General features: G+C 36.1%; 5 protein-coding genes and 1 long non-coding RNA gene across 9 annotated transcripts; 3 read left to right on the top strand and 3 right to left on the bottom strand.

Moving 5' to 3' along the window:
* Positions 1 to 36,216: 36,216 nt before the first annotated feature.
* LOC129744987 (thioester-containing protein 1 allele S3-like) lies at positions 36,217 to 47,549 on the top strand. Of its 2 annotated transcripts, XM_055737810.1 has the most exons (11): positions 36,217 to 36,379; positions 36,440 to 36,653; positions 36,726 to 37,398; positions 44,007 to 44,357; positions 44,427 to 44,647; positions 44,712 to 44,903; positions 44,967 to 45,009; positions 45,072 to 45,177; positions 45,234 to 47,088; positions 47,156 to 47,309; positions 47,391 to 47,549. In XM_055737810.1, exons 1-11 carry the CDS (start codon positions 36,306 to 36,308, stop codon positions 47,477 to 47,479), a joined length of 3,972 nt encoding a protein of 1,323 aa, XP_055593785.1. In that variant the 5' UTR covers positions 36,217 to 36,305; the 3' UTR covers positions 47,480 to 47,549. The 2 variants fall into 2 exon arrangements, with proteins under 2 accessions (XP_055593785.1, XP_055593784.1); XM_055737809.1 differs by having other exon boundaries at positions 44,007 to 44,647.
* Positions 47,550 to 64,230: 16,681 nt separating this feature from the next.
* On the top strand, positions 64,231 to 119,946 carry LOC129745342 (thioester-containing protein 1 allele R1-like). Its single transcript, XM_055738358.1, has 10 exons — positions 64,231 to 64,350; positions 82,889 to 83,066; positions 83,124 to 84,443; positions 84,499 to 84,705; positions 106,126 to 106,274; positions 106,344 to 106,642; positions 106,705 to 107,290; positions 118,371 to 119,358; positions 119,421 to 119,577; positions 119,777 to 119,946. The coding sequence occupies exons 1-10, from the start codon at positions 64,265 to 64,267 to the stop codon at positions 119,827 to 119,829; spliced, it is 4,023 nt and encodes a 1,340-aa protein (XP_055594333.1). The 5' UTR covers positions 64,231 to 64,264; the 3' UTR covers positions 119,830 to 119,946.
* A 9,125-nt stretch (positions 119,947 to 129,071) lies between these two features.
* On the top strand, positions 129,072 to 133,718 carry LOC129741930 (uncharacterized). The gene is made up of 5 exons (XM_055733746.1): positions 129,072 to 129,196; positions 129,256 to 130,258; positions 131,992 to 132,241; positions 132,311 to 133,472; positions 133,531 to 133,718. The coding sequence occupies exons 1-5, from the start codon at positions 129,187 to 129,189 to the stop codon at positions 133,602 to 133,604; spliced, it is 2,499 nt and encodes an 832-aa protein (XP_055589721.1). The 5' UTR covers positions 129,072 to 129,186; the 3' UTR covers positions 133,605 to 133,718.
* On the bottom strand, positions 130,508 to 131,352 carry LOC129745200 (NADH dehydrogenase [ubiquinone] 1 alpha subcomplex subunit 12-like). Its single transcript, XM_055738127.1, has 4 exons — positions 131,160 to 131,352; positions 130,885 to 131,062; positions 130,735 to 130,819; positions 130,508 to 130,669 (listed from the first exon to the last, which is right to left on the bottom strand). Exons 1-4 carry the CDS (start codon positions 131,252 to 131,254, stop codon positions 130,590 to 130,592), a joined length of 438 nt encoding a protein of 145 aa, XP_055594102.1. The 5' UTR covers positions 131,255 to 131,352; the 3' UTR covers positions 130,508 to 130,589.
* A 34,987-nt stretch (positions 133,719 to 168,705) lies between the features above and the next one.
* LOC129745765 (WD repeat domain phosphoinositide-interacting protein 2-like) lies at positions 168,706 to 265,993 on the bottom strand. 2 transcript variants are annotated; one of them, XM_055739100.1, is made up of 5 exons: positions 265,249 to 265,993; positions 178,770 to 178,938; positions 177,776 to 178,706; positions 169,995 to 170,120; positions 168,706 to 169,790 (listed from the first exon to the last, which is right to left on the bottom strand). In XM_055739100.1, exons 1-5 carry the CDS (start codon positions 265,317 to 265,319, stop codon positions 169,675 to 169,677), a joined length of 1,413 nt encoding a protein of 470 aa, XP_055595075.1. In that variant the 5' UTR covers positions 265,320 to 265,993; the 3' UTR covers positions 168,706 to 169,674. The 2 variants fall into 2 exon arrangements, with proteins under 2 accessions (XP_055595075.1, XP_055595076.1); XM_055739101.1 differs by having other exon boundaries at positions 168,706 to 169,787; positions 265,249 to 265,991.
* Positions 265,994 to 285,003: 19,010 nt separating this feature from the next.
* LOC129747843 (uncharacterized) lies at positions 285,004 to 285,697 on the bottom strand. Of its 2 annotated transcripts, none has more exons than XR_008737587.1 (3): positions 285,514 to 285,697; positions 285,338 to 285,454; positions 285,004 to 285,219 (listed from the first exon to the last, which is right to left on the bottom strand). It is a non-coding gene; the product is annotated as an uncharacterized LOC129747843 (long non-coding RNA). The 2 variants fall into 2 exon arrangements; XR_008737588.1 differs by having other exon boundaries at positions 285,338 to 285,451.
* Between the last annotated feature and the right edge of the window lie 2,661 nt (positions 285,698 to 288,358).

Genomic DNA, 288,358 nt, shown 5'->3' with positions numbered 1-288,358 from the left:
TGATCACCCCGATCACCCCCCCATAGGACCGCGCCTGCTTGGACTATACGCCCAAAAATTTCGCTCGAACTGAAGTTACATGTTTTTTTGTTTATTTTTGTTGTTGATGACATGATTGCTGTGATTAGTTAGCTCTTTTATTCAAGAGGTGTACGAATATGACGGTTAAATAAAAAGTACGAAATCGTGGAGCGAAATTTGAGATTGACGAAATTTTTGTGTGGAAACTCTAGCGCGAGTATAAAATCGCAATAATGTCATTATTTCTTTCATGACTCTTAAAGGAGTTGTTGGCCCACTTTGATGCCTTCTGATGAAATTTGCATCATAAGTTGGGCTATACAATGGTATATTTGGCAGAATATTCGGTAATGCAAACGGTACTTTTAGACACCATTTAAGGCTTATTCACAATTTTTCATGGTTAAGATCGGTACTTAAAAATTTTCAAACATTTTATTTGGAAAGTTTATCAATTTCAATGCTTTTTAATGCTTTCCGTAGAAAAATAACAGAGTTATGTTTTTTTATTTACATGAAAACCTAACAAAATTTAACTCGAAAAATAAAATGTTAAGGAATCTGAAAAAAATAATGCCTTTTTAAGTGGTAAAACTCAATCAAGTTTTCAATTTTGGGAAAGATCTGAAGACCCCCGGAGGCGCAAACCCTTCAGGTGATAAATGAAAATTCCCAGTTGTCTTATTTAAAACTTTTTATGATCTATGTAAAGCTTGGTTAATTTAGAAATGGAACAATTTTGAATGTGTGTATCTTGAAAATCATTCCTTTTGACAAACTGTCTGAAAAGCAAATGAAGGTTATCTAATGACTATGCCTGAAAACATGTGAAATTTTTTTTTAATGAATTATAATCATGACAATTGGGAAACAACATTAAAATCTTAGACTAAGAATTAAAAATTTAAAAATTGAAAATGATAGAAATAAGCTCAAATTCCACAGAGATACAGATATCAGAGCTCAAGAATTAATTTCGTAACCAAATCAGATCTTATATCGTCATCATATTCCACATATTGATTCGCTAGTTACTTTATTATTTAATAAGTAAGAGAAAGTTATGTATTGGTAGGCTTTCCAGATTCGAACATAAATGGGTTTTCAAAATAAAGTGGTCTTTGGACAAGTCAAGCAAACTATGATCTGACTCAAACAGAAAACTTAAATTGGGCTATATTTTCTTGAGCTGTCTTTATCAAAATTGTTTTAAAGGTTCATGCCTGAAATGTTGCACCTCGCGTAACTTTCGATCTCATCGATAGAACTTTTCGAAAACTTTCGAAAGCTTTATATTTCAACAATCACTGTGCAAAAGTTCAATAAAAAATGTAGCGTAGTTTCAGAGATATTCCAGTTTGAATGAAAAAAGTCCGAAAAGCCCGATTTTCGTAGAATTACTGTTTCTCAGGCCACACGAACTCCAGAAAACAAATTTTGTGATATAACAGTGTGATATTTGATCTATCCAACGCAAAAAAAATGATCAAAAAATATTATCAGAGTAAAAAGTTATGGAAGTTCAAAGTTGAAGTGACGCACTGTCACTCGTGCTTCCAATTTCTATACAATTATGAACGGTACTGTACAATTAAACCCCTTTGCCACTAACCAATTTTCACATTCAGGTGTTTTAATTTTGTTGATATGGGTAAGAAAACAATTTTTTTTAATTTTGGTAAGAGTCAATTAATTTTTGTATAGTTTTAATTTTATGGGAAATGTACAGTACGTTAAGAGATAAGAGAATTTATGATGATTGTCAACTTGAAATTAATGTCTTCAAACAACGATTTTTATCGGGATAATTTTTCAAATAATAATTCGTGTAAGGTATTTTTGTACTAAATTTCAATCACTGCATGTTTTGAACGCAGTGTCTGATCAGTTGGGCATTCGAAATGGAAATGTACTTCCGGTAATTATGAGTTGATTTTAAACAGTAAATCAACGAAAGGCGCTTCAACATTAACCCATTTTTTTTAAACGAACACTCACATGTAGGACCTCAGTGAAATTTCATGTTTCTTTGAAGAGATCTAATTTACTTAACACTGAGGCGTACATCTTTCAAGGATATCATGACTAGCATCTTACAAACGCCAAAACCACCGGCCCACAGAAAGAGTACTAAGTTTGTCGTGACCGCGATTCGATCTCATGACCTCTGGCTTAATTTTTGAACATTCTGAAAATAACATTCTATTCGGTGGCAAATGGGTATAGTACTTCACTTGAAGGGATTTTGCTTCAACATAAAATTTGATTTTCAGTTAATAGGATTTTTTCACAGAGACAAAAACATAAGGAAATAGTTGAATAAAATTATGATTTCCATAGCATATGATGTTTGGTATTTCAGGGTTTATTTTAGGGATTTTTTTTTTCAATTTTGTCACTTATACCCATTCGGATCCAAGCGCCTTATAATGATATGATCATTAAGTATCCGGGCACTTCATTTGGGTGATAGCTACGTTACTAGAGTTGCTAAACTTAAGCATTGCGTTGGTTATGAGAAGGACTATCTTGCCTTTTTTCAGACTTTTAACGTTTTTGGAGATATTTACGATGACAAATAACATGGCAATAAAAAGCTCGAAATCAGGAATCAGTTTCACGTCCTGTAAAACTCTCGTGTTTGATTTTTTGCCTCGATGTGATGCCTAGTAATGTAATTATTGAAAAAAAACATTGGAAAATTATTATGGACAACCTTTTTTGCCGACCCCTTGTCAAAAATTTGACACCTGGAATCAATTACCCGTGCTGTAAAACTTTCATGTGCTAATTTGCAAAACAATCCGATGCATAATCGAAACAAAATCGCAAAACACTGAACAGATAACATGAACGACCTCTTTTGCCGACCCGTAACCCAAAATTTGACACCTGAAAGCAACAAAGCGTCTCTCAAAAGTCCTATGTGGAAAATTACATCTCAATCGAATGTCGAATAACGTCAATATCGCAAAAACAGTTGAACATATATGATCTTTTTCGGTGACCCTTGACCCAAAATTTTACTCCTAAAATCAATAGTTCGTCCCGTAAAACTTCCTTGTGCAATTATTCATCACTATCCTGTATTCTTATTAAATTTTTAGCATTTCGGCGAGTTATATATAATTTTCTGTTCGAGAATAAAAAATATCCGTTATCGTAAAGCACATCTCAAAATAACGCAAACTGATCTCTCTGCACGTATTGATGTTTAATTTTTTCCCATTCAAGAAAAGGTTAATTTTGACAAGATAAAAGATACCGACAACGGGATGCCTTTTTATCCTGTGAACACACCTTGCCCATCAGCATTGGTCTCCGGCGCTTTGGTTCTCTCGCTAGAAGCTGCGGAAGTCAAACTAACTACATCGAGACGCTTTTAGCATGGTAAACATAAAATTTGCATAGAGTTTAAGTTTCCGAAGAACCTAATTAAGATACATTAAACTTGATTCCAGCAGTGAGCCGAGCAGCTCCGCGAAACACGGAAGCGTCCTTTGCATATTTTTACCGGTTTTCTGCTATTGAAAACAATGAAGCGCAAGCAAAAAGAAATGAAAAGACGGTTGGCAAAAATAATTCCTTCCTTCTTCCACGGAGGGACGCGAGCCGGATGAAAAAGTTTTCGCGAAAAGATTTTTCCTCATTTGCGCGTAGCATTTTCTTTGCTGTGAGCGGCGAAAGTTTGTTAGTGTTTGTGATTATGTTTTGAGATTGTGGAGTCTTAGTTGGAGCTACACTTTTTGTTTTCTTAATTTTTCCTGAAATCGTGTCGGGATTTGCCTTCCTACAAGGGAAACATTTGTGATATGAAAAATAATTATTCATATCTGGGTGATTGGGTGATTTTCTCGATAAAAGCATTGAAACAACTTTTTTTATAAATATTAGATTTGGATTGAAGTTCAAGCTTTATTTCGAATGTTGTTTGTATGAAACTCTGCTCAATCTATCACTTTCTTTCTATTCCATAAATCCATACGTCCCGAATCAAATATCTCTCATCGTAAAAAAAACCTTCGTTAACATTGAACACGCAACAATTGGAGCTGGGAAATAAACTCAAGTGGAGCGCCACAAATCAGACATCAAAAGATGACGATGCTTTCAGAGCCTAATTATTATTGCTAATATTAGGCGTTATCATTTTTCCTTTTATCCATGGATTTTCCCACCCTTGTCAATAAGGAAAAAATAAAAGTTGTCTAGTGTGGAAGCCAAACGCCGAAGGATATATCCATTTATAAATACATATATCTACTGGTGATTCATACAACATCATCAGCCAGTTTATAGAACATACATGAAAATAAAGAATACCATTCTCATCAAAGCTCCCTGGCCAGACGAGTTCATAGGTTTTAATAGGAGAGGGAATGGAAGCTTTGGACGAGGGGAACCTTCTGCGGCCCTTCAGTTAGTGTACCCGGCCGAATGTATTTAAATTATTTTATCAATGTTAAGCATCTTTGAAAATTTTCCACATTGTAAAGGCAGTGTCCTCTACTCAGAGATTTTTTAGTTTTGACGATGAAAAAAATATTTTCAAATCAGTTTTTAACTGCTAATCATTCCAAAACAAAAACTTGGAATTTCATACTTTCAAAATTTAGTGTATTGAGATTCATCAAAACAAAGAAGTATTGATAAAATTTAGATAAAACTGGGATTATTCTTTCTAAAATATGTTAACAATTTCTCAATAAACATTTAACATTGACAGTACAAGTATCTTGTTAAACTTCAAGCAACGTTGAAAACAATCACAGTCTTGAATTCCCACCGATTAGGCTGAATATTCATTTTTAAAATTTCTGCAATGACTGATTTGTTTAATTTCTCAAAATGATATTGTATAATTAATAAAATATGAAAAAGTAATGTCGGAAAAGGTATAAAATTACAAAAATTTATGGTTTTGGTCAAAATCTTAGGTGTACCCTAGGGTTACCTGATCCCCGAACACCAAAAAGAGTACATTGAGATCATTTACCCAAAAAGTCAGGAGAAACGATATAACTCCGGTTTTATGAGCTTCCGGTCATCAGGTTGATACAAGATCAAGGACTATAAAAATCGCTCACTCATCGAAACGCACATGAGAATGCTTCGCCGCCGGCTCGCTATTCGTTTGTGCTCAATACAATCACGAATAGCAACACAAACGATTCTACGATGGCAGTTTCTTTGTTGCTCGTTTTACAAAATATTCATGAGCGAGTCTGAGCAACGGGATCACGAGAGACTCGTATTTGCTTCGTGAAAATTTAGATACCAAGCTTGCTGTTTGTTTAGAGGAGTAAGTACGTCAGTTCAAAAGAAAAAGAAAAAGGAATCTTTCGGCTCCGTACCGTACCATCCGGGCACCGATCGTTTGAAGATTGGCTTGCCCTACACAAGTGTACACTGTTGCTGTTGATGTTATTGATGTTCCCTCAAGCTTGTAGCTTCAAAAAGTGACGCACATTCTTCCGTAGGAAGAAATAATAACACCACTAGCATGAAGGAAATGTATTCTTTTGGCTCGGCATTTTTGCCTGAAAAGAATAATAACATCACTAACATGGATTGACTCTACCGATCGTATGCACACTGTTCTTCTTTTTTTCAATTCCTGTTGGCCAACGCTGTTGAAAGCCAACACGGCTTGGCGTCAGTACCTATTGTTGCTGTTAGTGTTTTTTTAAGCTCAAGCTTCGCAAAGGGACGAAGATTTTTCCACGGGAAGAAATAATATCATTACTAACACGGTTCATGAGCGGGTTGGTAAAAATTTTCACGAACCAGCTCGCTGCTACGCAATCGTCGGGTTGATGCTCAACTTTGTGTGCGAAGAGGGAAGCAAAATAAAAAGGAATCAGAAACCTTGTTCGTGTTTTCGTTTTGGTCGGGATTGATTCGTGAGAACAGGAGATTCTCGCTCACACCTCATTCGCGTTCCACGACATTCTTATGAGCAAAAATCGGAGCGATGCAGGTTCCGTCGCTCGTATGAATGAGTTTTTCAATGCTTGTACAAGATTCATTGAATTATCGAGCTACGCTCCCGAATGTTAAGCAAAACGGAAGGAAAAGGATGTACATAAAGCATGAATCCAGGCGCGGTGAATTAGAATTTTAAATACGTATTTTTTTTTGTTTACTGTTAGTTTAATGCAATTTTTTTAACATGACAATGTCGTATCAGATGTCTATAGCTAAACTCATTCCAAAATCTAACGCAATAGTCACTTAACTAAACAAGGAAATCATGATTAGATGGCAAAATAAGAAATGAGTGTGTTTGAATCACAGTTAAGATCTGTCTCTGTCTTTCAATTTTCCATCATTCATTCAATTTTCCATCATCATTTATCAAAGCTGTTTCAATGAAAATTTTTTGAACAAATTTGTGAACTTTTAGCACAATGCAAAATATCAAAAAAAATGAGAAAAACAACGTTTTCACTTAATGTTTGATTTTACTTGTGGCTTCAGGGCGAAAAAAAAATATAGAAGTAAGTAGGGGAAAAGTTCATATAACGCCCCATGTGGCTAATACGCGCCACCCTTGTTTTGAAGAATCTGAAGCATTTTAAGCCTATAAAATATTACCAATTTGTTCTAAATGCTGTGATTGGTCATGGCAAGTATGAATTTTATCTTAAAATGCTCCTATGTCGTGATAATTTCACAATTTAGGTTTTTCTTCATTTCGATCTAAATTTTAAAACACTTTCAATAAGGTGTCACCAAGCAGAGAAAAACGAATAAGACAATATTTTCTGACACATCGATAGAGGAGAATCTAAACTACGATTTAATGCTAAAAAATTATACCGAACTCGCTATGGTATGCTTTTTATGGGTATGTTTTATCACGGCCCATGCGCTCGTTATAACGCGCCAATCGTAGTAGGCTGAAAATAGCATTAATTTTTCAAAAAGGCCAAATTTCATTGAAAATGAACAAAAAGTCTAAAACCTTATTTTAAGCGTTAATTCAGCCCAAAAAATCAATTTTTATTTTTTTTTTAAATTTTGATTAGTCCATTTTGATTTTCTTTTCAGTCAAAGTGTCTGTAAGTATTGGTGTGTTTTCGGTCTTCGGCTGCTTTCGGGTGTGTTCGGCTGCTAGGCGCGTATTGAATACACGGCGGCGCGTATTTGCAATACAGTTTTGTTCTGTGGCTTTGAATAAGGTTTTTAAAAATCAAGTTTTTGAAGCAACTATAGCAATTTGAGTAATAAAAAATCATAGGCATTTGTAGAAAACAATTTTCTTCAACGATTGCATCCATTTTTAACACAATTTGTACGTGGAATACATAGAAAATCAGCGATTCGCTTAGGTGGCGCATAATAGGGCATGTTCCCCTATGTTTACTTGTTTTTAAAAAATACGGGAGTTTTGGAAACATTTTAAACCAAAATTAATCTTGGATATTTTTTAATGCACAAGTGAAAATGTTTTTCAGCCTTCACCAAAAATATGAAATAGTTCAAAATTTTTAGAACTAAAAACTTAACTAAAAAAAATCCTTTTTGTGAATTAAGCAATTGTTATTGAGTTACGTATTCGATTTTCAGAAAAAGAATGTTAAATTTTATTTTTTAAATCGTTGTAAAATCTTAAGAAAATCGGTAACGTTTTTCCAGGAATAAGCTACATTGTGGCATTCTTCCCTAAAATCTGTACGTTGAATGAATAAAGGATAATGAAAAGATTGAATATAATTTTTTGTTATTCATGTAGGTTAGTTACTTCATCAATTGATCGATTTAACTCTAAACTTTTTTTTAAAATTTATTAACGACACTTTACCATCTTTATGCCATTCGTGTCGAAATAACTCTAAACTGATTAGTTTTTAAATTGCTAGACACCAAAAAACTGGTAGTGATAGACAAAATCTGTCAAAACAACGAGCTTAGGACGCAAAAATCTTTCAAAATCAGTTCGGCTGTGATTAGTTTTTTTTTTTTTTTTTTTTTTTTGAGAATTAAAACCATCCCGTTACAGTCGACTATTTTTTCACAACAAGGGAATCCATCAAGCTGAACTTTCAAGGGATCTTTTAGTGATTTTTACTAACGCTGCTAGATTTCAAGATCTACACCAACTCAGGCGCGGTCCTATGGGGGGGGGGGTGATCGGGGTGATCACCCCCCCCAAGCGGCAAAAAACCGTTACGAAATATGGATTTTTATATAAAAACGAAGAACTTTTCTTAGTAGATGTACTTTCGAATTCTCAAATTTTTCCACTCCGTGGGGGTGTTTGTTCAATAAAAGAATCAATTAATCACTTAAAAGCTTAAAATTGAAAAAAGTCGGCCCGCCATACTTAAACAGCTGTAACTTGCCATTTCCTGGAACGAATTTCAGAAAATAACTTTTGTTGAGGTACTTTCAGAGTTGAATTAGAATTAGAATACGCTACTGGCCATAAGTTTGAGATCACCCCCTTAAAAACAAGAAAATTTGTTTGGCAAAATCTCTGTCATCTTATGACATTTTGCATTTCTTTTGATCTCATTCTGAAGTCGATGATCAAAACCTTTTTCGTATGTTTTTGGCAAAATGTATATCTTAACATAATATGACTTAAACTTCGCTTAAAGTTGGAAAATTTCCAAAAAAATGCACTTTATATTTAAACCCGATTAGTTCAGGGTTGGATGGATCGAATTTAAAAATTCGAGCTGCATTCGTTTCATGTTTCATAAATGTCAAAACGTGCGTTTCTCTGTCATCAAACAACAAATCGCTAATCGAACGAATCGCAGTTAACGATCAGGAGTTGTTTTCGCTTTTTGGATATTTAGTGAAAATGTTTTTCAGACTAACTTCGTTAAAACTTTAGCTATAGTTTGATCATTTTTTGATAATGTTCACCAAATAGTGGATATGTTCAATAAATAACTGCTAACTTTTTTCGACCATAATTTTATTATTTTACGAGTTATTGCAGATCGGTTTGGCTCCATGTTTGATGGATCAACATATGTCGATACTTTTTATAATTGAAAAAGACATGAGACTTTAAGTGTTAAATTGTTCAGATACATCAAGAAACCCCTACCCCCTTCCCCGGATGTCCACCTGGACGGATTCGATTTTTGTTGCCTACATCTAATATTACATTTACATTTCTTGGTTTAGTTTTCATAGCAAGCTCTGATTTTTACAGAATGCATCTCAATTTGAGATTCTTGAAAGCCCATATTTTTCCTGAATTAAAGATATCGAAACTAATTTAAATTAAAAAGATACATTTTAATTGCAGAATATTTTTTTTAAAAACAGTTTTGATTTATTGATATAGAACAATTCTTCATAATTAAAACTATATTTGGTAATTTTTCAGATTTTTAGAATTTTTATTTACATACTTTAACGTTTGAAAAAGAAATACAAATTTTAGATAAATATAAGGAAAATGGCCAAACACATCAAATTAAAAATGTATTTTCTAGAAATTAGTTTCTTTTTTTTAAATAAATCATTTATTTTTCTTTCCAAGGCCTATTTACTGTGATATTTTACGTCTTTCATTAGCTTTTATACATTTTGAGCCGTTATCAGAATTGAACAATTTTAATAATGATCAATAGTTTGTTTAAAAAATCAATTCTGTAATTTAAAGCTTTCAAAATTAAGTTAATTTAGTTAGAAATGGTAACGATAAAGTTGTTCTGAGATCAAATTATGATTAAAATTATAAAAATAAATTTCAATGCGGAGATATTATGGTAATAAAAAACTACATTAAAAATGTGAAATTTAGATTATTGATTGAAGCTTAATATCAGTTAAGCTTCAAATTCAATAAAAAGCACGAAAAAATAGCGTTTTTCACCTGCTTTGATTAGTACTTTTGCTCCAAAGCTGTAAGAGGCTTACGTTATTTGCGTATTATCAGTAGCAGTTGTTCACGCATTGTTTGTTTTCTATCCAAAAAGTGAAATTTATTTTTATCAATTCTTCATGCTACTTATTTTCAGAAAATTTGTTTCACCGAATACTTGAAAAGGGCCAATAGTCGGTATTCGGCCGTTCGCACTATTCGGTACATCTCTAATGATATCTATTCATTTTTCGAAATATACTGAAAATACAACTTCTGAAATCAGAGGTGATGGATAAAATCTGAAATAGAGTTCAAAAATTTATTTCCATAATCAGTTTTTACAGCATAGGCTCCAAAAACTTGCCTATGTTTCAATTTTTCCTAGGTGAGTCTATTCCGTCATCCCCGAATATTTTCTCGGAAACAAGCCAATCGCTAAGTTGAACATTCGGAAGACGTTTTTCTAATTTCTTTGGATTCAGTTTCAGCAAAATCTAGTAAGAGAGCTTGAAATTGAAGAAAAAATAAATAAAAATGAAATTCAAAAAGCTTCATACCTAAGAATATGATTTTGATGATCTTATTTCAGAATAACATTTATATTTAAAAATTGAATTTGAAAAAGAATTAATAATAATTCGAAACTTTCGAACAACGATTCAGCAAAATGCTTTAGAAAAAACATTTAATATTCAGTTTTCTATTCAAAGCAATTATTAACAAACAGTTTTATCAAATAATTGTTTTGGAATTGTTGCAAAATGAGAATCATTAACATTTTGGTGAGAATCTTACCCTAATATGAAGATTCCCTGTAAAAATGTTGTGGATAACTTGAAGATTTTTTACATTTTCTTCTACGTATGTGTGTGTTAAATTTTCATTTGTGAAATGACATTTATATCGGAAAAATCTTTAAAGCGTTCTTAAAGTTAAACTACCGAATGTAAAACTTCCAAAAATATATTTTCATCCACACTTTTTTGCAGTGAACATCTAAGATTCGCGGATTGTTTTATAAAAGGATATCGAAATAAGTATATTGAGGAAATTTGTTAAAAGTTTTCACTATTTTTCTCTAATTTCAAATTTTTCAGATTACAAACCTACAAGTATACAAACCTACAAAATACAAGTCATATTTGAAACTGCAAACCCCCCCCCCCCCCCCCTTCGTCCCTCCTCCACTCTATTTCCCAATCCTTCTTATTGACTGATTTTTGAAAATTTGGAAAATCAACCCCCCCCCCCCCCCCCCCCCCAAGAGCCAACTCTAGGACCGCCTCTGCACCAACTATATCGCCGAAACTGCTTTCAGCTCATCCACACAATTTTATTGAAATTTTCAGTTAAAATCCAGTTTAAAGTATGGTACTCTGCATCTGAAAGTTTGCCTATTTTAGTTGCAACTTATTAAGACTCTTCAGCTTCACTAAAGAAGAATATTGACTGTCAGAGTTAACCCATCATTTCATGTTTTTATTAAAAATCTAAATAATTTAAAATTTTTTGAATTATTTGTTGGAACTTACAAAGCAAAAAACGATTTTCTCTTTTTTTTATAATTTATTTGTTGCAAATTTGAAAGTATTTAAATTGGTTTTAGTACAACTAAAATTGAAAATTTTGTTAGAAAACTTGAAATTCAACAGCAAATCAATTGAAATTAAGTTCCAGAAGCTTCACTCTTCAGAAACTGTTTTTGAAAATCTTATTTTCAACTAAATTTATATTAAGAGTGGTGTTTTTTTAAATTGAGAATTTGGAAAATCAAAACCAGAATGTTGAAAGAGAATAGTGTTTAAAAATTTATAATATTAATAAATTTACAAGTCACGATTCAGTTAAATATTCCAATAAATAATTTAATCACCTTTAATCAGTTCGAAATACATAGCAATAATTATCTGACTCTTATCTTAAAAAAGACTTCTTAAACGTGTAATTGCAAAATTAATATTTTCTAATGAGCCTTGCGCTGATATACATTAGCTCAGGAAAAAAATGTAGATAACTTAAAGAATTGTATTCTACATTTTAACCTCTCAACAACCTGTGACAAATGACATTATAACGAGAAATTCTTAAAGAGCTTTTAAAATGACAGTTTTGAATTACCAGATACACAAATTACGAAAAAAAAATTTTGTTATCAACATTTTTCGCTGTGAATATTATAGAATCGCTGGTTGTTATATTAAAATTGAAAAAAAAATCGTAAAAAGTTTTCATCATTCTTCTTTTATTACATATTTTTTTAAATACATCGGATTTTTTTCAGTGAAATTCAAGGGAAGCCGGGGGGGAGGATTAGTGTGCAGTTTATATTGCAGACTCATTTGCAAATGACCCCCCCCCCCCCTCGCCATCCTTTCGCTCTCTCAACTCAAAATGATCGTTTTTTCATCACATATTAACGTTTCTTTATATTGGCTGATTTTTGAAAATTTAGAAGCATAGCATAAGTACGATGCTAGCCATTAATCCCTTGAAAGATGTACGCTGTAGTCTTAAATAGAATTTAGATCTCTTCAAAGAAACATGAAGATTCAATGTGATCCTATGTGTGTGAGTTCGTTTAAAAAGAATACTAATTATTGCAGTGTGCTTGATTGGTCGAGAGGTTGTAAGAAACTTTTGTAATCAAAACAATTAACACTAGTTTACAAAATTTTAAAAAAAATCGTGAACTTGATTAACTGACAAACATTTTTAATGTAAAATCGGGCGCTGGATCCGAAAATGAAATTCAAAAAAATCTCAGTAGCACCGTTTTTGAGTTATGCTCCAAATGTGAAATTTCGGAAAAATTCAAAAAGTTCTTGTACTTAGATTAAAATATCTCGGACGGCATAACAGTAATTTGAAATCTCTCTTTTGCATTTTGAAGGTGAATAAGTTTGATATCGATCATTTGAACATTGTTTTTGCGTTTGAACAACAGTATTGCTTATATTAGTGACTTTATGAGAAAATTTTTTATAAAAAACGTTTTTTTTTTAGAGAAAATTTTGTTTCAACGAAAGTTTTTGACTCGATGGTAGCATTTAAAAAATCTGATTTTCTTTTGCGCTTAAATGTCAATTCAAAACAAAGATTTCAAGTGGTTATTTATCAAAATCGGTTGAAAATTGAAGAAGTTATGGCTACTTTACCATAACTGTAATTTTTGCAGTTTTTAATAATTTAACGAACCGCAGTACACTTATCATAGTATAGCTTTATTAGCTTACCAGAAGGTCACATGCCAAGTTTCAGCAAGATCTGACCATAGGGAGGGGTTGCTTGAGTCTCAAACGTGAATAAAATTTTGAGGTATTTTGCCCAGAAGGAACGAAAAATACTGATTTTTCATCAATAACTTTTTTCATCACTAACTGATTGTTTTTTATGGTTGATTTTCTTAAAGCCTAAGTTGAGACAAATATTTCACCCCAAGACTGTAACTCGATTGGATTTGAAACAGAAAAGTTATTGCGGTTCAAAGATTGTATTTTGGTCGAAAATTGTCGTATAAAACGCAATGCGTAAAAAGTACTCATTGCGTGTTGGACAAAATTTGCGGCCTTTGAACCGCAATCATTAAAATTAGAAGGGGCGCGTAGAAGTTTTTTGACATTCTCTCAGAAGCTGAATAGCATTCTCTTCAGCCACCTAAACGAACTTCAAAGATGCTTTAAAAAACTTAAATTTTGGGCTGATTAGCATTCTCTTCAGACAGAAACGAGACCTGATTAAGCTTCTATAAATCCTCTTTAAGAGAATTCTGGTTGCTTGGGTGGTCTTGTTTGTCACAAAAACCGGGTGTTTTTCGTCCGTAGTTGCAAATACTTTGCCAGATCAAACACTTTCTTGCTAACTTATCGGCAAAAACGATTATGAACTTAGCGGGGACATCACCCCGACCAGTGGCTTTGTAAAATTTTTGGCCATGAAGTTGCCCAAAACCCATCTTCACGTACGTTTGGTCATCCATGATTATCCATCCGTCGTACTTCGTTAGAACCTTGTTGTATAACTTCCGGGCCCGTCCTTTGGCTACTACACTCTGCTTCAATGTTCGGTTTGGTTGCTTACTAGCCCGATAAGATCGTATTCCTTCGCGCAGATGAATCCTTCTGGCGGTGCACCGGTCGACATTGAATTTCTTGGCGATGTCATAGTCCGACTGCCCTGGGTTTACCTTGGTTTAAAATTTTGATCGTTCTCAACACCTTCAAATGCAGTTTCCGATCCTTAGGTCCACTTTAACGCTTGGTATGAACCTGCCAATCGATAGTATACATCTAACGGAAACGTTTAAGAACGCTTCACACGGTTGATTTGACCATCTTTACAGATTTCGCAATTTTTGAACCCGGGTCGGGTTTTTGACGTGGGTGTCCAAAATTCATTTTAGTTTCAATGTATCGGATCAATTCCATTCTTATTGAAGAAAAGTGTATGATCTTTTGAAAATTTTATCCAAAGGGAAAATTTAAGGAAAAATCAGATGATCTAAAAACTATATTCTTAGACTAAATCGTTCACCATAAGATCCTTTTTAAAAAAAACTGCGATTTTTTCCTCAATAAGATAAAGAACATTTTCGCTATGAAGGTCTTTAAATCAATAACTTTTATTCATTTGCTAATTAATCCTTATAAACTGTTAAACTTTAATTCACTTATATTATGAAGATATTTTTTAAATTCTAATATCCTAATAATTCGAATAGTTTTTTTTTTAAATATGAAGAATTGATTTTCATATGAAGGCACGTTTCAAATTTTTTCCTCAAATTTTAAAGCTCAATGAATCTAGTACATTTCAACCATCGGGACCTTTTTCACTGGGAGGAAAACATAACAAAAAATGAACACCATTGCAACTTATACTTTTGTACTCAGAAAAATTAAAGCAGGCTAAAAATGCTTGGTAGATAATGAAATTTCTATATATTTTTCTAAGTGTCATGAGAACACGTGGAGTAATTTTTGAATGCTGGCGCCATCACTTCCAGGGTATTAATCACTTAATAAGCAGTTAAGACACGAACCTTTGGTTGATGGAAATGTGGTGCAGAGTTATATCAGTTTATCAGTGATGGCAGTTCGCGATCCTTCAATAAAATGAAACAACGTATCGGCAATATTTTCGTCACCAGCTACTCTTTTGTACTTCGAAATTAACAGTCACTGTTTTTTGAGCAAAACTCATACAATAATTTTTGCTTATAGCTATAGGTAAGTTCACTATCTCACAAAAAATAATATCAGCTGTATCAAAGAATTCTTTCCTCAAATTTGAAACGATTCTAGAACACCCTAAGATTATCTTATAGTGATTTTTTCCGCGAAATTTTGTCATCTTGAAATTATGTTTCTGAAGAAAATAGTTTAATCGCTGACATCACAATATATCACAGCACTCGCAAACATTCGCAAACATCTACATATTTCAACATATTGATAAATGGACAGCATGCTGTGACACCATCTCTCTGTGTTCGATGTCGACCTCAGCTGTTGCCGGATGGGAATCTCTTTCCTTGCCGTTCCTTCCGCGAGGTTCAGTCCAGTCCTTCCGGAATCGCAAAATCCGTCGTCGTAAGGAGCATCGACTTCCATCCATGATACAATTGTTAGTCAGTAGCAAAAACCCCCTCTATCTCTAGCATCATCGGAGGAAGGAAATAAATGATCCATGTATCAAATCCACATTGCAATCCTTTGGACATTCCAATGCAATGCCAGCTCACTTTATATAAAATACACATTTCTATGGAGATAGCTACAGTTTTCTGCAAAGAACATCAGACCAAATGTTGCATATGTTGCAGATAGAAATCTGTCTTGCTGGTTAGAGCACAATGAACGTGATTTGTGGCATAATCATCGGACCCATTGAAGGTTTGCTCATGCTGTTTGATAAAAAAATGTTCAGGCGTTTTAATATTAAACCACAGAAACTTGTTTCCAATTAAACAGAAAATAACAAAGCTGTCTTAAAGACACATTAAACTTTGTCCTTAAATTTCCAATCGAGCCAATGTGACCGGAAGAACTCAGCTCATCGTTATTCGTTGCACGCGGCTTTATGTTCCTCGGTCTTGTGTGGATTTGTCCATCCGAACCGGCTGGCTCAACCAAGAATGGTTCCGGCTGGGCGTGGGAAAACTCATTCATTCATACAAAGCCTAGTCCTCGTCGTTGTCGTGTGTCGTTGCGAGGAGGCCATAGTTGAGATCATGTTCGACACCTTTGAACGTGGACACATGCTCCGTGGTTGGTGAATGGTAATGTGCACCGGAAATGCTTCGGCTAACATGTTGCAAGTCCAGTTGTATCCGGGGAACATTTGGAACAAGTAAAACACACACCCGGATGCTGTTGGGGGGCGTTGACAAGCATTAACTGCCGTTCCGGTTGCTCTCTCTCTCTCTCTATCTCGTGTTCTGGTTTCTGGAAAAGTCTGTAAAGAAAGCCACCGTGAAATCTTGAAGATGTTAATCGAGACCCTGTTATGTTTGAAAACTTATCTGGTGATGTTGAAATAAAACATCAAGAATATTTGCATTGTTTTCGATTTAATTAGATAAAAATATACATGTCAAATGATAAATTTTGGTCAACTTTAAAATGAGTTTATGTATTTTATGGAAAAGTCTGTTTGAGGGTAATTTGTTCCAAATAATCCCTTACAGAGTTTGTTCAGGCCAATATCTGTGGCAGATTTTATTTTCCGAAAAAATATAAAAGAAGTATATTTTTCATGCTGCGTCTTAGAATTTCTAGGGGTAAGAGTCCAATTTTTGGTGGTTGGGGAACTTATTGAATGATTGGAGGTTATGATCGACTTGTCTTACAGCGAGATAAATTTCTGGTAGGAAGCACTTATCGACCATGGCTCATTTAGGAACCATCGGGTGTTCCAACATCAGAATAAAGTCTGCTTCATTTAATATTGGAACAAATTCTTTTGCTCATTGTGGCGCTCCTAGTGGACGGATTTGGAAACTTTTTTCACCCACGTGTCGGGAAATTCATTACCTTTCACCATGTATTTATGTCATAACACCAAACGATAGCATTTTGTAAACAACCGCCATGGAAGCCGAACGGAGAGATCAAATTGTGCACAGTTTTCTTGAAAATCCATTGTTGTCGGCATCGAAGCTAGCTAAACAGCTTAAAATGCCCAGAAATACCGTATGGCGTGTTATCAAGCAGTACAAGGAAACATTGACGACGGCTCGGAAGCCGCATTCGAAGCGTCGGAGTGGAACTGTCGACCGGAAACTGCGTGGGAAAGTCATCAAGGCCGTCAAGAGGAATCCCAATCTTTCAGACCGCGATTTGGCCAATAAGTTCCAGGCCGCTCACAGTACGGTGCGACGAATTCGTCTCCGGGAAGGAATAAGGTCATTAGGAGCCAGCAAACAGCCAAATCGGACGCTGAAGCAGAACAATGTGGCCAGAATCCGTGCTCGAAAGCTGTACGACCAAGTGCTGACCAAGTTCGACGGAGGTATTCTGATGGACGATGAGACCTACGTGAAGGCGGACTTTGGGCAAATCCCAGGTCAAAAATTTTATTCGGCGACGGCTCGGGGGGATGTACCTGCAAAATTTAAGTTCGTGTTTGCGGATAAATTCGCCCGCAAGTACATGATTTGGCAGGGGATATGCAGTTGTGGACAGAAAACCAAAGTATTTCTCACTGACAAGACAATGACATCAGAAGTCTACAAAAAAGAGTGCCTACAGAAACGGATTCTGCCGTTTATTCGTGCCCACGACCGTCCAGTAATGTTTTGGCCGGACCTCGCAAGCTGCCATTACAGCAAAACGGTTATGGAATGGTACGCAACGAACGGGGTCAGCGTAATACCGAAGGACCTCAACCCCCCAAACTGCCCCCAGTTCCGGCCGATAGAGAAATACTGGGCAATCACGAAGCGCAGGCTTAAGGCAAAGGGAAAACTTGTTAGGAATATGACTCAGTTGAAGAACTGGTGGAATCAAATTGCCAAAACGGTGGACGAAAAGGGTGTGCGCCGCCTAATGTGCCGTATTACGGGAAAAGTACGAGAATTTCTTCGGAACAGCAATGAATATTTTTTTGAATTTTTTTTTATGAAAGAGTCAAGAAAATGCTACATTTGTATGAAAAACAAATTATGAATTCGTTAATAAATGACTGAACTACACGCAATTGTTTGTGTTCCAATATTAAATGAAGCAGACTTTACTGGTTAGTAAAAGTAAAATCTAAATCCATGTACACACACCATCAGTTCAATTCTTCTCATAAGAATTTTGCGATCCATTCTGGCCAAATGTTCTTCACTCCCATGGTATCGTGCATTTACCTGGCTTCCATGTAGTAGAGCGCCCTTTGAAGAAACCATGCTGTTTGCCAGCCAGAGATTTTGTCTTCGAAAAAAAAAATACCGAAGGGGGGGGGGACCTTCGGCGTCATGAGGAGGTTTGCCCTTTAACTTCAAATCTTAGAACGATGCTTCATCATTACAAGTAAAGAAAATTCAAAATTCCTTATTAAATTTTAGTAATAAAATAATAATAACAATAATATTTATTAATGACCCTTTAACTTTATTCAGGACAGAGTAATAAAATGTTTCGAATTTTTACAAATTTTTACCATTTTTCACCCCTCTCTTGAAAATTCCTTATCTTAGATTTGTGTGAATGTCAGTTAAGTGTGGAATCGTGTATTCCTCGATGAAAGGCTGGAAGTCCTGCATCCGGATGCATTTTACAGCATTTTCGTCCAACATTAAACTGGTTTTGGTTCATCTGTTGTTGCCTTCAAAAGAATAGAAACATTTTATCACCCACAAATCAGACTCTACTCAAAACCGAACTACCACTTGGAAGTGGAATTATCGGTATCAAATTCTATCCCAGACCGGCATTAAAAAGTTGTCTAATAACTGCTATTGTCATTCCAGCGTATCTGCAAATCATATGTCTGAATGAAACCAAATCAAACATATTATTTATTTTATTTTTATTATATTTACATAGTTTACCGTCTCACGACATAACTTGACGAACATAATTCCTAAAACTCATTCGGTCCATGGCAACCGTTCTCCAATGTCTCGGACACCCCACGTTCGCCAGATCACGCTCCACTTGGTCTAACCACCTCGCTCGTTGCGCCCCCCGCTCGTCTTGTTCCTACCGGGTTCGTAGCGAACACCTGTTTTGCAGGACAGTCGTCCGGCATTCTCGCAACATGTCCCGCCAAGGGTATCCGGCCAGCCTTCATCACCTTCTGGATACTGGATTTGCCGTGGAGTCGCGCGAGCTCGTGGTTCATCCTTCGCCTCCAAACTCCGAACTCCCGTACGCCGCCAAAGATGGTTCTTAGCGCTCGTCGCTCGAATACTCCTAGTTTACGCAGGTCCTCCTCGAGCAATATCCATGGCTCGTGCTCGTAGAGAACAACCGGCCTAATGAGCGTCATATACAGGCTACACTTCGTGCGAGGGCTAAGTCTTTTAGACCGCAGTTGCTTGTGGAGTCCATAGTAGGCACGACTTCCGCTGATAATTCGCCTCCGGATCTCACGGCTAGTTTTGTTGTTTGCGGTCACCAGTGAGCCGAGATAGACCAAGTCTTCGACTATCTCCAGTTCATCGCCGTCGACTGTGACCTTGTTATTGCTGAATAAGCGGGTTCGGTCGATCTCGGACCCGCAGGCCAGCATGTACTTCGTCTTGGACGTATTAATCATCAACCCAATTCTTCCTGCTTCGCGTTTCAGTTTGCGGTAGATCTCCTCCACCGCCGCAGATAATCTGCCGTCATATCAATGTCATCGGCAAAGCAGAAAAATTTACTGGATCTGTTAAAAAACGTGCCCCGCATTTCGCCCACCGCTCGTCGAATAACACCTTCTAGAGCCACGTTGAACATCATGCAGTATAGACCATCACCTTGTCGAAGCCCCCTGCGCGATTCGAATGAACTCGGAAATTCACCCGAAATTCGCACACAGCACTGCGTTCCATCCATCATCGCCTTGATCAGGCTGATCAGCTTCCCGGAAAAGCCGTTCTCATCCATGATTTTCCATAGCTCGTTACGGTCGATCGTGTCGTATGCGGCTTTGAAGTCGATGAATAGATGATGCGTAGGGACTTGGTGTTCACGGCATTTTTGGAGAATTTTCCGTAATGTGAATATCTGGTCCGTCGTTGACCGTCCCTCTATGAAGCCGGCCTGATGACTTCCCACAAATCTGTTTGCTTGTGGCGTTAGGCGGCGAAGTAGAATTCGGGACAGCACTTTGTAGGCGGCATTGAGGGCAGTGATCGCTCGGTACTTCTCACAGTCCAATTTGTCGCCCTTCTTGTAGTTGGGGCATATTACACCCTCCTTCCACTCCTCCTGTAGCTGTTCTATTTCCCAGATCGGTCTATCAACCGGTGTAGGCAATCGGCCAACTTGTCCGGGCCCATTTTGATGAGCTCATCTGCGATGCCATCCTTCCCAGCCGACTTGTTTCTATTCAGCTGGCGAATGGCTTCCTTAACTTCACTCATCGTTGGGAGTGGCTCCTCTACGTCGCTGGCTACGCCAGCCATGATAGAACTTTCATGTTTCTTGGGAACGATGCAGCTGCTCCAGCTCCTCGAGTTCCTCCTCCTCCAGGCGGCGCTTTTTCTCATGGAAAATTCGGACTCGCTACCTCTTCTGCTGTCGGTGATTTTCCACATTTCGACGGGTGCCTCTTTGCACTACTGCCGCCCGCGCGACATTCTCTTCGTCCATCAACCTCCTACACTCCTTGTCGAACCAGTCGTTCCGTCGAGTTCGCTCCACATAACCGATGACGTTCTCCGCAGCACTGTTGATACTGTCTTGATGGTATCCCAACAGTCCTCGAGAGGGGCTTCGTCAAGCTCGCCCTCTGCCGGCAGCGCTGCTTCGACCGATTGCGCGTAGTCTGCCGCGACTTCAGGTCGCTTCAGTCGTGCGATACTTAATCGAGGCGGACGCCGATTTCTTGTGTTGTTCACTACGGAGAGTTTTGGGCGCATCTTCACCATCACCAGATAACGGTCTGACTCGATGTTGGCGTCTCGACAGGATCTGACGTTGATGATGTCCGAGAAATGCCGGCTGTCGATCAAAACATGGTCGATCTGTGATTGCGTTTAGTACGGTGATCTCCAGGTGTACTTGTGTGGGAGGCGGTGCTGGAAAAAGGTACTACGTACGGCCATTCGTTTGGAGGCGGCGAAATCTATAAGTCTGAGGCCGTTTTCGTTGGTCAGCTGGTGCGCACTGAACCTTCCAATTGTCGGTTTGCATTCCTCCTCCTAGCCGACCTGAGCATTAAAATCCCCAATGATGATATTGATATCATGTTTTGAGCAACCATCGTATTCACGCTCCAGCTGCGCGTAAAATTCGTCTTTGTCGTCACCGGTACTTCCGAGGTGAGGGCTATGCACGTTTATGATGCTGATGTTGAAGAACCGGCCCTTGATTCTCAACCGGCACATCCGTGAGTTGATCGGCCACCACCCGATCACGCGCTTTTGCATTTTTCCCATCACTATGAAAGCTGTTTCAAGCTCGTCGTGTGTGTTGCCGCAGCTCTGGTAGATGGCACGACCATCTGGGTACGTTCGTATCGTGGAGCCCTTCCAGCATACCTCCTGCAGCGCTACGATGTCGAATTTGCGGCTTTTCAATTCGTTGGAGAGCACGGGGGTACTGTCCACAAAGTTTAGATATCGGCAGTTTCATGTTCCAAGTTTCCAATTGCTAGTCCCTTTTCGTCGTGTGGGTCTTTGTCGATTTCCATCCGAAATTTGATCGTTGCTTATGTTTTTGTAGTCACGGGCTCGCAAGGCCCTCAGCTAACCCCACTATCTCGCAGGAAGACCGTCGTGATGTTGTTTTTTGGGTCCCGAACATCACCAGGACGTTGTTGCACTCCGCACTCAGCCCCTGACATGGAGAACAGATGTAGATTTTTTCGCCTGAGTTAACTCTCAAAAAATGAGTTTCATTCTTTCGTTCACTTTAATTGAAAATTGGCCGTTTTAAAAAAACATAATGCTTTTTTTAGCATTTTACCATTGGCGCGTTATAATGAGCGCATAGCCATGATAAAACATACCCATAAAAATCATATCTTAGCGAGTTGAGTGTGATTCAAGGCATTAAATCATAGTTTAGATTCTCCTCTATCGATGTATATACAATATTGTTTTTTTTTAATTTTTTTTTTGCCTGGTGACACCTTATTGAAAGTGCTTTAAAATGTACATCAAAACTAAAACTCACATCAAAATTTACATACGGAAGTATTTAAAGGAAAAATTCATACTTGCCATGGCCAATCACAGCATTTAAAACAAATTTCCAATATTTTGCAGGTTAAAAATGCTACAGATTCTTCATATCACGAGTGGCGCGTACACGGAGAAAAAAGACGACTGTTGTTACAATTATTTCAGCTAGTTATACCAATCATCAAAGTGCAGTTGGTTTTTTCACTTTCAACTATAAATATAATAGATTCAACTACAAACTGATGATTGACCTTACGCAATCAACTGTGAATATTAAAGATTCAAATGTAATAGAATAATGGATTCAACTGTAAATATGATAGGTTCATCTACTATTGTATGATTAATTTTAGAAATTCAACTATGAATATAGTAGATTCAACTACAAACTGCTGGTTGACCTTCCGCAATCAACTATTAATATGATAGATTCAACTGCAATTGTATGATTGGTTTCAAGCTTTCAACTATAAATAAAATAGATTCAACGTTACATTTCTTATGGACCTCTCCCATTGAACTATGACTATGATAGATTCAACTATAAATTTCTGATTGATGCAATTAAAAATATGATTCATTCAACTACAACATTATGACATTATTCTAGACATTATACTATAAATGAAGTAAATTCAACTATATTTTAATGGTTCATTAAGTGATACTTGATGAATTATACTACATGGTACGTCGTAAGTACAGTTAGTGTGCCCTCAGCAAACAGAAATTCCCAGCAAACATTTAAGAAAGTACATCGCAGGAACAACAGAATTATTCAAACAATTATACCAGATGAAAAGATTGTATTAAATTTACCAAAGTAGCATATAGCTACGAAAAGGGAGGCGATATATCTACAATGACAAGATTCCAACTATTCGATTTACCCATAAAATGCAAAATAAACGATTTTAAGTGATTTGAGTGAAATTAAAATAAAAATCCTCAACCAATATTTAAACTCTAGTCCTTCGAGTTCGCAGTCCGGTATCTTACCACGACGCCAACGCAACATTTGATGTGATCCACGCTATAGCTCTATAGGTGAGATTTTTTTCAATCCGGTTAAAGGCAGAAAAGGAGAGTCGAATAAAGTTTCAATTGATGGACCGCCCATTTATCGTCAATCAGTTCAAATCGTAAATGTTGAATTAGCGTATTCCCAACTTGTTGGAGACATATTTACGAATTGACTTAACTGCTATCCGAATCAACTATTTTTGGGCAAAGCTTGTCGTAAATGAATGATAGCAAATCGCTCAATACCAACTTGTTTACGATGGTTATTAAAAATGTCTTAATAATCGATTAGGATTATCATTTCTATTACGATTTCATGTTAAATGGGCGTGATCGTAGATCGTGATACCAGCGTGTGGAAAAAGTTCTCCGAGGTAGTTTCAGCTGTGTCCATAAGAACCGACCAGGGGGACGTTATTCCGGTATGTGTTCCACTCTCCGGATGCCCGCAAAATTGTTTTGATATGCGAAATCGAGATTTTTGAGGTACCCAAAATCGAGATGAAACCATCTAAGGCCACAGCAAACAGTAGGTGACCCTAATGGAAAAGAAAACTTTAGTTCTACTCGGGGTAAGACGGCAGAGGCCACCCCCTTCCTTATCTTTCCCATTAAAAAAAAAAACTCAACGCGAAATTTTTCTGTTGCCTGGAGGAAACGAAATGCAGCTCGTCGAACATCGGAAAGTGTTGCTTGCCTACTCATCAATAAAGGCGACGGGTAATCTTAGCGAATCACATTTTATTATTTTAATTTCAGCTGCCGGAACACGGGATTTTGTCACTTGGATCAACAGATCACACTGGATGCCCTATATGGTCCCCCAACGAAAAAAAAAATCCGCTGTCCGTCAATCAGCAGGAAACGTTGGATGCCCGATTATCGCTTATGGCTAGAAAAAAATTACAAGTGTTTATTCTAAATTATTTGCCATCTACTTTTTTTCTCTGGCGGCTTTTATTCGTCCTACTTAATCCTGTCGCTGAGATCGGTGGACTTTCCGACTGGACAGTGTTCAGCAGCAGCAGGATAAGTGGATCGTAATGTAATTGTATTCCTTTTTGGAGGTTGAACAAGCCAGAAAAAAAATTAGAATTTCGTGTATTTAGTGTTGTGTAAAAACGTGAAATCAAATCAATAATAAAGAAATACAAAAATGAAAAATAATTGGAATAAAAGCTATAACCGACTAGAAAGCAACAATAAACATGTTGACTTCCAAAATAAACATTGGTTGAATCTACAATATTTAGAGTTGATCTTATAAAATCAATCTTAGAAACTTAATTCTATCTTTTATATTTACAGGAAAATCAACTATGCCAGTTAAGTTTAATTTAGTATATTTATTGTGAAATGCACAACAACAACCATACAATTAAAATTGAATCTATTATATTCATAGTTGGGTGCATAAAATCAACCATAGGACTACAGTTGAATCTATTATATGGATTATTGAGTGCGTCAAATCAATCATACACATATAGTTGAATCTATTATATGTATTGTTGAATGCACAATATAAGTTAAATAAAAGTTTAATTTTATATTTGGTTGAGAATTAATCAGAACATGATTGAATGTAAGGGGACAATTGTTGACAGTACTATACTTTAACTTTTTTCTCCGTGTATTAGCCACATGGTGCGTTTTATGAACTTTCCCCCTTAATAATTAAGATCTTCTTCTCGAATGGGTCTCTCGTCTATCTAAAATTTCAAGAGTTCAATTTTATTTCAGCGCCGTGCTTCAATGAAAGATCGGACGATTTTCAAAATGTCATTACTCACTAAATGGACATGACTTGTCGCTTCTAGAGCGTCTATTAAAAAGAATATAAATTCCAGTGAAATCCGGGACATAACATGTCAAAACAGGTGCCAACCAATTTGAAATTTCTTATTTGATATCGAATTAGGTGAAGGTCGCATAAGAGAAAGATATCTTCCAAATAAAAAGAACGGTGATCCTTAAGCATGTAATACTTTCTACTACACGTTATCGTACGGCTGGGCAATTCTGGGCGATTGCTCTGAAACATACAATAGTAATTTAAAAGATTTTTTTCAATTTTATTTTTTTTATCGAATTACATTAGCAGCGTTCAAATCGTATCCAAGCGTTAAAATTTTTTTTTTATCATTTCTCAATATACTCTAAAAAATCGTTTTTGGACACTAAAACTGACACTTTTCAATGAGGAATTTGAATTCCTCATTGATTTCATTTTTAAAAAAACAGGAATAAACGATAATCTTAGTATAAAGCAATACTTGTCAACCTTACGATCTACAGTGGAAGATACACGGATACACTTAAGATGATTAATTGAAATCTTATGTTTTTGTTTATTGGGTATCTTTTCCAGCATAACTTTTGGATTTTTGATAAATCATCCAACATCATTTGACAAATTTGACAAATCTGGCATTGTATGAATTTTACAAATAAATATTTATTCGGCCTTTTCGGCGTATACTAAACTCAACTATTCAGTAAGCCGAATATTCGGCTTAAAGATTTTTTGGTGATATTTGGCCGACCGAATATTCGGTACATTTCTATTTCCAACTGAACGGCAAAAAATGCGCATTTAGCCCGCCCGGTTTCGGAAATAGTCGACTACATTTATTATAAAATCATTTTCTCAAAAACTGTGAGAGATTTTTAAAGAAAATTTGCTCGAACGTATATAAAACAGATGTCCGCTCATGTGAATGTAGTTTTCAGACTCTTATCCATTGGAATATGAGAGAAAATAAGTATTTTCCTTAGTATGTGCATTAAGCCCACTTCTCCCCTTCTCCTGGCATGATAACACCGCACTGAAACTTCAGAGGGGACAATCTAACGGTATGGATTGGATTTTGTTGATATACCAAGCTTATTTTTGCCTAAAATTATTGAAAAAATATTACAAAACTGCTAGCATTGCATTAACAGAATCTTGTTATTTGCAATTTTGTTAAATTTTTAGAAATTTGTTTGCATGTTTTTTATATGACAATTTTTTTTTTCAAAGACAAAACCGATTTAGACTTTACAGACTGAATAAGATATCGGGTCTACCGAAATCAAAAAAAATATTGGCCTTTAATTGTTAAAGAGAAAAGTTGATAAATTTATTGAAAACCTTTGGAAGACGGTACATTTTTTATATTATCACTGAGGCAAATAAGTATAGACGGAAATCATTTTGACTAAATCTTCTCTAAATCTCATTTCTTTTACGAATTATCATTGTAAATAAATATTTTACCTACATAAAACGATCCGAAAACCAAAACCACTATTTATCCACCTCAAACCTAAAAAAACTAACAAAAATAGATTGATACTAACAGAGAACGGAAAAAAAACTCTACGCATCGATTCCGATCCCCTGTCTGTCAGACTGAAACACATCGAAGAAAGCTACAGGGGGGAAATGTTTGATGTTTGCCTGGCTTTATGGATTCACGTATTTAGGAAAATTATAAAGCAAACATTAAATATTTGTCCTCTCTCTATCAGATTTGTTGCTTGCTGAAGAGACTCTCGAGTTTGGATTCTATGTTCCGGCTTCCCTAACTAGTCGGTCAGCTAGTCGGGGTCGGTCTCATGCAAAAGCAGCAGCAGGAGGTAAACTCGGACCAAGCCAATCATCATCTCCATCGGATAACAGTGTCGTATCAATATTTTTTTAAACAATGTATTTTAAATTTATATTTAAAAAAAATCACAAATATATTTTCCATTGGATTACATTAGCCGGAAGTTTTTTTTTTCAAAAAAATGTGTTACCTTTGAAAGGTTAACTTCTACGTCCCTGACCAATGAATGTCAAGGGATGGATTACAGAGTGTTTCCGCCGACAACATGGCACTGCACGTGAACAGACAGTTTTAGTTCTCCGGATGGTTACATGGCTATAAGATTCCCAACTTGGATAGTTATTTGATTATACGGATGCAACGCTGGGGATGAACCGACGACGATGAGAATGGAGATGAGCCGAGATGCGTAAAAGCGTGGGCAAGAAGCTTGAACCAGGACCAGTGTGTTTGTGGATTATTATGATGAACGATAGGAAGTGGGCAACGGAAAGATGGATTATGTGATGGCAAGTAAGCACTTAAGATCCTGGCCGAAATGATGTTTAGTCAAACAATGAGCCAGGCGGAGGAGGAATCTGATATCGTATAGATATATGAGCAGTATCTACCCGGAGGTGATCGGCTACAAAATGACAAATTGGTCGAAGAATGTCTGTTGGTCAATAGCCATTAGGATTATTTTGATCAATTTAATAATGGTCTAAATGGAATGCCTATTAGCATTTCTCCGAGCAGATATCGTCATTACTTAAGAACAATGCGAATAACAGCCATGGCTCTTCAGGTATGAAGAGCATATTTTCTAAAATAAAGAGGCAGTAGTCAATACTTCATTCTACTCAACAATTGAATAAAATTGAAAATTGCTCCCCATCCACTTCCATCTATGTACATCAAACAGCTCTGATTCAATCCCCTCATTGAAAGTCCCGATGGGCCCGGCTATCCCATTAGCACATAATACGATTCCCATTGCCGTTCGACCGGAGGGCATTGATGACAAAATGAATAAATAAATAAATATTCATACAAGTCACCCCGGAGGGAACTTCCGGCTCGGTATCGCACCAATTTTCCAACGGACAAACATTCACAAGGAGCCGGTTGGCTGCCTTTGCATGTATAATTGAAAACGCCATGTGCCAAACAGTTCACGAGGTCCAGAGCATTTTGCCCGAATGTTTGTGCAACTTCTGTGTGCGTGTGTGCTTACGTGACTCCCGGTCGGAAAAGTGCACCCCAAAATACATTTAAATTACCATAACAATAATATTATACGGATAATTTAATTCACTTGACATCGCCATGCACGGCAGTTTTTCCGCAAACAGCTTCGGTCCTCGCAGATTCATCTACAACAACAGGAAAGAATCCTCCCAATGGACGGCAGAGAGAGAGAAATCCCCAACTGGGAAATCTCGGTCATCCCACATGTCGGTCAACCGGAAGCTGCCAGTGAATAAAAATAATTACTACAATCAGAAGCACGCACTGAAGTGGGAAAATCGGTCATGTTCTTCTGATTTCTGCTGGTTTGATGGCCTCACATCACTGCCCACGACAGGATGCTGATCTGGAATGGCAATGGAACAGAGCAGATAATAAGGCAGCTCAGTTGTTTTAATGCTGCCCATTTCTTGCAATGCGGATTAGCTGAGAATTGGCTAATCAAAAGCTTATAGTTCCTTCGCAATGTATAATTGTTTGAGAAATGATAAATCAATGTTTCAACCAGAAGTGAGCCAAACAATGAAATCTGATGACGATGTTTTGTTTAAAGATGATTTTATTTATCCTGATTTTGTGCACCAAGTGGTTATTTTGTATGGAAGATAACTAAAAAAAGTTGAAAAGGTTGTACATAAGAATCAATCACAAGGTTTTCGTAGAGTTACGACCTCCTTATTTTGAACTTTTTAATTTCATTGCACTAAAATTTTCTGTTTTATAATGAGTTCGTTTATAAACACATTTTTTAAATTTTTTTAATAGGAACTTGAAGATTTAACAATAGCGTTTCTAAGCGTTGAACTTGCATGCGTTTAGTTAAAAATTGTTGAACAACTTATTCAAATTTTTATTAATATGCCTAAAATTAAATCGCTTACGCAAAACGAAGGTAAAGCGCAAAGTATAATAACGAAAGAAGGGGGGCAGACTATATGTGCAGAGTAGTACACAAAGGCTTGCTTTGATCCGTTGGTTTTTCTTCTGGCTAGGCTCAAAAACTCTTCTAGGGGAAAAATGTCATGCATGTAATAGTGAGAAAAATTATGTGATGTTTATTGTTGGCAAATTAAAGGCGAATATGTATATCAAAACCGAACACGGTTGGAAAATGTTTGAATTGATCTCTTCAGTGTTTAATAGACAAAACATTTTTAATCAATTTGTATATAGTGCGAGCAGCCGAAAATTGCCGGAAGTTCATAAAACTGAGGCACAAAATAGCACTTATTGTGTGCATTTTCTTAACATAATTCTAAAAGCTTAAATTTTACCTGCTTATCATATCCACAAAAAAAAAGAATTTTGTTTATTTGAAAAGCTTTGTATATTTTGAAAATTTTAAAGTTACCAGAAAAAGATATGTTGAAAAACTGATTTTTAACGGTTGATTTGATATTTAACATTGTAAGTCGTAATCGAATGTTTTAGAAACCTAACGTCCAAAACAAAGTTCCATTCAATTGTATTTTGAACAAGAGATTGGAGTTTGGTTTTAGAAGTTAGTTTGTCTATCTTACTTTTAGGGGTATAAATCCAAAAAAAATCATTACAAATTTTTATACAGCTCATTTAACTGTATAACTTCTTCGAAGACACATAGAAGATAAAATGTGAAACAAAAAAGTTATGAGCAACGATCATGTTTTTACATTTTTGACCACTGTGAATCGGTGCTCTTTTATAGCTTCAGATTTAATGCAATTTGGGTCGACGCTTGGGGTTTTTTTGTATCGGGTGTTTTTGCTGTGTTTGCGCACCAATTTGTATTTGTGCTTTATTAGTATTGGTGTACCAACAGACAACCAATCCGAAATGCTATTTAGAAGAGATGTCCGTTAATGAAGCTATTTTCGTGCCGCGAGATCCGTTCGCGAATTTCATGTCATGTCAATTTTTTGAATTCATCTCTTGATTCTACCAATCAATTTTTTGCAATTCTTGGTTCTCCAATTATTTGTGTACACAAATGAGCTCAAAGTTCCAAAAAAATCTTCGATTGTGCGACCCTGAGGTAGATTTGATGAGTTGTGGTTCTTGGGTACAAATGGGATTGAACGAGTATTTAGGGAGGATTGTGTTTTTTTGGTCTAATGACACACTCCACCGTGACGTGAAATCGTTTTTCCGGAGTTTTCTGAACTGTTATCATTCTTAAAGTCAACCAATTTACTTGAAAATGAAAAAATTAAAGTAAAATTAAATTAAAGTCCTTAAAAAATTTAAGTTGTTTTATGTGCACTTTTAAAAACGATATTTTGTTGTCCGACTTTTACAATCATAAATTTTCAGTATCTTTGCCTCATTTATCCTTATTTTGATTGGCACTTGAATAGCAACATATTGAGGGATCATACGTCAAAATTACTACTGTTTCTTACAGTCTTCATTTAGAGATTCACAAAAAAAAATTCATCTTTTTGTATTTTTATTTGAAAATAACGAACTTTAAAAAAAAAATCAACTAAATAATGTTCGATATGTAAATACCGACCATCTGGAGGGTCAAAACCGCATTCAGAGCATATTCCCCTTATTAAATTTTACAAAAAATCAAATTTTGTGACGTGAATTCAATCATTCGCGCTGTTGTAACTCAGCTAGATTCCAACCGATTTCTATAAAATTTTGTGTTTTAGAATCGTCTTATCATTTTCAAATAAGATCTCATTTTTTTTGTCAGATAATGTCATAGTTTTCTCGTTAAATTTAAAAGTTCCCTTTTGTGACGTGAATTCATTCATTTGCGACTGTTTTTGTTCGCTTTTCAAAACTTAGTACGGAGCACATCTTCAACTTCTCATAGCCAACGTCGAATTTCTTTTATTGGTCCAACCAAATTCAACGTTCTTCCTGAAGATATAAAGAATTCAACGAGTAGAAACTGTTTCAAGACCAAACTAATACATTATTTCAAAGAAAATTTAAGCCGTTGATCATCTAACCACTATTCAGAAGTTATTTATTATTAATTGTATTTTCTTAGCTGTAAATTTAGTATAATTAAATGTAGTTTATAAAATTTTTTGTAGTATTTCAAATTAAATTTTATATGTAGTCAATATCAAATATGTACATGGATCTCTTAAAAGGAAATATTATTTCCATTGAGATACTTGTTGCAATTAAGTTTTTTAACGTAACATCTCAGCGCACTAAGTAGCTTTATTATTAAATTTCTCAGCATGAGTAAATTTTTCTTCGCGTTTTGTGTTTTTCCTTTAGCTTTCAGACGTGCTGAGAACAGTTAGCGTCCATTACCTGGGGGCTCATATGAGCTTCTTGGTGGGGAGAGTGTGGCGGTCCGCTAAGAAGAAAAAAAAGAAACAACCACATTGAATATAAACAAATTCTTTTTTTTTACAAAATGAAGCAGTCTTTTTGCTTCAAAACGTATTAAAAAAAATCCAGAGGATATTAATCCACATATTTTAATAAATTTTTTTGGAAACGTTGTCCCAATTGCCACTTTTTCCAACAAAAAAAAATTAATTTTCAAAATTATATAAAACATGCTAAAAATTGTTTTTCTTTTTTCCGTTGGTTTTGTGTGATTTGATTTATCAAAATTAAAAACATGTTTGAGATACGGGTACCATGGCAACGAACGTGTTAATTGGCTACTTCATATGAAATACTTATACGCTTGAAAATCTATTCTTTATCATAAATTTGTTACTTTCAAAACAATTTTTTGAGATAAGTATTTGATTTTGAAATCACAAAGAGAAAAGATTGCGCACTCCGCCATATTAATAGACATACATAGTGATCTCCCGAACGTGTTTCTTTGATTTAACGCTTCCTGGTAGGGGAACAGAAACACAAAAAAACGCTTCTTGGCAATTTGTTTAACTTTCAAAACCATAAACTTCAAGAGAAAAATGTTAACATAAAATTAGAAAAGTGTTTTTAAACTAATCTGATTTAAATAATTTTGTCAATTTGTAGTTGAAATCAAGCGACAACGTAGTGGAAACCGATTTGCAAGAATTGGCATGAGACCGGTTCACTTTTACGAAATTTTGCTGACCACAGCCGGACTCGTAGAGATTGAACATTATTTTTTCCCCAGTAATTCTGTTTATTTAAATCTCATTGGAGCTGAAAATCTGGTGCAATATCTGAGTGAGACCATGAAATCGAAAGGTAACTGTTCCTCATGGATGTCTTTTGATCTTTGGACCTTGATCAAACTCAAAAATGATTACATTAAAAACAACCTAGATGATCTGCGACTCCAGGTAATGCTTACCCATGTCTCAAAAATTGACTAAATCTGTAATAGGAACTGAAAATATTTCAACAATTCAGCATATTCAAAATTATGGAAACAAATAAACTAAATGTTAGGTAGCACAAAATTGTGTCAAAATCATTTTCAGGATTAATGATATCCAAATCGACAATAAACATTAAGTCTATCAAACCCTCAATAAATTGTTCACAGCCATTGGCAAATTTCTCGCCCAAAATAATAGTGTTTATCCTTCATACGATTACTTTTCAAAAATTATTCGGATCTCTAGTCAACTCCTGTTGAAGTTATGCTAACGATTCAGTCATTGAAAATATAATAAAAAAAAAAGCTATTGGAATCGTCGATTGAATAGCATAACAATATATCTTGATGATAAACAAAAACTTAACATTAATTTTGTATAAAAAATTTTGGCTCGGAGAACACGGACTCTCGAATAACTGGAGCTAGGATAGCTGGGAATTATACTAGACGACAAATAAGTTGTAATAAAAGTATCATCTTTTAGTGGAATGTTGAACAGTGAACAAATTTGTCTTTCACTTTTAAAATTTTTACTACGCGTTTGTGCATTCTTATACAAGGTACTCGATATTTATCTGGGAAGAGCAGCATTCCTTTTTTATCCTTCTTTTTCTCGGTTTCAAGTTTTACAAAACCGATGCACAATGGGTAAAAAATTGTATCAACTGCAAATAAATTCAATATCTTTCCTCCTACGTGAACCTAATCTATGAAAATACACTCTCCGTGAAAATGTCCGAATATCACCCCAATATTTTTCAATCAATTCAGAAAAAAACATGTTCCAAATCGACAATAAACATCAAGTCTGTCAAACCCTCAATAAATTGTTCACAGGCATTGACAAATTTTTCTCCCAAAATATTAGTGTTAATCCTCCCAACGATTACTTTCCGAGAATAGATTGGATCTCAAGTCGAACCCTGCCGAAGTTATGCTTACGACCCAGTCATTGAAAAATACAAAAAAAAAGCTTTGGGAACCGTCGCGAAGTATTGCATAAAAAGTAGTTAGCAATACCTCGCTAGGCACCCAGCAGTGATGTCAATTGAATTTATTATTTTTCAATGCCAAAAGACATCACCCCATTAAACACCTAATAACTTTTTTACTATGTTAATATACTATGAAAATAATGAATTTTTTGTATAATAAGATACGAAGTTTTCCAGTAAGGGATGTGTTAGCTGTGTTAGATTTGGATTACATGTTCGAAATTTATCTTTTTCTAAAAGCTATCGATCTCCGTCTATAATTCTTTTTAATTTCTTATTTCCCTTTCTATCCTTTTCTCCTTTTGAACAAAAAGTGCTAGACCTAAGTAATCAATTGTTATACACACAAAACGAGTTTGGCTCCTTAAAACTCAAAGGTATGAGCCGTTTCAAATAAAGAAATGTATATAAGATACGAAGTTACAGTCTTCAACAAAGTTGCTCAGCGGAAAAGTTCCTTTAGAGAATTTAAAAATTCGCAAAAAAAAATCAGCAAGCTCGGTTCCACAGAAGAAACAAAATGTTGAATTTTCAGTTCAAAATATTCAATTTTCCCATACAAACCTAAAAGTTCAAATTTACTCATGTAAACGTTACTTAAAAATTTTACAAAAAATCATGGATGAGTTTTAGACCAATGCGAAGCTTTTTAGACCCCAGGGTTTGAGAAATCCAAAAATGACCCCAAATCGACTCAGTCTACTGCACAGTGGGCCCGGCCGATCTAAGTTCAGTGGTAGGTAAATGTATTTCTGTAACTTCTCACAGGTATGCTCACACGATCTGGCTTTGTATGTATCATAAGCATATGGATAAGCATATCTATATATAAAAAGTAATTTCCGTTTGTTTGTTTGTTCGTTTGTATGTTTTTCTTCAATAGGCTCAGCCGCCTTAAGAGCTAGAAAGTTGAAATTTGGCATGGGTGCTCATTAGGACCAGGACCCTTTTGAAGGGGGTCGTCCATACAACAACGGATTTATTCCCACGAACCAAAAGTCATGGCACCCATTTTGCGAACCGATTTTCGTTTCCGTTCGTTTCGTTGGCGGGATTATTTTCACCATCACCATCACCATGGGCCGGGTATTAGAAACGACCATCCAGAGCTCACATGTACTGGATAGCAAAGCTTGCTGAGCATTAAAAATTTGGAAGTGAAAATTTAGGCGGGTGTTTTTGTACCTTCTACTGTTCAAAGCACGTGCTACCGTTACGAGATATTTGGATACAATTATAAGCCTACATTTTGATTGAAAAATACAACAAGCCTGTTAGGAATATATTGACTAGAATAGTAGTGACTTTCAAAGTGCTCTTTACCACCGCTGGGGGGCTTTGAGGGTCAACCATTTTTATATTTTTGGAATTACTCATAGAGAAAAAATTTTTTTTAGATTCACAGTTATAAGCTCAAGGCTGCGATTTTAACGCTTCAATTGGGATTTTAATAGGGGATTAGAAAATTGATTAGATAATAAAATTTGAGTTTTATACAATTCGATTTCACTGACCAATTTCCAACTTTTGAGTTATCATTGAAGACCAATGTGGTAGATTCTACCATCCATTAATGGTATTTTTTTGCCCATGAAAAAAAACAGAACTCAAAAAAAACCTTTTTCATAAAAATGGTGTTTTCGAGATGATTTGTTTTGGATAACTTCAAAAATCTATTAGTAGAACTTTCAACATTTAAGGTAAACTAATAAGAAAACAGAGCGAAATTGAAAAGCGAAAAAATTCACACACGCAAATGAAAACATGCAAAGTGAGTTTTCAACATGCTTCAACAAAGTTCGGAGGTTTATTAAGAAATTTCTAAGTAAATGAAACTTAAATATACCATTTTACAGGGAGATCATCCATATTGAAAAGTGGGATAATCTTTAACAGATATTTTCATTAGATAGGGGATGGAAAAGATTAAAAAAAGCAGTTTAATCTTTTGAAGATAAAACTATTAGGCCAAATCTATTCAACCTTCCTAAAAAATGATGGTCGTAAAAAATGTTTTTCATGAAAAGATGAATTAGGATGGATTGAATTTCCATTAATTAAAATCTTATAACTACGAAAACGATGAACAGTGAATATTCTCAATAAAAACTTTAAAAAGACTAACAAAACTAACATGGCCAAACTTGGGCCAAATTTCTTATAATGATGAATATAAAACTTCCAAAATTTCGAAAAGTCAAACGATTCATTTTGATTTATATTTTATGTGAACCCGGGCAAGGCCGAGTAAAATCAGCTAGTTTGTAATAAAAAGGATACAAAAAACTGAAATTATTCATTATAGTGGCTTACATTCAAAATTCTCGCGATCCGATTCACAGCACAAAATATCACTACTGTTATAAAATTTGAAAACCTCTTCAAGTGCATAGAAAATTCAATTGCCTTCACCACTTTTTCTATTTATAACATGATATCTAAAGTGTGCTTTAAAAAATAAAGTTACTCATCTTTACAAAGGTAGTGCGCCCAACGATATTTTTTGCCTATTTAAAATATCACCCAGAAAACCCTTTTTGAAAATAAATTGCATTTCTACTTTATTGCTAGGACAAATAGAAACATGTTATTTATTAAGACCGAATTTGCGCCGACACGAAGACAGAGACAGTAAAAAAAAAATGCCTGAATCTTTCTTCGGATTTCACTATACACATTGAAGAAGCAATGAAATCGCGAAACATCCCTATCTAGTCAAACCGGATGAATCACATTCATACGCAACTGTAAACAAAAGCGGGGATTCCCCAACAATCCAAGATTATGGTTTCGAATTTGTTTTGTATCTTGTTGCTTCCATCCCGCTAACGAGAGAACTTTTCGAGGGGTGAAGCTAGGGTCAATTCATTCATCGTTCTGAGAAAGGAAAACGCCACAGCCAGAAGATATGACTGAAAGAGCGATCGTCGACATGGCCAAGCGCGATCATCGACGAATCTATGCTCAGTTGCTTTCGAGTCGTCGAATAGCTTGAAAGATGAAACGCGAAGCGTGCTTACACGCGGTCCTGCTGCTATTATCAGTTAAATCCATTGCCGGTCTCAATCATGGGTAAGAATAAATTTAATATTCAATTAGCAATACGTTAACATATTTATGTTTGTTTTCAAGAAACTGTGTAGTAATGGCTCCACAGTATGTTACCAAAGGACAAAAATTCGAATTTGCGGTAGCCTCTTTTGATTCAAACGAAACAACAGAAGCTTATGTTGAATTTCATGGTTTTCAAGACGATGGTCGTGAGGTAACTTTTGGAAAACAACTTTCTTTGGGACCCGAAGGATCTTCTGGGGCATTCCAGATTGGTGTGTTGGATTTTGGGCAGGTACCTATAAGGAGATATTGTACATCATCCAAGTTACCCTAATCAAATTATATTATTGTTGATTTTTTCAAGTCATCATCAATTACATCAGGTGAATACAACTTGAAAGTTCAATTCACATCAGGCGTCGAAGCAAGCTTTGACGTTCCACTGAGCTACGTGAATAAAAACTACATCGTTCTAATTCAAACCGATAAGCCCATCTACAAGCCGGGCAATACCGTTCGATTTCGAGTCATAGTACTGGACGAGTCAACTCGGCCATTGCCGGATCTCAAAAGCATTCACGTAACCCTATCCGATCCGGACGAAAACGTCGTCAAGACGTGGCCAACTGGTCGACTCAAAAATGGAATATTTCAAACACAGCTGGATATTTCCAATGCACCGAACCTTGGTAATTGGACCATAAGCGCAAAGATTCGAGATGATGAGCATAGCGTTCAGTTTCCGGTCGACGAATATCGACTTCCTCAGCACGAAGTTCGTATTCGAACACCGAAAACCTACACAGTTCAAGATAAGGAACTCACTGTCGATATCGACGCCTACTACGGATTCGGGAGAATCGTCAAAGGAAGCATAAATGTTACTGCCGTGGGGCTGCAAACACTTTCGAAAACTTTCAATTTTGATGGTCGCTTGAGGGTTAAATTCAACATGGGTGATCTTTTGAACGTGGCTGAGCTGGATGAAGAATTTACGGAGGTTCCGATTATGGTGACGATTCAGGAAGGCCATTCAAGTAAGTCAAAGCTGTCCAATATATGTAGATTATATGTTTACTGTTCCATACATTGGCAATCGTTTGCACAACTCGACACACATTTACGCAATGAAATGGTTGAATAGCTTTTTCTCTTTTTTCATTTAAATTTCATGGTAATCTCTCTGATCAGCTTAAAATGTTCACATAACGTGTACAACCTTCACGTCAACAATCAATAATATTGAATCAATATTACCTGATACAAAGTCTCAATTGGAAGTTGAACTAAAATTTTCCTATTTCGGTGCTCTACTTATTCTATTTTATGTCCTCATTATATAGACTTTCTACCTGAAACTGGTTTTTGAACTATTATGAAACTATATTTTAAAGTATTGTAAAAATGTTTTTAAACAATTAAATTTTAATCTCATGTAATCATAAGAAAACGCGGAAAAAGCCCAGTATGATCAACACTAATGATTGTTTAAATTTTTAAGTTCAAACATTTATGATTTCTTCAATTGCATGCATTTAAAAAAAAAGTTCCTGTGACTATAAAGAAATCATTGCGTTCTTTTTGGTTTGAATGAACTTAATCATGTATTCTTCAAAAACATATATTCAATAAGAAAATTACTTTTTAACCTAGAACTTTTAACGTCCCACTTCTATTTTTACGATTTTTTATTTTGTTTTATTGAGTAGAGTTTCTTAAAGCAATTACATTTTACATTTCAACTATTTCAAGTTTGTCCCATACATCTCTGCCACTAACCTCACCTAACACCTAACTAGAGTTAAATTTCTATGATTTAACATACTTTCAAAGTTGAGTAAAATCTTTTTATATGCTCAAGAAATTGGGAGATTTTTTTTCGTTGACCCTTTACCGAACGACGATATAATGTTGCATACTTCATCAGTATTTTAGACCCATGTTTTAAAGAATATAATATTAAACAAATATACCTTTCTCAATCATTTCATGTATGTACATTATACAATAGAGTGCCCCAAATGACCCGACTTTTGAAAAAGTTATGCGCTGCAAGCTAAAATTGATCCTAGGCCTAGTACAAGATCTCATGCCAAATTTGGGCCAGATCGGATCACGAGAAGGGGTCGCTCAACGAGCCTGAAGTTTGTATGGGATTTTGAGACATTTTGTTCGGGAGAAACATAAAAAACCAGTTTTTCATCAATAACTTTGATTCCCGACGGCCAATTTCTTTTAAAAACGGTTTTTATCAAAGCCTAAATCATGAAAAATATTTCATTCGAAGACTGCATTTCGATAAGATTTTAGATAAAAAAGTTATTAGGCTTCAAAAATGGGCTAACTTTTTTTACGGTGGTATTCATCACTGTTAATGAGGCGTCAATATGTTCGACCGCCTCGACTCATTAGTAGTGATGAATACCATCCTTAAAAAAGTTAGCCCATTTTTGAAGCCTAATAACTTTTTTATCTCAACTCTTATCGACATGCAGCCTTCGAATGAAATATTTTTCATAGTTTAGGCTTTAAGAAAAACCGTTTTCAAAAGAAATCAGCCGACGGGAATCAAAGTTATTGATGAAAAACTGGTTTTTCATGTTTCTCCCGAACAAAATGTCTCAAAATCCCATACAAACTTAAGGCTTGTTGAGCGACCCCTTCCCGTGATCCGATCTGCCCCAAATTTGGCATGATATCTTGTACTAGGCCTAGGATCAATTTTAGCCTGCAGCGCATAACATTTTACAGGTTTTGAATTTCCCATACAAATTTGGGGTAGTCTATTGTACAACATATTGCTTTTCGAATTTTTTGGGTTTCTTTTTGTTAATTTTGTTCTGTGGTGTTTTTGTTAAAAATTATTTGCTTGTTTTATGTTTCAGTCTACTCTTTTTGACCATCCTCAGATAAAAAGTAATTTGTCCGCCTTCTATATTCGTCACTACGCTCAAACTTTGAGCAGCTTTTGGCAAGCCAAGGCCGTGCGAACGGGGGGAGGGTTTAGGGGTTCAACCCCCCCATGAAGATTTTTGCCAAGAAATTTTTTTACCGAATTACTTGATGTCGAAATGTGTTTGAAAATAAGTGTTAACAAGCAAGCCAGAAGTTTTCTCGCCGCCGGCGGAATTCAGTCTTAAATACACCCTTGACTTGAGACATTTCGATCTACGATACTATTCGACGTTTACGAATTGAAACTAACTTTGGTTCTAAATTGCAATTCAATTGATGTTTTGTATGGGAACTCAAAACTTGGCATACAAAAACCCTACTTCGTCTTCAGAATTGGTTTTTATTAAGAAATATAACCATATAAGAACAGAGTTTTAAACGAACCATTATTTATATTTGAAAAAATCGTTTATTTCATTACAAATGTTATGCTGATATGAAATATTCTTCAAGAAACCAATTTCGACTAAATTTTATTTTGTTTTTTGTTTGACTTTTGAAAATAAGTAAAAACTATATGAGAAATTTCTGCATTGTTTATAAAAAACTCCAATCAGAAACCTATCATTCAAAAATAAAAGTTTTCAATGAATTATCAACTTTCCTCGAGAATTCAAGAAATTTTGAGTTCTGCACAAAAAAGTTATAGCAGTTTTATGTTTTTTTACTTTTTTCATTTATCAAATTTTTAAGAAGTTTTAAAATTAACTGAACTTTAGTTTTTTTAAGAAAACATGTTATCTTTTTACAGGTTTTTACAAATGTGTTAAATGAAATCAAGTTTTTTTTTACACTTTCTTCAGTTGTATTAAAAGTACTTGTAATGATATCTTTCCATTTTTTCAACTTTGGAATTTTACATTTTTTAGATCATGCATCATTTTCATCATAATAATATCCCTTAATTGAATGAAGTATGATCAACAGAATCAGAATCAGTATTTTTTTGTATATGTAGGTTCTTTAGTTAATCAGTTATCAATTACTTAAAAGTGATACATTTTAAAACTCCTTATCACCAAAACTCAAAGTGTTCGACCAAATTCGATAAAAGATTCGAGTTCAGAACGCTGAGATCTACCGAACCAACCATTTGAAAAAGTACCAAAATGCTGTTGCCTTGAATCATCAATTAAATTTTGTAAATTCTTATGGTGAAGCGTCATTATTTAGAAAAAACCTCCTGAAATGTTTTAAAAAACTTATCTTTTTTATCTTCATATATTGTTTAGATTTTCAAATAAATTAACGGAATTTTAAAGTACAGTTTTTTCCAATTCTTTCAATAACTTGTTGAATGTTTTTGTCGAAATATTCAAATTTTAGAAATAATTGTAACAAATTTGTTTTTTTTTAATTCTGATTTTTTGTGTATTTGACACATAAGCCTTAAAGGTCCTCATATAATTTAATAAGAAATACAAAGTTTCAACCTTCTGTTCTTTCCAGGACTCAAAATTTCAATCAAAAGTGACAAAATAATCAGAGCTTATAATTTTTAACTTTTAAACTTTTGATTGAAAGTTTAAAAACTATTCATCAATTTTTTTTAGATTAAATCGTCAATACTGATGTTATGAAATCGATTTGTACATCTTTGTACCTGAAAATAATCACATTTTCGTAGGTGATGGAAAAAATTAGAGAAACATGAGCTATCAAAGAACGAAAGAACATAAGCCGTAAATATCATGAACTTTTCGAAAAAGATACAACGGCCTGCCGGTGGCCGTTGTATCTTTTTCAAAAAATTCATGATATTTACGGCTTATGTTCTTTCGTTCTTTGATAGCTCATGTTTCATTTTCCAAAAAAAATCTTGGTAAGTTTTTTATCTGATTGGATATTTATTTAAGAATCCAGATTTCTCTTAAGCTCTGTGTTTTGGAAAAGTTTATTTTAAATTAGCCTAGAAATTCTGTTGGTGCAAATTTCTAGTTCAGAATAAAGAAAATAATTTTGAAAAAAAAAACAATCCCAGTCCAATTTGTTTTTAGTTTGTGTGGTAGTCATGAGTAAAGAAAGGGTGTTAGAAATTTCTTTCCTTTTTTATTGTTTATTTTTGACGGGTCCTTCGCACGGGCCTGTGGCACGCTAATGTATAAAACCAAACAAGATTTGGGAAATCTAGAGTTTATATTTTACTTCTGAGTTCAAATTACAAGACAGAAAAAAATCTCACGAAAAGCCTTATAAAATAAAATAAAACTTACTATTCATTCGTCCATAAACATATTAAAGACCGTGAAGAATTAGAAGCCAAAAAAACACCGATACTCGGCATTTCATATCTCAGAATCCAATGAATCGTTTTTTTTTTTAAATTTAATATCTTTGAGTAATAGAAAGTTTTGTGATTAATTTTGTGGAATATAGTTTCATGAGTTCTGGTTCTGTATGAAGCACGTTCGCGGCAAACGAAAAATGAGATATCTTATATTTAGTCTGCAATGTGTTAAGGTGCACATTGCAAAACTTACCGGTTCTCGGAATCATGTATCAAGAGAGTATATTTGATAATCTAAAGAAATTGAAACGAAAACTTCTTGTATTGTTCAAGATCAGGGCTGGAAAACAGAGATAATTTTTTTTTTGAAATCACTCAAATGTTAAATTGGCCCGATAAAATCACCGACCAGTGAGTAAGTGGGTAAAAAAAATTGTTTCATGAAAATAATCATTATAAAAACTTGTTTTTAAGTCCCCTCTCCATGGAGATTTTTTCGAGTAATATTTTCAACAAAGTACCGGGAAATTCTTAAAAAGTGTATAAAATAATTGTTTTCAAGCAGCAAACCCCTACCTCGTCTTAAAAATAAGTTTTTATTAAGAAGTGTAACAAGAACTATATTAACTTCAAAATTTATTCATCTCATACTAATTTTATACATCGGCTAGTAGGAAACCTTGCTACAGACATTAACCTCCAACGATGGTCTACAGAATAAGCAAAAAAAATCTAAAATCTAATATCCTTTACTTTAATACTAAAAATATTGATTGAAAAAATCGTTTATGTCATTCCAAATGTTCAATATATTATTCAATAAACCAATTTGAGTCTAAATTTTATTTACAACTGTTTTGTGACCGCCATAGTTAAGGATATCAAACCGTTTCTTATATGCCAACTACCAATCGACTAACAAACCGACAATATACTACTCAAGCTCCATAACAATGAACATACACATTATTTTTCCCTGAAGATGGTGCCAACAGAGAACCGAAACGTTGGATAGATAATAAATCAATGTCCGAACATTAATTTATTATCTATCCAACGTTTCGGTTCTCTGTTGGCACCATCTTCAGGGAAAAATAATGTGTATGTTAATTCAGACTTTCAATATTAACAACAAAATTTCAAAATTATTATTTTAATTTTTATAAGTTTCATATTGATTATTTAAGAAATCACCCATTTCCCAACCTGTTCTTTGGCAATAGTAGCTTTCAATGATGAACTGAACATGTTGTTTTATCAATATATGAAGTAATTATTGTGAACTTCAGAAATGAACTATTTCAGACTTTCAGGTTATAACTGGATGAAATAAAAAATGATTTCATTTCTGATTTTAATCACTGGTACTTTTAAAAGAAAAATTTTTATTCTTCTTTTTATCAAAATTGATTTAATCATCATGTAGGTACATATGTATGCGTTTCGAATAAATTCTCTCAAGCTCAAAATGGTTTTTTTTTATCAAGATTTCACAATTCAAATAGTAATTCAATATTTCTTTAAATTTAAAATATTACAGCGGAATATTACAATCAAGCCTTCAATTTAAAATGAATAAACGAATGTTTCAACGATTAATAAACAACAATTATTATAGTTTTGCTGAACAATTCCAAATCATGATTATTTTCTTCCCTGGACTGACATTTATCTTAGAATTTGAATTTAGTTTCGTTCTTCCTAGACTTAAGGTTAAATTGATAAATTTTATTTTTATTATTCTTCTGTCGGAAGCTTCAAACTCTAGTTTTATTAAAAAATTTAAATCGCCTTCGTTTTCTGTGTTTTCTTAAATATTGATGTTAGATTTGTAAACTTAATTGCTTAGTATTTATTTTTAAGCAAATGTCTTGCTCAAAATAAAAAACATCATTTTAAATAATTTATTGATGACTTGCTGGAAAGAGAAATGATAAAAAACTTTGAAAATCTGGATTTTGAATTTCGAATTTTGAAACCCCTCACCCCCCTCCCCCCCTCCCATGAGCGAGTCCTTCGCCCGGGGCCTGTAAGGTAGTAAACAGTTAATAAACTTTTTTAGAAAGTGCTTTTCTAAATAAGGCTAAAAAACACACAGTTTCGCCAAAACTGAGAGTGTATATCTTGCCTCGTGTGGCCAACTTTATTTCCCCTGTAGCAATAATTTAATTTGAATTCGAATAACACAACTAAAAATATTTAAGCCATTATTTTGAGTCTTAAGGAAAGTATCACTCAACGTCTTACTCACTCAGTACGTCGAGTTTCAGAGTCTTTAACTACAATTTCCAATGTTGAACAAATCGTACAATTGCCAATGAAAACAAGAGCTTAATAACGAAAGCTAAAAAAAATGAACTGAATAAATTCTCCAGGGGTTGCGCCCTACTCCCCCAACTGTTTTATTCTAACGGCTAAGGTTTTTTTTATATATTTCTATCTAATACGTTTATCTTATTCCAGGAAATAAAATAACTGCCGAAAATTTCATACCAGTCTTCAAACATCGCTATCAAATCCATTTGGAAAAATCTTCGAAATATTTCATTCCTGGGCAGCCGTATAAGTGTTGGGTACAATTTAAAGATCATCTCGGGGATAAGCTACCGACGCCTACCGATGAAGTAGAGATAACAATTTCTTACTCCGGGGCCAAGAAGTTTGAGAAGACTACCGTGCTACAAGTTGACCCAGCTGGTGATGGTTCAATTCCGTTGTCACTTTCAATTCCGAAGGAAGCCAGCAGTGCCAAACTAACCGTAAAATTCCAGGAAGATTCTAAATCTTTCGATCTCAGTAAGGATCGCTCCAAAGGTAACGCATCACTACAGCTGTCGCAAATTACCAAAAAAGTAATGCTAGATCAGTTGGTATCCTTTCAAGTCCAATCTACTGTTCCTCTGACGAAACTTGCCTATCATGTATCGTCTGGGAATAAATTTCTGGAAATGGAAATGATAAACGTTAACGGAAATTCACCGGTGTTTAGTGTGAAAGTTACCTCCGAAATGTTCCCAACGGTCAAGGTTACCGTTTTCACAATTCACAATGGCTATCTACTGAGCGATGATTTGGTAATGGACGTTCCTTTCTTTCGGAATTCGGTAAGCCTACAGATTTTTGGAGAATGAAGACAAGCATAATACGAAGTGTAAATTCTTACTACAGATAGAGCTGAGCACCGTAACCGACGAATTCACTCCCGGAGAGAAGGTACGATTCCTTGCCGAAACCCAACCCAACTCATCCGTAGGATTGCTGGCCATCGATCGGAGTGTTCTGCTTCTAGGTCTCGATGGGAATCAACTTACCCAGAGCGTTGTGCTGAAGGCCCTAAAATCAGCTACTCGTTCAGAGGAAGTAAGAAGTTCTTAGCTTACGTTGTTCAATCCCTTAAACTTAATCTTTATTTATACTTCGTAGGATTCACAAATCCTGTTTCTAAGTAATGCCGCAACCATGCCAGGTATTTCATCTTACAATATCTCTTGCCTAGCAATTTTAGAAGATATTTGATATTTTTTTCAGCCGTAACCTCCCGGTTCAATCAAGATAGTGACGAAGAAGACGCTTATATCAAACCGAGAAGAAATTTTCCAGAAACCTGGCTATGGGACGATCTTCACAATTCTGGGTAACTTGTCAACATTCTTATTTCTTTATCGCCTAAAAAAATTTTTGTTCTGTTAGATCCACTGGAGTGCTGAAAATCAATAGCAACGCTCCTGACTCAATAACCACCTGGGAAGTGTCAGCCTTTTCGATTAGTCCTCAGTACGGACTAGGGATCCTCGAGCAACCACTTTCGTTGAAAATTATCAAATCAGGGTTCTTGAAGATAAACTTACCGAATTTGATAAAGAAGAGTGAAATAGCCGTAGTTGAGGTCAGCATCTTCAACAACCGAGATGACGTTCAGTACGTTGGAGTTACGTTGAAGAACACGAAACACGAATTCGAGCTGACTGATAACCGTGGTCGTTTGGATGCTAGCTATCAGGCCAAGAATGCCGTAATCGATCCGTATTCAGCGGCAACGGTGAATTTTATGATACGCCCGAAAAAACTGGGTGATATCGAAGTCAAGGTGATTGCGGAAGGTACTGAATTGAGGGATTCCGTTATTCGCAAGTTGCGTGTGACCACAGAAAGTTTACACTATCAAAAGGATATCAAGCGATTCATCCAATTAGATTCAGGGAGGCAAGAGTTCAGAGATTTTAATTTGAATATTCCGAGGCACATTGATACTGACTCGGAAGAAATAACTTTCACCATTTTGGGTGATATTATTGGCAATTCAGTAAATGATATTCAGGACAGCATCAGACTTCCGCATGGAAATGCAGAACAGAACGCATTGCACATGATTCCAAGCCTCGTTTTACTTGAACACAATGGAGTCACCTTCACATACAAAGCCAGGGTGACTGACCGAGCTATACTGTTCTTGGAAAAAGGTTATCAAAACTTGCTGAAATTCAAACGTATTGATGGTTCTTTCAGCTTATTCGGAAATGAAGACAACACCGGAAGTATTTACGTAACAGCACTCGTTGCCAGAACTTTGCGGCGAGCTTCAAACTTTGTCACTGTAGATAACCGAGTTATTGACCAAGCTTTCAAATGGTTGGGAAAACAACAAAATTCGGAAGGATCCTTCACTGAACTAAGCAAAGATCAAAAATACAGTTTAGAAGAAGCTCACCGAGACAAAGCAACTCTTACAGCCTTTACATTGCTGGCTTTTCTTGAGGATCGTGAATTGATCGATAATTACCGAAAACTTCTTGATAGCGGTTGCAAATATTTGCTTTCGAATCATCAGCAATTTTCAAACTTGTACACCCTCTCTATGACAGCGTTTGCTCTACAAATATTTAACCATACCTCGAGGCAACCTGTGCTGGACAAATTTATAGAAGTATCAAGTAGTGATAGGGCGCGGCAGATGCGTTGGTGGGATGCTGGTCCTTTGAGCATTGAAGCAACTGGCTTTGGACTGTTATTGTTTCTAGCTATAAATCTACCATTTGAAACCAAGTACATTGTGAACTGGATAATTGCCAAACAACGAAACGACTTTTTCAACACACAAACCACATTCACTGCACTGGAGGGGCTAGCTTTGTACGCTCACACATTTTCGACGACCCGCAACCACTACGACGTATCCATAGCGTACGGAAAGCAAAAACATACCATTCGTATCGATGCCGAATCTTCCTTAACCGAACAGAAACTGACTCTTCCGCCGAGTACGCGATCAGTTCAGGTCTCGGCCAACGGAACCGGATTCGGTATGTTCCGCATCGACTACAGCTATAGTTCCAACATCCTGAACATGCATCCACGTTTTGACCTCAAAGTAGACACCTTGAATACATCAACGGAATTTTACCTGGATCTGTCAATCTGTACCAAGTTCTTACCCCGGGAAAGCTATGAAGAACCGTGGTTCGTACTGATGGAGATCACTTTCCCCAGTGGGTATATCGCTCTGGATGAATCCGTGGAGGAACTCGAAGCTTTGGATTTCGTTAAGGTAGATTTTTTAAACGAGTTATCATATAATAAAAATACTAATATTTTTTGTTTTTTCTTCGTTCCAGAAACTCCAGCTCAAATACGGCGAAACGACGCTTTTACTGTACTTTGACACAATACCGGTCTACTACCAGTGCATCAAAGTAACGGGTTTCCAACAAAGTACGGTACTTCAGCAAATCTCCGGAACGGTTCGAGTCTATGACGCATACGATAATTGTAAGTTTAACTCATACTTAATTCATCTGAAAACAGTTTAGTAATGTTTGTTTTTTTCTTTTTCATTTTTTTTTATCTCAGCGCGTGTTGCTATTCGCTATTTCGATGGTAAACAACCAAGCGTGTGTGAAGTTTGTGAAAATGATTGCCCAGCTGAGTGTGACCAATAAGAATTAACAGGAATCAATCGAGCTCAATGAAAAAACTTTTTTTTAAATAAAAAATATATATCTCTCTAGTAGCTTTTTTGGATGACCAATTTAAGATATATTTTTTTAGTAGAGCTGAAGACTAAAGAACACCAGGTTAAAATTTTTAAAAATTGTATTATAGAATGTCCCAGTATGTATAAATACGATTTTGATACAACTCTGCTTATTCCGGATGACGTTTAAACATCTGATTTCTGCTGGGAATTGTTGTTTACAGTTTAACTTAAAACTCTGTGTATTGTTATGTCGTGAGACGGAATACTACGAAAATAAAAAAAATAATCTCTGTATTGTGAGCTCCACATTTCACAGTTTTCGTGAAAATGAGAAGCAGTTCCAACATTTCGCTAAGTCAGTTAACGAAAATGGAAGAAATAAGCATTGGAGCAGTCTGAAATTCGATTCGGAAGTATGGAATGATGTGTTTGCCTCACGAAAGGAATTCAACTGAAATTCTCAGCTGTCAAATGGATAGTTAAGATATTTCGAGGTAGAATAATAATACTCAGGGTTGTGGTAGTGAGGCTGTACGAATGATAAGAGACCTGCTCTTGTCATTCGTCAGCTATTTATTATAAATCCATACGTCTGGTTTCACACTCAGAGATGTAAGTCTCCGTCACGTTATTAATTTTAATTCAATGGACATAACATCATTTTCCTCCTTTAAAAAAAATAAATTCGATCAACAGTTATCGATCAGAATTTGTAATTAAAAGCTTTCATAAAATTCAAAATTCAATTCACTTAATATTCATAATCTTCATCCTTGTTCTGCTTTCTAATCCTCTTTGACCGTCGTGGCTCGAGCGTGTCTCCGGAATTTGCCAGTGACTCTTGTTGCTTACGCTTTCTGGGGTTGGCCGCTTGTCTCAGCCTCTCATCATTTTCGTTCGTTTGAGTCATTTTTTTGTTCATAGCGTTCCAGACGTTTGGCCGTACCACCCGATGTTCCAACTCAACTGTCCGGACTTGATGTCGATGGGCCATTGCCTCTGCGTTTCCAACAAGTATCTGTATTGTATTGGGTGAAAAATGTTTTAAAAATGTAGCCTTTATCCATCTAGCTGGGTTGTGCGGATTATGGTTTTGATACCAAATCTCATCACCTTCAGTTAGTTCATCTAGAGGATCAACCACCACCCTTTTGGGAAAAGCCGCAACCTTGTTAGGTACCACTATATCATCTCTTAATAAGTTTTTATTTGAAATTTTAGTATGCTTTGTAGGATTAATTAAGTCAAATAAGGTCTTTGGTTTGAAGGAAAATATTTTTTTCAAATGGACTTTTCCCATCACTTGATAGAAAGTTTCTATAGTTGAAAAGAAATAAACTGATTTGATCTTCTAAGTTCAGTTGTGAGTACTCTGCATCTAGGAAAAACTTTTTCAGAACATCTTTAACGGTACGCACTAACCTTTCAGCCTGACCATTGCTGGCTGGGTGATAAGGTGGACTTTTCATAACCTTTATTCCTTGGTTTTCCAAAAACATGATAAAGGCATGTGAGTTGAAAGGAGGACCTCCGTCTGACACCAAAATATCTGGTAACCCAAATCTTGAAAAAAATTCCACTAGTTTTATTAAAACCTTCCCGCTATCAGTACCCCTTTTCATCCAGATTACTTCTATCCATTTTGAAAAACTATCAACTATAAGAAGAAAGGTGTGACTAGAAAAGTGAAAAAAATCGATATGTAGCCTACTAAATGGTCTTAAGGCTGGAGTCCATTTCGACTCAACTTTTTGTTTAGGTATCACAGCTCTGCTATTGCAAATATCGCAATTAGCTGCAATGTTTTCAATGTCTTTGTTTATATTACACCAAAAAACAGTGCCTCTCGCCAATTGTTTCATTTTGACCACCCCTGCATGATTGGCATGTAAAAGTTTAAGAACTCTACTTTGTAAAATTTGTGGTATTACTACTCTACCTTGGTACATTAAACATTCACTTACAATTTCTAAGTCTAGTTCTAAGTAGATTGAGTTCTGTCCCTCTTTCCCAAAAATTCCAACTAATGGTTTGTGATCGGTGAAAACTTGAAATTTTTGACCATAAAGATATTTATGAAACTTTTTGATAGTGCAGACCAAGGCTAAAGCCTCAAGATGAAGTATAGGGTACTTTTTTTGAGCGCCATTTAACGAAAAAGAGGTAAAACATATTGGTTTTTCAAAACCATCTACAATATGTGCTATTACTCCTCCTAAACCATAGCCGGAAGCGTCAGAAACAACTACTATCGGCTTATTGGAATCGTAAAATTCTAAACTATCGCTGAAAGCAAGGAATTTTTACTTTTTCTAAATGCTCTGTCACAATTTTCATCCCAAACATACTTGACATCTTTTTTAGTAAATTGTACAAGTAATACAATTTGCTTGATAAATGCGGAATAAATTTGTTGAAATAATTTATCAACCCTAAGTATGATTTGAGTTCGCTAACATTAGTTGGCGCTTTTGCTTTCTGAACAGTTAAAATTTTATCCGAACATGTCATCAATCCTTTTTGGCTTATTGTATGACCTAAGTATACTAATTCGTTAACAAAAATTTTACACTTGTTTGGTTTAATTTTGATATTGGCTTTTGCTAACCTTTCTAGCACCTAATAAAGCATTTGTTTGCAATCATCCCAATTTAAACCAGCAATTAACACATCATCGAGATAGCAAAAAACTTTTTCTAATCCTTCCAAAACCTTGTCCATAACCGCCTGAAATTGGCTTGCACTAGATGCACTTCCTTGTAGAAGCCGATTATGTGAAAAAAGCCCTTTAAATGTGTTGATTACCATATATTTTCTTGACCTTTCGGATAGTGATAGTTGAGTATATGCTCCTTCAAGATCTAAAGAGCAGAAAACCTAACAACCTGCCAATTTAGCAAAAAGATCCTGAGCAACTGGAAGTGGGTAAGTATTAGGTACCAAAACTTCTGAATCAAAGCAATCGAAAGATTCCTTTTAATTCAACCACGGTAAATGAAAAGTTCATATACCAGTATTTCGATAGCAACTTACTACCTTCTTCAGTGAACGTTTTCGTTTCACTGAAGAAGGTAGTAAGTTGCTATCGAAATACTGGTATATGAACTTTTCATTTACCGTGGTTGAATTAAAAGGAATCTTTCGATTGCTTTGATTCAGTCGAATCATTCAACCAAGTAGGCTCATACCACAACAGACCAAAACTTCGTTTATAGACACTTTGCAGTCAATCACAAGTCTAATTTCGTTGTCTTTTTTGATAACAATAACTATTGGAGAAGCCCATTTGCTATTTGTAATTGGAGTAATAACATTTTGCTTTTCAAGGTTCTCAAGATATTCGGAAACTTTGTCCCTCATCCTGTAAGGTACATGCCTATTTAAAAATTGGTTTTTCATCATTGATTATTAGTTCAGCTTCATAACCCACAATTGGAGAAGAAAAGTCCTTGTTAAAAACATTGGAAAATTTTTGTTTCACGTCATTAATAACTTCTTCAATAGAACATGAGTTTAAATTTTGTACCGAGGAGGAATTTGTGAAAAAATTTCTCCAGTCAGAATAGAATATATCTAACCAATTTCTTCCTAAAAGAGGAATAAAACTGTGAGAACAATCAAGAATAATAATTTTCAGATTAGTTTCAATATCTTTAAACTTAACTAATACTTTGGCTTCACCTGCAATTCGTAATTTAGAGCCATTCACAACAATTAAACTTTTATCAGTTTTTTTTTCAGTTTTTAATCAAAAAGAGCTTTAAATTGGTTAATACCCATCACCGTTACAGAAGAACCACAATCAACCTCCATCTGAATAAATTTCCCTTCAATATTAATACACAGCAGACATGGATTGCTGATCCCATTGCTTGAAGTCAAATGCATTCATTGAAAACTACCTGAATCGCTATCATCGCTATCCGAATCTGAAACTCTTGGTCGCATACGGTTGAACAATTCGCTCAAGTCCTTTTCGTGGCCCCAATTCAAATTGTCTACAAAATTGACTGCTTGCTTTTTCAAATTTTTTAGTTTGAAAAATTTCCTTTTCGGATGACCCTTCATTTTGCAAAAGTCGCAAACAGTGTTCTTGTAATCCGGTTTTCGTTTTTTTTTCCTCGCGATACGAAGTGTTTCCGCTTGTTGCCTTTGGAATAGTCCCAGTGAAGCGTCTTGGTTGCCTACCCTCAAAGCTTTCTTGTTGATGATAATGATTTTTATATTCATACGATAGATCCCTTATGGCTGGTCGTGTACCCAATCTAGATTTCACTGGACCCCTAAGATTCGCTACCTGTCCATAACGACCGATACCACATACCACTAAAAGGATCTTGTCCACCCATAGCAAAGGCATTAGTTTGGGCCATTTCCCATGTAGCCACCAAGTTTTCCGCCATCTCCTGGGTTAAATTTTGTTCAACCAATAAACGCTGACGCAAATTTACGTCCCTTACCCCCGCAACAATACGATCTAAAATCATACTTGATTTAGCTTTGCCAAAATTACAGAATTTTGCTAGCATTTTCAGAGATAAAATAAAATCTTCCAAAGACTCATTTGGTTCTTGATCCCGAGTAGTAAATCTGAACCTAAGAATCCTGGAACTTTCTCGTTTATCAAACCTTTGTTTTAGTCTGTCAATCATATCGTCATAGTCTGCAGCGGCCAATTGACCGTTAGGGTAGAGAAGCATAAGCTCATCAAAAACCAAAGGGCCGCTCAAGGTGAACAACAAAGGTTTGCGTTGATCATTCTGAACATTGTTCACTTGGAAACAAAATTTCAATCTTTCCACCCAATTTCAAAAGGATGTACCTCTTCTGTAAGGCTCGATCAATGCAATAAGGCTATTCGCGTTGTTATTATTAGCCATTTGAAATCACTCGTTACTTAATCGTAAAAATATCGACAATAATCGTGATTCAATTCAATGGAGAAGTCAAAATCAAAATGAATTTTAGAAAATCAATAATTTGTGATGGATAATAATCACTGTAGCTCAATTGAAAGGAAATCAAGATACGCTTACCGAGGTTCCGAACCAATCTATGATGGCGTTGTTCGACCCTTGCCGATCAGACAACCCTGGTGATTTATTGGCTCAACTAGTTGGATGATGATCTACCCCAATCCGGAGTCACAAAATATAGCTATAAACGAAAGATAAAAGTTATTTACTATTTACAAAAAATGCATCTGAATAATTGTTCAAGCTATTCAGATATGTCGCTTATAAATGCGTTGGGAAAAAAGCAAAAATGAAATTTTATTTCAATTCCACTGTAGGTACATGTACCCTAGAAGCAAAGCATTTCTTCAAAATGGCAGTCTCGGAATGCAACACTTACAGAACAATAACTTCCGAACTCTAACAATATGGCCAACAATTATCCAATTATTAAAGGCCGCTGGCTCTACCGCATTGTTCTCTTCAATTGTCTATTACAATCAATTACTTACGGTTTCCTCCACAAAATGGTAATCCAGACCCAACTAGCAGAGTTCGAAACTTTTTTTTTGTTGATATCGGCGAAAAGGTCAATAACCTTAGCACAAGTTTCCCAGCTTTTTCTACCGTGCTTCTCGCGGAAAAGATTCCTGCTGCCGAAATGTATCCACCAAAAATTAACCACTTTCAATTGATCAAAATTGCCTCAGTGAAAGTAAACTATAACTTCTGGCGCGCCGCAACAACACCAGTCAGATCCAACCAGCTGAAATGCGGAAAGTATTCCTGCGGCCGGGATTTAAACCAACTATCACTTCGCACTAAAAAGGCACTTCTGACCGTATACCGAAAATTTATTTCGCAGTCGATAAATACTTTTATCACTCCCTCAAAACTTACGCGCAATCCGATTTTCTCGTCGCCAAAATGATGTGTTTGTCTCACGAAAGGAAATCAACTGAAATTCTCAGTTGTCAAATGGATAGATATTTCGAGGTAGAATGATAATACTCAGGGTTGTGGTAGTGAGGCTGTACGATTGATAAGATACCTGCTCTTATCATTCGTCAGCTATTTATTATAAATCCATACGTCTGGTTTCACACTCAGAGATGTAAGTCTCCGTCACGTTATTAATTTTAATTCAATGGACATAACATGGAACAGCAAGTAGCTGCGAGGACAAATAAAAACTGGACGACATCCGGGTACGGTGGACAAAACTTTAGACTTAAAAGTCATGCGTGCTTACACCAGTAAGAAAACTGCCTCAGTTAAGGATATGGCCAAGAACGTGGATCCTCTCTCGGCACTGTCCTTCGTACCAAGATAAGATTTGGACTAAAGACGTAGAAGAAGCAGAAGATGCCGAGTCTAAAACACGCTGCTTCCGTCGAACCAAGAGCGCATGAATTATATGATCAACTGCTGCGTGGAAAATCGGTGTGCATTATCATCATTGATTACAAAGCGCATCTGAGTGACCAGTATTACAATGTTCGGAACGGTCAAAGTATTTACGAAACGGAAACATAATTTTTCACTGTAGAATAAGGAAAAAGAATACTGGCTTGACAAGCCATATATATATCACTGTGGTATGCTTTGTGAACATTTCGTAACTATTGACACAATAAATACAACCGTTTACGTCGGAGAGTGCCTGAACGGTCACCTGCTGTTCACGATCCGCAAGCATGATCACTCATTACAGTTTTGGCCGGATTTGTCATCAGTTCACCACTCAAACGACACGATGGCTTGGTGCAATTACAACAAAAGTTAAGATCTTACCGATCTTTACCCAATCCATTTCCACTGAAACTCCCGAATTTTTTGGCATTTTGGTGACACCGGCGATCGTTGTACGTTTAAGATCCCGTTGCCAGGCCATCAAACGCATATTATATCTGCAGGCAGAGATTCCTATAACTTGCAGTTTTCGCGTCGTTATCGCACATTTGACGATTAGGTGAACTTGTTTCTCTGAGACTCCTTTCCATCCTAAAGATGTCTACTGCATTTTCAAAAAGCCAATCGGTAGAGAATGGCGGATATCACCAGGAACGAAAATACACCATTAGTGCTAACGAAGCAGAGTCGGCTTTCAGCATATCAGCAACAATGCAATCGATTCTAGGCGCTTTGGTGGATTTCAAGTTTTTTTATTGTGATTGTTCTAAATGCTCAGTCCAACTTTTGAACTTTAATGTGTTCAAAGTCCTAACGAACAGAACCGATGTTTGCGTTAAAATCGCCTTAGTAGATATGAATGTCACTTTTCAACACTTCGTCCTTTACGTTGAACCATCTTGAGGTTTCTAACCCATGATCATAATCTGCTAATCTGGCTTATTTTGTTCATCAGTTCCCATTTTATGAGGTTAATTCAGACATGAATGACTGAAAACTTCCAGCTGCACAGAAAACCAACTCCTTCGCGAAGTCAGAGTAACCAAGACTTGACCGGACTGTGTCATGGGTTTTCCAGTGTAGACGGATTTCGCTCAACCCCAATACCACTAGCTTAAGGCAGCTTGCCTTGCTAGTTCGAAACATTCCGTGTTTCCATGCTAGAGAACGTTGCCAAAGTTCCAATTTTTATTCCTTTCGGTTTCTGTTACGGTCTTTATTCGGGAACAGGAGGTCCTCAGGTCACTTTCCCGCAAAGGTCACTATCGACACTCGGTTGGAGACAGCCCTGACCTGGACATTGATTACTCTGGCGGCACCGGGACGCACCCCACAGTATTGAAGTCCTTACTGCGCTAACGCAGGACACTTCCCTTGCTACTCGTGGGACTAAACTTGAATTTAAACAACAACAACATTATAAACAGAAGGAACGTCGAAACAACTGACGTTAGCTCGGACGACGGAGGAGAGGATAGGAGAACGAATGCAGAGGTCTTCGTCTTTGGGAAGAGAGAACTCCTTAGGTCTCCTCTTCTAAGCAAAGTCGTGAAGCAGTTAGGAGCGGAGATTGGCAGGTAAGTAGGTCGTGTAAGTTTAAAACCTACCACCCCACCGGCGTTACATGGACCCCCCTAATAAGGCCTCAGGGCGGCTCGCTTAACCAAAGGAAATCGATTCCTTGGATTGGTTCTAGATTCCACGATGTCTTGGTCTGCTCATGTAATATCTTTAAAAAAGAAGCTTAGTACGTTCTGTGGATTACTCAGGAAAATTCATGGCTTACCTGGTGTCTGGCTTTTATTACTTAGATGGATTTTGTGTGCTGGATGTCATGCACTTTACAGTGTCGTGGTATTATTGGAAGTGGGCCAGCACCAGAAAGCCACTTTTGACCGGCCTTGAACCGCGAGTAAAGGTCATTGTTCTCCCATTATGGCGGACACGATCGCTCCGCCTTCGTCAACTCGTCGGACGTCGCTACCGATCGGGTGGTTACCAAGCAGCGTGGGTTACCGTGGATGGCCTTCTGGTTTTGACGTATTGAAGCTTCCTGGCTGGCGGCCTGGGGCGCTGTCGTCGGCTTTGAAGGCTGCATTATTTGGGGAAAACCACCACCCATCATTTTCTCTCACTGTGATGTTTGAAAACTACTTTTACTCACGACCAATCGCTACAACCTCGATGAAAGTGTTATCCGACGCTTACAGTTGCCAAGGAAGCGGGAGAACTCCGGCCGCAGATGGGTCCACTGAACTCTAAGCAGTTCCCAGCAGGAGAAGCAGGTCCCAGTTGTAGGAAGTGGTGCACCGAAGAGCATCAAAAAGTGTGGCCTTTTGGAGGCAGCCGGCGTGGTCGACAAGATGCAGAAGTTTGTGCGAAGCACCAATTACGAGCACACGCACATTAAGATTTGGATGCCAAAATTGATGGTTTTCTGCAGAGTGCCGTCAAGGAACGGACGGAGCTGGTGGGAAAAGCCGAGGCTGTGGAGAAGGACCTGAAGGATGCAAAATTGATTGCACGGACATGGACCTTCGAAGGAGTCAAAGCCGAAGAGAACAACAAAAAGAGATCGCGACTCTCCTGTCGTCAACGACCCGTTTAAGAAAAGGCTGCGCACGGACTACTAGGAAGCCGATGGAGAAAGCAGCGCTGGAGGCACTCGGATGGTTCTCGAGCTGAAGAAGGACCCGACTGCAAAGAGCGCCAACTTCAAACTTCAAGGTGCTGGTGGAAAGTACCCTAATCGAAAAAGTGACTGTCCGAATGCCTTCGCAGATTGCAGCTGTAGAATGATATGAACTGGATGAGTTCACCATTGCGAAGGAGCTCAAGAAAGCACTCTGCAGCATAAGTGGCATGAGCAGCGAACCAGAAACCATAAGGCTTAGAAAGACCTATGGTGGAATGCAGATTGCAACGATTTGCTCCTCACAAACAGCGGCCAACACGCTACTGACGGTAGGGAGTGTAAGAGTTAGGTGGTCAGTAGGGCATTTTAGAACCGCGCCCAGCATACCGAAATAGATGCAACACTGCTTCAATATTTAGCTGGGACTTTGGTAATCAATCCCGAAGCTTTAACGGACCTGGCCGGTCACGAAGCTATCGAAGATGCGGTGAAGAGGGACACTTCGCTCGAGAATACAGAAATCAGTCGAAATGCATGCTGTGCAAGCAGACGGATGACAATGTCCACGAAACTGGTGGCTTGGACTGCCCGGCATATGTAAAGGCAAGCCAGTAAAACTGGAAATAATCCAGCTTAACATTAACCATAACGAGATTGCACATCTTCTGCTGAAGATTCGGTGGCCCAAGGTCGCCAACCGAAAAGTAACCGGAAAAGTGAAAGAGATTTTGGCACTTTTTTCCCGCATCATTGCTCGACGTAGTGCCCACTAATCCCGTACGACGTGGGAGCTCACGACCTAGATCAGGTAACGAACGAGTTCTGTGGCTATTTCTCAAAAATTCGCGGTGGATAAGGCTCCTGGTCCAGACTGAATTCTAAATGCAGTACTGAAGGTGGCGGTACAGACTGTTCCGGATACTTTCAGAGTGGTGCTACAAATTGTCTCGACGAAGGATCTTTCCCCAATCTGTGAAAAACGGCGAAGTTGATGTTACTACTACTACCGAAACCGGGAAACCCCCCAGAGCATCTCTAATCGTACAGACTTATTTGTCTGCTGGACACCCTTGGTGAACTACTGAACACACAGCAAAAAAAGTATTGTGATATTACATCGAAAACGTGCACATAACTTGAGTCGCAAATGGTACCTAATATTACATAATTTTGATGTTCAAGCTTTTGCACACATAGGATGTACAAAATTACACGAAATGATTGTAACGTAGTAGACGGATTCGAGCATACAAAAAATAGAAGGCTTTCGATACGAGTCGTTTAGATTTAGCATAACTTTTTTTGGATAAATTTTTATTGATTTAGGATAATTTGTCAATATTCAAATATTAGTCTCAGAGTTCAGACTTTGATTTGTTTCTCGGAGTTCAGGGATTTGAAAAGTAAATCAGAATTAGATACTTTCACTCATCAATAATTTTTTAATTGAATATTTGTCATAAATCAGATAAGCTTGATGTTAAAGTTTAATTTTTGTATACATTATTTGTCTCTTGAGAAGCCTCGAGCCTAACAATATAAGTAAAACTATCACCTAAATTATCTGGACAACATTATCTAAATCTAAAAATAGGATCGTTTTTCTTGGGCTGTCTGGAAAAATCGTTTTTTTTTTTGAAGCGATCGATTAACCTTTTGAAAGGGAGGACACGTCCAGAACACAAATTCTTTTTGTTTGCTTTGCAACTTCCTCAGTTCTGAAAACTTCTGACATAATCCACTTCCTTTTCAAAACATAACTTGAGTTTCGGCCTCTTGCACAATGATGGAACAATACATAGACATTCAATTGTATTCTTGGTCAGCGTTTCACACATCAGAAAATTCCAATCCACGTCCTTGGGATGACCAAGCTCTCGTGTTTGCAAGCTAGAACTGATAGTCTCTGTTAGAAATTAATTGAAAAATTACTGAGAGGATGAACAACATAAAATATTTATCTTCATATCTTGATGTTTAAAAGCCTCGAATTTGTTTGGGATTGGTGGTTTGGGCAAATAGCCTAAAAACAATAAAAATATGAGAATCAGTTCGGAGATGTGGATTTGCTAAGAATTTTAATGAAATTTGATAGTACTTACCAGCAGAACAAATCCTCCTGAGCCCCGCAATCCGTTTCTTAGTTTTTGATATTGATAAAATTTCAAACGTCAATTGAAAATAACATTGACTACTTGATGCAGTATTACATAGAAGGTTGAGATATTACACTACATGACTTGTTCGCGTTGTGTACATCATTTTGATGTAATATTTTAGCGAAAATCCTGTCGGTCACAGAAATTACATCGGCCATCGTTACATTTTTTTTTGCTGTGCAGGATAATATTCAACAAACTAACTTACTAAATATCTACACAGAAGGCCAAAGTGAACTGTCAAACAGCCAGTTTGGTTTTCGGAACGAGATATCTACGGTGGACACCATCCGAATGATGACAGAGTACGCGAGGCGCGCATATCAAAAGAAGCGGACAAGTTTTCGTTACTGGGCCAATTGTGACGATCGACGTTAAGAATGCCTTCAACAATGCTAGCTGAGAAGCTATTGCCAAAGCGCTTCACAGGATGCGTTTTCCTTATACGCTCTGCAGGATAACAGGAAACTTCTTCGAAAATCAAGTCTTGTCGTACGAAACCGAAACCAGATTTCGATCTATTGCCCCAACAGCGGGTTTCACAGGGTTCCATACCAGGACACTTGCTTTGAAATGCCATGTATAATGACGTGTTAACGCTGAAACTACCAGCAGGCGCGCGGAAAGTGGGATTTGCAGACGATTTTGTGCTCATGATCACCGGCGAAACAATCGAGGAGGTAAATGATCTTGCAACGGTGTCCGTAGAAACGGTTGGCATCTGGATGGAAGGAGTTGAGCTTCAAATAGCTTACCATAAAACCGAGGTTCTGCTCGTGACCAATGAAAGAGTTGTGAGATTACTGTTGGAGGACACACGACATCTTTGAAACAGCAGCTGAAATGCCTCGGAGTAATGGTCGACAATGAACCACAACAATGACAATGATGTTGTGAAAGTGCATCGAAAGTCATCGATTCATTGGCCTGGATTATGCCGAACTGCAATGTTCCATAGAGTCGCAAATTAGAGTATTCAAATGTTATGAGTGAGATGTGTCACGACCTTTTTTTTTTTTTTTCTTTTTGATAGGAGTTTAACCCGTTAAGGTCATTCCCTCGATGTGTCACGACGAACATTCGTGCCGTGCTAGAGTCGACGAAAAATCACAAATCATGCGCGATCTGATACAAATCAGGAGAGACGATGAACGGAGAGAGAAGGATAGTCAACCAAGCTTGACAAGCTAAAGGAGGGTCTTGGGCCTCGTATGACACCACAATTCAAAAGCAACGTGATCTTAGAAGCGGTAAAACGCTTATATGAACTCATACGTGTGATGAGGCTTAAAAGGTCTCACGTCTTTAGCTACGATCAACCCTGCAGCAAAAAGAAGCGGAGAAACCATCCGGGGTGATAGTGGCGGGATTCTAGCTAGGTAGTTTCTCAATCGGCCATGCATAGGTGGTTGAAAATCCTTGGGAGTGGATGCTATGACGAGCGCGAGTTACTTTGAAAGCGTTACCTATTCGGCACACGTCTCGGGGTCTTCTGTAACAGCCTAAAGTTGGCGAAAGGAGAAGGAGGAAAAAGGAGAAAAGACCATGTGAAAGAGGATAAGGAGAAAGAGTGAGATGTATAAACATACACACACATATAGCATCTCAGTGAAACTATCGTTTTTTTAAAAAAAAAAAAAAAAAAGCGGCCCACCACACTCCCCCACGTTCATTAAAGAGATCATTTATCTTTAACACTATGCGTACACCCTTCGAGGATATCATGGCTTTTTTTTTAGTTGGTAACCACAGGTGGTAAATCCCGGTTTACGGATTGTATTCCAAGGCACGGCGAGCCACCGCGTCCCCCCAGTTTGCTACTCTGGGTCCATGGGTACAATGGGCAGACTCATGATATACTCCGTGTATACCCCCTACTCCCTAAACTCCACCTGGGGCCGCAGACCTGGTTCCCACCTCGAACTGTTTAGTACACTATGCTTCAATAGTGGGAGGTCTATTCGCGCTAATGCGCTCAAAGGCAATACTCATTAACGAGACCACTTTCAGCAAAACCTCTCATCCTTACGACTCGACGCCTGAACTCTCCTCTAACGACTTGAGAACCGACATCTCCTCGCAATGACTCGAGATTCCCACACAAACCTCTCCTCTTTGCGACTTGAGGCCTGATCTCTCCTCTAACGACTTGAGATCCGACCCCTCCTCGCATCGACTCGAGGTTTACCTCTCCTCTGCACGATTCAAGGCCCGATCTCTCCTCTAACGACTTGAAATCTGACCTCTCCTCGTAATGACTCGAGGTGACCACTTGTACCCCTCCTCTTGTTGGTAAGGGGCCTGATCCCTCCTCTTACGACTCGGGACCCGACCTCTTATCATAAAGACTCGGGGTTAACCACGCAAAACCTCTCCGCCTGAAGGTTTGAGGCCTGGCCTCTCCTCTAACGACTCGAAGCCCGACCTCTTGTCTTCAGGGTTCGAAGTTTGCCACCTTGCCCGTCGTGTGCCAGATCGAGAGCAGCTTATCCTAGACTCGCGCCTGTCACGGCACACGCGCGGGACTTAACGCAACGACTCGGATGATTCCCGACGAAGACGTCATCCTACACCGACTCGAATGGCTCGCCCGGCGTCGAGAGCCACTCTACCTGTGGGTATTCCCCAAACGTGGAATAACCCTTTCCCAACGATTTCCACTGCGAAGAAGGTCAAGTCTTATCCCCACAGCTTCTGTCGTTGAGAACCGCTCTACTCGGATACTCCCCGAAGGTGGAGCATCCTACACACGAACGCGGCGCACCCACGGCGTCCGCTACGCAGAAGGTATTGTCTTATCTTTGTAACTTCAAACCGTGGGGTCGGACGCACTCTACTCGACAGCCCCCCGTCGATGGGGTCAGTCTACTCCGACCGTTGTCCGGTCTTCTTTATCCCCCTTGGTTGGCAACCCTAGGATTTTTGGCCCGCGGATTTTCCTGCCCGTTGTGTGCCAAATCGAGAGCAGTTTATCCTAGACTCGCGCCTGTCACGGCACACATTCGGGACTTGGAACGCTACGACTCGGATGTTTCCCGACGGTGACGACATCCTACACCGACTCGAGAGGCTCGCCACTATCATGGCTAACATCTTATAAATGCTAACCACCAGTCCATAGAAATAGTACTATGTATGCCGTGACCGGGAATCGATCTCATGAACATTAGCGAACTTTAACCACAACGCCAATGCCGTCGGCAAAGCATAGACACAGCCTACCTCTTGATATAGTATCATAGGGTTAAACCACACATCTTGCATACGAAGCCCAAGGTAGTTTAAGTGTGATCTGAAAAACAGATGCTCGGATTTGTAGTTTCCACGAGGGTACTCCTCATTCACTGGGAAGGGTGCCTAATCGGGATAGCGCACGGCACCCTTTCAAATAAACAAATTTCAAATCAAACCAAATAATTCTCTGGGGATGTGAGTTACCATTGTTTCAACAGTAATTTCTTAAGAAGGCCGAAGTTCAGCGCATGATACCGACGAGGTGGAGTTGACAGTTACTACCCCCAAACAATTTTATGTGAATTAAGCATATTAAACGTAAACGTAAGTAGATAGCGAGGTACCGGAAGTATCTATGCAGCCTCCAGGCCAAGCCCACGAGTGAAACGATGCGAGGCATAGGCATAGACGTTTAGGTGATTCTCGTGCTGCGTAAGGGAACAACACCCAGCAAATATAACATAGCTATACCAGACCGTTTAGGTCAATTACCTCGAAGAGGTAACTGATGAAGCAGAGCTGCGTAACGCGTTTATCTCGCAATGTGGAAACAAAAGTGGCACTTGTGCAGTTGCCAGTGAGCGCAGCCAATAAAGTGCTCCAAGTCAGAAAGATTACAGCGGGATTGTGTGCGCAATCAATAAAGTGATCCACGTCAGGAAGATCAAAGTGGGTAGGTCGATGTGTGGAGTTTGGCCACAGGGCCTTCGAGTGTCGTTGCGTCGACAGGATAGATAAGTGTAAAAAGTGTGATGCGTTCGGTCACGTCTCGACCAGCTGCACGAAACCAGTGAACTATTTACTATGCACGGCTGTGTGTGCAAACGATCACGTCACAGATGGCGCTGGATGCCAAACCTTCCGAAAGGCACTGGCGCAATTATCGCGATCGTTGTATTCGTCGTCGATACGTTGCCGGCAGTGTTTGTGTAGCTTCGAAACAAGGTATTAATGTATCAATACAGAGACGAATAGAACCGTAATATGGTAATCTTGAACCGGTGAACTTATAACCAGAGACCAGATGTGCTTGAAGTGGAACTAATGGAATCCGATGGTACCAAATAACCATAGGATATCCAGGTTATTCCAAAGACATACTCCATATCAGCAGTGTCCACCTATCTTTAACGCGGTTTGAAATACCCATCTCGATTTCTCAGCAGACCAAGAGGTTTTATCTTCAGTACTCTCGCAATTTACCCGACACTCTTGAGTGGTAGATTCTGATAGGCCATAGGGTCGACCAGCATTGCAGAGTCTGCCAGTACACACGTATTCTAAGGAACTTAAACGAAACCCTAGCAGCACGAACATTTTGCGCTTACGCCCTTTAACATATTCCGTACCATGGCCGGAGTATCCGTTCAAAACTAAGTGCACTTCTACCAACTATTAGCTAGAAACTATCATCGGCTTAAAACAATCCTAATGTTCCATGGCATCGATTCCTCTTCACATACACTAGTAATGTTGCGTTTTTTGAGGTAAAGATTTTGCATTTTCGCGAGACCTGTAAATGGGCTTTATTTGAGATATTTTCTTGTTTCATAAATTCTTCTAGTACAACACAACACAATTTTGCAGAGTAAATGAGGTTTCCCCACGTTTTCCCTTCTTCTCAGAGGACATTTACCCTCAGGCATCACCTAAAGGATAAGCTTCCCAAAATCCCAAAATTGATTAAATTTTGGGTTTCTCTAACGTAATTTTTAATACAAAAAAAATAAGCAATACTATTTAATCATGTCGCGACATTGACCACTAGTTCAATACCAAAATTAATTAGCCATTTCATGCCCAAGTTGGGACTTGAGTCTGGTATTCTACCGTAAAATTTCAATCACATGTGAAATAAGCATCGTTTTTTTTAAATTGAATTAGATTACACTTACAAATAAATCCGGAAGATTACCTATCGCATTTTTATTTTTTACAACCATAAGGGACGATAGGAACGTTAAACCGGTTCGATTGAGTTGAGACTTTCACTTTTAATTCTATGTCTGTCTAATAAGATCACATCTTAGGTACAATCTTGTTGTCGTTTATAGTCACATTATCAATAAAAATTATCATCTTAAAAGATGAACTTTCTTTTCTCTGATTACTGTTCCTCGATAGTTTTAAAATATGAAAAAATTACCTTTTCAAGAATTTTTAGAGCCTGCAAAGAACCGAAAACTGATCGATTTTTTTAAATACATAGTAGAGCCGATCCAGTACTCAAAACGGCATGGGATTCCCCAGGAAACGTCAACAACTCGAGCTAATCTTGCAGACGGATTTTTTTCCAGACCCAGTCTTCGATTGCTCCTCCTAGAGCCTTGAGCTTGTCTGTTCAATTCGAAATGCGCCTCTCAGCCGCTGCAATATGTTCGGTGTTTTACTGGTTCGTGTTCTTTCTAATTCGGCCCGGTGAATCGTATCAGAAAAGGTAAGCAACATGCATCTTGGTGGGTGAAGAACAACTTTTGATAAAGTGAAATCATGTGTAACGCCAATTTTCTTTGAGTCAACTTCAAAGACAAGTGACAAAGGCAGAATTTGTTCAACTAGTTTAAAATTGATTTCAAATGTCGAAAATTTGCAAATTGTTAGTGGAATGACTCCTTATTGGCATCGATATTCTGATTGGCGCATCTGCCAATCTTCGAATTCCATTGAACATCGTTTGTCCGTAGGTATATTATAACGAAGAAAGCCCAATTTCTCGAAAGCACCCTATCGGAAACAAACTAGATTGAAATTTCATCACATCAAACTGTTCCAGAAATTATAAGCACACTTTCAAAATAATTTTAAAAAAAATGTTTTATTTAAATAATTTATTTTACATTGCACACTGTATCATTATTTGTGTCCTACCCAACATTGTACTCTTATTTGATGGAAATCTTTTATCATAAGCCAAACTTTGCACTTTTCCTCGAACCTGACTCATAAGCTTCTGCACAGTTGCATTACCCACCATTTTCACCACTTCTGGCCAATCCCTTTTAAATTTTCCATCATCATCCATTCATAATTCCATGTCATCAGCCGGTTTTTCGTATTTTCGTAGCTTTGCTTTGGTCAAAGCCCAAACAGTTTAGAATGATCGTGCCTCGGGGAAATCAATGTCTTTTGACACAAAAAAGACGTTTTGGCTTTTGTACCACCCTAGTGTGTCTTTGGCATAATGACAATCGGGAAAAAAAATGACGAGTCCATCATCCTACTGCTTGATCATCGACATTGAACGCTTCTGGAGGAATTCGTTCATATAGTTCTGGGTGTGCGTTGTTTCCGATGTGATGTACGGGCTAGATATTTTGCCGCACTCGAAAATTACCTGCCACTTCATCACCTTCTCGGCAATTTTTTCGGTGAATATGGCATTCTCCGTTTCGGGGATATCCGTGTCCTTGCGTACAGTGAAGTTTTGTGGAAGGGTTTTATAGCCCAATTTCACATACGTTTCATCGTCCATGATAATGCACCCACAACTTTTGCAAAATATTTAATCATACAGTTTCCGGGCTCTTAGTTTGACAGAAGTGGCTTGATTTGGGTTCCTATTAGGTTTTTTCTGCTTCCGGTACGTCTTGAGTCCGAGTTGCTCTTTAGCACGTATCACGTTAGACGTCGAGGTCCCGACTTTTCTCGTCACATCCCGAACAAAAACCGATGGTTTCTGTTTGTAGGCATCCCTGACCTTTTTGTCAATAGCAGGACTTATAGGACCAGATTTTCGACCACTCCTCGGATCATTTGCAAATGTTCAATATGGCATTTTTAATAGCTGTCCCGGACAGCCTGTCCGTACCGCTGCTCCAACGCTCATCCTCTTCTTCGGACAATTTTCTCAATGAGATTCCACTCACAGTAGACCACTTGCGCACGATACTTTTTCTCTTCTCTGGAGTAAAGCCTAGCCCACACTCGGCAACTTGAACTGCGATTTCGGTTGCTGTGCAAACTTAAGCTATGTGCTGCACTGACTGAACGGGAGAATCGCTTCCACTCTCGCTGAAGATCGTAACTTGACTGACGACCGCTTACGACACGACAGCTCAGCCGTCGTGTAGAGAGGACTATGGAGGGAGATTATCCATTCGGAATGGCCTACTAGCTGGGATAGTGCTACGCACGCAATAATCGGCTACACATCTCCCCTCCACATCATAAAAAAAAAAACAAGTAATAATCAGAACAAACTCGTTATCCCAATTTTTGACTTGTCCCGCTAGTCCAGGGGAGGACCCTTTCAGTTTATGTTCAAGCTAAACGTCAATCCCCTCCACTTCTATCTAAATATCAAAGCCAACAGGTTTGCCCGGGACAGTTCTTCTGCCTAAAAATATCCGAAAATAAGCTCCATCTTTGCTACATCTTTGTCTTGAGAACCTTTATATCTCAATGATTCCTACAAAAAGGTTCTAGCCTTTATTGTCCTTGCAGGCTTTTACAAGGCTCTTATAGCTCTTAAGTTCCCTTGGAGATGTCATCTGACAATGTTTGAGATAGGATAATCAAGGATGGGCAATTGCAAATCGACCAAACAAACTCGAACCGTTGTTCCCACATCCGGTTTACTGTAACATCGATTGAGAGGTCTGGAAATTTTACAATGGATACCACCAGAGGTTAAGGCAGGGCCTTGACTTATAACACAATTCACCTTCAATTCTTGGTTCAGATTCATTCCTGGAACCATTTCCCACGTGTTTCTTAATGCAAACCGCTCATTTCAATTCAAAAAAAAATTACGAAACATTTAAACTCAACGAGATCTGCTCTCTGTATAATTTTGTATTTTTGATAGAAGATATTTGTTCTGAACGACATTAACTGTCTCGATTCTTACTTCCAAGAAACTGAATCGAAGGATCTACAAACGTTCCTCTGGTGTTTGACATCTCACTCCAAACACAAAAAACATTGTTTATCTCAACACGATATATTCTTCAAATAAACCTTTCAGAACATTTTTTAAATTTATTTCTCCAGATCTAATGTTAGTTCTTTAAGTGGACCTACAGAAAACTCTTCATGTTGGTCCTCTCGATCCAATGAAAATCCGTAAAGTGAACCTTCGAACACTCTTCGTGTTGCTCCTCCCGATCCAACAAAATTTCATAAAGTGAACCTTCAGAACACTCTTTATGTTGGTCCTCCCGGACCAACGAAACTTCATAAAATGAACCTTCAGAACACTCTTCATGTTGGTCCTCCCGATCCAACAAAAGTCCCTAAAGTGAACCTACAGCGCTCTTTTCATGTTGGTCCTCCCGATCCAACGAAATTTCATAAAGTGAACCTTCAGAACACTTTTCATGTTGGTCCTCCCGATCCAACGAAAATCCGTCAAGTGAACCTTATTTGATATTCTCGTTATCCAAATGAACAAAGAGCTTAGCATAAGATTAAAAACTCAGACAGTATGTGTTATTCTTCTTTATTGAACTCATTGTGTATAACTCCTCTTTATTGATCAAACCGTCCATTTAATAATACTAGTACTGCGATTGTCACGGACCGATTTCATGTTGGTAATATGGTGAACTCAAACGAGCCAATTGCCAGAAATAATCACAGCAATGCATCGAGAGTTTCATTTGCATATCCTTTAGCACGTTTAAAGACACCAGAGAGAAAAATCAATGACCATCAGACCTGAATCTGCAAAATCAAAGGATAACTCGTTCGACAACCGAACATGTTTTACGGAAAACGCAACGGGGACGTCGGAAAAAACAAAGAAAAACAAACAAGAGATTTATGTGAAGTAATGCTCGTTCCATTTCCCAAGCAACGAATAATCGTTTGAATACTTGTGTATTCAAATGTCCTTGCATCGCATACTACCCTACAGAAGTGATTGTAATTGTAATGGTAAAAAAATCCAGATAAAACTTACCAGAAGAGGAATGATTGCCAGCGAGAGCAAGACGTTAGCATATGTATGTATGTGTGAAATCTTTCGGTTTGGTAGAAGATTTTAACCCCGAACGGTTTCCGTTGACTGGGATCGACAGTAAAAGAATCGAAGAAAATATTTCTCTCCTTTGACCATTTCCATATTTCAAGGTGCAAGCAAGGAAGCTATCAATCAAAACGCTTATGAATTTCCAGTTTGAATGACAAATTGGGAAATTATACATCTAGCTACTAGCATTTTGATCCGCCATTTTGATGAAAAACATTCACAGTTTCTTCCAAATTCTACAAAAAAAACTTACCGATCCTATTAACGCACCAAAACACACACTTGACTTCACCACTCCACTAAAATCACTTCAAATTCACGAAACAAAATGATTGAGCCTCCCGTTCAGCCTGACTAAAAAATGTCTCCTGCCAGGATTCGCCATTGTGCAAACTTAAGCTATGTGCTGCACTGGCTGAACAGGAGAATCGCTTTCACTCTCGCTGAAGATCGTAACTTGACTGACAACCGCTTACGACACGACAGCTCAGCCGTCGTGTGTGTGTGCGTGTAGAGAGGACTACACAGTAAACGAAAACTACCGAGTTCGGTAATTTTTTTTACCGAACCAGCTCTGTAATTTGGAAAAAATCGGTAATTTATGATTTTGACGTCTATTTCTAGCGAACTTCGTTGATCGAATCTTCAATTACCGAGGTTCGTTTAGATATATGTAAACAAATCGGTGTCATCAACTGTTCGGTAAAAAAACGCCGAGCAAACTGTAAAATAATCCTCCCGTCATGTCGCTGCCAAAACAAGCGACAAAACTGTCTCTCTCTCTCTCTCTCTGATACCTGCAATGTAGTGGCATCTCGCTTGCGCTAAATTTCATTTCTCGCTCTTGCTACCGTGTTCAATCGGTTCAATCGTCTCGAGTTTAATCGTGTGCTCGAGCGGAATGCAAATAATTTTTACCAATCAAGCGTCGCCATCTTCGTCAGTCAGCGTGTCAAATTGTATTGTGATTTTTAATTTTTAAATCATAAGCTGGTAAGTAAAGAATAGCTGGTTACTGGTGTCCCTCCGGACCATCACCCTCACCAATATTAGCAACAGCCAACGCACTAGTTGCATTCATCCAGCTGTAACAAAAAATGCACGGCAGCTGAATACCGCCAGCAACAACGCCTTTTTTTAATCGGTTAAATATCTACTGTTTTAGGGTGAAACGACGAATTGGCGGTCGCAACAAACATCGTCATTCGGGTGACCATCACCTCCATCATCGATAGCAGCAGCATTCACAGTTCCAGCTTCCAGCGATCATGTTTCCGGTGAACCCTTCAGAACTTGATCCCAAAACTCCGCATCCGGCAGCTGATTAAATCGGTTTGTGGGTGAACGTCCAAATCTGCACTATTCCCAGCACCACAGCGTTTGCAGCAGCAGCATCACCGCCAACAGCAACATCTACCGCGGCACCAGAATGTCACTTCCCGTTCCTGATTGCTTTCGATATGCGATTGACGGAAATCAACAATTATCCGAATCTGGGTGGAATGTCTGCTATAACGAGAAGGGCACCCGGTATGATGATGGAGGAGAAAGGCAGCATCGAATAGATCAGCCGGAGCAGCAACATCGGATTTTTCGTTTGCCTGTAAGCAGTCTGCCTTTTATAAACACCAAGGTAAGTAAAGACTTGTTAATTTTGTGTGTTTTTTTTAACATGATATAATTAAATCGAAGTTAGATTCTGATAAAACAGATTGTAGACACACGATTAGGATAGGAGCGACGCTCACGATTAGACTCCATTCGGTTTTAGTCCTCTGATAACACATTTGAATATAGATTCAAATTCAGTTTGAGTATACTGTTTTGTCCGGGATTTTCATCCTGCTCTCATTTATGCTGCATTTGATAAAAGTGATCTCAGTAATTGAATATTATTACTATATGTATTCTAAATATTACAGGTTGTTCGATTAAAAAAATATCTTTGAAAACCGCCAGTGTTGATTCTAACCATGGAATGCAAAATTGTCATTGTTTCCCTAAACTGATTGAATTTTGATTGATTTATAAAATGAATCCAACAGGAATTTTGTTATGTTTTACACTTGGGGTTGATCTAGTGATCGGTAGCTCAGAATACCGACATTATTGGTTTGAGCTTAAGGTTCGATTCTGATTTCTTTCAGCTTTCACATATCAGATTCAGATTTAAGATTCACATTTCGATCCGCATTCGAGATTAAGATTTTAGATCTAATTTCAGATTTAGATTTGAGTTCACGATTCAGGTTTCAAATTCAGATTTGGATTTCGGATCCAGATTCAGATATAGGGTTCAGTTAAAGATTTAGATCCAGATTTCAGATTCAAATTTAAATAAAGGTTTCAGATTCAGATTTCCAAATCAGTTTCAAATTGGAGATTTACATTGGGATTACGATTTAAGATTCAAATTTCAGTTTCCGATTCATGTTTCAGTTTACGATTCAGATTTTAAAATTCAGATTTCAAATAAAAAACCGATTTTGAGCTCAGATCGAGATTCAGATTTAAGTTTCAGTTTAAGATTGTCATCCAGATTCAAAATGGAGATTTTATATTGAAATTAATTTAAAGATTTCAGATTCAGATTCAAATTTGCGATTCAATATAAAATTTGAGATTCACATTGATATAAGCTTTTCAGATCTACACACTATTAAATTTTTGGTGTAAATTTATGTCAAATTGGAGGCACAAAACTGAAGCATCACTTATGACATAAAATTTCAATAGAACAGACGCAAACGCTTGTAGACATAAATTCTTGAAGACCTAAATTCTGAACGAATTAGATCATAATTGATTCAAATTTATGTCATACTGGATGCACAAAATCAAAGCACCACAGTTTACAGAAAATTACAATATATTTGACATAAATCTATAGAGCCATATATCAAAGAAGACATACATTGAAAAGACTTAAATTTAGGGACTTTTCTTAGAGAAATAACAATGAAGACCACATAAAATAGAATTTTTGAGTTTATTTGGGATCTAAAGTTTCATCACTTCAATCAATTAAAGTTATACACTTAATCACTTCTAAAATGGATCATTTCTGAGCTGCATTTAAACGATTTTGATGTGCCATGTTTCGGTCGCATGGAACCTTTTCCACCCAAAAAATAATCCATCTGATGGTGGTAACATGATTAAAATTATATTAGGCGATGTTTTCCTTGAATTCGTTGGGCTAAACATCCACACCTCATCCACACGACCCAATTCTAAAACTATGTTGCTGCGTTCTGTATGCGAAAGAAGCAGTAGCCATTTGGGTGAGTATTGCGATACGGCTTAAAACATGTCTGTCAATTCAGTCATGACTGGATTCCGGGATAAATTCGGTAGGCTTTCTTAGTTATCGTTCCACTTTTCAGAAACATCCAAAATAAAAATTAATCGTTTACTACACAGCAAGAAAAAATCGTGTAAATTTAGATCGAAAACGATGCACGAAAACGGAACATCGATTTTGATATAAAATTCTACCACGGTGTATTTTTCTCAACAATGTAATTTTTGAGGCGTGTAAATTTAGATCGAAAACAATGCACGAAAACGGATGACATAAACCGTCGTGTAAAAATACACAATGATGTAAATTTCAAAGCATATTACCGTGTATATTATAAATCTTTTTTAAATAATCAGATTTTGGGTGTTGTTTATGAATAAATACGCCACATGTGTCATTTTATTTAACATATATTTCCGATACACTGCAAACTCAAAAAGCATCCACCATCACTGGCAGCTGGAATTGTGGTTGTGTCCGATGATCCCCAGCAGAGCGATGTTTTGTCGATCAGCTTCAGGCATTCTTGAATCCTTCCGGAACAGCATAGTAATCGGAATACCCTAAACATCAGAAACATTCAACATTCATTCGGCCTTTGATCCATTTATAAAACTGCAATTCCTGCAATCGAAAGAAAATTTGAAGTTCCATTTTTTTCATTTCGTCTAAAACTATAACCTACCATTTTTTAGTTCAATTCTGAGAGAATTTGGTTCGGTTTTAATACAAAATTAACAGCGGAAGCGAATTTTTTTTCTTTTCGCACAATAAACCGCCATCTCGGATAAAAACAGAACAATTTATGCCACGAAAAAAAGGAAAACAATGGATCTGTCGTGTTTTACATTGTTTTCGATGTAATTTTATATTGAGATATATTTTTTAGATCAGGGCGTGTAAACATACATCATACAAAATTAAGTTTATACCAACGATTCAAAAATAGATCAAAAAGAGTGTAAAATTACATCAGTTTTGAATTACACTGGTCAAAAAGTAGATCACTCGTATTTTAGATTGCGTATACTTTTAGAAATTTTTTGCTGTGTATCACGAATGAGACAAATAAAATAAAAACAAATATCTACCTGAACAACATTGTAGCCGATGTGCTGCGATTTATCGATTATGTCATGCAGACGAATAAGGATGAAATGGTTCGTTTTCGTCTATCAGCATCGTATCACCTGGAATGATTGAACAAAAAAACTGGATTAAGATGTGATAAAATTACTACTGAACATTGTGATGATCACTAAAAGTACTCACTTTCTGCAATATTAATTCAAGAACAACGTCAAAAATTCCACCGTGAATTTGATCAGTCCTCTACTGTTAAATGGTCCCGTATAGTTTCTGGAAAATCTGGTAAAATTGAAGTTTTAGCGACTGCCAAAACCACCAGAAACAGTTAGAAATTACAATCCACTCACTAAAATATGAAAACCAAAACAAACAAACAAAAAAAAAAACATTAAGTTGGGTGGTGTGGGAGAAATAAAGATGCTTTTTCTCCATGGGCGTACTGTTATAGGAGAAAAATGGGCCCGACACCTTCACATGATGTTCCATTTTTGCTGAAATTTGATAATCATTATTTTGTTTACAAATGTTCGAAGCTTGAACCGTAGCAAAAAACAAAAATATATAAATGTTAACTGTAGTAAAATTGTTAATGCTTAATTTTGAATTAAAATGAAGTGATTAAATTTTAGAATATTCAGAAATATGGAATAGCCCACTGTTCGTTTAAACAGCTCCATACATGAGACGTGAATGTGCTCAACTACTCTCAACCTCTCCGTTTGCTCCGTATCGTAGATTATAAATGATGTAAAATTAGATGTAGATTTGTTTATATCGAAAAAAAATTAGGTCTTTAAGCGTTTCTGTCTCATTTAATTTTATAAAATTTTTGGTGTGTAGGTTCAGATTCATATTAAGGTTTCCGAATCAGATTTCAAATTCAGATTTAAGATTCACATTTAGGTTTGAATTTCTGATTCAGATTTCAGATTAAGAAGGTTCACCTGGAGCTTGCGATATCTAGCAGGTGATTGTTCTACCTATTGGTCTCGCGGTGGCCAGGAAACACACGAAGCTATTCGCAATGTGGAAATTCGGTGGATCAGTTTATGTTTCCAAAAAGGTAGGTTTCATGGTTTTTCTGAACACAAAATTTGTTCTAAATTATTACCATTTCACTTCTAGTGCCTGTGTGGTGGAAGACCGTGGTTTGGATGATCTCACTCTTGCTACCGTAATTATTTGTTTCGAATTTGTTACGTGTGCTCGAGCGTTTTAAGTGAAATATAAGTTCAGCGTGTTCAAGGAATGCAGCTCTCTGATTGTAGGGGCTTTGTTACATTCCATTTCGAATCGAAACTTTCATGTAATTTCTTGTTTTACTTTCTTGTTGTTTGTTTGTTTTATTGAGTTTATAGAGGCATTAAATTTACAATTCATTCGCCTCTTTTAGATAAAAGAAAAAGAAGAGATAGGATATAATACAATTCAAGTTACTTAATGTTTTACTTTCTTCTTTTAGATTTTAATAGAAGAATCAAAACTCATCGCCAAAACTGCAGGACACCAGTTAAAAAAATGACTCCAACTTAAAAAAGGAAAACGAACGTTTAACCTACTTTCAAAGATGTAATCCGAAACAATGAAAAAGAGCAATGTGTTACTCTGTCAAACTTCATCTGGCGAAACAATTTTTTAAATTGTTGTTTTAGGAAATCTAAACAAATCTATCGACTATTTTATAAACGATATCAATTCTATCTAACGAACTGATTAGGGGTAGTAAAAAGGGTACGCAAAAGTACTGGTTTGATTGATTCAGGATGTATAGAAATGCAACGCAAGGTTATTACCAAAATTGAGCCTAAAAATTTTAGTTTTAATAATAGTCTCTGGTAGAATCGTTCATAAGAATATGGACTATCAATTCTGGTTACCAAACTTGTCAAATTATGACCAATCAAAATATGACAAACTAAATACTGAAAAGAATCAGTTAACAGTACTGTATTATTTTTATATTTACCATGAGTTTTAAGGGGCATTAACATGGCCAAAGTATAAAAGAAACGCAGTTTGATTTTCGTAGTACTCAGTAGAAATATCTAACCAGGTCATCTATATATGGATATTTTTGCCTGATTTTTTCAAAACTATATATTATTGAAAATATTTGAAATAGAATTTGAAAAGGCCAAAAAATCATTTCATTACTAAACTACTGCAACTTTTATTATTAAAATTAAAAATTAAATTAATCGAACTTTACTTTTTTTCTGGAATTGAATAACATGCTCTCATCTATAAACGATTTGATAAGTCCAGAACATAATGCAAATTCATGTACGGTATGCTTGTTATTTCAGAAGTATTCGAAAATGAGATGGGATAGCATATATAGGAAGTCCATTGGTCTGTTCGTTAAAACAGAGATTGTTGTTTAATAGCAAATACGTTACATTACATTATTGTACATTTACTAAATCAGAAGCATTAGAAATTAATTATTTAGTGAAAAGTTGTAGTTTAATTATTATATTTGTATAATTTGTATTTATATAATATCATGATCAGAATTATAGAAGAAAAATTAACTTGTACATGGCTCACTCTATAGTTATTCTATTGATTTTATTATGGATTGATGGATTGGTAGATGTTTTTGTACAATCTAAATAAAATTTCTAGTTCATTTTTTATATTTTCTTCGAAACATTTATTCATCCATTAAAAAATGAAACAAAAAAAATTTTTTTTTTCTTTGTTCAGCATCATATCCGCTCATGAAATTACCTGCTGTGGGGAGCCAAGTTGTGTCTCGGATACTGGATCCAACATCACCGTCGCTCTACTGTGTGTGCAGCTCAACTCTTGATATCGGTATCTGCTACGTCATCCTTACCACTTTGATTAGTGGTTTGCAAATGATGATTCCGGTTCGCGAGGTGCCAAATTGCGATTGAAACAGAATATAGATAGTGATGAAGCTACAAGATGTCCAAACAACAGGACGTAACTTCCATGAAAGGCCCAAGTTTGGGATGTGCAAAAACAGAAATCGCCCATCCGAAAAAGTAAAAATGAAAAAAATAATATTGAGAAAAAAATTATAGAATTGGTAGTGCTGGCATGCGTGCAACAAAGATGGTATTATTATGTGGCATGTGATTATATGATTGAAGAATAAATATTATATTGAGAGTTTGTAAATATATTCCAAACTATTTTCTGAATATAACTATTCCATATGGTTGAGCTTTTAAAACATTGTGCGGTTAGTGCTTTTGTTCTTTATTATTCGGGTTATCATAAATAAAACGTATCAATTGCGGTCATAGTTTAATTTAATAATTAAATAACAAAAAATATGGACTTCATGATTAATTAATAACTTGAAAATGTTAATCACTTTTGGTGAGGTTTAGTTTTTTCTAACTTTATTAGGATTCTGCGAACCAGTTGCATTGCAGCTTTAGTGTTCGAATGATAATTTGGATACAAGATTTTTTTAAATTAAAAACAATTAGATAGTAAACACTAAACAGCATGTCTGTTAAGAAATGTTGTGAGGCGTATACAATATTAATTTAATTCCTATTTTATATTTTTTAGCTACAGTCAATTTTAATCCATTGATTTTCACAATTCTCAATAAGGCATGGATCCCGATGGGAAGGTCGAAATCCTGAATTACCGATGTGGTTTATTTCGCACAGCACGAACTTCGATGTGAGATAACACGAGTCGATTCCAGAAAGTGCTCCATGCAAAAAAAAAAAACGTCGTTTTAACTGAGCCTCTAATGCTCATCAGAATGGATATGTTTCGCTTGTAGTGTCGTCTGAAAATGCCAATAATATTTACTGAAAACTGTGAAACGTTCGTAAATGTTTACCGAACATCGTAAAACATTCGGTAATTTCAGTTTTGGTGCACGGCGTATAACGCGAAATGATTCGAGACTCGAGTCATCTCGCGTAATAATCTGTGCATCATAAACTCAAATTATCGAACATTTTACGGTGTTCGGTTAAATCTCCTAAATTTGGCAGTTTTCGGTTAATATTACTGGTATTTTCAGACGACACTACAAGCGAAACATATCCATTCTGATGAGCATTAGAGGCTCAGTCAAAACGACGTTATTTTAGCATGGAGCACTTTCTCGAATCGACTCGTGTTATCTCACATCAAAGTTCGTTATTTCGGTAAAAATAAAAAATACCCATTTTTCGGTAAAAAATACCGATTTTTCGGTAAATATTACCGAATTTTCGGTAGTAATTAGACATATCGGTAAAAATCACCGGATTTTTGGTAAATATTACCGAACTTTTTGAAGTTGTCTGGTAAAATTTACCGGTAATTCGGTAGTAATTACATATATTTCGGTAAACTCTACAGATTTTTCGGTAAATATTACCGATATTTTACAGTTTTTTCGGTAAAAATGATCCATATTTCGATTATAATTACGGTATTTCGGTAAAAAAAAATTAGGGATTTCGGTAAAAATTTTAGGGATTTCGGTAAAAATTTTAGGGATTTCGGTTAGAGTTTTAGGTATTTCGGTAATAATTACAGGTGTTTCGGTGAACTGTACCGGTTGCTCGGTTCATATAACCGAGCGTTATACACAGTAAACGAAAACTACCGAGTTCGGTAATTTTTTTTACAGAACCTGATCTGTAATTCGAAAATTTTCGGTAATTGATGGATCTGACGTCTTGTTTTTACCGAGTTCGGTAGATCGATTCTTTATTTAACGAGGCTCGTTTAATTTTATGTAAACAAATCGCTTTGCCGTACATTTTCGGTGAAAAAACACCGAAAACTGTAAATTAGTGTTGCTGTCAACACAAACGTCAAATTTCGAGCGCACATTTTTTGCAGCTTTGAGCGCAATCGTCTCTTTTTGATAACCGCGATGTGTTAGTGGCGTCCCGCAAAACGCCAACCGTCTCGGGTTTGTTTGCGAGCGGGATGTTTTTCATCGAGAAGCCATGTTGAGCAGTTGTGAGTAAAAGTGCATTTTTTCGCCAACGGTAACCTAGACACATACAATATGAAAAAAATAATTCCAAATTCGGAAAGTCAATCTTTTTGGAATGGTTCCGCTGTTGCCGGCTACGATGGAAAACTCTGAGCTGGTACGATTGGCCCCGGTAAAAGTAAGTACTCATTCATTTTCCCTTTGCAAGAAATTGGTGGTGGTGTCCCTCTTGTTGATTTTTTTTTCTTTGACCCTAACTATGATTTTATATCGATGGGCTGTTTAATCAAAGAAGAACCATTAAGTACTAATTTCAATTCTATTCAATCGAATTCAATTCCGATAGTAATTTGTTTTATTTTCCGTTTGTCTAGAAAAACTAGCTTTCAAGTGTCCGGAAGTACTGGAGAACCTGACTGTGGAATAGCTGGAGGTGGAGGTGACGAATCAGACTCAAACAGAGGTTTTCCGTCGTTTTTTTTTAAATATAATAATGTAGTAATTGAATTGACGTTTGTATTCAACAAATGTCTTAAATAAATGCAAGTGTCTATTCATAATTATTATCACTAGTTCAGTTGTTTCACATTAACCCACAATTATCTTCATTTTAGGCCTATAATTGCAAATTTGATATTATAATGCCGTTGCTGACGGCGCTTCAGGCAACAAATGTTAACTTGACATATACTCTCTAAAAGTCAACTGTGCTCTTAAGAATCGTCTTCTGGAAATGCTGGTAGTTATCGAAAACTGTGAATTTTCGGTTCTTTATTTACCGAAAACTGTAAAATGTTCGATAATTTAAGCTTATGGCGCACAGCGTTTTGCGCGAAATGATTTGAGCCTCGAACCATCTCGCATAATACGTTGGGCATCATTAGCTTGAATTACCGAACGTTTCACCATTTCCGGTAAACGTGAACCAAAAAATTAACAGTTTTCGGTAAATTTTACCGGCATTTCGGCATTACAGATACTTCAGTTAAAATACATATTTTCGGTAAAAATAACTAGAGTTTCGGTAATGATTACAGATATTTCGGTAGAAACCACCGGTTATTCGGTAAATGTTACCGAACTTTTTCAAATTTCTTGGAAAGTCTTACCGGTGTTTCGGTGAGTTTTACCGGAAATTCGGAATTTTTTTCGGTATTTTGGTTATAACTACAGGTATTTCTGTTTATCTACCGGCATTTCGGTAATTATTACAAGTATTTCGGCAATTTCTACCGGTGGTTCGGTAAATATTACCGAACTTTTGAAGCTTTTCGGTAAAAAAATTACAAAATTTCGGTAATATTTATAAATATTTTGGTATTAATTACAGGTATTTCGGTAATAATTTTAGGTATTTCGGTAAACATTACCGTCTTTCGGTAATAAGTACAGGCAGTTCGGTGGCAATCTACCGATTGTTCGGTAATATAACGTTAACAACTGTCAAAATTTTGACAGATGAAAAGATTTGATTAGCCGAGTTTCGGTTATTTTTACAGAAATAGGTCCGTAATATTTGACAGCTGTCACTTCTCGGCCATGAAAAAATTACCGAACAGTTTAACGAACTCCACATGTTAGGATTTCGGTAAAAAAATTACCGAACTCGGTAATTTTCGTTTACTGTGTAGTTTTTTGGTTGAAAATGACCGACCTTTCGGTAATAATTAAAGACATTTCGGTTCAACAATACCGGTTTTCGGTAATATAACGAGCTGTCATGTTAACAACTGTCAATATTTTGACAGATGATCTGCCGAGTTTTGGTTATTTTTTACCGAAAAAGGTCCGTAATATTTGACAGCTGTCACTCCTCGGCCATGAAAAAATTACCGAACAGTTTAACGAACTCCACATGTTAGGATTTCGGTAAAATAATTACCGAACTCGGTAATTTTCGTTTACTGTGTATGGAGGGAGACAGGGTTGCCAACATATTTTTAAAAAATCAGGGAACTGGCGAAATAAAAATCAGGCAAAATCAGGCTACGTTAAAGTAAAGTAACGTAAGTAAAATTTCGCTTGAAGTGTTGACCTTTTTTTTTGGTCATCGCCAGCGTCTCCATTTTTCACATTCATAACAGAAAAAACTTTCAAATGAAAGGCCAAAACATACTACTGTAAGTTTGCTTACGATGATTTTAGTTGAAATTAGTCAGTGTTTCGAATGATGATGACGTTAATGATTTTCAAAGTGCACCTGATGATTTTCAAATGAAAATCTTTTTTTTTTTTCCTTTTTTATAGGAATTTAACCTATTAAGGTCATTCTTCCTCAGAAAATCTGAAATGAAAATCGAGATCTTCAATTTCAAACGAAAATGATAATTGTTAGTTTTATGTGATTTTTCTCAATCTAGTTTTTGTGATTATAAACTATTTTAAAAAAGAATTAAGCCAAGAAGTTTATTTAAAATTTATAATAATGTTGGATTTGACTAAGAGGAATCTACTTTTAAGCAACAAAAAATTTTAATATTTTATTTTTTTTCTTTTTTTTTAATTTTGATAACTTCATTCTGTAAAAAACGTCCTAATTATTTGTATTTTTAACCTGATAATCTACTTATTTGAAGATTTTCAGCAAGGCATGAAAATGAAAGCGATGATTTTCGATCGAAAAAAATTTCTTTCATTTGACTGTTATGCGGATCGGTCTGAATGTTTTGTTTACTGACTTTCATAGCAACCTGAAACTTATAAGTTTTCTTTTGGCAGCAAAAAAGTTATTCGATTGTGAACTTCCAAAGCAGTCTAGATTCAAATGATTGAATGAAAATTGGAGACCATGGTCATCGCTCCCCATTTTCACTCTAATATGTGTTGTGAGCCTACTTGGTTGAATAATTCTACTGCATCAAGCAATCGAAAGATTCCATTTAAATCCCTTTTTAAATAAGAATAAACGTAAATCTTTCGATTGCTTCGATTCAGCCAAATTTTCACTTTTTCACTTCATCTATGGAACCTACTCCTGTTCCTTACTACCCATTTTTCATGACATTTGTAAAAATCAGGCAAAATCAGGCATATTTTCAAGAATCAGGGAAATTCAATGGCTTATCAGGTTGTCAGGCAGAGCCTCGAAAAATCAGGCAATGCCTGAAAAATCACGCACATTGGCATCTCTGGAGGGAGGTTATCCTTTCGGAATGGCCTACTAGCTGGGATAGTGCTACGCACGCAATAATCGGCTACACAGTTGCTGCGACTTGTTTATGTTTACATTTTGAACTAGACGAAGAGATGCATGTCTCAAGTCTCCCGACAAGTATGGGAGACTTACAGGCAACCAGAATGTAAACATAAACAAGTCTCATCAACCGAAATTGCAGTAAAGTTGCCAAGTGTGCACTAGACTTTAGGACCACGTATTTTGAAATGTAATCACAAACTAAATGATTATTTATAATGTTATCACGTACACAAATGTGTAAACAAAAGGACGCAGCCAGTAGAATTCGAAAAAAATATTCGATTCAAAATGACTTTTAACATTAGTGTGCTTATAATTTATGGAACAATCTATGTTGGGAGATTGGCGGCTTGTAGCTTTATTCAGGTGCATCCAGATAAAAAAATCTTCGGGCCCTCAATGAATTCATGAAAATCTTGAATTTTGCATCATAACTTTTTTTTAGACGCAACCTTTAAGCTCAAGAGAAAAACTCCCTAATCAAATCTTGAGTGTCAATTTGACACTCCTTGCTTAAAACCAATATATCTCCCTTGTACATCAGCCAATGTTTACAAAATTTATAGTAGAGATGTACCGAATAGTGGTATTCGGCGAACGGCCGAATACCGAATAATGACCTTTTCAACTATTCGGCCAAACGAATATTCGGCCGAATATTCGGTCGAATATTCTATTGAGTTTTAATGAAAAAAAAAAACAAAATTAGCGATTATTTCAATGCTTTCTGTTTCCTCCATATTAATGCCCCTCATGATTTAGTCGATTATTTTCAACCAGATGATATTATCCGATGATGTATTACAAGATATTCTTTTTAAGAAGGGGTCTTTCTGATTTTTCAAATGTCACCAATGACTGAAAAGACATCAGATTACTAATCGCTTCTAGGGCGTTTATCCCCAAAGAGATTGAATTCCTGTGAAATTTGGGACAAAACATATCGAAACAGGTGCCAACAATTTGAATTAGCTTCTTTGATATTGAATTAGATGAAGGTCGAATTTGAACAAGATATCTTCAAAATAGTTGTTGAAAAAAAGGACGATTTTTAACCTTAAGCATACCATACTATTAACCACACGTATCCACACGGTCAGGCATTCAGGACGATTTTTGAAAAAAAAAATTAAAAAAGTGCAAAATTTATGTTTATTTTTAAATTTTTGAAAAATCGTTATTGAACACAAAATCGAAAAGTTAAAAAATGAGTTTTTTATTTGATTTACTAAATAATCTGACAAAATTCAGGAAGTTTTAAAAAACATCAGGACATCCCGGCCAGATTTGACTAATCTGGAATCTTTACTGGATTAATGGGCAAGCCTGAATATATCCAGAAAATCTGGAATAAACTATATTAAAATTATAAAGCGATACTTGTCAGCATTCTCTTGTACGATCTGCAGTGAAAGATACGCGGATACACCTTAGATGTATCGCAAATACAGTATTACTTTTGAATATTTTATAAATTATCCAAAATCATTTGAAAAATTTTACAAGTTTGTAGTAGATATTCGGCCTATTCGGCCGAATACTTAGCTCAACTATACGGTGAGCCGAATATTCGGCTTAACGGTTTTTTGGCGGTATTCGGCGCCGAATATTCGGCCGACCGAATATTCGGTACATCTCTAATTTATAGTTTTAAAAAACTCGTAATGTAACTCAAATATGTTCTAGTATTCAGCTACAATACTTTAGTTTTCCGTTATCCAATTTCTACGAAAAAAAAAAACGAGAAAACATGCTTCGAAAAAAAGACTGTAGATCAGCTATGGAATGCAAAAAAAATCACGTTGTGTCCGAAAAAGCTGAAGTTAGAAGTTGTACGTTGCACATGAAGATATTTTTTTTTTAAATTTTTATGATCATGACCACAAAAAATTTAAAAAGTGGTGTGGAAACCGTACTTTTCAATCAATGAACCGTCAAATCTGTTTAGTAATACCAGATAAATTTTGAAAAGAGGATTGACAAGTCTATGTAATTTGGCACATTTTTGTATCATTAGAATTTCAATAAACGATACACAGAGTTTTTGACGAATTTTTCAAAGTAGCTGTTTTTAGAAGCTTTTGTCAATTTGCAATTTCTTAAATTTTCTGGCACTTAAATTCAACTTTGCACTGGATTTTGAGTATATACTTGCAAGAAACGAATTTATATTCATCAGAAATACCGATCTAGTGGTGAAAGAAAATTAGCGCTGCAGTATTTACACAAATATGATAAATAAAAATGTGACTCTCTGACTAAACATTCACTGAATTGGAATGTAACAACGAGTATCATAAGGGTTAAACAACTTCACTTTTGTGACTCGGTCCATAGCTCAGTGGTAGAACACTTCGGACCCAAGAAAAAACATCAAACGGAGTTGTACTGGAATAAGTTTTTCAAACGAAACAAACGGCTAGTGCATCTTATCTTTATATTGTTTAAGTTATCAATAAGATATTCATTCATGTCTTGTTAGTACTTATATCATTCTAGCTCCCTCATCGGTCAAGGTAGATCAACCGTTGCGGATAGCATTTTGCAACGTTGATTCTACAGAACTAAGACAGTTCAATTTGGCAATCACTGGACCGGAAAAGCAAGAAGATAAATCTATTATGATTGCAGCAAATAGCCAAGAAATTATGTCGTTTAAGGTATTACATACAAAGTTCCTTACATCTAATTTTAACACTAAGACTTATTTATTTCAGTTGAACGGCAGACACAATGAAAAATATAATATTAGGATTACGGATGCCAGTAACACAGAAATAAGTCACGATTTCGATGTATCCATAGACGCAAAGACTCACATTGTTCTAGTGCAAACTGACAAACCCATATACAAACCCGGAGATACGGTCAAGTTCCGGGTATTAGTCTTGGATCGTCAAACTCGACCTGTTGAAATGGGTAAAAACGTGACTATTCGGTTAAGAAACGCCAAGCGTAACTTGATCCAAGAATGGCTGGAAGTGGATGTATCAAATGGAGTTTACCAATCGCAACTTGAATTGGCCAATTTCATTCCCTTAGGTCACTGGTCAATTGAGGTTGAAAAAGAAGGCGAAGAGAAAACAACGAAATCCTTCGAAGTTGCCGAGTACGTGCTGCCACTCCACAAAATAAAAATGTACGTTAACAAGCATGCAACTTGGAATGATAAATCCATTACACTTATCGTAGAAGCACATTACACATTTGGTAAACCAATAGTTGGGCAGCTATCAATCGAAGCTAACGATGAAACTATAAGGGAAAATATTGATATTGAAGGTCGACTGACTGTTGATATAGATCTAAGTTCCTTGAATTTAGATGAAAACTTTTCAGAAGACATCCTTTGGCAAGACATCACGGCTAAAATAGTGGAGTCAGGCTCTGACCATTTATACGAAACTACTCAATCAATTCCTATTTCCAAACGAGCGCATAAATTATCAGTGAAAAAATCGGCCCACTTTATTCACACGGATACGCGTTACACGTTTTGGATAACTCTTACTGATCCTTTTGGAAAACCCTTCGAGAAACCCGGCCTCATCAAAACGAAGCTTAGGCGGGGCATAAAAATGTGGTTCTCGAGAAACGACAGTTGGGAAACTTTTCCCGACTCTTACGGTATGCTCGAAGTTTTTGTTGATATAACTAAGGGGACTACTCGACTCGATCTGGAAGTGGAATATGGCAATGAGATACTGCATTTCGGTGCAGCTCGATTGGAGGATTCGGTCGAACAGGAACCTTACATCAAGCTGGCCCTACAGACGATGAAACCGAAACTGCATCAAAAGATTCACGTTTTAATTGAAAGTAATATTATGATCGATTTCTTAATGTATCACGTGGTTGCCAGAGGTGAGATTCTACTGAGTGAAATTGTTTCCGGACAACATCAAGAACGGGTGATGTTAACTATACCAACGAGCTTTAAAATGGTTCCGGAAGCCCATTTGATCGTGTTTGCTACTCATAAGGGCAATTTGTTGCAGAAGTCTATAAGCATCAACATTGACGACCTTGATAACTTTGTGAGTCATTTTTCCCCCTTATCAAAAACAATCTTTTTAATAAAACCATTTCAAGGTCGAAGTAAGTTTATCGGAGCAAACGGTTCAGCCAGGTCAAAACTTAACAGTAACTGCCAGTACCAAGCCGGGGTCGTACATTGGGATGCTGGCAATCGATGAAAGTGTACTGCTTCTTGGCACTGATAACGACATCAACCGGACAAACCTGTACAGAGCACTGGATTCAAACTATTTGAAAAATGACAGGAAAAAAACGGTAAAGGTATGATGATTTATTTATTTTACAACTTATTAAATCGTGCATCTATTTGTAAGCACAATGTTTCATCTAAATGGATTATAGGGTGTTTTATAGATGTATAAAAATCCTGTTATTTGCTGTAAAATAATAGTATAAATTACATGTATAAGTGCGAAACCTGTTCATAAGTTTAAAAAAATAGATTTTATGCTTATATTTATCTCAAAAGTCACTCAGTTTTGTGTTTGAAAACACCCTTGAAATATAATTAAAGTAGAATAGATAAACCATCTTGCCTCATTAAATTTCATAATACTTAGTTATGGTGGTACAATTAATGGCAAACGCATGTATTCGTTGAAAGTGTTTGTACGGACAACTTTTCGACAGTTTCATCAGTCAGATTCATCACTAAAGTCAATTGGTCTTCTGAAATATGAAATATGGAAAGCTAAATTTTTGTATAGAATCCCCCTTTTTCCTCAGCTACAAGTAGGAAGCTTTAACTCAAAATTTGAAATTTTAAATAAAATGTCAAGCAGTTTTCAATTGTCATTTTTCAAATCCGCTATTTTCGCAATCTTCAAATCATCAAAATGCAAAGCAAAGACTAGTTTCCATATGCTGGAATATGATTATTTCACATCACGCGTTTTTAAATTTCAAAATTGCATTCATCCAAAAATTATTTTTTATTATTTTAGCTAAGAATTTGTTGTAGTATTTTTACCCCTAAATATATGCAGCATCCTTATGATTTTTCTTTAAAAACATTTTTGACAGAAAACATGTAAAATTCAATTTAATCTAATCCAAAAACTCTGCAATTGTTGCTTTATGCATTATGATATCACAAATATACCAAAAACTATAAATTTTCAAACGTTTTCGTTTGATTTTTCATTAGACACAATGCTTGATACAACATAACCGTTTTTCTTGGGAGGGTGAAAATAGCATGTTTTTTATGAATTTCAATATAACTGGTGAAACCAATATTTTTTTCTGAATAAATCAATTTGATGCTGTAGGGATGAGATGAAGAATATATAGAAAATAAATCAAATTGAATTAGGAATAAAATAAAATAATAGTTGTATTCGGCAACACTGTAGATGAATAAAATAAAATAAATTTCTATGACAACATTTGCTATTTTGGCAGCACTTGACAAACAAACAAAACAAAGTCAGTCATTGATCTATTCTTGCGAGCGACAGACGTGTTTAAGTGAATCTCTGAATTGAGATTCGTAAAATCACGACAGATGCCTTATCCACCTTAAATCTGTTGATCTCCAAGAAGTATGATTATCAGTGAACAAAAAGTTTTTAGAAGCCATTGAAGTTGATAAGTGTTGCATGAAGTCTCACTTTCGGCATCTACCATATTTTAAAATCTGAATAACACGTATTCAGCCAGTTCATTATGTATTTTGCATCAAAAAGTTCGCCCTTAAAGTTAAACGTAATAAATGTTATACTTACTTGGGCTTTAATGCCTGGAATTTTCCGGTTGTTTACAAAAATCGGAAGTTCCAGACATTCCAAGTAAACAACATTGAGCTCCCGACTACTATTAAAAGGTATTTTGTGTATTTGATAAACCTTCTTTTTTCTCCTTAATATATTCAAGAAATTTTCAAATTATATAGAAGCCAACTAGTCAAAATAAAGAAAATCAAATTTAAATGAGTGATAAATCTGTAAGCTAACCGAGATATTTTTCCAATGCCGAATACCGCCCATACGTACTTTCTTAACCGGTATTAGGGGAGAATTCCCTTAGATTAAGGTTGCCAGAATTTTTTCAGCACGAATCCGGGCCGGACAAATCCAGACAATTTTGTATAGAAACCTGGCAAAGGCCTGGCAACATGCAAATTTTCAATCTCGGAGACAACGAGAGACTCTCTTACGAGAACAGCGAGTCCTCCACTGCTTGAATCTGGACGACAAGATAGGAAATTGCGATATCCATTAACAGTTACTAAACAGTTTTCTTGATTTAGGCTATATGAATATTATTCATAAAAATCTATCGACCTGTAAAGAAACAAGTTATTAACGAAAATCAATAATTTTTCAATGAAAAATTCCCAAATATCAACAAAACTATTGTTTATACGCAAATTAAATTCAAATGATCGATGTAAAACTTATTCACCTTCAATCAAGGTTGTCGAAATCACAGAAAAATCTATATTTTCGCATTATTTTTAACCCAACTTTCATCACAGAATCTATGTCACAGAACACAGAATTTAAGTAGTATTCACAGATTTCACAAAATTTATAAAAATGTGGTCGTTTTATTCGAAATTAGTTTTTTTTAAGTCAAAATAAATTTAGGATAATTATCTCTGAATTGGAAAAAAGATAAAATTGGTAACGTTAATTGATTTTTCTTTAGAAAAATGTTATACAGACGCAATTTGACATGACTTTTGAATGAAATTACTGAAAATGCATCACAGAAAACCGTCAAAGAATTTTTGGATAAAATCACAGGAAATCAGAATTTTATTTCGTCAAAACACAGTTTTTTTTCGGCAACCTGGCCTTTAATATGCAAAAAAGAAGATTCAAATTGATGTAATGCTGTCCAAAATATTTGAATCTAAGTATGTACAAGTACTTTTTTTTCTTTCTTCAAAATTTCATATTTTGAGCCTAACTCAAAAACTGTTCTATTAATGTTTTTTAGATTCATTTTCGGATTCAGCGTCCGATTTTACGTTACAAATATGGATCGGTCAATTTTGTAAACTAGTCTTATTAATCTAATCTATCGATCTTCATCCAAGAACTGAGCTAAATTTGAGTTTTCATCCAAAATATGACTGTGAATCTTCAATTTCTTTATTCAAACTCTAAATGATAGGTCTGCAGTAGGAAATAGAAAAATTTCGAGTAAAAATTCTCGATAATTCAATGGAGAATATGTATTTGTAAACATTTTATAAACTCAAAAAATGTATATCTAAATAACTTCGGATATCTGTATACCTTCAGATTTTTTGTTTTAATTATTTTATTTATTTGAAACATTGCAATTCTGATTATTAATCTTTTTTATTTAAAAAAAATCCTAGCTTAGATTTAGTCATATGAGTCACTATGAGGTTTGTGGCGGCAAAAAGTCAAAAATTCACTTCATCGTAATGATATTTGTCATATACCAGTTTGTAGATTTGTATTTAACTAGGATTGTGGCGGTAGAGAATTCGTATAACACTCTTCTTTAGCAGTTCAGTTCAGTACAGCTTTAAGCTAGAATTTATTGAATAGTTAATAAAGGAATCGAATAGTTTAGGCATACCTTCTTACAAAATTTAGTGTTAATCCTTTTCTATGAATTCTCTAGCTTGTCACAAGTTAACCTCAAACTCTTTCCTGTAAATTAGTATGCAGGTGGAAAATGATTAATATCGATCTCAAGTTTAAATTCAACTTTAAATTCCTCACCTTATCCACTTTTCGTGTACAAACTAAGATATGATATACTGTGGGTAACAATTTAAATGATCTTCGAAATAATCTGATTCGCAACTCTATCCGAGAACACGCTATCTACCTTCAAGAGTACTACCTAGATGACACTATCCTGTTTACTTCGTATGACGTATTTCCGACCGAGGGAATGGACGGTACTCTCACTCGTTCGTCACGGGTTACCGCAACATCCCCCTGCCCGTGAAGTACCCCTTTTCCCGAGGGCACTCCCAGGACGTCAAGGACCGCTAGTCTGGTAGCTGCTTTCAGTGATGTTCCGCTGCTTGTCTTCACCCATGCTCTGCGTACTTGCCCATCGGCACCTAATACAACCTTTTCGATCCGTCCACGTTCATAGCCGTTTCTGACATTTGTAAGATTAGTTTAACTAACGTCAGTTGAAAATAAGAGCCAGAAATATTTTCCAGTCATAAAATTGAGTCTGTTCTGTATGCGCTATAAAAAAGCTTCCGTATTTACATAAAGCCAAACAAATTAACCGCTTGTCACGCCATCTCCCGTTCGGAACTGAGACTATCTAGCATACATCTTATACAGTTAAAAAATCCGTTGAGTTCCACGTACGATCTCATTTAGTTTTCCTGGCTGGCTAATCGAGGTGTTTAAAAGATAGGCTCCAGTGATAAAAAAAAAATGTATCACCACTCGTGTCCTTGAGATTTAGGACAAAAGCCTCATTTAGCTAGGTGGTTGAAATGCGATGCAAGACACAAAATTGCCGATGCCTTTTGTCATCGATTGCCGCGGTTAGTTTTGGGGTGTGCTATTCGTTAGTGGGAGATCACACTTTATTCTGGTAGATTCGCTCAGCGTGGAAGGTCTTGTGAGTTTTCTCGTGATTAGTCAAAGCTGCAGGCTAGTTAGTTCACCAGTGCAATTGTGACTTCTAGTTACCGTGAGTATTTAGTGGTTTTTGCTACAGTCCTGGTAATAATATACAAAATCACTTAGGTATTGCGTACGATAAGTTTTTTGTGCGTGAGGGACGCAGTTTGATTATAGGAAAGCTCAAATAGCATCTTCCAAACTTGGATAAAACCAACGTTAGTTGCAGGTAAGGCTTTTTAAGCGCAAATGATTGTAATGTGGTAATGATAGAAATCGTTGAACGACAGGAAAGCCCACCGTTCAACGTGGGTGCAAGTTGGGGCCACCGATACTTGTCGCCAACTGCTTGGACAACTACACGTGACAGCAGACATCACTCAGAACACTGTTAGCTTCAATAGTTCGTCATCGCTCAGTGTCACGAGTAATAACGCGTCGGACAAAGCCTTCCTTTGCTAAGCTTCAAGGTCATTTAATCGGAAGTGGAACCACGTGCTCGTCGCTAAACAACTTTAAGCGTCGATAGTGACTAAGTGGACCGCTACCAGTCCACAGTGGGTTACGTTATCTCGGCGGTAGGAAAAACCGCCCACCCACACTTATTTAGTCACTGGTGGTTTTATGTTCGACTGCGATCGCGCCACCTGTGGGCCAGTTGTGATACTCGAAGGCCACAGTTCGTTCTGGCTCGATTCACGACATCAGAGTCTGAAATAAGTTTGCCAAATACCTGCCCGCCAATTATTCGAGACACCAACCCACGTGTGCTCGACTATCATCGTCTGAGTTTGGAACATCGTTTGGAGCAAAACATCGCCTGAGTTCAACGAGAGCAGCATCCGGTGGTTTGATAGCCACAGTAACTCCAGAAATACCAGGTTTGCTAGAATTAAGAATATTGTATGAATTCCTAGGATTTTACAGATAGTAAGTGACGTCACTATAGGCTTCAGGGAATGAATCTCTTGAATACAAAACTAGAATTGTAAACGTAACATCGTTTTTCCCTGAGATCTGAAGCGTTGACGTTTTTGCTGGTTTGGGGTGTGGTAAGGGTTGCGATTAGCATTTGGTTGTTCCGCATAGTTTTGGGTTCTGCATCGCCTTTCAAATTGGAATTAGGAATCAGGGATTCACCTTCGTTTAGTTGTTGGGAAAGCCAAAATGAGTTTGGGTGTTTGAACTATACTTAACCCGCCCTGTTTCAAGTCTCAAAAGCCGAGCACGGTAACACGCATCAACAGTCTCTCGACGTTCGAGAGTGGCGCTTAAGCTGTTGTTTGTTCGGGAGCAACTACATTCGTTACAAATTCTGGCGCCCAACGTGGGGCACGAAAAGATAGTCTATTTGGTTCCGTTTGATCTTGATACAATTTGAATTTAATTTGCGATTTATAGTTACAACCCTGTCACCCTCTAGAACCACTTTGCTTAAAACTTGGTTGGATAAATTAAAAATATAGTTATTAGTTATTTGTTGGAAATTTTGATTGGATTTTAGATTATCAGTAATATCTAATTACATATATAAAAAAAATTTCACCTGATTACGTGTTGAAATGGAGCATTATCGAATAAATGCAGATCATCTTGAAGAAGATGAGCTGGATTATGAGCTTTCGTTGCGAGGAGCTAGGCTCAATGAGCCACTTAACTCTAAAAGAAGAACGTTACGAACACTTTTGCGCGACCAGGAAGATTCCACGACATTGGGTTTTCCAGCATCACAAGATTTGACAGAGGATTATGTTCGGATTACCAGCAATCTGAAACAAATTGAACAAGTTCTGAGTATCGGTCGACGTCATGGTAATTTATACACTAGACTCGTTCATTATCATCGGCGATTAGCGAGGTATTCACCTAAGACTGAATCGGAAAAACAAAATCAAATGATTTTGACCAATCTGGTTAGTAGTTTGGCTGAAAAGTTTTATAAAATCGATTTGAATTTGCTGGCCAGAAGTCTCACGAGTGGTTCAGTTACGTACAGGGATGCACCGGGAATTTCGGAAACTAATGTGCGTGGTACGGACCAGGCTACTGCATCTGGATATAGAATTCCTTCTCAAGGTTTAGGGTACGGATTTGATGTTCCGTCAACCCTTGATAGAGACTTGTCTGGGTCACGGCTTCAGGTTTCTGATACGTTAGAAAATCAGCTCGGTGCGCAATCGAATGAATCGGTCGTCCAAACGAATCTCGCGGAACCACAATCCTCGACGTCTAATCCGCAGCCGATAATTTCCGGTATTCAAGAACACGGTTTGCAAGATTTTTCGCGATTTTCTGCTAACAATCAATCCGCATTTTTAGGATTTGACCTCTCAAATTTAACTAATCCCCGACCCTCAATGGAACACGCCGCGACAGGAAATGATCTGCCATCGAACGCTATACCGATTTCGAATGCCGATCGTACGGTGAATGGCCAGCCGGTGGCCTCGACGGTAACTGAAACTCGGCCGAACCAAATGCCGATTTGGAATATTGATCGCTCAGTAAATGGTCAGCCGGTGGCCTCGACGGTAACTGAAACTCGGTCGAACCCGATGCCGATTTGGAATAATGATCGCTCATTGAATGGTCAGCCGGTGGCCTCGGCGGGAAATGTACTGAATGTATCGCAGTCGACGAATATCAGAGAACCATTTCGTACAGGATTTACGGGTAATCACTTGTCGGGAAATAACGTTTCGAATTTTGGGCAGTCAAGAAATCCTGAACTGCATCGGTCCGCTGATTATGAATACTTACATGTTTCCGAAGTTGAAAATTATATCCGCGTATACGTAAATAGTCTGGTCGATCAAGGACCGTTACGGTCAGACCGCGCAATTAATTCGAATGCAATCGATCAGCTCGTGGAAAGAATCGCGAACGTGACGTTACAAAATTCAAGGGCTCGTCCGACTACTTTAGCCCCGACGCCGCCTCAGTCGCAAAGATTAGACCTGGGTTACGCAAACCCCTTTAATACAACGATGATTTCAAATCAATATAGACCTCAGGTTACCGATTCCTTGACTCATGATCATACCAATCCTGTTCTGAGTATGAACGGATTGAACCCATTTAAACCTCCACCGATTTCTGGGGTTAGACCTTCGCAATCTGCGCCACCTTCACCACATCCTAGTGGTAAGGTGGACCAACCCACACAACGGGAAATAGGGACCGCGTTTCCGGGGCCCTACGGTGCAGAAGTAAACTTTGTCCAGCCTCGACGTCTTCCCTATCAGCAATGCAATATAATTGAGAAATGGCCTAAATTTAGCGGAGACGCCAATCAGGTACCTGTTGTTGACTTCCTCCGACAAATCAATCTGCTATGTCGTTCGTATGGCATTGATCAGGAAGATTTACGCATACACGCGCATCTGTTGTTCCGTGATGATGCGTACAATTGGTACACCACGTACGAAGAACGTTTCACGTCTTGGGGGAAATTAGTTAGTGAGCTACTCATGAGATACGACGATCCAAATCGTGATCGATCATTCAAGGAAGAAATGCGTAATAGAAAGCAAAAGCCTAACGAAAAATTTAATTCATTTTTAACTGACATCGAAACTCTAGCAAGAAGAATGACTAAAAAAATGACTGAGCAGGAGAAGTTTGACATTATTTTCGAAAACATGAGGCTAGGATATAAAAGAAGGTTAGCTTTGGAACCAATCTACTCGATTGAACACCTAGCTCAGTTGTGTTACAAGCTAGATGCTGTAGAAACCAATTTGAACCACCTGAAGCCTTTGAATCGTAACGTACCGTTGAATTGTCTAGAAGAAGAAGAATTAGAAAAAAATGAAGGTAACTTGACCCATGAAGAAACTGAAGATGTTTGCGTTATCAAGTCGCAAACAGACACGAAATTTACTGGTGGTCGAACAACGAAAACGGACTCGGGGAATAACGTAACTGATGTAATGGTTTGTTGGAATTGTCGAAAAATAGGCCATTTGTGGAGAGAATGTGACAAGAGTAAGTTGATATTCTGTCACATGTGTGGTCATCCGGATACCACTGCTTTTCGTTGTCCAAATCGACACCAAATGCGTTCACGATATTCTGTGACTAACGAGTCAAAAAACGAATAAGGATGGGAGACTTAAGGAACCAAGCTCCTGACCGCGATTTCGTAGAGGTTCCTATTCCTAATTTCGAATATTTTGAACGAACATTTCAGATTAACACCTTCACTAGCAAATGCCCTCACCTAAGTTTGAAAATCATGTCCGAAAATGTAGTTGGTCTTGCAGACACTGGAGCGAGTGTGTCCGTGATTAGTGCGTTACCGTTGATTGAAAAGCTCGGCCTGAAAATCAACCCTGTAAATTTGAAAGTTTCAACAGCTGACGGAACAGCATATCGATGTCTCGGATTTGTCAACATTCCGTTTACCTATCAGGAAACAACTCACGTGATTCCCACAGTAGTGGTACCTGAGGTGACCAAACCGTTGATCTTGGGAATGGATTTTCTCAAGAAATTCGGGTTTCAATTAATAAGTCCTAATACCTCAATTCCCGTAGAAAGTTATTCCGAAAACGAGGCAAGTCCATCCACGCCAAATCAATTATTAGTAATTGAAGATTATTTTAGTGAACAGTCTGAAAATTTCTGTTTTCAGCTGTCGCCGACAGATGAGCTCGACAGTAAGTTCAAGGTTGTTGTTCCAGAAGAAGATGAAAGTCTTGATATGCCAACGATAGAAATCCCTGACAAAACGATTGATAAGCCGGAAGATATTGTAACTGAGCATGATCTCACCGTGCAAGAAAGGAAAACTCTTTTCGAAGCCATCTCCGAATTGCCAGTTACGGTGGAAGGAAAATTAGGTAGAACGAAAGTCTTAAAGCATTCTATAGATCTAATCCCGGGTATGAGGCCGAAGAAATTCGCTTCATACAAATGGTCTCCCAAGGTAGAATCCGTTATAGATGCCGAGATTGAACGCATGCTGAAACTCGGTGTTATCGAAGAATGCGAAGGTCCGGTAGATTTCTTGAATCCACTCTTGCCAGTCAGAAAGGCAAACGGCAAGTGGAGGATTTGTCTTGATTCACGACGACTAAACGCAGCTACTCGGAAAGATGACTTTCCGTTTCCGAATATGGTTGGCATCCTACAAAGAATACAAAAATCGAGATATTTTTCGGTCATAGACTTATCTGAAGCTTACTATCAGGTTAGCTTAGAATCCTCGGCAAAGGATAAGACGGCATTCAGGACCACTAAGTCGGTCTTTAGGTTCACGGTAATGCCCTATGGGTTAGCTAACAGCCCTGCGACAATGATTCGCTTGATGTCCAAGGTCATCGGACATGACATGGAGCCTCGCGTTTATGTCTATTTAGATGACATAATCATCACTTCTCTCACGTTGGAGGAACACCTGAGATTGATTAAGGAAGTCGCGATTCGATTAAAACGTGCCGGGTTAACTATCAATATAATTAAGTCTCGATTCTGTCAGAAGCAGGTCCGTTACCTTGGTTATGTACTAACCGAGGATGGCCTGTCTATGGACGTGGCCAAAATCCAACCCGTCTTGGACTATAGTACCCCCAAGTCTGTCAAAGACGTACGACGACTCTTGGGTTTAGCGGGTTTCTATCAGAAATTCATAAAGGATTATTCTGAAATCACCACTCCGATAAGTAATCTTTTGAAAAAAGACCGTAAAACATTTGCATGGACCCAGGAAGCCGACGAGGCGTTAGGGAAATTAAAAACCGCATTAGTATCCGCGCCTATCTTAGCTAATCCGGACTTTTCTGTTCCTTTTATAATAGAGACAGACAGTTCAGACTTAGCAGTAGGATCCGTTCTCACTCAAGTCCTCGAAGGAGAACGACGTTGTATTGCATATTACTCAAAAAAGTTGTCAAGCACTCAGCGGAAGTATAGCGCGACAGAACGGGAATGCCTAGCAGTTCTGCTGAGCATTGAAAATTTCCGGCACTTCATAGAAGGAAGCCAGTTCGTGATTCAGACCGATGCGATGTCTCTAACGTTTTTGCGTACCATGTCTATCGAGTCAAAATCGCCAAGGATCGCTCGATGGGCATTGAAATTGTCAAAGTATGACATGGTGTTGCAGTACAAAAAGGGCTCTGAAAACATTTCGGCCGACGCGTTGTCGCGAAGCTTATGTGTCGTAGATAGTCCACTTCCAGACACATATGTCTCTCAGTTGAAAAGTCAAATTAGAAATTTCCCGGAAAGATACAAAGATTTCCAAATCATTGACGAAAAAGTATTTAAGTTTGTTACCAATACTTCATTGACTGAAAATCCTGGCATGCGGTGGAAATATGTGGTCCCGTTGCTGGAAAGAAAACCGTTGATTCAGGCTATTCACGAAGAAGCGCACTTAGGATTTCTGAAAACCTTGGCCAAGCTCAGGGAAAAGTATTATTGGCCTCGTATGTCGTCGGAAGTGAAACGGTTTTGCTTCGCCTGCCTTGTTTGTAAGGAATCTAAAACCCCGAACATAAACGTTACTCCGGTCTGTGGAAATCCAAAGATGTGTTCACGGCCGTGGGAGTTAATCTCGATGGATTTCTTAGGTCCGTATCCCCGGTCCAAGAAAGGTAATATGTGGTTGCTGGTTGTTACCGATTTCTTTACAAAATTTGTTATGGTACAATGTATGAGGTCCGCTACCGCCATAGGCGTTTGTACCTTCACCGAGAACCAAATATTCACTCTGTTCGGTGCGCCTTCCGTTTGCATTACCGATAATGCCAAAGTCTTCCTATGTAAAGAATTCGAGAATTTGTTGTCCAAGTACGGTGTTACCCATTGGAATCTAGCAGTATATCACCCTAGTCCAAATCCAACTGAGCGAGTCAATCGGGTCATCGTTACGGCGATACGGTGCGCTTTAAACCGTCGTACTGACCATAAGAACTGGGATGAGTCGATACCGCAAATTGCGATGGCGATTCGAACTAATGTGCACGATAGCACCGGGTTTACACCTTATTTTCTTAACTTTGGACGTAACATGATAAGCTCTGGGAAAGAATACGATCATCTAAGGAATTTGACTGACAATTTGAAAGTTTCTTTTAGCCCAGCAGAGCAAACACAGCTGTGGCAAACGGTTCGCGAGAATCTCCTTAAGGCGTATAAAAGATATTCGATTACTTATAACCTCCGAGCGAACAAGAAACATAATTTTGAATGTGGAGATGTAGTGTTCAAGAAAAACGTACACTTGTCAGACAAATCGAAGAATTTCGTGGGTAAACTAGCGCCCAAGTTTACAAAGGTTCGAGTTCGTCAGAAATTGGGCACCAACACATATATCCTGGAGGATTTGAATGGCCAGAGGATAACAGGAACCTTCCATGGTTCATTTCTGAAGAAACAGTAACATTTTGTTACCCCAGCTATGACGGCTAGCTTGATGCAGCATAAACAAGTCTGTTCCACAGCAATAAAATACTCTTTTAAGAGGTGTGTATCCTGGGTCAATGTCAAGAGGTCTCAGAAGATAAGTCTGACGAATTGAACTCGTATGAATTTCAGCATTGAAACGAACTGAACACGTCAGTTTCGAAAAGTTCTTTCAATATGTCAAGTTTTCTTTGCTCCAATTCAAAGAAAAACATTTGACATTCTCATAACACTTCGATTAACGAAAAATTATATCCTAGTTCAATGCAAATCAACACGTAATCTGTAAATAGAAATTAAAAATAAGACAACTTGATTGCTCTACAAAGATAAAATTCCACTTACCTTAAAATATTATCGATTCTGTTAATTTAGTAATTTTCACAATGTGTAGAGAGTCATTAGCATGTTTTGTGTATAATCCAGTTGAGTAAACAAATCCAAGTTACAAAACCGCAGGTTTTCATTAAGAATCTTAAGTTTTCCATTGGAAAAACTATCAATGATGAGACAATAATAATTGAAAATTTGTTTACATTTTCGTGAGCTTTAGTTTTGACGTTTCTGTTAAAATTTTATGGGAACCCGACACCGAAAAAAGGTGAAAGTTATTTTGATCAGTTTGTTCAGGTTTTCGCGCTGCGTGTGAAACATGAGAAAAGCTAAGTTTAGACATTTTCCAATAAATGATTGGAGTTAATTGGAGTTCATTTCTTTTTGAGGAAATCATTTTTTCAAATCTTTTGGAGTAAATAGGTTTAGATTTTGGTTATGTAAAATTCAGATTTTTTGGATATTTCCGAAGTAAATTGGTTCTATTGGTCGACTAGAGAGAAATGAATGAATAAAGCCTAAGCTAAACGAGCAATGAATTCACCGCGATAGTATTGGAATCTGAGTTTGGTTGATAAGTTTACTTTTTAGTTTGTCGAAGTGTGTTAGTTCTTTATAAAAATTTTGAAATTTATTTCAAAATTTTTATTTTTTTTGGCATTGGCGAGAATGTAAGATTAGTTTAACTAACGTCAGTTGAAAATAAGAGCCAGAAATATTTTCCAGTCATAAAATTGAGTCTGTTCTGTATGCGCTATAAAAAAGCTTCCGTATTTACATAAAGCCAAACAAATTAACCGCTTGTCACGCCATCTCCCGTTCGGAACTGAGACTATCTAGCATACATCTTATACAGTTAAAAAATCCGTTGAGTTCCACGTACGATCTCATTTAGTTTTCCTGGCTGGCTAATCGAGGTGTTTAAAAGATAGGCTCCAGTGATAAAAAAAAATGTATCACCACTCGTGTCCTTGAGATTTAGGACAAAAGCCTCATTTAGCTAGGTGGTTGAAATGCGATGCAAGACACAAAATTGCCGATGCCTTTTGTCATCGATTGCCGCGGTTAGTTTTGGGGTGTGCTATTCGTTAGTGGGAGATCACACTTTATTCTGGTAGATTCGCTCAGCGTGGAAGGTCTTGTGAGTTTTCTCGTGATTAGTCAAAGCTGCAGGCTAGTTAGTTCACCAGTGCAATTGTGACTTCTAGTTACCGTGAGTATTTAGTGGTTTTTGCTACAGTCCTGGTAATAATATACAAAATCACTTAGGTATTGCGTACGATAAGTTTTTTGTGCGTGAGGGACGCAGTTTGATTATAGGAAAGCTCAAATAGCATCTTCCAAACTTGGATAAAACCAACGTTAGTTGCAGGTAAGGCTTTTTAAGCGCAAATGATTGTAATGTGGTAATGATAGAAATCGTTGAACGACAGGAAAGCCCACCGTTCAACGTGGGTGCAAGTTGGGGCCACCGATACTTGTCGCCAACTGCTTGGACAACTACACGTGACAGCAGACATCACTCAGAACACTGTTAGCTTCAATAGTTCGTCATCGCTCAGTGTCACGAGTAATAACGCGTCGGACAAAGCCTTCCTTTGCTAAGCTTCAAGGTCATTTAATCGGAAGTGGAACCACGTGCTCGTCGCTAAACAACTTTAAGCGTCGATAGTGACTAAGTGGACCGCTACCAGTCCACAGTGGGTTACGTTATCTCGGCGGTAGAAAAAACCGCCCACCCACACTTATTTAGTCACTGGTGGTTTTATGTTCGACTGCGATCGCGCCACCTGTGGGCCAGTTGTGATACTCGAAGGCCACAGTTCGTTCTGGCTCGATTCACGACATCAGAGTCTGAAATAAGTTTGCCAAATACCTGCCCGCCAATTATTCGAGACACCAACCCACGTGTGCTCGACTATCATCGTCTGAGTTTGGAACATCGTTTGGAGCAAAACATCGCCTGAGTTCAACGAGAGCAGCATCCGGTGGTTTGATAGCCACAGTAACTCCAGAAATACCAGGTTTGCTAGAATTAAGAATATTGTATGAATTCCTAGGATTTTACAGATAGTAAGTGACGTCACTATAGGCTTCAGGGAATGAATCTCTTGAATACAAAACTAGAATTGTAAACGTAACATCGTTTTTCCCTGAGATCTGAAGCGTTGACGTTTTTGCTGGTTTGGGGTGTGGTAAGGGTTGCGATTAGCATTTGGTTGTTCCGCATAGTTTTGGGTTCTGCATCGCCTTTCAAATTGGAATTAGGAATCAGGGATTCACCTTCGTTTAGTTGTTGGGAAAGCCAAAATGAGTTTGGGTGTTTGAACTATACTTAACCCGCCCTGTTTCAAGTCTCAAAAGCCGAGCACGGTAACACGCATCAACAGTCTCTCGACGTTCGAGAGTGGCGCTTAAGCTGTTGTTTGTTCGGGAGCAACTACATTCGTTACACATTCTCGTTTATGACAAGCACCAGGTCGCCTCTTCCAAGGGGTTTCACGGGTTCGAACCATTTTGTTCTTCTCGTGAGCATTGGTAAATATTCGACTATCCACCTTCTCCAAAATCCATCGACTAAGTGCCTAGTTAGGCTCCAACTATCTCTTAAGGAGTTGCGATAGTTGTTTAACTCCGAAGGTGGTTGTTGGACTTCCTTGGACCAGCACAACAAAAAGTGGTTGGGAGTCAATGCCTCTTGCTCGTCACATTCGAGGGGTACGTACGTCAACGGCCGAGAATTGACAATACTTTCCGCTTCCAATAATATGGTTTCGAATGCCTCATCATTCGGGTGTCTCACGTGTTCAGATAGTACTTGGAGTGCCAATTTAACTGATTTCACCATACGTTCCCAGGCCCCACCCATGTGGGGTGTGGCTGGGGGGTTAAAATACCAGGCCGTAGAAGCGTTGGTGAACGTAGAGGCGCACGCTTCATCAATAAGTGTTCTTTGTTTTCTTTCTTCTGCCAGCTCTCGGCTTGCCCCTTTAAAACAGGTGCCGTTATCAGAGTAAACCTCTTGTGGTGCTCCCCTTCTAGCAATGAACCTTCTGAAAGCCATAATGCAGGATTGCGTGCTCAACGTATAAACCACTTCAAGGTGAATAGCACGAATTGTAAGGCAGGTAAATAGGCATACCCAACGCTTGGCTAGACTTCTGCCTACTTTCACCTGAATGGGGCCAAAGTAGTCCACACCTATATATGAGAAAGGACGAATGTGTGGGGTAAGCCTGACACGGGGTAAAGGTGCCATAATAGGAGGTTTTGGGTTAGCTCGTTTCACTTTACAATATAAACATGCGTTTGCTATTCTACGTATGATCGAGCGCATGTTAGGAATATAGTATTGTTGTCTCATTTCGTTAAGGACGGTCTCTCTATTTGCGTGCAGGAATTTAACATGAAAATGAAGAATCAACAGATGTGTAATCCGATTCTCTTTAGGCAGCAGTACCGGGAACTTAGCATCATAGCTGATCGGGGCTAGATTTAATCGAGACCCAACCCGTATGATCGAATGTTCATCCGTGAAGGGATTTAACTTGTAAATATGGCTAGAAGCTGGAATGGGTTTTCCTCTGTTCAATAGATCTATCTCAGCGAAAAAGACGTCTGCCTGTGCTTGTTTCCATAAAACGCGTTCAGCCTTCTGGATCTCATCGCGTTGAAGTATTTTCTCTACCGTCCCGGGCGGTAACCGATGTCGGAAAGAATCGGCACCACGAACAATGTAGGAAGTTGTTCGCAGCATACGATTGAATGTTGAAAAGCGAGTAGTATCTATAAGCGGGTCTGTGTTGTGAACGTGGACGTGAACTGCTCTGAGCTCATCCTCGGTTGTGAAAGATTTACCTGATGCCCTTGGCCACTGCTCTTCCAATTCTAGTAAGAATGTTGGTCCTCGGTACCATCGACTATCGGGATCAAAGGAAGGCTCGTTATTCCATTTGGTGGCCTCATCAGCAACGTTTAGCGCCGATGGAACATGTCTCCATTCTTCTACATTTGTGCTCGACAATATTTCCCCGACTCTGAAGGTCACGAACTGATGAAATCGCCTGCTGTCTGACCGTATCCAGGCTAACACCGTTGCTGAGTCCGACCAAAACACCCTTTTCTCTATCGGAAGAGTCATCGAAGTAGCGACTGTTTGGAGATGTCTTGCGCCGAGGGCGGCAGCCTGAAGTTCTAATCTCGGGATGGAAAGCGGTTTGAGCGGCGCCACCTTTGTTTTCGCTGAGATAAGTCTGCATTTACAGTCATTTTTGTTTTCAAGTCGAATGTAGACCACACAAGAGTAGGCGGCTTCGCTCGCGTCCACAAAAGTGTGTAGCTGAAGTTTGTAATTTATTCGAGAGTCGGTATTGTAGAAGATGCATCGTGGGACTCGGACTTTGTGAAGGTGACCTAGAAGCCCTATCCACCTTTTCCATGAGTCAAGTAGATTTTGCGGAATCTGTTCATCCCAGTCAGACCCGGATCTCCAAATTTCCTGCATTAGCACTTTCCCGTGTATGATGTAGTGAGATATTAATCCTAGCGGGTCAAATACGGACATTATTATTTGTAGTACTTGTCGCTTAGTTGGGATGTCCACACAATCGGCGATTCTCTGAAGGCAGGGTTTCACAATGGTGCTGAAGGTAAACATGTCCGCTGATGGTATCCAAATCATCCCTAGTACTCGTTCCATATTTTCTGCTTGATCGAAGTCAAGGTTCTTATCTAAAGGCGAATTAAGCTCTCCTAATCGTTCTAGGACCTCTGGAACGTTCGATATAAACTTTGAGAGCTGGAATCCTCCGGCTGCGTGTATTCTTTTGACCTCTTCTGACAGCCGAACGGCTTCTTCGACGGTATCGACACTTACCAGCCAGTCGTCCATGTAGGTGTTGTCCACTATAGACTTCGAGGCTTCAGGGAATTCTGAGGCGTGGGCGAGAGCGTTTTTATTTTTAATGAAGAGAGCGCTACAAGGTGAGCACGACGCACCGAAAGTGGCGACATCCATCACGTACGTTCCGATAGGTTCTTCAGGGCTTTTTCTCCATAAGAAACGTTGGAAATGTTTATCTTCATCCCGAATTCTTATCTGGTGAAACATTTCGGTGAGATCAGCACAAACTGCGATGTTTCGTTGTCTGAATCTCAAAAGAACCCCCATTAGTGAAATTAATAGATCGGGTCCCTTCAATAAAAGGTCGTTGAGACTTGTACCTCCAGTTCGTGCCGCAGCGTCCCATATCAACCGTATTTTGTTGGGTTTTTTCGTGCTAGTCACTACTCCAAGGGGCAGATACCAGGTTTTTTTGGGATCTGTTTTATTAAATTCAGCTTGTGTGAGTCGATGAGCGTACTTTTTTCGTTCATAGACGTCTAAAAGATCCTGGACTTTAAGCGCTAAGTCGGGTAATCCAGCTAGACGTTTCTCCAGACTAATGAGACGTTTCAGGGCCGTAGGGAAGCTATTAGGTAGATTTATAGGACGATCTTCTCTCCACAGGAGTCCCGTTTCGTATCTACCATCAATGAATTTGGTAGTTTCTTCTAGTATTTGTCTTGCCCTTTTATCAGTTTCTGAATCTAGGTTTACTGGTGGGATGGCTTCCTCGGTTTGAAAAAACTGTTTCATGACATCGTGCAGTCGAATGTTATTGAAGCTGATGTGTGAGTTTAGACTCTCTGTAATGTCATTACACTTATTTCCTTTTCCGAAGGTACACCAGCCCAGTCGTGTCTTGATAGCGACGGGTTCATGATCACCGCCCTCACGAGTTTCCAGAGAAGTCAGTAGTTTGGCGTGCTCTATGCCGATAATCATTTTTGGGCGCGCATCGTGATAGCTTTGTATGGGAAGTCCTCTCAAGTAAGGAAAAGATTCACACAGTACTTTATAATTCAAAGATTGGCTAGGGAGATCAAGTCTTTCAACGGTTCTAACGTCATCTATTTTAAACCGATTAGTGGACCCAATTCCCGAAATTTGTACACTGATTCGGTGTGAGTCCTTTTCTTGTCGACCTATTTTCGCTGTCCAGAAAAGCGTCAAAATATCTGGGGTACCCGTTACTCCGAGCTGCGTTGCTATATCGGACTCCAAAAGAGTTGTGGAGGAGCCATCATCCAAGAACGCGAATATCTCTATGAACTTGTCGTTGGCGGAAAGTGTTACTGGTAAGTATCGAAAGAATGAAAAGGATTTTTCGTAGTGGTGGTTATGATGTGCTGTTGATACAGAGGTGTCCATTTGTGCCGTGGGGTCTCTATCAATCGTTCCGGATTCTCCAAAGTTGTGTAGCAGCCCGTGGTGGCGTTGCCTGCACCCATCAACTCCACAGATTCGGTTTGACCGGCAGGGCCATCTTTTATGGGGTACTAAGCAGGTCCAGCAGAGATTTAGAGTGCGAATAGTTTTCCAGCGTCCGTCGAGATTCAGCCTTTTAAAATTTTCGCATTGTGCAATGTAATGGTCGTGCCCCTTGCAAAAGTTACAACTTCCTCTCGGATTATAAGTCAGCGATTCTCGATCATCCTCCGCTTGATAATGAGCGTTTAAGCGTTCTCGTGGCTTAAAGCGTTGACTTTTCTGTTGCGCTACTGCTCCTACTTTCACTGTCAAATCCAAAGCAATGTCTACCAGGTTGGTCATAAACTGATTAAAAGTTTCAAGATCTACATCCACGGGATTCCAGGGGAATTTGAACGTTCCCCACTGCATTTGCATCTGTACAGGTAGTTTGTTGATAATTTCTTGGAGAAGCGAAGGATTTTTTAAATGATCGCGTTGATCGGAGATTTTTATATGATCCACCAGGTTCTGTACGGCCGTACCAAAGAAGATTATGGAATCCAGATCATCTTCCCTCGGAGGGGGGACGCTGCGCATTCTATTTATGAGCGAGTTGATTAACAGGACGGGTCTACCATAGATCTTGTTGAGCTTTTCTATGACGATCGGAACGGATTCTGGGATATATAGACGACTTCTAACCGATTCGAGGGCCTGTCCCGAAAGTGCCCTTTGTAGGCGCGAGAGATTCTCTGCGTGACTGTATCCGCAATACTTCGTTGAGTTTTGGAAGGCAGCATAGAATAACGGCCATTCTTCAGGGTTACCGGAAAATACGGGTAGTTCTTTAATAATAACCTGCCTGGCAGCGAGTTGGGAAGTTGTCGGTTCCGCCCGTTCAGTTGCAGCGCTTACGGGATTTACATAGGGAAGAGTATCCGGAACTGACAGATTTCCTTGTTGAACACCGGGAATTTGGTCACCAGAAAACGTACAGGTGTTAATCGCTGTTGTCAAGGAATTGATTTGTTGATTTAGCGAAGTGGATTCTGGTGGATTTTGTTGAAGCACAGTTCCTCCGTTCTGGTTCAAAGGGACAAGCGGCTCTTTGTCGGGTATTTTCCTGTTGGCGACAGATTTCAATGTCGTTGGGATCGCTCGATGGATCGTTTCTGCGTTTTTGTCTTTCGGTGTAGAGGATTCCCTAGGGAGGGCATTTTGAAGAGTTGTATCGCTGTCACTGGGTTTTCCCGTAACAGGGGTTTTTGCTGTTCCGTCATCCGCCAGCCAGTTTAGCAATCTTTCTCGAACCTTTGTGGAACTGACGTCGCTCCTTCTGCTGGAGGGTCCAGCCTCTTCTTCTTCCATTTTTTTCAGGATTTCGTATTTCTTTTTGATGTAATCTTCTTCTTCTTGTATCTTTTGTAACTTCAGTTCGTGCTCTTTTTCCAGTTTCTCAAGCTTCATCCGGTAAAACTCAGAGTTCTTGCTGCCACGACTAACAATAGATCCATTTCGCCTACTGGAGGGCTTAGTCGTTTTATCCTCCGTTGTCGTTAAGCAATTGCTACACTTCCAGCTTCGATCTGGCTCCGAAATGGAGTCGCTTACTCCCGCACATTCGTAGTGCTCCCAAGCATCACATGAATCGCAGCACACCATATTACTATCATCTTTGCGGGTACATTTCGCACAACTTTTAGTAGTTTTGGACTCATCTGTGTTTATATTGGCCATGGTAACTGTTCTTCTTAATTTCCCCAACTTCGGGTCTTAAATTTTCTTAAAGTTTGTGGCGGTAGAGAATTCGTATAACACTCTTCTTTAGCAGTTCAGTTCAGTACAGCTTTAAGCTAGAATTTATTGAATAGTTAATAAAGGAATCGAATAGTTTAGGCATACCTTCTTACAAAATTTAGTGTTAATCCTTTTCTATGAATTCTCTAGCTTGTCACAAGTTAACCTCAAACTCTTTCCTGTAAATTAGTATGCAGGTGGAAAATGATTAATATCGATCTCAAGTTTAAATTCAACTTTAAATTCCTCACCTTATCCACTTTTCGTGTACAAACTAAGATATGATATACTGTGGGTAACAATTTAAATGATCTTCGAAATAATCTGATTCGCAACTCTATCCGAGAACACGCTATCTACCTTCAAGAGTACTACCTAGATGACACTATCCTGTTTACTTCGTATGACGTATTTCCGACCGAGGGAATGGACGGTACTCTCACTCGTTCGTCACGGGTTACCGCAACAAGGATATCCTCAATCTTTCCGATCATTATCATAAGCACTTATCGTCTCACAGACATCAGACTTAGAAAATTTTGAAAAATATACTTCAGACCCAAAAATATTCAAATCTCCTTTTCTCCTTTAAAAGATATGCTACATCAATTTCCAACACATCGTTAGAAAGCCTATTTTCTTAACTTCTTTTTAAAATAATTTCATTTTACACGGTTTAGAAAAAAGTGTAAAAAATGAGTAATTTTATTATTTACTCCAAGGGTTTAAACATTTTGGTCTCTAAGAAAAAAGCCTAGCGTTGCTCGAAACTTGTTTTGTCTTTTAAACATTGGTATAACTACTTTTTTCCCTAAAATTATATAATTTTCATGTTGCATTTTTTTGCATATAGTGTTTAATTCTTCATACAAAACTGAATAACCATGAACGAAAATACCCTGGTCGTTTTGTTTTAATCTCTCAAATATTTTTCCAATTTTAATGTCCTTTCTGAGCACACATGCAAAAACAAAACTGAAAATAGTTTATATTGGTTGTTGAATTTCATCTTCCGGTTCAAAACCTCTAATTCGATGAAGTTTTAGGAGATAAATTTCATGATGGATTGCAGAAGTTATTCAATCCCTATTTTGATTGGAATTTAGAAAAAAATTGTAGATTTTGGATTTCGTGGGGGGAGGGGGTGTTGTGTTGGTTTTAGTTGTCCTTACCCCTTGATTTATGCAACATATTTTTTTGTTTTTATTTTTCGACCAAACAGTGTTATACATTATGTATCTTTTTAATTTGTTTTCTTCTTAGGATATGGGTTTCTCGCTGTTCACCAGTGCTGAAATACCACTAAGAGCTATTATGCTGTTGGGAGTCGATGTACGCTTTGCGGAAGACGAACCCGAGATTCGCAAAAACTTCGCTGAAACATGGCTCTGGAATGATATGGCTAAAGTTGGGTAAGATAGTTAGAGATACTTCAAACAAAATACCTCCAAATACAAACTCACATCCATTTTATTGTACAGCGACGACGGAAAGCTTGTTTTAAAAAGCGTTGTTCCAGACACGATAACCGGATGGGCGATTACGGCGTTTTCCATTAGTGCAACGCATGGACTCGGTATCACAAGAAAGCCCGTGTCATTGACCGTGATTAAACCTTTCTTTATTACGGTAAATTTGGCATATTCGATTGTTATAGGTGAAATAGCAGTCGTCGAAGTTTTCGTTCACAATTATCATGAAAAAAGCGTAATAGCTGAAATAAGACTTGTGGATGATCTAAGGAATTTTGATTTCGTTGATAACTTAAATCAAACTACAGGTTAGAGAAATCTAGTTTAAAAGAATGGTTATACCTTCTAAGATTTTTTTTGACCATTACAGATAAAACTGAAGAAAGCAAAACGATAAGTTTAGTATCGAATCCTGTTCACAAAGTTGTTTTTCATTTGAAACCGAAGCGATCCGGATTGCATAAAATTTTGCTGCAGGCAAGAACTGAAACCAGGCGGGATTCTGTTGAGAAATTTTTGCGAGTGACGCCTGGTGGAATACGGTATTACCGGAACCTGGCAAGGCTTATCGAAGCTGACAATTCCGAGCAAAACATAAACAATATCATGCTGGTGATTCCGGGTCTGGCCACATCGGGAACAGAAAATATCACTTTTTCGGTCGAAGGAATACTCATAGGATCGGCTTTGACCAATCTGGGAGGACTTATTCGTCTACCCAGCGGATGTGGAGAGCAAAATATGTTGAATTTGGTCCCGAGTGTGTTGGCTCTAAACTACATGAAAAACACAGACACGTTGGATGCCACCGTTGAGAAACAAGCGCTAGATTACTTAAGGAAAGGATACCAGAATCAACTCAACTATAGACTGAATGATGGATCGTTCAGTGTGTTTGGAAAAAGCGATGGCCGAGGAAGCGTTTTCCTGACGGCACTGGTTGCGAAAACTTTCAGGTAGGCTAATGAATTTTAATAAAATTTTCTGTATGTGGTAGGTAGAGATGTACCGAAAATTGTTAAGTCTAACATTCGGATCACCGAAAAGTTGAGCTGAGTATTCGCCCGAATAGGCTAATATTTCTTTTTCTGAATATAAACAACTAGCTGACTCGGTGTGCTTTGCTACACTTCTCAAAAATTGATGGATCATTTTTGAATATATATAGAACAGACTGGCTCAAATTTGTATGGGATGATTTTCACAACATTTTTTTTCAATGCGGCACCCTTCAGGTTGGTGCTTTTAGGTGAAAAAGTGACTTTCTGAAAGTTTCAGGTCATTTGGCAGAAGCACGACCTGGCGCAAAGGACTTGAAATTTGTATGGAGATTTTCGGCAAAATGTATGAAAAATCGACATACTTTCACTCTTTGTGTTCTAAAATATATTTCCAGTATGCTAGAAAGCTAAGAATTTCAGGAATTGTAGTTCAATCAATGACAAACAAATTTGTAGAAGGTTGTGATAAGATACGAGTTGATGGTGATGAGTTATCCGCCATAGAATTTGTAATTTTTTTTCGCATTTCATCGATATATCGTGAACGGTGTATACCTAGATGGATTACTAGTAGGCCCTTATTCTGCGCCTCGAGTGACGTGACGATAGTAGAGTCACCCAAGTCACTCTATTCCAGCAGTCGGTTTAGGTGAGGAACGTCACTTCGGATGAACTTTGTGAGTTCTTACCCTATTCTCGTAGTCACCGTGGGTGAGAATCGTCGCATTCGGGTGACGATTTTAGGTGACAATTGTCGGTACCTTTTCAGGTCGCGACGAGATAGAAATCAAATGAAAAATTTATGAAACAGGGAATAATTTGGCTCTAAAAGTTCAACAACATTAATGTATGACCATTTTAAAAACAATTTTCTCGAACAAATCTAGATTCGCTGAACTAATTCGGCAATCGATGAGGATTGTCGGTACCTTTTCAGGTGGTTACAAAAAAGAAATTTAACAGAAAATTTATGTACACGGAAATGAAAGGCTCTAAATAGTTAATCAAATGATAAAGAATGATAGTTTTGAATATGTATGAATTTTTATTTATTGAAATGTTTTGCAAAATGTGAATGTGTTTTCCGGCATATTTCCGTTCTTGGATTCTTGGGCGCAGTCTCGAAGATGACGCAGTCATGTAGTAAGTTTTTGTTCAGTTCTAAGATTGCGACCACTTTTCCAAATCTAAAAAATAACAATAAAATCCATTAGTAAAGAATCAGTACGCCACAATCAACTAACTGTTCGGATCGATAATTTCCGGCATGCCACGGTGGTAACCTCGGTTGGGGAAAATATATAAACCGGCACCATTCGGAGCCATCGGCATCTGATTTTGTTTTTTCGGCAATAATACCCAAATCCGAACCCAGCTTTGATGAGCGAAATTTCTACTTACGTCGCACAAATCGTCCGTTTATCATCTTCAAGCAGCTTGCTGTAACCGTACCATCCGATGATGGCCATTTTCGAATCGAAATTCTAAACCATTACACAAAAAACTAATTCGGAAAATCCGAAGCGAAAGCAAAATCAAAACTGCACCAGCTAAATTCTACCATTTTGACAGATGTGTTCATTCGGCCACTCACCTAGAATGAACCTCTGTCACTTTATCCATATCGACTACAAGAATAAGGTGACAAATCTCACGGTGACTCCGAGGTGAGGTGACAATCATCACGTCACGCGCGGCGCAGAATAAGGGCCGTAGTAACTTGATCGTATTGTCACACAATGGCCCTTATTCTGCGCCGCGCGTGACGTGATGATAGTCGAGTCACCCAAGTCACTCTTTTCCAGTAGTCGGTTTAGGTGAGGAACGTCACTTCGGATGAACTTTGAGAGTTCTTACCCTATTCTCGTAGTCACCGTAAGTGAGAATCGTCGCATTCAGGTGACGATTTTAGGTGAGAATTGTCGGTACCTTTTCAGGTGGTGACGAGAAAGGAATTTAATCAAAAATTAATGTAAATCAGAATGTTAGGCTCTAAATAGTTAGTTATACTAATCAATGATGGTTTTGGAAAAAAAATGAAACAAATTTATTAACAAATATGATTTTTAAATATATTTGAACTTTTCCTTTGCTATCTAAAATATGTAATTTGAATTGCAATACTGAATGGAAAGTATGATCTCCTAATGAAATCCAAAATTCAGTTTTAATTGAAATTTGACTTGCGAAATATTAAAACGATGAAATGACGAAAACTTTGAAAATCAAATATTAGTACTTTTAATTTTATTTTCACTTTTTAATGATAATATGCCATGCTAATATTCTTCATAATGTGGAATTCAAGTGAAAGATACAGGTGAGGTTTACCGGTATCAATAAGCGACAAGTCAGAACATTTAAATAAAAATGAATTTCCTGGGAGGTTATAAAGAAAAATAACCCGTCATATAAAAATCAATTGAATTCGCTTCTTTCATTTGGTTCAATGCTTTATTAAATAAAATCATTTTATTTACTTTAATTGGCCTTTTGTGCACTGGTTGATTAAAGCAGCAGCACCCGTCAGTTGTTCGTTTGTTTCCGCAGGTTCCGGATTCAGGTTTTTCCTCTTGAGGGCACAAAAATGCTCGTTTTTTCTTCTATGTTCCTTGCTGTCACCATATAACCCGTTGGTGGTCTTTCACGCACCGGAATTCTCACATACAACTTTAAAAATCAGGACGGAAAATTCGAATCGCGAGCAAAAACTAATCAAAACAGAACAATTCCTACCATTTTGACAGATGTGTTCATTCGGTCGCTCATCTAGAATGAACTTCTGTCACTTTACCCGGATCGACTCCGGGAATAAGGTGACAAATCTCACGGTGACTTCGAGGTGAGGTGACAATCATCACGTCACGCGCGCCGCAGAATAAGGGCCAATGAGAATAACAGGATAGAAAGTTTGTGTCCTCGGCAAAGTCTAAATGTCCAACAATAATGTTTGTCAGAGCTTTTTTCGCAACTTTGCGAGGACACAAACTTTCTATCTGTTATTCTCATTGTGTGACAATGCGATCAAGTTAGTACTAATAATCCGTCTATACACCGTTCACGATATATCGATGAAATGCGAAAAAAATCACAAATTCAATTGCGGATAACTCATCACCGTCAACTCGTATCTTATCTCAATCTTCTACAAACTTGTTTGTCATTGTTTGAACTACAATTCCTGAATTTCTGAGCTTTCTAGCATACTGGAAATATATTTCAGAACACAAAGAGTGAAAGTATGTCGATTTTTCATACATTTTGCCGAAAATTTCCATACAAATTTCAAGTCCTTTGCGCAAGCTCGTGCTTCTGCCAAGACCTGAAACTTTCAAAAAGTCATTTTTTCACCTAAAAGCACCAACTTAGGGGGTGCCGCGTGGAATATAAGGATTTTTTTTTTTGTTATGGGCCAGTCTAACATAGAATCATCTATGTCCTATGAGTATAACAATTGTAGATAATCTCAAACCATCAGAAAAACATATCTTGTATACAAATACGATCCCATGCCATATATGGTTGCATTCTAGAAAAGTAATCGAGTGATTCGAAAAATGGGTGACCCTTTCTCCATCTGATATCTCCTCTCTGGCAGTAGAAGTGGGTCTCAAACCATCAAAGAAACATTTCCTGTACATAAACATGCTCCCATGGAAATTTGGTTCCATTGGTTATCGAAATATGTGAAAAAGGAGGTATGAGTGACCCCCTTCCCACTTTTTAATATTCCACTCAAGGATTAAATTACCGAAGAAACATTTTTAACATTATTTCCATTGGAAGGAAAAAGGAGTCTCAAATAAGGGAATAATTTGATTCTCGAGGGATGTATTAAATTGCATGGGAGCACCTTCCCCCCTTTAAATTATCTCACTGGAAGAACAGAGGGTTCTCAAAATATCATAGGAACATTTCTGGTATTCATATACTTTCCAACGCTAAATTTGGCTCCATTTGCTTGAGTAGTTTTCCATTTAATTTATGCAGAAAATTTGAATGAGCTCCCTCCCCACTTTATATCAACTCACTGGCAGGAGGGGAGGGTATCAAATATTCATAGAACCATTTCGCGTACCCAAATACTCGTCCAAGTCATTTTGTTCCATTTGCTCGAATAGTTCTGAATTTATGCAATAAAAAAGGTATGGAAGTCCCCCTCTAAATCCAATCACTTGGTACTACATCGAAAGCAGAATAAATATTTCCCTTATGATTATTGGGAAGTTACATAATGACTTCAGATAAAGAATCAAAAAAAAATACAACATATGTTATTAAATTCAAATTCCATAGAGATACATTCAGTTCAACAGTTGAACTCAAAACCTAAAATAAGATTTTATTCGGACCCACCATTCAAAGTCTGAAATTAAAATAGCACTATCAAAAAACCAAAGGAAATTCATATACAAAATTGAGAATCAAAGTTACAATCAGAGGAAAGCAGAAATTACAAAGTTTATAATTCAAATCCAAATGTTTATTTCACTTTCATATCTGAACCACAAAAAAACGTGTTCATGTAATGTGTTAAAATTTTGGAAATACAATGAGGATTTAAACTTAAATATAAAAATTATTATTTATTTTATAAAAAATGTAATACAAAATTAAGAAGCTTTTGTAAAAGGTTCTCCTAAATGTGAAAAAAGTAACCTTTGAAAACAATATTTCAGAATGGAAAATAAATGTTCAAGACACAGAGTCATAAATCTGGAGCAAGATGAGATTGAAAAAATACAAGTAAAGTTTGTTTCATTTAGAATTGGAACACACTTTTGCTCATATTGTGGCGCTCCTGGTTGACGGATTTGGAAGTTCTTGGCACCAACGTTTCGGGAATTTTGTTAGCTTCACGTATGTATTTTTGATATACCGCACTGTGCAATTTGCTTCCCAGCATAGAACACCAACCGTACTATGGTCAGCCGCTGAGCTAGCGGTATACGACTCACTTGGCTGACTGTCGCGCCGTGACTGGGGAATATACTCTGGGAGAATGTAACCTTTACCCATACACCCATAGTGCTCCACACACGCACTGTACTTTGCAAATAATCAAAATGGAAGCCGAAAAAAGGGAAAAAATCTGCACAGTTTTTTCGAAATTCCATTGGGGTCTGTGTGGCATCTTGATATAAGTTGTCTTTGCGCTCCCACCACACAGACTATATAAAAGCCAAACTCAACCAACGATGTTGAGCAATCGCTAGCCCAACTGACCTTTGCAGAGTCTAGTCAGCAATCAAGTCAGTTGTACGGTGGTCTGGATTTGGACCTCAATAGGGACCGGGACTCCACAGTCTGCATCTAGGTTAGCTAAACAGCCGAAATTGCTCAGAAATACCGTATGGCGCGTTATCATACGGTAAAAGGAAAAATTGACGACGATTCGGAAGCCTCAAGCCAATCGTCGGCGTGGAACTGTCGACCGGAAACTGCGTGTTGAGATTTAAAAGACTATTTAGAGGAATTCCAATCTGTAGGACCGTGATTTGGTCAGAAAATCCGGTGCTGCCCATAGTATCGTGAGGAGAATTCGACTCCGGGAAGGAATCAAGTCGTATCGAGCTAGAAAACAGCCAAATCGGACCATAAAACAGAATAGTGTGGTCCAAATCCGTGCTCAGAACCAGGTGCTGACCAAGTTCGACGGGTGTCTTCTGATGGACGATGAAACCTTACGTCAAGGCTGATTTCGGGCAAATCCCAGATCAAAAATTTTACTTGGCATCGGCTCGGGGGAATGTTTCAGCCAAATATAAATTTGTTTTTGCGGACAAATATACACGAAAATTAATGATTTGGAAGAGCATTTGTACACGGAAAATTAAAAAAAAGGTAAAATTTACCTTTTTGCGAGGTGAATTTTCTCCACCCCTCTTTCGAGGTAAATTTTACCTTTTTTCAATTTACCTAGCAAAAAGGTAAATTTTACCTTTTTCGCATTCACCTAGCAAAATAGTAAATAATACCGTTTTCCCATTTACTGATTTAAAAGGTAAATGCTGGTTGGTTTGATTGTTTTCTTCGATAAGAATTAAAAAAATACAAAATTCTTTCAAAAATGATATTTATTGGAGATAAAAAGGGAGTGGTAATATTCGGCTTCGCGTTCTTCTGAACCGCTATGGCCGCTGAATCCACCTGCGTTGCGTACTACATAGCCTCCACCGTTCGACTAATCTGGTCAGGTTTGGCTTTTCCGGCTGGAGGATGACGTGGAATACACCTCAAAGCTCTATGGGCCGATCTGAAACAAAATCAATAGTATTATGACGAGAACCAGCACAACTAAATGATATTTAAGAACACTTTCCATTCGATTCCGATTTTCACATATTAGGCACAAAGCAAAACTTGTTCCTAGAATGACAAAACAGCTTAACCTCAATGAACGGGTTCGGCGAATAGTTACTTTTTTTTAGAAGAATTGTACCGTTTAGTTTAGCTCAATCCAGGTCAATTACACCTCGCTACGTGGTAAGTTTTACCTTATTTGGATTTACCTTTTTTTCTAGGTGAATTATACTTTTTTATCGAGCTCAATTCAGGTGAACTTCACCTCGCTATGAGGTAAGATTTACCTTTTTTGGATTCACCTTTTTTTCTCGGTGAATTGTACCTTTTTTCCAACCTCGATTCAGGTAAATTTTACCTCACTGTGAGGTGAGTTTCACCTCGAAGAGGTAGAAGTTACCTTTTTGGCTTTCACGAGCGTTTACCTTTGCTAACTCGGTAAATTTTACCTTTTTATTATTTTCCGTGTAGCTGAGGCAAAAAAACGAAAGTTTTCGTTTCAAGTAAGACAATGGCGTCGAAACTAATAAAAATTCAATAGCGAAACGCAGTTTTGCCGATTGTTTCTACTTATTTAGTCAACTACAGTTACCTTTTTTTCAATACTAAAAAGGATGTAGAGTGTATGAACCAACGCAAATTGGTTTTATTATGTAATTTTATTCCCAACAAAGCCTGAAAATACTTACAATTTTAAAGGATTTTTAATGTTCTTCACTTTTTTTTGCAAATTTTCTTTAAAAAAAAAAAGAGATTTTCTGTATTTGTTTTTAATTTAGACAAATTTAAGAAAAAAATTATCTTTTTCCTGTAAAAGCCGATACATTTTTTCAATAAGCATAATATACAACCTAATCGGAACATAATGCTTGATTCGCTGAAAACTCCTGAAATATATTCTTTATTCAATAAATAAGAGAAAGTGATGTATTATTTTTTATAGGGTATCCAGATTCCCAGTATTTCGGAATGCCTAAGTTTTCAAAGAAAAGTGGACAAATATAGCAAACTAAGGTCTAAATCAGGCTAAATTTTTCTTTGCTTCATTTATCCAAATCCCAAAGTTTCTTTTGGGAGTTTGAAAAGAGATGTGATTGCTTCTGACGTGTTTCGATAAAAAAAAATAAAAATTTTAGGTGATTTTAGTCACTATCTATTAAATTTTTTTAACTAACGCCAAATTCTTTTATGATTTGTCCAGATTTTATGTCGATAAATTGGAGATCAAATGCCCAGATATAGCCCGGTATTGTAAAAAATAAGTGCTACTTTGTTCAGCTAAAAAAATGCTGGGAAATTTCTGTAATGTTTACTGTAGGGAACCGCCTTAACTTAAATTGGAGTGCAATTATTGGAGATATTATTTCAAGAGACCTCGTGTCTTTTATTTTAAACCTTTTTATTCCGATTTTCATTTTCTTTTCTAGTTTTCTAGAACTTAAAGCAGTACGATAAAGATTATGATTAAATTTTCATTTCTTTTCCTCGGGGGCAATTGCCCCAATTGCCCCCCTCCCCTCCCTAATACGGCCTTGGTTATAATAACCCGGTTATTTATAAATTATTCAAAGTACTGTATTTAACAAAAATCAAGGTGCGTGCACGGACCTTTATTTAAAGCACATTTCATAGTTTTTTTTAAATTTCACAAAAAATGCAGGTGCGTCGGGCCTATGATATCTGAGATAATTACCAAACTGGCACCGCAAATAGATGCACTGATCGACCAAATATACTAATGAACCGTCTCGTAATATGGAAATATGTCAATTGACTTTTTAGTCTATTTAAATCATATGACTTCTTCGATTTCTCGATACCATATTCCTCCTTTACTTTAAAGATGATTTTTCTAACAAAAGAGAACAGTGTTAAATTTAAGAAAGATCCTAGAAACCTTTCTCATTACTTCCATCGACGAAACTTGTTTGATTTTGGTCACGACAAACTCACTCGATTCTTTTTCTTATGACTAAACCTTTCTCTCCATTTACTACCAATGAAAAATATGCTTCTCTTTTGTTAGTAAAAGCAAATCCTTCTGATCACTTTTTCCAATTGCGACCTCGCCTTGTTTTTTCAATAACGCATTCTTGTTATTATTTACACTCACCTAAACGTTATTTTTCAATGATGAATTCTTCTAAAATTTTTCATGTCTAATGCACTTGACATTTTTATTCATGGTGAAGTCGCCTAATTTTTTAAAAGGCGAACCCACACTGACTCTTCGTCAACCTTTTCTTTTAATAGCGAATTATATCTTAACCCGTGGCGAATCCACCTTTTTATTATTTTTTTAATGGCAAACCCCCCTCATCTTTTTTCAAGTGGCGAACCCGCCTCGTCTTTTTTCAAATGGCGAACCCGCCTCATCTTTTTTTCAAATGGCGAACCCGCCTCATCTTTTTTTTTTTCAAATGGCGAACCCGCCTTTTCTCATTCCATTGATGGCGAACCCGCCTAATCTTTTCAAGTGGCGAACCCGCCTTATCTTTTTTCAAATGGCGAAACCGCCTGATCACTTCATGTGGCTAACCCGCCTGATCCCTTTTCAATAATGGCGAACCCGCCTAATCATATTTTTCCAAGTGGCGAACCTGCCTTATCAATTTTGTCTAAAAATGGCGAACCCGTCTTATCACATTTTATTTTTGAATGGCGAACCCGCCTTATCATTTTTTTTGAAGTGGCGATCCCACTTGATCATAGTTTTTTTTCATAAAAGAAAATTCACTTCGTCATTATTTTCATTATGCAAACCAGTCCGATCGTTTCGAAATGAAAAGAAACCTCCACTTCCAATTTCTTCTTTCTCAGAACTTACCTGTTCTTTGCCATAGTGCAACTGTCCCCAAGATTCGTTTCCCAGTGCCAGTTCCAGTAACTGGATGATGATAGAAAATCTTGGTTTGTATAGAACCATTCATTTAAAGTTGAGTATCTTTCCCTGCAACCGCCAAAACTTACTCCGCACTGGCACAGCGTGCTGGCAGGTATGTCAGTCCTCTGGTACTTTCCCTCTGCTGTACTTTCTGTAATCCACTCCGACAAAACACAAAATTAAGTTCTTTTTAAGAACAGACTTATCTATCTACAAAAAAAAACTGGGTGGAAGATAAAAATGATCATAATCTTTTCATTATATTACACAGATAAAATAAGTATCGTCTGTTGACCAGTTGTTATAGTAGCTTAGCATTTTTTTCCAATGCAAACAAATAAAAACTTTCCGCGTATTCCTTTCACTATTCTGGAGTAATTTATAGTTACTTACAGTTTTATCCTCGTCGCCAATATGATATCTGAGATAATTACCAAACTGGCACCGCAAATAGATGCACTGATCGACCAAATATACTAATGAACCGTCTCGTAATATGGAAATATGTCAATTGACTTTTTAGTCTATTTAAATCAGGCATGTCAAACTGGGGGTTCGCGGGCCGCATGCGGCCCGCGGCCTAAGTCAATGCGGCCCGCGTAGACCCGTTTTAAATTGTCACAAATAAAACACCACTGATTTTTATGTAAAATATTACTGCAAAAAAACTAAAGCTGAATGTACCGATTTAACTGATTTTTGCTGCGGTCCTCTACATCATAGAAAATTTATAATGCGGCCCGCACACCTAAACGAGTTTGACATGCCTGATTTAAATCATATGACTACTTCGATTTCTCGATACCACAGGGCCAAAACAAGTATCAAACGATTAATGATTTCTTCTGTGCCCAATAACAACTGTGCAAATATTGGAGGCTCTAGGATTTGAAATGAGTTGTAGTGAAAAAAAATCAGAGTTTGTATGGAAATTAGTATGGAAAAAGTGACTTTTTTGTTCAAAAAATCCAACAGCCTCTCTATTGCACTGAACTCAAATTCTTTATGCTGCTACTTATTGTTGAAAATTCAAAGAACAACTTTGCGCAAGACCGTAAACCTCTAAGATGCGTCAATCAAAAGTTGTTATTTCAAAATGAATAATATAATTTGATTAGATACACATATTTTCAAACCCTGCACTGCATTTTGGGTAGAAGCCATTATACGTTGGAAACTAGCTGGCGTGTTTTCCTTGGAGATAAGTACTTTTGTTCCCATATCGTTAGAAGCGCGCATTACCTTAGTATGCGAGGGCAGTTGTTTTACCATTGTTTGTTTTAGATGCAAAACAATAGATTTATTGTCATTATTTCTTCCATAACTCTCAAAGGAATTGATGCCTTCAAATGGAAGTTGCATCATAAATTGGGCTTGGTGTTTTTGCAGAATATTCAGTGATGCAGACGGTACTTTCGGAAACCATTTTAAGCTTATTTTTCATGTTAAAAATTATAACTCAGAAATTTTAAAATATTTTCTTGGAGAAGCTTATATAAATTTCAATGTGTTTTGTTGTACTGTTTAATGATTCCCGTTGAAAAATAATACAGTTATGTAGCTAAAAATATGGTTTTATTTTATTTACAAAAAATGTAACAAAATCTAACCCGATTTTTTTTAAATCTTAATAAAGACATGTATTTCAAAAAGGTAAAAATGAACCAAGTTGTAATTTTTTAGGTAGATCTGAAGACCCCCTGCACAAATAATTGTCAGATGATTAAATAGAATCCCCCAATCTAATCAGACTATTTTGTCCCTTGATAATTAGTTTGATAACAAAAAAGTTTATTTCGGAATTTAAATCTAAGTCAATGAAAACCTTATCAAACTTTTTTTTTACAGAATTGCATCACAATATATCACCGTGGACAAAAAGGTCATCAGAGACGCTTTTAACTGGCTAGAAAAACAGCAGCAGACGGACGGTAAATTCACTGAAGTAGGAAAAGTTTGGCACCAAACCATTCAAGGAAGTCTTCAAGAAGGGGTTACCCTGACGGCGTATACTGTGATCGCATTTTTAGAACATGAAGACAACCGCAACCAATTTAAAACATCAATTGATAAAGGAACCACTTATCTTGCAAGGCAACTCGACTCACTAAGCGATCCCTACGCACTGTCCTTGACAACCTATGCTCTTCAGTTAGCTCAACATCCAAGAGTGTTGGACGCATGGAACTTGTTACTTGATAAGTCCGATTCTGATTCCGACTCCGAGAAACGTTGGTGGAAAACTGGTTCAACAAGCATCGAGACTGCTGGATACGCCCTTCTGACAAACTTGAACGCAAGTATGGCCATTGACGGAAAGCCCATAATGCAGTGGCTAGTAAGTCAACGCTACGATAAAGGTGGCTACGATAATATCCAGAACACATTCGTTGGACTTCAAGCTCTTGCAAGTTATGCGGAAAGGCTTTCGACGTCCCGCAACAATTACGAGATCACAATCATCGATAAAGCGTCCTCGTACCGAAAATCCCTCCAAGTAACTCCAAAAAATTCGGTAACGCCCCAACAAGTGGTTCTTCCCCAACAGGTGAGAGATTTGGATGTACATATTCAAGGTACCGGAACGGGAGTTTTCCAGATAGCCTACGAGTACAATTACCCAACATTAGACGACGAACCTCGTTTTGAAATCAAGAGCACTGTAAGCAAAAGGACAGGTAGGGAAGCAGATCTCAACGTTCATATTTGCAGTAGCTTTAAACCCCAGAAGTTATATGAAATCACTAACATGGTTCTGATGGAAATTTTAATGCCCAGTGGATACGCAGTAAACGAGGCTACAATTTCGAAACTCAAGCGAATCAAAGATCTGAAAGTATGAAATCCTACTGACTACGGTCACGTTTTCAAAACCTAACTTCAAACATCTCGTTTTAGAAAATCGAGGCTGAAAACGACAACACCCGTCTGGTTTTGTACTTCAATTCTCTGCCCTCAAACCAATCGATCTGCTTGGACGTTTCTGGCTACCGGAAAGCAATCGTTCTAGGACAAATAGCCGGATGGATTAAGGTCTACGATTATTATGACTCAAGTAAGTTTATTAACGTATTTAACGATGCATGACACGCAGTTTTTGCTATAATTTTTAGGCAAAAAAATGAGGGTGCGTGCTGTGCATCGGAAATTAATGTTACACATTTATTTTTTCTTTAATACATTTTGCTCAAAAATTGTGGTTCTAAGTGTTAATTTCAAGCCTTTTAATTTGTATTTTTGTTCCCTCATTTCAGCACGCGAGGCTATGCAGTATTTCCAAGGAACTCTAGAGAAGGTTTCAACGTAAAACTAAAAAGTTTTTTACCATGACTGCCGTAAAGGAACAATAGAAGAGTGTGATGATCCTCCATTTCCTTGAACACCTTCCACTAAAAACTCGAAATTTCTCAATAAATTTCTTCCGCGTGAGAAAAACCCGTTTTTTCTTTATGACACACGTCTTAAATCTGCCTTTATTTTTCTCCGCTTGCTGTAATGCGAACTCAAACTTTCTTTCTCGGAAACTTATTCTCCCTATCTCTTTCTCCCCGTAACTCTTTTCACTAACGGTACCAGCATGTACCGAACTGCTGGCGGATTGCATTTTTCTAACGGTCTGCTTGACACTGATCCCAAGCAACCAAAAGTCGCATTTTTACTTAAAGATGGAACTCCGAAGTTCACATTTGGCTGAAAAAATGTTTTACGTGAACTTCAGGTGACTCTTGTCGCGTAAAAGTTGCTCAGGAACTTCCATCGCCCTTTGAAAGGTTAAACTATCGATAACGTAACTTCTAAGCGCTTTTAATGGAACTTCTTTCAAGAAGGTCGATAACGTTCGCGTAACATTCTAAAACGCACCATTAAGATACTTGAAGGCTGCGTTGCCAGGTGCCCAGATTTGTCTGTAAAACCAAGACTTTTGACACTTCGTCCAGGTATTGGTCAGACACAGATTTTGCCCAGATTTTTGCTCAGAGTGCCAAGATTTTACAGACTTTTGAAATTGAGTAATGAAATCATCAATATTCATGTATCGGATTGGATCCGTAAGTGCCAGATTAGACTGTAAATCTCGCTTGTATTCATGGGTATTTGACCAATCATTCATAAACTTAGTTTTTCGGCATGTTACGTGGAAGGAAACAGTTTTAGTAATGTTATTCTCAACTCGCAAATAACCCAAATACAACTCCACCCCCCCTCCCCCCTCACACGCATCGTAAAAATTCTTGTTAAGTACCAAATTTGTTATCTTCACTTGTGCACAGACACACACATGTGGTAGATATAGCGATAATGATAAATGATAATAAAAAAGATGGCCGAAATCTTCTAATTGATTTGTACTTTTGTTTATGGAAACAAAGAAATATATTTAAAATTATTAATAATAATGTTATCATACACAAAAAAAAATCGTTTATCTGGCAACACAGAAAATACTGTCGGTGTGGTCTTGTTAAAAAGGACTAAGCCAGATGTAAATCATTGTCGGACCTAAACTTGTTCATGTGTGAGTGATAATCATATTGGCAAAAGCCAGCGATCACTAACACTAAAAGATTGGAGAGATGATTGGTAGAGTGTGAGTGAAAGCAAACGACGGACGAAGCGGGAAAATATCGTCATTCTATTGGCTACTTTCATCGTTGGAGTGCGGGTTTTTAAGTCGAGTGGAAGTAAAGTCTTAGTGAAAAAAATAAACCGAGAAATGAATTCAGGGAAGAAATTTAAGGATCACCACAACACAGACTTTTTTTCAAAATTGCCCAGATTTTTTATCCTCAACACCTGGCATCCCTGCTTGAAGGTGTTTAAAAGAACCTATATGATACACGGAAAATAATAAAAAGGTAAAATTTACCGAGATAGCCAAGGTAAACGATCGTGAAAGCCAAAAAGGTAGCTTCTACCTCTTCGAGGTGAAACTCACCTCACAGCGAGGTAAAATTTACCTGAATCGAGGTTTGAAAAAAGGTACAATTCACCGAGGAAAAAGGTGAATCCAAAAAAGGTAAATCTTACCTCGTAGCGAGGTGAAGTTCACCTGAATTGAGCTGAATAAAAAAGTATAATTCACCTAGAAAAAAAAGGTAAAACCAAATAAGGTAAAACTTACCTCGTCGCGAGGTGAAGTTGACCTGGATTAAGCTAAACAAAACGGTACAATTCTTCTCGAAAAAAGTGACTATTCGCCGAACCCGTTTATTCAGGTTAAGCTGTTTTGTCATTCAGGAACAAGTTTTGCTTTGTGCATAATATGTGAAAATCGGAATAGAATGGTAAGTGTTTTCTTAGATATCATTTTGTTGTGCTGGTTCTCGTCATAATACATTGCTTTTGTTTCAGATCGACCCATAGAGCTTATAGGTGTATTCCACGTCATCCTCCAGCCGGAAAAGCCGAACCTGACAGGATTAGCCGAACAGAGGAGGTCATGAATGTCCGCAACGCAGGAGTATTCAGCGGCCATGGCGGCTCGGAAGAACGCGAAGCCGAATTACCAGTCCCTATTTATCTTCAATAAATATAATTTTTGATAGAATTTTGTATTTTTTTAATTCTTATTGAAGAAACCAATCAAACAAACCAGCATTTACCTTTTAAATCAGTAAATGGGAAAACGGTATTATTTACTATTTTGCTAGGTGAATGCGAAAAAGGTAAAATATACCTTTTTGCTAGGTGAATTGAAAAAAAGGTATAATTTACCTTTTTGCTAGGTGAATGAAAAAAAGGTAAAATTTACCTCGAAAGAGGGGTGGAAAAAATTCACCTCGCAAAAAGGTAAATTTTACCTTTTTTTTATTTTCCGTGTACCAAAGGACTGAAGCAACTGTCAAATCACATACAAACGGACCGTACCGACTTTTTGGAACCACAACGTCAGTTCCCCTTTGATTTCAATGGCATTTTGGTACCAAAACGTCAGTGCGGTACTGAAATGTCAGTTCGGAAATTTCCTTCTCTTTCAGCCCCTTGTATGATACTTGAAGGTATTTTACAGAACCTATATGGGAAGTCTAAGCGACATGTCAAAAATGTCTGTCAATTTCTTGTCATGGTATTTGCACTGACCATACTGACTGGACAGTCGATTTCGTTTTTTGGATAATTTACGCACTCTGGAATCGATAGTACGCAATATCGATTCCAGAGTGCGCATCGATCGATTTGAAGAAATGCTATCCCAGTTAGAAAGTGCCACCCGATTTTCGCAAAAAAACAGGCAATTCAGACGATAAAATCGTGCAAAACAGGTACATTTTTCCTACAGGGCATTTCTACAGGAAAAATTATAGCTTCGCCACCTGCCGTCGGTATTGCGAACCTGCTAAATTTGACGAAAAAAATTAGCCAGAAAATGATCGAATTTTTGTTCTAAGTGTCCTGTCAGTATGATCAGTGGTATTTTTTTTTTTTTTTTTAATGAGATGAAGGAAAGCCCGCGGGAGTGTAATTCTTTCTGAATTCCTGCTCCCGTAGGCACAAAACCTCCTCTCCATTTATTATTTCTTTTTTTTTTCAATAATCGAATTACAATATTGTTAACAATTTTTTTTGATATTTTGTTTACAATTTTGTCACTTCCACTGATTTGAATTCTGTTCACGGTTTTTCTTAATGTTTTTTGTTTGATAAGCTGCAATGTGGATGGCGGCTGTTGATGGTGGCGGTGGGTGTCGGTGGGTGGCGGCGGGTGGTTGTGGATGGTGGTGGCGGTCGATACTTGGCGGCGGTGGCGGAAATGATAAAGCAAAATTTGGTTTTTGGGGGTTAAGTACAGCATGTAAAATATGAATTTTCGGGCGCGGATTTGGGACTTTGGAAAGGAGTACTACTTGACATCCCCAGTGAGAATAATCTCTTTTGAGGGGATGCTGCACAGGGTTTCTATGTACCGGACATGGTATCGGATGTTATAGCGAAGTCATTCGACTTCGAACATGAACTTTAACAAGTTCTTTAAATTTCGATAAGTTATGTTCTGATTTTATATGTAGAGGTAGGGCATTGTAGCGAAAAATACCGAAGTTTGAAAAACTTCGTTTTGCTTTCTCCGTGTTCGTCCTTCGAATTTGGAGATCTCCATGACGTCTTGTTTGGTAACCGTGATCAAGAGTCGGAAACTGTAGGTTTTTCAGCGCTTGGGGATTATCGATAAAGTTTTTCATTTGAACCAGCGTCTGTACTTCTCTCAGACCATTGATGGTAAAAATTGATGTTGCTGCATTTTGAAACAGCTGTTCAGTTGGATAGAGCCGTGGTCTACTGTAAACTATTTTCAAGCATCGATTTTGAATAGTTTGTAGTTGCTTCATTTTGGTTTTAGATGCACATCCCCAAATAGCAATCATGTATTGCAACTTCGATTGCACGAAGGCATGATACATAGTTATCATTTGCTTGGTAGGCAACAACTTTCTAATCCTCCAGAACAATCCACAAGTAACACTTAATTCTTTTTTAAGTTTATCAATATGTTCGACCCAATTGAGCTTATCATCAATAGTTAAGCCCAAGTACTTGTAGTGCGTTGCATGTTGGATAGTGGTTGAATCGACGACAAGGTTCGGGATAGTCTGAGCTGTATTCGAGCGTGGTGCTCTAAATAGAGTGTATTTTGTTTTGGAGAGATTGAGCGAAAGTAGATTCTCAGAAAAATATTCTCCCAATGTCTGCAGATCAATTCTCATGTTACGGATTATTTGTTCTGCATTATCACCAATATACAGAATTGAAGTGTCGTCAGCAAAAAGGCGAGATTTCCCACGAAGATCAAGTTTTGGTAGGTCATTGATATAAATCAAGAACAACAGTGGACCTAAGTTGCTGCCTTGTGGAACACCGACTTTTAATGGGCATAGTTGACTGGTGAAGTTGTTGGCAATCACATATTGATTGCGATCGACGAGATAGCTTTTCAGAAGCCTATTTGCTGCTCCCCTGATGCCATACATATTCAGTTTGTCCAATAAAATCGTATGATCAATTGTGTCGAATGCTTTCTTGAGATCTAAGTAAAGTATTCCTACGGATTTTCTTACATCCATTGCGTTTGTTATCTCGTCAATAAGTTCGCAGGCCGCGGTGAGTGTGCTGGATCCACTTCGGAAGCCGTATTGATGATTGTACAAAATGTTATGTTGATTTAGGAAGTTCATCAATCTAGATGCCAACATTTGCTCAATAACTTTGCTTATGACAGATAACACCGATATTGGTCTGTAATTGTTAACCTCCGATTTGCTACCTTCCTTATAAATTGGTATGACCTTTGCTGTCTTAAGGTAAGCGGGGTAGCAACCAGTCTCGATAGCTTCATTAAACACATCCCTTATGATGGCTGAGAAAATCCGGTGGTGTCTTTTTAAAAAGTTTGCCGAAACTCCATCTGGTCCCGAGCTCTTATTTGAATTCAGATCCTTTATCTTCAAAATAACCTCATTTTCATCGGCAGGTCTCATAAAAAATGACGAGGTATTTGGTATCATGGTGTGAAATCGGTTTATATTACGTTGACTGTTAATTGTGGAGGCTAGCTGGGGTCCTATTGTGCTGAAGTGTTGGTTAAATATGTCTGCTACATCTTTCTTCTCAATAACTTGATCGTTTTTCAAAAGTTTGAGTTCATCTATGAAAAGCTCTTTTTCTCCAGTAACTGATTTTATATTTTTCCAGATCATTCGTTGGTTCGACGTATTGAACAAAGATTGGTAGTAAATTTGTTTAGCATGTGATTTTTCCCTTACTACTCTAGCTGATACTTGTTTCAGGAGGGATTTCAACTCGCTATTATTAGGCATGCGTTTACTTCTAGTTAATAGATTATGTTTAATTTTAATCAACTTCCATAGGTCAAATGACATCCAAGGGCACGTGCTTTTAACTTTCGCGACAACTTTAACAGTTTTGGAGAATTTAACTTTTAAAGCTCGATATAACTCTATCAGGTTTAACAGTTTTTCACTCGCGTTATTACCTTCGATGTTGACAGATTCTGCTTCGAAATACGAATTTAACTGGTTATGGTCGATGATAACTTTCTCTAAAACTCGAGTAGTGAGACGTTTTTCAAGCAGGAATGACGAAATTATCGTGGAATGATCACTTATTTCAGGATCTACGGTCGCATTTCTTACATGATTCATCAGTGATTCGGGACAGACTACGTGATCGAGGATGTTGTTGCTGCTAGGTCGTGTAGGATGAGTGTTGGTAACTGCCATATTAAAACATTTCAGGATGTCAAAATAGCTCTGTGTGGATTCATTCGTTAAATTATTAATAGGAATATTCATATCACCAACCAGGATTTTTGTTACATTTGGCTCAGTATTATGAAATATTGATTCAAGTTGAGAAAAAAAGGAGCTCGAGGGATAACTTGGGGGCCTGTAAATCGCGTGTACATCTACATGCATACTGGTGATACTAAGGCGTATTTGGATGTGGTGGAATCCGTTTTCATGGACATTCGATAGTTCCTCGGCGATAAGAGCATTTTTAACGAAGACCGCTAATCCTCCTCCTTGGGATTCAGGTCGACAAGAGAAAAAACCTTTATATCCACTCAGATGAAATAACTTGCTATTAGCTTCCTTAACCCAAGTCTCCCCTATGACTATGACATCAAGATCTCCAGCATAGAGATCTATAGATTCTTTCAATGCATCGAATTTGTCTCCAGTGTTCATTCCTCTTATGTTTTGTTGCAAAATAGTAAGCGTTTTATTAGTTTTCGATACAAAATTTGATTTATTCAGACATGAAATAGTATTAAAGGTAAAATTTATCGCTGAGAAATCCATGATATTTAATTAATTTACTTAAAACGAATATTTTTACTGCGCTGTTTGATGACGCTTGGCATTTGGTTCCCCGGACGACTCCACGGACATATTTAAAGAACGTTTAGTATTCCTGTTGCACAATTCTTGTAGTTGGTGTTTGGTAGCAATAATAATCGGCTTCGAATTATCCGTCTGCTTCAGAAGAATTTTCCCATCTCGACCGGGCCAGACGTATTTAATATCCATTTTAGTTTGAAAATCCTTTGCTTCTTGCAGCAGCTCTCTTCCGTATGACGTCAGCTCATCTCGAATGGTAATTTTCTTTGTTCCCGCATTGATATCCTTGAACATTGTTGAAACTAAAAGCGGCCCGTGAAGTTTCTTGCATTCAAACAATTTCTCTTTATTTTCTTTACAGTTGAATGTCACTAGAATGGGGGCTGAACTTATTATTTCGCTTCCGAGACGTTTGGCATAAGATATAGAATCATCTCCCATTTGACACCCAAGAACTTCAAACAATTTGAAAATAGTTGCTTTCAAATCCTCATTTTGAACCCTTGGCATTCCCAAAATTACCGCATTTTTATTGAGAGTTGATCGACACAGCTTATCGTATTCAAGCTCCATTTGATCCACCCTCTCAGCTAGAGCTTCGTGCTTCATTTTCCATTGGTCCATATCTTCTCTAATTTGCTCGTTGTCCTCTTTCATAAAGTTGAGTTCAGCTTTAAATTGTTCAAATTGATCGGATATGAACTGTTGCGATGCCTCAATTTGTTTAGTGATGTTCACTATCGTTGCCACTTGTTGCTGAGTTTCTTGTTGACTAACGGACAGACGACGAATTTCATTCAGAACGTCTGTCAGTCCAGGATTCTCGGTGCAATTGTTTTGTGCATGCATGGTACTACAGTCGATCGAACAAAAAAATGGTTTTCTACGTGTTTTTTCGATAGCATTTCCGACAATTTTTTTGCATCTAAAGTGAACCACTCTATTGCATTGGACACATTCGATGAGACGGTTTGGAAAGTCTTCCACTTTCAAACACATGTAGCAGATCAGAGCATCATCCTCTTCCATGGTTGCAGAATGATACGTGAGATGGTATGACACTAAAGTGATAGTGATGAAAACACCAGTGACTACGCGTGAGTTGGAATTTGACAGCTTTTTATAGCAACTTGTATGTTGTTGTTATCAAAGTGAGTGCCTGTAAACAGTTTCCGCGGCACGAACAATTTCGGATTTATCTTACCGGATCGTTTGTTCGCCTACCGTGAGCTATCTCGATGATCAGCAGACCCCAGCTAGCCGGAAGATTTGTTTGGATCGTGAAACCACACTTTATACGAGGTATTTCCACTTTTTTTTCCACATGAAAACAGCCTTGAGAAAAAAAGCTTCTACCATGCCGGTGTTGTTTTCTTCTTCCTTGTTTTGTTTATATCTGTACTGATATTTACAAATGGAATTCAAGATTTTTTCGATTTTTTCTCATAAATGTTAAGATATTCGAATAAATTTTCGATGATGCAAATTTTCGTTATTTCATATTGTGTACTGAAAGTCCTTTAAACGAAATAAGGTACAATCTATTGACCAACCTGTCGAAACCGACCGAATATTTTTCATTCGTTCCACACGATGAGAGCCACAAACCGAACCTCTCTTCGTGAAATTCGTCTTTAAACTGACTCGTTTTTCTTTCCCACGCGCGTTCATCAGATTTTGTAAACTTCACCACTCCATCAGGATTTCTCTCCGTTTAACGCCTTTTAACGGCGGGTCCTGTTAATAGGAAGGTTGATCAATTTGCTTAATCATTATCAAATATGGGTGCCTATGAATATTATTAATTTTTTGTCTGTTTTATTCCGATATTTATTCATCCTCGTCTTATTTCCTACACAACCTATTCAATTATCTCAAATGACATTAAGTTGAAATACTAATTATTACAGTGGCAATGAACGAGAGGCTGGTAAGTTTCATTGATGTTTCATGTCAGAGAAATCTATCATTCAGATTTTTATTCGGCGCGTTGAAGTTTTTTGACATTCTCTTAGAAGCTGAATAGCGTTCTCTACAGCCACCTAAACGAACTTGAAAGTAGCTTTAAGAACTTAAATTTTGGGCTGATTAGCATTCTCTTCAGACACAAACGAGAGCTGATTAAGCTTCTATGGAACCTTTTTAAGAGAATTCTGGTTGCTTGGGATATAAATTCTTCTCAATTTTTAACCAATCTTTTAACATAGATTTTTTATACATGAATATTAAATTAAACCATATACACTACCGTACTCTACAAAGAGATCACTTTTATTACTTTGGAAACTGATTATTTGTGGCGAGAAGAACAAATTAGACATCATTAGCTCTAAGTGAAACCCATTTTCCAACATCCTTCCTTTATTTGGCTGTAACAGCTCGATTATGCTCATAAGGAGATCTGATTGTTCGGCTTTCCTTCATTTAATGTATGATATATCAGACTTGGCAAATGGTTTTGTTTTTCCAAGGGGTTGAAAAATCTCATTTTTCCAGATGAGTATACTTGCAGCAACAGACCCACTGGTATACAGGTTTATTTAGTTTAAAAATTAATACTTTTTAATAAATATGATTTCGAAAAATTTGAACGACCTTAACATTTTTACGTTTCTCAAAAAATACTTTATCGACGTCATTTTAGTTTGTCAACTCAGATGTAGATGGCGCACAACTCACAACGCTTTTTATTTTGGTCCGTTGTTTCTCAACATCACTTAATTCTTGAACTTTTTAGCAGAACCAGAAAATTCGTTTTTGAGAAAATCAACGCTTCAATTTGTCTTAAAACTTTAAAAATTCTCATAAATATGGCAGCAGGTACGTCAGCAAACCTTTTCTAGTTCATTTATTCATAGCATCTTCCTTTTACCTTGTAGAAATCGCCGGAAACAAATATGACTTCAAGGTACCGGAAAAGCAAATCAAAAGTGCTATGGAGATGGCCCACTGGGAAAAATCGGAGTCATATTACGATCTGTTGGGATTCATAAGCAGTATGTGCGTTGCCCTGCAAGCGACCAGGCTTAGCCAAAAAATAGAGATAAATCCTGTTATACAGAAACTGATGGACGCTCTCAGCCGACTAGAGCAGCTGGCCATTGAAACCCCGCCGGTAGATCAACCAGCCCGTTTCGGGAATATTGCTTTCCGCAGTTGGTTCGAAAAAGTACAGGCCGAGGGTCCAGGCTTAATTTCTGCGGCTTTGCCTGAACATTTGCAGGATGCTGTCAAAGAACTGAACGTTTATTTCGTAGAATCTTTTGGGAATGCTACACGGATTGATTATGGAACTGGGCACGAATTGGCCTTTGTTATGTTTCTGATGTGCCTCTTCAAGACGGGAGCCATTGAAAGGAAGGATGAAGTTGCTGTTGGCTTGAAACTTTTCAATCAATATCTGAACCTGGTGCGAAAACTACAAGTCACCTATCGAATGGAACCAGCCGGAAGTCACGGTGTCTGGAGTCTGGACGATTTCCAGTTTGTACCTTTTATTTGGGGTAGCGCCCAGCTAGCCGTCAACAGTCCAATCGAGCCGGCCCACTTTGTGGAGGACAAGATAATCGACGAACACAAGAAAGAGCTCATGTTCGTGAGTTGCATCGACTACATCCGGCAGGTCAAGACCGGACACTTTGCAGAACACTCGAATCAGCTGTGGAGTATCAGTGCGGTTCCTTCATGGGGCAAAATTTGCACCGGTTTGATCAAAATGTACCAGAAAGAGGTGCTGTCCAAATTTCCGGTCATTCAGCATGTGTACTTTGGATCGATCCTAACGTTAAATCTCGTTAAACCTGGCACACTCACACCAAGTCCACGGCTGGGAATGATCCCTCGGCAGCAGCAAACCGTCGCTGCCCCACCAGCTCCGCCAAAGTTTGAATAAGCCGATGACCGGATGTTGATGATAACTCTTTAGTTTTTATTTTTATGCTGTGAAGTTGGTAAGCGATGCCCAAAAATATGATATTGAAATAAATCTTAGAAATTTTATTCTTTTTGTTGGTAAGAAAGGATCCTTTGGCGTCAATTTCCTCTGATTATGCATTCAATCAAGGCCTTCAGAAGAAATTATAATAATCAATCATGGATGTTTTGGCAGTCTTAAAATAAAACAAACACATATTTACAGAATTTCATTCCTAACAGGCGATTCTATTTTCAAACATTCAAAATACCAATTCAATTAGAAAATAAAGCCTGAATTTCATTCCAGCTTCGGCGTTGGTTTAGAAGGATCCCAAGCATCAACCTTCGGTTTGGTTGTCGAATAAGGCATGTATGCCCCTAAAATTACCCGAAAACAACTGTATAAAAATTCTATAACCATAAGTATGTTTTATTTTTCTTACTCGTAGTTCCGGAAAGATTTTCGCTATGATCAGCCATCCATTTGTACTGCTTTCGGTTGCCGTCACGATTTGGTGGTAAATCCGTCTGAAATGAAACATCAACAATTCTAATTCCATTGCTAAGTTCGATAAAATTATGCTTTCAAAAACCTTGTAATGCATCCAACCGAACCAATCGGCAGGAATTTGGGAACCGTCGTATTCCAAATTGAAGTGCGGCGCATATTCTACCCACCGGTTGCGACCGTAGAACTGCGAAGGATCCTCGAAGTATTTGTTGCCGTACTTGTCCTCCCCGACCAATCGACCAGCTTTCATCTCGTCCATGCTGCGGCGACCAATAAGCAAAACAAAAAGATTTCATCCATGTGTACTCAATTCTCAAAGTCTACATGAGTTACATAAGTCTCGAATGGGAAACTTACCGATACAATTTGTACAAACTGGCACGGATTCCACCATTATCGCGCACGTAGGAGAACAGTTTTCCCAGCTTGTCGAGACCGACGTAACGTGCCATTTTGCCGGAATATTGGGTTTTTAATCAGGGTAGTACGCGCAAAAACCCCTGGCAAGAGGACAGAAAATATACAGCTGCAGATTTTATAACAAAAATATAAAAACGCACGAAAATTAGAATCAAAACAAAATACAGAACGTCGATAAAGCAGAGTGCAGCTGTCAGTTACACGGTCAAAAGAAGTTACTTGAAAAAATGTTAATCATCAGACCGATTTTATATCTTTTTAAAAAAAGGACCATCTCCAAATTCAAGTTTGTCGACAAATTTTGTTAAATTCATTTGTAATTTCGTTTTCTTCACTGAAATGCATTTTTAAAGAGTAATTTAACAATGTATTTGATCGACTTGCTCAAGCGTGCTTGAGCATTTATCTTGTTTTCATCAGATTAAGCCGTTCATCCCGTGACAATTTTTACCATACTTTCTGCAGACCATAAAAGATAAAAATTGACTCTTTGGAATAATTTTTATTATCTGGCCCTTTTAACTTCAGTAATGGAATCAAACGTATGTAATAAATCGTTCCATTCGTTTCAACATGCTTTTCGATTTTCAGATTGATTATGCTGAATAATAATAATTAGTACTGAAATTCCTACCACAAAATTGTGTTTTTTAGAGCTTCGATAAAGATCAATTTTGGATTATAATTATTCATCGAACGGGTGCACTAGCCGAAGCATGTAGCGCCAGCAAAAAAGCCGCAAACGGTCGAGAGTTTGAAATTGATAAAAAACAACAGCAACAAACGGAAGGCGCTGCGGCAATTTGGTTTTCGTTCCGAAAATTTACGCGGATACGGCGGGGGGTGGTTCCGAAATGGGCTCGGTAGAGGTTAGCCGGATCAATCCGGAGCAAGATTTCCTGTACACCGGTCAGGATCTGATGCAGTTTGCGGTTTGCATGAACTGTTGTCGCTGTTCGCCGTTCTTGATTTATCTGGGCGCGAATTCACAGATGAGGAAGCTGGAGGCAACAAAAAATGTAAGTGCAATGTTAAATCTGTTAATTGTTAAAATTTTGTTATTCCGTACGTTTCTTTTTAAATTTAAGGAAAACCATTTATTCTGCCCTGAGTGTACACCATGTTCGAGTGCTTTTCAGAAAGCATTCCCGGGCGAAAAATTGTACCGCAACGATAGTATTCTTCACGACCAAGGGCTTCTGGAACTGCTTAGCCGGTTCATTTACGGCAATCCCTACTACGAGTGTTTGCGCAAACGAGATAGAATAATTATTACCGAAACAACCAAATTACTCACTTCCTACAAGCAGCTGTCCAAAATTTCATTGCCAAAGCTGAAAAAATTGGATTCACTTTACGAGCTGTTTCCCGCCTTTCATCGAATGTTTAACGAACGATTCGACTCTCCGGATCAAGTCACAGATGCCATACAGAAAAAGTATCAAGAGATATGTAGTGCGTACGCAAATCTTTCAGACATCGAAGCAAGTCAGCTTCAGGATTACATTGATATCGATATCGATCGCACGCCTCGGCACATGAAGTTACCCTCTCATCGACAATCTGCTCCGGTAATTCTTACAAGTGTTCCGGATGCATTGCTAGCAACTCCGCTTGCTAGTCCCTCGCCCGCATCCACGTTGAACGTATCTAGCTCAACTATTCATTCGTTGGAAGATACTGGTTCCCGAGAACCACTACGGACCTTAGACCTTACCTCGGAAAGTAGCGCAGAAAGTATTTCAAACGACCTGCAAATTTCTTCACAGGAACCACCAAGTCCTAGTAGAAGTACTATCGTTTCCCTGTCTCAGTCTCAATCTCAAAACCAACCTTCATCCCAAGGACAGACCAGAGCGACAGATCCTCAGTCACAAGCCTCCTCGGTTTCGATCAACATCAGCTCACAATCCGTCGAGGGTGGAAGTCACCCCAGAACAATAATGAGTTCAGATAGTTCCACCAGTTCAGACAGCCAATCGTCAAATGTTGGCAACACGCGTACAAATCAACCAAGACAAACCACAAAAACTACACTGGAAGCTTCATCTCAGGAGGCTTACAACATCAGTTCTCAGTCCGTCCCAGCTGGTAATCGAGAAACGGATACCTCTCTATCCTCGACCGATTCCGAAAGTACCCGAATCACGAGTCGACGGCGAAGCTCAGCGGAAGCCGGTTTATCAAGTCCGGATCCTCAGCCCGGGCCAAGTGGCGTAAAACGACCTCGAAGATCTCGAGACAATACTCGTAAGTTCGTTTGACTTTTTAAAATTGATTTTTTTATTTATTAGATTCCACTTTTTAGCTCCGATGAATCCGTCTCCGAGAAATTATGCTGCTCATCCTTCCGCACGAATGCCCCGGCTTGGGGGTGGATGACAACTCTGCGTAGCGTGAATTCTTTGTATTTGTATTTATATGGTTAATGTTTCGTGCGACGTCGGTTTTTAACTAAAGCAAATATTGTAAAATGATTTGAAGAATAAAGAAACAAGTGATAACATAAAAGTAGCATTTTTTAGTTATTCTTAAAAACTAAAAAGCAATATCGTATTCGGAAATTTTTCACACTTTTGAAGAAGCGTATTGGATGGAGGAATGATCTAAATTGGTTCAAGAGTCCAAAACAAAAAATTCGTATCCAAACTAAATTACCAACAACACAAAGGGAAGGAACAAGTTAAATGGTAGCTTACATGGACATACCTAACTTATTTTGATTCCCCAACTCATGCATATTTTCCTTATACAGTTTGAGAGATTACTCCAGATATTCTATAATTTTATTCGCTATTTGTAAAACTTTCTCATATCTCACTTTCACTATTTTTTAATCATCTTGGAAATACATTCTTGTAGCAATACCTGTGTACCTAAGTATAGGGGAGAATGAGGATACTTGATCCCTGGGGATACTTGATTCCTTAGCTATATCTCGAAACTGGAATGTCTTACAATTATCAAATGTTCTAGAAAAATATGCCAAAATGAACAAAATACCAATGCTTGTAGTTTAAATTTTTTAACAAAATAATTGTTTGAGTAATTGAACTTAGTTTGAAAAATTTCACAAAATGTAGCTTGAAGATCTTTTTTAATCACTTTGAAATGTTCCTTACATGGGAAAATTATGAAAAAAATATTTGTTCCAATGTAATCGTTCGAGCGTAAAATGAACTTCATAATGCCATATTTTTAAAGCCATTGAAAACTCTCAACCTTTTTCAGAAAAAGTTTTCTAAAATGTTGATTATGGGTACAATTGATCCCCTAGAGTTGGGTACAATTGATCCCCCTTCCAAATGGCATATTCTTGTTCTGAATCGATCGTTATGATTGCTGATTACGAAATTACTAATATTTAACCAAAAACTAATATTTATCAAACAATTGTCTGAAGAACAGAGCAAAAATAATTAATTTTCTCTAAATTATAAAAAATAGCGCCTTTAAGTATACAATGTTATTAGCGTTGAGACAAAGTTATAGAATTTTCTTCTTATGTCTGCTATAAATTGTGAAATGAGAACAAACATGACCAAAATAGTCAATTAACATTCTATCTTAGGGTTTTGTTTGATTTTTCTACAAGGATTAGGGCTTCCTGAATAAAAGATAAAGTCTCCTTCAATAGGGGATCAAGTCTCCCCTAACTTCAGAAAAATCGCATTTTTTTTACTCCTACGAAAATGCTTCTAGTTCATCAACGGGTTCAAGTATCGTTCTAATTTTTGGAGCATAAAAACTTGAAGTTACAAGCTGTCAGAAAATGTCAAAGACGGCGAGTTGCTAAATTTTTCCAAAAAGATTTGGTGAAAATAAGAAAAGGGGATCAAGTATCCCCACTCTCCCCTACTGATTTTACTTGAGAGTTAAAGGAAAAAACGTGTGGTTTGGTCAAAGTCTGAAGAACAAGTGAAAATTTATTTTCTCTTTGTTATATCCATGGCTACTTAGGGTAACCAAGGATATCCAATTATCCTAGACTACTTAGTTTCAACACTCCTCCCTAATTGGATACTCCTAACAGTTTCCGGAACGCTTCGAATGTTTGCCTTGGTAGAACCTTCGTGAAGCCATCGGCCGGTTGCTGGTCGGACGGAATGTACTGCAGCTTGACATCGCCGGTATCCAGGGTGTCCTTGACGAAACAATATCGTATAGCCACGTGCTTGGTTTTTGGGCTATATCCTTCATTTTGCGCCAAACAAATAGCGGATTGATTATCGCAGAAAATCTGGATCACGTGTTGAGTGTTAATCTCCTTCAAAAGTTGCTGTAGTAACCGCGACCGTCCACCGATAAGTTGGAATACAGAATGAAGTTGATGCATCTCATCAGATTTCACGCACACTTTCTAATCCCAATCATCAGTAAATATATCTAACAATCATTGATGACTCCACATGCACGGAGGGTAATGCAATAACTTTATTTTCATTATTGCCATAGTACCAAACTTTTGGTTATATTCTTATTAAGAATATTTCTACAAAATCTTTTGATTTATTATCTTATTATTATTCATTTTACAATCCTAGACTATAACCACCACATTCGCCTCCGCCTATACTCTAACTAAATTTTCCATTTTGCACTTTTTTTTGCTTTAAATATATTATAAAAATATACATCCTCCATAGTTTTAAAACTTGCGAAAAAAATTTAAACATTTCTGACAATCAACATTAGCAATGAAATATTCACATCAAAATAGGTATCTTCTGAAATATTCATTTCCCAATTTTTTTACTTGTTCTTTTGCTAACTGTAAATTGAATACCAGTATGCAGCGCTAAATTGCACATGTTGCTTATTGTATATATTTAAAAAAAAAAAAATTCTCATCTCATTCAGCCACCTTTTCTCCCTCAATTATGTTATCTTCTTAATTTTTCTCTTTTCTGCTAATTTTCTTTAATTCTTGTTATAATCTATTAAAATTCATTTTTTTTCATTGAGGAATCTTTTAATCTTCTTCTCAGCTCAGCTTTTATCTCGTCGTTATGCACAATTTTACTTTTAACCTCACCTCATCTCTCAAATGTTATAATCTTCTCCTTTTCTAATCTCTCAAGCTGCTCATTTATTTTTGTTTCATCTTTGTATCACTTTCGCAACTTTTATATTCTCCTCCTTTAAGCTTTTCTTTTCCCATTTCCAACCAATATCATTTTCTCATCTCCTCAACGTTTTTCATTTCTTTTATCATTTTCTCCTTATCTTCTCTGCTGCCTATATATCCTTCATTTGTCTTATTCTATTATATTTTTTTAAAATATTTTTTTCTTATTCTCATTTACTTTCTCATCTAGAAGGATCATCTTCTCATTTTCTCTTTCTTTTATTACCCCAATTTTTAGCTTGTCTTTTTTAATATATTTTTTTCAAATTCTCTTTTTACTTCCACTCCTTTTTTTCAAATCTAATTTGAATTTAATTTATCGTTTGAAGTCAAGTATAGATCTTAGAATCTTCTTTCTGTCATGTTTAGCTATTTTACTTCTTCCGATATCTGTTCTTTTGTTTTCAACTAATAATAGTCATTTATTATACGTTTCTCATTTTGCGTCATTTATACCTTTTCTTTTTCATACCTTTTCATCGTATCTCATATTTAGTTTTTCTTATCTATTTGAATATTTTTTTCATCATTCTTTTTATTTGATTTTCACGATTGAAATGTCTTTTATTTTTATCTCCCAGCTTCTGGTCATTTCTCCCATCTTTTCCCTTTAAGTTTTTTTTTTTACTTCCTTCTTCTCTTTAATTTTATTTTTTAGTTTTTCTTCTCATTTTTTTTATAACACTTTAAAAAAACCCTAGACCAGATCTATCACCTCTATCACCTCTCAATATTGTCATTCTATTTCATTCTATTCCACAGTTACAAACTTTGCATTCCCTCTCATAACTTAATCATAATCCGATTCACGTCACTCCAGTTTTACACTTATCCCTTCATGATCTCATATTACATCTTCCTCTGTTCTTTTTCCTTTCTCATTTTCGTTTCTATTTTTTTCATTATATTCCTTTTTCATCTCCTCACATTTTTTCCTATCATTTTGTCCTTTTATCATTACTTTTTCATTTCTAAATTTTATTAATTGTTCTGTTTTTCTCTCATCTCTTCATTTCATGTTTTTTTTTCCATAATATTATAAATTCATCTTCTCATCATTGCATCAGCTTAAGCTTAGCGCATCTTTTAAGTTCTTATTTTCTCAGCTTTTCTCTTATCACTTCCAACCCAATTTTATTTTTGCATCTCCTTATCGTTTCTCGTTATTCATCATCTTCTCCTCATAACATTTCATCAGCTTCTTAAATTCTGTTCATTTTATTGCATTTTTTTTCATGTTCGCATTTTTTTCAAGTCTCAAATTATCATCTACTCATTTTATCTCCCTCTTATTATCCTATTTCAAATCCTTATAATCCTAGTTTCAAACTTTTACCTGGTATTTATAATCACATCTTTTTATTTTTTAAAATTTACGCTCTATTATTCCACATCTAATTTCAACTTTATTTGTTGTTTGATGCAAAGAATAGATATTACTGTCTCTTTTTTTTTCATCTTCAGCTATCTTGTTCCCTTCAATCTTCTCTTCTCGTTTTGTTTCAATGTTATCATAATAAAATAAATACACTTTCCATTTTTCGTAATTTTAACCAATTTAATTTTCTTATTTCCTCATAGTTTTTCATGTTTTATCATCTTCCCTTCATAATATTGTCAGCTTTTTTCTTCTGTTCATCTTCTTGTTTTTTTTCTTATCTCTCACCGTTACCTTCCCATTTACTCTTTTCCCTTTATTTCAAATTTACACGTAACGTAACTCTTAATTTTTTTATTCTTGTTTTTATCTTGCCGTTTTATTTTGCTATTCTCTTTTCGCATCTATTTTTGATTTTATTTATCATTAATTGACAATATCAAAGACAGATCTTATTTTTGTATTTGTCTCATCTTCTTACTTTTCCCTCTTCTATTATGAAATGTATCATTATTTTTTTTGGCTTTTAATAATCTTTTATGTCTTTTAATGAAAAACCTTCTCCTTTTCAAATATTTCCTTGTTCTTTCTCTTCTCATTTTTACTTCTTTTCATTTCAATTGTCTTCTGTTTTGAGCCTTCTTCTTTTTTTTATTCGCTTTTCAATCTTTTCTTCTCGATTTTTATATCAATTTCAGGGCCTAGACCACATCTTTAACCGGAAATATCCATACTTAACCTCTCACACGTTGTCATTCGCTTTCTTTCTTTTCATTCGTTCATTTCATTAGTTCTATCCTATTCAGTAACAATTTTTGCTTTTTATTTCGTAACTCAATAATAGTCTAAATTATGTTTTCTCACATAAACCGAATTGAACTTGACCCCTGCAAGTTTTTTTTGTTCAACATGTTATCATCTTTGACCTTTCGCATGAATCGAACTGAACTTGTCCTGTCGCAAGTTGTCTTTTGGTTGCTTTTTTTTTTAATGTTATCATCTTCCATTTCATCTCATAACATCATAATCCGATTCATGACCTCTCACATGAATGGAACTGAACTTGACCTGTCGCAAGTTGTCTTTTGATTGCTTTCTGTTCAATACGTTATCATCTTCCATTTCATCTCATAACTTTATCATAATTCGATTCATGACCTCTCGCATGAATCGAACTGAACTTGACCTGTCGCAAGTTGTCTTTTGATAGTTGTCTAATGAATTTTTTATCATCTTTGCATTTCATCTCATAACTCAATCATAATCCGATTCATGACCTCTCGCATGAACCGAACTGAACTTGACCTGTCGCAAGTTGTCTTTTGATTGGTGTCTTTTGTTTTTTTATTATCATCTTTGCATTTCATCTCATAAATCAATCATAATCCGATTCATGACCTTTCGCATGAATCGAACTGAACTTGACCTGTCGCAAGTTGCCTTTTGATTGCTTTCTGTTCAATAAGTTATTTTCTTCCATTTCATCTCATAACTCAACCATAATTCGATTCATGACCTCTCGCATGAATCAAACTGAACTTGACCTGTCGCAAGTTGTCTTATGATTGCTTTCTATTTAATACGTTATCATCCTCCATTTTATCTCATAACTTAATCAGAATCCGATTCATGATCTCTCGCATGAATCGAACCGAACTTGACCTCGCGCAAGTTGTCCTTTGATTGCTTTTCATACAACATGTTATCATCTTTTTATAAATTAAATAAAATGCTGCAACTTTGTTGTTTTCTAGTTTTTTTTACTTATAATTCACGAATTGAACGAAATGAAAATCATTGTTGGAAAAAATATTCAAGAGCGTTTTTCAATTCATTGCTGAGTTAAAATTTTATTGAGAACATTGACATCAATACATATATAAAAACTTAAATATCAATCATGTTTCGTTTGCAGTGTGATAAGATATCAGCTGATTTGATTTACCAGACCAGACCAGACCAGATCAATTTATGAATTTTCTTGAATTTTTTTTTGCACAATTAATTATACGTCGACGCCCACCAACTGCAAAGTAAACCACGTTCCTAAATTAGGAATAAAACAAAGTCACCAAGAGCACTCAAATTGCTGCGAACGCAACACGCACCCCTGATCTCAAAATAAAATCGATTTTAAAAGAACGATCAGTAATAAAAGATTTTTTTTTCTTCCGAGCGTTTATGCCACACAACTTTCAATCCGAGATCTGTATAGGATATATTCCCTTCTTACCAACTTTTTATCGGCACCTTTGCGTTCCAATATTTTTGCCAGATGAAGATTACAAGTTCCATCGTTTTGGAAAACGAACAAAAACCTAACATCTAGCATCACTGCCTCGAAAATCAATCAACAGAACCGGTACTGCATCAAACGTATGATGACCCACACACACATATTAAAGCTGTCCTTTGCGCGTCCTGAACAGAATCGAGTAAACGAGCATCCATCTCATGTTTACGCATAATTGTTAAATCACTTACCCTCATTGTTCTCCGATGGATCCCCTCCGACGAGTACATCAACCGCTGTTGCATGCTCAAATCTTACCTCCACCGCCTCACAGCGAGGGAAATCCAAACGGCTTACTGCACCTGAAAGACTAAAACAATCGTGTTGCACCGCTCAACGTCCATCGACCGGGGAGGGCAGCTCCTCAGCTGGAACAGCCCAGACACAACGCACAGTAACGCATGAAAATTTCGAAGGTTCGCCAAAGTTTCACTGTCAATCCGAAGCACAGAAATTCCCTTTTTGGGAGCGCTAACCACGCCATTGTAGTAACCGCGACCGTCCACCGATAAGTTGGAATACAGAATGAAGTTGATGCATCTCATCAGATTTCACGCACACTTTCTAATCCCAATCATCAGTAAATATATCTAACAATCATTGATGACTCCACATGCACGGAGGGTAATGCAATAACTTTATTTTCATTATTGCCATAGTACCAAACTTTTGGTTATATTCTTATTAAGAATATTTCTACAAAATCTTTTGATTTATTATCTTATTATTATTCATTTTACAATCCTAGACTATAACCACCACAGTTGCCTCCACCAAAGTGCTTCTTGAATCGTACGAGACAGAGCAACGAATTCGGCCTCGCATGATGAAAGTGCTACGGACGCTTGACGTTTCACATTCCACGAAACGGAACCTCCAGCCATGGTGAAAACGTACCCGGTGGTTGATTTTCTGGTAACCGGATCTCCTCCCCAATCCGCGTCGGTGTATCCACAAATCTCCGGATTTGCGGTCTTGCTGTATTCCAGTTTGTACCCTTTGGTTCCTTTCAGGTATCGCATGATCCTCTTGACGGCCTCCCAGTGGCGACGACCCGGATTGCTGCTGAATTGGCTCACCTTGTTCACCGCCAACGAGATGTCTGGACGAGTTGCTTGGGACAAGTAGTTCAAACAACCCACTGCTTCCTTGAACGGTACATTCCGCATTCCATCGAGCTCCTCCGCTGTTGCCGCATCCAATTTGTCGCCAGGATCAGCTGGGGTTGCCACAGGTTTACAATCCCCCAGATGAAACCGCTTCAGCATATCTTCAATGTAACGCTCTTGGTCCAGGCTCAATTTACCCGCATTCCGATCACGGGTGATTCGCAGCCCTAGACACAGCTGCGCCTGCCCCAGGTCCTTGAACTCGAAACGACTGTGCAAGTAATCCTTCAGCTCCTTCAATAGCGCGTTGTCGTTGGTGTAGAACAGGAGGTCATCTACGTACACCGTAACGAACATCATCTTGTCTTGCTGGATCTTGAAATAGAGACAGGAATCAACTTTGGATCGGACAAATCCAAACTGCCGCATCGCTTCGTCTAGGTGTTGGTTCCATATTCTGCTGGATTGCTTCAATCCATACAAAGCCTTCCTAAGTTTGCAGACTTTCGTTGAATCCTTCACGAATCCCTCCGGCTGCTCCATAAAGATGGTTTCATCCTTCAAGTCAGATTGAAGGAAAGCCGACACAGCATCCATTTGATGGACCTCGAAATTGTGCTTTGCTGCTAACGCCAACAGATACCGCACAGTAGAGTAACGAACCACTGGCGAGTACACCTCATCAAAGTCGAAACCCGGCCTCTGCGAGCACCCTTTGATGACCAACCTGGCTTTGTATTTGGACACCTCGCCATCAGCACCACGCTTGATTTTGTAAATCCACTTATTGCGGATCACCTTCCTTCCTTCTGGCAAGTCGCAAAGCTCCCACGTCTGGTTGGTTTCCAGAGCCTTGATCTCCTCACGCATCGCTTGCATCCATCGATCGCCGTCGGGCCGATTCACAGCCTCGCCATAGCTGAGAGGGTCATCAAACGAACCAGCACCGATCTGTGAGTGGGTGGAAACATCATCACCAACGGTAGTCGAACTATAACAAACAAAATTCGAATACTTGCCTGGGAAATGGCGCTCCCTACCGCTGCGCCTCGCCAATTGCTGTTCACCAGCCAGCTGAGTTAATTGCGGCGGGAGCGCAGTGCTGGACCCGGGTTCGATGATTTCATCATCGTTTGGGCCATCTCCAACTTCTTGATCTTGAGCATTGTTTATCGTCGGTTCATTCGCGTCGAACCAACTGTGGAGCTCCATGAAGTTCACCTCGTCGTTTTGCGGAACCATCATCGACTGCTTGCCTTCGTCGATGAACAACACGTTTCGGCTTATATCGATGTTGTTAGATTTTGGATTGAAAATTCGGTACCCCTTCGAATGTTCAGCGTAGCCCACGAAAATGCCTTCGGTTGATTTTGGGTCGAACTTCCTCCTCTTCTGTTTGGGTACATGGATCATGGCCTTTGATCCGAAAACTTTCAAATGTCCCAATGCCGGTTTCTTGCTCGTCCACGCTTCCTCAGGAGTCATCGATTCCAGTTGACTCGCAGGACTTCGGTTGACCAAGTATGCCGCGGTTGACACGGCCTCCGCCCAAAAACGTTTGTCCAACCCGGCATCGTTCATCATTGTCCTGGCCTTCTCGACGAGTGTTCGGATCATCCGTTCGGAAACTCCATTTTGCTCTGGAGTATACGGACAGGATGTTTGATGGATGATACCTTCTTTGTTCAGCAATCGTTTCATCGCCTCGTTGACATATTCGGTCCCATTATCCGTTCGCAAAATCTTCAGGGCTCGTCCCGTTTGTCGCTCAACCATCGATTTGAATTTCTGGAAAACGTTGACCACCTCAGCCTTCGATTTCAGGAAATAGACAAATACTTTCCGGCTCGAATCGTCCACAAAAACCACGAAATATCGACAACCGCCGATGGATTGTTTCTCTATTGGTCCGCACACGTCCGAGTGGACCAAATCCAGCAACCCTTCGGACCTGCCACCGCTTGAAGAAAAACTTTCGCGCGCATGCTTGCCTTTTGCGCACTCCACACAATCGAAATGGTTTTGCTTGAAATTAAAACCGCTCACCATACCTTCGAGCTTCCGCATACCATTCTGGTTCAGATGACCAAGCCGTCGGTGCCAGATGCTTGCCTCAGTTGTTAAAAACGACATCTCACCACCATGCTTGCGATTCAATTTGTACAGACCGTCGACTTCAGTACCGGATGCAATAATTGCGCCGTCGCCGTCTTCCACCTTGCAGCCACTTGCGTTGAATGTAACGGTAAGCCCTTTCTTGCAAATCTTGCCGAGTGAGAGAAGATTGGTTGCCAAATCTGGAACAAGCACCACATCTCGAATTTCGATTGGTCCTTCTGCTAATTCGAGATTCACCAACCCTTTTGCGGCTGACATCATGCTTTGGTTGTTCGCCGTGTCCACCGATTGCTCGTACGTCTCCAACCTCTTGAAGTTTGCTGTGCTTCTCGTCATGTGACAACTTGCTGCCGAATCGAAAAACCAGTCTTGATCATATCCTTTTCGAACGGCCAACATAGCAACCAGAGCTTTCTTCGATTTCGTTTTGTTGCTTTGTTTCACCTGCTGGGGACAATCAGCAGCGAAATGGCCAAGACCTCCGCAAGAAAAACACCGTTTTTCTCTCTTAAATCCAACGCCGCTCTTCGGTCGCCTTTGCTTCTGCTTCGTGAAAAGCGCTTCTTCGGTTTGACCGCCATCTATCGGCCACCTGACATCCTGGAGAACCTTCGCCTTGATAACGTCTGCCGTAAGTTCGATTCCAGATGCTTGGAGTCCCATAATCATCGGATTGTAATACGATGGGAGCCCCTTGAGTAGCAACGACCCAAGCCACTGGTCGTTCACCTCAAATCCGATCTCGCTCAGATTATTCGCCGTTGTGACTAGTTCGTCCACGTAGTCTTCAACGGAACCATGCTGCTCCAGCTTCACCGATGTCAAACGATCCAGCAAGCCACACCTTCGAAGAAGACCGTTATCTTGAAACGCCCTCTGGAGTCGCTCCCATGCATCCCTCGCGCCGGTTGCCTTCTGCACGATGCTGTAGTTATTCTTCTCTAACGACAGGCAAATCGTCGCCAGCGCCCGTACGCTCATTTCCGGATCCACTTCCTGGTTTTCGAATGGTTGAACGGCACGCCACGTTCTGCTATAGATTTATATTTATGTTCAATAAGCTTACTTTCATTTTATCGTGTATTAAAATATCAATGTAGAGAAAAAGAAATATAACGGGCAACTCTGTCGTGTGTAGGCAAACGAGAAACACGTTGTTTTATTTGCTCCGTAATATCCGAAAGTTACCACAGTTTTGGCGACGAGATAATTTCGGACACACGCGAAACGATTAGCTTATTACGGTTACGGGTCGTTGAGGCTGAAAATGGAAATAAAAGTGATCGGAAATTGATTAATCCGATGTCTAGAAGTTTGCTGCTTGGTTAGGAAGCCATTTTGCTTGTGCGGACTAGTGCTGAAGAAAAGTGAAAACTAGTTCTAGTGTGTGGGTACTGGCAATTGCACTTTTGCTGTTTATGTTGCTTGTGTGTATGAGTGAATTACTCAGAAATGGCAACTAACTCGAGAGCTGAAATTGCTAATGTGGTGCCTCCAACATTTGCGTTGGAACCTTTTGATAAAATCAAAACAAAGTGGTCGCGATGGGTAAAGCGATTTGAGGGCGCTTTAGAGATTTTTGGTGTTCCAGTGGCCAGTCGAAAAAACCTGATTTTGCATTACATGGGCACTGAAACTTACAACATCTTGTGCGATCACATAGCCCCCACAGAACCAGAGTGCAAAACGTATGAAGAAATAGTGACGGTGTTGGGAGAATACTTTGACCCGGAACCACTTGAAATGGTAGAGTTGTGGAAATTTCGACATCTAAAGCAGCTTGAAAATCAATCAGTGTTGGAATACGCAACCATGTTACAACGTGAATCGAAATATTGCAAGTTTGAGGACTACCTCCAGAAGGGTTTACGAAATCAGTTCGTGTTCGGTTTGCAAAATGAAAGAATCAAAGCGCGTTTGATTGAAGAAAGGGATTTGACGTTCGAGAAAGCAAAACAGGTGGCCGTTTCCATGGAGATTTCCGGCGAGGGAGCCTCTCTGTTAAACCGAAAGTTTCAAGAGCTGAACTTAACGGAGAAGGCAGAAGAAGTGGATCATGTTACACAGAGGGGTCGTCGAGAGCAGATTACCAATACATGCTACAGGTGCGGAAAAGAAGGACATTTGGCGAATCGTTGTGTACACATTGGAACATACTGTAGAGGGTGCAATAGAAAGGGCCATCTTAAGAAGGTTTGTATGAGACAAGGAGCCAGTTTCAGAAAAGAGTCTTCTCAGTACAAGTCTCAAAATAAGCCTTTTAAAAAGTACCACACCAACATGATTGAGGATGAAGCTGAACAAAAATTACAAGGTAATGGGGAACAAGATGATATCTGTGTATTTGATGTTTGCGAAATAAATGATGATAAACTTTATTCTAAGATTTTTGTAAACTTGAAAACAGGAGATAGCAAAATCAGATTTGAGGTAGATAGTGGGTCACCAGTATCCCTTATGAGCATTGTTGACAAAAACAAATTCCTCTGTGGCGTGCCACTGTTCGAAACAAGTCTTGGGTTAAAAAGTTATTGTGGGAGCAAAATTTCTGTATACGGTATGGTCAAAGTTAAGGTTTTTAAAAACGAACACACACATATAGGATCTCAGTGAAACTTCATGTTTCTTTGAAGAGATCTAATTTACTTAACTCTAAAGGTGTACATCTTTCAAGGATATTATGGCTAGCATCTTACAAATGCTAAAACCACCAGACCAGAGAAAGAGTACTATATGTGCCGTGATCGGGATTTGATCTCATGGACTCTAGCTTAGAAGACTGGAACGCTATCCTCTAGGCCACGACCGGCGGCAAAATTATAATTATAATGGGCAATCCAAGATCCTACGTTTGTATGTAGTAGAAGGGAATAGACATCCCTTACTCGGCCGTGAGTGGATGCGTGAGTTATCCCTGGATTGGAATAAGGTAATGAATTGTTCGAATGCAACCATTAATAATATTGTGTCTTACTCTTATGATGGTAATGATATAACACACGTTTTGATGAATAAGTTTCCCACGGTGTTTGAGAAAACAATTGGTCTTATGCAAAATGTCCATGCGTCGTTGACTTTAAAACCTAATAGTAGACCTGTTTTTCTCAAAGCTCGCACTTTACCATTCTCAATTAGGAGTATCGTTGAAAAGGAAATTGACAATATGGTTCAAAATGGTGTTTTGGTGAAGGTTAACCACAGTGAATGGGCGACGCCCATCGTTCCAGTAATGAAATCGATTGATAAGGTTCGATTATGTGGTGACTACAAACTGACTGTCAATAAATGTCTACTTGTTGATGAATATCCCCTACCTACCATCGATGAACTATTTGCAAATATGAGTGGAGGTGTGAAATTCTCTAAAATAGATTTAGCTCAGGCATATTTACAAATGAAAGTGCGTTCAGAACATCAACCAATTCTAACACTTAACACTCATCTTGGTTTATTTCAACCCACTCGTTTGATGTACGGTATTGCCTCTGGTCCAGCTATATTCCAAAGGGAAATTTCTCAGATTTTGAGTGGAATTCAAGGGATCTCAGTTTTTATAGACGATGTAAAAGTAACTGGTGTTGATGATGAATCTCATATGAACTCCCTATTCGAAGTTTTACGTAGATTCCAAAACCATAATATGCGGGTAAATTTATCGAAATGCGAATTTTTCACAGACAAAATAGAATATTGTGGATACGTCATAGACCGCCATGGGGTACACAAAATGCAGCAGAAAATAGCTGCTATTCAGGAAATGCCCAGGCCTCTAAACCGAGAACAGGTTCGTGCTTTTACAGGATTGGTAAATTACTATGGGAGATTTTTACCAAATCTCAGCAGCAAAATCTATCCAATCTATAATTTGTTGAAAGATAAATCTCCTTTTGTTTGGGATTCTAAATGCGAAGATGCTTTCAAATGGGTAAAAGCCGAAATGCAATCTGATAAAGTTTTGGCATATTATAACGAAAAATTGCCGCTTATACTAGCAACAGATGCTTCTCCATATGGCGTGGGTGCAGTGTTGAGCCACATGTATCCTGATGGAAATGAACGGCCTATTCAATATGCTTCTCAAACACTCAATTCTACACAACAAAAGTATGCACAGGTGGATAAGGAAGCATACGCTATAGTGTATGGGGTAAAGAAGTTTCATCAGTACTTGTTTGGCCGCAAATTTACATTAGTAACAGACAATAAAGCTGTGGCTCAAATATTTTCTCCGGAAAAGGGGTTACCTGCATTATCAGCACTACGTATGCAACATTACGCATTATTTCTAGAGTCTTTTAACTTTGAAATACGCTACCGTAACTCTAAGCAACATGCAAACGCTGACGGCATGTCACGTTTACCAATCGCTGATCCTTCTAGCAAAGACTATCTCGAAGTGGCTGACGTATTGGAATTAGAAAGAATACAAACATTACCAGTTTCAGTTGATGAGCTCCAACACCATACATCGAGAGACAACGAAGTGCGTAACTTAATGCAAGCTCTATCAACTGGCCGATTCGTTGGACCACATGATCGGTTTGGAATAGACCAAACCTATTTTTCTTTGCAAAATGGTTGTCTCATGCGAGGTTTACGAGTTTATGTCCCACCCTCTTTGCGTAATCGTGTTTTACAAGAGCTACATTCAGGGCATTTTGGAGTCTCAAGAATGAAATCCCTAGCCAGATCTTACTGTTGGTGGCAAAACATTGATCGCGATATAGAAGAGATTTCCAAAAATTGTCTGGATTGTGCCAGAGTGAGAAAGAACCCTATACCTGTTCCTGTTCACTGTTGGGAAAGACCAAATGAACCTTTCGAGAGAATTCATGCCGATTTTGCTGGCCCTTTCATGGGTCTATATTTCCTTATAATTGTTGATGCGTACTCTAAATGGCCCGAAGTAAAAGTTGTTAACGATATTACTACAGAAACTACTATTGAACATATGCACGAGTTTTTCGCTCGGTACGGTATACCTTCGGTGTTGGTAACTGATAGAGGTCCACAGTTTATGTCCGATGCGTTCCAAAAGTTTTTGAAAGCAAATACAGTTACTCATAAGACTGGTGCCCCTTACCATCCTGCCACGAACGGACAAGCTGAGCGTTACGTACAAACGTTTAAGGATAAGATAAAAGCTCTTAAATGTCCGCGTTCGATGGTTAAAAGGACCTTGTTAGACATTCTGTCAGCATATCGTCGTACGGTTCATCCTGCAACTGGGAAAAGCCCATCAATGATTGTTTTTGGCAGACAGATGAAAACTCGTATCGACCATATGATTCCACGACAGCGAAATAATAGCATGACCAGAGGGGAAGATATTCCCATTCGTTCCTTTGAGGTTGGCAGTAGAGTTGCTGCTCGTGATTTCCTTTCTGCTTCCGAGAAATGGAAATTTGGTACGGTTTGCAATAAGCTTGGGAAATTACATTACGAGATTGAACTTGATGATGGAAGAGTATGGAAGCGTCATATTGATCAATTGAGACCTGGTCCATTGGATGCTTCCCAAAGTTCTTTTGATGAGTACCTCCGCATTAGAGGTAATAAACCAAGTCCCTCTTTCGAAAACCCTGAAAGGTCCTTTGAAACTAACAACTCTTCTCCGACTCCTCACCTTGAAGAAACCATCACGTTGTCTCCTCAATCTCATGAAGTTTCTCAGAAAACTGAATCCCCTGACAATAATGCTCATAGCGGTACTGAACCCTCGTTAGGAGAGCTTCCAAAATGCTTAGAAACTACTGGGTTTCAAAATGTAAGACGTTCAGCTAGACAAATAAAAGCTCCTTCTAGATTAAATCTGTAGTTTGATCCATGTAGGAATATTTGAGTGTTTTGTCAAGTTAGAACACTTCAGCTGAGAGGGGGAGAATTGCTATAGATTTATATTTATGTTCAATAAGCTTACTTTCATTTGATCGTGTATTAAAATATCAATGTAGAGAAAAAGAAATATAACGGGCAACTCTGTCGTGTGTAGGCAAACGAGAAACACGTTGTTTTATTTGCTCCGTAATATCCGAAAGTTACCACACGTTCCTTCTCTGAAGAGGGTCATTCTCATCGCAAATGACCACGACGCATAGTTTTGACGACCTTTCAGCTTCTCGATTGCGGGAAAACTAACGGCACCACCGTAGGATCGAGATGGGCCTGGACCGCCGACCCGCAAGCTGTCTCTCTCGCCAGCTGTTCTGTCGCTTCCAGAATTCATCCTCGTCCTGCCTGAACCGCTCCTGTGCGCGTTCGTCCGATGATCGCTCGTTCCGTTTGAACCCGTGTTACTGCTGCTCGGATCGTCCCTCGGGATTAATGACATCTGCTTGATGAACTACTTGCTGATTTCTTGAAAAACTTTTCAGGCTGTGACCACGTTTTGCGCTGGGCCTATAACCACTTGAGAGTTAAAGGAAAAAACGTGTGGTTTGGTCAAAGTCTGAAGAACAAGTGAAAATTTATTTTCTCTTTGTTATATCCATGGCTACTTAGGGTAACCAAGGATATCCAATTATCCTAGACTACTTAGTTTCAACAATTTTTTTTCAATGTGAGCTGAAACAGCTGAAAAGCCTAAATCTGACGAAAAAAAAAGCTTAAATATGGTAAAAAAAAACTTAAATTTGAGGGATGTTGGTCGCACGACTTGCTTGACGTTGCATACTGCTGGGCGAAAAGTATTTCTGTTTCGCCTATTTTTATGCAACGTAAGCAGAACTTCATGCACTTATTTTTAAGTCAGTGGTGTACCTACTCATCTAGATTGTTTATGAAAACAAAAGTACAAAAATGATTATGTTCTGAATGATTTTTGTGGAGTTCTTTAAAAAATTGAGCAAATTTTGGATTTCAGTTATTTAACGCTATTAGAGGGTTGAATTTTATTTAAAGTAAAATTTCATACTGATGAGAGTTTACACGGTAAAATGTCAAAATTTTGATTCTGATACCAAGCGAGACCAATAGCAAATCACTTTTTTTTAAATCGTGTTTTAGTTTTGTCAGTTACCCACCTGTTGTTGAGCTTATCGTGGCTCTATTTTTAATAAGGATTTACCTATTTAGTTTCCTTGAGCTCTCCATCGAAACATTTCAAACGTTCCATGACCTTTTTCCAACTAAATTTCAATGCTTTTCTTTTCCATATCACACAAAATAACGCGTTTTTAACAGCACAAAGAACATCTATAATATCTTAAATGTGCGGCCATTGCACAGTGGTCCGAAAGGGCTAAAAGTGGAACTTTTTTCTAAACGCCTCAGCCTTTTATCTTATTTCTAAAATGTTTTCAAATTAGTTAAAAATTAGTCAAAGTCCGCTATTAAAAAAAATTAAAAATTCTAACTTTTTTGTTTCAATAGATAGAGCTTTATTTCATAGCACAAGTACAGAAGAGAGTTATAAAGGTTTTATTATGAAAGTTATTTAAAAGTTAGTTTTTTAACTTAACTGTAGTTAGATGAGGAATGAGATGAATGAATGAAATATTTTAAAAATTTGTTGGGCATTCAAATCACACGTTTTTTACAAGATTTCAACATTCTACGACTTTTCTTAGCCAACTTATTGCAACTTTAAGTTTTATTTTTCCTCAACTTCACGAGCGTTTATTGCAAAAACGTCAAGTGGAAAAAAATGGAAAAATTGATTTCCAGGTTACGCAGAACGAAGGCAGAAATTCTTCTTCTACATCATCATGGCCGAAACATGTAGGCATCCTGGAAAATGGTAGAATTACGTCTTTCATTTTTCTTTTTAGCGTATTATCTGTTACATTTTACCATGTGTGCAAGCTTATCTTTCGACTGGAAATCACCCGACACGCGGGCACAGGGTACACTCAGCGTTGCCACATTTAAATCTGTATTTTCGAGCCAGAAAATCTTATTAATCTGTATAAAATCTCGAAAATCTGTATTGAAATCTGTATCAAAAAATTTCATTCCGGATACTTACGCTGGACTACGGTGAGCTTTTTATAATGCTACTATTTTGTATACGCAAACCGTTGTTGGTTAAACTTTGTCCGATTAATTGTAACGGACAAAATACATGTCCGCTACGTGCGAAAAATAAGGTCACGCAAAGATTAAGGTCGATATATTCCGTTAAATATAAAGATCAGTGTTCTTCTGGGGTTTAACAATCAGTTGGGATTTGAACATTGTGTCGATAGTCTTTATGCTTTGAAAGTTACATTCCCTATAATGCAATGACCAATTTTGGTATATCATTCTAAACAGAGGTTTTAAAACTTTCTTCAACCCTTTACTTGTTGTATTGCATCGTAACGGTTCCGAACTCTAATCTGGAAGTTTTTCCGTATTGGCAAGCATGTAAATTGATGGATGATTGAGTCATCATAATAGATGGTTATTGGTTGACTCGAAGTATAATCAAAATATCTGGGAAAGTATCTGAATTTCTAAAAATCTGTATGAAATCTGTATAAATTTCCAATTATCTGTAATCTGTATATACAGATTCTGTGTTTGAAAATTTCTAAAAAATCTGTATACTTCCTGAAAAATCTGTATATGTGGTAACGCTGGGTACACTACTTGCTTATCCGAGAGATGACTCGCGAATGAGGCAATGGTGCTTGCCTTTGTAGCGGAGAGCTAGAATCGGATCGAACTCCGACATCGACGACAACTCTCACTCTCAACAGTCATTAAGGCAGTATGCGTGTGGCTAACAGATAGGCCCTGCACACCCTCCTTCTTCTCTAATGAAAAAAAACAGACACGTGTTTTGATAAAAATTGAAATGTTGTGCATTCCCTCAATTCAGCCATTTTGTTTCGCTCAAGTGCTCATGCTCAAATGAATTAATCTGGGCTCTTAGTAACTTCAAATTATTTTTAATATTTTTCTTCCTTCCTAAATCAAAAGATATCATCATTTGCTACAAGACGCAGTAACAATTTTCTTCATGGCTCGAGCAATAAGTGTTTTCACATCCGTTCTATAAGTGGAGCTGGGGTGGACTAAATGAACTGAAATAAGTTCAAACAACACCGTACCACAAAAGGCGATCTCCCAAGAAATTTCTGTTCCTACGATTCCACGTAATGCGATTGCGCGCTCAACTAAACTGTTCATAGACTATGGAAATGGTATTCGCCATCACGAAATTTCATAACTTTGCACAAACATGAAGTAGTCTATAGGGCGCCTTGTATTGATCATATCATCGATTTGGGTGTTATTAACCAAAAACAATTTGAGTTTTTATCATAGTTGATTATTCATTGCATTTTTTCATGTAATATAAAAAATTTGGTCATCCAATTCGCTGCAATAAAGTTTTCTCTTGTAAGATTTACTGACAACGTGTTCCGTTTTTAAATACCGGACAGCTGTACGTTCCTGAAATCCCTTTTTCATCCTTTAGTTTTTATATTATAAAAGCCACAAACTAACGTTAAACCTCCTTAGGCGCTAAGGTTCTATAAACTACATGTGCCATGTCTGCAAGTCTTTACAAAATAATAATCAATCCAGCCTACGAATTCTTTTGCTCCTTGGTGCCTTTTTCTGACAAAACAACTCAGAACATATTGTGGCTATCCAACAACCGTTAACTACCGCCAAAATAAAAAGAATTAAATAATGTATACGTCGGTATAAGCTGTTATCGATTGCTTATAAACGAACCAGAAAATGACTTTTTGAACTACGAGAACACATAAATGAATTGCATAAATGCATGAACAAATTGTATTGATTTTATGAGCAATTTACACCATTTTTTTGCATCCAGAACTTCCCAGAACGACGAATCATTTTCATAAAACATTATAAGATATTGACGACTATTCATGGTATTGCTATTCAGTTATTATAAGATTTCTTTGTTTTTATATTCAAGCCTCTAATTAGGAAAATTATCTCGTGTTCAATTCATTGTTTGGATAACAAATCGTACAGGCATTGTATTTCTTACAACAAGATTCATATGTGCAGATGATTACAACAGGTGGAAACATACGTTATTCGGCTGGTGGTAATAATTTTATCGAATCCCCACCAATCTGTTAAACATTCAACTTTTTCAAGAATGTCCTCACTACAGACGGAGGTATTGCACAAATTATTAACATAACTTTGATTATGCTGAAAAAGGAATTGTTTTTTTTTTGCCCTATCAAATCGGTTATATTTTCCTCAGACATCGAATCAGAAACACAAAAACAAGTTTCGGTTTTGAGAACGGTATTTTTATTATTATTATTATTATTATTATTATTATTATCATTTACTGATTTTACTCAAAGCTCAAATTATCTCAATCTTTGTAACACCATACCACCAAAATAAGAGGTGCTGTATTCATTGCGCTGAAGACTTGCTAAATCAGCTATTGTAAGATTTGTAGCGAATGAGCTGTTCCCCTGTCAATTTATCATCCGGTAAATAGGCATCTTTATGCTCAAAGGGTTAGAATATATGAACCAGCAAGCTCGAAAAATCTCAGGCATTCAAAGCAAAAAGCTTAATCTGCGATATGTCCTTCATTCACATAAGCATTCGCCGATGTATGAAAATTTAGACCAGTAATTGCAATTAACACGGAGATTAAACTATTGTACAACTCCAATGTTTGGAATTGATACAATTTCTAAAACTTATTCATCTTGTAGTCCCTATAATCAATCACTGTGATAAATTGGTCGGTCAGAACCATTTGAATGCTGCATTTAACGCTCCAGTGATGTATTACAGCGAATGCCAATAATCTGCACCAAATTTCAAAAAATTGTCATATGTGCGTACAGATTCTGTACCGAAAACGAGTTCAAAAATCTGCATTTTTCTATAGATAAGTCTATTAATGTGGCAACTATGATTATAATCGTTAAAAGAGAATTGACTCTCTGCTTTTCTCGCTCTAGAACTCCGAAAGCTTCAATGCTCAATTGCTTGAGCAAGAGCTTTTTGTTTTACTCACTGATCAAAATCGCTCGCCAATCGTCAACGTTTATTTGCGTGTGTGTTGCCTCTCTCAACGGCCTGATGGAGCGGAGCATTGCAAAGAAATGACTCCGACACGACACGTTAGCATAGATAAGCGGTTCGTGTTACCGAAGGGAACCGCCATTTGCATGTGTAAAAAAAACACGAGGCTCGGCTTGAGCGGGAATCCTGACCCAGACCACCCGAGCAAACGAGGAGTTCTATCAGTGTTGGTGCAAACTAGGTTGCGTTCCTTAGGTGTTCGGGGCTGGGTTGCCAGGTGCCCTGATTTGATCGGAAACACAGACTTTTGACCAATCATCCAGCTACTGCTTAGATACAGTTAATTTTCTGATTTTTTTGCTCAGAGCACACAGAGTTTACAGACTGCAAATTCTGTTAATTGTAGAGATCAATATTAATGTACCGAATATGATTCTTTAGCGCCAGAGCTAAAAATCTCGCTTGTATGCATTACTATTTAACTGATCATAAATTTAACTCGATTCTTTTTGTCCGATCTTACTTAAGTAATACGTGGTGGAAAAGCGTTCTTGTTATATGTGAATGTCTTAACTCAAAAACAACCAAATTTGCAACAAGCTAGAAAATCTGGGCATTTTCGGTAAAAGAGAGTCATATTCGGGATTATGGTCTAAGCATAAAATGCTTGTAATGCTAATCTCATTCGAGTACAAGAGATATACATATCCCTCCCATCGTTTTAAAAAGACATACACCGTCTTAGCCGATTAAGGCTTTACAGACTGAATAAATGACATGGACAACTTAAGATTAACATTTAACACCCAGTACCGAGATGGGAATCGAACCCATGCCGTCAGTGGACCTAGCGATTACCGTCTTACCACGCTAACCACTCGACCACCGAGACGTTTTGTAAGATCGGCGTGATAATGAAATTTGTTTTCATATATTCGCTCTAGCTTTTTCGGTTTTACTTCCAGTATTGCTTGTTCGTTTTCCCTAAAATCTAACCTTTGTGTTTTGAAAGCTATTCATCAGATCAAATTTTTCTTAAAAGATGACAATAAGATGGTTGGTTTCATTTCAGTTACATTTTCCCCCCTAAGAACCAAATCATCGTCTCTCACTTATACGGCACTGACTTTGCATGTTCTATTTCAGTGACCAGATTTTAAAATCGAGATAGCTTCTTTTTCTATACAAACATAGATATGATAACAATCTTTCTTAAATAACCGATAAACACTCCTTCTTCGGAGATAACAAACAGACTGGTTCGTAGCACCAATATTGAAAATAAACCATAATTATTTTATGAATTTGGATAATTCCTACATCAAATTGTTCGAGGAGCTTCTCAACATTTTATTGCATCATTCATTTTCCTGTTTGTTAATAAGCCTCACTCTAGTATTTTTTTAGGAAGTTTGAACCTGTTAAATGTTTTAAATAAGGCTCAAAGCCCAAAATACCATCGAAACCATTTTGTCTGCTGTCGTATTTCACTTTAATATCTTCCACTTATATATCGAGTCGATCTTTCGATATTGATACTATCGATATTTGTTTCAAATTATTATTGGTTGAATATGATTGATTCCTCTCATTTCTTACTCACTTATTCAAAATTGTCTAGTTGCCAGTCTTTAATCGGCAAGCTTCCATGTAAATATCAACACTACAGTCTCATCACATCTATCAGTTTGTTTCTACGCTTATCAAGTTTTGACATAATATCCACTAGTCAGTTCATTTTGCAAGCGTTTTTGCAGCACGCTAGTTTCAACTTTCAACATCTTCATGAATAAACTCGCATAACGGCTTCTAGATTATACAGAATTGGAATCTCCTCACACAGAACTTAAATTTTTCTTCATTTTCACTTTTCCGGCTCTCATCGCCTTTGCTTAAAAAAAAATAAAAGAAGCCCCAAAACCGTTTTACGTGTGTTTGTTTTTAGTGTCATACTCATCTGAACACGCTTTATTGCCAATCCTTTCAATACGCTTTAGATTAGTTCTCGATATGTATTCCCAAACGGATTTTTTTCCTAAATAAGTGAACTTCAAGTTCGAATAATTTTTCCAAAAGCTGTTTTTCAATATCTTACTTTTTTACCGTAATTCTAGAAGCACTCTGTCAACTCGCCTCGTTTTCAATTTTTTTCATCTTTCTCCAAAACTCTCTACATTTTTGTTTTAGGTTTTTGTCAATTCCAAAAGCGGACTCTCATTGCGCTTTTTTATTTGAGAAGCGGACATTCAACGCGCTACCTTTTTCTTATTACTTTTTTTCCCAAATTCCAAAAGCGGACTCCCAACGCGCTTTTTTGTTGTTTCTGTTTATAGAAGCGGACTCTCAACGCGTTTCTTTTTCAAGCGGACTCCCAGCACGCTCTTTTTATTATTTTTTTTTTTTTTGCAAAAAGCGGACTCTCAGCGCGCTTCCGTGTTCTATTCCATTTTTCATATTCAAAAAGCGGGCTTTCAACGCGCTTTTTTGAAATTTTAGAAGCGGACTCTCAACGCGCTTCTTATTTCAAGCGGACTCCCAGCACGCTCTTCTTATTATTTTTTCCGTTCCAAAAGCGGACTCTCAACGCACTTTTGGAATTTCAGAAGCGGACTCTCAGCGCGCTTTTTGTTTCTTGATTCTCTCAGTTTTATTTTATACTTACTTTGAACTTTTAACACTTCATGCGTGTAGGGTGATTTCCAAAATATTAAGTTCACTTTTTCCCACCGGTTGACTTAACTTAAAACCGGCATACCTGTCTAGGTCGCCATTGTGCAAGCTTATCTTTCGACTGGAAATCACCCGACACGCGGGCACAGGGTACACTACTTGCTTATCCGAGAGATGACTCGCGAATGAGGCAATGATGCTTGCCTTTGTAGCGGAGAGCTAGAATCGGATCGAACTCCGACAACTCTCACTCTCAACAGTCATTAAGGCAGTATGCGTGTGGCTAACAGATAGGCCCTGCACACCATGCATTGCAGATTCTACTACGGCCAGGCCAACCATGTGACGAAAACCGCGAAAGATACAGGAACAAGGGAGGAATGAAGCGTGGAGTTCCCTGCCGAACGCTTCATATGATATTTTGCTATAATTTATAATAATTGATTGATTGTTATTGGGAAAAATCTGGGACGGATTAACGTTAAAGGAGAAATTTTAAAACAGAAACGATCTCACCAAACCCCAAAGGTTTCCGCTGGTGCTATCTCCCTATTTTTCCTGGTCCCGGTCATCTTGAAATTGGTTGCATTCACATGTTTTCAACATCACTGTTCCCTCAATTGTAACTGTCAACCGGCTCTGCCAAGAACTAAAAAAAAGAAAATACGAGTCGATAGAAAATGTTGCTCAGATTTCCAGTTTTTTTCCGTTCTTCTACTCGGAGAACTCTACATGAGCATTTTACGAGAACCAAAATTTAAACGGAAATACACTCATCGATTGATGGACAATCAAAAGATCATCAATATCCCTCCAACCGAAACTTAACTTATGTATTTGATTTTAAGAATAAAAATCACAACGACCAGAACTAAAATTCCTTTTTCTATCACCTGGTGATTCACCAATGCTTGATTTTCTTCTCGCACGATTCACTAAGCACAAAAGAACACCAAATTTAGAAATAAAAGCAATTCTATTTCAATTATTTGGATACATTTCAATCATTTTGTAATATGTATTTTTCTAAATAGAAGTCTCTTAACACCAAAAATTCACCAAAATTGATTTTCGCGAAAATAAAAACCAGAAAAAATCGACGTTGAAAAAAAAAACACGTCCGAAGGCAGAAACTCTGAATATGAATGTTAATTCTGATTCTAAATTCTAATTATGATTTTTTTAAAATAAAATTCCAATGAAAGCTTATGAAAGCCTTGACAAGCAGGAGGAGAGCAGGAGAGCAATTTCGAGTAGTGGAATGCTAATTTAATAAGTTTGCCACATTTTTACATCATTGGATTCTAAAAATCTTTTGACAAAATTTTTAGTTAATCTGCATTTTCTCGTTTTTTAACAGTTGAACCAACATTCAACTGGCCTCCCGGAGGTTGAATATATGTACAATAAATCACCGTGAATTAAGTTTGGTATTAGTTTTATCTTCCACAATGCTTTGGTGGCTCCAGAGAGATAGAACTGGATTGTGAAAAGGCTAAAACAAAATTGCTCGACTGTGACTGGAACAACTTTGACGGTTGATTGCGTTAAAAGTATACACACTAATCTTTTCTCCTGTGGTCGGGACGATTTCATCTTGTATTTTCAACTGCTGAAAATATAGGACGATTTTAGGACAACAAAACAGCTCAGGAAAACAACTGTCAAATTTTCATGTATATTCGAAACGATTTTATAAACGGTTTTATGTAACTTTCAGGAACTTTTGAAATTATCTTCTTAGCTTGAAACATTTTCCCTCTGTGGTTTGTAGTGAATTCTGCTAACCTATTGTAAGACTGGCTGTTAGCCAATCGGTAGAAAATGCTGTGAACCCCTAATGATCCCTAGGGTCGGCACGCTTACTATTCAACACTATGTTGCAAGGAAGTTCGGGAAGACTAAGGTAAAACTCCTAGGCTTAACAATTGGTACCTTTATTAATTTTGCAGTTTCCACCCACCATTTTCTTAGTACTATCTAACCTTTAACGCGGGAATGTACTCCTCCTTCCTCCTTCGGCGTCGAGCTCAGGTTCGTTGAGGTCAGCTTGGAGGCCAGCTGGTTCTCGCTGAGTGTACCCGGCCCCACCTTGGGTGCTGAACCGGGCACTGTTGGTTCTTCGACGGTAAGCGAAGCGGCACGTGGCAAGTGCGTACCTGATCCCACCTTGGGTGCTGAACCAGGTACCGGTGCAGGTCAAACCGACGTTGTAGCGGTTGTCGGTCGACGCTGTAGGGCGTCGCGCAAGGCGCTCTCGGATTGAGTTTAAGAGAGTTTTAAACTCGAACAGCGGGGTCCTGTTAATGTTCAGGAACCGATTAGGGGGATGGTGATTTTGGGCAACAATAAAATGGCGGATGGTTACCTGTTGTTCAAAGTTACGCCTATACTGGTCGTTTTAAGGGTTGATCCTGTCTAGTGGAATATTTCCTGTCCCTTGAATTGATGGAACTTGTACTATGGATAATATTCCCACAATTCGACTTTTAGTTCACAATTCTGTACTTTTAACTAAAGCCTTCCTTCTTAGTGATCAGTTCGCGAACGTTTTTCGCTTCGCCATTTCGCCACATCGCCGTTTACGTTGGCGGCTCACATCTCCTGGAGGCCCTCTTGTGGCGGGTTGACGAACGAACTGTTTCGCCGTGTTGTTCGCCGAGTTAGGGTGGCTTGGTGAATTGCCTTGCTAAGGAGAAACCCTTAACCCCCACGAACACCACTGCAACATTATTTAATAAATCTACAGAAAGAACACTGCGACCTCCTTCGAACGACTAGCAACGCTTACACTATTCCCTGGTTAGTTTTTTTTTTCATTTGAAATCGGATTTATGCAATGTTTAAAAAATGAAACTCAACTGTTGTTTAAACAAGGTGAATATATTTCAGGAACTTTTTGTATAACTTTTTTGCACTTTCACCATTCTTCAATCAAAATACACAGACGAGATAGTTGTTCTGTAATCAGTTGTTGTTCTGTAAATAGAAAAAAAGATTATTAGACGTAACGCACACTATGCATTAAAGATTGAATTAATTCTGAACTAGGGCTCTGTAACTTTGAAAAGCTGAAAACAATCAAAATTATGAAGACAATGACTAAATTATGAATTACGTAAAAATATTCTTACGTATCATCAGAAACCACCCTACTAAGCCATGCGTGCGATTCCTTCAGTATCGCAAATTTCGAGAGCACGACCGAGAGAGCAATCGATTTTGTTCGATTTAAGTTCTCCCGAGGGGTTGTGCTGCTTGCTACAAAACGTTTGAAAATAGTTGAGTTCATAGTAGCGATCGCCTCATCACCAACCAAGCCATTGCTAAGAGCAACCTAACAAACCGTTGTTACCTATGCTGTTATTTTTCAGTCCAATTTTAATAGCCTTTCAAACCAGTTGAAATACACTTCAGTTCTTCAAATTGATAAACGCGTTTTCCTATTGATTCCGAATCAGTTTAAATTCAGTTCCAGTTGTTAATTTAAACTCAATAAAAATTATGTCGAATTCCGACATCTTTTAGTGAATTCGCAAAACGTTGCTAAAAATTTTTGAAAAACCACCTAAGCATATCAATCGATTGTAGAGATTTTAATCTATCATTGGGTATATAAAAAGTGGGCAGGTTTGATGAAAAGTTTTAAGAAATCACCTTCACAAAATGAGAAATGCGCTATCAAAACAGCAGGGTACTAAAACTACGATTTTTTGTGTTTTCATTCTTATATTACGTATAACAGTAATGTTGGAAATACTATGTGTATTCAGTGAAAATGATGATCATGTTATTCAAATAAAACTTAAAATTTGAATTTTGAAATTCGGTTCAACTAAGAATGAGATACAGCGCTGCAAGCAAAAATTTTAAAATAGAATTGTTTTCGGAAATTTCTGGCTAGTGGCCGAAACTTTAAAATGACCCTCAGTTTTGAAATATAATTGAAAAGATTTATTTTTCACAATTTTAAAACTTATAAAAAAAAAATCAATATGCCAGAGTGATTAGAAGATATGGGAATTATGATATGACATCAGGTGTTTTTTTTTCGGTTCGGAGCAGATTCCAGACGTTCGGATAAGTTGCATCAACTCAAATATTATAGATTCAGCAACAAGAATAAATTTCCTAAGCAATGAATTTAAAATCATGCACACCGATTAATAAATGTCATCAGGGAAACGCGCGCAAACTCTCGGCTCATATTGACCCGAACGGCAAATGTGTAAGATCTTGGATCGATCTTTGCGAGATCGATTTTTTTCACTTAAATTTTCGATTTTTTGGATCGATTCTTTAGCCCTGCAAAAAATCGATTAAATCGGTTTATTTTCGACGCGATCTTTCGATCTATTGAAGTTTTTTTTCTATTTAATCCAGACAATTTTTTTTAAGGAAGAGGGCCATGACTTTTGGGCAACGCACGCGTTTTTTTTAGTCTCGCAAAAATTTAAATAAAATTTAATTAAAGATGAAAATTTAGAACGAATCAGTGATAAATGTTTGGAAAAGTGACCGGTGGAAGTTCCCGAAATGGTTTCTAGTTTGTTCAGAAAGCTGAAACTGGTACGGTGGAGTGATGAGCATGTATACATCCTGATTGATTTGATGCTGCGGGAAGCAAGTTGTTTTTTTTTCCTAATGCTTGGGTCGTTTGATATGTGATGTGTTTTAGTGAAGGCTCTTCGGTTCACAATATATTTAAAAAGGCATAAGAAGTGAAAATAATGGGAACATATACTATTTCAAGTATGGCATTGACTGAAGTTCAATCGTGTGTGAGTGTTGTTGAAGGAGGAGAAAATTTCATAATGCTGGTGTAGAAAAAAAATGTGTTTGGACGATCGATATAGCAATTTCGGCATGCTGCGACCAGTCAAACCTTTGAAATATTCACGATGCCTTTTATGGTTTGAAGATAAGTATCCTTTACAAATGGTAAAATGGTAAGTTGTTTCAAATGTAGGGGAGAGTGGGGTATCGTGGGCCATGGGGAAACGTGGGCCACTTTTTATATTTCAGATGTGTGTTGAGATAAAAATCTCAAACCAACTGCAATCGTCGTCGCTTTGCGTGAGCATATATTTCTATTTGTTGTTAACTGAAATACACACCATATGCTTCTTTTATTTAACAAGCTAAAAAAAGTTAGAAAAATATATTTACATAATTGAAAAAACACCCGATAATTTCATCGATGGGGAACCTAAAGTGCATAAAAAAATATGCTCATACGCTTATGATCTTAGTTTTGTCATGATCTTTCACGTGAAAAAGGAATTTTTGATGAAACATCAATAAGTCACTCAAACGTAACCAATTTGCAAATCAGAGCTTGTGGGGAATCGTGGGCCACACATCTTGAACCACCTATATTTTATGTTTTTATACACATTCAGAATTTAAAATACGTTTTTCCTATCTGTAAAGTTTTCTTATGCCAAATGAAGAGTTATGAAAAATATTTTGCCATCCTATATAAGAAATTTTGCCAAAACGTTCGCGAGCCAGGTTTTCGCATCTATGCGATCATACACAGCTCTCTTTTTTATTTCATCATCTGAAATTGCTTTAAAATAACGAAATGAATTAGGAAATCACAGTTTTGGGTCAACTCATAAACTTTGCATGTTATTTGGTCAATTTGGATTTGGTGGCCCACGATTCCCCACCATTTTTCAAAATCCAAAAAATATTGCTTTTTTTCAAACAGTCAGAGTTTGGGGAAAAAAACTTATTAAAAATTATAAAAAAATACCTTATGATACCTTGAAAATGTAGAAAACCATACCATTTTTTATTTTCATTTTATCTTTTATAGCGAAGAAGTTATGGAACAACGAAAAAAAGTGGCCCATGATTCCCCACTCTCCCATATTATATTCATATATCTAAAATAGCTTAACTCAATTCAAGGGGATTCGTGGGGGGTTGGATAGGTCACCAAGCAAACGAAAGACTGACATACAATGGATTGTGGGTTCAAGCCAGCCGGAGTATCTCGACAAATATGGAATCATGAGAAGGATACTATGGTTCCTTTTCATAATTCTAAATTTGTTTCGAACAGTCGGAAGAGAGTTTGGTGAGTCAAACCTATCCCAAACCAGTGGTAACGGACCCCTTGGTTGCACTGCAAATATTGTTGGTGAGTTAAGCATGGACAATATTTGAACGTGCGATCGAGACTTCCCGTACCGACTCGGGTCGAAAGATCTATCAGCCACTGGTGGGTTTATACATACATACATACATTATTCCAGAAATTTTCAATTTCAATTTCGTGCAGAATTTTGATTCCTGTGCCATCCTAAAGACTGCTTTCCATTTTTGGTGTTTCCATGGCAATAAAATCGAGACCGACTAAATTGGTAGCGTTTTCTTCCTCTGTAAGGAAAACCAGAATCTTTTATGTGCCACAGTCCACAGAATATTGAAAATTTTCTCGGAATTCACAGAATTTCTGCATTTTGTACATACTCTTGAAATTTTGAATGTTGATAATACTTTTTACCTCATATTTTAATCATGAAATTTTATTGCATTTCGGTATCGAAGTTTGAATACGACGAATGCGCCAACATCGCTGCTTCGAGAAAAACGCGCTCCCCATAAGCTCCCAGCAAAAATATTATTTTGTTTCCTTTATTTCTCGAAAACTAAATATCCTTTAAATTATTTTTTGCAATCAAAATGTAGGTCTTCGAATGTTCTTTTTCACCCAGCTGATAACTCAGTTTGTTTACATTTGGCGCATTTGCCCTATTCATAATTTGCTACCGATTTGTTTTGTTAATTTTTTTTCTCCAATGAAATTATAAAAAACGATTCAATTTGTAATATTTTACTTGATTTTTCTGAAAAGTCGTGACAACACCGTCACAGAAAACCGTCACAGAAATCCATCAGAAATCATCTGTCCCATAGCCTTATAGCAAAATTATAAATTCTGGTATGAGACTTGACTTCCACGATCATGTGCTTCACTGTGCTTGATTTGAATTTTGTGGACACTTTTGACAGTGTTTGCATACTTTTCCATCACTCACACATAGTAATTCTTTAAATAATCAAGCTATCAATGATAACACTGAGTAACAAAAAAAGATTTTTTGAAAATAGTCCAGGGTTTTCCAACTGAATTAGACTAATATTGACGCCCTGAGTCCGAAAATGACCATGGTTTTGTTCAATCAGGTCAGGATATTAGAATACTGTATCTCAAAAAGTTGACCTGATACAGCAAAATCAATGTGATATTCTAACTCGGGACACAAAAATTAGTCTAAATCCTAATCTAAACCCCAGACTATTTTTTGGCTGTCACCCAGTGTAATGATAGATTTTGAAGGAAACTGTGCGAAGTATATTTTTCTTTTTCTCTTGGATCGTAAATATCTCAAAAACCGAATGTCCGATTTCTAGTAAATGAGCTATCAGCAAAAGAAAGTGAACCATTTCTAAAAAAACTACGCTTTGTAAGTATGCCATAAAATCTGTAAAAACATTTATTTATCTCAAAGTACAGCATTGATTTATCATTACTTAATCTTTTCAATTAAGAATTAAGGCATACGAAAATGTTGCCATTTACTGTAATCTTGTCTTAAACACTGATATTCGCCTCGAGTCCTCACAGTTTGATATAGACAGCATCGGCAATATAGACTATGTACTTTTAATGGGTACAATCGAGTTTCGAAATACTGTAAGTAATTTCAACATAAAAAAAATCAATTTACAGGAAACATACTTGTTCCATATGGTTTTCCTACACAGACTTGTTGAAATATTCGATTTAAAAAGTATTTTCAGTAATAGGCGCATTTAGGAACACTTCCCCCTATTGATGTAAAATTAAGGATCGATTTTTCTTTGAAATCGGAAGCGAAGAGTCGATGCGTTTTATAAGGAGAGGTTCAACTTACCTTTTTAAGGAGGCACTTCTTTGATATTATAAAAATCATGACCAAAAAAAATACAAGATATATTGCTGGTTTCTTTTAACTTATGGATTAAGCCATGTTTTCAGAATTTATAAACAACTTTAAAAAATAGTTTTTTTTGCAAGCTTGTAAGGCCAATAGATTTTTTTTATACCTAAAACCTACGATCTGTACATGTTCAACTTTTCATAACGTTCGGTAAATGTTTGAAGCATTTCAAAAAATTACATACACAATATACACAAATACATAACCTTTGTCTCATTTCCTTTTTATGAACAGGTTTCTTGTTGTGTTTTCTTTTTGCGATGTTCTAATCTTTTCTATTTCTTATCGCAATGATTAGTTAGCTTAAGCCAACTGTATCCAACGTAAAATGATAAAAAATAAAACCTAATTATGCAAAGTTAGTTGAAGTAGGATCAATTTAACACTAAACGTACCGGGACGGTCAAATGACGGTTTTTAAACTTTGAAGGATGATTACGCCTTATATAATTTTTTTTTCGCCAAATTAACGACAGGACTATTTTTATTTTTAAAATGCAAGTATTTTTGCGTTTTTAAATTTTTTTTGAGTGTTGTGGTTTTCGAATAACGCATGTGGTATACCTATTCATACCGCGAGCGGTCAAATGACGGTTTACACTGCTTTCACTTAAACATTCTTGTTCTCAATCGATTTCTTTAAAATTTATAGTTTTGAAAAGCCTATAACGTGACTCAAATATGTTTCTCAGACAGTTTTCAGCTACAATCAATTATTTTAAAGTTATTTTAAGTCCAAGAAATTTTTTATGAAAAAACATGCTTCAGGAAAATTGCTATAAATCAGTTATTTAGTGCTCGAAAAAACTTCACTTAGTGCCTGAGAAAGCTGAAGTTAGAAGCTATATGCTGCACATACGGAAATTTTTCTCAATTTTTTTTTAAGGTCATGCCCACAAAAAATGTAAAAAAGTTGTGTAAAACCCGTACTTTTCAATCAATCAACCGCCAAAGCTGTTCCTGTTACAGTAGAAAAATTTCAAAAAATGAATTGGAAATTTGACGTAATTTGTCACATTTTGGCATCTTTAGATTTTGTAAAATACGAAATACATAATTTATGACGAATTTTCAAAGGTAGCAGTTTTTCAAACTTTTGATCAATTTGGATTTTCTGAGACAATTCCTACACCTAAGCTCAGCTTTGCACTGGATTTTGAGCATGTTAACGTAAAGTTTAGGCGATAAAACTATATGCAAAAGAAAGCTAATTTCATACTGGTTCTAGTGGTGTAACTACATTGGCAGTGCAATGCTTAGCAAAAATATGATAAACTAGTATGATAAATAAAACAGTGAAGTAGTTTCTGAATTTTGAGAATTTAGCACAAATTCTTGCTTGGCAGACGGGCGCAGTGGGTGGTAATATCTCAAAGCTATTTTGCACACGAAGACAGATGAAAGGAAACGAAAAAACAAACGAGCATTCGCTCAAATTTTCTGGTTTTACTTTCAGAAATATATTTATTATATTTTTGTCAAGCATCGCACCGCCAATGTAGATACGTCACTAGAATCGGTATGAAATTTTCTTTCTTTAGCATATAATTTTTTTGCCTAAACTTTACAATAATATACTCAAAATCCAGTGCAAAGCTGAATTTAGGTGTAGGAATTGTATCAAAAATCCGAATTGATGAAATGTTCGAAAAACAGCTACCTTTTGAAATTCGTCATAAATTATGTGTTACGTATTTTACAAAATCTAAAGATGCCAAAATGTGACAAATTACGTCAACTTTCCAATTCATTTTTTGAAATTTTTCTACTGTAACAGGAACAGCTTTGGCGGTTGATTGATTGAAAAGTACGGGTTTTACACAACTTTTTTACATTTTTTGTGGGCATGACCTTAAAAAAAATTTGAGAAAAATTTCCGTATGTGCAGCATATAGCTTCTAACTTCAGTTTTCTCAGGCACTAAGTGAAGTTTTTTCGAGCACTAAATAACTGATTTATAACAATTTTCCTGAAGCATGTTTTTTCATAAAAAAAATTCTTGGACCTGAAATAACTTTGAAATAATTGATTGTAGCTGAAAACTGTCTGAGAAACATATTTGAGTCACGTTATAGGCTTTTCAAAACTATAAATTTTAAAGAAATCGGTTGAGAAACAAGAAAGTTTTAGCGAAAACAGTGTAAACCGTCATTTGACCGCTCGCGGTATGAATAGGTATATACAAAGTGTCGGTACGTTTAGTGTTAAGAAAGTACCGGTGGCTCCAGAGAATTTTCTCTGGAGCCACTTTTGTGTGTGATTCACTCAGGAAACTTCATCAGGAGATGAGAATATGTACTTTTAAAGTGTGGAAACTCCCAAGGATTTATGAATCAAAATCTCAAACAAAATATTTTACTAAAGGAGGAAAAATTTCAAACACTATTCATAACAAGTCTGGCAAATGATTTAAAGTATTCACCCACCCTAGGAAGATTAGGCATTTGTTCTCACCAAAAAGACAAAGAAAAAAAGATCAAATATTTTTACTTTTTTTTTGCTGATCATCAGGTATACGAATTTAATTTTAATAGTTTTTTTTGTTTATTTCTTTTATCTTCAATTTATAGACAGTTTTTGTTTTTTACCGGAAACTTTGAAAAATACATGCGTTCTGTTTTTTCTACACGTCGAAACAATTGTGTAACCTTACTTACTGTACGCTCTTATTTGTTGTGTAACATTTTTTTTCCTTTTGTTATTTTAGCCATAGTTGGTATTCTGAAAGTTTCTAATTACCATATTCGTGATAATGACAATTTTAACTGCCGAAACGAAATTTGTCCTCCCAATGTTTGGTGTATACTTATTTACTTAAAACCACTTTGCCGATTGCCGATCCTCATCAATCAACTCTCGATTGTACGATTGTGTCTTACATGAATTGTATTTTGTTTATCTTTATTTTGCATCCTTATAACCATCGTCTGATTTCTGCGGGGAGAGGCATCCCTTAAGATAGATCTCCAACTGGGGCGGCTCCCCAATCATAGTTTGATTCGTGGTTCTGTGTCGGTACTTTTTTTGTTTTTTGAATTTATCTATTATTTTACTCGGGGAATTTCCACCGTCAAACAAAAAAGCTTGTGTTTGTGTGTCGTTTGTGTGAAGAGGAAATACTTTGAAGAAGGATTTTCACCTCTGCATGCCCAGTTTGTGTTTGAATGTGTTCTTATCAACCGTGCATTTCTGCATGAATGATTTTTTTTTCGGGTGGCGGTATGGCAGAAGAAGTTCAATGATGATGGACTCTACTTAAAATTGCAATGATTTACAATCGCATGTTAAAGAATTTCGCTATCACTTGTAAACAGATTCTTCTAGAAGAGATATTTAAGATGGGAAAATTCGGCTACGATTTCTGTTTTCTTTTATATTTTGTTCCTCAGTTTCTATGTTTTTGTTGTCCGTGGAAAAAAGTGAGAGCGAATAAACATTGAGGGAAGCGAAGCTAAATCAGGTTTGGTTAATGTCCAATATCGTTATTTCTATGGTTGAAGTTTTAGTAGCTTTATGTAGTGCTTGGATCACATAGCTTCAACAATGAAGGTTAAAATTTCGGATTCAACTTGTGCTGTTTTTACTTTTCGTTCTGTGGGATTTGTTGCATTACAGAAAATCTTTGCAGAATTTCGATCTCCAGATGGTGTTATTATTGAGGAAATAATATTTACAACTTGTGTTAAATAATAAATAAGAAAATATATATTTTTTAAAATCATCTCTCTGTTTACTTTACATTTGCAGAAACTTAAAATTAACTTAACAATGAGTATTTTTTGAAGATTTTTACAGGACATTTTTGTATTGTTTTTGGTATCATTTTTTAAGGTTTTTCACATAGCACTAATATGTGTGTTTGTATCTTTTATTTGTTTGTTAAATTATTTTTTTTATTCATTTTCTATGGCAGTAGCTGAAAAGTTATTCCACCATCAGCGTGTTCCATTGCTTATTCTGCCATCTACCTGCGCGGTGCAGTATAAGTAAGAAAAAAATAGTGGGAAGCGTAAATAAAAAACATTAGAAAAATTTAGCGTATATAGATGTGTTAAGTGCATACATAAAGGATTTCAGTTAAATAAAGTAGATTGCAAATGATTTATTAACTCACATGTACCGCATGAATACTATTGCTTCTGTTTCATTCTCAACACTAAATAACTTCAAATCACTAAAACGGCAATCTAGAGAGTAACATTTTTTAAACATAATTGTGCCCGAGAAGTTTTCAGAAAACCGTTGCTCTTGGAGAAGAAACGTAAATCAAAACGCTGCTCTTTACTTGAAGTGTTACACAACGGATGCAAAAGTTATACTTATTTCCAGAAGACAAAAAATTGCTTATAACTTAAAGGATATGACATAAGACAACCGATCATCTTAACAGACAAGATTTTTTTTTTTGTATTTTTCTTAAAAGTAATAACAGAGAGATACATATATCTTTTTTGTTGTCTTAAAACTGTACACGTTCTAAAAAATGAAAGGTAGTTAAAACTCACGAACATTGATGCCTTGCTTGAAAAAATAAATGGGGCTCCACATACATTGTATCATCTACCTTAGGGTACTCACTAAAAACTTGTCCACAATCGAGGACCACAAAATGGTCATCATCCGTGTTGTTTTTTTATGTTGTAAGGTCGTATCATCAGAAGGAAAAGGAGAAGCGGTGTGGTGCAGCATGATCTGTGTGGTTTTTTCTCTCTACTTGGCCTGGCGTTTGGTCTTTCCATCACCACCGGAAACTGAGCTGATCTTGGGTGCCTTCAGGTCGCCAGCTAGTCATTCGACGGTGATCGGAGTCACGGGCGGGAACTGGATTTCGTCAAACAGCGGGATGGAGTTCTTGATCGGGTACTCGACGGCCTCGCACAGGTCCCGGCAGCGGTCCGAGTCTGCTGGAAGGACCACGTATGGTTTTTTGTGTTTTTTGACGACACGTGGCAAAAAAAATAAACGTCGTAGAAATGCAGACAAATGGAAAGAGCAGGGGAAGGTCATAGTGAGTAAATGGGGATTTTGATTTTTTTTTCACTCAGTTGATAATTTTAGCGCTGACAGATGCTTGGTTAGTTTCGTTTCATGAATCCAGAACTACTAACCTGACATTTTGTCTCCGGGACGTCCCTTGAGGACCCCGGCATAGGTGCCCCGTGCCGGTAGCATCGAGGCAGTCATCTGCACGTTCAGGATCGAGGTGTCGTTCTCGTTGCCACCGATGTCGACCTCTGTAAGATGAGAATTTTATTTATTAAAAACAGCAAAAAAAACTTTTTTTTTATTCAGTTATTGAAGGACACAGCACAGGCCTAGTACTTATACAAAAAAAATCCACTTCTCCTTTCGGAAAATCATTACCGACGATAACCAATCCAGCATGAAGCAACCGTAAGGGGGGAAGTTTAATCTTAATAATTTTGAATTCCCTGTCAAAGTAGTTTTTAATTAAACATTGTTATGCATCATAACCAATGTCCTCATTGTAGAACTTGAAAATCGCGATCTCAATTAAGAATTCTCATAGCGGAAATTAAAAAAATATATAGGTTTCAAGTTACCCAGACTAGAACTTGCAGGTTTGGGGATTATTGAACAGGATATCAAAATTTGAGATAAAAAAAATATAAGAATGATGCATTTGTTTAAATTTAGATTTACCCACTGTATTTTGTTAGCCAAGGAATTTTAATTTCGAAATGCAAATTTAAAAAATATATGGAAGGTATTCAAAATTTAGGTATTTAAATTTATGATAATAAAACCAAAGTTCCTAGACCAAAAAACTTTAGAAAATATTTAATGTAATTTTATGCTCAAACATTTTAAAGATGAAATTCGGAAATGACTGATGATGCATGGCTTAAAAATGAGTTTGCACTTGCCCAGCAGTGTAAAGGGTGATACGGTCAAAATTTGGTCAAGGGAAATCGCGTGTAAATCGGTGAAATCGTTTATTTAAAAAATCAAATCAGGAAAGTTTCCCATACAAGAAGTGGTCACATCGAATGAAGAAGGCTTCGTGATAGCCAAAGTCAATGGGATCTTCTTCTGTAGCTGCTACGCTCCACCGAGGTGGACCTTGCAGAAGTTTTGCGCTACGATGGATAGGATAGTCGAGTTACTCACAGGCCGAAGCCCCGTTATTATCGCTGGGGATTTCAATGCGTGGGCCCAAGAATGGGGTAGTCCTTTACGAACGCCAGAGGACAGAGTCTACTTGAAGCACTTGCAAGGCTGAATGTGGACCTGGCGAACGTAGGTAATAACCTACCATAAAGAGGGACGTGAATCCATTATAGATATCACATTTGCTAGTCCCAGATGGACGAGTAATTGGAGGGTGAACGAGGACTACACTCATAGTGACCACTTTGCGATTCGTTATCGTGTGGGTAAAAGTGTAAGTCAGTCAGAGGAGAGGTAATGACAGGTGAACGACGCTGGAGGACAAAACAATTTGACCGAAATGTCTTTGTCGAGGTTTTGAAATGGGAGCAAAACCTGTCAAACTTGTCGTCGGAAAACCTGACGAAAGTACTCACACGTGCTTGTGACGCAGCAATGACGAGGAGAGCTAATCGTAGAAACCCACATCCACCAGTTTATTGGTGGACTGCGGAAATCGCGATTTTGCGTGCCAGCTGCCTTCGCGCTAGGCGAAACATGCAGAGAGCACGAACTCAAATGGAGAGAGACGAGCGTAGGCCGCTTTTCAAAAATGCGAAAAGAAACCTATGCAAGGCAATTAAAGAGAGCGAAAAGGCATGTTTAAGGAAACTTCGTCTTGATGCCAATGACCGACCATGGGGCGATGCCTACAGGATAGTTATGGCAAAAAACAAAAGCGGTAGCACACCACCTGAAATGTGCCCCAACAAACTGAGGGAAATAACGAGAGAGCTGTTCCCTCATCATGATATCAATAACTGGCCGCAAGTCCCGTACGACTGGGATACAAGCGAGGAGGAGTTAATATCGTTGGAAGAAATGCGCGACATCGCCAAATCCCTTCAACTGGAAAAGGCTCCGGGTCCAGATGGTATCCCGAACATTACAGTTAAGGCCGCGATTATGGAATTCCCCGAAATGTTCCGATCGTCACTGCAAATTTGTATAGAGGAAAGAATGTTTCCAGATGTTAGGAAACGGCAGAAGCTGGTTCTGCTGCCCAAACCAGGAAAGCCATTGGGGAACCCATCGGCATACAGGCCAATATGCCTACTGGATACGGTTGGAAAGATTCTGGAAAAGGTGATCTTGAATCGTATCCAGCGGTACACCGAGGGCGAAGGCGGATTGTCCAACAATCAATTCGGCTTTCGAAAAGGGCGATGCACAGTCGACGCCATTCGAACTGTCATCGAAACGGCTGATAAAGCCAGACTCAAGAAGAGAAGAGGGGACCGTTTTTGTGCGGTAGTAACATTGGACGTGCGTAACGCCTTCAATAGTGTCAGCTGGGCAGCGATTGCTTCTTCGCTTATAAAAATGAGGATACCGAAATATCTCTGCAAATTAGTGGAAAGATATTTCCAGAACCGCAAGCTTCTATACATGACGAGCGAAAGATTTCAGGAAATGGATGTTACAGCTGGAGTGCCGCAAGGGTCGATACTGGGCCCGGTTCTGTGGAATATTACGTATGATGAGGTGCTGACATTGAGCCTGCCAGAGGGAGTAAAGCTGGTTGGTTTCGCGGACGACGTCGTGCTACTAGCGACGGGTTACTCTACAGAAATCGTCCAGCTAAGAGCTTCAGAGGCTGAGCTTAAATATTTGGGTGTGATGATTGACGACCGGCTCAGCTTTAAAAACCACGTTGAGTAGGTATGTGTGCAAGAAGGCGGCAACAGCAACGGCCGCACTCACGAGGATAATGGCGAACAACTCGGGGATCCGAAGTAGCCAGCGAAGGATAATTTCGAGTGTAGTTTCGTCAATCCTTCGATATGGAGGGGCGGCCTGGAAATCTGGTCTTAACATCCAGTGTAACCAGCAGAAGCTGAACAGTGTACAGAGGCGAATGAATTTGCGGGTCATCAGTGCATACCGCACCGTTTCGTCGGAGGCTGCATGCGTTGCAGCGGGAGTCATGCCCATCTCGGTTTTGTTTGTGGAGCACTCATATTGCTACGAAAATAGAGGTACGCAAAACGTGAGAGCACGAGCCAGAGATAGCTCCATGGCCAACTGGCAGCAGCTGTGGGACAGCTCGGAAAGAGGAAGGTGGACCCATCGTTTGATCCCAAACATCAAAGAGTGGATGGAGAGAAAGCATGGCGAAGTGGATTTCTACATGACGCAATTCCTGACTGGCCATGGAGCTTCATGAAGTATCACCACAGGTTCGGACATGCGGCCTCGCCGGTCTGCCTAACATGCGGTGACGTGGACGAGACACCCGAACACGTGGTATTCTATTGTCCAAGATTTGAAGAGGAACGTGCCAACATATTCGCAGCCTGCGGACCAGAAACGACAGCGGACAACATGTTGCAGAAGATGTGTGATGACATCAACACATGGCAGGCAGTCAGTGATGGGCTCGCCCGGATAATGACTGCTTTGCAAAGGAGTTGAAGACTGACGAAAATTGCGATTGACGTAGGATAACGTAGGTTAACTTTACAAAGCTGAAAGAGTCCGAAGCTATGAAATGAACTACGCAAAACAATCAGCGTAGCCGATGGGACCACAACGTGAAGATGATCTTGGGCGGTCAGGATGATATTTAATTTAAATATGGACTTCTTGGCGAGTGTTGCGAAAGTAGCGCTATGCGTGAATTAGACATCCCCTACCGAAGTACTGCCTTGGGGCAGGTACCGGTTTGGGAAATAGTCTGACGCCCCAGGTGGAGTTTAGGGCATATGTACGTTATAACATTTCCCACCGGCTACCTGTGACGTAGAACATTTCCCACCGGGTACGTGTGAAACAGAATGGAATAGCGCCACGAGCCAGACAGGTGAACGATGGTATGGTATCAGGTGACACACGCGCAACCGCGCAGGGGACAACCTGGACGACGTGGACGACTCGAACGGTGACCGACGCGATGATGGTTATTGCTGACTCGTTAATTATAGTTTAATAAAACAATCAGGGAATCAGCTTTGCTCTTCAGTCTTAGTTTAGGATCAAGTGAATAAAGTTAAAAAGTGAAAAGTGTAACAAAAGTAATAATAAAGTTTTTTTTTTTATTATGCTCGGCACGACAAGAGCATAACTTGTATATACGGATGAGTATATAACGAGTTGACCCATTGATCCTATGTAGACACGGCACTCGACGTGAATTGGGACCAATTCGTAAAATTCCTTCTTCGAATTTACCACCTGGGTAACCAAAAAAAAAATCTTAGGATGACAAGATGACAAGAGTGAATTGACAAGAGTGAACAACTTTCAGGGTATACTGAAAATTTATCTTAAATTGTCTGCTATCACTTGAACAGCAATCTCAAACACTCACCGTTCAACTTAGAATTCAAATCGGATTTGAATGCCCTTTTTTGTAGACAAAATATGCGAAACAAAAACACACTTCTAATGTCTTGTACGTACTTGAATTCATGTGTAATCAAACAGTGCAGCGTTTTAGTGAAAACTTTAAATAAAGTTATGTTTATCTATGTCAGATTGTTTATTTGGGCCTAATCAACAATTTCTGGGTGATTTTTTTTTATTAACAGAGAGAAGTTGAATATTTGCACTTGCCCTGGTTTACCTTAACAGACATTTAATTTTTTTTTTCCAAAAGTTATTCTCTGAATTTTAAAAATTGGAGCTGATTGAAATAAAAAAACAAATAGCATATTTGGATTTAGCGCCTTCAAATAAGTTTAAATTACCACTTAAATTCATCTGTGCTTAAACCTTTGGCACCACGAAAAAATGTGAATTTTGTAGCCTTGTGTTATCGACCAAAAAAAAAAGAAGTAAAAACAATAAACTCTAATGCAATAATTTTATTATTGTGTATGTTTGCTAAAATAAACCTCTTTTTAGCAATAAAATACTATAATATGTTCCTAAAGTACTTCACTCAAAACAAAAATATGTATATTTTGGGGGAGGCACCATGCAATGTTGAATAATTGTAACAGTTTTAAAGTATTTTAAGCATTGTGTCTGAAAACACTAAGTAAAAGTAAAAAGAGCTAGTAAGAGTAAAGAAAGTCCATTCCAATTCTTTACAGTGTTTCAAGACCGTCCCAATTAAATTTTTACTCAAAAGTTTTGAATTTTTTTTATGTTTTGTCACGAATTAGGTAAAATTTTTTTTATAGCTTCTAAAAGTGTAATTTGAAGTTTTCTGGATAAATTATGACCACTGATTTGTATCAAGAATATTAAATTAAAAAAATCAACTTTAAAAAATAGTTCACTGATGTTTTTTTTTCCCAAACAGGGTATTTTATAGGAGATTGTTTACTCAAATTTTAAGAGATGTCGAATTTTTTGTATTATGCTACAAAAAATACACCGTTAAAATGATTTATAGATAAATTTTTAATTTCTGTATTGTTTTTAACTCTTTAATTGAACTCTATATCACTGAAAAATTATAATATTAGTCTCTTTTACATTTCCAAGTTTACAACAGAGAGTTACGAATTCTAAATTTAACTTTAATTCACTTGTTTTAAAATGATTGATGGTTTTTATAATGATTGTATCGACATGCGATACTTGAACCAATTTTAAGTGACTTTTAGAATTTCATATCTCATTCTTCAAGACAGTTTTGAGTTCTGGGTTCCGGTGGAAATTGATTTTTCAATGCAAAGTTAATTGATGAGGGATCCGTTTAGTTTTTAAATTTCACAACTTATGATTTTATTACCACACATTTTTTTACCTTTTGTATTATGCATAGAAATTAAAATGACAATTCTGAATTTTGAATTTTAGGTTGAATCCCTGATCTTGGAAACAAAACTGAAATTTTATTTTCTTTTGTTAATTTTCCCGGTTTTGGGTCTGAATTCCCGGTTTTCCCGGTTCAATTTTCAATTCCCGGGTTTTCCGGTTCGGTGGTCACCCTAGATTGTTTCTGATTCTTCTGATTATAAATTTGTTTTTGATTTAAAAAAAATACCAAGGAAAAAAGGACCTTTTAAGTGAACCTATTCGAACCGATTATTATTATGGGACTAGCTTCCTGATCGAAATTGTTAGCCCTAAAGTTAAGACCCGGGAAATTATCCTTTTTTTACCGCCCTACCTATAATATGTATATGCTAGAGACGGAAAATAATTTTTTTATAGCACGTGAGTGGGTATTCAGACTGCCCCAAATTTGTATGGGAAATTTAAAACCTGTAATATGTTATGCTAGACTGTGTGGATTTGGGATCATTTTTGAATTTCTCAAACCCTGGGGTCTTAAACGCTTTGTCTTGGTCCAAAACTTATCCATGATTATTTGTAGAATTTTTAAGTAACGTTTACATGAGTAAAATTGAACTTTTAGGTTTGTATGGAAAAATATTTTGTACTGAAAAATCAACATCATTTTTGTTTTTTCTATGGAACCGTGAGAGCTGACAGTTTTTGTGCCTATTTATAAAATTCTTAAAGGAAATTTTACGCAGAATAACTTTGTTGAAGACCGTAACTTCGTATCTATTAGGCTAAAAAGTTAGTAGCTGTTTAACAGAGGTATATTTTTTCGCAGTGACAAACAATAAATTAAATTGACATCGCTGCTTGAGCCTCGCGAAGGCACCCTGCAGGGATGTCAATTGAATTTATTGTTTATCAATGCGAAAAGACATATCCCCAGTCAAAACCTAATAACTTTATTGTTTAATAAGATACGAAGTTAAGGTCTTCGACAAAGTTGTTCAGCGGAAAATTTCCTTAAGAAAATTAATAAATTGGCACAAAAACCATTAGTTGGCTCGGTTCCACAGAAGAAACAAAAATGATGTTGATTATTCAGTACAAAATATTCAATGTTCCCATACAAACCTAAAAATTCAAATTTACTTATGTAAACGTTACTTAAAAATTCTACAAAAAATCATGGATGAGTTTTGGACCAAGACGAGGCTTTTAAGGCCCCAGGGTTTGAGAAATTCAAAAATGACCTCAAATCGACTCAGTCTAATGTTATGCGCCGCAATCTAAAACTGATCTCAGGCCTAGTACAAAATCTCCTGCCAAATTTGGGCCGGATCGGATCATGGGAAGGGGTCGCTCAATGAGCCTGGAGTTTGCATGAGATTGTGAGACATTTTGTTCGGGAGAAACATGAAAAAAAGTTTTTCATCAATAACTTTGGTTCCCTTCATCCGATTTCCTTTGAATACAATTTTTATTAAAGCTTAAATAATGACACATATTTCATCCGAAGACAGCATTTCAATAAGAGTTAGGATAAAAAAAAGTTATAAGTTTTCAAAAATGGGATAACTTTTTTCAGGGTGGTATTCATCACTGTTAGTAATGTAGAATATATTGACGCATCATCAACAGTCATGAATACCACACTTGAAAAAGTTATCACATTTTGAAGTCTTATAACTTCTTTATCTGAACCCCAATCGAAATGCAGACTTCGGATGAAATATTGGTCATAATTTTAGCTTTCAGAAAAACCGTATTCAAAAGAAATCGACCAGAGGAAACCAAAGCTTTTGATGAAAAACTGGTTTTCCATTTTTCTCCCGAACAAAATGTCTCAAAATCCCATACAAATTTCAGACTCGTTGAGCGACACCTTCCCGTTCTCCGATTTTGCCCAAATTTGACATGAAATCTTGTACTAGGCCTAGGATAAATTTTAGCTTGCAGCTCATAACTTTTTCAAAAGTCGGATCATTTGGGGCACTCTTGTATTTGCTAACTCAATTAATTTCTGTTCATAACTTACCGGTGATTCCGAACAATGGTAGGCGCAAATCGTGCGCCCGAATCAGCTTGCAATCGCCGCCCTTGGAATCGTCGAACCCGTAGATGTACAGGAAACCATCCTCACAGGCCAGCAGCAGCCGGGTCTCCTTCTCGACCTTGGCAATCACACACTCGTAACGGAGTCCAGCCTCGGCCAGCTGAACCGTGGCGTAAGCTCGATCCTGCGAGAATACATCCGTAACCACATTGGTCGGGAAGTACGCGGTCACGGCCTTAGCGATGAAGCTCATGCCCCAACCGCCAGCCTCCTGACCTTCGTCGGTTCCGGCACCAGGTGCCGTCTCTCCGTCATTGTTGTTGGTGCCACCGGAAACTGCCCCGTTTTCGATGCAATTCCGGCGCTCGGCTTGTTCGATCGATTTCGGATCGATCCTGAAGATATGTACGGTTTCCGTATTGGAGCTGGCAACCACGTAGCTCGCACAGATGCTGAAGTTCAGCGATCCAATGCTAACGTGGCGCTTCAAACCCCGTCGGAACTCGTGCACTTTCTGGCCATTCTTGACGCAGAACACCCGGATGACGGTGCCCTTTTCCGAGGCCGTCGCCAGTAGGGTCCCATTGAAGGAGAAGTTCATCGCCGACAGGGGCGAATCGTGGGCCTTGATCTTCAACCGGGACGTCAGATTGCCGGCGTCGAAGACCTGCAGCTCTCCGGCGGTCTCCGAGATCGGGTACGCCAGGTGCGACGAAAGCGACAGCGTACACAAACCGGCCGGATTGTTCGACATGTTCTTGATGGAATGTAGCAGTCTCATATCACGGATATTATGAATATAAATACTGTCCACTAGGCATACGACCAGCCTCGATCGGTTCAGCTTCACCGACAAGATCTCGGACGGGTAGCTGTAGTTGCAGATCTCCGTCCCTTTCTTAAAGTGACACACCTGCAAGAGAATGATAGAACATTTGGAACGTTTCTTCTACGGGAACTTTTTCCTGGAACTAACCTTAAGTTTGTGCGGCTCACTTGCGGTAACGACCGCGACCAAGCTGCTACTAAACAGCCGCTCGGCGATTTTTGTATCCTCGTCATGGCTACAGAAGATTTCGTCGACTCGATCAACGGATGATAGGGAAAACAGACGATACCCTTGATTAGATACCACAGAAAGCGATCTGGAAGAGAGATGTCGAAGAATAGCGATTTTAGTAAGTTACTGTTTGTCTATGCTAAATACTTTAAAGCTAGGCAATTTCGAGAACAATTTAATCTCACAACAATTTAGATATCCTGAAAAAGAAAAATGTTATCTAGTATCTGCATTTCTAAACACATCGGTTAGGAAACCTTTGGAGGGTCTTTTTACAGTAGGTAGAAGAAGTGCTTTGAAGATGTTTCAACGCAGCTTACAAAATTTAAAATTTCTTTATAGCAAAATTTCTTTGCGCCGTTGCGGATGGTATTTAAACTAAAATTGTTACTTGGGCTCTATTTTCTTAACTTAGGAAGAAGTTTTAAATTTGTTCCCAAACAACGATCAATCTAGTAGTTGCAGGTTAAAATCGACTAGCCTTAAATCAGCTGGCAGCCCAAAGAAGACTCATGATTGTGGAAATTTGATAAAATTATGGTTGTGTTTATTCTTGCTTTAACCTAGTTCAGTAAATGGTTGTGCGTGCGTGCATGCTGCATGAAAACGAACTGATACACCCACATTCAGTGACCGAGTGGAAATCGGCTATGATAAAAGCTCATGTGACCCGGATGGCAATTTGCCACCCATTAAGCATGATTTAGCAACAACCGAGATGACCGTTTTCCGAATGCAGCACAATGAAAAGGCATCATTTTTTAGAGAAAAAGTGTAAATATAACTTGAAATAACTGTCAAAAATTATGCCACAAATAATACATATTCCAATTTAACAGTCTTTATTGAAACGCAAACAACTCGCTCAATTCGTGTGTTTTTCTACATTCATTTACTCTCGGGGTCAATATCTCGACGTTGTCGTTGTTGCACAATCTCAGGCATTCAAATTCTTCTTGCTGCTAGAACCGGGGATGCTGCTTGTGTCCATACACTTGAACCAAGATGAGATATACGATGTTGTCATCAGGCTTTTATCGAGGCTAAATTCACAGATAGAAGATGTTCTTATAAAAGCAGACCCTGAACAAAATGTTGTTAACTTTAGTTGGAATCGATTAAATACACAATTCTTGTCAATACAATGATAGTCTAAATCTTTAAACGATTTTCAATTTATTTAAACATCTGAAATCTGTGAGCGTGGGACGTCATCCAGTAATAAAACGCGTCGCATGAGATTGCATGAAGATTGCAGATGCATTTTGCAAGCTGTGCAATCAGCTGATCTGCCAGCCAGCCAGAAGTTATTAAAAAGAAAAAGGTAAACAGAATGTTTCAAGTTGTTCACGTTTTAGTACAAGTGGCCGTTTATTCGGCATTGTTTATTTGTGCCAGATCGGAACCCCTCTTCACATTATTCTTTGCTTGTCCAGCGTTACCAAATCAGCATTTATACATGAAGGATTGAAGTTAACCTTAGAAATATCATTGTCTTCACTTCCTAAATTTATTGTAATTTAAATGTAAACACTTTATTTAATTTTGAATAGAGGCGTCCTACACTCAACCAAATCGACACATTGGGGCTATGTGTGAGCCTATATAGATTTTTGCAATTTGTCTCCCAATTGAAATTTATGTGTCACACATATTTTCAGGAAATATTTCAGGTTTATATACGACTCATGAAAATGATAAATTTCCACATATGGATATTATATGTGCAATGAAAACGCCTAAAAATAGGCTTTAAATTTGCTTTTTTTTCGAGTTTAGTCTCCGGCGTTTGGAATTAAGCAGGAAAATTGTAATTTTGTTTAAAAAGAAATTATTTTTTTATTCATTTTTTTCGTATAAACTATTTAAAGCTAATTTTTGTCACTAAACTATTGACCTTTCCGGTTGCTCATCATCCGAAAAAACCGAGTTAACTTTTCCGAATCTAGCACTGTATTACACATTGCTTAAGGCCGCAATAAACACCAAAACCTGCTGTGGAAGAAAGATAGTATAAAAAATACATAAACTGGGTTGTTATCGTAAGAAACACCGTTTTTAAAAGTTTGTAATAAAATTTACTAACCTTATTTGCCTTTATTATTCCGAGAAAAAGTTTTTTCATCGGCACCTCGTGTTTCTTCATCAATCTCGGCCATTTTGAAAGGGTGAAATTTTTCAGAGATGATATTCATAAAAATTATGTGTAAGGTAATGAATATCATATTCTAAGCCAATTAAAACTAAAACTCAAACATAAATGGTATTTGAATCATATAGTAGCAGATATTGATTGGCTTATATGTGAAAGAAACATAAACTATAAGTGTCGATTTTTTGCAGTGTATTAAATTACTTAATGAAAATCTTGTTACAAAAAAAAATTAAACAGCGTCTAAAGATTCACGCAAAATGATTTGCAAAATTTTAAATAATAAGATAAAATTTCAGTCAATGCGAAATTCATTCAAGTGTCTCAAGTTTCAAAACAGAAAAAAGTTGCACGTCATCTTATCTGATAAATATCAAAGGTGGAGTATAGCACAGAATGCTTACGATTTGAGGCTCTAGGCTGAGTCGATTTGAGGTCATTTTTTAATTTCTCAAACCCTGGAGTCTTAAAAGCTTTGTTTTGGTTCAAAACTCATCCATGCTTTTTTTCAGGATTTTTAAGTAACGTTTACATGAGTAAATTTGAACTTTTAGATCTGAATAGGAAATTTGAATACTTAGTATTAACAAATCAACATCATGACCACTTTCTATAGCTGCACTACAATTTTCGCCTTTTCCAATGATCTCGAACATATTACTCGTTATTGGTGTTGAGAACTTATGATAATTAATAAAGTGTTTCTATATTTTTGTTGACCATTGATTTGGAGTCAAATTTGTTTTTTTTTGGCGTTTTATTTGTAAACGTGGCATTAAAAACATCGATTGGTTTCTCAAAATTCTGTAAATTCTGTGAAATTTCACAAAATTCTATCAAATGTGACACAGATTCTGTGATAAAAGATTCTCAAAAACCAGTTAAATAACAGACTTTCTGTGTTTTCTGAAACCTTGCCTCGTATGTGCTCGTATAGAGTTTTTCTACGATCAGTTGTAAATTTGATAATTTACCTCAGCAAGTAATTTGAAAACGTCGGAAGGAGATGTTTCAAGTTTAAAAAAAGGAACTGCTAAAAAATTTCGATTATTCGTGTGAAATAGGAAAACACTTCTGGAATGTTTTGTAAATCACCTACCACCCCAGAGAACAAGTTTTCTCATTCCATCTTGTTTATACAAATTGAGGCATTTTTTTGTAACACCATCACGTACAAACGGGCGTACATTGTGGCTTGTGATAAAGCTCAGTTGGCCAGTCAGTTGCTTCCTGAGCCGATGTCCGTGAGTTCGAACCCAAGAGTAAACATCGATCACAGTTGTACCGGAAAAGTTTTTTAATGACTGTCCGCCTACAGCATGGCCGTAGGAACGGGGGGTTGGGGGGGTTGGGGGTTAAACCCCCCCCCCCCCCCCCCATGAGGATCCAAAACAACAAGCGAGATATTCTACTCTACACTCATAATTTTGAATTCAAAACCAAATAATGATTATGGAGTAAGGGTAATCAAGAGTAACAATCCGGACTAAAAACTAATTCCAAAAACTCAAAAACCCAGCCCAAGTCCAAAATTCTGCCACATTTTTTTCACAATTTTCTCACTTGGTCATCGAAATTCAGGGCTGAATATTAAATTTCAAATTAAATTAAACCCATTTCGGAGGTTCTGATTCCATAATTCCCATAACCAAAATTGAATTTTTATTTTTGTATTTCGGATTCTGTATCCTGTTCAGGATTCTTGATTTTCAATTCAAATAATCATAAGAAATTAAAAATGAAAAGCTGCTTTGAAATCGTGGTTCAAATTTGGTAATGCATTTCATATGAAATTTTAACCATGTTTTTCGAGATCAAATTTATTTTCAATATTTTGATTAAAAATTTATGAATATAAAAATATATTTTTTTTAACATTCAAATTTGAAGTTCTTGAACGTAATTATTAAACAAAATTCAAAAATTTAAAGCTTCGAAATGGCAATACCAAATTGGAAAATAAGATTCAGATCTGTGTTAATTTATATTTTAATCTGATTCACAATACAGATAAAAAATAATTAATTTAAATAGTGAATTTAAATTTAACCTGACATACAGAATTTAAAAAATAGATTCATGAATGAGGGCTCTATAACTTAGCGCATAAAATTCTGATCTGGAACAAGATTCGAAAATCGTATTTTTCTAACACTTCAGAAATCGTATAGAAATTCGGATACAAATTCAAAGCGCATTTTTTTTATTGTGCTACACTTCGAAATATAACTCGAATGGACTGAATTGTTCAACTTTATTCGACAAAATTGAACACAACGTTTTCTGTTACTTAAAAAAGTCCAGAGGTTTCTGAGATATAGAATGCCAAATTTCGGTGTTCCTCGTCGTAGATTTCTTGGCGGTTCTTAATGTGTTAACATTGCTTGTCAATTCAAGTTCTAGATTCCAATTTTATCAACAAAATTAGTTTGGAAACACAATTTAGCTGAAAATCACAAAATAAAGTTAGAGTTTGAGTTTTTTATTTCATCCGCAAAAAACATATTTTATTAAAAATTTTATCCACAGGATTTTCGTTCTGGTATTGATTCTTTATAAGAAATATTTTCTGGTAAAGAAAAATCTTCACCTAAAAATCCTGCACGAATTTCTATATTCTTCCAGTGCATTGTTTGACATTTTCCACACATTATGGGCACCAAAATTTGGCATTTTATGATTCAGTACCCAAAAGACAAAATTCTGCTTATTTAATATAGATATTTGATCAACGGAAAGTGTCCTATTCCATTTTGTAGAATGATGTTTCATTATTAGATTTATTTCATTTTAATTATGCTTTTAAATGTAATATTATTGCAGTTTTTTAAAGCCAATTTCTAAACTAAAATCGTTAATTTGGTTCAAGTTTGTATCTTAAAAATTTGATCCGAAAACCTGATAATTTTTATCTTTTACTTTTTTTTTTTAAATTTGATTTATTTTTATCAAAGCCTAAATTCTTTGAAGAATAGTTTGAACTTGTTTGGTTTGAGTATATAATAAGTTTGTTTTTAAGAAATGGAAGACTTTCCTATAAGAACAGTTTCAACAGCTTCCTAAAAAAAAGCTTATTTTATGCCCAAATCAACTAAATTATCTACCAGACTTTTAAACAAATTTAAAGATTCACCTTTTAGTTTTAGGACCAATTTTCTAAAGTTACGATTTAATACGAAAACTTGTAATGTCAAAGTACTTAAAAATGAATAAAATAAATATAGTAACAAACATAATTTGTTTTTATTTTTTTGTATTCGAACATTGTTGGACAAAAAATCATAGCTAAAAATCCGTCACCAAAACCCCCCCATGAGTCGGTTCTTCCTACGGTTTGGCCTACAGCATCGTTGATATAAGTCGCGAATGATATAAAGATGTTAAAACGACTATAATCGAAACAAAACAAGAAAAGAATACGGGCGCACAATGGATCATATCACCAAACGCTGGAAAAAAGTCAATTTTGCAAGTCAGCGACAACAGAGTTTTTTTATGTAGAATTGGAATACCCAGCTAACATGAAATCGTAATAGATATAATAATCCAAAGCGACTTTCAAGACATTTTCAATGACAATCTTAAACACGTTGGTATTGAGTGATTTTCTATCATTCATTTACGACAAGCATTGCTCAAAAAAAGTTAAATCGGATAGCAGTTTGGTGAATTGTTTACTTGAATATATATGCAAATTCACCATAAAACATCAGTTTTAATACTCATACAACTAACCTAGAGGAATTTAGGAGCCCATATTTAAAAAAAAATAATTCAAATTTCCAGTATAAAGCTCAAAACCCGTTTATGCAATTATAGAAAAAATAGCAAACGCTGAAAAACATTTAAATTTTTCATTTTTTTCAACTTTCCGGAAAAGATCTTCAACAAAAATTCCTCTTTTTGATTTTTCTCACTTTTTTATATTTTGAGCCATTGTGGGGCGGTCCGAATTAAGTGAAATGGGTTGTTCGAGGGTTTTTCGGGACAGATTTGGTTTGTTGACAGTAATTAGCTTAGTTTAGCTTGGTTGACTGACTACTCATATCCACCTTTAGTCAGTGAACTCGAAATGCAATATAAAATATTTTTGAAATAAATTATTCTTTCTAAGATTTGTTAACTTTTTTAAATATTACTTTTCTCCGAATCCTACTAAAAACAAACGCATGCTCTCTTTTTAAACACCAATAACGGCGCCGATCAATAGATAGATTGGAAGAGATGAAAAGGATAAAAGATCAATATTGTGCTTAAGGACCGAAGTTACCTCTACATCCCAGTATAATAATTTTAGTTGAAGTTGAAGATGAAGGATATGATCGGGAGACACCTTTGACTGTGTTTTGATCAAAATTTAACATGTTCAATTCTCCTGCACTTCTGTAGTTTCTCGTAGAAATGCTTATTTGTTGAAAAACGAATTTGTGCAAAATGCATTTTTCATATACACTCTCCCAAATTTCTATCAATTATGCAAGAGTCTTTTCAGTATTTGAATTCAATTGAAATTACTATGATTATACATTTATGTAGGTCAATTTACAACATACAAAACGCTGATTTTGGCTCAATAAAAGTGAAAAGTATAAATAATATTATGAAACAGACCTCATAAAGCCATAAAGAAAATCAATCCAAAACCATACTTTGCAATTCCAATAACAAAACCATATAGATTAAATTTCATAGCAACGTTCAAACTATAGTTTTGAATTGATGTCTCAAATACAATTGAATGGTTTGTCGAAAAACATGAATTAACAATGAAATTTTGGTTCATTTTCATCATTATAAACAACAACAAAAATACAAATCGACCTACATTTCATTCCGATATTGCGGAAATTGCACCTATTTAGACTCCTGTGCAAATAATTTCCACGCAGAAATATAGACAACCTGTGTCAGTTTTTCAAATCAGCCGTTGCTCGCTTCTGATATTCGAATCACATTTCCAAACGGCATAATCGTTATTGTTTTGGCGAAAATTATTATGAAATGCGAACCAAGGAGTTTAATAACGAAAATTGACCGATCAAATAATGAAAAGAAACGCACAGAAAACAGAATGCATTCTGTACATTCGGGTACAAACATGTAAGTGGAACAAATAAATCATGCATTTCGGGCGTTTTTCGAATTACTGAAAAATTAGCCAAAAAGTTATGGATTCACTGACAATTTTTACTGACACACCAGTCGCAATTGTTTTTAATTCAATTTTATCCAAAGATGTAAAGAATATCGATATGTGTCATTGTCTATGTATAGGTCTGTGAGCAGATTTTACTGCGCGCAAATTATTTGCACGGGGGTCTAAATAGGTGCAATCTGCGCAGTTTGTTAAAGACGACAACGGTGCGTATGAAAGTTGATTTTTTGGTAGAAATAATTTGAAGTAACTGAACTCTGATGTTGGTTTTTTTTTTCATATAGTCCCTTTTGAACATTTAGCACATGATAGTTTATATAAAGAATGTGATGGTGTTAGTGAGTGCGGAGTTGTTTTCTGTCAAATCAGATTCTCTCAGTAGTCTAAAAATTCATGCAATTGACAATACTAAAAACATTCTCCGTTGTTTTCATAAACACACTGCGTCAAAATCACTGAAAATTTACGTAATTTGTAGGTAAGACCCATGAAACAATCGAAAAAAAAATATACAACTGTTATGTGATATTTATAAAATTTGGTACATAAGCAAGTTTTGAAATAGTGAAATGGGGTTTCCATACAAATTCAACGTGTAACACAACCAGGGTGGCCACTCAAAATCAATTTTTGATTTCCCGCATTTTCCCCGTCTTTTTCCCGCATGGTCTTACGAAATTCCCGGTTTCATACAACAGAAAACCAAACAAAATTCCGAATATTCATTTTTAAACCATATAAACGAAAATCGATTAAGCTTTCTTTTAGTGATAAATGATCTTTAAAAGGTTTTAGTTTCAGTTATGTTTACCAATTAACCTACAAATCATTAGATTGATACGCAGTGTTTTTTTATTATTAAAAATATGTCACTCAGGTCGAAAATGTTGAACAAAAGAAATAGAGCTTATTAAAAAAAATATGTTTGATTATCATTTTTCAATTTTATTTGTATTTCAGATATTTTTAAGTAGGTATTTTAATTTTTTCGTCCATCAAGCTCGCCTCTCTCTGAGCGTCGGAAAGCACCTTCATTTTTTTCGCTTCCAGTTCCTTAGCCTCCTTTTCTGCCTCTCACTTCCTTTTCGCTATAGTTTTTTTTCAGATTTTCATCAATTTTTTCGCTTTTAAGGACTCGACATATCTCGAGTGAGAATTGCGGGCATACTGGATTAACGATTTCGTTACCGTTATAGCTGAAACTCCTCCTGGCATGTTGATTCCGTAGTATACGATACGTTGTGCTGTCAGACTCTCCTCGGTTTGGTTTTCAACTAGACATTTCGCGTAAACGGAAAAGCCTTTTTCAATCGTCGCGTTCCCATGAGGCAAAATTAGAATTTTTTTCAATAAGGTCGTCAAATTTAAGACCTATTTTTTCGATTCACCAATAAGTTCCATCTAAAAAATGTCCAATCGTATTATTTTTCCCGAACATGCTGTTTTTATTGAAGGTATTGCACATAATTGTCCGAATTCGTCCTTAATTTTATCGGCACAAGCTCCACTTAAGTGTTGCTTATCAACAAGTACTTCTATACACAGGTCTAAACGTTTTTTGGCAATATATGGATAGTGTGCAATTCCATCGGCATTAACGCACGATAAATAGCGAGTGATGGGATAAGTCAAGGAAGATCGTATAGCCATTTTATTCAAAATCCCGTAGTAAAACAAACGACAGCTTTTTTTGAATACAAGGATATCCTTGTCGAAAAAATGACCAAACTCTTTTGCTTTCTTAATTGCCGATTTAGTTGAGAATCCAACTTTTTCTAGTCAGGTCGTTGTTCAATGAAGCAAGTTCAAACTAATCGAAACCGATCCAGATCGGCAGGAGGATTCGTTTCAACCTGGTAGAAATCAGTCAAAGTCAATTGGAAATAGACTGATGATCAACTGTCAATTCATTTCCACTTGTTTCGACCTATTTCGACTAAACTTCATTCAACAGACTTTCACTGAGCCAAAAATTCCCGACTTTTAGAAAAAATTCCCGGCTTTTTCCCGCTTTTTCCCGTTGAATTTCAAATCCCGTCTTTTTCCCGCTTTTCCCGTTTTTCCCGAATGGGTGGCCACCCTGCACAACATAACTCGAACATTTTTTAAGCGATTTTGATAAAATTTGAAACACAACCATGTTTTGACACTAAAAGATGATTTAGACTCAAACCGGAATTAGGAGTATACAGAATCTATTAAAAAAAGACACAACTAAAAAAATTTGAACTGATTTTCAAGAACAGCAAAATAACACAGAAGTAAATTAACGATTTGATGTTTTGCAATGAATGTTTTTTTTCGTTTCAAAACGGGAGAATCGCATAGAAACTAAAGGTAAAATATGAAAAAAAAATCGACCAACATTTCGCTTCACTCTTTCAAAACAGTGGAGTTCCGTACTAAATTCGAGAAAATAAAACACAGCAGGAACAATAAAGGAGCATTTTTTATAAATTTTAAACACACAAAATTTCTATGTCTTAAGATTATTACACGCAAGACTTCTACATTTACAAAAAATCTAAAACGGCAAACCTCGAACAATTTTTGAATATTTTTCTTAAAATTGCTATAGCAAGATAATTTATAATATTGAAAAGTTTCTTGCAGTTTTCATACTGAGATGTGACGAAAAAATGTTAATAATCATTACCAACGTATTACTTATTAAATTATCATTACTTATCATTACTTGAGTGACTATTCGGATGCTGTATACCTAGGTATGTAGGAAATGTTGGAAAGAAGCAATCGAGCAGCAAATTGAATAAATCTCGGCAAACCACAATTTTTCAAGTTTGGAATCCAGCGCGTGCCATCATGGTGGCACCATGTAGGGCTAAGAGGGGTAATTATGAACAAGGGGTAATTCGTAACACACGCCTTCCGGGCCTTTATGGTCTAAAAACTCAAAACTGATAAAATGTGAAAGTCTGTCGTTCTCTTGAAAAGGTACACTTATAACTTGCAAACCTAACGGTATAAATTTTTTTAGTTACAGCCATTAACAAAATTCATGTCTCTTAGAAACGAAAATCGTTCTGAGACGTGACTTATCAATTGACTCCCTCGTCAATCTGAATGGAGATAAAATGTTTTTGAAATTTGAAAGTTCAGTAATTCATGCTCCATGAGGTGTAATATAATTATCTATTAAAAATAATTCCACCCACGCACAAAGCCATGTTCATATTTACCCCATATTTTTGAAGATACGGGGTAATTATGAACACGTGTTTTCTTAGCATTGATTGATGATTAAAATATAGGTACTTTTAACAGTCAAAATTACGAGAACCAATCATATCTTGAAAATAAGCCTTTAAACATTGTGGAATTGTTGATCTGTTATTATATGAAAAGACGCCTCCCACCAATGTAAAACTAAAATAACCCATGTACATGGGGGTAATTATGAACAGATATTCTACACCCACGAGCTGCAACTTAAAAATATGAAAAAAAAATCCTAAAATGAAGAAGGGAACCAGTCTTTCATTTTTGGTTACTTTCGAGAATTAAAACGCAGTTGAAATACTAGTTTAAGCTTTTAGTAATCAAAAACTAAGTAATTATGTACATAATTACTCAACTTAGCCCTACTGATTATAAGTAATCTAGAAAGGTTTAAAACTACTGATGCCTAGGGTGAAATTGGGATAAATAGAGTATATTTTTTTGCTCATATTCCGATTTTTTGGAAGCTGAATAGAAGGTCATTTCGACTAGTTTCGAAACTTAAAAGTATCAATAAGAACTTAAATTTTGTGCTGCATAGAACGTACTCCAGATCGAAAATGGGGCTGAGTAAACTTGTTCGTACCTGTTTTATGGGACTTTTGGATGCTCGGTACTTATCACAAGTGATTTTCTCCAAATTGTAGCTCCTATTCACAAGTAGATACTTCTCTTTTTATTTCAAAACTAGCTGATCCCGTACGAACTTCGTTTCGCTTTAAATCATTGGTACGTAGAAATGAGTTTAGAAAATGAATTCGAAACATTCTTTCGACAATTTTGGGGAAAAAATTCAACAGTGTTTAAATTTGCTACTATTACTATTACTTGAAATTAAAATTAAAAGATTGATTGGCTATTTATTAAAATTTATGTGAGAGTGTTTTCTTCTCGGTCGGTTGCAAAATCTAGACATTATGGCAGAAACATGTACTATTTCTTTATGTGCACGACTCTTTTGCTTGACCTTCACACTTAAATTGATATCAATTAACTGCCTCCAACAAAATTATTGCACAAAACACTGAACTTTCAATGAAACCCTCTTTTTCTGTCCCATGGCCCGAAATTCGATAATTGAAACCAACTTTACGTTCCTCAAAACTCCCTTGTGCCATTTTTTCTTTTCAAATTATGTGTAAAATAACGTCAGGAACTTGAAAACAGTGAACAGTGAATATAGACGCCCTTCTCGTCGACCCTTGACACGGAACATGCTACCTGGAGTCAATTGCTCATAGTTTATAACCCTCATCTGAACATTTTCATCTCAATCCGATGCATGATCACGACAATATCGCGAAAACAGTGAGCAACTGACATGGACGACCTTTTTTTTGACCACGATTCAAAACTTGACACCTGAAATCAATTATCTTTTCTGTTAAACTCCCATGTGTCAACTTTCATTACAATTCTATGTTCAATCAAGAGAATATCGTAAAAACAGTGAACAGATTGCCTTTTGCCGACCCCTGAGTCAAGATTTGAAACCTGAAAGCAAAAGACAGTCCCTCAAAACTCCTATGCGGAAATTTTCATCTCAATCCAATGTAGAATAACGTCAAAATCGCAAAAACATTAATCAGTGAATATGGACGACCCCTTTGGCCGACCCCTGACCCTAAATTTGATAACTGTAATCGATTTCTCGTCTCTCAAAACACTCATGTGCAAATTTTCTTCACATTCTGGTGTATAATAACGCCAATATTGCAAAAACATTCATCAGTTGATATGGACGACCCCTTTGGCCGACCCCTGACCCTAAATTTGATAACTGCAATCGATTTCTCGTCTTTCAAAATACTCAAGTGCAAATTTTCAACACGATCCGACAAAAAATAACGTCAATATCGCGAAATCCATATTTGTGGTGTATGGACGACCACCTTCAGAAGGGGTCATCCAAAAATCTGAAAACATTTTTCATCCTTCCTGGACCTAATGAGTATCCATGCCAAATTTCAGACCTCTAGCTCTTAAGACGGCTGAGTCTATAGAGGACAAACAAACAAACAAACAAACAAACAAACAAACAAACAAACAAACAAACATACAGATAATTGCTTTTTATATATATAGATAATATTAAAATTTTGCTTGCATTTGCCCGGTCGGGGAAAATCGGGAGCCCTATTTTGAAATTGAATTTTGATTTCAAATTTCGGTTCTGAGTTCTGGATTTGAACACTTATTTATTACAAATTCTGATAGAAAATACTGTTTGAGAAGTGGCTTTGCCATCCTGTACCTCAAATTGAATTTGATCCCGCAGTAAACTGAACTTCCTTCTATTCCAAACGAAAACCGCTCTTCCAGGTTTTTCCGTTCTTTGTACTCAAGTACCAGATGTACATGGAACGTTATCTACGTCACAAAGCAGCAGGTCCAACAGCTGACAACGACGACGACGACAACGACATGTTAGCTCATATCGTTTAAAATACAGCGACCAGCCAGTGTCCGCTACCTTCAGTTGCACAAAGTTGACAGGGACAGGTTTTCTCGTCTTTCTGGATGATGGGCATATGTGTGTTGAGTCGATAAATGACGGTTCAACTACAATATAGGAAGGTAACCTATAGAACAAAATTGCCCTAATGAGCGTTCGGTCCCATCAGTATGCATCCTCTGTCTGAGAATAAACGTGACAGTATGCCAGTTTTACCACGACCATCAATAAACGGTTATTTTTTCCCGTGTTCAGGAGGTTTAAATGTGTTCACGCAAGATGTAAAAAAATCACTGATGATTGTATCGTTTCATTCGAGAATATTTACGATCCACTCTGCGAGCGTTGAATTATTCAAAAGATTGCAAAATACGAGTACTTAGCATAATGGAAAGTGATTTTCTTACTCGGTCGATCTGGCCAATTGAAATTTATAGGCAAGCTATAGATAGGATAAAAATCGTTTCTTGTTCTCATACCTTTATATACTATTAATTCTTGGAAAAAGCTTGAAACAAAATTATAAGCCAAAATCGATACCATGAATTTTGAATTTGGAAAAAGTTTATTCAGTGCAGAAATTTAGAATGCTAATGCATACATTTCAATGTAAAACACAGGACTATTACATCAGGTTCAATGCTCGTGCCTTGTTTAGTCAATGCTAGACACGAGCCAAGTTCTGTTTAGGTATTTTTACTCAGAATAATAAAAACTGTCGTCTGATAAGACACCGACCTGAGCTTCCTGCCCGTGCTTTTCAAAGGCTGCATGCACGCTATAGTGCATATACTCAAATACTATTTCACCTTATATTTGATTTTCCCCCGATTTACATAATCGCCTGACAAGTGGAGAGTAACGGTGTAAATTTATCCAATTGCACAACAAATGATAATGTCATAGAAGCTGGAGAGCTGATGATGAGCGCGTGTTATTGCTAGGGTATACGATCTTTAAATAATGTCAATATGTCAGAATTCTTTTTTATACTTATCAATAGTTCTGTTTGTGTTTAAGCCTAGTTCTTAGCTTTGGTCCAAATTATATCTAGCTATTCGATATTCTGAATAATTGATGATGCCCCTTAACCCTGATCCTAACGATCCCATGCCCAATCATATTGAAACAAAGTCATACGAGGGAGAGTCCATAGCCAGGCTGTAAGTAGGATTGATTTGAATGTTGCACCTATCTGGTTTGCCACCCCTTTTGGCAGTGAAACAAGTTAAAACGAACAGCAACATAACTAGGTACAAGCATATGATGCTTTTCCACAAGTGTGCCTAATTGTGAGTGTTTATGCCTATTTCTCGGTATTCATTTCCATTCGAATGTGGACTCTGATGACTATCAGTTACAACCGCAAGATAAGTGGGTACCTGGACATTAGCGGCACTTAGCATACCTCGTCGATCAACCTTCTTTACGTCTAGTTTAATCATTTTGTTCAACAAAAAACAAACAACTTTATCATTAGCGACAGCTTTCAATTACATCAGGATTTTTCTAGTGATAATCCGGTTACAATTGCCAGCAGCTCGATAACAATTCTCCTAAACAAAGTCGTGAAATTAACCATGCTAAAGTTAAGGTTCAAAGTTTAAAACTGAAAAAAAAAATGAAAAAAACAATGCAAAACAAATGTTAATGAACGATGTCAAATACCACTAAGAATTGAAAAAGACATAAAAAATGACGTTCGAAGCAAATGTTTTTTGAGCAACACTGCAGTAGTAGACTGAGTTGATTTGGGGTCATTTTCGAACTTCTCAAATCGTGGGGTCTAAAAAGCTTCGTTTTGATTCAAAACTCATCCAGGATTTTTTTCAGAATTTTAAAAAAACGTTTACATGAGTAAGTTTGAACTTGTATGTTTGTATAGGAAAATTGAATTGCCAATTTATAAAATCTCTCAATGAAATTTTCCGCTGAACAACTTTGTCCGAGACTCTTATTTCGAGTTTTATTAGGCTAAAAAGTTATTAACTGTTTAACAGGGGTGTCATATGAATTTATTGTTTTTCAATGCCAAAAGACATGCCCACATTCATTACCTAATAATTTATTTGTCTAATAAGTTAGGGGCCGTTCACTAATTACGTAAGCAAGATTTTGGAAATTTTCAACCCCCCCTCCCCCCCCTGGTAAGACAAAGTAAGATTTTTCAAAACCCTCCCTCCCCCCCTTGTAAGATCTTACTTTTTTTTTCTTTGAGAAATTGATACGTTAAAAAAAACTTGAAAATATTTAAATTGTAACATAAATGCTTCGCAGCAAAGCACTTTTTAAGTTAAATAAAATAAAAACTGTATTTGAAAAGCACAATCTATACAAAACAACACATGAAATGTCATAAACGAACATATTATTCAAGACGTAGCATTTTTGGGGTAACAATAATTTTCAATATATTTTCAAAATCGAATAAGCAATATAAAATCTAAATTCCGATTTAAAAAAGGAAGATCAATCAGGTTAGCCCAAGGTTCCATAAAAACTGTTATGTTTTTTTACCTGAAAATCATAAAAATCTTTAAAAAAATATCATTCTAAACTACTAGAATTGGGACAAAAATGTTTAACGACAATCACGTTGTCAACTAACCTAAAAGCTCAGACTCATTCAGCGGTAAGCGATAAAGTTTTAGGATTTTTTTTTGGTAAATCGTTTGTAAAATTTAAAGTTGGTAGTGTCTACCACTGAAAAAACTGACTAGAAATTCATTGTTTAAACCGCCTTATACTGATTTTTCAAGATGTTTTCTGGATGAAGTCTTTTTCGAAATGTGATGGATTCAAATCGTGGTTTCACAACGCGCCATTTTCCTTTTTGTTTCTATAAATTTCTCATTTAAAAAGATTGTTATGATGGAAAGCGAAAAGCGACGATCTTTTTTAATAATGTTATTTAGCGTTTTTGATGGCATGCTGGTTTGAATTGGTTCTTTATAAATTTTATAAGACCTGCAATTTTTATTTATTAATTCAAAGCTTTTAAAAGATAAATAACATAACATCAAAATTAACCAACAAATTGGTAGTGAGTAAAAGAAACCTGAGTAATATGGTTTCGTATGGCTGTGATGAATTTTGAATGTAACATTTCTTACGTAAGATTTTTGGAAACCCCCCCTACCCCCCTAGTAAGAGATCGTAAGCAAATGTGAAACCCCCCCACCCCCCCTATGTGCTTACGTAATTAGTGAACAGCCCCTTACGCAGTTGCCGTCTTCGATAAAATTATTCAGTGGAAATTTTCCTTAAGATAATTTATAAATTAGAACAAAAAAAACCATGAGCAGGCTAGGATCCACAGATGGAACTTAAACGATGTTAATCTTTCAGTACAAAACATTCAATTTTCCCATCAAACATAAAAGTTCAAATTGGCTCATGAAAACGTTACTTAAGAATTATGCTAAAATCAAGGATGTGTTTTGAACCAAAACGAAGCTTTTTAGACCTTAGGGTGTGAGAAATTAAAAAATGATCCCAAATCGACTCAGTCTACTGCAGTAGAGAATCTTCTAATGATCAGAAATGATATTGCTGAACAAATTTCAATACATGTAGCTTATTAGAAAGATTTCTGACTATAACTATATCGAAGATCATAAAGTCGGGATACCATATGTACTCTTTTTTGCACTTTTTTTTCGAAAAAAGATGGTGTGTCTTGAAAAAAAGGAAAAACCGAAGCTTTTTTACCAAAAAAAAATCAAGATGACAATATTATTCGTTGAGTAATATTCGGTTTTAAATACTCACTGGTTTTATTTTACTGTTTTCAGTAATTATGTAAATGTTTCCATTTTAAAGTGCTTGATTTGGTAACCATATCGTAAAGCTATTAATGTTGAGAATAAAGTTGAAATTATTTCAAATATAGTATTAGAAATGTTCCCTAACATATTACAATTTTATAACAGTTAAGCATATCGACATTTTTAGTTAATAAATTAGAGTCTTGGAATGAAAAATAATCTTATATATAAAAATGGAGGCGTTTTCTTTGTGACACCATCACGCATAAACGGATGGTCGGAATAAGGTAGAAATTTGGTATCCGAGAGTTTTTCGGATTTGGTAATCAGAGAGGTGGTTTGCATAATAGTTTCAAGAATCTCACATTTATGAAAGACGACATACAAAATCAACTTGAAATGGGACGCAACTCAAAAATGTTTTGGACGATTTCCATAAAAATTAATTTACGAGAACGAAGATGTTTCGGACGTGTTGATGAAGTTAAACATTTATAACGATTTACATAGTTTAAGGTAAAACGAAGTTTACCGAGTCAGCTAGCTCACATTAAATTTTCTATCTGTTGCTAGTCAGCTAGAGTTGCTAGAGTCAGCTAGTTTACATTAAATTTTCTATCTGTTGCCAAATGAGGTTTGTTTGAAAAATGGTGTTTTGGTTTAAACCGTTTGTGTTTACAACTTGAAGGCTTGTTCATACTTAGTTACGGGGCTTTTGATATAGCTCAGTTGGCAAGTCAGTTGCTGCCTGAGCAGATGGCCGTGAGTTCGAACCCAAGAGTAAACTGCATCGTTGATATAAGTCGCGAATGACATAAAGATGGTAAAACAAACGACTATAATCGAAACAAAAAAAAAACTTAGTTTTGTTTTCGTTTGTACTGTTTCATCCTTTTTTTGCCAAGATGGATTATGGTTTTTATATTCAAGTCAATAGCTTTATAGTAATAACAGAATTTTAAGAATTAGGTATACGATTATTATTAGACATTAAAAATAATATCCCTCCTATTTAACAGATTCGTGATTGTAGATTGAAAATCGGCCAATAAGCTTTCAATATTAAAAAATTATGTTAGAACGAAATTATTCAAAAAAAAAAACAACCCTCCCCTGACAAAAAATAACATTCCTGCATAAAACTTTTCTTGATTAAGAATCATTGAAATAGATAAATAAATAAATTATTAGGTAATCATGTGTGCTTTGCTAACCCGATCAGGAGGGAAAAACAAAATTATATCAAAATGAGATATTTTGATACTTATTTTTTTCTATCTAAATGAGTTATAATTCAGTACTCGTAGGATGTTAAAATATCTCAAATTATATCAAAAAATCTATACAATCATAGCTAAATGATATCAGTTTTTGATATGCTCCTATCAAGATTATATCTCGTTCAGATAGCATAGTTTGATATTGGACAGAACAAATTATATCAAAATTATAACTTATCAAGATATGAGTACTTCGAGAAATTTTTTAGTGGAAGATCAATAAACCACTTTATTTGATAAAACCATGCCCCATTTTTGGTTTTCCAAAAATTTGATTCAATTTTATGAATCTGTTGAGCGAAAATCGTTAATGTAAGGTTTGAGCCGTTGACTTCGATGTCCGTGTTTCAGAAAAAGTTGTACGTATATCAAAATAAGATATAATCATTTTATTTTAGGACAATCCGAAAAAAATCTTGATCATTGAATATGGGCTCAACCCCGTTCTAGTTTGTCAATCAGATTAAGATATAATTCAGAATGGAGAAACTTAAAATCGAAAATTTGGAGTACTTAATTACAACTGAATCAGATGTAAATATCTTGGTGAGATACGTTTGAGTTAATATTTTGATATGCTCTCCTGATCGGGAAACCTTCTACAAATTATTATAATGTATGAAACTATTAACGATTAAAAACACATTTTTCTTATTTGAATTTTAAAATTATTCGGAAACTATTTGAAATAATAGCTCAAGCCATTCAACGTGAGTTCCAATAAAGGATAAATTTTGTATTTGTCTCTTGAAAAACATTTTTTGGAAATGGTCTGCAAATGGCCTCAACCAAAAATTTTGCTCTGTTAAGTTTTTATCCTGAGTCTGATGTCTAAATCCAATACAAGACTAAGACTTCCGGTACATTAACAAGAAAGAAACGATTCGATTCAAGTCTTCCCAGTATAGAAATAAGTTTTGTGAATAAAAAAAGTTCTAACATTCTTGTAATTTGGATATAAATAACTTTTGTTGTGTAAACTAAATTTGTAGCCTTTAAGGTTTTTAAATAGATGATTGTTAGAAACTCTGAACAGCAGAATTTAAAATTCATTATTCAAAAATTCAAGGCCATCACTATTTGTTTGAAAAGGCTCAAAACATTAGCACTTGAATAGATTTTAATATAAAAAAAAATTCTCAATGTTGTCAGCATTCAATGTTGTAATGTTTCCTTTAAATGAATATTTAAACAATATTATTTCACTGACATACAGAAATTTAAACATCAAAATTTATACAGTTTGAGTTGATTTATGATACAACGGATACTTTTTATTATGCAAAAACCTTGATGTACCAATTCGGATGAAAATCCTTCTATAATGTTTCGATTAGAGCAATACTTTCTATCATATCAATCAGATAATTTATCAAATTTCATCAAAACTTTTTTGTTAATTCAATCAAAAAAATCATTATGTGAAAACATGTATGTTTAGGTACTAACAATTTTTTTAGAAAATCTTTGAAAAATTGTTGTGATTTTGTCAAATTGTGTTGATTTTTAATGGGACCCGCCCCGCTCCTTTATAAAAATGATAAACAGTAAATATTTTCCATCTTTAATTGTCACAAACGTAAACTAGCGCTCTAAAGTAAATTTTCAGGAAATAAAAGCATAACAAATTTATCACCTTTCAAATGAATCAAATCGATCTTCAAAAGCTTGTAAGATAAAAAAGTTATGGTTAAAGCAAGTTTCCATGTATTTATCTAACGGTTGGACTGTTTGATTAACATTATCAGAAGATGATCAAACTTTAGCTCAAGTTTTAACGAAGTTAGTCTGAAAAAAACATTTTCACTAAATATCTAATAAAAGCAAGTACAACTTATGAACTTTTTCCCGCATGGTCTAAAAAAATTCTCGATTCTCAAAAACTAAAAGAAGAATCACTCATAAAGCTTTCATCGTTTTCCATCTTTAATTTGTGGTCAAATAGTAGTTATAAATTTTTCACTAATTCCAAAATCATAGCCTATTCAAGAAAATTTCCGATTTCAAAAACCTCACTGTGACCGGCTCTAACTCCGCGTATTTTCATCTTTCGCTAACGAGAAAACTTATTTTAAAATCTATACGAACATTAAAAAAGGCCTAACCTAATTGAAAAAAATACGCAAATTTTGGAACTAAACTGAAAAGAAATCGGTTCGAGTAATTAATGGGAATTTTTTTAAAAGTGAAAAAATTTAAAAATAGTTACATAAATTTACATTTTAAATTAAATGTTAAGGGGCGAAATTTGACATCCTGTCACTTGGAGTTAAGACATCGCGAGGAGGTTGATAATTATTTAATAAAATTAAATTTAAAGCATAAAATTAGATCGCAAAAAAACGATTTTTTTGAACATTTATCGTTTTTATTTTAATTCAAGGATTGGAATGCTTTAAAAAAAACTGCGACTGGAAAATTTTATTTAAAAACAATGTAAAACTGATTCTACTCCATTGTAAAATGAGTCATTCAAAATTATATTTGGCATCGTTTTGGGGCTATGTTAGGAGTTTATGAGTAGTCTGTAGATTTCAAAGCATGGAGTTTCTCAATTCTACGATGTTCCAAATGGATTTTTTAAACATCCTCTAACATGGCATGCAACTGTTTGTCAAGAAATCCGTTCTGCCACGTGATAACCAGGGCTGCCGAAATCACAGAAAAATCTAAAATTTCACAGAATTTCACAGAACACAGAATTTTTGGAATATTCACAAATTTCACAGAATTTTTAAATTTTTGACATTTTTTCCGAAATTCAATTTTTTATGTCAATATAAATTTTGGATGATTATCTTTGAATTAGAAAAATATTATTAAATTGGCCATTTTTCTGAAGCAAAATGTAAAAAAACGCAATTTGACATGACTTTTGAATGAAATTAAAAAAAAAAGCCTCACAGTAAACCGTCACAGAATTTTTGGGTAAAATCACAGAAAGTCAGATTTTTTTTCTCCAAAACACAGAATTTTTTATTCGGCAACCTTGGTGATAACTGCTTCAAATACGGTATTGAACCAGAGAAAATCGTTCATGTTGTACGAGAGCATCTATTGTAAAACGTCGCTAAACACCTTTTAATACCAACAAATCTTCAAATTTAATCTCCATAAAGCATTTTTTTGAGGCGGTTCAAGAATATTCGTAAGAACAACAGTCATAAAGTCTGTTTCACATATAATCTGGTCGCATCTTTTCATTTACTGCAGCGCCCCTAGTTGTCATATAGCGAATCTATTCACAGTGTTTTGATCCGGATGGTTTGTTTACTTAGTGGTGAAAATTTCATCAAGATTGAAGCAGTCAGTCAAAAGTTATCGACGATGGAACGCGAAAGGCGAGAGAAAATTCTGCACACTCACGTAGAGAAACCGACGTGGTCAGTAGTAAAGATCGCGAATTTCGTGAAATATCCAAAATCGACTGTAAATTCGGTGCTGCAACGTTACCCGGAGACCCTTACGGTGGATCGAGCAAAACAAACCAGGTGAAAAGTGGAACATATGACCGGAAGCTGCGAGCAAAGGTAATTCCATCATTTCACAATAATCCTGGAATCTCCTTGCGTGATTTGGCGAAAAAGTTCAAGACGAACCACAGTACAGCTCGACGAATGTGTTTGCGAGAAGGCTTGCGGTCGTATCATGCAAGAAAACACCCCAACAGGAATTTGAAACAAAACCTGGTTGCCAAAACCAGGGCAAGGAAGTTGTACGAGAAAGTGTTGTCCAAGTACAACGGATGCATTTTGATGGACGACGAAACTTACGTCAAAATGGATTTTGGACAAATACCACGTAACAAATTTTACCTTGCGAAGCGTAAATGGAATGTTGCGGGTAGATTCAAGTTTGTTTTCGCAGATAAATTTGCTCGTAAGTTGATGATTTGGCAAGGGATCTGTAGTTGTGGAAAGAAGACTAAGATTTTCATCACTGGGGACACAATGAATGGAAATGTTTACAAAGAAGAATGTCTCCAGAAGAGGGTTTTGCCATTCATTCATTCGGCCCCACAAAGGTCCGGTGAAGTTCTGGCCGGACCTGGCAAGCTGCCGCTACAGCCGGGATGTCGTTAAGTGGTATAAGGAGAACAAGATCGATTTTGTTGAAAAAAGTATCAATCCACCAAACTGTCCGGATTTTCGTCCCATCGAGAAATATTGGGCAATAGTTAAGGGCAAACTGAAGAAATGAGGCGAATGAGGGTAACAGCAGTACTGTGCAGAAAATGATGGGTAGTATCACAACAAAAGTTCGAAAACTCATCCGAAATGCTGACGAATGATTTTTATGTGTTTTTTTTCCTTAAAGTGCAATAAAAACCCTACAACATGACATTTTTACTTTTGTTGTACGTTACTTCTTTGCGGAGAAATGATCCATTTTATCCGACCAGATTCTATGTGAAACAGATTTTATGTACATGTAAATTAAACATTCATCTTCAGTCTTCATTGGGCTCTCATTGAGAACGGATCGCTTTATTTGCTCGTGCTAAACGTCGGGTTTTTTCTTCTTCGCGAGTAGTTGTGTTGAGTTGAGGAGTATTTCGTGTCTGGAGTGATTCAATTGCGTGGAAAAATGGCGGCCTTGCTGCGGCTACCACATGTTTTACAGAAGAAACAGATTTAGCAATCTCAAGCAATTTTGTTGATTGATGCATGAATAAAATTTGTGTTGGGAGGGGAAGTGTTTTGTTTTCGCATTTAGCCACAGCAAAAGCGGCAGTGAGATGCAGATTTGTGTTCCTATTCGCGTGGAAAAGAAAGTGTTAATGAAATGGAGGAGTTGGGAGAAGCATTTCATACCAACATACTATGAAGAAAAGCGTTTTTTATTAAATTTTTGATTGCTGGAATTGTCATATAAATGTATCCGAATATTGTTCTGTAATAAAAGTGATTAGTAAACCACAATTTCTACGAGGAGATAAAAAAGTCTCACATTTCAATGAATGTTTATGAATGAGTGTAGCTGGATTTGGAAGAGAATGATAAAAACGCGCGGGACCAAACAAGATTCGGCGGGCCCAAACAAGATTCTTGTGCATCGCCGCATCGGGAGAATGGAATATGGGGACAGCATTTGCCGGTGAGGACGTTCTAATTTATATTTTCCTACCAATTATTTTCTTTTTTCTGGAAAAAAAACCGTCTTAATGATTTTACAAAAAGGTGGTTTTGAATCGAAGAAAAAATATCTAGTCATTTATTTTTGTTTTAAAGGCTCATTTGGAATCAATTAATTATTAAATATTTTTATTTTGCCTTTCAAGATAATCGTAATATTATTGGTTCGTCTCAGTACGAATCTCCGAAGTTAAATAGATCAAAGCAAGCTATGAACATCCATAATGCGGTACGGAAAGCATTCGAGTAAATTATACGCATATCGTTGCATTTTTATCTCCCACACTCTTTTTCTCCCATCTTCCTGAAAGGGCTATAGTAACGCCTTTTAACCTACAGTGGCGAATAGCAGAAGCATAGTTTAGGGGTGTATCTTGTAAGTGTTAATTACATATATTTTTACCAGATAGTATGTACATATATCTCTTAACTTTAAGACGCTAAACCCAAAATTTGTGTCACTTGAGTTGCTGAAAATTTTACATCTTATTATGTTAAACCAACAGTTTAACTTATTTGTACAATCACTCATATGATCTTGAACAAATCTCAATTTTTATCAGACATCATAAGTATAATAGAACCCGAAAACCCCAGGAGATTTGAAGTTCTCTAATAAATTTCAATTTAAAAAATTACTACAGATAAAAATTTATCAGATATGTATATGTTTACTTTTGTAAATCTGATCAGGATTTTAGATATACAGCCAAAATTAACATAACAAATACTGTAGTTTCAGCTTCCCAGAAGACGAATCCAAATTATGATATTCAATAGCTAGAAAATCTTACCTCTCTAAATTACAGTTGTGATAACAAAATGATAATAAAATATCCCATTCTCCTTCTTATTGTGATGAGTTGATTTTAAATATACTTATCCAATTATTTTTATGGTGTTTTAACCCCTTAACAAAATCTATTTCAAGGTATTTCAGTAGCACATTTCATTTTATGGCATTATTACGATTTATATTACTATTAACGTTTTTATTCAGTTGTACTATTTAATTCAATATTTTATTCTTGTTGTGTTATGTAATCTCGATATAAATAACATTACATTGAGGAGAGGGAATGCATCTAGGGTTAAAAGATGCCAAAAATGATAGGTTGCAAAATCAACATCTGCAGCCAATAAATCCATTGACATAAAATGGAATGAAAGAAGATCAAACAACCTCATGCTTTTAAATTACATGTGCTCATCATCTTTTATTTTTCAGATCAGTATCCTTTTAAAAACAACAATTAATTATTAACCTAAAATAATAATCATGAAACAAATTTATATTTCAATAGTAACTCAATAATTTTCCTTACGGCCACAAACTATCTTTGGGTTTAGGGATTTTCCATGTTATATTGTATATATTTAATAATTTTAGAGGGAATGCATCTGGGGATAGCCTGAAAAACCATTGCAAGCGGAGTGGTAGCCAACCATTGTAGGTTTCTGAGGGCTGGATGCCTTCCCTCGACGAACCATCGGCCGTGGAAGCCTTCGGGCCAACCACACAGACATAGGCAGGACCTTGCTACCGATGCGGGACCCTTACATACATACATACATACATGTAAATTAAACATTCATCTTCCTGAGCTGTTTTTGTGTCTTGGGATGCTCCAGCTGTTGAAAATAAGCTCTGTACCTCATTGTAAAGGTTTTTGAGTATACCATCCACCCTCATGATCGATTACCACCCGTGTTGTATAGATGTGATGACACCCCCCCGGTGCAAATGAAAGATATGTGTTTCTCTTCAGTGCAATGGGTAAATAGCAGCGTTGCTCTATTTTTAAATAATAAAAATCATCGATGCCGTACCTGCACAAACCGTGATTCTACCATTTCGGTCATTGAACCGAATCGGTCAAACGTCTGTCGATGGGAAATGCATTTTTTTATTTTCTTACTCTTCAGCCTGAGCTTTTAGTTCACCAAGGTGATAAGTGCTGTGGTGTGCTTTTTATCAATACCTACTCGAAGTGAACAGTAAATAATCGAACTCTGGTAGGAAATAATATTGATTTGAAAAATAAAATTATCAGCTCTGACGAAAAATTCCAAATCAGGCTGACGCGTGGGCTCGGAGTGGTTCGGCGCTGTCTCAGCAAAAAATAAACTGAAACACATGATAAGCCGCCGCGAAATTGTGCCAGGTCGAGGAAGGAGCTTCTTAGTCACGTCCAGCTGTGTTGCTGGTAGATTAATATTGAATGTTAGCAGTGAAAACAACAACCTGTCCAACAAGGGGCAGTAGGTAACGAGGCTTAGAGATTGAGGAGGCGAGGAGGATTGTTTAGAATAAAAAGGAACTAGGGACAAGACGTCGACGGGTTTATAAATATTTACCAGGTTTGCACCAATTCGTTGCTTCCGCGCGCGCCCGATCGAGCGGACGAACGAAAACGCGAGCCGACAAACGACGTCTGAGCCCCGAGGAAAGTTGTCTTTATGCAGTCGGTTTTCTGGGTTAGAATGTTACAACTCGGCTTAGAAAAGGCACTTTCAAGCCAAAAGTTTACGGACATTTTAAAATTTGTCATGAAGTGATCTAAGTAATATGAAAACCATTGGATTTCAACGAATTTGGATTAAATGATCCTACAGCGTATCAATTATTGTGGAAGAGTTACAGTAAGATTCGAACCACCCTAGGATGCATGCAAATATCGATCACGTGAATGTCAGCTGATATCTGTTCTTCACTTCGATGGGGAGGAAAAAGATAACTGGATACTTTGCTTGTGCATACGAATATTCAGTAGTAAACACAATATTATTTGAAAAGTCTCCTAGAGCACCAGCACATTCACGTGCTTAGATGGACTAAAGCTGCTTGTGGTGGAAGCTGATTTTCACAAATTAAAATTTCATTTTTAATTGCATAAAATCTCAAAGCAATATGTGTTGAGTACAGATTCAAGTTTACTGAACACATGAAAAAAATTACTGTACTTTAAACTGTACACGTTGTTTGAGCTTCGAAGTGCTTGAAACGCTTGAACTTGAAAATTAACATTTAAAACAATTCGCAGGGTTGCTAGCGAACCGGGAAAACCGGGAATACCGGGAAAAACTTTGGAATTTCATCGCGTCACCGGGAAACCGGGAAAAAACCGGGAATTTCGGCACCTCACCGGGAAAATTGTCATGTTTGAAATTTTTTCACTGAATTAGAAAAATATTTTTTAATTTATATTTAATTGTAAGACTATTTTCGACAGTCTCGATATAGATTGACATCATCAACGCTTATTTCCGTTCATTAGTTGACAAACGAAGTTACAATCGCCTTTTTACTAATTTTGCGGAGCGAATAAGAGATATCTAATTTTTTCCTCTCCGCAAGCGTGCTCCATTTACAAGCAGAACTCAAATGTTAAACATTTAAAAGCGAAACTCTAATCAACAAAATTAAATACAAAATGTTTGGTAACTCAATGATACCAAGTTTGTACAATTTTCACCAGTGAGAAGTAAATTTCTTAGGGCCTTAGTGTTTCTAATTTCTTGTTTCCGACTACATACCAGTTTTAGCTTTTGACGTCAAATGAATCAGTGTTCAATTTACATGTTTTATAACATTATTTTATGCAAAAAGCAAATATTTAAGCAAAGTTACATTTTTCTGACCAAAGGAATCTCTTTTTCACCAGAAAAGATATTGTTTTTCATTGTTCTTGTTGGGTATTTATATCATTTGAATTGGCCTGAGGAACGAAGCCTTGTATGTTATGTTTTGTTTTTCAATATATGTCTAACGTCTTATGTAAAAATTGTGTCAAAAACAAGCTCCTATCGAAATGTAAGGTCTTTATGTAGCATAGCACACATCTTGCATTGGCTGATACACGAGGTACGACTAATAATCAAACCTAACACAAGATGCCAAAATAACGGCGTGTTCGTAAACTGATTTGTTTGGGTGATGCATCGATTTTTTTTGGTAGATGTCAAAATTTGATTTAATCACCTTCCAATGCTTTTGCATACAGTTGGTTGAATTTACGAACGCCAGCATCGATAGAAAAAATCACTTCGATAGAAAAAATCTATTTACGAACACGCCGTAAGTACCTGGATTCAATACTTATTTCAAGTGTTGTTATTGAGAATCAGTGTATACCACAATGCACACCTTGGCAAGTCAATGTAATCATATAGGGATAGTCTGAACAGCTAGATGAACTTTTCAGGTGCAGAAAACTCATACGACCCTACATGTAAAGATGCTGTTTCAGACAGGAAAGGGAAGGGTTAATCGTTTTGGTGGAAAATCCTACTTGACAGATAGGATTGATGAATAAAGAAATATAATGTTCACAAATAACAAATTCAATAAATGGAAAGAGCTCACCAATGCTTTGAGATGCCGACAACCATGGGGGATAAGGAACCTAACAAGCTCCTATCGAAATGTAAGGTCTTTATGTTGATACAAAATAATATCTGCATTCAAACCATAAAGTTCAGTCCTGTCTTATTCACGATTTTCTATATTTTCACGGATCTTTAGTTCAAATGACAATACTGAAGTTATTGTTTGTTTTGTTAAAAACAATTTTTTTTTTCTAAAACATGTCTTTGAATTTGTACAAAAAAAATATCAGCACTTGGAAAATAACTAAATATTTTCCTGCAATCTGATGATTTTCAATTTTGTATGGAAATCCCTATTTAAGTTGCAAGCTGATATGACGCTATGGGTCGATGCATATTCTCTACATTTTTTTATACTAATTATACTTTTTTTTCAACAACTCTATACCAATTCTAGAAAAACTGAAATTCTGGCACTGTTGCTCAAAAAACCACATTTTATTTTGGAAGTTGAACACTAATAGATGCCAATTTCGTTGCATTCGATCCAAAAATTTATGAAAACCTGTTAATTTGATACGAAACGACAACATGTTAAAATCAGGCTTGTAAGTGGTCACAATCGTTTGAATTTTTCCGGAGACTACCATCACACATCGTTCGTGACAATCGTGGAGAGCGCAATCGTTTGATCGGAGAGCAAAAAAATGTCAAATGAAATTTTGATCTTTTTTGTGGTTAGTCGTTTGACTTTCATCCCTCTTGCGTAGATAATCGAGATAATCGTTCCACATTGTTCGAACAACACATCCAAACATCACCCGGCGCTGCAGAGTGGCGAATTTTTTTTTTCAACAGGAGGGAGTGAATAGAAAAGATTGCATTTGCTTATTGAGTCTGTAAGTTCTGCTGCGTGAAAGAGATAGGCGATGTCGTAAGCTGTCGGGAATTATGGTCGTTTGACCATCATATTATCCCTCTCGTATACCAAGACACGAAATTTCGTTCGACAATCACACAAAGAAGAATGAATGTCGTTTCGTTTGATGGTAGTCGACTGTTCGGCAAGTTTTCGGTCGCATTCGGTTGATGGCACGAACAATGAAACTGATAAAAGCAGGCTGTGCGACTGTCAGAGAAAATGTCGATGGTTTACAAGTCTGGTTAAAATACGTCGAAAGTTTTTTCTCGATTTCTTATTGGTTAATAAGGTTTGAAAAACACTTGATAAAAAATTGAGGGCTTCACATTGATTTTTTTATTCACCATGATTTTATATTCAAAAACGAGTATAATAAATACGGAAAATTCATAATTTTTAACCGGGAAAAAGCCGGTGGAAAACCGGGAAAAACTTTGGAATTTTAAAACGAAAATTCGCTAGCAACCCTGAATTCGTTTTATGGTTTACTCTTGATAATTGAATCTTTTGATGTTTTGCCATAGTTATTCACCTACATTTTTTCCTGTATTGCCAAGCATTTCAGAGCTGATTTTGACTGATATTGAGACGTTGACTCCAAATAAGCAGTTTTCTTTGAATGCTCTAGTTTTTGAGATTTCTGTTATATTCAAACACGTATTTCAGTTTCAGAGATTTTTTGTTCCGTGTTTTTTCGTATTTTACATTGGTTTTGTATGGGAGAAGCCATCCAGTTGAATAAAATCATCGTTTCATGTCAAATCATACTGGCAAATAAATACTGTTCGAGCAGCGTCGAATTGTATGTGGATGGGAGCCCCCTGTTTTATAAATTAAACACATTATAGAATAACAAAAAATAGATCATTTCGTTGTGTTAGAACTAGCCATATCAAATAAAGGCTGCAAATTGCATGACTTCTGTCGTTCTTTCTATGAATTTCGTAAGGGAATTTTGTAAATAAGCTTCTTGTAACAAATCATGCTTGTGTATTTTAACCCATTCGAGACGGAGCGTTTTTTGCAGCATTCGTACTCTTAGTACTTATCTCTTACATAGCTTTTATGTCATTTGATTTTCATCAAAACCAACTTTTAATATGTTTTGCTTTAGCTTTACGGATTCTATTGTCACGAGAACTTCCTTTTTTTTGAGAAATAGTAAATTCATTTTTTCAATTTTTTCCTGCGTTAGTTATCATAGAATATTAGTCAAAAAATAAAAAAAAAGTTGATAAATGTCGATTACTTGTTTAAATATGTACTTCACGTGTTTTTCTATGCATTTAGTCTACAATCATTCAGATTGGTGACAGAAATTTTAACATTCATTGTGTTCTTCAAAGGGATGCAATATCATTGTCAGAAACGTAATAAATATTGGAGTTTTTCTAATTTAAAATAAAATTTTTCTAATTTCTATTAACTAAGCTGGCCTTGCTCGAGTGCGGTTGCGTTATTTGTCACGGTCGCGTTTTACTTCGTTATTCTTCGAAATTTGTTTTTTCAACGCGTTTTTTTCGGAGCTGCTAAATTAAAATTCTTTAAATAGAATAGTATGAAGTGAAAGTAATTGAATTTTTTGGTAAAGATTCGTTGTTTAACTCTAAGATAACCAGGTGTTGCAGTGGAAAGTTTCATTTTTTATCAGTTGTTGTGTGAAGATGTAAACTTTAAGTGGGATTGAAGAAAGGGCCCCTGGTCGCGAATAGATTTGGTTTACTAATTTCTAACAATAAGTAGGTATTTTAATCAATCCGAAGTTAATAATAAGCTTATGAGCTTTCTCAGATCTGAAAAACAGTGATCAACGTTAGAAAAAAAGGTTGAAGTGTCAATGTATTAACATCAGTATATCGGTCAAGTATTTTTAGAGAAAAAAAACCCATGCGGAAACCATATTTGCAAATATAATTGAAATCAATATTCACCACACTTATTTTCTTCATATAATGAGAAGGCGACACCATCAGCATCCTCTAGCGGACAAAATGGAAGCACTAATTCGAGAAATTCGTCTAACTTGTGAATAGCGTGTATTCCGACTCGACTTGATCAGGGATGCCAGTTATGATAAATGAAATTGTTTGTTTCTATTCTTGCACGCAAAATAATTTTCACTTAAAAAATAAGTGACATCTTTAGTAAATTCTCGCCATACGAAATTTCATTTGAATTTTAAGTGATGGGTCAAGTGAAATTCACTTAAGTGATCGGTCAAGTGAATTACTGCGGTTACTGCGGATAGTGCGACTTCTAAATCTTCCCGGCTGCAAACCAGAAAATCTGTCCAGTTCAACCCACAAGCTGCAAAATGATAACACCTTTAAATAACTTTTTCTTACATCACGTTTAACACAAACTACCACCAAAATCGCCTAGAGAAGAATTGATGGGAAACTCCAAATCCAGCATAAGCTTTAAACGCTGCTCTTCAGAATTTGCCATTTTGAACTCTGAAAATAAACACAATTACAACCCGACATTCAATTGAAATTCAAGTGATGGGGAAGTGAATATTTTTTCTCACTTCAAATTCAAGTGACGACTGAAGTGAATGTGGATGAATTCACTTGAAATTTAAGTGACTGCCAAGTGAAATGTTTATGTCGCACTTGATTGAAAGAAAATCACTGGATCCTTGTTTTTAAGTGAAAAATCATGTGTATTTTAAGAGTGAATTTGGGTTCAGTGTGCACCATAAAAATTTCAGTAAATCAACAAACAAACAAAAAGGAATTTAAGATAATATCTCCATTCCATACTTGTAAATATTTCTGAACAAAATATGGAGCGGAGAAATTATACTTTCAATCACCTTCCTTATTTAATTGTTTCAAAAGATACATAGATTTGGATGCGCATAAAGTCTTTTTTAAGAAAAGGATTTTTAATTCAATTGGTCAGAATAGAAAAAAACTGCTTAACTGTTTATAAAAATTTTGCTAACTAATAATAGTTAAAGAAAAAAATATTTACGTAGAAATATCGTTATTTTCTCTTAACTAGATGACGGGTGTCGGTTTTCAATTTGGCAAAAAAATGGGTTTTTTAAACGATTCGTATTTAAAGATGGTATGAGCCGTTTAAAATAAAGAATTTACAAAAAAAAAGATGGTACTGTAATTGTCTCATGCTGGATGCTTCTTGTTGATATTTGAACATTTTCAAACAAATTGGTTTATCATTATCAAACTATAAAAATTGTTAGAACATTTATCAAATCTAGATCTCAGGTCAAAGGATATTATACCGAGCTTTTATCCAGCAATATCATGACAATAATCTCCTTTAAATGTTCATAATTAATTAATTGATAAAAAAAATCAATGCTAACAAATCGTTTCCGAAATGCCAGTGCTCCAAAAAAAAAGGCTAACAACTAATATCCATGTTTTCTGATAATGGACTTGAAATTATGCCTAAGAAACTTGTGACATATCTTCTGAAAAACATGAAAGAAGAGAAGGCTGGTGGTGCGAATTTTGAATTCATTTCTTAAATAAACGGAATTTTTTTATGTGTTCCTAAACTGAACATGAAAGTGATGAAAATATGTTCGGATGGCACCCCTGATCAGCATTTTGACAGCTCCAGTTTAACATTTTGAAAGGGCACAAATTGATTTTTTTTAATAATGAAACAAATGTGTACAACAGGATTGTTTTTTCTTTCATATTTAAACCAATTGTACTGAAATAAATAGGAAAAAACTCTTTCGATTCTCAATTAATAATCGGAATGCGATATATTTCTCAATGTTTTTCTATCATTTATTTGCGAACGTGAACGCAAAACAAAAATCTAAAAAAAATAAAAAATCAAAGCTGAAAAAGTTTCACAGAAACGATAATCAAGGAGAAAACAAAATTTAAGCACTTTTTTTAATTAACACTAAAATTGTGTGCACATTAAGCATCAAGTCATTTGTTATTCCCAAGAAGGAAAAATTCTGTTCCCGCCATGGAATGTGACGAAATTAAATGAAAATTCATCTCAGGTTCCGAATGGCATTTATATTGGTTTTGAAATGAAACATTTATTATTTTTTACTATTACAAAACAAATGATAATCCAAAACACAAAAAAACTATTTAAATATAACTAGGAAAAATTTATAATAATTTGAATTTTTGAATTTCTATTTTTTATTTATTTATCTATATTTAATTTTCGTCTCTTAGCTAAGCTTTTAAAATTTGTATTAAGCTTCCGCTTATTTTGATTTGCCGTTTTGTATGACATATTCTAGCTAACGGATCGTTGTTAAAAACTCGAAATGAAGACAAAGATGAAATAAATTTTATGGAATTCGATTTAATGAAACTAAAGGCGCAAATGTTTGATTGAGAATACGTAGTTTGTTTGTTTACTCGTAAAGTGCTGGCGGAAATTTGCAATGCAAAAGTCTAAAATCTGTGCTGGCAGATTTCATCGCGAATGTCGTAAATCAATTTATTTTTAGTTATTATAAATTAGTCATTTATAATAAATTAGTCATTTATAACGAATGCTTAACCTAAAAGTTTTAGAGTCTAATAACATTCCCATTTCATTCTTCCTTTTTTAAACTTTGCGTCAAATCGATAGTAATATTACAATCACGATGTTTAAGAGTATCAGCAGCGGTCAGGTGTCAAAGCTATAATAACACTCATTTTTGACACTTGCTCTTTGGTATGTATTGAAAAAGCAAGCCTATGGCTCCTGGCCTGAATACCGACAAGGTCCTGATTTGACAGGTGCTAAAGTGTTTAGGAAAAATTTACAAAAGAAAATAGCAACATAAAACAACAACACCTATCGGAGCGTCACCAGTGGCAAAAATGGAAACTAGTTAAGCACTTACCGGTGCGCAAATGAGCTGCTAAAGCCAAAAAAGGACCTAGTATGTGTCCCGGGTTAACACCTTCGATAGCACTTACCGCTGCCGATGCTTTAAGGGTTTGGATAACGTTTTAAGAATTGTAAGAATATGCACTGTTAATAATTCATATTTATTCAAAAAGTACTCATTTTACTTCCGCCTTTTCGATATGCTACGACACACTTTTTGCGATTGTCAATTGAAAAATCAGGACAACTGGCATCTCTGATCAAAGCTCCGAAAAAATTCACAGTGTAATACTTCCATTTCTGTCGCCAGATAGCGCTATTCGTGTCTCCCGATTTCTCGTTAAGTGGTGTATATCGGTTCTAGTATATCTGATATTTGGCCTAATTTTGTTTGTTTGGCATATGAGGAGAAATTAATAGATTTGTGCACTAGGTTTTTACGTTTGAGCCCTGATGCTTAGCCTGAATTCCAATCTAAGGCAACAGGTTAACGGTGGATATCCATGAAAACGTCGGCGAAAAGGGCGCTTTTCTGCAATATGGTGATAGAGATGTGGTACAAAGAAGGTGATGAAGAAACACGCACACTATTACAGAATTCGTTATTCAAAAAGTAAAAAGGTAAACAAAGCCTACGTCACTTGCCAGGATGTTTATGTATCCTAGGCGAGAATCGTAAACAGCAGTTGGCAATGGTTTTTTTTCTAGTTTTCGCTGGTACAGCGATGATAGTTGTTTGTTCGAAAATGCAACTGACGTCACGAATTGGCATGGTTACAATGTTTACAAAAAAAAAACTTTTACTAACACTTAGCACGGGATTTCCATCGCCACCTGAGATGTGTATACAGGTTGTGGTGATAGAACCTTTGTCGAATTGCAACGGTTGCTACGATTTCCAGCAAGTTCCAGAAAAACAACAAAAGTTTCGGTGTCCATGGCTCGGATAAATCATGCAGTTAAGTCCTTGTTTTAAATTATTTTTGTTTTCATAAGTGTTGGAGTGATTGCATAATGTATTTTGATTACATAACATTGATATGTAATATGGGCGAGGTGAATGGTTGAAATCGTGTAAGTTAATGATAATGAATTGAGATATTAAATTCTCACCACAAATCTTTCAAAAAGTAAATTCTGGAAGGTTTTGTGGCTATAATTACTTATTAGGATTTTCTGTTCTTAAATTTTTATTTTCAAGAGGAAGCAACGGCGCTATAACCAAGGTCTATGACCAGAAATGATGGCGCATAAACATTCGAAACTTGTAGAAAAAAAAAAGTGAATTTAAACCAGAGCATACAAAATTCACCGTCATCAGTCATAAAACTGTGACTGTGAAAAAGTTAAAGCAATCGCATTCATAACAGACGCCTTCAAATGAGTAACCAAGCAAAGAATCTTGCCTCAACCTTCAGTCAAATGAGGCGTCGGAATAATCATAGTCGCCTTGACTCCGTCGTCGTCTTTTTGACTGTGACAGAATAATGTTTAGATAAAAAAAAAAACATCTTAAGACGACGCCGAAAAACACAAGTTTTGTTATGGTCGTGGCTGAAAAAAAATCTGAAAACAACGATCATCGTTTCCGTTTTTTGAGATCAGTCCAGGATAGTTCTGGACCGGGACATTTTCGAACGTAACATCAACTGTCACGACCGATGAGAATTCGCTAGGGACTAGAAGGACAATATCGACTATGCGCAAAAACATTGCCTTTCATAATTATCTAAATACATATTCCTTTACAATATTGTAATTCCGCAATTGGTAGTATTTTTTGAATCCGCATTTTATTTGTTTTTGACACTGGCAAATCGCCTAACGAGCAACCCAAATACACACAAATTTTCGAATCATACATAAAATGCTTTGAACCGACGCCGTCAACTTGCTTGACGACCGTCGTTTGAAAAATAACATCCGTCACGTGAACACAAATCCATGACGATAGTCAAGCTTTTCCAGTCCCTTGAAGCTTGACTAGTAGTCAAATGAGATTTGAAACGTGACGATGAAGGAAAATCAGCAACCATGTCAACTATGATGCTTGAAAAATGTCAGCTCTGATTTAAACCATAAAACATTTCATTCAAATTTAATCAATCCATTTGCTATAGTTTAGAATTTTTATGCTGAAATACCTCATTCCCAGCCACAGAAGAAGGAAATTCCAAGGACCATCTTCAAGGAGTGCCACAAATTTTAGCATATGTGCTCCCAACGTTGGTACTTTTAATTGTATATTCATAATAACAGGAACGTATGATACTGTTGTCCACATTTCTTCCTCCCCTATGTTCCAGTTGTCTCTGCGTCTAATACTGCACAGTGGGCCCGGCCGAGTAAAGATGGGTAGTAAATGTTCTTTTACTACTCACCGGGATGCTGACAAGTTCTGGCTGAGTATGTATCATAAGCATAAGCATTTAAAATAAAATTTTCCTAATTTCCTTAAAGGCTTTTGAATTCAAAATCAACAACTAATAACAATTCGGCAAAGGCTAATTAAAAAAAATCGGAAGAATATTGATGAGTACATGATGATGCTTTTTTAATATTTTTGTCAAAGATAAAGTTGTATGATAAATAAACTCATAAGATTTTTGTTTTTTGAAAATATAAATATTTTGTCACATTGTACAAAAACGGTAAAAATTTAAACTAAGCATTAAAATTGCCAATCTTAAATCTATGTTCTTCACGAAACCCATAAAGTTATTTTGTATTCAATCCAAAAAAAAACTGTAAAAATTTTCTGTAATTTATACCAAACGTTCAATTTTTTCACTTGATAAATAAAAATTCATATTAACAATGTTAAGATATTCTCTTAAACTAGCGTTAGAAATTCTATCCCAGGAGCACTAAAATTTAATTTATAAAATCTGTATAAAAATGTTTATTAAAAAAAATTACAATAAAAAAAATGTGAACTCTAGCTTAAGTTCTTTGATAAAATTTGCTAGGGAATCTGTCAAATTTTTGTTATTCCCAGGATTTCAGCAAATATGATCGACATGTTATGTTAATAACATTTTCTCACCGATTGCAGGAAAAATCAGGGCTTTGAAGACAAATTTTCTGTGGAAAGATTTTTTGGAAATACGTACAGAAAACCGGAGTTTTGATGAGTGAACTTGAACCGTAAAAATAAATAAAAATATATCTCTTGTTTTTTAGTTATTGCTGTGATATACATAAATAAAAAAGATTGTTATATGGAAACAAGTGAAATGTTTTTGTGCATCGTAGAAAGATCTTGAGAAACTTCCGTTTTAGTGAAAAAATGTGATGCAAAAGATGTCTATGTCTATGCGAAGAAGTAAAAGTTGATTGAAAAAAAAATCAATATTTTTCAACAAACCATGACATTGATTTGGTGACGTACCCAATCATTTTCGGCTGATTCGTAAAAACAATGTTAAATTTCTTTTTAATGATTTGAAATAAATAACATAAATCTTTAAAAAAATCGCTAAAATTTTTTAACTGATATGATTTAACTTTTTTTACCTAGCAAATCTTTTAGTTATTATCTATAGGGTTCGGCAAATAATGGACGAGTGTTTATATAAGTGCGGCTCGTCGTGAAGATTTTGAATTATAACTGGACCGTTAGCCAAAAAGGTTGCTGACCCCTGATTTATAAGATTGGCAGCATTTTGTTCATCTCGTGTTAGTCCGAATATGCTCATTTGTGGATAATTTAAATAGACGGGGAAAAATTGATTTTTGTTTTAAGTGCCGGTTACAGTTTTACAGCTGATTTTGACTTTACTTGGGAGCTCTGTTTCCAAATATGCAATTAGATTTCCTATTACAGAAAAATGTTACTGTTGCACTTGAAAAAAATAGAAGAGATTTTTTTTTTAAATTTATAAATAAAAAGGAACATCAAACAATAAATCTAAGATATTCATATTGAATATTTTATACCTGTAATCAAATAATTTTGTATTAATTTCAGTTTTTCTTCCTCGATTTATTTGATATGAGCATTTAAGAGAAGTTTCGAAAGAATTTGTTAACGACAATAAAATTTTACTAAAATTTCAAAGGTTATTTTAAAACTTAAGATAAAGGAAAAAAATAGCCGTAAATATTATGTGTTCCTTAAAATGTTAATGTTATGTTCTGTTTTTTTTTTGTGATTTCGAAATTTTCTAATCACCTTTCAATATTTGATAATTGGCAGGTACAAAATAAGTTGTCTGAACATTTTAGTTGAATAGTTATTAAGTTATTTTTAAAATTATGTCAAAACTTACAGCGGTTTGAAATCGATCGATTGAAAAATAATGTTTTTGATTTCGATGACTGACTTTGAAATGAGGCTAAACCTATGAGAGGATACTTGAAATTGATTCAAATTTAGAGCACCAAATTCATCAAAAACTTGTTTTTGAAATATGGAAATTGCCCATCTGGAATATTCGAAAAAGGGGGAAATATGGGATAAAACAGTCACATCTCTTTTTTTTCTATGCATGCGACAGTAGACTGAATCGATTTGGGGTATGTCGTGATTTTACGAATCTCAATTCAGAGATTCACTTAAACACGTCTGTCGCTCGCAAGAATGGATCAATGACTGACTTTGTTTTGTTTGTTTGTCAAGTGCTGCCAAAATAGCAAATGTTCTCATAGAAATTTATTTTATTTTATTCATCTACAGTGTTGCCGAATACAACTATTATTTTATTTTATTCCTAATTAAATTTGATTTATTTACTGTATATTCTTCATCTCATCCCTACATTCCTTCTCACCTCTATTCTTAATTTAAACTTTTCGCGCATCAACATTTGTTTTTTTTCTTTAGTGCAAAATTCAATTTAGCAAATATCCTCAATTTTGATTCCATATTCCACATCTTTATTCTCCATCCTACAAATTTTATTTTATTTCTGCTTATCCTTCATCATGACTTTCATACAAGCTATTCATGACATATTCCAAGTTGAAAGCGAAACGGAGTTCGTATGGGATCAGCTAGTAAACTATGCAATGTGTAATCATTTCAGAATCCTAAGCCTCGAAATCATTTTTAACTTAAAGCATTCGAGATATAAATATAACTTAGAACTGGGACTCAGAGATTCGGTCGAAGGTTGTAATGTCGAATGTCACTTAGCCGAATGGGTCATTAGTGTCGTGATTTTACGAATCTCAATTCAGAGATTCACTTAAACACGTCTGTCGCTTGCAAGAATAGATCAATGACTGACTTTGTTTTGTTTGTTTGTCAAGTGCTGCCAAAATAGCAAATGTTCTCATAGAAATTTATTTTATTTTATTCATCTACAGTGTTGCCGAATACAACTATTATTTTATTTTATTCCTAATTAAATTTGATTTATTTACTGTATATTCTTTGTTGAAAATGATTGTTGGCTTTCGGTGCCACGAAATGAAAATATCGAGACATGAATTAAAATTTATCTAATGGCCACTTATTTCACCCACCCAATCTCCTTCATTACAATTATTGTTCGGACGTGATAAAAATCGACTTACAGCTTTCTCCTGCATCGGCGCGTCCCGGTTCATGACGGTGGAGGTCCAAATCGCAATTTTATCCATCTTCTGGCGAATATTCACGACGGCACCGCAAATTTCTTCAGGATTATCGAAAACCTCGCCAATCCGACACAATATCGTATCCAGCCAATATTTGTCCAATTCGTGTTGCTGCTGCCGGGGCACGTTGATCACCCACCGGCCGCCGCGGAAATTCTTCTCGTCGTCCCACATGGGGCGGATGCCCTGCTCGAACAGCGAACAATCGCACTCGGTCTTCAGGTCCGACGGGCTCTTGATGTGGTTGTATAATCTCCAGAAGTCCTCAACGACACCGACGGTGGCCACCTCGTTCAGCTTGTCTCCCCACGACTTGTTCTTATCCGGTTCCGGATACCAGAGCGTCCACTCGAATTGCTGCGGATGCTTGATGAGGCATTCCGGATCGACGATGCCGTCCTGGTCGGTATGATTTTGCTCGGTGCTCTCCGGTCGTTGCACAATCTCCTCCTTGGTTTTGCCACCCATGATCGCAAATCGGCTTAGCTCGAAAAATATCTACCCAGACACGTTGATTGAAACCGGGGACCGGGAAATTTGCTTCGCTGGGGCTTTTCGCGGGAAATCAGCCACACTTCTCTCGAACTTCGTTTTTTTGCAGCTTCGACCGATCTCCGGAAATATCCGATGACAGAACCCGTTTTTTTTTTCTTTTTCTTTTTTTCTCGTTTTTCGGGAACTATGGGCTGTCGGCTTTTTTCAAAAATGAGTTCGAAACAGTGGGCCAAATCTGGTCGAACAAGTTGGTTTATTTTTGATTAGGATTGGGTTTTTTAGTTGTATTTTTGATCAAATCACACCATAATAAAAGCTCTAAAAATCAATTGTAACATCTTCATCTCATCCCTACAGGGTAATCTTTGAATTTCTCAAACCCTGGGGTCTTAGAAGCTTCGTTTTAGTTCAAAACTGATGTTCTGCAGAGTTCCATGATAAAGTAATTGCTCTACCCATTCCACCCTGTACCATCCTCTACACCAACAAATCAGACTCTACCCCAATAATGAACTTCCTCGGAGGTGGAATTATCGGTATAAGATTCTATGCCGAACCGGCATTAACAATCTTTTTAATTACTGGCATTGTCCTCCCAGCGCAACTGCATTGCATGTTTCTGAAAGAAACCAAATAAAACAAATCCCATTCCCATATTCTATCACAAGACAAAGCAGGATGGAAACAATCAACCACCAAGGATATTGCCGAATGATGTACCGAGCGCTGTGTGTGTGTTACATCGGCATTAGAAAAAAAAACTTTCTTTGTTTTTCAGTCCACCATCCAAGATGAGCTGTGCGTGTGTATGTAAACCGACCAAATTTTTTTTCTAGTGGTCATGCATAATTTTGCTTGGGAGCTCGAGTCTTTATGCCAGCCGTGCTTTTCCAATCACATCATCTTTGGTACAGTACGTTTTTCATCGTATTTTCATGACAGAGATTTGCAAAATAGGCATTGGATTTGTGCAAATTCTTCTATGGGTGTACGTTTCAGCTGCAGACAACACAAGTGAAGAAGCCCAGGATGATGATTTAACTGTTTGCAGTATCTTGTAAAGGTCTGCGCAGATAGAGCCTTTAGAACCGGATACGATACTATACCGCCAAAAGCAAGTTTTGTTAGACTATAGCCTTCAAAGAAACTAGTGCCGATGTCACTCACGTAGAAGTTATACAGAAGAGGACTCAAACATGAACCTTGGGGTACGCCCATGTACAAATCCCTCCTAATTTTAATTTCTACGAGCTTCAGACGTTTCTCACAAAACAAGCTGTACAAGATGATGTCCCATAGAGGAGGCAGAACATGGGAATGAAATTTGTATGATATAACCTCGTTTCAAAAGACATTATTACTTCTAATAAAGGGTTTTATATTATTTAAAAAAAATAAATTGAGGGTGAACTCGTAAAATCAACATTTTGAATACATTGTTACCCCAAACGAGAAACACTTAACAACAATTAGGTATGGACTGAGGCTGCCAACTGGCAGCAACGGTGCGTTATTACCGCTAATACTTTCCGTGGTTTTAATTGGGTGCAAGTTCCGAGTCAGCCTGTGCGGTATCCTTCAAGCAGCCACCTTTAGTTGCAGGGTGCATGACCGAGCAAAGCGTCATTTTCTAAGCCCAGTAATGAGTGTTTACTTCAAGTACCTACCAAGCTCTGTACCTACCGCGAAGAGTGTCTTCAAGCAGCATGTTCGCTTAAGTGTTGCAAATATGCAGCCTAGCTAAGGTGGGTACTTTTGCTTCTTGGAGAAGATTCCGGTCTCAAGTAGGTACCACACTAACCTAGAGCAACAAAACGGCCGACGACGACGATGAGGCCAAATAATAACCGCCCCGCACTGTTCGTTATCAAAAAGTGAAACAAAACGAAATGCATTTTTACAATCGTTTTCCTGCCGATGCATTCGTGTTGTTCAAACGATTGGTTTGTGGAGCGCGAGCAAAAAAAAAAGAAACATTTCAATGTTCGGTTCGGTTCGGGGAGAAAAAAAAGCCTAAAGAAAAATACACCGTGCATGCAGCTCCACGGAGAAAATAGGTCACTCACGTCAATCAATTTCTTTGTCCTCCAATCGTCATCAGGTGATAGCACGGTTTGTTTTTTCCATTGCCGCGTTGCCCTTATGCTATTGCTGCCGCTGCTGCTCTTGGCCGATAACACTGCCTTGTACCTACTTCAAACAGGGATGTCTGGGACTTGAGAGGGGTACTAACAAGTTTAATGGGAAATCACGATGATCCGGTTTGGTTTAGCAGTTGCAAATGAATCATCAGAATTGCCCCCTGTGCAGATGTCCGATTAGACTTCAAAGCCAAGGAGACGAGCTTGACAATGGGACATCCCTAGAACGTTTTCTAAGTTATAACCAGGACTGTTCTCTGACAAAGATCGTTTGAGCCTCTTGGCGAAACCTTAGATAGATTTAGATACTAATGTGTAGAGACTGAATAGGGAAAATAAGAAAGACATGTATCTGTTTCTAAAAACTTATGAGAATTCCATATTTAAATTCGCTAAAATAGTGATTAAGTCGCTAGTGTCTACACCTTCTTATTGGAGCCAAAAAATATTACTCAAGGTGGGCGATAAGCAAGAAATGTACTTGATAACTTTGTAAACAAAATTTTTAGTAATTTGGAAACCAATTCTAACAATTCTACTAGTCACACACAATCAACTGTACAAATTTAAAGAAGCAGTAAAAATTCCAGTTTAATCTTCGGAATGCAGCAATGCACTAAACTCTAATCTTAAAAATGTTAGGAAAGAATTATGGCAACACCTGTTTACCATCTGAGATACTTCCCGTGCTACTATATAAAACGGATGAATATGTGACCCAATTCTATAAATGGAACTCAAATTCTCTATAGAGAGTGTTCGTTCATTTTAGTTAATCACGCATTCAGTTCCTCTTGGTCGCAAGTTTCACGAGAAAAAAAAACAAAACCGTTGCCAAAATTCGAACAAATTTGAATGTGTTACATTCAATAACAGCGAATGCGGTAGCAGTAACTTTCGAAGGCCAAGATCAAAATGTCCATCTTGGCTTAAAATTATTCCTCTTCTCATTATTAAAAAAAAAAACCTCCGCTGTTCACCGAATCATTTTCGGCGGTTCTGTGGTGGAGACAAAAATTTGCACCCTACAAATACAACCACCGTCCGATGTTCCTACATTTATCGACGGATGGATGGTTTTAAATTGTTTTTCTTCTTTTTTCATTGCATACCTAGCTACCCATCACCTACATTCAGGTGCTGGCCGTACTATGCACTATACAGATGTTGTTCAAGCTTTACGTTCGCAAATTGCACCGGCGCATTTGATTGCTCCGGGCAGCGGAATACTCTCACACAACACCACACCGTTGCCAACATTTTATATGGTTCTATTTTAAAGAAAAAATACAATCTTGAATGTCATAAACTGATGTATTCATTAAATGGAAGATATCTTAATCTACAATTTCATCTCAGATGGGGCGGAGGATAGGGAGTAATTTTCTTCAAGAAAAAATCAAACTAATATACGCTCTTTTGAAAACTTCAACTAGCAATTCTGTTCGCTCGGTAGAACCAAGCTAATTCTCCCCGGTCGGTTCCAATTTTGATGTGCTTTACCATGGCGATGATTGTGGACAGTCATCATGTGGTTATGATTCACCGTAAGGTGGAAATATTTGAATTTTGGGGGTTCAAATTGTGGAGAATTGTTAAGATCTCCAATATGTTTTTCTCCTAGATACTAACGAAACTCAACTATGATTTTGTTCACTGTAATATGTTTACAATGTTTTCTTGTAACCCATTTGTAATGGTGAATTCGCTTCATAACGATGTTGAAAAAAAGGTTTAAGTTTTTCCTCTGGTTGAGGTCCTTGTTTATGTGTAGAGTGAGGTATACTACCTGTTACTCTACACTCAAAATTTTAAATTTTTATTGAAATTTAGATGATTTAGTTATTTGATTGATAGAAACAAATTTGACTTACAATTGATGCTAAAATCTCGAAAACTAGTCCTAAATTAAAAATTCTTCAACAGTTTAAAAAATACTTGTTGATAGAAATTCAGTTCTGAATCTGGATATTTAGTTTTCAATGAGATCTACCTCCTTTCAGAGGTTCTGATTTCAAACTATAAAAATTGTTCTACTGTTTTCATATTTCGGATATCTAAACTCGAATTTATGATTTTCATGTTGAATTATCAATAAAAATTAAAAATGAAAAACTGTATTGAAATCCTGATTCAAATTTGCAAAGATTCGAAGCAATTAAAGTTTTTTCTTTTGCAGAGATCAAACAAAACAAAGCTTCAAAATGGCGATCTTGAATTAAAAACTCAGGATTATCATATTTATAGTTTAATTCAATGTCACAAGTCGGATTAAAAATAAATAATTTAAATAATGAGTTCAGATTGAAACCAAAAACTTCAAAATTCGAGCTTCCCAGAATTCATTTCCCACGTATTCAGGGCAGAAATTCCGGATTATTTTTAAACTTTACCTACCAAATATAAATTTAACATTCCAAAATCCGTATTATATCTGGGCAAATCTGTGCAAATTCCAGGTCATAATCCAAAGAAAATTTCGATAAAAAAAAAATTGAAATTCAATTTATTACTCGAAGCACATTAGCAGCGTTCATTTCGTTTAAGGCATCCGAAAAAAAAAAATGGTTTATTTTTATGAACAAAGTTTGGATTTTTTTTTCTTTGACGTGTAAATCCAAACTGAATTAGTGTTCTTCCTAAAGCTTAGTTCTTTTAGAAATGGGACACTTTCTTTTGCTAATAGCTCGTTTACTAGTAATCGGACATTCAAAATTTTGACAGTATTTTGTTTCCTGTAAAAAGTACTATTCGACCTATTTTTTTCAAAATTCAAAATTTACGCGTTTTTGAGATATTTACGATGCAAGAGAAAAAGGAAAAAATAATTTTGCACAGTTTCATTCAAAACCCATCATTATCAAATTGATAGCCGACAAAACCGCTGATTATTCAAAGAACTACTGTGTGAGAGTGGTGGAAAAGTATGGAAATACTGTCAAAAATGTCTTCAAAATTCAAATCAACCATTGGAGTGAAGCATATGATCGGCAACTTCGGCTAAGGGTCATCAGGGAAGTCAAGTCTCATACCAGCATTTTTAATTTGCAATAAGCGAAAAACTAAGGGTAGATCGCTGAAATTTTCAAAAAAAAAAAAAAAAATCTCCGATAAGCTGAAAGTGTTGCCTTTTAATGAGTCATTCCAACCTAACCTCAAACCAAATTTTTTTTGCTAGATCCACAGCTCGTATGCTGTATATCTGGTTCCAAGGCTATGGGACAGATGATTTCTGATGAACGACAAAATTTATGAAACACCCTATTTTAAACAAATTCCAGCGTTTGAATCCTTTATCCCGTCTGCTCGTGGCAAGGTCCCGAGTATATTAAAGTATGTATTTGCTTAATTTTTTGTATAAAATATAATGATTTGCCAAAATTCTGCTCCTGTGGAAAAAAACAACAATTTTCAAAACGAAAACTATGGTTTTCACTCTTTTCAAGAGCCTAAAAAGAGTAATCTTTTAGGTACCCTTCGCAACCTACGATCTATACTAACCGATTATACTTTAAATTCAATCTCCTCATGGTTTTACTTCGTTATTGCCAGATTTTGCCAACAGAAATTCCATTAAAAACGCTCAAAAAGTGTCTCAAAAATAATCAAATTTGTTAATTTCGAAACAGCTGTATCCACTAAAGTGGCCTCAGTTTCTTTAAAAAGAGAAGTATTGGTCCGAAAAATATCAGAAATTGAAGGAGGGGGATGTAGCTACCTAAAATACAGATTGGACGAAGTATTAGTTTGAAAAACTGATCATTATCATGACTGAAAAAAGTGTGCACGGGCCGAAGGGAGGTACCAAGAATAAAGTAGAATTTATTCTTAAAAAAAAAACAATAAATAATTTTTTTCAAATTTTTTCATGAATTATCATAAAATTACCTTCATTTCCTTCATAGAAAGTATTTAGATCAAACGAAAGATTTTTGAGATACACGCATTCGTAACTGTCCCATTTCTAAAAGAACTAAGCTTTATAAATAAAAATAGAGGCATTTTCTTACCGTCACGTATAAACGGACGGTCGGAATGAAGTGACATTTGGTTTCCGAGGGTTTTTCGGGTCGGAGATGGTTTGCATAATTGCCTCGAGAATCTTACTTTTAATGGAAGGGGGGTTCCCATACAAAATCAACTTGAACAATTTTATGACGATTATCATGAAAATTGATTCTCGAGCACGAAGAATTTAAAGACGTGTAGATGAAGTTAAACATTTTCCAACGATTTTTTAAGTAAAAAGGTTAAACGAAGTTTATCGGGTCAGTTAGTATTTGTATAATTTACCAAATATTGTAATAAAACCGGGTAAAATTTCATTTCAAAACTGGGCAATTCGGTTTAAATCCAGACAATTTGAAATGCTTGATCATAATTGAGTCGATTTTGGGAACAAATTTCACTGCTAAGTTCATTTTTTTCTAAACTGAACTGGAAATTAGATTTAGATACAATATTGAAATTCGAAAACAGATCCAAAATTTTAACTTGAATTTAGGTTCAAAATTAAGAATAAGAATTAATATTCAAAAATAAGATTAAGATTATGCAATCAAGCTAAAAATATGAAGATGATTATTTTGCTGAGGAATTTGGATAGCAAGAGGTAGCAGATTTAAAATTTTGATTGTTAATTAAATTTCCTAGTCAGTTTGTATACAAAACTAAGCTAAGAGTCACAAAGATTAAGAAGGATTTTAATTTTATTTTGCAAATGTTGTTTTATAAGAATACCTGATTTTTATTAAAAAAAACACCAGATTTTATTTATTGAATTGGCTTATTTAAATATTTAAATTGTTGATAAAGAAAGATGAAACCTTCACGTAAAAAAATCTGCAAGGAATGTCAATAGTCTCAAGGATTATAAATATTGCATTTTAGCAATATTTTTGCAAATTTTTAAAACTGAAATCCCAAATTAAAATATCAAACTTGAATCAAATTTTAAAGAAACTAGTTTGAACCGCAAAAGTTCCAGCTCTTACTTGTTATTCTTGAAAATTAATTTATTTTCATAGATGGTTGAAATGTTTGAATTTGTTCAAACATTTTGATGTTGAGTTTGGTATATTTAGCTACATATTTTATATGAGCATAGAATAAGTTTTTTTTAAGAAAGAAAGGCTTTCAAAAAAACAAAAAAACTTTCTCTTGCTCAAATCATAAGCCTTAATCAACCAGATTCTTGAGCAAATTCAAAGCCTATCATAACCATCGATGAAAGTTGCTTACTTATACACTTATAAAGTTACTTATTGCTTCATTATACACATTGAGCTCGCCATTTTAAGGATTCTAGGACGTATTTTTACAATAAACTAAATAATAAGAAAAACTTTGAATGTAAAAAAATTTAAAAAAGAATAATCAAAAAAGGACCAAGAATATTTTTTTAATTGTAAATTTTTAAAATATCATAGAAAAAAATTAGTCATCCAAGACCCCCCCCCCCCCCTATGAGGTTCCCGAAAAAAATTCTTTGTTTTTGACAAAAAAAAATCTCGAATTTTGTGATTTGAACCTAAAATTCTGTGGCGGTTTTCTGTTACGCCATTTCTATAAAGTTAATTGGAAAATCATATCAAACATCACCAATTTTTTTTAACAGTTTTATTAGAAAAAAAAAACAATTTACATTACTTTGCTATCTTAAATTCAAGTCATCAATAAAAAGTCGAAAGTAAAAAAAAAATTTTTACTCTTTGTAGAAAATTTAAAAAATCTTTGAATTTTGTGAAATTTTCTAAAATTCTGTAATCTGTGACACAGATTCCGTGATGAAATTTTGCTCAAAATTCTGTGATAATCCATATTTTTCTGTGATTTCACCAACCTTGCCCATGAGGCGGTTCTTCCTACGGCTTGATGTAGATACATTCCTTCATATGTACTCCCACTCTCATACAGATCGGACTCAATCATCCAGGAAAAGCGTTGAAGGAGAACTGCAGAATTATAATCAGAAAAGTGTTTTTCATTGATTTAGTTTTATTAAATTTGTTACACATGTTTTCGACAAATAACTTTTGCAACAAAACAGGCAGTTGAATTTTTTCTAAACATGTTGTGAAATATTTCAACAATAGACATATTTTACCTTTGAAAGATTCTATTACTGAAACATGATGTAAATTAATTATTCTGTACATATCATTAAAAAAAAATCATGCCGATTTTTATTTCTTTGGTTGTATTTTTACTTTTTGATGTAAAAATTTATTTTGAATCCATTCAAATAAAAATCGATAATCAAAGCGGATTCGTAAGATTTAAACCAACTAGATTTTTGAAATGTAAAGTTCTGTAAATGAACACACACATTAAACTTCAAAAAAGATTAAATAAACTTAATATTTCGCATTTAGCGGTTCAATTTACTATCAATTAACATTTTTTTTTTTTTTTTTTTTTTTTTTTTTTTTTTTTTTTTTTTTTTTTTTTTTTTTTTTTTTTTGTTTCGATTATAGTCGTTTTACCATTTTTATGGCATTCGCGACTTTATCAACGTTGCAGTTGGCGGACCGTTATTGAAAAACTTATCCGGTACAACTGTGTTCGATGTTTACTCTTGGGCTCGAACTCGCGGACATCGGCTCAGGAGACAACAGACTTGCCAACTGAGCTATATCACAAGCCACTATCAATTAACATGTTAAATCAATATAATATGCGAATGAAGCTTATCCAAATGAGAGAATTTAGATAATAAATACTTATTGTTTTTTGTTTAGTGTCTCATAATAGAAAAAATAAATCAAATAAATCTTGTAGGAGGAAACAATTTATATATTTTAATTTTTTTTGTTTTTTTTTTAATACTGATAACAAAATAATCCGATGTAAATATTTTTGTTGTTTTGTTTTTCAAAACACTGTGATGACAAAAAAAAAGTCTGATATAAATATCAAATGTGAAGAAAAGGCAGATATGAAAAAAAACATATGAAAATTTATGACTTGAAAATATTATGACAAGGGACTCGAATGAACCACATGGGTTTGAATGATGAATATTCAAAATAGTTTTTGTAACTTGTTGGTTCACTATCGCGTTAGGGTTTTTATAGTTATAGAAGATCAACCAACACCACGTTTTTTAAAACAATAAGTTTTTCTCGTTCGTTGCTGTTTTTTAAGTTTTTTTTTTAAATGAAATTTAAAGAATTTGCCACCACTTAGATGAGATAGGAAGGTTCATAAAGTTGTTAACTCAAAGTAGAAAAAATAAATTAATTTTGTTTTTCAAAAGGACGTGTAAATTTTTAGAGAAATAATATAACATCCGCCAAATTTTGAACTAGAACAATAGTAATAACAGAGTTGATTTTATTTTTTTCCGACAACTTGATGAGAATACATTTTAAAGTTATGGGAATATAACAATAGTTTAGGTTGATATCAAAGAAATTATTTTTGTTTACATACATTCGAGACGGAGTTAAGTAATACAGCAAAAAAAAAAAAATAATGACAACTTAAAGCTTTCTGAACATTTGAAGTAGCGCTTGCCTAACAACAAAATATTGTTAAAATTTTTAAAATTGCTTATATTGTGCGATAAAGCATGACAGATTTTTTTTGTCAATAATGTAATTTATAATATTCTTTGTAAACTTTTAAAAGATAAACTGAACAGGTTATAATTATGTGATCCATGCACTTGTCAGAAGTGTTTTCAGATCGTATTTATCCTTTTACCCACTCTTCCAAACAAATTTGTTTGCTAGGAGGCAGAGGTGACCTTGGTCCTAAAACGCAAATTTATGTCTTTCATCCCTTTCTCTATTTTCCCAACTATACATTGGCTACTAGGACGTGGCCGGCGCCGTTATTGATGTTCAAATGGAAAGGTAATGGTCAATCACACCTTTTGTTTATGAATTTTTTTCCTTAAACCAATTATATGAGCTTCATCGGTTTCTCGAGTCCACCGTACGCAATACGCTCCTCTATTGTTGAAATTTCGTTTCCCATAAGAATGCTGACGATTTATATAGAGAGTCAAAATAGGTTTCCTGTATTTGTTTATTCTCGATAACATGTATGATATAACTAACCAATCAAAGAGAGCTATATTTGAATGGCAAGGCACTTTTCATTTTTAGCCAGTATTTCCAGAAGCCTGTGTTATTCTGGATAAAATGGCCTATAAACATAAACACTACATGCAAAATTAGCCAAAAAAACATTAATGACCAATGTAAACCTAATAAAAAGTTACACAAGTACAAATTTAATGGTTTTCATCTATTTATGATGTGCAATTATTCTATGCTCCATCACGTTGATAAGCATTTTGATGAAAATCAGCTAACACGTATAGCTACTTTTTCGACATTTCACAGATAATACGAAAAAATAGATTTTATATGAGACAAGTTTAGGAATTCTGTACTTGTCTATTCTCGACATCATCAATGATCATGAGAATTTGGCCAAAGGAGGCAGATTAGTTGACCTGTAAACTATTTATTTTGGTCAATAAATTGGATTTTTTGCCTGTACCAGTACTTGTGGTGTGAAAAGGCTAATAAACAACGAACACTAAATGAAAATTAATTCTTCGACACCAGGTACAGTTTGTCTGATAATAGCACAAAATTACTATAAAAAAGTTAGATGTGCTACGGCTTTACCACACCATTCGGTTAAAAGTGTATCCGAACTTATTGAACACCCTGTAGTTTCGAGTTCAATGATTTTTGGTGGATGTGAGTAGTCAATCAAGCTAAGCTAAGCTAAGCTAAGCTAAGCTAATGAGATACGAAATTACAGTCGTCGACAAAGTTTTTCAGCAAAAAATTTTCTTGAGAGAAGTTGTTAATTGGCACAAAAACCATAAACAGGCTCGTTTCCACTGAAGAAACAAACATGAAGTTGCCTTTCCAGTACGAAATATTAGATTTTCCCATACAAACCTAAAATATGAATTTGCTCATGTAAACGTTACTTAAAAAATTCTGCAAAAATCATGGATGAGTTATGACCCAGAGCAAAGCTTTTTAGACTCCAGGGTTTGAGAAATTCAAAAATGATTCCAAATCGACTCAGTCTATTAAACATATACATTTAGGTATACATAAAGGTATTGAAAAAATACTAGCTAAACAGGTTAATTTGACAGTTGGGTCTTTTTAGCTCCTGTTGAGAGGAACGCAGCGAGATCCAGATGCTGAGAACACAGGACAAAATTTAATGTGAAGTTCATTTTAGTAGGGAAGAGTGGCGTAATCTAACTGTCATCGTCGTCGTTTTGCTTAAGCATGTATTTCTACATGTTGTTGACAAATGTACTACTTTTATTTAACAAGCTAAAAACAATTTCAATACATAATTAAACAAGCACCCGCAAATTACATCGGTCGGAAACCTAAAGTTCAAAACAAAAATATGCTCATATGTTCACTACATAAGTTCTGTCTTGCGCTTTCACATGGAAAAGGATTTTTTCATGAATTATCGATGAGTCACTCATACGCAACCAATTTGCAATTCATAGCTTGTGGGGAATCATGAGCCACATAATGTGGGGTATCTTGGGACACCTTTATTTTGGTGTTTTATACACATTTTTAACTTAAAGTAATTATATCCTATCTGTAAGGTTTTCTTATGCCAAATTAAGAGTTATGGAAAATATGATGTCAATTTTATTCAATGTGAAAGAGCCAAACATGAATAAAGAATTTTGCCAAAACGTTGGCGAGCCAGATTTTTGAAACTATAACTGATCAGGAAAATTAACCATTGACATGCAAATGAGGGTAACTTCTTTAATTTTGTCATATTTGCGAGACGACTGTTCGACAGAACGAAAAAACGATTTATCATCATTTTGCTCATATGGTAAGTTTGACATTGATTTCTTGCCCTTGGAATCCGCACCTCTTTGGGCCAAAAAGTAAATATCATCGGTGGGCGGGCGTACCAGAACGATCTACCGATTTGACGAAAACCAGAATTCGGTATGATAATCTCTTCGCTCGTGTTCTACACCATTGAGTGCGATTGTTAAATTACAATAAACGAGTGAATATTTCAAATCAAATTCACAGAAAAGGAAAAAAACCCACTAAACTCGGGATGCATTTTAATCGGGTGATGGGAAGTTCCCATTGCGTTATACTAGGTATACCCGTAATGACTTTTTTTCTGGCTTCCACAAGCTGTCCCGAGGACTCGCTTCGGTTGATTTCGATTTAACAACATGACGATGATGATGGTTGTGCACCGATTCAAGGCCATCGACAGACAGAACCAGTTTCTGGAACTTTTGAAACAATGCAATATCTAACCTGAACGAACGAATCGCACTCGGGGGTAGTTAGGAGGTACTTTTATTGCTACCTTCCTACTACCCAGCGCTGACTGCACCGATTCTCGCATTTATGCAGTTGCGTTTGCACTCACAATGTAGGTCCGCACACTGCGAGAACACGATATCTCTAGTCAGATAATTGCTCCGGTTTTTTGTTCGTAGTTTAGTTAAGCAGCGGTGGTACCGGGTCGTTGTCATCTAGTTAGAGGTACCCAACCCGCGAACAGCTACATAAGTACAATATCTCTGGGAAAACAAACGATCAGCGACAAAAGGCTAGGTGTGTTTGAGTGTGTCTGTAAGTAATCAAGAGACCCTTGGAGAGCGGCAAAAGGGCCTAGGTAGGTTCGAGGAAATTGGTTCTCGGTACTCCACTCCGACCAAGTTCGCAGACAGATGGATTTAACCCCCTCCCTCCGTACGCGACTCTCTGGAAGGTTCACTGCCAAGGTCGATACGGTAAAGCTACTTGAATCTACATCACATATCAGCTGCAGCTGTTACAGGCTGACTGTTGAATGAGGATGTATTTATATAGGTCCTACGTTTGGAACGTGACATTGCTCTGGTTGTTCAGATCATTTAAAGGAAGAGCTTAAAAAGATTAAGATTTATTAAGACTGAATCTGAGACAGTGTTTCAGTCAGCTCGGTTCATTTTATGTATTTCAACCTACTCAGAAAAAAAAACATTACAGTTTCCGGAGAGAAGTCTTCAAATGAATTTCAAGAAAAAAAAATCCAGCAGTTGAAATTCAACACAATGTTAAAATTCGAACCTTATTTAAACAGCTATGTATATGTAACAAAAAATCCATTAAAGATCAGAAAATATTTCTGAAGCATTTTCTCGAAACCGTTTTACACTACAGAATGGTTCTGAATCTGTTTTAAATTTAAGGAATAGGAATCTGATTTTCCTACCTAGCTTTGAGAGAACATTCATCAAATATTTTAAGGTGAATTTTTACAATGAAAGAAAAATTATAATAAATATCTTCAAGTCAGAAAACTACTACATTTGGAGATTAAAATATCGAGATACCGGAGGGGGTCAAAAGGCATGTTTTTAACTTCAAATGACTATAACTCCTATTATTTATAATTGTTTTTCGCAAATTTTTATTCATGATTACTTTTATTTCAAAATGCACGTAATTTTTCATTAAAATTATTATTTTATAGTTTCTAGATTTCGAAAAACGCATGTCGTATACCTATTTATACCGCCGGGGGTCAAATGACCAATAACACTTTTTCCTAAAAACAATAAATTTTTCTAAAATTCGGTTAAGAGACAAGGAGTTTTCGAGGAAAAAGTGTTAGGGGTCATTTGACCAACGGCTGTATAAAAAGGTATATACAAAGTGTCCGTATGTTTAGTTTTATATATCAAGATGATTTTTCGATCAATAGAGCTTATTTTCCGATGCTCGAAAATCATAATTTTTTCGTCACTTGAGAACTTAGTTAGTTTTTTTTTCAAATATTTCAGTAAATATTAAAGGAGATTGCTTTTTTGCTAAAGAATTAATACCATAGGAAGAAGGAAACTGTTCCTCAAGAAAATTTATTTAAGAGAATACGTACTTTTATAGAAAAGAGGAATGCTTACTATGCCCCGGGTACACGTTATGATGCTCTTATCTTCTCTAAGTGATAGAAGTCGTGACCTCACAAAGCGCCAAATCCGGACAAATGTGGTCAAAGTTCAACAAAAATCAAGAAAAAAACAACACTTAAAAATGTTTTCACCCAAATGGATGTTTAAGTCACAATAAAGAGAGAGCCAAGCCAAATCCAGGCATTTTACAACATAATCCGGCCAACCGGGCCGAACCGGATCTTTCCCAAATTTTGTGTAAAATACCCGGGCAAGTCCGGATAAAACCGGGAAATTTGGCAAGCTTGGTTTAGAAGTTTTGAAATAATGAAAAATGCCCGAATTTATTCACTTTTTTGCAATATCCAACATAAAATGCACATGACTTACTCTTATTTTAATATTTTGCTTCCGAAAACGGAATTTTTGGAACGAGTTTCTTCAAAATACTCATGATAACTTTTTTGAAGTCAAAATACGATTCAAAATTTTTAGTTGAATAGTTCCTGTTTTCTTACCAAATTTGCCCGGATATGGCCCGATTTTTTTATAGAAAATTTTGAAAACAAGTACTCGTATTTTTTCAGGTTTGTTTTTAATAAAATTACTTGGATTCACCCGGCCTGGTTTAGCTCCCGAAAAGTTCTGGCAACCTTAGTTTAAAGTGAATCAATTTTAAGTGGAATCAATCATTGATAACTACATATAATTGATGATCAAACAAACGTGAAAAGTACAAATTAATTTAATTATATATAACCAAGGATTAACATATTCGAATTATGCTTCAAATATATTTTAAATTCAATTTAGTTTGAGATTTCCTTGAAATTTCGTCAAAATTCCTGTATTTTACAGAATTTTGATAAAAAAAAACAACGAGAAACCCTTAAAAGGTTTTTTTTTCTTTGAAGTCAAAAAAACGGCGGTCTTGGGGAAAGTTGATCATTGAATTAATATCTTTTTATTTTTAAACCTCTAAAATGCTCTGTATTTTTTTTCAAAAAATGTATAAAAAATTAACAAATTTTTACCAACTTTTCAAAGTTATCTTGAAAACGAGAGTTGAAATATTCATATTTGGAATCAGCTCCATAAAATGTATAAAACTTTGCTACTAATTTCTTTTCTCTTTGAAAAAATGTGAATTATGCTGCTTGGTGTTATCAACGAGAAATTCATTGTTTTTTTACGTTAAAAACCTTTTAGTTCTATATGTTCCACATAGCATTGCTGTTCTAGACACTGTTGACGAGAACAGTGAGTTAAGACTCATAACTTCAAACTATATACCCATTAATCATACGACAAGCTAATAATGCACAAAAGATACACGATCATCGAGAATGAAAACTCAGGTGAAGGCAGTTTAGTCTTAAATGAACTTAGAAGACTGTGGCCTAGAGGAAAGCGTTTAAGTCTTCTAAGCCAGACGTCATGAGATCGAGTCTCGGTCACGGCATACATAGTACTCTTTCTGTGGGCTGGTGGTGTTAGCATTAGTAAGATGCTAGCCATTATATCCTTGAAAGATGTACGCTTTAGTCTTAAGAAGAATTTAGATCTCTTCAAAGAAACATGAAGTTTCACTGAGATCCCATATGTGTTTGTTCGTTTAAAAAAAAAAGATATTCCTTCGAAGATATGCTGAGATGCTAAAATGCTAAAAATGGCCTGCTTTCGGAAGTGTTTTCAATTTCCAATTTTTAATGTTAAATTTAGATTCCAAAATTCAATACTCATATTTTGAAGTAGCAATTTTTGAGTACAGTCAAATATATAAATACTTATAAAACAAGGACAACGTATTTGGTTGATATTTTAATATATTTAAGAGTTTTTGAAATAGACTATAAACCCTTGTTGAATCTTTAAAGCAAAAAATTAGAATCAAATCCTACATAAAGTAAATTTTTAACTCTTCATTTCGTAAATTTTTATTTTCAGATTACAATATAATTATTTAAAAATATACAGATAAGAAATTGACAATCCCAAACCGAGAACTTCAAGATAGATGTTCACATGAAAGAATCAGACTCATCTCCTCATAAAAAAATTGATTGGAATGAAGAATTCAATCTTAGATTTGAAATTCAGATTTTGCAGAAACAATGTCAAAGAATACCTCAAAATAAAATTTGAACATTGGATAAAAATGGAATATAAATTGATTATTTTCTTGTTTCATAGTAAATTTGAAAACACATTTGAAAGATATGAATTCAACTATGATGTTGCTTGAACGAAGAATGAATTTTTAATTGGTCGATGGGAAAAAATACATTGAATTAAAAATATATACCAAGCCAAACTTTGTAAAACATTTTGTTGGTAACTATTTTCGGATGGAAATGCTAAATTATTTTTTAAAGTCTAGATAAAAATCCGTCGAAATTCTGAGCTGAGATCTATAAAAAATTTCAAAAACAGTTCACTACTTAAAATAAACAGATTGAATGATATTATAAATAATCTATAATGGGCCCAGGGCCTTCCATCAATCCGGCCTTAAACTTAAGAACTCAGATTTGGTATAAAATTTGTCCAAACCAAAATCAAAAATATAAATAAAAAACTCCAATTTCACGAAAATATGCCAACATTTTTAAACGTCATTAATTTTTTAAGCAAAATTGATGTATAACAGAATTAATTATTTGGAATTTCCAAGTTTATTCTATAATTTACATGGCTAGTTCTTCCATGTCACATTTTGTTCAATCAACATACAAAAATATAGAGAACTACCTGACCCGGTAAACTTTGTTTTACCTTTAAATTAGCGAATCGTTTTAAATGTATAACTTCATCTACACGTCCTCAACTCCTTCGTGCTCGTGAATTAGCCTCCTTTCCATAAAAAATGGGATGGAAAAACTCTCGGATACTAAATTTCACTTCCTACCGACTGACTGTATACGTGATAGTGTTACAAAGATAACGCCTTCGTTTTTATATTGTATAAAATAGCAAGAAGAAATGTTTTGTATAGGAGCCCCCCTTCCATAAAAAATGAGATTCTTGAAACTATTATACAAACCAAATTATTTCTGACCCAAAAAACCCTCGGATACCTAAATTCACTTCATTCCGACCGTCCGTTCTTACGTGATCGTGTTACACGCCTCTATTTTTATATGTAAGATTAATCCGTCAGGGAGTGTGATGTTGATTTGTTGATAAAATTTTACATATTTGCTTTTCATGTCACCTATATTCGATTTGAGCTCATATGTTGTACAGTGAGCATAAATGTCCCACTGTGTCTTTTTTTTTTGGATCTTTAAAAAGAAGAAAAACGCAATATCTGAAAATTTTTCACATTATAGAGGAGACTCTCACCTATCCAATGCACTATTCAGGTTTAAAATCGATCGGGGGTCTAGATCAAGTTTTTTTTTGAAGATTTGCTAACAAAATCCAAATTTTCTACAGTGATGCCAGGTATTTTTAAAGCTTAGTCCAGAAAGTTTTAAATGATAATTCTAAAAATTTCTACGAAATTTATAGTTTTTGGCCAAAATTTTTGAAGTTAAAGTCTGCTTCATTTAATATTGGAACCAATTCTTTTGCTCATTGTGGCGCTCCTAGTGGACGGATTTGGAAACTTTTTTCACCCACGTGTCGGGAAATTCATTACCTTTCACCATGTATTTATGTCATAACACCAAACGAAAGCATTTTGTAAACAACCGCCATGGAAGCCGAACGGAGAGATCAAATTGTGCACAGTTTTCTTACGAGTACGAGTACGAGAATTTCTTCGAAACAGCAATGAATAATTTTTTTAATTTTTTTTTATGAAAGAGTAAAGAAAATGCTACATTTGTATGAAAAACAAATTATGAATTCGTTAATAAATGACTGAACTTCACGCAATTGTTTGTGTTCCAATATTAAGGGGGGGGTAGGGTCTAACACTTTCAAAAATTCGATTTTTTTATTTTTTTATTTTCTTATTGTAAAACATTTCAAGAATGTAGTGTCAAATTTTCAAGTCAATTGAAGCAAAACTGTAGAAGTTATAGGCCTTTATCTCCTCCTATCTAATACTGCAAGAAAGCAAGAGCAGAAACTTCAAACGCGTTTTTCTCGAAAGCACATTTTTAAAGTCCGTGGACATCGTCATTTGAAAACTACTTATCCGATTCTTTCCAAATTTCGAACATATTTTCTACATATAAAATACCAGACCCCAACGTTTTTCTTTTTTGATTTTTTTTACTTTGGGGTGATTTTACAGGTGAAAAATGGCGGATTTTTTCGTGAAAAATCGTAGTTTTTACTTCAAACAGCCACAAAAATTTCATAAAAATATTTTTAAGTTAAATAAAAACGTTGGGGTCCAGAAAAACATCTATTAAAAATATTTTGCTCTGATTTTTTGACTTCAGATGATTCTGTGCTGAGATACAGTGTCCACCGCAAATCCTGTTTTCTAAAAAGCATCCTCGAAAGTACTCCGTCACCGGCTCATTTTTCAATATTTTTCTACGAAAAAATTACTAAATGTTCTTTTAACAATGCTTTGTATAATGCAAAAAATTTGAATACATTCTTTTGAACGATAGCTCTAGAAAAAAATCGTGAAAATGGTGTTTTTTTTATACCCGTTAGACCCTACCCCCCCCCCCCTTAAATGAAGCAGACTTTACATCCGTCGAACTTGGTCAGCACTTGGTCGTACAGCTTTCGAGCACGGATTCTGGCCACATTGTTCTGCTTCAGCGTTCGCTTTGGCTGTTTGCTGGCTCGGAATGACCTTATTCCTTCCCGGAGACGAATTCGTCGCACCGTACTGTGAGCGGCCTGGAACTTATTGGCCAAATCGCGGTCTGAAAGATTGGGATTCCTCTTGACGGCCTTGATGACTTTCCCACGCAGTTTCCGGTCGACAGTTCCACTTCGACGCTTCGAATGCGGCTTCCGAGCCGTCGTCAATGTTTCCTTGTACTGCTTGATAACACGCCATACGGTATTTCTGGGCATTTTAAGCTGTTTAGCTAGCTTCGATGCCGACAGCAATGGATTTTCAAGAAAACTGTGCACAATTTGATCTCTCCGTTCGGCTTCCATGGCGGTTGTTTACAAAATGCTATCGTTTGGTGTTATGACATAAATACATGGTGAAAGGTAATGAATTTCCCGACACGTGGGTGAAAAAAGTTTCCAAATCCGTCCACTAGGAGCGCCACAATGAGCAAAAGAATTTGTTCCAATATTAAATGAAGCAGACTTTATTACTTATTTTCGAAAAAAATTAATGCATCTCAGCTAAAAAATGGATAAGCTAAAAAAAGGATTTGAAGCTTTCAGGAATAATTTAGTGAAAATTTTAAAAATTTGCTAGTGTTATTTGCTCGCAAATCACAAAAAAAAAAAGTTGAATAGTGCGATAGATAGGGGAGGGTCTCCTCTATAATGTGGCAAATTTTCAAAGATGTCGATTTTTTTTTCTTGAAAATGTTCTAAAAAGACACGGTGGTCTAGGATAAATCATGTCAGGTTAAGTTAACAATTAAGGATTTGCAGCATGCACATTAGAGTGCCCCTAATGACCCGACATTTGAAAAAGTTATGCGCTGCAGGCAAAAATTGATCTTTGGCCTAGTATAAGATCTCATGCCAAATTTGGGCCAGATCGGATCACGGGAAGGGGTCGCTCAACGAGCTTGAAATTTGTATGGGATTTTTAGACATTTTGTTCGGGAGAAACATGAAAAACCAGTTTTTCATCAATAACTTTGGTTCCCGTCGGCCGATTTCTTTCAAAAACGGGTTTTCTTAAAGCCTAAATGGGCTTGTGATATAGCTCAGTTGGCAAGTCTGTTGTCTCCTGAGCCGATGTCCACTAGTTCGAGCCCAAGAGTAAACATCGAACACAGTTGTACCGGATAAGTTTTTCAATAACGATCCGCCAACTGCAACGTTGATAAAGTCGCGAATGCCATAAAGATGGTAAAACGACTATAATCGAAACAAAAAAAAAAAAAAAAAAAAAAAAAATTAAAGCCTAAATTATGAAAAATAGTTCATTCGAAGACTGTTTCTTCCGAACAAAATGTCTCGAAATCCTATAAAAACTTCAGGGTCATTGAGCGACCCCTTTCCGTGATCCGATCTGGCCCAAATTTGACATGAGATCTTGTACTACGACTAGGATCAATTTCAGCCTGCAGCGCATTACATTTCACAGGTTTTGAATTTCCCATACAAATTTGGGGTAGTCTAATGCACATGCATAAATTGCAGAAATTTATATTGAAATCAGATACAAACAAGTATCCCATTTAATACTCCTATTTATTGTTGAATATTTTGCTGAGTATTTTGATTATTATTGCAATAGATTTTTGCTCCTTAGAAATAAGACCCAGAACTTTAACCTTAGAATAAATGTTCACAATTATAAACAAGAATAAGAATACGCAAGATTCCGATACTAGTCTGCATTAATTAGCAGTACATTCTCGAAAGTAACCGGAGCTTCAAATTTTGACAAGAAAAAATCTCCAAATGGGTGACAATCCGAACATTCCCCATCTGGTCCCAATTTTTCCTCCTCCCGAACAATTCATCATAGTTCTTAACCTTGACCGTGACAGTCTGTGTTGTAGAGCGCTAACACGGGAAACGGTTTGTATTTTTTGCTTATGTAGGTATATACATATATCTCAGCCGGAAAAATCTTTCTGATGTATCTAAATACGTCAGTAGTGTGCCGCCTGACTAGATGAAAAGGGTGTATTATTTTTTTGGCCGAAACGATTAAAATCTCGTATCGTCAATTGGAACTGAGTTGAAATTTTTTTCAAATCGATTGAACAGTAATTGAATGTTAATTTAAGTTGTAACAGAATATCACACAATGTTTTTTTATGTCCCTTCGCTATGTTGATCGAGATGGAGCAGATATACGAGCAATTCGACGACACGCTTGACCAAGTGCTCGATGTAGCCGTTAGTTGTTAGTTGGCTAGTAGGCAAGGAACTGCTCGCGAGAATCAGCTGTTGTTTCACGGCTTAGATCAGATGATATTTATAACAGCCGACTGCGGAACCTACTCCTAGTATCTAAATGTTCTGCCAACCATAATGTATAGATCTAGGTATGTATGTTACTAAAGCTGCTCATTTTTCACAACCAGTCAGAATCTTTTTTTCACCTTCGGGTTTCTCGTTTAACGCCTACACTACCCTTCGGGTGGGTTCATTAGTTTTATTGCTGCTTGGAGTGCTATCAATATCAAAGTTTTCAGGAGTTTGATTGAAGTTATGTTTGGAAGAGAGCTGGTGGAGCTACAGATTAAGTGGTTTCGTTTCGCAGGTTCAATAAAAATAATTTTAAAACGAATCCACAATGATTGGACAGAGGAACAATTGGAATAACAAAATTCAGCTTTTGACTACTTACGGTACATTTTAATAAAATGTTCGAGCTGGACACTTACCTGCAAAGAAAAAAGAAAATTAATTATTTTTTTTTAGGAAATAACAATAAAAAGACTGTTAACATTTTGAGGGATTATAAGAAAATTTTAAATATTGAAAAATGGTGTCAAACAACGAATGAATTATTTTTAGTAGGTAGTCCAAGGAACACATCGATTCGAACTATAAATAATTGCAGTTGAAAGCCAAAACAAAACGCCTAAGAGACGTGACTATTTGCATTGCTTTTGTTCCAATTAATTTGTTTTTCAAATAACGAATCCGAAAAGATTCATCTATGTAAAAAAAACAAACAAACAAACAACATACCCCTTAGAACGATCCGAATAACGAGAGACCAAAAAATCATTGCACGTTTTATAGGTCCATAAATAAAAACAAAAAAAAAGTTGTTCAGTTTACAATTGAGCAATAGCATATGTGTGAGCACTCAAACTGTTACCTTCACAGAACGATGCATTTGAGCAGCGCCAGTTTAAAAATCCATCCATATTAACCAGCCGTGCCGCTTGCAGCCGTCAGTTCCGATCGATTCTCGGTTGGTTTCAGCTTGGCGCAAAAACGTTGTTTGCTGCTGGTTATTGGTTTACCCATAGTCTCACGTCCCATCATGGACGCAAAAGTGGCCGCACGGCTTCTAGCTAGAGCTCTCAAGGTGGCCTCTAGCCGACCTGCTGAAGCTGCTAATGCAGTGGCTACAACAATATTCGTATATGTATCCTTCGCCAGGTATCGGAAGAATTCCATCCATATCCAATGCAATAAAAATTCAACTGCAGCGACTCGAATTAACAAATTATTTCTAGTCGATTTCAATTCAAGAAAAATTGCACTCTCGTAAATAAAATCAATAAATACTATTTGAGAAAATTGGGACAAAACCGCATGTAAAACTATATTTTCTTATCATTTTTTCGGAAATCTATAAAATTGACAAATTAAATCAGTTTTCAATATGAGTGAGATAGAAAACACAAAATAATCACTTCTTACCTTTTGCTTTTGGTTGAATCGTTATTCAAGCAATTGATATAATTTGGGAAAAGGTATTTTCGGCAAAATTCCATTGTTGGATTGTGTGGATAACGAAGAAGCTAGCAAAAGTGATTCCAGAACAACATACCGATCTGAACGTAAATGATCAAAAATGCAGGTGTATCTTATCAGCTGGGACATTTTTGTTTGGCTGTGCCATGATAAAAATTTCCGGTGTAGTTACTTTCAGAGGTTTTTTAAATTGTTGTGTGCAAGAAAGGGAGAAATGCATTCGACTTTCTTTTTCTTTGCATAGGTATATCAGAAACAAACGCAAAGTTCGTTTGAACAGAAAAGGCATTCGAACAGAAAAACCGAGGCGAAAATTAGATCGGAAGCACTAAGAAGTCTGAAGCTGAACAATCAACCAAGTGAGAATTCTTGTTTCATTCAATGGCAGTTTCCATATATCATAAAAAAAATCACACCAAAAGGGGTGTTGTGATAAAGTGCGCTTTTCGATGAACGAACCTTTGAAAATCACTTATTCAAAACACTTTCTACAGAAGTTCAGCAACTTCTAAGACCATCATATTGTTTTTTCAAGGTTTTTTTACTTTCACTGTAACTCATGAGGGTGTTATAGTAGAACTTTGACAAATTCGACAAGTTAGGTATTTTGATCAGATAAACAACTTTGTTCAAGACATCAAAGCCCTAAAAAAAGACATACACCGTCTTAGCCGATTTAGGCTTTACAGACTGAATAAATGACATGGACAACTTAAGATTAACATTAAACACCCAGTACCGAGATGAAAATCGAACCCATGCCATCATTGGACCAGCAATTACCGTCTTAGCACGCTAACCACTCGACCACCGAGACGTACGTTTTTTTTTATTTGAATAACAAAAAAGTTAGCATTTTTATCTCGCTATATCGGTAGACCCCTGGCAAAATTTTTATACCAGAGAATATTCCTTGCAAAACTAAGCAATGTTGCTGACACTTAATGTCCATTTTTTATCCCTGGAGCCTAAATATTTACCCTTTAATGCATAGTGTTGTTCTAAAACAATTAAAATTAAATAATCAAAATCGAAATACATATCTCGCAAACGCGTGGATATTTTAGAGTGAAATATTCACAAAAATAAGGCTATGATCATTTAGAATCCGGGCAGTTACAAACGTGTGTATTTTAAAAATTATTCATATGATCGAAAAACTTACTATGGAGGAAATGAAGGTGTTAATATGACATTTAATGTAAAAATATAAAAAAAAATTATCAATGATTTCAAGAAATACTCTAACTTTTTCATAAAATCTCTTTTATATCTTTGCACACTTTTTTCAATCATGTATTGATTTATTTCTTTTACCACAGAAGCAAAACCTTTGCGAAACCATGATATTTTACACAAACTCACCTGGAAAAAGCAATTGGAATGGATTTTTTGCATTATTTAAGGAGTCTGCATTCAGTTATTCCCCATAACCATAGACTTTTTACCATATTTAAGATCAAGGGTTCCACTACGATGCTTGGTTTGAGCTTCGTGAGCATCCTAGAGTGGCTCCTTATACTTCTTAACCATTTGGACCGAAAAAAAAATCAGAAAAAATCAACAGTTCATGAGCTTTCAAGTCAACAACGAAGAATTTTCGAGGCGCAAAATGCGTAAAAGGAGCAAATTTGTGCAACATTAATTTAACATGTCTTTTTGCATCGTAAATATCTCAAACACACGTAAACTTAAAAATCTATCAAAAATAGGCGAAATAGTCCTTTTTATAACCAACACAACGCTACTAAAGTTTTGCATATCCGAGCTCTATTAACGTAGATATCACCGAAATGAAGTGCCCGGATACTAATGATCGTAGCCTTATTTAAGAGAATTAACTAAATCAGCCCATGGTGTTTTTGTAACGATATATCTATGTATGTGTGAGATATTGAACAAAGTATATTTTTAAATAAATTTATTGCCTCGAGCTCTGAATGTTTTAAAAGTACCTATAATTTTTTAATGGATATTTAAAAACAATTGTGGGGAATTGTGGGGAACCATATCCAAACTTATTGAATAAAATGCAATATTTATGAGTTTTGTGTTTCATCGAGTAGTTTTAGAAGCTCGTGACACTATAGCTAAGTTCTTTATATATGATTCATGTAACAAATTTTTTTTATAATGCTTCATTTTGATAGAATTTTTTTAAGTCAGTAATGTAGACAAAACGGCCAAAATATAGATGGCCTACGAAACCAATTTTTATGTTTTCTATGGTCTTCTTTTACAGTGAATCCATTAAAAAATATCCTTATCAAATCCTGCACATCGGAAATGGTGTAAGGTAGCTTCCGAGCGCCATATTTTCTAAGGATTACATAGGAGAACAACATTTTGTTGCCTTTGTTTCAATAAATGATATTAGAAGATTCAGACGTCCTGAAACAATTCCCAGACTTTGTCTATCACCTCAAATTTTGATAATATGGCGAGTGGCAACTTTGAAATTGGCCAGTTTTGAATAAAAAATCTTGGATAACTGATAAACTAATGCAGCTACATGAAAACTTAAAGCTGATTTTGAATCTATTTATTTTCCTTCATTCAATCAAGGCTTCAGATCTGGCCTATATATTCTTGTTTTAGAGATACAACGCTTTAGCTTAACTTGATTGACTATTCACATCCACCTTGAATCATAAAAAAAAATACCTAGAACTGTGAAATTTAAGATCTTTTTAAATTGGTTCTAAATAATATTTTAGCAACGATCAATACAATTTAAGTTCCATGATCGCTGGCGTGGCTCAGTAGTACTAGTTCACATCGCCAATGGTTGCTACGCCGTGTTTGACCGAGGCCATCAATTTTGATCAAAGGTCAAAAGAATGATGTCTGGGATTGGCATCAATAACGGCGTCCTAGTAGTCAAGAGATAGTTTGGCCTGAACTTAAAACAGTCTAAAAAGGAAATAATGCAAATAAAGAATCACAATGATTATTTTTATGCCTTGATCTACGCACCACCGATAAAAAAATTTCAGACAGGGGGGGGGGGAGGCACGTAAGGGTGTCAAATGAGTCATGTCGAATTTCACACACCGACCATATACATTTTGCAGATTGGTAAAAAAACTGTTGTTTTTTGACACTCAGAAATCACCAAAGGAAGGACCAAAGAAAATCGGAAAAATCAAAATTTTAATGTTGATGCCAAATGACTTTAAATGCATAGAAACTTTAAAATCTGGTGTTATCACGAATTTTTATTTTAATTGACTTCAAAATTCCAAAAATCACGTATCAGGTATCAGAAAATGGGTCGGCTTAATAGCGGCACGTTATCCAAATATTGTGCCTAGCCTTTTTTATATCAAACATTTCATCATTTATCTAAGAAACCTAAAATAAAACATTTAAATGGAAGGAATAAATTCAATCTAAAAAAGGTGGCATATAGCCTATCCTATTAAGGATTATTAGTATTAAAGCTCTTTTAAACATATGACAGTATGTCTTTAAAGTTTATTCAAAACTCCGACTCGCTGAGGGAGAGTTACATATAAGATGGAAGAGATCTTCCACATCTGATTCACAACTACCACATACTGGAGATTCACTGAATGTTGTGCATGTGATAGATGAGTTTACAATGACCGGAGAGTGCTCTCATCAGGATGCTTCAATGAGATATCGGTAGTTAACAAATGAAGTTATCAGCTGGGTGATAAAGTACGTTCGGAGCTCTACATTTTGAATGAACAACGTTAACTGAAGGATATTCGATTTTCGAGAAATAAATAAAATAAAATAAAATTTTTACTAGGAGCTTACGGAGCTGTCAAACTTTGAACGCGTTTTTGCTCGAAACAGTGTCGTTGGCGCATTCGCCGCATTCAAAATTCGATACCGATATGTTGAAAGTTAACATATAACTAGATATGATTGGAGATGGTTTTTCTATAATTAATTTAGCTTGGCGACAACTCTCCCTAGTATCGTTTATGCTGGTTAGAGAGCCAAGTTTGAATTTGGTTTCTGAATCATCATGGCGATATTGGGACAGCCGACTCTGGTCCGCAAAATTCCTTTTCTGATGCAGCTCTAGCGAGCTCGTCGTCTTCAAAAAATATAAACTGTATTTTTTAGAAATTCCAATAGATACGATTACAACTGTTTCTGACATCATATAAAAAAGTCGGTGAATTTTCGATATTAAATTTAAATTTTTTTTTTTGACTGTTTCTTAGACTCAAATTGCATAGATTTTAGAAAAAATCAACATTTCAGTTGAACTTCAATGGAATTGTGAACAAAAATCTCTAATGTTTGCCCAACAGACCTCTTTTATGTATGTGTAGCAAGAGCCCTATTATTAAGCGCCTAAATGTAGCCATGGATACTTCTTAGGAAGACTGTTTGGGACGCAAATAAAGTTGTTTATTATTTAGAGCTCATGGCGTCGTCGTGCTGAGCGTCGGGAAGAAAAGGCATTAATAATAGTCATTTGATTGTGATTTTTTAAATTTCATGAAACATTGTATGCCATCGGTAAATGGCGACTTCAACGTCGAGACGCTCATGAACGTTTGTGACGCAGCAATCAAAGCATTGGAAAAACTGATTCTCACACTCGTGCAAGGGTAGTTTTGTCCCCACCTATAGATACATCACATAGTCATTGAACGTGTCGTTTCGAAATAGAGATAAAGGTTATTTGGAGGCACCAATACAACTTTATTGCTATCGTCACAGTTGTTCACAGAAAAAAAAACTGAGTACAAGCGCAACTTATCTACAGTCAAGATCAGCAATGTCCCAGCTGATCTTGATTGTGAAATCAATTCTCGAAAAAAAGCAACAAAAAATGTAATAGCTATGTAAATTTTCCGATCAGCATAGCGATTCAGCTCGAAATCTGAACTTTTCAACCACAGCGCAGTTCATCCGCAATAGTGCAACAAAAATCCAGAAAAAAACGGCACTATCACCTCTAGCTAGATAATTACAAACCGACTAGCTAAGCTACTGACTGCTAGGCTGGAACAACAATACCCACATCCGGGGCCCCCTAATTAACGTCTCTGTGTCATTACACCCTTCGTCCGAGTCTGTTTTGGTTTTGTGCCGTTTTATTTGCATCTGTAATGGCAACCGATACCTAAATGAAGGCACATACAAAGACTAGCAGCAACGAGGAAACCTCCTATTCAGAGGCAAATCGGAACACAACTACCGTTTTTTTTCTCGAGAAATCAGCATCAAAACACTGTTGACCCTCGAAAATGGCAAAACTGTCCAAAATATTCTTTTTTTTTTATATATTTATTACCTACTGCATATAAAATGCTAACATTTCTTAGAGAATTTATGCATTTAAAACCTGATATAGGCCATAATCATTTTTACGACAGTCTAGCGATTATCAATGGTACGCTAACGAAAACATAAAACGCATAAGAGTCCACCATCCGTGAGGTCATTGGAAAGCTTTGCATTTCCGTTACGGGATAATGCAATAATTTCTGCACGTTTCAAAGCGAACTCTCTATCAACAAAGCCTTTTTTTTATACACCGGTCTAAATCAGATCAGATAGCATGATTTCATTGACATGGAAAATAAAAATTTGCAAATGAGTGATTCAAAACAGTAGCCTCAACAAATATAAATAAACAACAAATGGTTGATTTTCATAAGAAAAGACGTCAAACATGAAATAGAAAAATACCCAAACAGCTTATCGTAGATGAAGTTGAAGTAAATACAAAGATGCAAAAGAAGGAACATAAAAACAAACTACACAAAACAAATTAGGCAACGGAAAAGAAACGGACAAAAACAGTCCGTGACGGTAGCATAAATATAAACAAGCTACACGACCACGACCAGAGACGAAGACGACGACGATGACCTGCTGCGGGCTGCTGTTTAGAAATAGCATTGAAAACGGAATTCGAAGAGAGCGACGTAAATAAACTGGTGCCTTATGATGGTGATCTAGCTTTCGGTGAGCTGATTGGAAAACCCCGGAACTAACTATAAGGAAAAACAAAGTCGTGCACTGGTAAAAAGAAATTTGATTCCACATTATTATATTTTTGGTCTTCAACTTTCCACTTCGTTTTCCCTAGTTTGCAAGTTGGATTGTAAAATGCTATACCTTACTATTCATTAAAACATGTAAATCTACAATTCTTATCAATACAACTACAGTGGAAAATATAGTGAAAAATCACCATAAATCGAGCTGACACCATTTGGCACCCCTGCCTGGTGCAAACACATTCATTATTGGAGGAAGTAGACATCTTCACAGTTGTAACCATTTTTGGAGACTACGATGACGGTGCAATTTTCGAACTTGGTGGAACTGGTTTTCCTTGACGATAATTCTCCCCATGATATGTGTGTACGATTTATGCTAATTCATCTCTGTTGTTGAACTTCTGAATAGTCTTTCGACTTAAGGTACCTGGTAGGTATCACATGTTAGGGCGTGGGTGCTGTAATTTATGAAACTTGCAATTTGGAGGTTGTCTTTTGGTGGTATCCATAAATAACGTAACGCAAAAAGCACTTTTTTGATCTCCTCTCCGTACATCAACCTATGAAAATTGGAAACGATGAACATTAAAACCCTCCCCCCCTCATTACCTGTTTTATAATTCTGATTTTCGAAGGTTCGAAAAAAGTTTTCACGTCGTAGGTAATTTTGAACTTTTTTCATAGTATATTTGAATAATTTATCGGATTGTGATGTTATAAATTTCAACAAACTAAACAAATGTGTGATATCAAAGTACGTATATATCACGAAATTTTCGGATCATCACTATCGGAGTCCACATCAGAGATATCTTCAATATCATAGCTTTCATGTCATAAAACATAGGTCTTGATTGCTATTCTGTGATATTATTTCATCCATATGGTTTACCTTTTCAAATCTTTGTTTTGATATTGAATTGAATTGATGATCCAACCATAATAAAAAACAAAAAAAATCGGCGCATTTAAAACGGTCTCTAATACCAATATCCTATCATTTTTGCATTACTAATAACGTGAAATAAGTTAAGTTCCTCGTTTTTTAGATTAAGGTTGTCTGAATTTTTCTACCAGGTATCCGGGCAAATTTAATAAAAAACCTGGCAAAATCCTGGCATTTGATTTCAAAAGTGACGACCATAAATCCGAGCAACATCCTGGAAAATTTTCTCAAAACCCAAAAAATACTCAACAAAAATCATGAAAACGAATTGAAAAAAAATTTCCATCAAAACTCATCAACTGATTTTGATTCGTATTATTGGCTTCCAAAAATCCTTTCATGATTATTTTTATAAAACTAGCCAAAAAAAATGGTTTTGGAGGTAAAAATGAAAAAAAATTCAGCAGTTTGTTTTTTTGTTGGATTTGCCAAATAAAGTGAATAAATCCGGGCATTTTTCAAGGAAATCTGGGCAACCGGGCTGGGCCGGACTATTCCCAAATTTTGTATTAAATATCCGGGCAATCTGGCAAACTTATATTAGATTAGCTTAGTTTGATGTACTACTCACATCAACCTTTGAAATGCTTTATCTTAGCGGTAAAAAAAACAAGCTTGCCATTTCTCATAATTTACACTTCAAAGTCCACGATCGTAGGCGCCGGCCACGTCCTAGAAGTCAAGTGATAGGACTGAAAAGAGAAAAAGGGATGAAAGAAAAATGTTGTGCCTTAGGACCGAGGTTACCTCTGCATCCTAGCGAAACAATTTTGGGTTGGATGTTTGGGTGAAGGGATGGTAATAAGAATACACTTTTGACTAGTATATAGATCTAAGTTTTACTACCTACTCTTTAAATCATTCTAATTAAATTTAAAAATATGTAGATATTAACTGTTTCTGAATTTAAATCCTAATCTGTGTCCAAAATCTAGCTATGATTTTTTTTTGTTCTATCAATGGCAATCTTCATAATAACGTTTTTATTCTTATTTAAATAAATCTCAGTAGAAATTTGAAATTATTTTTACCAAAAAAAAAATCCTATGACAGTTGAAAAAAAATTAAGAAAATGGATGACAATTTTTTATTTTATCTATTTTGTTGACAAGATTTTCCGAAAATGTCCATTTTATTTATTTAAAGAAAAAACAATGCTATGAAAGTAAACTGAATATTCTCAACGAAGAGTGAATTTTATAGCTTCGCAATGACAGAGGGGTATTTTGAATAGCGAGAAGGAATAGCTGTCAGTTTAGCTTCCAGGTTTTAAGCTAGGATCAGGCATTTAAATTGAACTACTTGTTCTTAAACTGACAATAAAACCAGTCATTATTTCGCCAACTTTGTCTACAATATTTGTAACGGAAAGTTTTATGAAGTGGATAATATATTATCGGTTGCTTCTGGAAATTAACAACATTGATCATTCGAATTTCAAATTGCAAAACAACGAGCCCGATTCTACACAACCATTAATTCACAATTCTCCAAATCATCATATTAACCTAATCTCTATCTGAATCCTCAACTAAGTATACATTGAAAGATTCAGATCCAATGAGATTACAAAGTAGATTTTTTTCCTTTTAATTTATGTATAAAACCTATAAAACACCATATGTTCATACTAGACACGAATGCCACAAGGTGGTAAAAAGTCATAAATAAACCAAAAAAAAAAACATATTTTCACTTCAAATAACTGCAATCAACCAAATGTCACCTGAAGTTTAAATAAATACGAATAAAAGTAAATAACTGATACATGTATATTTTAAACCAAAATATTGAATGTTTCAATTTTTTGTTTTTTGTTTCTTTTTCTTAGGAAAGGTAGGTTTATTCATCCCGATGAATGGAATGTCCAGAGGAAAACTGTTAATATTTTGTTGTGAAATTATTGAAAATCGAGCAATTTCCGGAATTCTAGGCCAACACATCCCCGACTATGCTACACGGACTCGTATAGCATCAAATTCAGATCCAGAAGAGGGAGCAATAGGAAACAATTCCTCAACGAGGAGCCCGAAAAAAAATTTAAAGCAATTTTTTAATAATACTACTTTTACTTCTAGGAAAGGAAAGAGAAATTAGAAAATCTGAATCAAAATGTTAAATGTGCCAGTTAAAGATGTGGATGAATATCTAAAAATTTCATACGAATAAATACAAGTTAAGGGTACCCCCTAGAACATAGGTTGGCAACCTGCGGCTCGCGAGCCGCATGCGGCTCTTTTGATGTGAAGCTGCGGCTCTTTAGTTCGCTGCACTAATATAGCATATATTTTTGAATAAAATATTTATAAAATCGTGCTAAAGTGACAATTCCGTCTTGTGACCAGGCACACAGATTTATATAGGTCCAGAAGAGGATTTGAAAATTTCAAAAAGCAAAATAGCATTTTTTGAAGCTTTATTTTACAGTTTTTTTAAGATTTAATTTATCTTGAACCGTAATGCTAAGAATAACTGTTGTTTTAAACAATAAAAACTCAAATCAGTTTATTTATTTCTAAAACATGTGTATGTGTTTGAGTTAATCAAACACAATAGCTGAGCTGTAACTAATAGAAAAACTAGTAAGTTATTCATTTCCAAAAAAAAAAAAAAAATCCCCATCCCCATCCCCATATATTTTAAGCACTAGTTATCACTTTATGGCTCTCTATGAAAATTGATGAGTGGAAATTTTCAAAAGCGTATTAGAACTTATCAACCATTTTGAAAAATATTTACAACTTTGCGCGTAACAACATAAAAATTTTGGGGAATCCACTTCAATTCTTTCTTATTTATTTGAATTGAAAACGATAGTTTAATGTATTTATTTAAATACGGAAACCACGTATGAGCCGTTCCAAATAAAATAGTTACTAAAAAAAATACAGATAAGTACTTCAATAGCATTCCAGATTGTCCAATTTTAACTAGGCTTGCCCAGATTAAAAAAAAATGGGAAAGCCAGGTCTGATCCGTTTTTTTAAAGGATTATTCACAATTTAAAAAAACTAAAAATTTCAATCTGTTCACGCGAAATAAATTCGCATGCAGTTTTTAAAATTGTGAGATAATTGTAGGGTTTGAACGCCACAGATATAAAAATCGGTAAAAATCATTTTTCGTGTGCTCATTTTTCAGCTTTCTTCTTGCCTTTAAAGCAAAATACCTAAATTTTGGCAGAATTTGTCCGGATATTATCTGTTTTTGAGTTTAAAATTTATAAACCTAATTCCCGGAATTGTCAAGCCTGAATCCGTTCAGAAAAAAATTCTAGAAAGCTAATTCAATCAATAACGGTTTAGAAAGTGAATATTTAGATGCATAAAATTCAAATACCAAATTTCAAAACTAAAAACTCAGAATTACAAATCAAAGTTGGACAGCTAACTTGGATCAGCATTGGAAATGAATGAGAATTTTAATTCATAGAATATATTTGAAAACTCAATCACAGGTTAAATACTTGCAATCGAACTAAATTTACCTTTACACCTTGAAGCAGTTTTGTTTATTAATTTAATTGTACGTTTAAAAAAATTAAGTGACATCACACTCACAGCCAAGATTTACCGAAAGCACACACATTTTGAACAAAATTTCAGTAACGGAACAATTTTATTTTCATTTTCGATTAAGAGTCACGTAATTCTAATCACCATTGTTTTTTTTTAATTTTTGTTCCGAAACTTTTAAAGTATCCTTGAACTAATCTTACCAGTTAAAATGTACTGTTTCTATATTTTATGCCAGGGATTTTCAATTAGGGCTACAAAATCACTTTATCCAGATTTATACTGATGAAACCACAGATTTTTCCAGTAATCTAAGCTTTAGTAAGCATTCAGTTTCATTCTTCATCTCATTGGACGCATAACGCTGAAGATATCACATGTGGTATAAAATGAGATTTTTGAATTTACTGATGGCTAAAATTTTGAACACTCGTTTGCTTGATGTCATGAATTTCGAAAATTTGAAATTTGGTATGACATATGTATAAGGCTGGTTATAAATGACAAAATGGTCAATGGGGAATTGACGAAGCTTGAATATTTCAGGAAAATTAAAATTTATTTACTTTGTTATTTAAAAAGCTTTTCTTTGCTGAAGAAACAATAAATTATGTTAATCTGTTCTCACTTTAACATCATGCAATGTATTTATTTAAGCTTAACATGGATGTCAAATTTTTACGGCCAGATTGTTGCCAACGCCATAAAATTCATATAAAATCACGCCATGTTAAAAGAGATGACGATCCAGAAGAGAATCCATGCTCTCAATGGTAATGAGAAACAGATTTAAAAAAAAAACCAAGTGTAAGAAAAAAAAACTCTATGTGATTTATATTTTGCTTTATTAAAAACAAATACAAAAATTTTTAATGTGGCTCTTTCAAACTCTAAAATTTTGAAAATTTTAAGTTTTTGGCTCTTCTGACTTAAAAGGTTGCCGACCACTGCCCTAGAATAAGCATTCGAGATTTTTTCTTGCTATCATCAGCGCTGAGCAAATCAGGTCAATTTTATAAACTAGCGCCCATTTCAATACTGATTTAAAGCTAATATTTGCTTTGCAAGATTCATACTCATATTTACTTAATAACATATTTACAAAATCTTGTTTTAAATATTTTAGTAAATATTAATGTATTTATTTGACTGCTGCAAGATTTGCATGGAAACTTCAAGTTTTTTCACCTCCTATAACATTTTATGGGATGTATTTACCGCCAAAACAGCACTAAAATGTTCAATGAAATAAATATATACTAGGATTTTAGTTGAAGTCGATAAAAATAGATTGTGATTTTTGTTACAGTGTCATTTTGCAATCATACTGATGATGAGTTCTGCAATGAGAAACGTTGGATTTCGTAGATAAATGCATTTATACAATTTTCACAGAGAAAATTCAACCATCTCGGTTTGTAGCTACATTATATATTAGAAAACGAACCTGACAACCAGTGAGTGAGTTACAGTTTTCTATTTAGGAAGGCTACAAAATATCCGAAAAGTGTGGAAATTTAAAACAATCGATGTACATTCAAAAATTGACTGAAAAAGTCTTTAAATTACTAACATCATACTTTGTTCGTTTTCTTTTTTTTTTGTGCTACAGATTAGCATAAAATTCTATCACCATGATTATAACCCTTAAACTTGGTTTATTAGAAATATTGATTAATCATCCGTTTTTCCTTCAAAAGCGCATTGTACCCGATAGGCACATAAAGAAACATTTCCCCATTGCACAGTAGTAAAGTTTGTGTATTCAAAAATTTACTGAAAAAACCTTTGAATTACAAACATCATACTTGATTCATTTTTTTTTGTACTAAAGATTATTAAAATCTATCATGCCCTGCAATAATTATTACTCTTACTTGGTTGATTAGAAATGTTGATTAATAATCCGTTTTTCCTTCAAAAGCCTAATCGCACATTTTACCCGTAAAGAAACATTTCCCCCTTGCACATAGTAGTAATGACGATTTGATCGTTTCAAACGATTGTGGATGAACCGACAATGCATGTATATGACCTAATAATAATATCGTTTTATTGACTACGCAAGATAAACGAAGAAGATGTCAACTGTTTGGAACGCCTGATTCACGCTGACTGAGCTGATATCACATAAATAGTCAATTTAATTGACCTCTAAAGCATGCGAAAGCGAAAGCATTTGTAGACAAGTATGGTCCAGGAATTAGCGACGATTCGAGTTTTGAAGTTGACACTGTTTGTGATTGAATATTTCCATATGAGTAAAATTTGTTTTTTTAGCTGCTTTGTGTTGGCGATCAATGAATGTGAAAAACGAGAACTTGCTACTCGATCATACGATCATTTTACGACTTATTTCCAATACTTATTCCCAAGACTCTCACTGAACGCGCAAATTATTTACAATCCATTCCAGGGGTGGCTCACTTGAAGAACAATTGATTAGACGGACGAAAAGCTTCAAGCATTTTAAAACAGTGATGACCAATTTCGGTAAAGCTATCGGTCGGTATCATTGCATTGTCATTCGATCCGCAGAGGATGCATTTTTCAGCCAACAACGTTCGAAAATTTTACGCGTATAAAGCAGACGCAAAAAAAACTAGGTACTCAAACAAGCGCAAATGAAAAACATTCGAGAAATAACAACAAACATACTGGCCCAACTCAGCTGACGATGACGCTGCTTGCTCGGCCTCAGGGTGATAAAATCTATTTATACGAACGTTCGTGTTCGTTTGCAAGTGTGTGCTGTGCTGGGCACCATCATCATGGTTTAGTCGCTTGGTGGTGCAGTTTTGGCGGACTAGTGTGTGGAGGTCTACGTGGTGGAGTACTGCCCTCTTCTGCCAGCTGCGGCGATGACGATTCACTGCACATCTCCCCCTGCAAGCTCTCCTAGCTCTTAGTAGGTAGCTTTCAAATGTAAACAAAGAGAAATTTTTGTTTATGCTATTTTTTTTCATCTCCCTTTGCGCTTCAGCGCCGTTTCTTCGTGCCTCTATGTTGAAGATAAACTCCGTCCGTATCTGACAAAGCTTAGCTTCCGTAACTCTGGGTCAAACAAGTCACTTTGAGGCGTATAGGTACGTACTACATTTGATGTTTGGGCCGAGCAACAGCAGCTCTCTTTTTTTCAGCTGGGCTTGCATCATATATGCGAACGGACGTGTGCATTTGGCCGAGGAATCAGCTTAGTGTACAGTGTTTTGCGAGTTACTTAGAACATTGTGATCCAATAAAATGAACTAATAGGTATGCAGTAGACCGCTCCAAGCTTTGTATGGAAATTTCAAATTTTTGAATTTTTACACCTCCCATATCTTTTTTGGGTTGTTTTTACTGAGTTTAATACTTGAATTTTGACTCTGTTTCCGAATTTCAATACGAATTCTAATCTAAATTCCAGATCACAATTGAAAATATGGACCAACAAGTGGAATTTGTTTCAGAGCCCTTATGAATCAATTTAAATTCTGATGTTTTGGCTTTCAATTTGACTTAATTCTTTTAATCTTTCTTGTGAATCTCAATCAGATTCATCATTTGGGAAAAAAACATTTTAAGAATTTCGAATGATGAATCTGATTCTGAGGTTATGTATTGGCTTTTCGGTCTTATCAGGTCAATTATAACACTTTTTATATGTGCTTCATCCAACGTTTCGAATTATATTAATTCTTTATCATGGAACTAAAATTAAATATAGCCAGAATCCCGACGATTGATGAACGCTGTAGGAGTGCATCTGCTTTGGACAATAACACGAATGTCCGAGTGAGTAGTTAATGTTAATATTAATTATGAGAAAATATGTTTTATGCTCCTGTATTTAATTTTAGTTCCTTGATAAAGAATTAATACAATTCGAAACGTTGGATGAAGCACATATAAAAAGTGTTATAATTGACCTGATAAGACCGAAAAGCCAATACATAACCTCAAAATTATTCCCGGTCGAACAACAAAATGAATCTGATTCTGAGATTTCAATTCTGAACCACCATTTGAACCTTTGTTATGTTTGAAATCTGCGTAAGAATTCAGCTAAACAACTTCGAAACTGAATATAAATATTATTAAAAAAATAAACCTCATTATTGACCTATTGGTAAGGTGTCGGAGAGGTTATCAGTAAATTCGAGTTCGATTCCTGGTCGAGGTGATTTTTTTATGTTTCATTGCATTCATGTTCGATGAATTTTGCACTAAACGGTAACAAAATAATCTAGGCCTGTTTGTAGAATTCAAATAATTTACACACACTTAAAAATGATGTTTCTGTTGGTTTGTTTGGCGGATGATGCTACTAGCCGTATGAGTAACAATCAATAAAATCAATCATGAATGGTATTTGAAAAAAAAATCACATCAAACAGGAATCGAACTCGAGTCTTTCGATTACCTCTCCGACACCTTACCAATAGGCCAAAACGTAAGATGAAACAAGTCAAGCTGTCGCTCTATTATTCTGTTGACTTCATCGAGTTGAATTCGCTGCAATATGGCAGAAGACGCTCATCGTGCCCCGATTGATAGTGCTCTGTTCGCCCCGAGTCAACAAATTTAAGTAAAAACGCGTTTTAAAATTGATTATAATGAAAAATCAAAATTTAATGATGGTGAAAATTAAGAAACAATGTGTAAATCATATATTGCCATATTAAAAAAGAAATGATAGGAAAAATCTTACAAACAATACGAATAAAGGACGTCAAAATTTCAACACAGGCACTGAAAAGTGCTGTTCCCCTGTCAAGAAACTCACAAGTTGCTAACAATTTACACCGTCCTTTCGCATGCTGCCAGCGATTCTCCTATATAAGCGAACTGTTCAGCAAAAACAGAACACTCGTCGGTACGTGGGATTTGTATGGAATCACGCAAAGAGGAAGGCAGCACAGGCAGGTAAAACTAACTGGAAAAGAGGGTGGGGAGAGGCTCTTTGCCCCAAACAGCTTCCAGTTACCTTTCCACCACACCTGAGCTGCTTAAACTGCTCGGATAAGTATGTTTCTTGTCCATCATCTACTGCGCATTAAAATCGCGTTCGCGTGAACGTCTTGTTTTGTTGTTTCTTGAGCTGACTATTGAAAAATTCTACGAGTACAATGCACGCCGAAGACGTTCGACGAACTTAGGACAAACCAGTTAGGACATGGTCGATCCTTATTCGTCAAATGGGTTCACTGTGTATGGTGGACGCTCTCTTTGATTGGTGAATCGCTCAACAAATCGCTTCCAGTTCAGTCGATGCTATGCCAAAGGTTTGAGCTATTATAACAACAACAAAATTACTACTGACTGACTAACGATGATGATGCTGATGACGATTTCCAAGTGATGAACCGAGGCAAAAAAGGGAAAACATACAAAAGCATACAAACATCACTAACACAACGAACATCGCATAGATAGAGCATTACCAATACCAGCAAGATCTATGCTAGGCTGTATGTATAGACAACTGAAAACAGCCCTCCCCCATTCAATTTGATGATTGTGGATGCGACGACGACGTATGGCGATGCTATCGATTATCACACGGGTATACACACTTCTTCTTGCTTCAACTTCAACTCGAAGCGCGAATAGCGAAACATAAAGTGCGACTGAAATTGTGCAAACAGACGTGTTAGTTTGTCATCCCGAATTGCGTCGTTGCATATTAATAATTAAGACGTACCGAGCACGGATTCTTGCTCTTTAAATTTGAGTGTTATTCACCATTTGGTTCATCATTTGTTGGGGTGTTTTTTTTTTCATTGCATTTGAGAATGCTAAAACAAAATATAACGGGCACCAAAGTTATGAATCATTGAGTGTCATGTTTATCGTATTCTAGGGCTGAGAAAAGATTGAGTGTTCAATTTTTAAAAGTTGTGAAACTTTTTTTTTTTTGGTTTCAAGATTGTTCCATTGGAAAACAAATTTCAGGTACCTATTTATTATTCTATCATACTCTGAAATGTATATTGAAAACTCATGAAAGTTTGGTTCAAGGACAGTAAGAGCAGTCATCGAAAAATAAAGCATAATTCCATAAAAAATAAAATTTATATAATTACCGAAAAACATGTCAAAAATGGTGTAACCTTTGATTTCAAATTAAAATATAAATAAATTAATCAAAAATAAAATATTTACACATTTTGGTAACGTTAAATTTAGAAAATACAAAACACTGTTTATAGGTCGATTTTAAAACGCAACTTATTTTCAGCCTCAGTTAACCTCAATTTTTCCTGCTTTTCTTAGCACTTTTGTAAAATTGCATCCAGACTTCAAATATATTTACATCAAATTTACTCATTAAAACTTTATCAAACAACTATTCATCGCTTCGTTGAATGATATTCAATGATTGGAACAACAATATTCCTAAATTTGATAAAGACAATATTAAGACATATCAATTTTGTAAGACAATTAGCTAAGAAATGCTGAAGAACTTCGTATCATGTGATGTATAATAGATGTTACTTGAGTTATAATTAGCAAGTTAGAGCAATGCTAACGAGCCGTTCCAAGTAAACAAGATAAAAAAAAGGCTAACATCTGAATTTATTGAGACATATTTAAACATCCTGAAATTAGTAAAGAAAAAATTAATCATCCCCCCCCCCCCCCCCACGAAGGTTTATGAACATCTCACGAGATTTTCTACTTTTTACCAAATATGTACATATACAAATACAAATACAAACGGTATATTTTTGTTGATTCAAGAAGAAAATCTGGCCACAGAACCACGAATACTTATCTGAGGGCCATAATTATGGAACTATTTAAAAAAAAATACTCATCTGTAAGGGATCAAAAAAAGATGATCCAACTTGTAAATTTGAGGTACTATTTGAATCATTTCATATGATCCATTTGATTCCAATTTTTTTTTTTTGAAATTTATAATCAAGTCTACTAAAGTTGTATATATTTGAATTAAAAATAGATTTATAGATTAATAGATTAATAGGTTAATACATTAATAGATTAATACATTCAAGTTATTTAGATTCAAAAAAAGGTATTGCATAAAAGATTCATACTAGCTTGACGATCAGATTTAAAATTCAGATTCGCAAGTTTGATTTGATACACATGAAAAATTAAAATGAAGACCACGAAAATAATAGGTATATAAAATTGTGAGTTCGAAAATCGTATTAAGTAAAGTCTCAGATTCAAAAGTTCGAGATTCAGAATATATACGATATATGAATTTAAAAAAATAAATAAATTTTAAATGAGAATTGTAATTTTGAATACATCATGTTTAAGTGGGTTGATTTTCGGCTTCCAGCCTCAGGTTTTAAGTAAAAATGACTTTAAATATTTTTACATATCCGTCGTTTCGATCCTTCATCAGGGACTGAAATTAATAAAAAAAATGAAGTTTACGTCTAATGAATCTAAGTGATTTTTACCGAAAAAGTTGTCGTTTTTTGATATGCTGCTCTACAGGAACGAAGAGTGTAAGATTGTGTCTGATTTGTACATGAAACCAATTGCTATTGGAAGATTTCTCAACTTTCACTCATTCTAACCGTTACATCAAAAAATGCACATGGTAATAACGTTTGCGAATAGAGTAGCAACTTTCACATCCCATTCAGACAAAATCACCACTCATCATAATAAAACAACTAAGAATGAATGACTACCCTACATTTCATACCACAACATTTTTCAGTGTCTCGAAAAAATACGAAAAAAGAAACTAAAATTAAAAAAAACACACACACACACAAACCAACAATAAAACTCTATGAGTACACCACAAACGCCAGCATAATTTTTTTTTTTTAAATATTGTCCACCGGGTAAATATTTCAATCGTGAGTCACACATAAATATCTAATTTACACAAAAAATTCAACACATTCTACAATAGTTTGAAACAGAAACCGACAGCAGTAAACGATACACCGTGTCAAACCGGACAAAAAAACGACCACTTTTTCGATTAGAATCACTCAGATTCAGTTGACGTAATCTTAATTTGGTAATATATTTTATTCACTTATGAAGATCCGTGCTCTATTATATACGGGCTTGTGATATAGCTCAGTTGACAAGTCAGTTGCTTCCTAAGCCGATGTCCGTGAGTTCGAGCCCAAGAGTAAACATCGATCACAGTTGTACTGGATCCAAGTTTTTCACTGTTTCACTGTCCGCCAACTACATCGTTGTCGCGAATGACAAAAAGATGTTTAAACGACTATAATCGAAACAAAAAAAAGCGCTCTATTATATAAAAACCTAGCAAAATCCGGTCATTTGATTTCAAAACATTCGAAAAAAAAAATTCGAGCATATCCGGGCAAATTTGGTCAAAACCCAGGAATTACGCATGAACTAAAATTAAGAAAAAAAAAACTTGAAAAAAATTATTTTTTCATAAAAAGTTATCAGCAGATTTTGAATCGTGTTTAAGGCTCCCGAAAAACCATCCATGATTTTTTTTAAATTGCTAAAAAAAAATTGTTTTGGACGCATGAATAAAAAATTTTTACAACGAAATTTGTTTTTTAAGTTTGATTTCGGCCATTAAAGTGAATAAATCAGGGCAAAATTCAGGTTTTTTTCCAATAAAATCCGAGCAACCGGGCCGGACTGGACTTCTTCCAAATTTTGTATTAAATATCCGGGCAAACTCCTATAAATCCGGGCAATCTGGCAAGCTTAATAATACAAACCAAAAACACTAACACATTTTTAATTGAAACACATTTTGACAGGTTATTTAGGCTTCCAAAAAATCGTGCATGATTATTTTGATAATATTTGTAAAAAAATATATTACTGAATAGCTTAGCCTGTTGGACTTCTCATATCCACATTAAATCATCAAAACCGAAATGCTTCAGTAATTCCAGTTATCCAATTACAAAATAATGTATTCCTTTCTTATTTATGACTTAATTCAGTGGTTAGTAGAATACTTTTTAGGTTCTAGCAGCAGGGTGGCCAGCGAGTTTCCATTATAAAATTCCCGGTTTTTTCCGGTTTTTCATAAAATATTTTATGATTTCCCCGGTTTTAAATAACATGAAGAAATCTGTACATCGGGTTTTTTCTACCAGTGAAGTAGAAAATTATGTGTATGAATGTTTGTTGGGATTTTTTACAGAAAATAAAATATTAACAAATTGAAATGCAAAGCTTCATGAGAATAATTTTAGTAAAAGATAATTTTAGTATCCTGCAAAATCTCGTTTAATATTGCCACCTTCTTCTCAGTCTTTGACAACAACTTAACATTTTATAAAATTTATTTTCATGATTAAGATTTGATAAAATATTGCTTTGATATAACGCCATGTGATCTGAAAATTGCAAGTTAAAGTACCAATGATTTTTTTCTGTCCTTTTACAGAATTTCACAATTGAGCTCTGGCTTCTGATGTTTGAAAAATGATAATAAACAATTAATTTAGGATTCAATTAGTAATCTATAAATCAAAACGAGAAGCTCAAGGTTCATATTTGGAGGAATTCAGATTTTTGTCGGATAACTTAAAAATTTGCTTTTGATAATGCGGATCTGTTATCTGATCTCTGAGTGCTGGATTCTAGATTTGCAATATTAATCTAGGAATTTTAAGCTCGGATCCAAAAATTTATTAATATAACATTTTAAATTTTGATCCAAATTTTCAAAACAGTGATTAGGGTGAAATTTTTTAATTCTGGTTTTTTTTTTGTAATGAAGAATGTTTTTAATAAAATGAAACCTTGAAGTATGGTTAAGATAAAAACGTGTACGTGTACTTTCGTATTCCCAATTCAGAATAGCCGAAAATAAATCAATTTCATTTCCTCCTCATTTGTTCAAAATATTCATTTGAGTTTTTGGTCAGGCTTTTCAAAATTTATTCCCGTACCTTTGAAATATTTTCTTTACATTTTTGCTTATTTGAGTTTTGATTCAGCATAGCGTGTCGTGAAGTTTTGAACATGGTGCAACACAAACGGAATGCAAGCAAATGCAGGGAAATGCAATACTGTGTCATTTACTAGAGCACGAAATCCAATCTTATTCGACTATAGAATGGATCAAACTACGCTTCAACGGAAGAGCGAGATAAAGGATTTAGGAGTCGTTTTTGACTGTAAGCTGAAGTTTACAACGCACATTGGAGCGATCACAGCAAAGGCGTTCGCTACTCTAGGATTGATACGTCGTAATACGAAAGATTTTACGAATATCTACTGTTTGAAAATGCTGTTCAATTCTCTTGTCCGGACCGTGTTAGAATACTGTGTTCAAGTCTGGGCCCCCTACCATGACGTCCATGCTAACCGCATCGAGCGAGTCCAGAAAAGCTTTTTACGTTACGCACTTCGAACGCTACGTTGGAACGATCCTGTCAACTCTTCTTCTACAACGTTTGTTCATTTATGATCTTCTGATGAGCAACATAGATAGCAGGGAGTTGCTCGAGAAACTACAGATAAGTGCGCCATCTAGAACATTACGCCAATACTATTTTCTAAGACTCCCAACTCATCGTACACAATATGGCCTTAATAACCCTCTCGAAAATTCATGTCGCCATTTTAATAATGTTTACCACATTTTCGTAGATGACGGAAAGAATTAAAGAAACATAAGCTATCAAAGAACGAAAGAACATAAGCCGTAAATATCAGGTCCTGTCGGTGAGCCGTTGTATCTTTTTCGAAAAATTCATGATATTTACGGCTTATGTTCTTTCGTTCTTTGATAGCTTATGTTTCTTTAATTCTTTCCATCATCTACGAAAATGTGATTATTTTCAGGTACAAAGATGTACCAAACGATTTCATAACATCAGTATTGAATGTTTACCACCTTTTCGACTTTAATTTAAGCAAGTGTTCTTTTAGATTAAGGATTAGTTAATAAGTACACATCTGTGCGACATAGTCGAAGGTGAAATAATAAATAAATAAATAAATAAATAATAAATTCTAGGTCAGTTGTAAGAGAGGTGCTAAGCATCAATCTCAAGTCTCGAAATAAGAATTCTGGAAAAAAAAACTATCAACATAAATATGCAATGTTATCAAAACTTGATTTTTTCAACTAATTTCACACACAATATCCGTGAGCTAAGTAATAGTTCTGCTACTAGAAATTTTTCTGCTACGTTTCGTTATTTCAAAATACGTATAAAATTTTTTGGGACTGAAAATGGAACACTGAAAATGTAAGTGCTGCTAAGGAAAAATACTCGATTTTTCTCCATATTTTTGTTACGGAATGTAAAGTGTAATCAGAAATGTAAAGCTCCTAGGGAAAGATTATTTGTGCTTAAATATATGAACTTTAGAATTCAATAGATTTATATATGAGAAAACGACCCATACAAAGTTTTCTCGGTTTTGATTCGAGAGTCCAGGTTTTTTTCCTGGATTTCCCGGTTCCATTTTCAATTCCCTGGTTTCTCGGTTCGCTAGCCACCCTGTAACAGCAATCCCTCGTCTCTCATTTTCCAAAAGATTATTTTGAAAAATTTAGAAACAAGAATAAACCGGTATCTTTGACTATAGAAATCATCTATAAGTCTTCGAATCAATATTTATGTATTCAAGGAAAGGTTTGTGTTAGTAGGGCAAGGTGCTAGAACATGATTTATTTTGGTGAATGGTGCGATCATCGATTTCCTACACCTCCTATGCTCCTAAACATTTCCTAAGGAAATTCCCAATTTAAAGTATCCGGCATTTTTTTTTTTAACGTTTAAAATTATGATGAATATTAAGCATGTTTAATTTATATTGTAAAAAAATAAATTATTAAATATACGAGTAAGTCTGGGTGAAATCAGACTATCTAGCAAACTTAGTCTAAAGCCCTTGATAAAAGGAGTTTTTTGTCTGAACTTTAAGGAAACGTCTATTAAAAATTCACTTGATTTTGACACTCTTCGAAAAAAAATTCCAGTCTTCAAACTTCAAAATGAAACTCAAGAAAGGATAAGGGCTAAAAGTATCTATTTTTCACAATTATAATGTTGGGATTACAATCTTATACAGGGTTTTTCTTGTGAAAAAAGTAAGATTTTTTTTCTATTAAATAGCTTAATTTGAATTTTGCCTTCAAATTTGTCAATTAAACTATATAAAACAGTTAAAAAAAAAAGACATACACCGTCTTAGCCGATTTAGGCTTTACAGACTGAATAAATGACGTGGACAACTTAAGATTAACATTTAAACACCCAGTACCGAGATGGGAATCGAACCCATGCCTTCAGTGGACCAGCAATTACCACCTTACCACGCTAACCACTCGACCACCGAGGACGTACGTAATTTTTTCTTCATTTAAATTTAGAATTTGAAATTTCAAGCATAAAAGGTGTCACAAATTTGAACTGAACACTTTTCTGTTATATTAAATTTTTATAAATTTGAAAAACTTTCATCGATTTTAAAGCGAATAATAAAAGATTCAATTCGTCTTCAAGTTCTCTTTTGATAAGAGATTTGTTTTTTTTTTTCTAAAAAATAAGTCTTAAAAAAATCCCAATATTAAAAATCAATCTCAGTACGAATTACAAGTTAAATCCTCTAAAACTTTAAGGATAAATTATATTTATCCAGAATAAGTGTTCACGAATTGCAAAGAGATGTTTCAGGTGAATCGGGAAATGATGGGACGGAACATACTACATAAACAGCCAATCGTGTATATATGTATGTCGGCATTTGGAGTATTAAACAGTCCTATGTCACCATTATTCACTGATATGACAGTAAGTCATATTTTCATCGCCTTTTCTATCGGTTTGGTACACCAAACATTATTAGGCACACGTCTATTTCATCACATGATGTTATCAGAAGTGTTATCTGTGTATTCATGCAAATATTGCAGCAACGGATGTAAAATAAAATACACCTAGTTTCATGGTTTCGTTTAACAAAAAAATGACTTCTTAGTGGATTCATGTTAAAAAAATCAACCGACTGCCAGCATTCTCTGTAGTATTTCGTACATACATAACCCAAAAAAACTTGATGTTTCCAAATTCGGAGAAAAAACAAACAGTTCACCATCCGATTTGTCACCTAGGGCATATATAAAGATAAGAACAAAACAAAAAAAAACACAAAATCAACTAGTGCCAGAGTAAGGAACGATTTCAGACACCTTTTCAGTGAATTTCATCATCCCTCGATCATCTGGCTATTTCATCATCGGGCGGCCACAAACAAAAACAACACAACATCCCCCCACACAACACACAACAGCAGTGGCATCGGGTGGAAAGTCACCTTGAAGGAAAGGGTCCATCAAACCTGAGTTTGGTGCAACGGGTGCAATAAAAACGAAGGATTACAACTGCCGAATGCACTTCCCTGGCCATGCCCCGGGGAGGATTTCATGCAAAACAAGAGGGATTTCAGCGAAATCTTGAGAGGTATTAAGGTCATCCTCCCTTTGATATGTGTGGTCAGCTCGAGCTGTCTCATCAACAGCACAGTTTGGCCCACTCACGGAACCAGTATGATAACAAGAAAACTCTTGAACTTCACACAGTAAGGTGAATTCAACTCTGTGTTTTCGTTCGTTTTGCGTTCATTGTATCACGAAATCCGTGCACCTCAATCACACAAACACAGACGCGCACAGGTTGTGTTCATCGTCATCATCGCCATCATCTTGTTATGATGGTCATCGTCGAGGGGTAGTTCCGTTCGAATGAAATCGGGGTGGTGTGGCCCGGGGGTTGCGAGCTGCTGCTGGGTGTTTACTTTTACTGATTGGTGGTTTCATGGGCTGATGATGGTGGTGGTCGTATGTTTCCTGACTGTTTTTTTTTACTGTTACAATACGGTTCTCGGGTGTAGTTGTGATTATAAATATGAGGTCACTTTTAGCATCAAACAATGAATCGAAACAAATAAAGGCAGCTCGCAGTTGCATGAATTAATGGGGGTGAAAAACTGCTGCGATTGAGAGAATTGTGAAAATCATTCTGTGAAAATCATTCTGTCGATTGGCTCGAATGCTACTTACGTATAGTCTTGATTAAAACTTATAGAGAATCCACCAGTTTTGCCGAAACATTTCTGATTTGTATCACTCATTTAAGCGAACTTTGCGCGGACGCGAAGGAAAAGTTGGGAGAGATCTAGCTCTTCTTTTTTTGCGTTGCTTCGAGATTCGCTTTTCACACAGAAGTTTTTCTTCACTTGTTATACTTTTTCGTTTACGAGTACCTTACACTTTTTTCCGTTTGAAAATGGTTTGCACAAAATTATTATATCACACAAACGGTCAGTTTAATCGCTTTGTTCAAATTGATTTGGCGCGGGGCAAGTTTTCCTTTTTCTCAGCAGAAAAGAAAAACTTTTTTCACAGGTAAATTTTTCACACTCTCAGTCGATTTGAGCCCGAAAGGAATCGATTTCTAGCAAAGTTTTTGATTGTTATGGTAAACGAAGAAAAAATTGCACAGTTTTTCTTTCTTTGACGTAGGGGTGTGGAAGATGATTTCCCTGGCGAGGCAAGCGCGCGAAGAAAATCAGGTGAAAATTGCACAATCGAAGAAAAAACAGCACAAGAGTCCTTCAATATCCTTCTGCGAATATTACGATTTAGCTAGAGACAAAAGCTATGAGATGCTCTTGACTAATGTAGCTGGCTAAAAATATGCACACAAAGGAGACGGAGGATCCTTTTCACACGAATTTTCCTTTCAGACTGACTCGAAGCTTCGGGTTTTGTTTGGCGCTGGACGATGTTTTCAGCACTTTCAGCTGTAGCTGGCTCTCGATTCAATGTGTTGATGTCTATTGAGCTGTGTACTCACAAACTCAACCCATCGTCATCGTCATCGTCATCACAATCATCGCCATCATCAGCAGCGTACAAAACAAGTTGAAACTGGTGAATATTTCCTACAACCCACAAAAAAAACAAAACGGAACAAGCTCAGCTGCTTGAATGACGCCATAGGATCGAGCGAGATAGCCATACACAACAAAACCCCACAACACACGAATCAAACGACCACAACTTTCGTTGACTGTGTGTGTAAGGGGAAGAATTTTCTTTCATATCAAAGTCCAACCAACAACCAGCAAGTATCAAAACAAGAAAAAGCTCACCTGCTAGCAGTGGGTGCGTAGAAAAATCGGCGTCATAAATTTACTCTCTCTCCAAAGAGCGAAAGCGAACACCTCACTTACTCGTTCCTAGAAATCTGAAAATAAAGAGTACGAGAACAAACTTTGTTTACCAATATTGACGATTGAGAAGCGATGAAAGCTGGGAAATTCTCAAGTCCTGACTTCTGTGTGCTTTTTCCGAGCACTTGTTCTTGTCGTTTGTTCTCTCAACCTTAAATAATTAATTTTTTGATCAAACCAAGCTCAACTTACCGCAAAAAGCATTTCAAGAAATTGCCATTAAACACGAAAATTCAAACATTCAATGATTGTTCTTCAAACTGATGGAAAATCATCTCTTTAGTGAACCACTCTACTCTTCTCTTATCGTAACGGTATAAGTGGGGTAGAGCTGTTGTGCTAGAAGCTTTCATGTGTGCTTTTCTCTTATAAGATATTGCATGCAACTGAGATGGTGCGAGGGTTACCTTTATATTTTCAATAATATTTTGGTGAAACATTTTCCTGTAAGAAATGCAGTGGTTGTTAAAGGCGTTTGTCAAAAATATTAAAACTTTCTGAACTTCTTTTAACCCCATGTATCAAAAAACCAGCAAGTTATCTTTTAATGTATACAGGGCTAGAAGCGACCATGAGGCAAAAAAGTAGAGAAAAATTGTGACTTTTGAATAAAATCAGGACAAAATTAGTGACCACGTCAAGCAGAAAATTACATTAATAGGGACTCCAAACTCCAAATATTACAACTAAAAGATTAAATGACCAAATTATTAACGCTTTTTAATCGCATCCATAAGCTCCTGGGAAATAAAGAAATTCACTTTATCGCATGGCACTGACATCGGTTTTAGTCGATTTTAGGTCTTTTCCGGTTTCTCAAGTTCTGAGGTCTGAATAGTTTCTTTTTTGTTCAAAACTCATCCATGTTTTACGCAGCACTTAAGAAGTGTTTCCATAAGAAAATCTTGACTTCAATCCTTTAATGCATGCCTTTTTTTAAAATGAGAATAGCAGAGTTCAGTAAAATAATAATATTTTAACTCGAATAACATAACTGAGCAGGTTTGAAGTCGGTGTTATAAAAGTTATGGCGCATCAAAGTTGGAAAGTAATTTTAGAAATTCTAAATCCATTCGAATAAGATTTTGCAAATTTCTTCCTGACCTTGTTAATTGGGTGCAAGAAGGTATTTGTGATTGATTGAGATTAAAAAATTTGTAAGAATTTAAAAATCTAGAGAAATAATAGCGATTTTCCAAAAACTACTTAAAAAAATGAATAAATTTGATTTTTGCAATTTTCCCGCCTACTTTGTTCGATATCTCACACATAAATTACAATATCTTAGTAAACATAACATGGGCTAAATTCTTTTAATCTCTAAAATATTTTTTGTCAATACATCACTTAAAATATCCAAGCGAGATATTTGGATTTTGATTAGTGTTGTTTTAAACAACACCATATGTTAACGCGTAAATTAAGGCCACATTATTCAGTCTCATAATGCTGAAGCATAACGAGAGAAAACAAACCAATTGAGAGCAAATTTATCAGCAGTTGATAATTATCATACAGACTGGACTCTTTTAGCACAGCTGATCAACACCACGATCTAGAAGTGATATTTTCAGTTCAATAAATTATTTAACCGTAGTAACGGGAAATAACTTGATCCTTAGATGTATTTGAAATAAAGTGTTAACAAACATTTCAGAAAATTTGGAATTTACTCTTAAATCACTCTAGATCAACGACATTTCATTTTACGATACTATATGACGTTCACGTTCACGAATTGAATCTGATTTTTAATCGTTAATTTCAATTTGCAGTTCAAAAAATCTTTTGTATAGAAATCTGGGCACACAAAAACCCTAGATCGCATATAGAATGGGGATTTATGAACAAGTTTCATTAATCCAATACAAATTTCACACATCTAAAAGTTGGTAGCCATTTAACAGGTGCTTACTTCTCCAACAATCGATAGAATAAGCAAACAAAATCTGAAACCTAGCATCCATTACTTCATTACTTATCGCTTTGATTATAAGATAGTTTATTTCGTTACAAATTGTATGCCGTTGAGAAATATTCTTCAAGAAATCAATTTAAGCCTCATTTTTTTTAAGCTAAATAAGACCATAAAACTCACATTTTCCGAGGTCCTAAAATTTTTAGAGCTTAACATTTTGGGTGCCTTAAATCCAAATATGCAACCAGTTTTGTATTCTATCAGTTTTTGTTTTTAAAATATCTTTTGAAAAAAGATTAAAATCATTTAAGGATATTATACAGTTTTTTGGCATAATTTGGAAACATTACACAAAAATTTAAAATAAATATTATTAAACAATTATTAACTTTCCCTTAGAACGCAAATAGTTTTGATTTTTCGAAAAAAAATACAGAAGTTTTCTTTTTGTTTACTATTTCCTATTCTCAAAAATAGGGGAACTTTAACGAATTTTTCATTAAAAACAGAAATATTTGTAATGATATCTTTACAAATATTCAAAAACTATATAATTTAACTACAATATAGATTATTCATCATTAACATCATCAAAATATGATTCCTTAATTGAATGAAGTAGAAAAACAAAATGAGAATCAGGTTTTTTTTCATGTAGATTTCTTAGTTCATCAATTATCAATGATTGATTCCACTGATTCATTTTCAAACTCCATGTTAACAAGACAAGAGGTAATAGACAAATTCTGACAAAAGATTCGAGTTCAGAACCCAATACTCTACCGAATCCATCATTAAAACATACGCACCAAAATGCTGTTCCCTTGAGTTAATATAAAAATAAGTTTTCAAAATGGTTATACGTTTTTATTTAACCAGTCAGTGTAAGTTTTCAATGATGAATTATACATGATGTTTCATAAATATAGTACCTAGGTTATTATTTTGTACTTCAAAAATGAATTTTTTTAGCCATTTAGCCATTTATTTCTAGCCAATAGACTAGAATATTATGCGTTCGACTTTGGTCACAGGCCCTCTTGATATAGAACGAAATATTTATTTCTTTTCAGCAAATTAAATTCAAATTATTTTTTGAATTAATTCCTTTACAATCAAAATTAATTTTTTGTTATCTTTTTCCAATCCTGATATCACATTTCAAATCGCGGTTAAATACTTTTTCAAACTCAAGATATAACAGCGGAGTTTTTCAATAAACTTTTCCATTGAAAATGAAGAAAAAAATGTGAATTAAGGTGAACAATAAATGAAAATTATTATCATTTTGCTGATCAATTTTTAATCATGGTGAATTTGTTACGTGATCTGAAATTTATTTTAAAATTCAAATTTAATTTCTTTTTGAATCTGGTTATTTATTAGGGGAGAGGCGGGCTACATGCGCATATTAAGGACAGCACTAATTTTCTCCCATATTCCAATAGACAGGAGCCTGAAAACTATACACACATGAGCGGACATCTGTTTTGTATACGTTAGAGCAATTTTTCTGTTAAAATCTCTTACAGTTTTTGTGAAAATAATTTTATAATAAAGAAGTCAAAATAGCCGATTTCCGAAACTGGCGGGCTAGATGCACATATTTATGTTTTTAGCTATATTTCATCAACACTTGCAATATTTTGATATTATTTTATTGAAAATGGTAGAAACGGATGATGAGCGTACGTCAAGGCTGAAAATTTGTTGAAATTTTTTACATCACTAGTTCTTGTGCATGAAACATAGTTAGATATACCATATGGCCATTGTTACATTTAATTCTATGTTCAGAAATTTTGATACGATATTAGGAGCAAATACGCAAACAGTTACTTTTACCCATTTTCCATCAAATAATTAGGAGCGTGCAAACAAGAAACACACCCCTGTCGATGAAAACAAATATCAAAACACTGAGCAAAAACAACCGAAAGAACTCGGAATTCGGATGAATTGTCAACCAGACATCGGATTGAAAATTAAACCGTTTGAGCGCAAGTTGGCCACAAGAGAGACGCCACTGAATTTTCATTCGTGGGAAAATTTTAAGTTTTGCGGTTGGCTCGACTGACCGACAGTCGTCACTAGTTCCGGGACAGTCAAGAAGCTCGCCAGCGAATATTATTGCGAGCAGTTTTAAGTGCCGAAAACACAAATCGGGATCGACGTTTCGCGAGTGGTGTGTGCGCCGCAGCCGCTAGAAATCGGCACGGAAAAGAAAATCAGATTGAACGCGATCCAAGGGATCGGTCAGGCACACAAGCAAAGCTTTATCTTCCCCCACGGGAAAACGTGCGAGTGAAGCATCGAAAGGCACAGAAGCGCACGCCTAGGCCAGAAGGAATTGTCGGTCGATTAAGGGCGGAAGACGTCGCAAAAGGCAAAGTTCGCTTGTACACACCTTTCGACCACGGCCAAAAGCGAATCTCACAGAGAGAAAATCTGCGCAAGGCGCTAACAAAAAGGGAAAGATTTCGTAGGTCGTGCGTGGCCACAGTTGGCATATCAGCATCCAAAAGGGGTCGGAAGTAAGTTGAGGTTAGATTTCTTCAACAAATCTTTTTTCTAACCCCACTTTTCCGTCCCAATAGGACCCTTTTTTTTTTGCCATACCTTTTTTCTTTTTGGCCACATCTTTTTGCTACACCTTTACTGCCATACCGCTTTGCCACTTCTGTTTGCCACATCTTTTCTCACCCTTGGTGATATTCGGCTCACCGGATTCGGCGCTTGGTACTCGCTTCTTCTCGCCAGTAGTGGGAGCGTTTATTGTCAGGAAGCCACTGTGCCGGAAAACTTCAGCTAGTTCTTGCTGCCTATTGCAGTTCCACTCGCGGTGCCCATTGGACACAAGGCGCCGAGAAGCGCCAAGGTTCCCAAGGGAAAAGGCGCAAGAGGCTTCGAGGGATCGGAGATATAGGAAAACCACGTGCGGAAGGTGGAAGGCGTTCCCGGTTGCAACCGGGGAAAACATCCTTGGTCATCGGATGACAACGAAGAAGCAGCATTTCTTCCGGAGAACCACCGGAACAACAGGATCCAGCAGGAGGATCTGCGCGTTCAGCGGCCCAAGCCGGAACGTGCAGGGTCGCGTGTCAGCGAACCACGAGTTGCGCAATTTGATCATCATCAACATGGTTTCGGTCAGCCCCCAGATGGCAAGGCACTCGGAGAGGAGCATCCATAAAAAGTACCCGAAAGTTGGGTCAGCAGCACGCAGCAAAGCCGAAATGTAAGTCGCTCTTTTAAATTCAATCATGTTTGAGGGAAATAAAATGGGTTTTTTTGAATTTAGCAACACATTAATGTTGCCATCATAATTATGTTTGCGTTTGTATTATTTGTGGCACAAAGCCATTATTAATTATTCGTCACACCATATTTCATGGTAATATTTTGTTCATATCATATTTTTTTCGGATCAGTATGAAGTTCTTCTGTTTTTGCTGTAAGATCGTGATTTGAGCGTAGATTTAATGTTTAAATGATAAAAAGTAAAAAAATTATAAGACTAATCTATTTTTCTTGATATAGGCATTTAACCTGCCTTGATATGGGCATTCAGAACCTGTCTCTTATTCCAATATCTTATCATTTACAACTTCGCCAAAAGCTTCAATTTGTTGAATTTCCGATTTCCAGATGAATAAGAAAGAAAAGCCATTAAAATTTTTGTTCACAGAATCTGTACGCACGATAATTAAAGTTCAATATATTATAACAAAACTGACAAAAATCATGTTTGAATTTTTAAATTTTTTCGACTTTATATAACAATTAAATTTTTTCATGCCATGTGTTAAAAGCTTATTACCCTTAAACTGCAATGATTAGATATGATGAATCTCCAGCCATATCGTCAATCAGCTGTATGCGCATATTACCCAACATGCGCATTTAGGAACACTTCCTCCTATGTATTACTTTATGTATTATATTTCTCTGTTTATCGTAGCGTATCGTAATCGTATCAGAAAAAAAATTTCGCGTTTGAGTGATAAAAAAATTTCAAAAATTAATTTCCTATTTATTATGCATTTTAATTTATTTCCAATATTTGTGACTAAATTTGAATCATGAATAAAAAAAACGCCCGATGGCCGGCTCCTTCGCACGGGCTTGGTTCGGAGAATGGAACTTTTTTGATATGTCTTAAATATTTAGTTCTCACGCAATGCAAATGAATATATAGCTAAGTTGGCAAGTCGATTGCTTCCTGAGGCGATGTCCGTGAGTTCAAGCCCAAGAACATCGAACACAGTTGTAACGGATAATTTTTTCAATAACTGCCCGCCAAGGTTGATATAAAGTCGCGAATGCCATAAAAAAAGGGAAAATTATTATAATCGAAACAAAAAAAAAGCAATGCAAATGAAATTCCGATATATGAAGCTTACTGGAAAATTCATCGGGTAAAACTTTGCCGAAGGCGGCAAAGCAGTAGGTGTAGCGAGAACGCCCCAAACAGAGCATTCTTTTTTCATTAGAAAAAACAAGCAACACTGACAGATTTTCCGGCCAATTTTCAGAAATATTATTAAACAAGTTAAAAACGAACACACACATATAGGATCTCAGTGAAACTTCATGTTTCTTTGAAGAGATCTAAATTCTACTTAAGACTAAGCGTACATCTTTCAAGGATATAATGGCTGGCATTTTACTAATGCTAACACCATCAACCCACAGAAAGAGTACTATGTTTGCCGTGACCAAGACTTGATCTCATGACCTCTGGCTTAGGAGATTTGAACGCTATCCTCTAGGCCACGGTCGGTCTAATAACTTCAGAGCATTGAAATGTTATGAAATGATCGTCATTCGAATGGATCATAAAGCCGAATAGGCCCCTAGGTCAAATTAGTTATAATGCAGAATGGATGTTTGGCCGAATGAATGGTGGATTGCATGGAAAGTCCGGTCCGGCCTGGATGCTCGGGTTTCATTAAAAAAAGCTCGGATTTATTCAATTTATCTGTCAAATCAACAAACAAAACAACAAAAAATAAATTGTACGTCTCGGTGTACGAGTGGTTAGCGTGGTAAGACGGTAATCGCTGGTCCACTGATGGCATGGGTTCGATTCCCATCTAGAGTGTCCGTCTCGGGATTTCCCGGTCGGGAATTCCCGGGAATTTGAAAAATTCGGGAATTCCCGATTCCCGGGAATCATAGTTTCATTCCCGGGAATTCCCGACATGTATGAAATTACTTCTCTGGAAAAGCCTGATATAGCCTCTGGAACCATTCTTATTGTTCGTATTTTAAATGTAGTCATACAGATCTTATTAAGAATATGCCGATTTCTGTGGCAGTAGACATTTTGCAGCCATTTGGTGCAATTTTTTTTATTTAATTAGATAGGTTTAAAAAGATTATATGTATTTCAACACCGTTTTCATTGAACGAAAACCCAAAACAGTTCGAAAAATATATGAAAAATTGCGCAACTGGTAGGCAGATTGTGTTTTCTCGAAAGTAGCATTTATGCAATTGTTTCCCTCTGGCTTTGAAATTCAGATGAGTTTCAAAACTTAAAAATGAAGAAGACATCTTTTTTTCATATGAAGAGCAAATATGTAAAGTGTTCAGAAAAATGGAAAAAAAAGTTGAATTAATCAAACAAATAAAAAGATATTTTTTTATTAACCGCTTATTGCATGAATGAATTCTTCATTTGATTTATTCAGGTTTTTTTTCGTTTGACTGTTTTTAATTAATCATTGTTGAAAACAGTTTGATTTATTTGATTAAAAATAAGTTAAATAACCATTATGAAGAGATCATTTTGAACAAATTATAGGCTTGTATACACGAATGGTTCGATAAGCTATATTTGGATCAAAGTGCATATGTTTTACATGTTTTTGAATATTCCCGGGATCCCGGGAATTCCCGGGAAACAAGCCACCAGATTTCCCGATTCCCGGGAACAACAATATGGCCGGGAAATGGACACTCTATTCCCATCCCGGTACTGGGTGTTAAATGTTAATCTTAAGTTGTCCATGTCATTTTATTCAGTCTGTAAAGACTAAGAACGGCTAAGACGGTGTATGTCTTTTTTTAAAACAACAAAAAATAAATTGTGTTGTAAGGATGTTTACTAATGGATCAAAAACCAAATAGCAAGTGAAAAAACGCTTTGTTTTCAAAAAAACGAACACACACAAAAAGGACCTCAGTGAAACTTCATGTTTCTTTGAAGAGATCTAATTCAAACTTAACAGTAGGGCGTACGTCTTTCAAGGACATGATGGCTAGCATCTTATGAATGCTAAAACCACCAGCCCACAGAAAGAGTACTGTATATGCCGTGACCGCGATTCGATCTCATGACCTCTGGCTTAGAAGACTTGAACGCTATCCTCTAGGCCACGGTCGGCGACTTTTAGATCATTTAGAAATGGGACAGTTACGAATGCGTGTATCTAAAAAACTATCCGTTTGATCAAAATATTTTCTATAAAGGAAATAAAGGTAATCTTATGATAGTTAATGATAAAATTTAAAATTTAAAAAAAATATTTATTATTTTTTATGCGAATTATTTCTACTCTATTCTTGTTATCTCCCACCGGTCGGCGCAAATTTTTTTCAGTCATATTATTGATAACTTTTTCTCACTTATACTTCGTAAAATCTGTTATTTGGGTGGCTGCATCCTCCTTCAATTTCCGCTACTTTTTGCACTAATACTTCTCTTTAAACAAAAAATGAGTGCAATTTGGTGGATTCAGCTGTTAAGAAATTAACAAAACTTTAGTTTTTTTTGTGCCACTAAAATACGTTTTTACTGGAATGTCTGCTGGCAAATTCCGCAAAACCAACATGATATTGATCATCAAGTATAATCGGTATTTTAAGAAATGTACATACAAGAGTACTTTTTAGGGGTTTAAAAGCAACGCAAACCAAGGTTTTTGTTATGAAAATTATTGTTTTTTTTATCTACAGAAACAGAGTCTTGGCAAATCATTCTGTTCTTACAAAACAACCAGAAGATACATATTTTATTCTGGCCACGATCAGAAACTTAAAATCATCAGATTGCAATTAAATATTTAGATATTTTCTGAATGCAGCTATTTTCTTTGTTCAAATTCCAAGACATATAAAAAATGTTTTTTTTTTTTCAATACAAATCAGTGAATAACTGCAGTAGTACCCTAGTTATTTGAACTAAAGATTCGTGAAAATATATAAAATCGTGTAGGTATAAGACAGGGCCAAACTTTAATCGCTTTAATGTAAGATATTATTTTATATCAGGGTAAAGATAAAATTTTGAAAATGTTTTTAAAATTACGTAAAAAATTATCAAGCAAGACGATTTTCCCCTAGAGATGCCGAAATTCCAGTTTTTTTCCCGGTTTCCGGGTGACGAGATGAAATTCCAAAGTTTTTCCCGGTATTCCCGGTTCGCTAGCAGCCCTGATTTTAGAATAATCAACGTTTTCGCCAACTAATGAAACTGTGCAAAATATTTTTTTTTCTCTTGCATCGTAAATATCTCAAAAACGCGGTAATTTTAAAAATTAAAAAAATTAGGTCGGAGAGTCCTTTTTACAAGCAACAAAATGCTATCAAAACTTTGTATGTCCGATAACTAGGAAATGAGCTATCAGCAAAAGAAATTGTTCCATTTCTTAATGAACTAAGCTTTAATCACGAAAAGCTTTTTGGAAGCCTAAAATACGATTTAAAATCTGCTGATGAGTTTTGATGAACCATTTTATTTAAATTTTTTTTATCTTAACTTTTGTTGAGTAATTCCTAGGTTTTGAACAAATTTGCCCGGATATTGTCTGGATTTTCGGTTGACAATATTGAAATCAAATTCCCGAATTTTGGCAGGTTTAAAGATAAAAAAAAGCCCGAATAGGTGCTGAAAAAATTCTGGCAACCTTAACTATTAGGCTTAGCGAGCTTTGACCTAACCTCCTTCACCCTAACGACCTTCGTTTGGATGTCTCTAACTTGAAAGTCTTCGGGAGAAATGTTTGTCTTAATTAAAACCTTAAGATAAACTATATTGAACAGAAATCGGCGGATATTGAAAACAAGATATTTGAGAAAAAAAATGTTTGGAACCATCGATTTTTCCGATAGTCAGAAAAATTGGACCACATTAATGCGAAACACCAATTCAAAGTGCTTTAACAAAAAGACGATGTAATAAAATTTAAAATGTTAGGCAATGCGGTGTGTTCAGTTCAGGTATCATATTAAATTTTACAAATAAGTTTTAATTAATATTTCACATAACAATTCAGAAATAAAAAAAATCTCACTGTGATTTCAGGTATAGATTTTGAATAAATAAATTAGAATAAATATTCAATTTTTTCGATTTTTAAAACAACTTTGTGTTTCATTATTAATCATTAATTATTTTCATCATATATTATCCCGAATTTTGTTATCAAGCTTACATTTGTTTGCCATTCGAAATTCGCAAATGCATACGACATTTCCGAAACACCGGAAATGTTTATCCCCGTTATCATCCGATAATGTTACTGAATGGCCTTTCGCTTGTTGGTGGGTAAAGAAAACGCCCTAGACACCCATCGGAGATATCGGCGCCGCGCAGCAAGAACACTGCCATCTGATTTTGACATTTAGTTTTTCCGGCGCACTTTTTCGTGGGAAGGACGGTGACCGTCTTACTAACTTGGTAGGGTACCGACTGATTGTGCGGATGAGAGGCAAATAGCGCAAGCAAATGGCAAATGGAAGACAACCGAAAATAAACAGAGATATACGACATCTAAGAAACTGCTGCCAGTCAAAACATTTCACGCTGCCACTGACTGGGCTGGCATGAGCCAACCGACCAGCAAAATCGTAACAACATTCTGCTCGGCAAAGGCCTGGTGGTAGGACGACCCGAGCAGACTTTGATGGCCAAAACGCTAGCAAACTTAGACCAAAATGAGCTGTCAACAGCAAAATGAGAGCAACATTTGCTGTTGACTTTTGTGTGAAAGCAAAATTAGGCATCATTTAGGCGTCAAAAAATTTCGTTCAATAGCTTGCTGAGACCAGAATGAGCTGTCAGCAGCAAAATGAGAGCAGCATTTGCTGTTGACTTTATTATGATAGCAAACTTGGGCATAAATAAGGCGTCAACATTTTTTTTAGACAATTGCATGCTGAAGCTACACAACAGCAAGCTGTTAGCATTATCTTATGGTGATTTTTTTATTTCAAAACTAGATGTGAATTAGCTTTCAGTTTTTTAAAGTACAAATCTGAGACCTAAGTGGTAGCATCCTTTGATGTAAAATTTTCTTAATTGCAAAATTTGACTTCTTTTTTTTGTTTTAATCATAACCAAGTTTTCTTTGATACCAACAATAAAAATCTGAGTTGCATTTAAGAATTGAAATAGAAATAAAAATACCATTTTTAGGCTTAACCATTATCATTATCATAAAGCTGAATGTCACTAAAAGATAAACATTTGGTACTTAAATTTGGTTCTAACATTGTGTTCTCCCCTCCCCTCCCCTCCATTGTGTTCTAAACATTTATGAATATCAGCGAAATCACTTAATCTGACGCCCTGTTATGTTATCAGAAATTTTATTGAAAATTTGGTTAAAGAAGTATTTAAAAAATTATTTGAAATAAATCAAAGTTTGGGATTAAATTTTATTTTTATCTTGAAGTTTAGCAACTTTTCTATTGCAGTATTACAGTTTTCTTCGGATATGTTAATTCAAATATTTAAATTATAATGTTATAGAAATCTTACAATATATAAGCCGAGTTTTATTATGTTGTTGATGAGAGTTTTGTTGATGTACTAAATTTTCGCAAAATTTCTCATTTCTTCGAAATCAGTTTTACGATAGTAAAAAGAAGAACTCGGAAACATTTTAAACATCCTATAATAAATGCTTAAAAATTGTTCTACGACGAGATCCTATATTCTAAAAGAAGCTACATCTGATTCCGTTAAAAAAAGATGTATGGCCAGTGAACGCTTAATAAATCGAACATAAAACAGTTGATTTTATGTTTTAAATTTGGATAAAATCCATGCATATTTTCTCACTACGAATACGATCCACCTAAGCAGTGAGAAAAACTGTTCCTTTTAATAAATGTATATAGATCTATAAAAATAGTCGGCCGATTTACAACAGCAATCATAATACCTGCCTTTGTTGAATTCTGAATTTGGAAGCAAACAGCTTTAGTGTGAAAGTTATCACACAAAACTTTCGAGGTTCCACTTAGAAAAAATTTGCTTTTACTTTCCGTTAGCAAAAAATTTGTTTTACTGCCGAGTTAGCACTTCCCCAAATTGTCATGACTTTTGCTTAATTTGCGTAAAAAAAAACCCATTGCTACTGAATTTAGTATTTACAGTAGCATGGACTCAAACTATTAGACAGTGTGGTTCAATGTGGTGGAAAGAGAGGTGATTAGAAAGAAACGTTGCAAAGGTAGTAGTAAAGCTTTTTCCTCGAAAACATGTTACCATGACAGAAGTGACGTCACTACCGACCATTTTCGCGACGCATTTTGCCTAGAATAAATTGAGCTCCCTGACAACGACGCGTCGCGACGTAGGCTTTGTTTATGTTTATTTTCCTTTTTCTCTCCTACGTGCAATAGTGTGCGTTCTTTTGCGCCACCTTAGTAAAAGTATACCTCATTGAGTGCGGTTAGCATGTGCTCAAACCATGGTCGTTTTGACTGTTTTATTTTTTGCGTGTTCATTCAGTCAGTCGGGAATTGTTTGTTTTCGTTGCCACAGACTGGAATCCAGAATAAAAGATTTCGTTCAGTAAGTGCTTTTGAACCGATGAAAATAGGAATATTAAACTTGAAATACTTTATTACAGCTAAGAGGAAGAAGATAGTTTGCTCCTCCGACGAAAACCCTCAGTCGAAAGGCAACTCACAAGTCAAAATAGCAGCCGACAACGCGCGGAATCTTGTAATGCTTTCGGAAACAATGGCTCAGCAAAAACGGTTTGCTTGGCTTCCGGCGAGGAGGATTTCAGACCACCAATCTAACCAAGTGGTCCTGAAAATGATAGACAGCAGGGTACCTCCACTTCCAGAAGATCAGTTGATTAAACGAAAATCAAACTCGACCATCTCCCTGGAATATACTTGAAACAGTTGGAACATGGTTTTGTTTGGTTTCATGAAGAGATTCCAGCACCCGGCTGGTAGGTTGCATTGTCGTGGAGGTGGGAAGGTGTCTGAAAAAGTAAGCATTTGGGGGAGTCAAAAATATACAATGTTTGTTAATTATTGCAAATTTCAGTTTCAGAGTTTGACCACCGCGAACTAAGAATTGATGAACGTCGCCAGCCAGTAAATTTCAACGAGCCACAAAGATATAAGCTGCTTCTGGGACTGTGGTAGGTGGATAACATGAATTGGTGGATTCGTAAAGGAACTGGCCCCGGTTGATCAGTACCACAAAACCGAATCATGGCCGAATAACGAAGTGGTAAAAAATCTTAAAATTGTTCATTATTATTTTTATTTTATGTTTCCTTCATTTGCAGGTTGACTAATTTTACTAGCTTCGGTAGCTTTGTTGGTATAGAAAACCAGGGCAGAGGTAGAACCGGGAGCGTTTGGTAAGTTCTTTTTTTAATTTAATTGAAAATCGATTTGAAAGAAAACATTTAATGGTATTTTTACCAGATTTTCGAATTCCTGCTGATAGATTCCGGTGAAGGAATTGATGATTCCGGTGAAGGCTCAAAGATTAAATTTTTAAATCCGGTTATTGTGTGTTGTATTCTTGGTTGGTCGATTATTTGAACCTAAATTGATTTGACATTTCAGATCTGAACTAATTTTGAAATATGAATCTTTAAAAAACTTAAAGTATGACCAGAAGTATTTTAACTAATTAAGAAAATGAAATCTGGCTGAATTATTATCTTAAAGCCCAATCTACTCTTTTTCCTTGGAAATCTAAATTAGAATTTCAAATCTAGACAGTTTAAAATTAAATTCTTAAATTTTGATAAGAAAAAACCTGAATGTGTTTACAGAAGTAAATCTGTAAGTAAGATCAGATTTTTTCAGAATCATGAATTAAAATAATTTTTTTCAAGTATTTACATGGAATTGCACATAATTAAAATTTATTTTTATTTGTTTTATTTTCAACTATGATCAGCGAAAGCGAACTTCACTCTAGGTCAGATCGAACTTTGTGAACTTCTATAAAAGTTGCTTATGAAATTAAAACCAAACATTCGTAAAAAAATAACCGACATGATAAACGTTATACACGTTGCATAAGTAAAGGCGATTTTTAAAAGGTTTAAACATTTACCTCATATTATAGCTAGAGTATTTCCTTATAATTGCATAAATACAGGCGTTTTTTTCAGAGGGGATTATTCATCCCAATATAGGTGATTTCAGTTATTTTTTTCCGGAATTTTCATCCCTTAGGTATAATTTTGCCATAAAAGTCTGCTCGGGTTTACTAACGAGCCTTTAGTAAACAAAGAGACGAAATGTCACGGTTGGAATTTTCGATTTTTTGTCAGTGTCATTCCAATCGAGCAAAACCAAGCAGTCTTAAATGCAGCCCACAGCCAGGTTGCAAGATTATTATTTCAAAAGGGATCAGACTGCGCCTCTTTGTATGTAGTCTCTTTAGGGTTTACTATAGAAGCGCCTTTGTGAAGACAATTCAAGCATTTTAGACTACGTTAAACAAAAATTGTTTACTTTCGTGTACCTATATTTGCACGCGATGTCTGTACAAAGGTTCTTAGATGATTAGTATAATTTCAAACGTTTACTGCCTGGGGAGTCCCATCCCGAGCATACTTTAACGGTAAAACGCTATCAGAAATTTTTTGCTATCACGCCTTATGCATCAAATTTTCGCTCATTTTGATTGGCTAAGGTGATACACAGCAAAAAATGAGAACCAAATTTTCATACGTGAACGTACTACGTCGTTTTTCAAAAGTTTGAGTTTGAAAGCATATTGACGCCAAATTTTGCTATAAAAGAAATTTATTTGATGCCTAAAATTGGCATGATTATGCTTTCTAAGCTCTCAGAAATCGAGGTGTAATTGAACTCTCAGTTTTAGCAAAATTAGGCATCACTTTGCTAACCATGTATGGAAATTTGTGCTCTCATTTTTGCTGTGTACCACCTTATGTCAAGCAAAATGAGAGCAAGTTTGGCTCTCAGGGCGTGATAGCAAAATTTGCTATAATTTTGCCATAAAAGTCTGCTCGGGGATTTCTTTCCTACATTTAGAGGCCCTGCCATATCACATACGTACGTACATATGTGGGTGAGGTTTGGTTTTTGGGGTTTTCAGCTCCAAAATCAGACCATTTTTGACTGGAAGTGGCAAGCCGAAGTGCGGTTATAGATTTTTTCACTCATTATAATTGCGCCAGAATGGTGCAAATGTGAGCTCAGTGCCAGTGACGTAGGGTTTCCCTTGCTTCAAACTCTTCGTCTTGTTTCGTCGTTACGTTTGTTGCGGACCGTGTCGTTCTTCAAAGTATGGTGTTTTCCCACTGCTGTTAAGCTTTCGAGACGAGAGCTGATCTGGTGGTGTGTTAGGTGTAGTGTGTATGTTAAATTTGACTGATAGTGAACCGGACAACAACATCGAGCAGCATTCGCAATGACTGCGAATCTCACTAGTGACAAGGAGCCCAAGATGTCCAGATTGCTGAAGCTAGCGCAGAAGTTCAACTGTTTTTATTTAAATGGTAAGTCTTTAGAATCCAGAAGAATGACAAACAATTTCGTTCGGATTTCATCTACAATGTCTGCACTCTCGGAGACTTTCAGTCAGACCGGAGCCTATTGCATAAAATCGATAGCGATGTAGGTTCGCAAACCAAAATGTGTGATGAAAATATCAGTTTGCTAGTGCGAATTGTGCTGTGAATTTTTATGCTCCAACATACGTTTTGAACTTTTTCCTTTGATATTTTTCGAAGGAAAATAATAAAAAATCACCAAAAAGTCAAAACCGAATCCTTCGCCAAATCAAAACAACCATCTAGAAACCGAGGCATAACCATAACAACCTCGCAAATCAACCAGCAAAAGTACGGAGATCTTAAATAAAAACAAGAAAGTGAAAGTGTGTGTCATAATGCTAGCAACAGCAGATCCATCTACGATCGTTTAATGGTTTGTTTCGGCATTTGCCTGTCGGGATCATTGGCTATTATATCGAAATTAAGCGAATTGCCGGGAATACTGCCCCGTAAACATCGTCGCCGACCAAACAAATGGCAAAATCGGATTTCAAACGTAAGAAGGGCAGGTGGAAGTGAAGGAAGAACTGTGCCGAGCTACTTTTACTTGCTGCTTGCTACTCGTTAGCTACCCACCAATCCTATCCATGTTGGTACCACCTGCAGGCCTTGAACCCGTTGCGCCCACCACCCCGATGATATTGCTTTGCTGTGGTACACTTAGTTTCAGTACGACGCGAGTGACGTTAAACAGAGTGTTTCAAATATGAAGAGAGGATCGACACGCGAATAGGTTTGGTATTTGTTGAAGTTTCTTTGTGGATTTTATAAAGTGATTTGTTCTTTCGTGTTTCCTAATACCTCTAAAGAAATAGTTAGATTTTACATTGCTCTAAAAATACTGAAGGAAGTGTGAAAGCATTATCTACTTGAAGAAGACCGTTTGTCAACCTTTAAAGGCGTCTGGAATCCCTAAATTTTGCAGGAACTCGATATAAAATAACTACATATATTGTTTCCTCAGACTAACCGGTCAAAATGACAGATCAACACTTAAATAACCTAGGTTAAAGTTGGTCCTAGAAATTCACAGCAACAACTTGACAACCACTGAAAAGATTTTCCTAAATTGGGTCTTGTTGAACTAGTTGAAGTGTCTGTTCCTAAACAAAGCACGACTGAAGTTTTTATCAATTTACGAGATTCTTTGTGATAAATTTTGATTTTGTGAACGAAAAAAACCAAGAATGGATAACAATGTTTTCCGTGAAAAAAAAAAAGGAAATCGTCTGCTGGGCGATAATGAACCTCATTTTCTACCCGGCACCATTTTTGATGACATTAATCGATTTTGATAAAACTTGACCAGGTACTAGATCAAACATTTTTACATCTTTGGACCAAATTTCAAGATTTTTCAATGAAAATTGTCAAATATACAGCAAATTTAGTGAAGGAATTCCAAGTTTTCCTTTTTTACGGTAATAGCTGTATCTTTGTTTCCAGTCATTGTAATGGCTTCAAATTTTGTAGAGCGTTAATTGGATAGTTGAACTAGATGGTGTGAAAATTTCATGAAAAAATATCAAACGAGAGAGAAATTGCAGCTTTTCAAATTTTGAAGACACTGCGCAGCTTCACACGATTTCATACTTTTTTTAACGCAACAGTATTTTGTGGTCATGATCTCAATTTCAGCTTTCTTGGACACCAAGGGAATTGTTTTAAGCACAGTCTTCATTCCGAAGCATGTTTTTCTTATATTTTTTTTAGACTTCAAATAACGGAAAACTGAAGTGTTGTAGGTGAATTATGTCTGAAAAACATATTTAAGTTACATTATGAGGTTTCCAAAACTATAAATTGTATAAAAATCGATTAGAAAACCAGAGAGATATATTGGCTTTCGTCAGGAGTGTCAAATTGACACTACAGAGACTGTAATGGGTAAAAATTTCTGGGACGGATCGGTTAATCGGTCTGGGACGGTTAATCACAAAAAATATCAAAACGCGCCAGCAGAAACCGACGTTTGGTTGGCCGGGCTGATAAATTAAAGTATAATCATTTGAGAGAGCTCGTATTGTGTTGTGATAGTTCGTTCAACTACGTGCTATTTGTTGTTAGAGAATCATGACCGTAGGAACGTGGAAGAGGGTGTTTGGGGGTAAAAGCGAGGATTGCTACTCTACACTAAAAATTTTAAAATCTATATCAAATTTTAAAAATTGAGTAAGGTTGTTCAAGCGTAACATACTTGTTTTAAAACTGTTACGAAAACCTTGACAACTGATCCTAGGTTCAGAATTCTGCTTCAATTTCTCAAAATTTTCTCACTTGTTGACTGAAATTCAGTTCTTAATATCAAATTTAAAATGAGATTACAATTATTTTGGAGGTTCTGATCCATATTACCAAAATCATAGCTGAATTTCTATTGTTATATTTCGGACTCTGTATCATGTTCAGAATTCTTGATTTTCAGTTAGAATCATCATCAGAAAATAGTAATGAAAAGTTGTTTTGAAATTTTGGTTCAAATTCATTTAAAATTTGATTCATTTTCAAATCATGAATCTTATTTTCATGAAATCATAAATCATCAAATTTATTTTCAATATTAAGACAACCCGCTTAACAAAATAAATGCTTGGAATGCTTGAAAGAATGCTTGGATTCCAAGCATTCTTCAAGCATTCCGCCTATTGAATTCAAGCATGAAATGGCCCAACCGATTCTACTTGAAATGGTTTTCCCGGTTCAGAGTGACAGCCCTCGTTGACAGCTGTCAGGGTTTGATAGTATTTGTATGTTCGGTTCGTGTTTATGTGTGAGTGCGTTAAAAATTTAATGCATATGTGTGCGTGCTTGCTGGAGTAGGTATGGCTAGGGTGTTTCGAATATTGAAATATTTAAATTTAGATTAAATTAATTTTTATTAAAATAAACTTTTTATTCATATTAATACATTTCACACTTTGCACAATTCTTATTACTTAATGGCAGCAATTGCAAGGACAGCGTCCTCGACATTCGAACTTGTAAAACATCGGAATGCAATTCTCATCCTCGCAATTCGCAATTCGAGCAGCCTTGACTGTGATTAGATGATCTGGAATCTGGTAATCAAAATCTGGAAATAAGTGAAAAAATCCTCATTTCAAAACTTTCAGCAAAAGAAACTCCAGCTGAACTCGGTAGGTATTGTAGGAAATAAAATGAGATGAAATGTCTGTTGATGAAATTCTTACCATAGTTGATGATCCGATGCTCAAAACTCTAAGAAAATTGCCAGTTGCCTTTTCCTTTAGTCGCTCATGGATGCCGATTGCACCAGATCTTACTGGCGAAAGTTTTATATTCTTCTGCTGGAATGAAGAAAACGTTAATTACTTATGAACCAATAGGCAATAAATCAAAAACTTACCATTTCACGAAGCTGCAGCTAACAAAGGTGGAAACATAATGGCCGTTGAAAAAAACAGATTTTATCCAGGCCTACTTGGAGCACTAATACTTACAAGCAAAAAGTCGTTAAAACAACCAATGTAATTTTTTTCGTAAATATACACAAGATTGCAATTGTATATGTGCAATCGGTGCAATCAGCTGACTAGACTGATGCACGTTTAAGGTTAAAGCTCTAAATTTATGGCATTGAACGCAGCCCTACGCGCGGAATCGTTCGCTCAAGGTTTTAAAAGGGCCTGGGGGAATATTTAATTTTCCGAGCAAAGTTAGAAAACATCTTGAATTATTATTTCATATTCAGAATAGAAAATTCTTGACATTAATTCGAATGAAGAATTCAAACATAATTAAGCTTCAAAATGTCGATTCAAAGTAAAAAAATCAATACCAGATTCATCATTTCAAATTTGTTTGTTATTTTAGATTCATTTATCGGATTCAGAATAAATAATTGAAATAGTGAGTTCAGATTGAACCCCAAGATATCAGAATTTGAATCCATGATTGAAGGTTCCTGAAGTAAATATCAGTTCTTGGCTAGTTCAAACTATATTTAAAATTCTGATCTGGCAGTTAGTTTAAAGAATCGCGTTTTTGTACCATTCTGGATATAATATTGAAATTAAGAAACAGATACATAAATAACTCTTTTTTCAAATATAAGGTTTAGATTTAAGATTCAGAATTAACTTTCTAAATTGATATTCAAATTCATCTCGTAAATAAATTTAACAACCAAGATAAATATATCAAAAAAAAAAAATAATAATAATAATAAATAAATAAATAAATAAATAAATAAATATATCAAAAAAATATTTCGTTGGGGAAACAAGTCGCAGAAAATCACAAACTAGCTGAATTCAAATTTAAATTTTTTCATTCAATGGCATAATTCAGTTTAAAATTTCAAACAAAAACAAGATTTTGAGTTTATTTTTCAAGTTTCGTTTAATAAAAAACAAAATATGGACATGATTTTTTTTAAAACGAACACAAACACACAGGATCTCAATGAAACATGATGTTTCCTCGAAGAGATTCCTTTTTTCTTAACTCTAAGCGTACATCTTTCGAGGATTTGATGGCTAGCATCTTAGAAATGCTAAAACCACTAACCCACCGAAAGTGTACTATGTATGCCGTGACCAGGATTCGATCTCATACCCCCTGGCTTAGAAGACTTGAAGGCTATCCTCTACGCCACGGGCGGCGGCGGATTGTACTTACTTTATTTTAAAAAAAAACTGACATGTGATTTTAACGTAGACAATCTGCAGGGAATAACATATTTTCTTAATGTACATTATTTATTGCCCTTTTTCTCGAAAGCCAATTTATAAAATAAAATTTTCAGTTTGGATCAACTCAACAAGCATTTGATTTCAACCGCAAAATTAATTTTTTTTTTTACCTTTGAAAACTTGATTTATTTTTATCAATGGTTAAAATTTTTGCATTTGCTCAAGAGTTGGGTGGGTTTAGTTTATTTTATTCCACCTTTATTTTTTCTTTAAAGAAATTTAAGATTTGCTCACAACGAACGTATTTGATGCTCAAATAAAATGAGCTAAATCAACCCGATTCTTGAATAATTTCAAATATTTTTACCATCTTTGAAAGTAATTTCAAAGATTTGAGCGTATATTTTCAAAAGTTTTATACGAAAGACTATTAGTGTGAAATACTTAATAATTAAAAAAAAATTAATTCATGCATTGTTTGAGAAAAAGTATCATATAAAAATCAGTCGGAAAGAACAACCCCCTCCCCCCCCCCCATGAGGCGGTTCTTTCTACAACCCTGTAGAAAACTACCCATCTTTGTTTAGCGCTCACTGGTTACTCTGTCCGCTTCCCACCCCCTCATAGCTTTCGGCATGTGCGTTTTTTTTTTTGTAAATTGAAAAAGTTTCTACAAATTTTCGCAAACAAATGTCATCTTTATATAAGGTACACCGGGGCAAGTGTAAACACTCTGAAAACAAACTTTTCTCTGTTACAAAAACAAATTTAAAAAAACATTTATTTTTCTAGAAATTGTTGTTTAGGCCCCAAAAAAACAATCTAACATATATAAACCAAACCTTCTTTTAATTTTTCACAAAAACACTGCACTGTTAGATTACATACGAATTCAAGACTAGACATGTACAGTGTGTTTTTTTTGCTTATTTTGGCTACAAAAAAGGGCATTCAAATTCCAATTTTCGTTGAAAGGTGCGTGTTAAGGACTGATATTCAAGTAAAAGTAGAAAATATATGATAAATTCTTAGTACACCCTGAAAGTTGTGGAAATAATATTCACTGTTGTCAACCTACACTGCTTGGCAAGTGCAAACGCACTTTTCAGCCATGTAACATCAGCCATTTCAGAAAATTCATCTCCAAAATGGTTCAGAATGATATTAGAATGGTCAAAAGGGATATCCAAAGTATTGTATCTGAAGCGGATATTCAAAATTTTGTAATGCCTTGGTAGATGAAGGTCTTTTGCTTAAAACAGGAGTCAGCAAAAATGGAGTCCCAAAAACTAATTAATATAGCAGGAAAACAGCAAATATATCAATAAAAATTGATAAAACATACCGGAACATGTATTTAATTCATTTTAGGATCGATACACTGACGCATCTGTGAATTAGTTTGGAAAAAGTACTTAGATTTTTCTTTTCACATAAGTAACATTGCATTTTACCAACATTTTTTTCATTTTTCAATTTCAACGAGAATTTGTTAAGAACTATTTTAGTGATGCAACGAACGATAATTGATAATTTTTGAAGATATACATAATTCTC

This window comes from Uranotaenia lowii, chromosome 2 (genome assembly GCF_029784155.1).
Source record: "Uranotaenia lowii strain MFRU-FL chromosome 2, ASM2978415v1, whole genome shotgun sequence".
Lineage (NCBI taxonomy): Eukaryota > Metazoa > Arthropoda > Insecta > Diptera > Culicidae > Uranotaenia > Uranotaenia lowii.
The sequence above is the reverse complement of the archived record's forward strand: the minus strand, read 5'-3'. Positions and strand labels throughout refer to the sequence as shown.

What these genes read in the sequence shown, in the direction of transcription:
- LOC129744987 (XM_055737809.1), top strand. Translation starts at nt 36,306, where the DNA reads ATGAAACGCGAAGCGTGCTTACACGCGGTCCTGCTGCTATTATCAGTT. An exon ending in ATTGCCGGTCTCAATCATGG is followed by an intron (nt 36,380 to 36,439) that starts GTAAGAATAAAT and finishes TTTGTTTTCAAG; the next exon opens with AAACTGTGTAGTAATGGCTC. An exon ending in CTATGACGCATACGATAATT is followed by an intron (nt 47,310 to 47,390) that starts GTAAGTTTAACT and finishes TTTTTATCTCAG; the next exon opens with CGCGTGTTGCTATTCGCTAT.
- LOC129745342 (XM_055738358.1), top strand. Translation starts at nt 64,265, where the DNA reads ATGCGCCTCTCAGCCGCTGCAATATGTTCGGTGTTTTACTGGTTCGTG. An exon ending in ACAGGAAAAAAACGGTAAAG is followed by an intron (nt 84,706 to 106,125) that starts GTATGATGATTT and finishes TTTTCTTCTTAG; the next exon opens with GATATGGGTTTCTCGCTGTT. An exon ending in CTGGTTGCGAAAACTTTCAG is followed by an intron (nt 107,291 to 118,370) that starts GTAGGCTAATGA and finishes TTTTTTTTACAG; the next exon opens with AATTGCATCACAATATATCA.
- LOC129741930 (XM_055733746.1), top strand. An exon ending in GCCCCACCAGCTCCGCCAAA is followed by an intron (nt 130,259 to 131,991) that starts GTTTGAATAAGC and finishes AAATTGATAAAA; the next exon opens with AACAACAGCAACAAACGGAA. An exon ending in AGCTGGAGGCAACAAAAAAT is followed by an intron (nt 132,242 to 132,310) that starts GTAAGTGCAATG and finishes TTTAAATTTAAG; the next exon opens with GAAAACCATTTATTCTGCCC.
- LOC129745200 (XM_055738127.1), bottom strand. Translation starts at nt 131,254, where the DNA reads ATGGCACGTTACGTCGGTCTCGACAAGCTGGGAAAACTGTTCTCCTAC. An exon ending in AGTTTGTACAAATTGTATCG is followed by an intron (nt 131,063 to 131,159) that starts GTAAGTTTCCCA and finishes TGGTCGCCGCAG; the next exon opens with CATGGACGAGATGAAAGCTG. An exon ending in TCGGTTGGATGCATTACAAG is followed by an intron (nt 130,820 to 130,884) that starts GTTTTTGAAAGC and finishes GTTTCATTTCAG; the next exon opens with ACGGATTTACCACCAAATCG.
- LOC129745765 (XM_055739100.1), bottom strand. Translation starts at nt 265,319, where the DNA reads ATGAGTGATACAAATCAGAAATGTTTCGGCAAAACTGGTGGATTCTCT. An exon ending in GTGAGCCGCACAAACTTAAG is followed by an intron (nt 178,707 to 178,769) that starts GTTAGTTCCAGG and finishes ATTCTCTTGCAG; the next exon opens with GTGTGTCACTTTAAGAAAGG. An exon ending in TCCCGGAGACAAAATGTCAG is followed by an intron (nt 169,791 to 169,994) that starts GTTAGTAGTTCT and finishes TGGTCCTTCCAG; the next exon opens with CAGACTCGGACCGCTGCCGG.